Source organism: Phocoena phocoena, chromosome 11 (genome assembly GCF_963924675.1).
Source record: "Phocoena phocoena chromosome 11, mPhoPho1.1, whole genome shotgun sequence".
Classification (NCBI taxonomy): Eukaryota; Metazoa; Chordata; class Mammalia; order Artiodactyla; family Phocoenidae; genus Phocoena; species Phocoena phocoena.
Window position 1 is genome coordinate 25,040,059 of NC_089229.1, and position 219,731 is coordinate 25,259,789.

At 41.4% G+C, this 219,731-nt stretch overlaps 5 protein-coding genes and 1 non-coding gene across 10 annotated transcripts; 3 read left to right on the plus strand and 3 right to left on the minus strand.

Annotated features, from left to right (window-relative positions):
• Positions 1-40,855: 40,855 nt before the first annotated feature.
• Positions 40,856-40,927, minus strand: TRNAD-GUC (transfer RNA aspartic acid (anticodon GUC)). The gene has a single exon. It is a non-coding gene; the product is annotated as a tRNA-Asp (tRNA).
• A 356-nt stretch (positions 40,928-41,283) lies between these two features.
• On the plus strand, positions 41,284-69,992 carry LTA4H (leukotriene A4 hydrolase). 5 transcript variants are annotated; one of them, XM_065887860.1, is made up of 19 exons: positions 41,284-41,604; positions 45,985-46,115; positions 47,549-47,669; positions 49,974-50,042; positions 52,315-52,419; positions 54,068-54,120; positions 56,821-56,893; positions 57,164-57,304; positions 58,381-58,404; positions 58,894-58,964; positions 59,420-59,531; positions 60,086-60,230; positions 61,177-61,280; positions 61,713-61,783; positions 63,771-63,825; positions 66,067-66,162; positions 68,172-68,254; positions 68,912-69,016; positions 69,707-69,992. In XM_065887860.1, exons 1-19 carry the CDS (start codon positions 41,446-41,448, stop codon positions 69,822-69,824), a joined length of 1,836 nt encoding a protein of 611 aa, XP_065743932.1. In that variant the 5' UTR covers positions 41,284-41,445; the 3' UTR covers positions 69,825-69,992. The 5 variants fall into 5 exon arrangements, with proteins under 5 accessions (XP_065743932.1, XP_065743933.1, XP_065743934.1 ...); XM_065887863.1 differs by lacking the exon at positions 41,284-41,604 and adding an exon at positions 44,363-44,371 and having other exon boundaries at positions 69,707-69,824; XM_065887861.1 differs by lacking the exon at positions 66,067-66,162 and having other exon boundaries at positions 41,446-41,604; positions 69,707-69,824.
• A 4,119-nt stretch (positions 69,993-74,111) lies between these two features.
• HAL (histidine ammonia-lyase) lies at positions 74,112-98,902 on the plus strand. Its single transcript, XM_065886973.1, has 20 exons — positions 74,112-74,360; positions 75,249-75,309; positions 75,416-75,443; positions 75,785-75,859; positions 75,952-76,024; positions 76,117-76,183; positions 76,477-76,514; positions 77,354-77,479; positions 79,869-80,008; positions 81,925-81,972; positions 82,625-82,772; positions 83,736-83,831; positions 83,929-83,987; positions 85,334-85,414; positions 87,827-87,892; positions 87,969-88,134; positions 90,642-90,776; positions 94,541-94,649; positions 94,732-94,801; positions 97,235-98,902. Exons 1-20 carry the CDS (start codon positions 74,114-74,116, stop codon positions 97,373-97,375), a joined length of 1,974 nt encoding a protein of 657 aa, XP_065743045.1. The 5' UTR covers positions 74,112-74,113; the 3' UTR covers positions 97,376-98,902.
• Positions 98,903-103,758: 4,856 nt separating this feature from the next.
• AMDHD1 (amidohydrolase domain containing 1) lies at positions 103,759-120,980 on the minus strand. The gene is made up of 9 exons (XM_065887633.1): positions 120,783-120,980; positions 118,919-119,025; positions 117,477-117,541; positions 115,218-115,495; positions 112,895-113,120; positions 111,787-111,911; positions 106,276-106,369; positions 105,510-105,670; positions 103,759-104,186 (listed from the first exon to the last, which is right to left on the minus strand). The coding sequence occupies exons 1-9, from the start codon at positions 120,917-120,919 to the stop codon at positions 104,099-104,101; spliced, it is 1,281 nt and encodes a 426-aa protein (XP_065743705.1). The 5' UTR covers positions 120,920-120,980; the 3' UTR covers positions 103,759-104,098.
• A 358-nt stretch (positions 120,981-121,338) lies between these two features.
• On the plus strand, positions 121,339-162,204 carry CCDC38 (coiled-coil domain containing 38). The gene is made up of 13 exons (XM_065888150.1): positions 121,339-121,539; positions 128,456-128,621; positions 130,056-130,120; positions 132,442-132,605; positions 132,715-132,795; positions 144,053-144,210; positions 147,610-147,658; positions 149,487-149,556; positions 151,095-151,246; positions 152,534-152,669; positions 157,586-157,791; positions 159,906-159,999; positions 162,091-162,204. The coding sequence occupies exons 1-13, from the start codon at positions 121,339-121,341 to the stop codon at positions 162,202-162,204; spliced, it is 1,656 nt and encodes a 551-aa protein (XP_065744222.1).
• A 1,072-nt stretch (positions 162,205-163,276) lies between these two features.
• Positions 163,277-171,362, minus strand: SNRPF (small nuclear ribonucleoprotein polypeptide F). Its single transcript, XM_065887540.1, has 4 exons — positions 171,205-171,362; positions 169,202-169,327; positions 164,008-164,072; positions 163,277-163,406 (listed from the first exon to the last, which is right to left on the minus strand). Exons 1-4 carry the CDS (start codon positions 171,205-171,207, stop codon positions 163,340-163,342), a joined length of 261 nt encoding a protein of 86 aa, XP_065743612.1. The 5' UTR covers positions 171,208-171,362; the 3' UTR covers positions 163,277-163,339.
• Positions 171,363-219,731: the final 48,369 nt, after the last annotated feature.

Consider the following 219,731-nt stretch of genomic DNA (forward strand, 5'->3'; position numbering starts at 1 on the left):
AACAAAACAAAACAAAAACAGACTCATAGATACAGAGAAAAAATTGGTGGTTGCCAGAGGAAAGGAGTGAGAGCTAAATAGGTAAAGGGGATTAAGAGGTACAAACCTCCAGTTATAAAATAAATAAGCCCTGAGAATGTAATATACAGCATAAGGAATATGGTCAGTAATATTGTAACAGCTTTGTATGGGGTTACTAGACTTCGTATGGTTACTAGACTTATCATAGAGAGCATTTCATAATGTATGCAAATATCTAATCACCAAGTAGTACACCTGAAACTAACATAATATTGTAGGTCAACTATATCTCAATATAAATAAATAAATAAGGTACAAATTAAGAGAAGGTAATCCATAAGAAAATATGTATTTTAACATTCAGGCACAACTACAGTGGAAGTCAAAAACACCTCCGCGAATTCCAAAAAACATTCACTATGAGATGGTACCACCCCACTGAAAACCAGTGACCTTCACCGTCTGGTCTCTGACCTCAGCACCAACTATCATGCACTTCACTCACTCTGCTCCAGCCATGCTTGTTCTCCCTACTGTTTCCAGACCGTGCAAGCCATGTTTCCATCTGAGGTCTTTGCCATTGCACTCTTTCTTCAGGGAGCCTCGTGGCTCACTCCCTCACTCCTTCAGGTCTTTGCTCAAGGGTCTGTCTCTCAATGAAGACCACCCCTGACCACCCTCTTTCAAATACCAACCTCTCTCCCCACACAGCACTCCTGTCCGCCCCCTCCCTGCCACGTAGTTTTCTCCATACCACTTATCATCTGACATAGTAGGTATTTTACTTATATGATATTGTCTGCGTCTTCTCCATGACGTCAGAGATTTTTACTCTACTATATCCCCATTATATAAATGGGTATCTGAAACATCGTGGGTGTTTAATAAATATTTGCTGAATGCATGAAAATAATGAATGAGGGGTATACATTGAGCAGTTGAATGGATTGCTACAGACTCTTAGCAATCACGGCACTGTTCCTGGATGAATCACTGGCCTCCACGCCCCTGTATCTCACTCCTCCCCCAAACTTCTCCTCTCCCACATGCTTTCCACTGGGTACTTTCTCCATCCGTCAGTTTAATGCTTGATCTGGCTTCCTTCAACCTTGGCATCACATCTGGGTTACGGATTTGTCTCACTCCTGGGTATGATCATATTGTGACAGCTTCCTGGCAACGCCCATCTTGTCCTCCTTTCACCTTCTGTCCTGTCTCCCTCCCCTCCACCTTCCCAGACACTCCATAGCTCTGTCCACAAATGTACTTCCCCTAATATGCCCGTCCTTCCAGAGTAGGTTCAAATGCCTCCTTCTTCCTCAAGGAAGCTCCACCTTCCTTCCAACTTCCACCATTCAGAAGTTAGTTTCATGTTCCAGAGACCTCATCATTATTTGTAACCCTTCTGCCCCCATTATAGCCTGTGCTGTGTAAAATCTTGGACTCACGTTATCCCTCCTGCCAGAGTTTAAATTAAGGGCAGGGAGTAAGCCTTACTTGCCTCTTGCTTCTCCCATGGAACATGGAAGACGGTCGATGAATATTCAGTGAGATAATTTACATCAAGCCCTTATTACAGTTCCTGACACAGGATGCATGTTCAGGCAATGCTGGCTGCTAATACTAGTTTGTACACGAGGAAGGCAGAGTTTGGTCCCACCCAGAGGAGAGATACGATATTCGAGGTCCACTAGGTGGGTTTTGAGAGGCTGTGATATGTCTGGGTCCTTATTTCTCACTCCTTGTGCCTCTTCCCACCTGTAGCAGGTACCCCAGCTTCCCTGGGTCACCCAAGTTCCCCGGCAGCTGTGGACAGCTCCTGGGCCAGCGGACAGCTTCCCATCTCAAGTGCCTACAGATGTCTTCTTCTATGCCTGTCAACAGGAGCTTGCTAGGCTATTTGTAAATACAGCCCATAGGTTGGGGAGAGGGTGCTTGATGCTCCTGGGGCCAACCATCGACCAACACAGATGGGGGTTGTTGGGGAGATGCCCCAGCCTCCTTGACTTCCAGAGGGACAGTTCTGAAGCATGTTCCACCTTGTTTCTCAGAAGGTCCCCACTGGGATAAAGCTGCCCCTGACAGGAACCTACTTCTGGGTTTTCTCTCTTCTCTGACCTACCTCCCCTACTTCCTTCAGTGTGCCTCCTGGATCACTCCCCCAAAGCTACATATGCACTCAAGTCCTGCTATGGGGGAAACCACCACCACTCAACATTTCTGAAGGAATGGCTGCCCAGCCCCTTAGTCTGACAAAGCCGGAAACGTCTCGCATCCTGACACTCCTTCCCTGTGGTCTATCAGCACCAGCTCCCTGGCGCCAGACACACCAATGGGCGGGGGGTGGGAGCAAGGAATCCTTGGGTTATCTGCAGAGACGAAAAGTGGAGGCAGGAGGTACATGTCGAGTTTACCCTAGGTTTGCCTCTATCCTTATAGAAATTGCCCCCAGGAAATGGTTGCAGTGACCTACCATTAAAAAAATAAAACAACCCACAAAAAAACACCTTACTCTCACTCTCAGGTGTGATCAAGCGCTTAGACCTCTGTAAGGACACGTCTGTACCTTATGGAGACCATCATGCTTTGAAGATGCAAAGGACTTCCTAGTTTGTGGCTCGGTTTTCTTGGCGTTGTATGTGTTCGTCAAAGAGGCGGTCATGTGTTCACCAAAGCCCGGTCCTTCTCACTGAGCCCATGGCTAGATTATATCCCTCAGCCACCTCTGCTAGATGTCACGTGACTGAGCTATGTCCAGTGGAATGTGAACAGAAGTGATGAGTGTCACTTCCAGGACTGGCCATTAAAACCCTCCCATCCTCTGTGTCTTTACTGACTGGAAGTAAAGGACTGCGTGCCCCCAGGGCATGGCAGGACTCCAAGTGGCATTAGCCTGAGAGCCTGAAGCGTCATGTAGAGGGTGCCTACACTGGCTTGACTGTGAGAAGAAATAACTTTCATTGGATTAAGCTACTGAAATTCCAGGGTTTGTTATAGCATCTAGTTACGCCAACCAATGCACAATTGGCACCTATAAGTGGCATACTGCCATAACAAAAACCTAAAATAATATGGCATTGGCTTAGCAGTTCAGTGGTAATTGGTGAGGAAAGTGATAATAAACTGCTGGGAAAAAGGAGACTTGTTTCTATAAAGTGGCAAAACATCTGGTAAAACTGTTGTCTTCAGTGGCAGACAGCATGCCCACTGAGCCTTTAGTTTCAGGGGAGGCTGTTAGGAAGAGTCAGAGCAATAGGGTGTGTCGACCCTTCCCAGGGTGGGGACTGCAGTGAGGTGAGTGAGGCACCTAAGGCCCAAGATTAAGGAGGCAGCTACTTGCACGACTCTGCTCTCAGCAAGGAATTACGGGGAAGAGCTGAGTTCAGGAAATACTGGCTGGTTTTCAAAAGAAGTAAAAGAGGCTTGAGAATCCAGAAACACAGGATCGCAAGGGTTATAAAAGCCTACTACTACTTCTGGGTCCCACATGGTAAGATTATTTGAGAGGCAAAGGCCCTTTCTGACTCAGACCTGCTAACAAAGATCTGAGTAAGAATGTGATTTTCCCATTTGCCTATTATTTCAGATGCTCTCGAGACAGGCAATCAGGAGAGAGGCATGCGTGAGAAAGCAAATAAACAGACGAAACTTGAAAATTATGTGTAGGAAACAGCTTTGGGGATGAACCTCTGCTCATGGAATTGCCGAGAAACAAAGAGTAGAGCTTTCTAAGTTTTTAGGGAATTATATTGCCAAAGAAAACATGAGCCTAGATTTAAAGGCCTTTGACAGTTAGAACCTGGAACCAAACCTTGAGTCTCCAGACTTGCTCAAGGAGGAAGCGGGCTTCAAAAGCCGTGCAGCCCTCTAAGCGAACCGGCTCCCCAGTGCCCCACAGGCTCATAGGTGGTCACGGAGGATAACAGTTAAGGAAGAGCCTTCCAGAGTGCAGAGGTGGACCACAGACAGTAAAGGACAGGAAACTCTTCCTGGAGGGACAAATCAGGGCGCAATAAGAAGGGCACAGCCAAGGAACTTACTCCTACTCCTAGGACAGGGTCATCACATAACATCGTCCCATCAGGACTCCACCATTGGCCAGGTATGTGTGCTGTGTGTCTCCATTCTTCCCTCTCCAAATGGGAGTGTGAATCACTTTATCCCATCCTTGCCCAACACCTTATATTGGGTATGAATGGAGTAGAGATGGCAGCTTGTTCTTTCAATTCAGAGGTCAGTGGACAATGAGATGAACACCCCAATCTTGATGGAAAAAGCCCCGTATCGCCCAGAAATCCTGGATTTTTAGCTGAATGTGAAAACTGTAAAGGACATTGGGTTGTCTCCTTTGGGGAGGGGATGAGTGTTTCATCTGTGTGGGAAGAAGGGTTAGGTGAATGAGGTTATTTGGTAACCGAAGGGCAACTGTGGCAGATATACAGTTCACCAAAACTATTTCCTGTTTTACCTAGAAATACAGCCAGACCGTATTTCTTAAACACTTGCAGTTAGATGAGGCCATGTGTCTGAATTCTGCCAAATGTCATGGCAGAAGATGTGCACTGCTTTCCGGCCTCACCAACGGAAAATGGAAAATCCTCCTTTTTTTGTTTTCCAGTTGCTGGCTGGAAGAGAAGGACTTTGGGGCTCCTAGGGTATCGGAAAGCTACAAGATGAAAGGAGTTTGGGTCCCTGAACCTCCTACCAAACACCTGCAGAGGAGTTATATGGGATGAGAAATAACCATCTCTTGGATTAAGCAAGTAAAATGTTAGGGTTTCTTTGTTACAGAAACTATCATTGTCCTCATACAACTTATCTTATAGATTTGTTATCAGGATTGAGTGAGTTAATATGAAAAATGGTGGGCTTCCCTGGTGGCGCAGTGGTTGAGAGTCCGCCTGCCGTCGCAGGGGACACGGGTTCGTGCCCCGGTCCGGGAAGATCCCACATGCCGCGGAGCAGCTGGGCCCGTGAGCCATGGCCGCTGGGCCTGCGCATCCGGAGCCTGTGCTCCGCAATGGTAGAGGTCACAACAGTGAGAGGCCTGCGTACCGCAAAAAAAAAAAAATGGTGCCTGGTGCCAAACATATGAAAAAGGGTGCTATATAAGTCTTGGCTACTCTCATTCACTTGAGAACAGGCAAAATTTTGTCATGGACTATAGCTTGGCAAAGAGCAGCAGCAGCAATGGAAAGCAACATAATTCAGCATAGTATTCCAGCTTCAAGCGGAAAGTCTTGGAGTCTATAAGAGCCAGACCCTAATCTGGGGCCACATTCGGGTATTTATAATACCTAGTCTAACCCATCTCATGAGCCAACCCTAATTTCCACTCCTGTAGTGCCATGTAAGTTTGAAAGCCAAAAAACTATTTACTTTAGAATCCCTCAAACAAACCCAGGACAATGTGTGTTATGCAAATATCCAGGTAAGTTCAAGCACTTAACTTCATAGAACTAAAAGAAAGGTGAACACTTTCAATACTGCCTGCCACTGCAGCAGAAAATGGAAATCCATTTCTACCTGTAGCTGCTGAACTTGCTGAGTTTGGTCCCTTACCAATCTAAGAAAAAAGGTAAGGCGTGCTATAATTTCTTTGAACACATTCTAAAAGGAAAGTCAATTATTGACACATTTTGCTTATATTCTGAAACAAGTTTTTAAGGTAAAACTTGCTATTTCATATCAGAATTTGTAGCTTTGTGATATTTTGAGAAGTTTCATTTCATTCAGTTTGACAGATACTTACATATTAAGGGCCTAGTATGTGCATGGCTGTTCTTATGCATTTCTGCAAAATGTCATGATAATTACAGAATATATTGTTTTAATATACAATATGCTTACAAGTGCTATAAGGAATGTTGTACCATGTGAATAAGCGGAAAGGGAACCATTACAAAAGGAAGAAACTAGTGGCATAAGAAACAAGAACAATGTTAAAGTCCTGTGGTCTTATCAACCAATGACAGCTATTTGTGGATCTAAAATTATTTGAATAATCAGCCCCAAGGTATTAACTTAAAGACTCCAGTTCTACGAAAGGACAAGATTATTGTCAGCATCCAAGGCCTTCTGTAGGTCTTTGGACAACCTCTCCCAATTCACCCAGCCATCAGCTCTGGTCTGGTTTATTTACTGCCCTTTCCAGTTAGGATTTCAAGGTCAGAGATGAGCACCACTTCAAAACATCATGACCCTTTGACTTCCTACCACACTCCTCTTCCCAATTCAAGTAACAGTCAAAGTCATTCATTGCCCTCTTCTCCTGTTCAGGTTTCAGAAATATAAATGACCTAGTCCTTTGCAACATAATCGAATGACAAAAGATTACTAGCCTTACTAAAGAATTCCTACTAATCAATAAGAAAATGAAAATATTCCTAAAATATGTAAAAGACACAAACAGCAAATTCACAAAACACTTAACACAATTAGTGAATAAACATTTGAAAAAAATTGCCTTTACTGGTAATCATACTAAAGTTAAAATAACAGATATGATCTTTCTCCTCTCAAAAAGAAAAAATTTAGAAGAGGAAAATATATAGTACTATGAGAGAGTTCAGAAATGGGCACTTCTATAGATTGCGGAAGAAATATAAGTTAGCACAAAATTTTTAGAGGTCAATGTGGGTATATAAAGCAAATGAATTTAAATAGCACATATCTATGACATAACTTTTCTTCACCTAAGAATTTTTTTCTAGGAAACAGTCATGGCTATGAGAAAACTTTAGTTAGAAAGAGGGTTATTGCAGAGTTGTTTATCTTTGTTAAAAGTTGGAAATATAAGTACACCTCAGAGATATTGCAGGTTCAGTTCCAGACCACCACAATAAAGCAAATATCGCAATAAAGTGAGTCACATGACTTTTTTGGTTTCTCAGTGCATATAAAAGTTATGTTTACACTATATTGTAGTCTATTATGTATGCAACAGCACTGTTTTAAAAAATGTACATACCTTAATTAAAAAATACTTTATTGCTAAAAAATTCTAACCATCATCTGAGCCTTTAGCAAGTTATAATCTTCTTGCAATAGTAATATCAAAGATCACTGATCACAGATCACCATAACAAATACAATAATGAAAAAGTTTGAAATATTGTGAGAATTACCAAAATGTGACACAGAGACGAGACATGAGCAAATGACATTGATAATGACATGGAAAAATGACATTGATAAACTTGTTTGATGCAGGGTTGCCAAAAACTTTTAATTTGTAAAAATAAAAAAAGAAGTATCTGTGAAGCTCAATAAAACAAAGCACAATAAAACAAGGTATCCCTCTAAATTAAATGTCCAACAAGATCAAATAAATAAATGAAGCTATGTCATTTTACGGACTACCATGCAACCACTCAGAATAATGTTGTAGTAGAACACGCAGTGACCAGAAAGATGTTCATGGTACATTACTAAGAGAGGGAGAAAGCAGAGTAAAAAGAGATGCACATAAGTATCTGATTTGTATGTGTGATTGTGTGTGTGTTTCTAGCTATAGGTTAATAATCTTCATATCCATATTTAGAAGGATGTTCCCCAAAAGTTAACTGGTTATCCTTGGGTGTTAGGAGAGGCTCATTGATATTACCTTATTTAATTCTCACTACAACTCTATGAGTTAGGTTCTATGTTCTCCTCTTTTGCTGTTAAGGAAACCAAAGAGAGGTTTAGAAACTTCCCCAAGATCACACAGCATGTAAGAGGCAGAGCTAAGCTCAGATGGTTTGACCCTAAAACCTGCATTATTGTTGTATGAAGGAAGATGCAGTGAGTTATCTGTGATACTAAACTTATTCAATATAAATAATAAGTACTATACTATTTGAGGTCAGCTCATTCCTGCATTTTTGAGATTAAAATAACCATTCTTTAATGAAAAGATGGAGATTATAAATAGTAACTTTTTTTTTTTAATATCTTTAGTTAGGACAATTAAAAGTTGATAACCTGATGTCAATTCTTTCCATTCAATTTTTAATTGCACTGATACTGAAATTCAAAAGTTAGGGAGCCGTGGATGAATACAGGGGGTCAGTATCTGTGAACCTCATGAAACTAAATGTAAAATGATGGTTGTGTAGCTACATGCTTTTTTCTGGGGAGAGTCTCCATAGCTTCCTGGCTGATTCTCAGACGCACCCAGATTGAAGAGATTAAGAGCCTCTATTTGATTTTTTCACCTTTCATAATCCAACACACACTTCCACCAGGCCATGTCATCTCATCCCCTCTCCCTTTTCTGAAACCATCCTTCATGAATTATCTTCTCTCTCTCCTCTCTCTTCCCTTTATACCCTCTTTCTTTCTTCTGGTGCCGTCTCATTATCCTACAACTATTCTCTAGTGTCCCTAATTCTTAAAAAAATCCCCCTGAGATCCTACCTCTCCCTTAAACTATCCTCCATCTCTTCATACAATAAGAACACACTGAGTATCTACACAGTATTCAACCCCTGGAAACATAATCATGAACAAGACAGACAAGGTCTCTGTCCTTATAGAAAATCATCTTTAGAAGAAGATATGAAAGAATTACCTTATCAGTTAAGAATATTTTGAGCTACAAGCACTGGAAACCCCACTAGGTATGGCTTAAACTCTTCTCACATGACAGGAAGTCCAAAGATAGGCAGTTGTTGGCATCAGTTGCCACCAAGGACCCAAGCTCTTTCTATTCTTCTGCTCTGGCATCTTTAGCATGTTGACTTTTTAATACTGTGCTTGTCACTCATTGTCATGAGAGGCCACAGCAGCTCCAGGATTCCACTTCCAAGGTAGAAAGAAGAAGGAAACAATAGAACAACAGTGTCTATCTCTCTTGTGAGGAAAGCAAACGCCTTCCCCCAAACATACCAGACTTCCTTCTGTTTCATTGCTACGAGGGAGACAGGAAAATAGGCCTCTGACATTCCTGCATCTGCCTGGAAGGAGCAAGTAACAACGAGGCTGAGAGTGGCTGTGGGATAGCCCAGAATGGTGTCATCCAAAATGCAAAATTGAATAAATAAATACAACAACTTAAAAAACAACAAGGGCATGACGCCCCACTCCTTAAGTGTGGGCTGTGCATGATGACTTCCTTCCATTCCTATCAAAATGAGGGGAAACGAGTAATTTTACAGAGAACCTGACAAGCACTACCTCAGGCAGGTGATCAAAGTCAACATCAACATTCATAAATCAAATCAGATCATAAGTCATAATGTAATGAAAATGACACTTACCTCCATGGTCTTTCTCCCCAAAATCCAGAACCCCAGAATGATCGTGAGAAAAACACCAGACAAATCTCAATTGAGGAACATTCTACATAATACCTGATGTGTACTCCTCAAAACTGTCAACGTAAGAAAACAGAACAAAAAAAAACAACTGTCAAGGTCATCAAAAACATTATCACAGCCAAGAAGAGAACTAAATGTACTGTGGTATCCTGGATTGAATCCTGGAACAGAAAAAGGACATTAGTTTTAAGATGTATCAATACTGGTCCATTTATCATGACAAATGTTCTACACGAAAGATGTTAATAATATGGGAAATTGGGGACAGGAGCAAGGGGAACTCTCTGTACTATCTTTGGAATTTTTCTGTAAATCTAAAACTATCCTAAAAAATAAAGTTTTCTTTTAAAGTAATAAAGGCTATACGTAAATAAAATAGGGTAATGGGAGAGAGGAGGGTAGGAGGGCGACTTTAGAAAGATGGTCCAAGAAAATCTCTAAGGAGGTAACATTTATGCCAAGACCCGAATGCTTCAGATAAGCTGGCTATGTGAAGTGTGGGGCAAAGAGCATTTCAGACAGAGGGAATGGCAAATCAAAAGCCTGAAGAAGTTTAAGGAAGAAAGAAGACCCAAAGTAAGTGAGAGGGAAAGGTCAGGTGATGAAGTTGGGTGGGCAGACAAGACTGATGGAGTCTGCAACCTCCTCAGGTCGAGTTTTGCAATCGACAGCATACAAATATTAAACAGCAATAATAAATGTATTGGTCTCCTATTGCAGCCATAACAAAGTACCATATAAGTCAAATTAGTGGTGTAAAACAACCCAGATTTATTCTCTTGCAGTACTGTAGGTCAGAAATCAGACACGAGTCTCACTGGGCTAAAATCAAGGTTTAATGGGGCTCTGTTCCCTCTGGAGGCTCCAGAGGAGAATCTCTTGCCTGTCCTTTTCCAGTGTCTAGAGGTCGCCTGCATTCCCTGGCTCATGGCCCCTTTCTCCACCTTCAAAGCCAGTGATCCCGGCATTCCAACCTCTGTTTCCATCATCACATCTGCCTCTGCCTCTGCCTCCTTCTTTCACTTATATGAACCCTTATGATAACACTGAGCCAAACTGGATAACCCAGGAAAAGGTCCTCATTGTAAGACCTTAATCACACCGGCAAAGTCCCTTTTGCCATGTAGTGTTCACATGTTGCAAGAATTCAGATGGCCATACGATCATCTCAGTAGATGCAGAAAAAGCTTTTGACAAAATTCAACACCCATTTATGACAAAAATCCTCCAGAAAGTAGGCATAGAGGGAACTTACCTCAACATAATAATGACCATATATGACAAACCCACAACCAACATCATTCTCAATGGTGAAAAACTGAAACCATTTCCACTAAGATCAGGAACAAGACAAGGTTGCCCACTCTCACCACTATTATTCAACATAGTTTTGGAAGTTTTAGCCACAGCAATCAGAGAAGAAAAGGAAATAAAAGGAATCCAAATCAGAAAAGAAGAAGTAAAGCAGTCACTGTTTACAGATGACATGATACCATACATAGAGAATCCTAAAGATGCTACCAGAAAACTACTAGAGCTAATCAATGAATTTGGTAATGTAGCAGGATACAAAATTAATGCACAGAAATCTCTTGCATTCCTATACACTAATGATGAATAATCTGAAAGAGAAATTAAGGAAACACTCCCATTTACCACCGCAACAAAAAGAATAAAATACCTAGGAATAAACCTACCTAAGGAGACAAAAGACCAGTATGCAGAAAGCTATAAGACACTGATGAAAGAAATTAAAAATACAAACAGATGGAGAGATATACTATGCTCTTAGATTAGAAGAATCAACATTGTGAAAATGACTATACTACCCAAAGTAATCTACATATTCAATGCAATCCCTATCAAACTGCCAATGGCATTTTTCACAGAACTACAACAAAAATTTTCACAATTTGTATAGAAACACAAAAAACCCCGAATAGCCAAAGCAATCTTGAGAAAGAAAAACAGACCTGGAGGAATCAGCCTCCCTGACTTCAGACTGTACTACAAAGCTATAGTAATCAAGACAGGATGGTACTGGCACAAAAACAGAAATATAGATCAATGGAATAGGATAGAAAGCCCAGAGGTAAACCCACACACATATGGTCACCTTATTTTTGATAAAGGAGGAAAGAATATACAATGGAGAAAAGATACCCTCTTCAATAAGTGGTGCTGGGAAAACTGGACAGCTACACATAAAAGAATGAAATTAGAACACTCCCTAACACCATACACAAAAATAAACTCAAAATGGATTAAAGACCTAAAATTAAAGTTTTATAGGCCAGACACTATAAAACTCTTAGAGGAAAACATAGGCAGAACACTCTATGACATAAATCACAGCAAGATCCTTTTTGACGCACCTCCTAGTGTAATGGAAATAAAATAAAAAATAAACAAATGGGACCTAACGAAACTTAAAAGCTTTTGCACAGCAAAGGAAACCATAAACAAGATGAAAAGACAACTCTCACAATGGGAGAAAATATTTGCAAATGAAGCAACTGACAAAGGATTAATCTCCAAAATTTACAAGCAGCTCATGCAGCTCAATGTCAAAAAAACAAACAAACAACAAAAAACAAACAACCCAATCCAAAAATGGCCAGAAGACCTAAATAGACATTTCTCCAAAGAAGATATACAGATTGCCAACAAACACATGAAAGGATGCTCAACATCACTAATCATTAGAGAAATGCAAATCAAAACTACAATGAGTTATCATCTCACACTGGTCAGAATGGCCATCATCAAAAAATCTACAAACAATAAATGCTGGAGAGGGTGTGGAGAAAAGAGAACCCTCTTGCACTGTTGGTGGGAATGTAAATTGATACAGCCACTATGGAGAACAGTATGACAGCTCCTTAAAAAACTAAAAACAGAACTACCATACAACCCAGCAATCCCATTACTGGGCATATACCCTGAGAAAACCATAATTCAAAAAGAGTCATGTACCACAATGTTCATTGCAGCTCTATTTACAATAGCTAGGACATGGAAGCAACCTAAGTGTCCACTGACAGATGAATGGATAAAGAAGATGTGGCACATATATACAATGGAATATTACTCAGCCATAACAAGAAACAAAACTGAGTTATTTGTAGTGAAGTGGATGGACTTAGAGTCTGTCATACAAAGTGAAGTAAGTCAGAAAGAGAAAAACAAATACCGTATGCTAACACATATATATGGAATCTAAAAAAAAAAAAAAAAAGGTTCTGAAGAACCTAGAGGGAGGACAGGAATAAAGACTCAGACATAGAGAATGGACTTGAGGACACAGGGAGGGGGAAGGGTAAGCTGGGATGAAGTGAGAGAGTGGCATGGGCATATATACACTACCAAATGTAAAATAGCTAGCTAGTGGGAAGCAGCCGCATAGCACAGGGAGATCAGCCCGGTGCTTTGTGACCACCTAGAGGGGTGGGATAGGGAGGGTGGGAGGGAGACGCAAGAGGGAGGAGATATGGGGATATATGTATATGTATAGCTGATTCACTTTGTTATAAAGCAGAAAGTAATACACAATTGTAAAGCAATTATACTCCAATAAAGATGTTAAATAAATAAACAAATATCTTAAAAAAAGAATTCAGATGGAACATATCTGGGGGGACATCGCTCAATCCCTAATAATAACAACAACACAATTCAACCCATAACGTTGCTTTTATGGAGACTATCGCTTAGGAAGGAGCTGTATGGTAAATGTATCATCATACAATTAAGTATGAAAATACCATTTGTGGTAAATATTCTAATGGTAACAAGAAGAATAAGAAATTCTAGGGCTTCCCTGGTGGCGCAGTGGTTAAGAATCCGCCTGTCAATGCAGGGGACACAGGTTCAAGCCCTGGTCTGGGAAGATCCCACATGCCATGGAGCAACTAAGCCCGTGTGTCACAACTACTGAACCTGTGCTCTAGAGCCCGTGAGCCACAACTACTGAGCCCACGTGCCACAACTACTGAAGCCGGCGTGCCTAGAGCCCGTGCTCCACAAGAGAAGCCACTACACTGAGAAGCCCCCGCACTGCAACGAAGAGCAACCCCCGCTCGCCGCAACCAGAGAAAGCCCGCACACAGCAAGGAAGACTCAATGCAGCCGAAAATAAATAAATTAATTAATTAATTTTTAAAAAAGAAAGAAATCAACTCCTAAGAAAAAAAAAGAAATTCTAACAGGAGAAGCTGAGCTAAGGTTGAAGGAGGTGGTCAACAAAAATTTCTGAGGAAGGAACACTTAAACTGAAGCCTGAAAAATCCTGGAGCCTTCCTGGGCAGGGGAATGACAGATAGGGAGCCCCAGGCTGAGGAGAAACTTGACGAGAGGCACATAAAACACCCTCCACAAAGGCTGGCTAGAGAAAACCTGAGAAGAAATAGTCTCTCTTGTATCACTTCAGAAATCTGAATTGTGTTGAGTAGGAAATTCAGTTAGTCCAGCGGAGCCTCTGAAAGAAGGAAGGTCTTTCTTATCATCAGGTTCTCCTACTATTTAAGGGGTTGCTTTGTGTAGTCGTTTTAAGGACCATGTTGAGTGAGTCAAATTTCACTTACACTCTTCTCCCCTCGGGATCTGGCTGAGGCCTACGGGTGTTGTGTCTGACTGGGCAGATGTGATAGAGTCACTTCCAGTTTGAAACATTTGAGAAAAACATGTTGTATTGAAGAGATTTCTGGATTCGTGGAAATCGATGCAAGAGTAGGATTTCAGTCGGTGCTATTGGAATCACTGTGAGTTTTCAGCATAACACTGTTCTGTGAGCAAACCTCTGAAAGTATGCTTTTATACTTTCCACCCACCCCCCTCAAAAGTCTCCAAAACTCAGCTATCCTAAAGGGAGTTAAGACTTCCTGAAGCAGGAGACAAAGCATTGAGTGTTAGGAACCGCTAGGCCAGGTTCGGATTACCTATGACGGCGACTGGGTCACAGACTGTGGCCTGTATTTTCAGAGCTACGTGGAGAGAAGGCACGGCTGTTGGCCCTGGAAATGCTGTGCTGGGCCTGGGTGTGGTGGGAAGTCACCCTCCCTCTTTGGGGACAAAGTGTCCCACCCTAAGCCGGATGGTGGCATATCACAACTCAGCCTCCCAATTTCACCCACTGGCCCCCGTTTTCCATATCATCTGAGGTCAGAGAGACCCCAGACAACAGACATGACTGCACAGCCTCACAGGAAGCGAAAGCTGTGAGCGTAAGGCTGGGCCGCCCCCATGCACGGACCGGAGGAGCTGTCTGTGCACCTGGCCGGGGCCGCTTCCGGGCCAGCGTCCAGGTCTGCTCCTGAGGCCCAGGTGGTGCTGGAGTTCGCCCACCACCCCTCCTGCGTCACACTTTCCAGGAAGGGGCGGGTGGGGACGGGTGGTAGGTGGGGACATTGTCGGCAGCGAATGTTGGTGGGTTTTTTTTGAGCCAGGGCCAAAGCATTGTGTGTTTCAGGGGGTCTGGCCAACTGCCTCCATGAGGGAGACATCCATGACAAGACTGCTGCCCCAGGCTGCTGCTTGAACTTCGCAGGGGAGACTGGGCACGGGTGTGAGCTCCATCATGAGAGCCAGGCCTTTTTTTTTTTTTTCTTTTCTTTCTCCTTCAATCTTCAAGCAAATGAAGCACCGGGGCTGAATGGTGGACTTGATGAAGTGGAAGGGTGCTGTTTATTACCAGTCTTGCCAGACATTTGCAGGGGTTAGAAGCCGACAGAGATTTCTTCTCTTGCTAGTGTCTGGTACTGGGGTCTAGGTCTGAGCCGAGGCAACTGGGCCTTCATAATGGCTGTCCAGCTTGCAGTCAGGGGAGCGTCACCAGGCTGTGCTGAGTTCCTAACTATTTATAAGAACTTTCCAGCGTGGTTAGACTTCTTCCTGACATCACCTAGCACTCATGGCCTAAGCATAACCAAGGAGGACAAAAGCAGGAGAGTGTCAAAATCCAGGGTGCCCAAGTTGCAGCAACTTTCTGTGAAGTTTTCCACCAGAAACTGGTTGGGCTAGCACAGAGCACTTCTTACAGAGCTGCGTCGCTGCTTAGAAGTGGGTTGAGCTTGACCCCCTTCACGTTCCACCTGATCACAGCTTATTTCCATTTGGAAGGTTCGTTGCTGCGGGCGGCTTCCACCTGGCGCAAATCGTAGGCGCTATCGCTGCCAGCCACTTGTTACAAATTCGAGGCTTGTGGTACTTGAAGCTGCATAATCACTGGGGAGCCTGAGCCGGTGGGGAGATTGCGTGTCCCTGGAGGAGACTGTCCATTTTCTGAACACACAGTCTGGGTCGTCTGTAATCCCATCAGTTGGATTTAGCAGATTTGGCAAATAAAACTGCAGAACGTCCCATTAAATTTGAAATTCAAATAAATAATGAGCACCTTTTTTTTTTTTTAGTATAATTATGTCCCAAATACCGCACTGGAGATACTTACACTTAGAAAGTATTTTTTCTTGACCTGAAATTCAAATTTGACGGACACCCTGTATCTTCTCTGGCAACTTGAACCAGATGCAGGATACTTCCAGAAGCTTCCACTGAAGGCAGAAGTGGAAGGCAATCCTCTGTGAATTCTGCCTTCTTTATTTGATAATCAGCCTTTAAACTCTTCTAGGGGCTGGTTCTCAGACTCCGGAAGTGTTTGTTTATGGGATGAAGGATTTAATGTAGGGAACCCTAATGGCTGGTTATCACCAACTCAAAGGGACTCTTCACCAAAAAGAAATGCTGTTGTCATTCTATAATGATGAAACCTTCAGATAACATTATCTCAACAGCAAGCTGATGCCTTAGTGATGAAACACGCGGCCCAGCCCAGCCCAGCCCTTCCTACACCACGGGGTTATACGTATGCCTGGCAGGCAGCCGGCTGTGTTTTCTCTGCTTTCCTTGCCCTCTTAGCCTCTGCCTTGGAGCCTGAGAAGGGCAAGCCCCACTAGCTCCCCGTTCCTCCATTTACAGTATTTCCCTGAACCTGTTTGCCTGAGAATCTGGGCCAATATTTGGTGGGTGAAGCAACTTAATTTTTTATTGAGGTGAAATTCACATAACGTAAAACCAGCCTTTTTAAAGTGTACAACTCGGTGGTATTTAGTATATTCACGGTACTCTGCAACCACCACCTCTATCTGGCTCCAAAGCATTTTCATCACCCCCAGAGGAAACCCCAAACCCGTTAAACAACCTTGGCAACTTACTTTTGGTCTCTTCAAAAATGGTGCGCTTCCCCAGGGAGGCTGGGGTGAGGGGAAGGAGGGAAACGCGAGAGCCGTGCACGGAACCGGCTTACAAGCCTCCTCGCACGCCTTTAATTGGCTTGCGCAATGGAAGGCTTCACAATTAAAGGGCTCTAGAGAGACAGCTGTGAGGATGAATGTGTCTCAGGTGATGGAGGAGGGTGCACATTAGGCCAGGGCTCGCCAGGTAGGAGGCAGGAGCTGCCAGGCTGTGAATCAATCGGGAAAGGAGCCACCGGGCACCAAAGGGTGTCTTGCGAAAGGTGTAGACGTGCTTCTTGGGGAGAAGGGGAAGGGAAGGCCTCCCAGGAAGATGCCCACCTTCCGGGTTCAGTGGGAGCAAATAAATCACTCTGGGGAGGTACTGGGCCTCCCCTTGGCCAGTGACTGCTTTGAGGTTTCCTGATTTACAGAGGGAGTTAGTTCCTTCTCAAAGGAACCCTTGACTCTCCTCTCTAGAGGGACTGACCCTCCTTATTGTTTAGGAAATCTGGTGCAACTGCATTTTTGGAGACAGCTGCTATTTCCTGCAGAGACTTGCGGCAGTTTTATTTTCCAGCTGGTTCCCGCTTCCTTTATTCTTTTGCTGCCAACAGGGGTCCCCAGCTCACCGCTAAACTAGAAGCTTCCCAGCTTTGAACAGAGGTGGGAGGGTTGGCCCCTTTGTTCAAGATTTGGGGGTCAGGTGTTGAGCTAATGCCTCTTACAGTAAAGGATGCAAGAAAAAGAATGAATAAGGAAGATCCTGCTGAGACTGTTGGAGCTGCCAGTGTGGCACAGAGTTTAACAGTCACTCATTCAGCAAATGTGCATTGAGTGCGTGTTTGCAAGGAGGCACTGCACTAGAATGCAGGTGGTAACTGCTGAGCTTTGGGCATCGCATCCTATGTATCAGGCACTGTTTTAATGGCCTCACTTTTACTAACTCACTGAAGTACAACAGTCCTGAGATTTTATTTGTGTGAAAATGGGCTTGCCTCAGGGTGGACTTGTCTACAGTGTGGTTCATCCTGGGTCCAGGTCTAATCCACCACCCCAGCTGAAGCCGAGTCCCCCCAGAACCAAGTTCCCTTACTGAGTTTATGATTAATCTCTCTATCCCAAACTTTATTCCCTTTCTTGCCCCACCCCTGTTCCCCTCAGGATTGAGAAGTATCAAAGAAAACGGGGGTTTGAAACCCAACAGGACCCTATGGGGCCTTCCTGGGTACAAAAGCACCTCCGTGTTCCCCATTTCTTGTTTTCAGAAAAAAAAAGGCTTTAGTCTCCTAGGCCTTCCCTGCGTTGCAAAGCGCAGGTTCAAGCAGTTAATGATTAGGACAATAGAGTCACGGGACTCCTAATTCCTCCTGCAGGGATATAGATGACAACTGGACGCACATCTCTGAGTTGTTCTGCAGAAACTAAGACCCCTTCACCACCACCGCCCCTCAGGTGGAGGATGGTGACGACATGCTGGCCACAAGCCTGTAGACCCCAGACGGGTTGGGACCAGAAGGTTGATGATTGAGATTCCCGGAAACATCACCCTGTTACCTTCCCACCAACCCATCAGAAGAAGGTCCACGAATTGATCACTCATCCTAAAACTGTCTTTAAAAACCCTTGCCTGAAAGCCCTCAAGAAGTTCAGGTCTTTTAAGCATGAGCTGCCCATTCTCCGTTTGGTGCCCTGCAAATAAACCTTAACTTTGCTGCAAACACCCGCTGTCAGAGTTTGGCTTTCTGAGCCTCGGCACACGAGCCGCTGCTCTGCCGGTAACACAATCATCAAGGGGAATTCAACCTCCTCCCTTCACTCTTCCCGGTAAACACTAATCATAGAATGCAAAGAAGTTGTGGTCGAGACAGCAGAGAAGTGGTGAAACACAAATACGCTCACCGCTCTGTGCACAGAGCCTGCCCCACAGAAACCTTCAGCCTCCAAACACCTCTCCATTGCCCACAGGGTCCACGGAGTTGGAGCATCTGTCCACTCGGCCCAGCCTACGCTATGGACATTTTGCTCAGGTATCAGAGAAGACACAGCATTCAAATGGATATCCTGAACAAATACATCTACTTCGGCCATCAGGCAGATGTAAAGGTGAAAAACCCTAGTACAAATCACAAGGTTGTGTTTCCATAAACAGAACTGGCCCAGCCTGGAAGGTAATCATTCATCCTGGGTTTGGGGGATGAAGGATCTCACAATGTAATTATACTCCTTTCTAATAAAGATAATTTGTTAAATTAACAATTTGTTAACTTAACAATTTGATTTTATGCTCATGAGATTTCTTTCATCCTAACAAATCCATAAATTATAAAAAAGTCTTTATTGTGTCCTGCAGTGAGGATCAGGAAATATAGGTACTGTGTTTTTCCTTTCACGCTGTACTTAAATAGAATTGTGTTCCCTTTAAATTAGAATCCATCTGAAATTATGTCTCACTTTTAAGTGCATTCTTGAATACTGCATCCTCTCACCTTGTTTCCTCTCTTGGATCAGGTTGTAAATGGGGTGTGTGTGTATGAGTGAGTGTGTGTGTGTGTGTGTGTGTGTAATGGAAATCTTTCAAGGAAGGGTTAAAGAGTCATGTGCAAATTAGCTTCTCCCCCAGGCGGGCACTTAGAATCACAGAGTTTAGAAGAAGTGGGATAATGAGGGGGTCACTGGTTGTGACATTGCTTCCCTGAAAAGTTTCAGGAAGGGTGAGGAGACTAATTGGCTGGTCTGGCAAACAATTCAGAGATGAGTCCAAAAGGAGGAGCCAGCAGCTGGCAGGAAGTGAATGGAACTTCACCTCCGCACTTGCCCTTCAGTGGTTGGTGCACAGATGGTGAAAAGCAGAACTCCTGGGGAGAGAGCAGAGGCCTTTCTCTAAATCATCTGTCCAGAGGGGAGCAAAGGGATTTGCCTTCCCCTCCAGGGAACAGCCTTTGCTCTCCTTTCAATACCATCTAAGGAGTTTGCCCACCTCGCAAACCTGTTAGTATAAACGTAGTGGCTTCAGGGAGTGTCCAGGCAGTGCAAATGACGGGCTACGGGTGAGGCTTTAGTGGCAGCAAAGTAAATGGAAATAACTGGTTTTAGACACTGTGTGGGCACCCTCTAATCTGGGATACCCAAATTCTTGTTATGCCACTTATTAGGTATGTAACCCTGGGCAAGTTACTTTCAACCCTCTGAGTTTCATTTTTCTTATCTATTAAGTGAAGCTATTGATACTATCCACCTCTTAGGGTTATTTTGAGGATTAAATGAGGTATACTCCTTAGCTACACACCAAACACATAATTGTCTCTAAATAAGTGTTAGCTGTGTTACAGCAAAAAGCGCTGGACAGGGAGTCAGAAGTTTTTCATTCAACAAACATTCGTTGCGCATATACTATGTGCCAAGCTCAGTTCTAGATACTGGGCATTCTGGAGAGTCAGATAACTAAGACATACACTCTGTCCTTAAAGGGACAAGTTCAAAAGGGTGGCCCTGGGGTGCGGTGGGGGGGGGGGGGGAGTGGGAAGATGAATATAACCTGGGTACAAGTCCTGGTTTAAGCCTACAGTTTTCTTTTCAGCTTTTGGATCGATGCCTGGCACATAGTAGATGCTCAATAAAATATTTGTTGAATGAATGTCTCTATATAGTGAGAATAAAAATTCTGACTCACAAAAAAAAAAAAAAATTCTGACTCACAAAAATGTTTTGAACTACAAAATCCTATGTAAATGTCAGTGAAGTCAGGAACACTGATAATCATTTGTCATTATCAAAATAATTGCTTTATATGCAAATTAACACTATCAAAGTTTCTTCAAGTGCTTGGAAGCCGTTTGACGTCTTAAATAGATTGAAATCTTATTTACATTATTTTCCTACTAAACTCATTCCCCCATGGACTGGAAAAGAAAACTTTGAACCAATTAATATCCAAATCATGGCAAATATAGGTAGGCTCCAAATGAACGGGATTCCACTAGGTAATTTTTCTGTGTTTTAAATTTCTTTAAAGTTATGTTAAATTCATTGATTTCATCTACAAAAACAGAGTCAAATTTGTTAGAACTTGTTTTGGCTGAAAAAGTGGAAGCAGAGTAATAACAAATGACAGTCTAACAAATTCTAAAAATTATTGGTGACAAAATTGAGTCTGTTCTCCCAATTTCCTTGTAATTATGTTATTCTGACTTTTACTATATATTTTTTTTTAGAGAATCAAGCTGTTTCCACTTAAGTTACCTCTAAATCTTCAAATGTAGCTGTATTTAATATAAATCAAGGGGCAATTGAAAGTTTGAGAGAAAACAGAGGCCCAAATTAATGTCATGCTGTAGGGGAGGGCTGCAGGGACTATTATCACATGCCTTGTTTCTCTAAAATGTTTAATTTAAATCTGGGAAAATAAAAAAGTAAAGTGTTGTTGAATGCCCAAGGCCAGAAGTGGAAAAAGCAAAGGTAAGCTATACAGAGAACTAAAGTTGGCAGGAAACTGCAAGATGAGATTTGGCTTGAAAATATAAGTTTATTTACCGAGAAGGAAACTATGAAAAGATCAAAGCACCCATTCCCCCTTGCACATTCTCCCAGTTGATTCTGGGTATGATTTGTGAGATTAGGGTAACCACTACTATATTAAAGCTAGAGGAACTTTGAATTTTCCCCTTGCTACTTTGCCTGAAATATGGGTCACTGTCCCGAGGTGTACGGCAGTGCTCAGTTTATAGCTTCTGCCAATTAGATGGGTTTTTGCATGCATGAATAACTGCATTTCTTTTTTATGTCCTATGCTCCATTTATATGTTTTTTTTCCATTAAAAAGATCTGTTGAAAGAAGAAGCATAAATCGTAATCACTAAGAGTTTTTTACATATTCAAAACAAAGTAAAAGCTAGATCAAGGGTTAAAGTTACACAAATAAACAAGTCTAATGGAGTTCCTTCCTCATTAAGTCAACTGTTAACATTGTTATCTGGTTGGGCCTCAGAGGATGAGTTAGGAATTCATTGTGAATCTCTGGGACAGAAGTCTTTTATGAAGAATTCTTCACCATCAGAGATTATTATATATAACAGAAACCTTTGGAGGATTTGCCACCCATAGCCCCACCTTTGTGGCCACAGCTTCTGTTGGGCAGCCTCTTTGTGACCCCAGCTCTCAGTGGTCTCCAGTGACACCTTGTCCTTCAGGCCTCACGATGGTACCAGCTTCCTGCTATTATTAATCCCTTAAAGCGTCCTCATCCCTTATTTGTGCTCTTACCCCTGCCCATACCAACATAAAATATAATCTTTAAACTTTTGTTACTTAAGCCCTATATGTATGCCACTTGTTTCCAGCAGGGACTCTGACAATCACATTCCTTGTAGTACTTCCTACTGCTGTTCTAACAAATTCCCACTCTTTTGGGTTCCTGGACCCAATTTCAATGTGTGTATACCGGAGGGAGGGTCATTCTCCCACACCAACAAGAATTCTCCAGACACCTGCTGGGTGTCCTACAATTCAACTCAATTCTGACACTATCTACCCAGAAATAGAATCAGGTCCCACAGGTTAAGGGCTCAGTCCCACAATACTGACCACGCCTCTTCAGATACCAGTGGCAAGCTCAGGTTATCACCTGTGCTTCTGACCCACTGGCTACAAATTAGAGATTCCAACGGCTCCCTTCTTGGATTTGATTAATTTGCTAGAGAGGCTCACAGAACTCAGAGAAACATTTTTCTTACTACATCACAGGTTTATTATAAAAAGATATAACACAAGAACAGCTAGATGGAAGAGATGCCTGGGGTCAGGCATGGGGAAAGGGTGGAACTTCCATGCCCTCTGCAAGCACACTGCCCTCCTCAGTCTCCCACATGTTCACCAACCCAGAAGCTCTCTGAATCACAGCCTCTTGGATTTTTATGGAGGCTTCATTACATAGTTGTGATTGATTAAACCATTTGCTATTGGTGATTCATTCACCCTCCAGCTCCTCTCCCCTCCCCAGAGGTAGGGTGGGACTGAAAGTTCTCACCCTCTGATCACAGGATTGGCACCACTGGCTCATCCACAGGTAGAAAGCCGCTCATTAACGTAACAAAAGACACCTTTATCGCAACACTTGGGAAATTCCTAGGGTTTGGGGAGCTGTGAGCCAGGAACTGTGGAGGAAGACCAAAAGTATGTGAGAAATATATTTTGCTGATCTGAATGACCACATATTTTTCTTGTAAATCTCAATATCACAACCATAAAGTTGGTGGTATTTATTATCTTACCGTTCTGGAGGTCATAAGTCATAAGTCCAAAATGGGTTTGACTGGGTTAAAATCAAGGTGTTTTATTCCTCTGGAGGATCTAAAGGAGAATCTATTTCCTTGCCTTTTCCAGCTTCCAGAGACTGCCCACATCCTCACCTCACGGCCCATTCCTCCCTTTTCAAACAGCAGTGTAGCATCTTCAAATCTCTCTCCCTCTCTCTCTTGACGTCTGCTTCTGTTGTCATATTGCCTTCTCTGACTCCCATTCTTTTGCTTTCCTCTTTCCCTTATAATGTTACGTAGCTAATCAGACATGAGTGTGTCCTGCCCGCCCCATCCTGGATGGGATCATCTTTCCCTCCCCCACCTGGACACTGGTGATCAGAACATGCCCAGAGATCCTCCCTCTTGTAGTCAAGGACCACCTCTAGGTTTCCAGCCGTATCAGCACCAAGGAAGGTAAAACCGCCAGCACAGGTCGGTGCAGGCGCATCAAGACCTAAAACGTGACTCACAGTGACCCGGGGTTCATTATGCCGTAATTATAATAAATTAGCATTGCAGTTATGTGCCTCCCACCCCCGTGGGTTTCACTTGGATGCTTATGGATGAGCGCCTGTGCGCTAGGAGAAAAGTTACATAACTTAAAGCCGTCAATCAACTTGTCAGTCAAATGACGCAGAATACAGGGAGGGACCACCACTCTGAAAAACCCAACTCTACCCCATCGCAGGGCTACTGCTGGTTTCCAGACAGCTCACTCTCATCCTTTCTCAGGAGTGTACTTTTGCTCTGCTTAATAAAACTCTTGCTACTTAAAACTGCTCTATGTCTCTCTACTGAATTCTTTCTCTTCGAGAGGACAAGAACCAAGGAATCGCCGTTCTGCTGGTGAGAATAAGGCTCCCTGAGATTAGGTTGAGCCTGTCCAAATAACCCAGGATAGTCACCCCATCTCAAGATCCTTATTCTGCAAAGTCCCTTTTGTCATGTCAAGTAACGGATTCACAGTCTGGGGATTAGGGCGTTGCCATCTTTGGGGTGGGACCAATGTGATTCTATCTACCACACCTTCCTTCAAGGCAAAGGTTCTCTCTGTTTTCTTTCCCAGGAATCTGTTCCCCCGTACTCTATTTTACCTATCTCCCTCACAGCATTCCACCAAATTTTATCTGTCCCAGGTCTTAATGCCTCAATGAAGAGAACAATAATGGGGCTTTCAGGTAGTCAGCGAGGAGATTATACAAATGGTGTTTTAGAGCCCACTTGACTCTCCTTCAAAGCCCAACATAGGATGCTGTCTTCCTGGAGATTATGAACTTTTGCAGGAATATGACATTATTGTCCAGTTACTGCTTAGGAGTTTGGGCTCTGGATTCAAATCCTACCTGAGTTTAAATCCTTTTATTGCCACTTACGAGCTCTGTGGTCTTGGGCATGTTTCTTAACCTCTCCATGTTAGTTACAATATAGGCTAAGCTGCTGTAACGAAGACACCCCAAATACATTGGTTCAAGTAAGATAGAAGGTTATTTCTCATTCACATAATAATCTAAAGGTAGCTTTAGGGTAGGCATGTGGCTTTGTCCCATAAACTCACCCAGGGACCAGGTTCCTTTTATGCTCTTCCCAGCCTTGCTCTCATGGGCAAAGCTGGCTCACTACTGCCCCATCCTTGTCCAAGCCCGGGGACAAAGAAAAGAGGACGCAGAGAGCAACCACCTTCTTTGAAGAATGGAACCCTAAACTCGTAAATGTCATTTCTACTCACATCCAATTGGCCAGAATTTAGTCACATGGCCACATCAAACTGCAAGGGAGGCTGAGAAATGTGACTATTCTTGGGCAGCCCTGGACCTGGTCGAAATTCATGGGCTTCTATTATTTAAAGAAAGGAAGAGAAAATGAAAATTAGGTAACAGTTAGGAGTCTCTCCCACATTCTCTGCAGCTTAGTTTTCTCAACTACAAAATGAGAGCGTGGTTTTAATGAGTAAATGTAATACACAGAGAGGGTCTAGAACTGTGGGCAGCACATAGTAGGTGTTTAGTAATGCTAGCTTATATCATAATACTGTACACCTCCCTTCTCCCCCTCCATGCTTGGCTTCTAATGTCTGCTCCAAGATAAGTGTAGACCATGAATGATCCAAGGATGTTGGAGGCTCATTCCATTGGGTATCGGTCTCTTGGATGTGGAAGGACTGGCTGGTTCAAAGATGCAAGGATAGGGTGCACCCTCTGGCGCTCACACAGAGCCTGGCTCCCCCAAGGTACCGAGCCAACATATGGTGTCATGAATTACATCATCTCTTTATGAACACGGAGCAGGTTCAGCCTGAAGAGGAGAGTAAAGCAGGAGAGAAGCCAAAGAAAGAAAGTGATGGGGAGGAAGGGAAGGAAGACAATGCAGGGAAATGAGGGAGGCCAACACTTCATGTGAATTAGAAAAAGACTTCCCGGGCTTCCCTGGTGGCTCAGTGGTTGAAAGTCCGCCTGCCGATGCAGGGGATGCGGGTTCGTGTCCCGGTCCGGGAAGATCCCACATGCCGCGGAGCGGCTGGGCCCGTGAGCCATGGCCGCTGAGCCTGCACGTCCGGAGCCTGTGCTCTGCAATGGGAGAGGCCACAACAGTGAGAGGCCTGCGTACCACAAAAAAAAAAAAAAAGAAGAAAAAAAGAAAAAGACTTCCCTTCGTCAAGACATGTTACTGCCATTTGTCTCAGCACGGTCATAATATACGAATATATGCTGAGTATGATATGAATGGTGCCCCCCAGAGTTGTTCAGTTTACAACCTGTACAACCAGTCCTAGAAAAGCCATACAAACGTTGAGGGATGGGGATGAGGATAGGAAATAAGAAAGAAAAGTCACATTGGTAAGAAGTACAAAAATAGAGATTAGAAATAAACATGATGTTATGGACTGAACTGTGTTCCCCCCCAAATTCACATGTTGACTGTATTTGGGGACATAAGGAGATATGGCCCTTAGGGAGGTAATTAAAGTTAAATCAGGTCATAAAGGTAGGGGCCAAATCTAATATGACTGGTGACTTTATAAGAAGAGGAAAGATACCAAGGATCTCTCCCTGTATGCATGCACAGAGAAGAGACCATCTACAAGCCAAGAGAGAGGACCCACTGGAAACCAACCCTGTAGACACCTTGATCTTGAACTTGTATCCTCTAGAACTATGAGAAAATAGATGTCTGTCACTTAAGCTACCTAGTCTTTTGTTATGGTAGCCCAAGCGGAGTAATACAGTAGGAAAAAGAGAAAAGGGTCATCACAGTAGAGAGAGAGCAGAGATTAGAGAAAAAGGAGGGGCAGGAGAAAGAAGAAGTTCAGTTCTTTTCTTCATACTGTGCATCTGGGACTTCCGGAGGGAGTTAAAAGGAATCTCTCCAAGCACAGTCCCTGGGTTTCGGTTCAATCTCTATTAGTGAGGCACTACTGCCACCTGGTGGCAACATACTTAATCCGGTCGTTCATTCACTCAGCAAATATCTATTGAACACCTGCTCCGTGCAAGGAAGGGTGATAAGCATAGGGAATATTAGTAAGTACTGATTAACACCTACTATGTGCCAAGCTCTGTCTCATTGATTTACACAGAAAAATGATTTAAACTTCATTACAACCCTCAGGGTATTGTTATCTCTGTTTCACAGAGGAGGAAACTGAAGTACTGAGAAATTCGGTAACTTGCCCAAGAACCTACAGCTAATAAGTGAGACAGTCATCTTGAACAAGGGAGTCTGGCTCCAGAACTCTCTACAGACATGTTCTCTGACCGTACAGTTTCTTCTTAATGAGAGATAAACAACCAGTTTAAAGGAGTTGTGTAATATACTAATAATTTAAAATGTCAGCATATTTTTTTATTACAGATTCTGGTTTTGATTCACCATCAGGAATCCTCTTCACTAAAAGAGGTCACACTTAACTGACTCATTGTACATCCACTGGTCTAGGGCACTGGCCCAGACTGGAAGGGTTTTAAAAAATAGAAAGTCCACATTCCACAGGAGCTATTTTAGCAAGAGGGAGACGGAGGGGCCGGAATATAAGTAGAAGGGAGAGAGAGAGAGAAAGAAACTAGAGAGCTGAATTATCCAACAGGGCAGCCACTAGTCACTGCTTAAATTTTAACTAATTAAATTAGACTGAATTAAAACTTCAGTTCTTCACCTGCACTAATCACGTCTCAGGTGCTCAGTAGACACCTGTGGCCGACGCTGCCATAGTGAACTGCATAAATATAGAGCATTTCCATCATCACAGGAAGTTCCCATTGGACAATTCTGCTGTAGCTCCCTTGTCCTGGAGAGTGGGGTCTTCCCCATGGCCGATCCATGCATGGGTCACAAAAAGACCTCACAGCTGGGAGTCTGCAGATCAGTGACAAAGTCGGAGAGCAGAAGTGCAATAATCCCAGAGCAAAATAGACAGTGCCTCTGCATCCTGCTGACCTGTCCTAGGGTTGGACTGAAAGTGAACATGTTGAGTCTCAATAGGATTCAGCTCCCTTTTTTTTCCCAATATCTTTATTGGAGTATAATTGCTTCACAATGGTGTATTCGTTTCTGCTGTATAGCAAAGTGAATCAGCTATATGTATACATATATCCCCATATCCCCTCCCTCTTGAGCCTCCCTCCCACCCTCCCTATCCCACCCCTCTAGGTGGTCACAAAGCACCGGGCTGATCTCCCGGTGCTCTGCAGCTGCTTCCCACTAGCCATCCATTTTACATTTGGTAGTGTATATATGTCCATGCTACTCTCTCCCTTCATCCCAGCTTCCTCTCCCCCAACCCCTGCGTCCTCAAGTCCGTTCTCTATGTCTGCGTCTTTATTCCTGCCCTGCCGCTACGTTTATCAGTACTGCTTTTTTAGATTCCATATAGGTACATTAGCATACGGTATGTTTTTCTCTTTCTGGCTTACTTCACTCTGTATGACAGACTCTAGGTCCATCCACCTCATTACAAGTAACTCAGTTTCATTCCTTTTTGTGGCTGAGTAATATTCCATTGTATATATGTGCCACATCTTCTTTATCCATTCATCTGTCGATGGACATTTAGGTTGCTTCCATGTCCTGGCTATTGTAAATAGTGCTGCAATGAACATTGCGGTACATGTATCTTTTTGAATTATAGTTTTCTCAGGGTATGTTCAGCTCCTTTTTAAGGTGATGGGATGGAAGAAAGAGGGGCCTTGTTCCTCCTTTCCACTGGATCCTGGAGGTGGTTGGAGGGTGTTGTTATTCATAGCTTTCATGGGTCTCCTTCTTGGCTGGTGGATAGAGAAAGCAAGGACAACCTCACCTCCCAATCTCCATTTCACTCATGGCCTTTGCTTGTAGTTGATGCTCCATTAAATTGTCCAGGAGCTGCCTGTCACTGCAAACTGAGTTCTGCAGGCCTCTGAGTTCCTGGCCCTGCCTTTATGAAGACCTGAAGGTGTCTGTTTAGTAAAAGCTCTTTTTTTGTGACCATCAGGCTTATTTGCTCATAAGCGAGCCTCTGATTCTCCAACATTTATTTTTCCACTTGCGATAAACTGGCAGAGATGCGTGCTTTAGACAGGCTAGTAAAACTCAATGTTAATTTAGGCCAGAAAAAAGCTTACTAAAACAACACAGACACAAACACACCAAATGGGGTAGCACCTAAGCTAACTATTGTTCCACCCCACTCTGTACCACTGCCTTGAGAATTCCTTATCTAGTATCTGTCCCTTCCCTTTCAATCCCACTCCAATCTAATTGACTCCCTTGATCACATCTTGCACCAAGTTCCTTATCCTCCCTAAAGATGTGTGTGCTCTTGGGCTTCCCTGGTGGCGCGGTGGTTAAGAATATGCCTGCCGATGCAGGGGACACGGGTTAGAGCCCTGGGCCGGGAAGATCCCACATGGCATGGAGCAACTAAGCCCGCGCTCCACAACAAGAGAAGCCAACGCAATGAGAAGCCTACGCGCTGCAGTGAAGATTAGCTCCCGCTCGCCGCAACTAGAGAAAGCCCGCACGCAGCAACAAAGACCCAATGTAGCCAGAAATAGATTAATTAATTAATTAATTATTTTAAAAAACAATGTCCCTGCTCTAGAACTATATTCAGTATCTTGTAAGAGCCTATAACGGAAAGGAATCTGAAAAAGAATATATATATATATATATTCAGTTATCTGTATATAATTGAATCACTTTGCTGTACACCTGAGACATTGTAAATCAACTACACTTCACTTAAAAGAAAAAAGATGTCCCTGCTCTAGGCTCAGTCCCCTTCAAAACACTCCTCAACTAAATTCATCCAACAAATACTCATTGAGCATCTACTGCCCTCAAAGAATTATGGTCAGGTAGGGAGACATATTGATATAATGAAATAGATATGGACATATAGATATATAGTGGAATATATCTGTTGGTTAGTATTCCTTTGGTTGCAAATGATAGAAAACTCCAACTGGCATAAGCTGAAAAGGGGAATTCATTGGCTCATAAAGTCCAAGAGTATATATTGGATTTAGGTGGGGTGTGATCCAGAGGTTCTAACAATGTCACCAGTAGACTCCCACTCTCTCATTTCTTTCTCGCTCTCTTTATTTTGGTGTCATTCTCAAGCACAGCATGATGACAAGAAGGCAGCCAGCAGCCTCAGGCTTATGGTGGGAATGTGTAATGCAGCACAAATTTGGTTTAAAAAAGATCACAACAAAAGAACGACAAAACTTTATCTTTCACGTGATCATTTATACAGGTGACATTATATATTGTATATAATCCCATTCCTTCTCATATAAGAATTGGCCTCTATCCAGTCATACTGTTTGTCAAAGCTGTTATCCCACGGTTCCGCATTTTATAGGAAATGTAGTTTCTCTTTCCGGCTTTTGTTTCCTAAGGTCTGATCTTGCAGACTTTTTTTAGCGAAATGTTGCTCAGTTGAGCCCACCCAGCCACATGAGACAACAATCTAACCCAAACAACCATGAAGAAAAGGAGTTTAACAGAATGTACACACAACCGACTTTCTGCCTGTATACATTTTGTAAATGACAGGCTCTGAAATTGGGCCAATGATCTTGTTATTTGTCGTCTGTGTGTTACATCTTCTTAATTAATTAATAAATGTGTACACACTAGTGACTTTGGCCAGATGTTTTCATTATATTTCATTCTTTGGAAACCCTCCAACCTCCACCCTGAAGAAACAATGACTTTCAAAATGGTCTAAGCAAAAGGAAATATACCTTATTCCCAAGGTTTGATGCAGTGGGGGAAAGAAAGGAAGTTAGAAAAAGGCTTGTGGTGAGGCCAGAGTATTGGGTTGTGCTCAAAAAAGGATGTGCTCTGGGGTCACACTGCCTGGGTTTGAACCCCAGCTCTGCCTGTTGCAAACTGAGTGACTCGAGCAAATTATTCATCAGGGCCTCGGTTTCCTCCTTTATAAACTGAGGGTGATAATAATGCCAACCTCATGGTAGTAGCCAGCCCCCAAAAAGGCCCGCAACGATCCCCACCTCCTAGGTATTTGTGGCTTTCTGTATTTCCTTCCTATTGTATCAGGGGTTTTTTATGTGACCAACAGAACATTGCAGAGTGGTGGTATGACACTTTCAAGGCTCAACGATGCTAGCTTAAAGCGGGAAAGATAGCTTTCCAGTGGCCGCTAACTTCTCCTGTTCTAGGGGACAGGAAACCTCAATGAATCCCTGCCCTGATCACCAAGACAGGATGGAGTGGACAGTCCCAGGGCACATAGTCATCTCGTGTAAACTGCAGTGGAGCTATCCTTTGGAAATACATCTGGAGGTTCAAGAAGTGTGTTATTTTTCTGAATTTGCCTTTGGTATCTGACTTTCCTCTTAACCATCAACCTCACTGGGAGTACCTTCCCTTTCAATTACCCATCCAAAGTTTACACATTCATCCAGAAAGGGTTTCCAGAGTGGGCTGAACACATACACACAGTAATCGTTTGCGTGTGGGCAGGAAATATTAAATCTCTAATACTATTTATGCCTCTGCTCTGTTTCATAAGCATGACTTCTGAGATGTAATCACATGCAACAGCATTCGTTCTTCTACTGTTTCTTTAACTTCTCTCAGTGGGTAATGTCTCCCCTGCCCCTGGTTGAAACCTCCTGTAGACTCCTGACTCTTCTGGACACTCAGGTCACTCAGAGATCTAAGGTCACATTTCACAAACTGCAGACTCAAAGCAGAAGGTAGAATGTAGCATAAATGAGCCACAAGAAAACGACAGAACTAAAGATTCTCCTACTCCAAGATGAAGTAGGCACATTGACTTAAGGAACAAAACAAAACAATGATGATCAAAATCAGATCTGACAAGAAGGTATGCAACCCCCCCGTGCCAAATCAATATTATCAAGATGGTTATTTAAAATAAATGTTTATATTCACAATCCCTGACAATGAACTTTGCCCTCCGTGTATTCTGTGCCTTAGTCATTAATTCTATTAACACATGTAGAGAAGTTATAAATGAGCAAACATGTATTGAGGGTGTGCCCCAAATTTTTACTGATATTAGTTAGCAATTAAAAAATTTAGAGACCCCTGCGTTATGGTTCAATGCAAGCCTCACTGCTTCCAGGAAGATGCCCATTGATCTCTCTATTGAATTCCTACAGCATTTGCAGACTGGTCCACCTGAATGCCCGTTAATTATTCAGTCTCCCACACTGATCTTTAGCGATTTCACTTTATGGTCTCCGTTTTCCCAATAGGTTTATGAACTTCCCAGGGACAAGCAGGTATCCATGCTGCTTGGTGCCCACGAAAGGTGTCTTATGTTGCTGCCAAGTTGTGGTTATGCCTGCTGTGAGTATCTAAGTTTGGAAGTTCTGTGGTTCTCTCTCTCCAAGTGAAGACCAAGGTTGGGGGGGTGGCGCAGGGGGGCAGGGAGGTGAGGAGAAGGAAAATAGAAAAACTCAAAAGAATCTGGAAGATTTGCTCTGTTTGATTCCTTCAAGAACAGAAATAAAAGTCAAATCTATCACAAAATATCACTTAATTTCCAATTTTATATTATTCTAGTTTAATGACTCTGCTCAGAAATAAAGAGGAAGCATTTGAGGACTGAGAGACTGAGAAATTCTGGGGACCCAAAGCGTCTTAGACAAAGCAATAACTTCAGCTTCCTTGATTAGGGCTTTTCTTTCTGTCCTTCTCCTTCCTTTGTTCCTCCCCCCCTCCCCTCCCTTCTGTTTCTCCTTCCACATTCACTGAGGACCCACCACGTTGTTTGTACTGAGCTGGGTGCTGTGAGACAGTTAAGGGAGGCTTGGAAGAAGCGTACCAGCTAACCCCTCTGAGAACAGAGGGAGAGAAGTTGAAACAAACAAGAGCTTCCCTGGTGGCGCAGTGGTTGAGAGTCAACCTGCCGATGCGAGGGACACGGGTTCGTGCCCCGGTCCGGGAAGATCCCACATGCCGCAGAGCGACTGGGCCCGTGAGCCATGGCCGCTGAGCCTGCGCGTGAGCCATGGCCGCTGAGCCTGCGCGTCCGGAGCCTGTGCTCCGCAACGGGAGAGGCCACAGCAGTGAGAGGCCCGCGTACCGCAAAAAAAAAACAAAACAAATACAAACTAACTGAACTACGAGTAGTATATACAGTTGATTGATTGTCCTTATCCGTAGCAGTTATGTTTCATAAAGCCACCTTGAACACTGGATTAGTGAATCCTGAACCATGGCTCCCTGGGGAAACACAGCAGGTTTCTGAGAGCCTCTGATCATCACATTTTCATCAGCCAGTGAATATATAACCTTGTTTCATGTGTGTTTCTGTCTAAAGTCACTACTATACAGTTGATTCATCAACATTGAACTCACGGCCAACAGCACTTGAACTCACACCTGTACAAAGTTCATCTATAACACACGTGGGTTCCCCATGGGGCACATCGCAGCCTTCTCGCGCTTAGGAACACGAGACAGCACTCCAGCATTGGCTTGGAGGATATTTTAAACAGCGAAATCACCAACAATAAGCGCAAAAATGTGAAAAACGTGAGACTAAATAAACCACAAAAATGACAAGTATTCACAGTATAAGAAGCAGAAACAAGAAAGCTGAGCTCAACCTCAGCTGCGCAAGTCGAAATTTTTACAGCTCTGTTTGTGTGCACAGATGACCGCAAGTATTGATTTGGGGGCAGAAAATAAATTTTAGCAAGTAGGCAAACTCACAAATACGAAGTCTGCGACCAATGAGGGTTGACGTGTGTGTGTGTGTGTGTGTGTGTGTAACATTTGCACTGAGAAAATTTAAGGACCCAAAGGGAAAGGAAAATACATTAGAAAAATATTCATGGAGAAAGGGGGCGGTGAACAGAGGTGAGAGAAGGGGGTCTTCTAGCAGGGACCTGGACGAGTACAGCTGAGCACGGTGAGGTGTGTCTGTGGGAAAGGAAGTGGGGTTTGACTGGAGAAGTTGGCTGCGCTTGGGACCCAAGAGGAAGCAGCTTGGAAGGGCGGTGGGAACCAGGTGGAAGAGGAAGAATGTGCTTCAGCTTGAGAAATACCGAGACACGTCTGCGGGAGAAGGTGAAGACTGTCAAAACTGTGAGCTTCTTACACGAGCTGCTCAACTCCAAATACTAAGTAAGAGGGGCCTTTGATAAGAAATGACAGAATAATAGTTAGTTCCTCAAACACGGCTTTGTAGATGAGAAGACTGTTTAGGAGGAAAGCCATTGGGGGTGGGGGGTCTTTGCTGAAAACATATTTCACCAGCAAGTAGTAATAACAGGCTCTGTTGGCAAAACAAGAGAAATTGGGCTCAAAGCCATCCAATGTCAGACAGAAATTTTGCTTTTGAAAACGCAACCCGGTAGACACTTGTCAAATCCAACTCATGCTTTAGAACAAAAGGTAGAAGTACCTGTTCTGATGAAATACCACTGGCCTCTTTGTAGGAAAACTGTAAGTAGAGCTGGAATCTCTGAGTCAGGAAAAAACCCGGTAGAGCTAAACCTTGCAATCAGTCACACCTAGAAAAGAAACAGAAGTGACCGAGGGGGAAATAAAGTATGATCTAAACCAGTACTTGCGAAGAATTTTATTCTTATAACTTGAAAACAACTTCCCTCCCTGCCTGATCCACCTTCACAAGTTGGAGGGTTGTTGGGTTTGTGTCCATGACTAGAGATCCTGTGTTGCCCCATGACTGATTTTTCGCTTGGTGCAGGGGTCCCACGGGAAATTTCCTGGAGAAACGCTGTCCAAACTTCAAAGCAGCACATCAAAACCTGGCTACAATATGTTCACCAAAGACATGTTCTGGAATGTCCATAGCAGTGTTATTCCCAGAACTGAAAATCACTCTGATGTCCATCCACAGTAGAATGGATAAATTGTGGTCTGTCCACACGTGTCATACTACACAGCCATGAGAATGCACAACCTGGAACTGCACACAACAATATGGAGGGTCCACAAACGTCACGAGCTAAAGAAGTCAGGCACGAGTGGACCTCCTGCACGTTTCCACTTATATAAAGGAAATATAAAGAGCAGAACAGGTTGAAGTAATAAGTTACTGCAAGTCAGGCAGTAGTTACCCCTAGGGAGTGAGATTTATAGGGACTGGAAGGGAATTTGACGGGGCATCTAGTGGGGTGGTGGTCATGTTCTGTGTCTCATCTGGCTACTGCTTGCACCGGTGTGTTCAATTCATAAAGTTCAGAGAGTTATACACTTATGTGAGGTGCAATTTTATGAATGGATAGTTGGCTTCAAGAAAAATGTTTTTAAAGTGTATACCATTAGCAAGAGGGTGGTAAGCGCATTCCCTGTTGCAAGCAAACATATTGCCTGGTGACATCAGAGGACAAGGAAGTGCTCAGAGGGTAGTTTTCTCTCTGCCCCATAGTCAACACAGAGCAGCGCACCGAGTACAAGGAAGCCTGGAACCTCATATGAAATCTCATTCGTTCATTTACACATTCGTTCATTCATACTACAAACATGCTTTGAGAGAGAAAATATACGTCTGGGACTGATATTTACTGACAGTCATGCACAGTGCAGTCGACTGCTGTGCTGGGGATGGCATTAAGGTGTTATGGGAGTGCTGATTTGAGGGTCCAGGGCTGTGAACTCCAAGAGAAGGAGTCCTGCCAAGTCTGATTAACTCTGGAACTGAATTTCCTCCAACTTCCAAAGTATCCTTTGAGCCTATAAGGCAGTGGTTTAATTTAATGTACACATGAATCACCTGGGAATGCCGATTGTGGTCCCCCAGGTCCGGGATGGGGGCGGGGCTGACAGCTGCTGGTGCTGGAACCACTCTGTGTGGGTTACCAGAGACTGTCACGTGACCAGAGTGATTTTTTTTTTTTGGGGGGGGCTCGAACCCAGGACAGCTTGACAATCTCTCTTGTTCAGGCTGGTCTCTCCCGAGGGCACAGGCAGAGAAACAAGACAGGCCGTGGTGGGAGACCAGGTAACGGATGAGGCTCTCTTGACTCTGCCTGCTTCCAACCTTGTGAGGGAGGGAGAGAGAGAGGCGGTGCAAGGAGAGGGGACAGGTGGAGGGGCGGGTGTTTTACGAAACTGGAAGGACTTTGTCTCGTGTTCCTTTCATTTCTGCCTCCCCAGCTGCCCAAACCTTTTCTTGACAGGAAGAAGAGACTGGAGATGTGAATGTAAATCTAAAATTCTTACAGAAGGCTGCGCAAGCAAAACCAGATTTGACAGAAAAATGCAGAAACGAGTCAGGGCTGCCTCAACCCTTTGGGGAGCTAAATATAAAAAGAGGTGGCTGAAACCTTCTGTTTTCTCACCCACTGGAAGGAGGATGTGAAGGGCATCACATATACCTTGTTCCATTAGGGAAAGAGATCCTACTAGACTCCCACCCAGACCCAGGCTGGAGGGAAGGGAGGAAGCGTCCTGAGGAGGCAGAGGAGGGCCCTGCCGTGGAGCAGCGGGGCGCCGGGCAGCGTGAAGAGGCTTCCAGATCAAGGGAGAGCAAGGGAGAGCGGAGATCTCGGGCAAGTTGTGTTCAGCACGGCTGAAGCGCGGCAGGTGGAGCTGACTGCAGGGCTCCAGAGCCAGGGAGCTTCACGTAAATAAGAAGTCACAGATGGCTGTTTTGGGTTCTGCTTGCAGGTTTTGGGTCTGGTGACATTATTTTTTTTTAAATATCCACAAATCACTTTTTTTGAATAGGTAATATGTTCGCATACATCAAAATTCAAAAGGCTTAACAGGTTACTTGGTTGAAATATCTCCCTCTCACCTCTGCTTCTTAGCCACGTCACTTCCCCTCCCCACAGGCAAACCATACCATGAGTTTTTTGAGATTCCTTCCAGAATATTTTACATAGGTATGAGCAAACTTTACATATATTCTCCTTCTCCCTTTTATATAAAAATAGGCAGTCATCCATAATCTTATTCTGTCAGACTCCCTGACCACACACAAGCCCTTATCTTTCCAGTTAAGGACCCTGATTCCAGCCGTCCTCTGGCCCGCCAGGAACTCTAACCCGCTGCCTCTACCTCTTCATGGTCTCTCACACCTCTGGTGTCTGCACCTTGCCACGCTTCACTAAACCACCCCTAGGCAGCCACGTCTACCCAAAAGGTAGAGAATATCTAGTGCAGAGTAGATTAGAAAGAATGCTCTAGCAGAAAACACAAGACAGGGGGAAGAAAGCCGATCTGATAACTTTTTTCAAACTTATGCGATAGTCCACAATAAAGTGGTGACAATGGATGGACAAAAGTAAGTATCTGGGGCAAAACTGATAAACCCATCCAACAGAGACCAGGTGTCTTGGTAAAGACTGAGTTCCCAGGAGATGATAGAAAACCCAAAATAACTGTCTTAAACCAAGTGGAAGTTATTTCTCTCTTAAGGAGAGGAAATCCAGTTCACAGGGGCCTTCCACGATCACCAGAGACCTGGCTACCTCCAGCCCATAGCTCCTTCTATGCTGCTACTTCACCATCCTCGCAATGGTTCCAACCTCGTGATACAACGTGATAGTTAGAGCTTTAGCCATAAAGTCTGCATTCCAGATAGCAGAATAGGCAAAGCGTTTATTAAAGAAATCCCTGTTAAGGACACTTCCTAAAAGTCATAACTGACAATTCTGCTTACCTTCCGTTGGCCAGAACTTAGTTATACGGCCATAACTTCAAAGAAGTCTGGGAAACGTAGTCCTCTGGGAGGCCACGTATCCAGCTAAACATCGAAGGTTTTACTACTAAAAATGAAAAGAAATATATCTATTGGGGAACAGCTAATGGTCTCTACCATGTCAGATGTATTACCTGGATTTTAGATTCTCTACCCCCAGAATTGTTCTTTCCCAAACACATCTCTGCTTTTTGCCCCATGACTTGATTCGTTTTTTTAATTAATTAGTTAATTTTTGGCTGCATTGGATCTTCGTTGTTGCGTGCGGGCTTTCTCTAGTTGCGGCGAGCGGGGGCTATTCTTCGTTGCGGTGCGCGGGCTTCTCATTGCCGTGTCTCCTTGTTGCGGAGCATGGGCTCTAAGCGTGTGGGCTTCGGTAGTTGAGGCGCGAGGGCCATGCCTTGATTCTTGGTACTATTTCTACCTGGAAAGCTGCCCACCTCCCATTCCCCATGCTCAATCTTACAGCCTTTACCACTTTTCCTATTAAAATCCTGCTTGTCCTTCAAGCCTCATCTCAAATGCGACACCATCCATGTTGTTATTCTTGACCTTCCCTAAAGGGAAAGAACCTGTCCCTCTAGAACTTCATTTATAGTTCTCCTTGGGCCTTGGCCTTCATCTCAACATCATGCTATCTTAGGTCATTGGCATAGCTTATAACAGAGTGTAAATTATCCAGCCCCTAGGACAGAAACTCCCCTCACTCTATTCTCGGTAGCACAGTGTAGTAGAACACACTTAATATCTGCAAACTGTACTGACTATTTAAAGAAGGGAAAGGTCTATGTGAAGTAAGGGGGAAAAGAAATGAGAAGTCTTTATACTCTTTTAAGGAAAGCGTTAATGCACCAATTGCAATTCCCTGAATTTCCTGAATGTAAATGCATTTCAAAACATATGATCATTGCTAATGTTGCAGACTCTTTTTAGAGGCCTAATTTAGCGTGATTTGCTTCCCATTTTCCAGGTCTTCCTAAAAACTCATGCTAACAAAACAAGGGGAAAATATGTATTAAAATTATCAAAATAGACAAAATAAAAGCCAGCTGAAATAATGGTACTAGCTAACACATAACAAAGTATCATTCTAGGCCAAGCGCAGTGCTGAGCGTTTCACAGACATGATCTCATTTCATCCTTTCAACAACCCCATAAGGCAGAGGTACCTCAATTGTCCTGAGGGGACTGAGGCCTAGAGGGATTAAGTAACTTTTCAAGGTAGAGTCGCAGGGCAATAGAGCTGAAATACCTCCTGCTCATATGGCTCTGTAAATACATGTGCACTTCTTTTCATAAAACTTTATGTAACTCATCTTTTTCATCCTTAATAAAATCTCCTTTTGATGGGAGTCTGGGATTAGCAGAGGCAAACTATTATATACAGGATGGATAAACAACAAGGTCCTACTATACAGCACAGGGAACTATATTCAGTATCCTGTGACAAACCGTAATGGAAAAGAATGTGAAAAAGAATATATATATAAAACCAAGTCACTTTGCTGTACAGAAGAAATTAACACAACATTGTCAATCAACTATACTTCTATAAAATTAAAATCTCCTTTTGTATATACACCCTGATATTATCTTTATTTTACAGAAGCATGGAAAGCTTCATTTTAAAAACTCAACCCACCATTGGATATGAATAACCCTCCTATTGTGTGTGAATTGTCAATTTTGTACACTCTGTATTTGGGAGTCAGTGGCATCTTAGAAAACAATTCCTATTGCATATCTATCTTTTGGTTCATCTATTAATCAATTTGAGGAATTCATTTGTGGTTGTCTGTGGATATCTCTTCTGGAACACAGAGGCGTAAACTCCGTGGGTTACTGGTAATCAATAATGGAAGATGATGATGTTGACATTCTTTTATTAAAACAAACGAACTATACTCTCTCCAGTAGGAAGATAATTTGATTGTGTATTCTTCTACTAAATCAATTCTACTGTATCATATTTGTCACCCTAGGTTTGGTGACACCAGGAACACTTTTAGGCCTCAAAAAGTGTTTGCTAACATCAATCATGCCACGGATTCTTAGGCCCTATGGAATTAGGATTTATGCACGTGTAAGGTATTCCATGTCATAATTTAGGATGTTTTAATTTTGTTTCCCTCTGGCTTACAGGGGCCAACGCAAGGATACTCAAACGTATATATAGCCTCTCTTTCTGTTGCTGAGGTCAAGTTTAATTGTTAGATCACTTTGATACAGAATGGAGTGACGCAGCACTTTCCAACTGCTCAATTCATCTTCTCTAGAAATCTTTCACCTCTAAACATGTTGAAGTTTCCCTCTCCCTGAAAACATAAAAAATGCTTTCTCAGCACCATACTCCTCCCTATTCCTCTTTTTCCTTCCCTTCTCACACTGCCCACACGTCTTGAGAGAACAGCCTCTGCCCTATTTCCTCTCTGCTCTTTTATTGCTCAGTCACTGTTCTGTGGCGCCCACCTTCAACTAAACCACAAAAGTCAACAAAACCACCATCTTTCCACCTCCATCCCACTGCCAAATCCAAGGAAGACTTTTTACTTCTTATTGTAATAGCCCTCTAGGCTGTATTTGACATTGCTGCTTGGTTCTTTCTAGTTTATTTCATGAGTTCCTCTTACTCTAGCACCACCCACCCCCCTTTTAAATAAAATTTCAGCTTTATTGCGGTATAAATGACAAATAAAATGTTAAGGTATTTAAAGTGTGCGTCGTGGTGACTTGTTATACGTATACATTGTGAAAGGATTTTTCCCATCCTCTAGCCTTTTTTCCTTAAATTCTGGTGTTCTCCCAGCTTCCCACCTGTTTTCACTGCTCTTTTTACACACTGTCCTAGGGCTGAGTTTACCCACTGTCATAGTTTCACCCACCACATTATGTGATACTCTCATATCTACCTGAAACTTCCCCAGAGCTACTGACTTAAATACCCAAGTGTCTCAAGGACATCTCCACTCTGACTCCCATGCATTCTCAAACTCCATTTGTCCCAAATTAAACTTAGAGCTTTCCCACCTAAATCTGTCCTCTTCACGTAGTCTCTTCCTTTGTTTAATGATTATCCAGCCACTGAAGCCAAGAATCTGAGAAATCATCTTAGGCTCCTTCTTAATGTGAAATCACTCATCTCTTAAGTATTTCCTCCATTCCTTCCTCTCTATCTGTACTTATTACATATTACATATCACCTATGTCAGGCCCCCAGCATCTTCTTCCTGGACTATTTTAACAGTGGTTTCCCAACTCTCCTGACTCTGGTTTTGATACCTCATACCCATTCTCTGAACACTACCACTGTTCCTTTGATAACATGAATCTGACCATGTCACTCCCCTGCTTAGAATTCTTCAATGAGTCCCCCATTCATGCATTCAAGATTAAAGGTCCAGCGGTTTAAGGTCCTTTGACACGCGTGCTTTTCCAATTTTGCCAGTTTCAACTCTGAGGTCCCATTTTTTAGGCAAGTCGTCCTTCAACCCTTCCTCACTTCCAGGATGTCCCAGCTCTGCACTCCCCTTGCGGCCACTGCACACTCATATCATAGAATTCTCTCATTACAGTATACTGAGGTAATCCTTCTAAGTTTCTAAGGCGGGAATGTGGCTGATTTCCATTTTAGATCTCCAGGGCCTGGAAAGGTACATAATGAGCACTAAATAAATACTTGTTGAATGACAGAACTGAGCTCACTTGTACTGGGTTGCCAACATGGAAGCAGTAACAAAACAGCTTTAAAATCTAAATCTTGACGTTGACTCTTTCTTTCACAATTGCTTTTGAAATGTTTGTATGAACATTTTCATTTTATTAGCGAGGGGAAAAAAAAAAAAAAAAACACTTCTGTGCCTCCCCGTCGGGGAATCGAACCCCGGTCTCCCGCGTGACAGGCGGGGATACTCACCACTATACTAACGAGGAACTGCACGAACGCTGGCTTTCTGGGAGGCCTCTTATCCCTTTTTACCCCGCCCCTTCCTTGCCATTTGCAACTACCAGGAGGCCTGATATTCTTCTACTGCTATTGCAATTTCCAGAGAAGTTGAATGGAACTAAAATGGAAGCGTTCAGTTTGATCTCCCCGCCGCACTTAATTCCATCGGCTTACCCTTCCTCTTACTTCTACTCCCTTCCTTTTCCTCCCCCTCCTCATCCTCCCCCTTCGGAAGCAACATCAACCCACCTCTGCACCCCTCAACACACACACTCCCAGAGAGCAAAGCGCACGCCTTGTCGCGCTGCACCACGGGACTTGTAGTTCCATCCATGCCGTACCGCACGCTCCTCCGACTTTAAGGAACTTCCTTTCCCGGCGGGCGCCGCGAACCCTTCCTCCTCCGCTTTACCTCCCTCCCGCCTTCTCTCGCTCTCAGTCGAGTAGTCAGTCTGGCAGCGGAGTGTTGGGGTGCTGATCGCGTGCAGTGGGACTCCGCACAGCCATGCCCGAGGTAGTGGATACGTGCTCCTTGGCCTCCCCTGCGTCCGTCTGCCGGACCAAGCACCTGCACCTGCGCTGCAGCGTCGATTTTACGCGCCGGGTACTGACCGGGACCGCCGCACTCACCGTCCAGTCCCAGGAGGACAATCTGCGCAGCCTGGTACGGTGGGACAGGCTCCCAGTGCCCGCCTCTCCCCGGCCACCTGCCTCTCGTCTCTCACCCCGCTTCGGCCCCTTCCCGGTCCCACACCCCCGCCTGCTTTGCACATCCCTCGGTGCTCCTCCGCAGCCCGCAACCCGTGTTCTGCACCTCCTCTTCAGCCCACACTCATTTCTCAGCGTCCCCTTCTTCAGCCCCCACGCACCCCATATCGATCCCTCCCAACCCAACTTGAGTCTCTGCAGTCCTTCCTCACCCACTACGTATACCTGCCTTCTCCTCCACCCCTTCCCCCAAAGCCTCCTTCCCAGTCCCTGGACACATCCCAGGGCCCATTCCACGCCCCGCTTCTCACCCAGCGCTCAAGTTTCATTTTAGCACGAATCCCTCTTCCCCCGCTAATCCTAGTTCCCAGCGCTAATGCCCCCTGTGGTCTCCCCATATCCTCGGCCTGCAGCCCAGAACTCCCTCCTCAGGCCCCAGAATTCTTCCAGTCCCCAGTGCACCTTCCTCAGTCCACAGTCTCAGCTAAGTCTCGGGCCCTATATCCTGCCGATTCTCAGTCCCACCTTTCCCTCCCAGGCCCCTTTATTTCAACCCTCAGGTCTGCCGGATACGACCGATCACCGTCTCCCTGCCAGTTCTCAACCGCCCTAGAGAATTCCCAGCCCTGCTTTGATACTTGCAGTCTCTACTTTCTAACTCCAGATGCACCTCTCTCCGGGTTCATGGTCCTTCCTACCTTTGATTCTTATCACTCTTCTCTTCTAATAATTTAAGCTCTTCAAGCTTCCTAAGGATGTCTCAATACAATTTATTAATAGTTGGTTCCCAGAAGCAAATAATATTGCGCTTCTTAGAAAATGACTTCTACAAGCTCTCTAGCCACTTGAATGACGAAAAACTTGTTTAGATTTGTGGAATGTTATTAAATTATTTTATCTGTACGACGTAACCTGTTTTCAGTGTTCTTACTCAAATTGTCTGATAGTATTTGGATTGTACCTATCACCTGAAGAATTTCATAGATAAGTATTTTAGAAATAAGAGGAACAAGAAAAGGCCAGTCACAGTGTATTTTGCATAGAGTAGTATGGCGATAGCTACCAAAGCCCAGCAATAAGCAATCAGATAAGGTATGTTGTAGACTTGATGGAGGGAAATGAATAGGGTCAGTTAATTGGGTGTAATAAATTTAGATAAGAGTTGGTGGTTTTCATGATTTATTCCTGCTTGAGTAATAGGCCTGTATTTTGAGTTCATTAATATGAACTAATATAGCATGTAACTTTCTTACTTTGTGATTTAGCAATTTGCTAGACTAATTATGATTCGAAAAATAGGTTGACTCCTCTATGTACTGATTTGCAGTCACCACAAGTACTATAAGGAAAATAAATAACTAAAGCATTATAAGCAAGATGATAACTATTTCCCTATAGGCTGTACTTTGGTCTGCTTCAAGTGCCAGGCTACCGTTTATTGCAGACAGCTTTGCCCAGGCAGGATCAGCTGAACTGAAGTCCTGTTTCAATGCAATATTTCTTTTTATTACAAGAAAGTGAATTTTGATAGTTTATCACTGCTTAATACGACCTTGCCCTCTCGCTTATTTATAAAAGTAAAACCTTTACCTCTGTTCCATGAGTAAGCAAGAGTCAGGGCGCTTCAATTTTGAAAAGAATGTCCCTTCAGTGTCCCAGTCTAAAAACCTGCCTGTTTTTGCATTCCCCAAATCTCAAGAGAAGATTTTTAAATTACTAATTCCAACTTGTCGACTATCCAGTTTCCTTTGTTTTTCTTTCTTTTTACTATTATCGATCAATTGCTTAATAACATTTATCGGTGAAATTTGAAGGGAAATTTCTTAAGTAATTTGGGAGTGATAGCTGAGGTCAGGACTTGAGATATACAGCTTAAACATTGCATTTTCTATTTTCTCTTGGTCCAGGACTTGCTTCGTGCCTTACTTGGCACGTGCTGTTTCTCCGGCACCGTGTTAAACCCTGGGAATGCAAAGCCTAAGTAACTTTTTCTTTTTAAGAACCCTCAGTCTAATGGAGAAATAAATCATTATAATGTGGTACAGTAAGTGCTACTGGAGAGGGTCGGGCCAACTGCTATAACAAACACAGAGACTATGAAAATGGTTTCACAAAAAATAGGTATAGTGGTCTTCTGATTCAGAACAGATTTTAAAAGTTTAGGAAATACAGAAAATAGAATGTGTTCCACTGGGAAATGACCCAAATAATTCACCCTCATGGTGATGAGTAGTATAAACGTAAGTAGTTTATATACATAAGATACTCCAAGTTTTTACAACAAATCAGATATTCAGAAATAGGTGCCAAAATGTAACAAAGGAGTAACTTATCCTTAAGCTATAAAATCTAATATTTCTGAATATGCAAATGCAAGAAGATATATCAGTCTAATGTAGAGTAAGGGCAACAGTTGAGGGACCCCCAAAAAAGAGAGTACCGCAAAAGAAATAATTGCCCATCGGGAGGGAAACAGATGATACTCATAACAAATTTGGCTGCTCTTAAAAAAAAAGAAAGGGAAAGAATAATACAAGCAGGATGGAAATTTCTTCCCAACCAAAACTTGTTGACTCTAGAGAGATAATAAAATGGTTAAAATTTCCTGAGCTTATCACCACAGTTAACTGATACAAAAGAAAGGTGACTGGAAAATGGCTGTTTCTTGGCAGTCTAACTCCTCATGCTATTCCAGGCCAGATTTCAAGGGAAAGATGCCAGAGGTAGGAAGGTTAGTGAGCAGTTCTAATAGTCCGGGGCCTGACCTAGGGTGGTGGTAGAAGAAAAGGAAAAGTATGAGGACAGACAGTGTAAAAAACTTGTTAACTGGCTATGCGAGATCGGGAAGTGGGATCAGTTGTGGATTAGTTGAATGTTTCAAACCTCAGGTAAGTTGAGGAGTTCCATCAACGAAATAGAGAAATCAGCAGAGAGAGCAAACTTAGGGGACACAGCGGTGGCTTTGTTTTTAGAATTTCTAGAAGCCTATTGAATATGAGATGACATTTCCCATGGAAATGTCAAGCAGGCAGTTAGAGATATCTGCTGAAGTCCTGGGCAGGGGATGAAGCTATGAAATAGACGGGTAGTCATCTGCACAGAGGTTCTAGGTGAAGATGTGGGCATGAGTGAGAACTAGGGAATGAAGAATACGGTAAGAAAACCAAAAGGCCAAGGCTAGCGCATAGGGACATATCCATATTTAGGAGTTAGAAAGGAGGGGGAGGAAAAAAGCATTAGACAAGGAGGAGAACCATTGATGTGTAAAGTCAAAGCAGCCAAGGAGAGTGCTTCAAACAGATGCTGCGGTCCATTAGGGCTATGAGCGGCAGAGGTCAAGGTTACTGAACAGAAAAGACCTGTTGTTCAGGAGGACTTCCCTTTCTGGGGCAGAGGAGCTAGAAGACAGATTAAAGAGGGGGAAGGGAGGAGAGATTGATGAGGAATTGGAAATAGCAGCCATAGATTGCCCTTGAAGATTAAGAAAGGAAGGAGAAAAATAGAATAATTAGAGTGACAGAAGGATTGAGTGAAGTTTTAAAAATAATATGGAAGGCTGGTTTAGGTTGATTGGAAACAGTCTTGTGGTGTAGGAAGATTGAAGATTCTAGAAAAGTAGTTGAGAGGTAACGAAAGGGTATGGTTTCTAGGGCACAGATAGAGGATTATTGGGATGGAAAATCCTCAGACACTTGCTGACCCTCCCTTCCTGCCCAGAGCAGTTGTCTTTAATCGGCCATAGCAAGTAGAAATGCTCTCCCACTCCTCTATAGGGTCATTTGGTTAGAGTTGCCATACCAAGTTGGGCTTTTTCTAGATACACAACAGCAGTGAGGTACAGTCTACTTATTTGCCTAACAGGTTCCAAGGTTTGTTTTAATTTGGGGATATATGAAAGTAGTACAGAGCAGTAGGACTATATGAATTCCAGGTAGAAGTATATGGTAAGATATATTGAGGAGTCATGATGAAAGAAACAAGTTATAGATGGATTTTTTCCTAGTAGAGAAGTTAAGTTTTAGGAGACAGAAGCAAAGGCGTTTTAATTTAAATCTGACTTTTACTTAAAGCTGGAAATGTGTGAGTGTCCCAGAATTACCTAACGATATATATGCAAATCTTAGAGCCTCCCAAAAATTTAGGGAAGTTTAAAGTCCCATGAATTGGGACCTATGCTAACTTTCAACTCCTTTAATTCCTGTCTTTCACTATCTTACTCTCCCTAAGCAAACTAGTTCTACTCTGTAGTCATTGTAGTTAGCCTATATGCTATATTAGTTTTCTCTGGTGCCTAAAACTATATTCTTATCATATAAAAATATTAATTTAATTCTAGATTCTGGATACAAAGGACCTTACAATAGAAAAAGTGGTCATCCATGGACAAGAAGTCAAATATGCTCTTGGAGAAAGACAAAGTTACAAAGGATCACCAATGGAAATCTCTCTCCCTATTGCTCTGTGCAAGTACGAACGTTCTCATCTTTCTCTTTTATAGCTAAATAAGGGGGATACGTATTTTTATTTAATTTAGATTTTTTTTCATTTCCTATTTTCAGTTTGTGTGTATGTAGTAACTGATACACCACTCCTACCAATCTACTGTTCCGATTGAAGCTTATAGTGAAAATTATGTTCTTAAGCTATTAAAGAAATTCATCGTATAAGATACTCCAGAATAGGACTTTTGATAACTGTTAACTTCTTTACTCATCATTTTAGTAATACCTAGAGTGATGGTGGGAGCACGCCACTTCAGGAGGCATTTCAGGATCACCCGGGAAGCTCTACAAGCTGCACTTTTCACCTTCTCCCAGAGGCCAGCCACTTTTCTTAGTGGAATAACAACAGTGGCAAACACAGAACCATTTCTATGTACTTAAAAAGTGCTGGAAATGTATTCTTTCATCTAATCCTTATAGTAACCCTTTGTGGTATGATCTGCATTGTATAGACGGGGAAAGGGAACCTCAGAGAGAGAAGGTAACTTATTTAAGAAAGTGGTAGCCAGAGCTGTCATATTGGGAGTATATCCCACTCCAAGATATACTGGGGAGGGAAAAAAGGGTGGGAAACCATTGGCCTAGAACAAGGTCAATCTACCCCATCTTTCAGCGGTCAGTGTTTTCATGCATTCTCTTCCCATTTAAGAAGAAGAAAGGAAACTCTCACACATAATTTGTGAGCTCTATCATTAACCATATTGTACAGATGAAGCAACTACCGCATAGGGAGGTCAAATAATTTGTCTAAATTCACGGCACCAGTTAGTGGTAGATTCAAGCACAGGCACAGCCACTGGTCTCCAGGGCTCTTGCTGTTTCCTCATTAACAGTGCTGCCCAATCTATCTGGGGTGGAGGACCAGTTTTTGTTAGTTCCAGTCCGCCACAGGCTGATACTTCTGTGAAATGCAATAAGAATGAATTCCTAGGAAGAAGAGATTAAATACAAACACATACATCTTATTATAGGTTCAACAGACATAAGAATTTATTCTCAAGTTCTTGACTTAACTTGTCCAGTAACAGTTTTCAGACTAGCACTGCCCTATGTTATGCTCTGGCACCCACCACGGTGGTAGTTGAAGTTCCAAAATTATTCCTTCTACCTTCCCACCACTATAAAAGATTACATGATATCACAGAAAAAAAGTTGGGGTATTCAACTAATATTCGTTCCTGTTACATCTTCATAAGTAGTTACCATGTAGAGAAAAGAACCCACAGGCTGGCATTCAGGTAGGAATATGTGAGGCAAACATTCCTAAAACTTACTCTCAATCAGTGATGAGACCTCATAAAATATTATTTATATTATTTGTGTTATTTATGTACTATGAATTCAAATTTTAGTTAGATTGAATTGTACTCTACTAATGTATTTGTTCCTTTCATACAGAAATCAAGAAATTGTTATAGAAATTTCTTTTGAGACATCTCCAAAATCTTCTGCTCTTCAGTGGCTCACTCCTGAACAAACTTCTGGGAAGGAGCACCCCTATCTCTTTAGTCAGTGCCAGGTAAAAAGGACTTGGAATGATTTATTATCCCCAGTTCATGCAGTTGAATGAAGCAAAGTAGACAGTGGTCTTATGGATACATGGGTCTTACCTAAGATAGTACTTTATTTTATCTTATATTATTAAAACTACATATATTTTCATTTATACCTGTCATTATTGACACATTCATATATTACTTTTAAAAAGAAACTTCCTTCAAATTTGAAAACATGTCTACCTAGATTGGACCATCTAGGTCATATTTATATTCACATCCTCAGCACCTAGCATAGAACTTGGCATAGAGTGAGAACTCAATAAATGGTCATAAAATGAAAGGAAAACACTGTTAAACAAAGTAGGTACTGGTTATGAAAATTGCTAACAATAAAGAAGGGGAAAGGGAAAGATCAGATTTCCCATTCCTCTCCAGACACCATTGCCCAGAGGTAACCATTGAGTTGGCGTGTAGCCTTTCCAGATTTTTCTTATACATTTACAAGTGTACATATTATGTAAATATATTGAATGTACCTTTAAAATATGATATGATTTAGACTACATCTGTTTTCTGTTTAACAACTAAGAATAAAGAACCACATAGAGACAATCTGTCACAAGGATAATAAGTATCAAACTTTCTTCTGAAAAAAAAGACTAATTCTTTTAATAATCAAATAGTTTACAATTAAAGGAACTCGCTTCATTAAACGTTGACTGTATTTCCAAGCACTGTGTAAGGTACTTCACATATTTAATCCTTTTAATATTCCTCTGTGATAGATACTATGGTAGGCTCACATTTGAAAACAAGTCTATCAAAAAGGAAGCAATGTTGACACCTGTATAGACGTGTTTACTTTATATTGCCAATTGAAATTTTTTTTTTTCTAAGAAACTCATAGTTCACTAATCTGGAAGAGATATCATGTTCTAGGCAAGAATGTACCAATTATGTAGTCTCTGTCTCTTATCTGATTTTCATCAGTAATTCATATGGAATGTCCGTTGGCAAAAAATGCAAGATTTGTGAGTCAGAAGAATGTGAATTTTGAACATACTATTCCATTTCTTGTTGGACACAGTTTTTGAAACAGAGAAAAGAGATTTCAGTTAAATGAAGAAGTTACTATAGTTGATAGGAAGCAGGTAGACATGATTTTGTGTGATGAGTTTGCATACGGCCGTTCTCTATGCATATTTTTCTGGGTTTGGTCTTATCGAGTGAAATATGTATAAACCCCACCCCTGGCATTGCTGAGCCACATAACCAGGGACCTTTAAGGAACCCTAAAGGCATATGGTCTTGGAAACTTATTTTGGGAGAGAGAACCAGGTGGTTCTTCTAGTTCTACTTAATCCATCTAGAGGTCACTTGGGATTTCCTATCTATGGAGAATCTATTAGATTTGAAGTGAAAAGGGCTGGAGTTTGAGGACAGAAGGAAGTTTGCAGAGGCATGAAGCAGGTCTGGGATTTATAACAACTTCAGAGAGAAATGTTAGTATCAGTGTTCCTTTAAGCTCAGTAGACCATCTCAGTGAGGCTAGGATTCCTTTGCTCACCAGCAATAGATGCAGACTTATCTGTAAACAGGCCAGGGTATAAAATCATAGGTACTCTGGTCATTCTTAATGGAACTGATCTTTATGACAGATTGATACGGAAGCAAAGAAACACTCTACATATTATGTGAATGAATATGTCTAGATGGTATTGAAAGAGACTTTTCTTTCTCCTTCCTTGTCTTCCTAGTGTTTACTTTCAAAGTTTGCTGCAAGATCCAAACGTCAAGACTCTAACCACATTTCCCAAGCAGAGCTCCTTAGAACACTGGCGCCCCGTTAGACGTTAATAACTAACCAGAGGAAAATGGGTTTTGTGTTGAAATAAGTATGAGAATTCGAACAGGTTTCTTTATTATCGGTCTTTTCAGAGCCTTCAGGAGGCTAATGTTCCTAGTGACTCTCCCAGGCATGCAATATGCCATGGTTCTCAAGTTTACTTCACCAAAGAGCTCTTTTTTGTCCGGGTTCCTAACAGCTTCTCACTGGGCACTACTATTACTCAGGAATCACTGCCTAACATTGCTTCATGCGTCAGCTGAAATGTGAAGGTTGACCGTTACATTAAAAGGGAAAACCAGATTTTCTTAATCCACAGATCTACTTTTGCTACTTTAAAAGAGCTGAAGAAATGTGAGACATTTTGATCTTTAAAAAGAATGTGTCTAAGAACAATGCTGCAATTGTAATGATTTCTTAATGACTTGATTTATGAGACAGGGAAATAGCTGTTTCTTTTTTTTCCTTCCTCTCCCAGGCAATCCATTGTAGAGCAGTTCTTCCCTGCCAGGACACTCCTTCTGTGAAATTAACCTACAGTTCAGAGGTAAACATCACTGAAATTATTCACTGAATTAAATGATCCATACAATTATTTTAATAGGGATTACATTAAATCTGTGGATTTCTTTGGGTAGTATGGACATTTTAACAATATTAATTCTCCCAATCCATGAACACGGGATATCTTTCCAAAATGATCCATATAAGTAAATGTGGTATAAATGATGAGCAGAGATAAGAACTGAATTTTTTTTTTTGCGGTACGCGGGCCTCTCACTGTTGTGGCCTCTCCCGTGCGGAACACAGGCTTCGGATGTGCAGGCTCAGCAGCCATGGCTCACGGGCCCAGCCGCTCTGCGGCATGTGGGATCTTCCCAGACTGGGGCACGAACCCGTGTCCCCTGCATCGGCAGGCGGACTCTCAACCACTGCACCACCAGGGAAGCCCAGAATTGAATTTTTATAGCTAGAAATACTTTAATTAAATTCTACCTACCTGAAATATGTTAGAAAAAGGCTATGGATCCCATTTTGAATCTCTGTTTTAAAGGCAGTTGCAAACATAAGTATAAAAAAAAGAGGTGTCAGGGACTTCCCTGGCGGTCCAATGGTTAGGACTCCGCAGCCGGGGGTGCAGGTTTGATCCCTGGTCGAGGAACTGAGATCCCACATGGTGTATGGAACAGCGAAAAAATGAAATGAAATAAAATAAATCATTCTGATTTTAAAAGGAATTTAGAATTCTGGACCTAAAAACAAGAATTTGGGAGCAGCTCTTTTTAACTTAAAAAAATTGACATTTGTAGGATTAAAGTTTCTATAAATGTACTTTACAGCCTTGTAAATATCTATCTAGGTATCCTAATGGGCATATATTGCAGACTTATCTGTATACATTTCCAACTTATTGTTGTAGGTACTGCTAATCCTTTTAGGAAAAGGTAGACTATAATTAATAAATAAATACTATCCCAGAGGCTAGACTAACTTAGACCAGGCAAATAGAATTGAGGACCAACCTGTATTTATGGGGCCTTCTTGATTCCCATATCGTTCCACAACCAAACCACCCCTAGCATAGTGCTGCAGAAAACTTTACTTGGAGGCCAAGAATCCCTGGACTCTGGTGCTTTGTGACCACCTAGAGGGGTGGGATAGGGAGGGTGGGAGGGAGACGCAAGAGGGAGGGGATATGGGGATATATGTATATGTATAGCTGATTCACTTTGTTATAGAGCAGAAACTAACACACCATTGTAAAGCAATTATACGCCAATAAAGATGTTAAAAAAAATTTTTTTTTAAAAAGAATCGCTGGACTCTTCTCCACCACTTAATAACTGCATGACCTTGGGCAAGTCTTATGACCTCACAACCTCAGTTGTCTCATCTGTATAACCTATCACTGCCTAAATGAAGGGAGGAAGCAGAACCAAGGTACTTCCTGAATAGTTTTTAGCTCTAGGATCTATGGTTGTTGCAGCACTGATTCTGGAGGTCCTGATTCTGTGCCTGCCTCAGTAATAGCTTTGAGGACTGGGCCATGCAGGAAGAACATGAAAGCCTAGCACTGTTGGAATGGATGTTTGCTAGATCATTAATATTCAGGTGATGGTCCTTTATTCTGGCATTCATTAGAAGTAAGACTTGGAGAATCATGGAGATACGGTACACACTTAAGTGACCATACAGTTTGTCCCGTAAGGACCTTTTCCATACAAACTTCCAGAGAAAATTATTTCACATTTCTCAGCAATAAGTTTAAAAGTTTCTCACACTCATGACCCTTAAAAAGTAGAATTTGTAACTCCAAGTTTATGTTTTAAATACTAAAATTTTCAGAATTGTATTCTCCGATCTAAAGTGAGTATAGCATCCTTTTGAATCTCTTCTGAGGGTGTGGAGGGGAGCAGGGCCGGTGGCTACCATTGCCAGGCATGGTGCTGAGCTCTTCATTTATATTATTTATTCCTTGCAACAGTCCTATGAAGTATTACCCTCATTTGATGGGGGAAACTGAGGCTCGGGGAAGTTATTTGCCCAAGTGCATGAAGTTAGTAAGTGCAGAGCTGGGATTTTAACCTAGTTTCTACCAAATGCTCTTAATATGGATGGATGAATGGATAGGTAGATATGTCACCATCATTTTTAAAGAAGCCGGTTTCACATATTGCCAATTCTATTTATAAAAGTGATACAGAGGAATGTATTGGGTTCATAGTCTACTGTGTCGATAGTCAAAAAGCGGGAGAAAGGTTATTTTACATAGAACTTTTCATTTATATCTTTATTTATATCTTTTCCTTCTCAATTAGGTGTCTGTCCCTAAAGAACTGGTTGCACTCATGAGTGCCATTCGTGATGGAGAAGCACCTGACCCAGAAGACGCGAGCAGGAAGATATACAGATTCAGCCAAAAAGTAAGATCTTAGGGTCTAGATTTTGTTTTAGTTGGTGGTGAACTACAAATAGCTCTTACCCATCCAGAGAGCAAAATGGCTTTTGAAATATTTCAGAATTTAGAAAGCAGCTCCTGCTTTTTGTTTTCTTCATTTCTTTTTCTTTTGCGCTTTTAAAATATTCGGTTCTGCTCGCAGTGTTGTACTGAAGTAGGAGGGTGCTGGATAGGCATGGCAGGGGGCGTGCCTGGTCCCATTTCCCTACATCCCAGTCAGTAGCAGGTTTCCTGTTTCTAAGTTACACTTTGACCTGCCCTGGTACCAGAGCTCGGGCGTGTGGTGGTGTATTGTTTACAGATGGAAGAGCTGTCCTAGACCAGAGAGCACTCTGTTACAGTACTTTTAAGTTAAAATTCCTAAGTAGCTGGTAGTTTGACTTGTATCTTTGACCTGTAATGAATTGTGTGTGTGTGTTTACTGATGCTTTTTATTTTTTTATATATTTTTATTGGAGTGTAATTGCTTTACAATGGTGTGTTAGTTTCTACTGTACAACAAAGTGAATCAGCTATATGTATACATATATCCCCGTATCACCTCCCTCTTGAGCATTCCTCACACCCTCCATATTCCACCCCTCTAGGTCGTCACAAAGCATCGAGCTGATCTCCCTGTGCGATGTAGCTGCTTCCCACTATCTATTTGACATTTGGTAGTGTTTATATGTCAGTGCTACTCTCTCACTTCGTCCCAGCTTACCCTTCCCCCTCCCCATGTCCTCAAGTCCATTCTCTAGTAGGTCTGCATCTTTATTCCCATCTTGCCCCTAGGTTCTTCAGGACCTTTTTTTTTTTTTTTTTAGATTCCACATATATGTGTTAGCACACCGTATTTGTTTTTCCCTTTCTGACTTACTTTACTCTGTATGACAGACTCTAGGTCCATCCACCTCACTACAAATAACTTAATTTCGTTCCTTTTTATGGCTGAGTAATATTCCATTGTATATATGTGCCACATCTTCTTTATCCATTCATCTGTCGATGGACATCTAGGTTGCTTCCATGTCCTGGCTATTGTAAATAGAGCTGCGGTGAACATTGGGGTGCATGACTCTTCTTGAATTATGGTTTTCTTTCGTCCTCCTTAGCAGAACAGGTAACTAAGCCAGAGTGGACAATTTTGCCCCTACCCCAGCTTCTGGGATTCCAAAACCTTCAGCACCCTCTCGTTGCTGGATTGCTTTGTATGTCTCTCAAATATACCAGGAGTGGTTTTAAGAAGGAATTTAAAACAAAGTTTTTTAATTCAAGAGAAAATGACAAGAAACTTAAAAGCATAGTTGCCTTTTTATATGTTAATTTTTGTGAAATGCTTTAAATGTACCTTGTAATACTATGTGCAATCATGTTTTTCACATTTCAGAATCTTCCCTTGCTAATGGGATAAAAGGGAAATAGACGTTTTGAAATGTCTTTATATCGCAGTTTTGAACTATTTGACCCCCTCAAAAATGAGAACCATTTGAGAAGTACAAAAGGAAAGTAATCCACACTAATGTCTGGAGATTTGAAAGGAAATTTACTTACTTCTGAATACGAACTGTCTTATTCTGTAATATTTTTAAACACTAATTCGAGCATTTGGTGTTTTTTTTTGCCACCTTTAGGTTCCGATCCCCTGCTACTTGATTGCTTTGGTTGTTGGAGCTTTAGAAAGCAGGTGAGCCTTTGAACACATTTTGAAGTTTATGAAAAGATTAAACCTTAGGTGTCTTGAACCTCTGTCAGGATTAATTGGTAGATCATTTTTGTATTTCTCAAGATATCAAGCCAACAGCTCTGGAAACATTCAAATCCAATCATGAAATGTAAGCAACAAATTAATTTTAAATTAAAAAAACCTTTACCACTCACCCCTTAGACTTTCCAAGTATTATAGAATGAGCACGGTCTTACCTACCTTTATAGATCTGGAATCTAAGTTTGAACAAGTCACTTCTCATAACCTCCATTTCCTCATCCTTAAAATAATAATATCCCCTTTCCTACTTCATTGGGTGGTTATGTGCAACAAATCAGATAAATTATTTTAAAGCACTTGGAAACCTATAAATATTACAGAAATATAAGATATTTTGTTAAAATTTTACCAGCAGCTAGAGTGCCCTTCTTTCTTAATTTCTTGTTTGTTCTTATTTCTAAACAACTGAAAATTAAGAATGGCTATAGTAATCACATTCTTTAAATTGCCAGGGATGTGGACACAGTGGACAAATCAGGCAAATATAGATTCCAGGGCTTCCCTGGTGGCGCAGTGGTTGAGAGTCCGCCTGCCAATGCAGGGGACACGGGTTCGTGCCCCGGTCCGGGACGATCCCACATGCCGTGGAGCGGCTGGGCCCGTGAGCCATGGCCGCTGAGCCTGCGCGTCCGGAGCCTATGCTCCGCAATGGGAGAGGCCACAACAGTGAGAGGCCCGTGTACCGCAAAAAAAAAAAAAAAAAAAAAATATATATATATATATATATATATATATGTAGATAGATAGATAGATAGATAGATATAGATATAGATATAGATACCAGTTCCAGCTGTAGCAGTTAACTATCTACATCCTTGGGCAACTCACCTCTCTGAGTTTAACCTTCTTCGCCTAAAAACTGGAAATAATCATGTTTGCTTCAAGGGATTTTTGTGAGGATTAACAGACCTAACATATGTAAAGGTCCTGGCCTATAGGAGGCACTCACAAATGATAATTATAATAATTGTCACAGCAGCTGACGGTTATCAGGTCTCATTAGGTACCAACTCCAAGGCATTATGCCCTTTAATTCTCACAACTCTGTGGAATGGATACAATTACTCTTTCTCATTTTACCAATAAAGAAACTGATGTTCGGTGAGTTTAAATAACTGGCTCAGAGTCACAGAGCTAGGAAATGTCAGAGCCGGGACCCGTCCTAGACCATCTGACTTTAGAGCCCATGCGGCATAGAACTCTGCTCTCTGGAGTGGCAGCCACTAACCACATGAGGCTTGAGATGTGTTGGAAGTGTAAAATACACACCGGATTTCTAAAGACTTCATATGAAAAAAAAGAATGCAAAATATTGCATTAATAATCTTTCATGCTGATTACATGTCAAAATGATACTATTTTGGATATATTGGTTTAAACAAAATATATTATTAAAATTAATTTCATCTGCTGCACTTTGCCTTCTTTAAAAAATGTGGCTACTGGACAATTTATAATTACACACGTGGCTCACCTTTGTGGCATTCATTCACTTATATTGGCTAGCACTGGCTACCACTGCTACTCACTGTGGTCTACAAACCAATAGCTTTGGCATCACCTGGGAGCTGGTTAGAAATGAAAGTCCTTGGGTCCTACCCCGGACCTACTGAATCATAATTTGTATCTGAACAACCCCCCCAGATAGTTTGTATGCACACTGAAGTCTGAGAGGCCCTGCCCTAGAATCCACTGCCTCTCTGGGCCAGGATATCAAGGCAAGGACTTATTGTTTGGGGTTTGGCACTGCATAACAGTTTTAAGATGAAATTTACATGAAAAAAATATTTTTGAGTTCTAGTCCTATATAAGTCATATATAGTTCTATTTGTTTCTTTTTTTTATTGTGGTTAAAAAAAACCCCACAAAATTTACTGTCTCGACCAGTTTTAAATGTACAGTTCAGTAGTCACTAGTGTTAAGTATATTCATGTTGTTATGAAACAGATTTCCAGAACTTTTTCATCTTGGAAAACTGAAACTCTGTACCCTTTAAACAGCAACTCCCCTTTCCACCTCCCTCCAGTCCCTGGTAACCATTGTTCTATTTTCTGTCTCTCTGGGTTTGACTACTTTATATACCTCGTAAGTGGAATCGCAGAGTACTTGTTCTTCTGTAACTGCCTTATTTCACTTAGCATAATGTCCTTAAGTTTCTTCCATGTTACAGCATGTGACAGGATTTCCGTCTCTCTCTGTTTGTTTTTTCTTATTTAAAAGTGTTCAACCCTTAAGTACATAACAGAGTTTACATCCACCCCCTTCTGGAATAATCTCTTACTGAGCCGTGACTGGGTTTCTACAGTTGTAAGATTGAGGGAAGAAACTAGATCCCTAAAGGTCTTACCAGAGCCAGTAAGCTAACCTTTGGGGGCGCTTCACGTCAAGTTTTCATGTGGCCCAGACTGCACCCCCTTATAGACGTGCAGACTTATTGCCACGTTTACAACAGGAGGTTTGTACCTCAGAGAAGCCGCTTAGCCTCACCTCCTCCCCATATGCACGTAGTACGTCACACTGCTTCTGTAAGGATTCGTGTACAACAGTTTAAATCGTTCCTAGAACCAGGTGAGTAATTTGCTTCGAATTTCATTTTTATTAAGCTTTTCCATTTTGCAGGCAGATTGGCCCAAGGACATTGGTGTGGTCTGAGAAAGAGCAGGTGGAAAAGTCTGCTTACGAATTTTCTGAGGTTCGTCATAAAGTTACCCTTTTTAACAACTGTGGTAGGTGGTAGATTTAAGATTTTGAGTATGAAATGCGGTGCTTTTAAGTAATGTAGTAAAAGAATCAAATAGTACATCTTATTTTAGGTGTTTGCAGTTGATGCATTTTGGGGTATCATTTTCATTTAAAATAAGCATCATTAATTCATAGCCTTCACAGAAAGCAATGTACACTTTAAAGAAATTTATTATGGCAATTTGTAAGACATACAAATATATATACATTAATTTTCCAGACTGAATCTATGCTTAAAATTGCAGAAGATCTGGGAGGCCCATATATTTGGGGGCAGTATGACCTATTGGTCCTGCCGCCATCCTTCCCTTATGGCGGCATGGAACATCCTTGCCTCACTTTTGTAACTCCTACTCTGCTGGTAAGTGTAAATTTTTCTTCGTTTGAAGTTGACTTTTCCTCAAACATAAACCTAGATATGAAGAGCCTTAGACTCCTAATAATAAAAAGACTTTTTTAAATAATAAAAGTCTTTTATTTATGTAACCCTTGTTTCTTATTTGACGCTTATTGTGGTTATTATCATCACCTCAACTTTCTAAAGAAAACAATTTGGCCATTTGGGAGAAAAGAACATAGTGTTCAAGGTGCTTTAGGATGCTGGGGGAGGAGGGCTATGTAACAACAGTCTATCGATGAATTGTGTGTCCAAAGAAACTATACCATTTACACTTGGCATATAGGTACTGGTTAAAAAACAAAGCACAACTCAGTTTACCATAACTAGGAAAGAATTAGCCCACAGTATATAGCTATATTTTATATGCCTTTGTTCGCTACTTTAAACCCTTCCTAGAACCAAGTGAGTAATGGATTAGCAACTAAATAAGTAAAACACACTATAGGACACTACAGACTTTTCTTAAATATACTGCAGGTAATAAGGAGTGAATGAAGGTACCTAAGAGTGAATAAGAGCGGATATAAAAAAATAGAAGAGGAGGGCTTCCCTGGTGGCGCAGTGGTTGAGGGTCCGCCTGCCGATGCAGGGGACACGGGTTCGTGCCCCGGTCCGGGAAGATCCCACATGCCGCGGAGCGGCTGGGCCCGTGAGCCATGGCCGCTGGGCCTGCGTGTCCGGAGCCTGTGCTCCGCTACGGGAGAGGCCACAACAGTGAGAGACCCGTGTACTGCAAAAAAAAAAAAAAAAAAAAAAAATAGAGAAGAAATGTTTCCCGCAAGTTAGAGACAGGTATACTGGCTCCTGTGGTATTGGAAAAATTCCCAAGATTAGGGAGAGAAAGAGTAATGCTATGTTTTAATCCTACATTTTAAAAAATTTCTTCAGTACATGTTGCTTTTGAACTCTTTGGAGTGCCACAGCAGAAGTACAGTGGACCATAAATGCTGGAATACTATGTCTTGACATAGGCAGTCTTTTAGATATAGTCTGTAATTTGATTTCTGAAATATGAAGGTAATCTTCTTCTTTTTTAGGCAGGTGACAAGTCACTCTCCAACGTAAGTTAAAATTTATTATCATGGTCTTATCCTCAAGAAGTATTAAGTGATTTTAAAATATCCATTGTGTCATTATATTGAAGACATGATTATAAAAGATAACTTGGGGATTCTAGTTGCAAGACATTACTACATAATCAGTAGGATTTAACAGATTTAAGAACATTTTAGGGTTTGATCTCTTATGTTTATGAAATATTTTTTAATGGAGGGATGTATCCATTTATTATTTTCTAAATAATATTTTGTTTCTAATTTTGTAAACTATACGATACTTTTTTTTTATCTTTGGCTAAACTGTGATTTTTTTTTTTTTGCTTAATTGAATAATTCCTTGAATATCTCAGCTGATGTTAAAAAAACTTGAACAATGTGGAAAACAATAAATTGAACAACGTGGAACTGGAAGAACTAGAATGCTTACGTAAGGAGTTATTTTAGGTTAAGATCATCAGTTTCACCATTAAGCACTTCTACTATTTCCTTTAGGTTATTGCACATGAAATATCTCATAGTTGGACAGGAAACCTAGTGACCAACAAAACTTGGGATCACTTTTGGTAAGATTTATTATTATTATTTCTTTATTGGTTCTGGTTACTGATTTCTTTCCCTGCCTTCCACCACCTTGAATTGGTTTGTGTGTATACCTTTGTTATCATCTCTTTGGTAGACAGGGATTTTTTAAAAATTCTGTAATACTTATCACAATGTCAGGTAGAATAGAGGTTTTCGGTTTGATGCTGTTTAGTTCCTGGTATGGTCACATTTTAATACGTGGACACATAAAACCAGAGCCCTGGCTTCATTTCCCCTGCTTCCATCTTCTGGGCTGGGCTTCCCATTGTTCTGAACTGAATGCAAGGAAGCCACGCAGAGCAGTCTGCTTAGACTTGAGTATTCATACTTTACAATTGCTTTGCTCTGTAGAAACACCAAAAAGAAAATACCTTGTTGATTGCAGTGCCTTTTTCTCTCAGCTGTATCAGTGTTTTTATTTTTCAATTATTTTCAGGTTAAATGAAGGACATACTGTATACTTGGAACGCCACATTTGTGGACGGTTGTTCGGTGAAAAGTTCAGACATTTTCATGCTCTGGGAGGATGGGGAGAACTCCAGAACTCGGTAAATGAGTCATACTTTTAAAAGCATTCATCCCAAGTTGTGTAGATGTTCAAAAATTCAGTTTGTAAAGCAGCTTTACTAAGTAGCAGTAAGAAAGTCATTTTTACCAGTGTGGGAAATCAAGCAGATACTGGTATGATGTTCTGTTGTTACCTGTTAGTCATTATCCTGTGTAAGGTCATGTTCATGACCAGTAGGACCTCACTGGGGCTTTGCAATAATATAGTTGGTGACTCTGTTTGAATTTTATTTGGTGTATTTATGTCATTTTTAAATGCTCTCTCCTGAGAGCTGAATTTGCTAACCAGGCATTAAAACATTTTTCTAGTCTTTTATTGAGCAAGAAATATCACGGAACCTTGTGCTAGTAGACATTCCATTAATAGACTTCCAGAAATGTATACTAACATATCCTACAGTTTCCAGTCTCTAGTTTAAGTTCTAAATTCCCCTAAAGTTATGCCACGGAGTGTAGTAACACTTCTTAGTAGCTTGTGTACATGGTGGTAACCAGACTTCATATTTGAACATTCCTCTAATTTTGCGTCTCACAGATAAAGACTTTTGGAGAGACACATCCTTTCACCAAACTTGTGGTTGATCTGACGAACGTAGACCCTGATGTGGCTTATTCTTCAGTTCCCTATGAGAAGGGCTTTGCTTTACTCTTTTACCTTGAACAGCTTCTTGGAGGACCAGGCAAGCAGTTGGCATTTTCTGATTTTTTTGTTTTGAGGGTAACAGAAAGAATTTTTAACTGTTGCTTTTGCTCCATTTTATTCTTCCAGTTCATTTTTTATGTAGCTGCTAAAGAAATCTGTATCGTTTTCTAATGTTTCCTCTCCACTTAAAACCTTGACTAACCTCTGCATTCTAAATTATGCTGCTTGACTTATAAAAAGCTCATCAGTATTTTAAAAATTAGGAAACTAGTATGTGCTCATTGAAAAAAATTTTGTGTGGTACAGAAATTTGTCAGAGTCATAAGTGAGAGTCCTTCAGTTTGGTGTGTATGGCTCCAGATCTTTTTCAAAGTTAAGTGGACAGACATATATACATATATATACATATAGTTACTTTAATTACAGAAAATGGATCATACTATATATTTCTTCTACATTTATTTTTTAATTCAACAATATTTTACATACATCCTTCCATGTCAGAACTTACAAATCTATCTTGTGCTTTTTAATGCCATCATAGTATCTCATTATATATGTGTGCTGAGTTTACGTATCCTTCCCCATTGATGGGCATTTAAAAGTACTCTCCTTAGTCAATGGACTTTGAATGGATCCATTCTGTCTGTCCAATCTTATTTTCCTCTTTTCAAGTTATACAAAGATCGTTGGTCTTGGAACTTGTGTCGTGTATTCCTTTTTTGTGTCTTGTGTCATCCCCTTACCTCTAATTAGGATTTCTCTTCTGCCTTCCAACAAATTACGTATGTTCTTCAAGGTACAACTTAAGTCCTACCTCTGTTTTTGAACATTCTTTTACTCTTAAAGTCCTCATTGGTTTCCCTATTTTCTGAATGTTCTCTGTTCTCCGTGGTTTGGTACAATGCAAGGCACCAAAGAATGTGTTAACTAATTACCTTTCTATTAATTGACTTCTTTTCTTCTTTTTGAAAAACTCCTAGAGGTTTTCCTAGGATTCTTAAAGGCTTATGTTGAGAAATTTTCCTACAAGAGCATAACCACTGATGACTGGAAGGATTTCCTGTATTCCCACTTTAAGGATAAGGTTGGATTCTGAAACCTTTCTTATTGTGCATGTTCAATATGTCTTTATTTAATGGCTATTTGTTAGGTTGATTTGAATTACTTAATAGTAGTATTAGTTTAGAATTTAAGATTCAATCTTTCATTCAGTGTTTTCCTGTTTAAAATGTGATCTCAACAGTATGAACTAATGTGTAGAATTTTCCTATTTCAGAGCAATCTACAGTGGTGTGTTTCAGAAATTTGTGTGTACTTAATTTTCCTATTTTATTTAAAAGAACATTACTGATTAACATAAATTTATTTTCGAAAAGAGACTTAGAAATTATCTTGACATGTCGGTGTAGACAAAATTATAGATTTGAGGTCCTAAAAGTCAGTTTTAGATTTTTTTTTTTTTTTTTCAAGAGAAAAGATTGTTCTGTAGCAAACTGGGTGTTCCTTCTGTTCTCAGGTTGATATTCTAAATCAAGTTGATTGGAACGCCTGGCTGTACTCTCCTGGACTGCCCCCTGTGAAGCCCAAGTCAGTACTTACCTACTAACGCTCTTCCTTCTCATTCTCCTAAATCCTAGAGCTCCTGAAAATATCTGAAAGGGTTTTATGCCTTCCTTAAGCTATTACTAGTTTGTGATGAGAGTTGAGTTCATAGGAGTTAGAACCTTAACGCTGAGGTCCAAAAAGTCATTTCCATGATATTATAAATATAAATTAGTTCAGTTCATTGCAGGTAATTATTGAGTGCCCCCTTTCTGCACAAGGATGGTGAGAGATACAGAAAAGGAAAAGATATTGCCCTTTCCTTGAAAACGTTTGCAGTAAGAAAAATAACATAGAAGCATCATGTCCCTCATTACAACAGTGTCATAAGTTACCACCCTCACTTCCAGAGGAGGACATGAGGCTCAGCTAGGGTAACGTGTCTTGCTGAATGCTGCACAGCAAGTCATGAGAGTTGAGATTCAAATCCTCGTCATCGTAAACGCTCCATTACGCTGTCTTTTAAACTAAACACCTTCCTCAAATCAGGGACCTGAACCCTGGTCTTCCAAGAATCGTATTGGGAGATGCTAACTACCCCATGTTGCAGCCAGGAACTTGCTGCTCCCTCCACCCTTTACCCACTTAATTCCAATCACAACTCAAGAACCACTTCCTCACGAAAGCGTTCCTTGACCTCTCTAACTAGGCCAAGTCTCCCGTTTCGGGTTTCTCGATGCTGTGTGTCGCCTCTTCACAGCTCCACAGTCGTAATCTTAGATTTGTGTGAGTGAGTATTAAGTCTTTCTCCTCCACTACATTGAAGCACTATGAGAAACAGGGCTCATACCTGATTCACTCATAACTTTTCTTAGGACCCTGCCCTAAGTAAGGGTTGCTTCCCCTTCCCTGGGCTAGTCCTTATTTAATTTTTTTCATTACAATGAGAAGGAAGTTTCAGGCACCAAGAAACAGACCAGCCAAAGGTCTTTTTTTTACTCTCCTGGTGTTCCTTATGAGATCAGTGCTGTCATGTTCTAATTGAAGGTGAGGAACTGCCTGCACAGTCAAGGACCTCTGGTCCCACTTGGTCTTGAGGGCAAACAGAAGGGCTTGCCTACTGTCCACAGCCCACTTCATGAAGATAAACTGGAAGCTGACTCAAAGAAGGTCACTGCTTTGACCCCTTTATTATCTCCCCCAGGGCACAAACTCTCTGAAAGCAAGTTCAGTGGTCACTTCTAATCAAAACTTCCCTCATTTAGGCCCTGCAGGGCAGGTACCCCTCTGTTCTCTACCAGTAACATTTCACAGCAAGTAAGCATGACTTATGGACAAAGAAGGATGTTTTACAAGAATTTTGCACACATTACATGGTCTCCTGCATTGCTGCAAAATGTATGACTTGTTTTCCAAGTTGAGAACACATAAACCTTAGCACAGCTTGCTTTGCTTAATGGTCAGAGTTCGTGAATTCTGCTTTCTTCTGAAAAGAGAGGATCAAGATCACATGATTTCGGAGTCTCCCAAGGGTGTCACCGTTATTTCCCCATTGTCTAGAACAGTGCCTGTCACATAGCAGTTGCTCGCAGATCTGTTGGATGTTTAGACGGTTGGAACGACAGAAAGGAAAAGGCACGAGAGCAAGGACTTTGTGGTGTTTACCACGTTGTCCTGAGTGCCTGGAACTGTTCCTACCAGCCGGGAAACAATACGCTCAACTCAGCCCCAGCCCCTTCAGCGTACTGCAGAAGCATGTGACGGTCTCTGCTGAGATGTTCTGGCATTCTCTCCAAAGAATAATCCAGGGTTTCATTAATTTGGTATCCAGTTGGATTTCCGTGTTCTTAGAGGAGACCAGTAATCTTTAAGTCAGGTAGAAGATTTCCTATTTCCATCACTCTGGAGTTGTTTATCTTTATTTTCAAAGAACTTTGAAATTTAAGTACGTTCTGTAACTTCAAAATGGCATTGATGCAAAAGCATGTGTCTTTTTATAAAATGTAATCTCTAATATTCTGAATCTTTGCAGCTATGATATGACTCTGACAAATGCTTGTATTGCCTTAAGTCAAAGATGGATTACTGTGAGTAGTAATGTATGATTTTTGACTCCTTTTTGAATTGTACAAATGTGTCTCTACTCAATGAAGTGGGGGAGTGGTGCTTTACTTATGAACTCATGTATTTGGAGTTACTATTCCTAAGTCAAGTTTATCCAAAATGATATTATACCAGCCCTCAATGTGTAAAGTTAAGTTTGAGGGGGGAAACAAATGGATGTTGATGGTATTAGTTCTGATTTTTCTTGCTCTTAAAAGGGAAAGGGGTGGGGGAATATAGGCCTCTTAGAGGAGAGTAAGTGATTTTTAGGAAAGATGAACGGGCTCTTAGAAGAATAGATAGGGAGGTATGATAGTTTGCACCAAATTTTGTCTGGGTGTGGAGAATAAGAGAGGAGTAGAAAGCTCCAGGTATTGGGAGACCCATTAAGGGTCAGAGGAAGGAAGAGAAACCAACTCAGGAGTAAGGCAAATTGGGAAAATGGAACAAGAAACCATGGCAAAAGAGACCCTAATTTTAAATAAAATATAAACATCTTTTTGGAGATTCTCATAACATCATAACAAAGTTAGAGCATTACTGACTTTTTAGATCTAAGTTCAAGATTTTTTTGTAAGCAAATATAAAATCTAACAACTTCTGGGCTTCCCTGGTGGAGCAGCGGTTGAGAATCTGCCTGCTAATGCAGGGGACATGGGTTCGAACCCTGGTCTGGGAGGATCCCACATGCCGCGGAGCAACTAGGCCCGTGAGCCACAACTACTGAGCCTGCATGTCTGGAGCCTGTGCTCCGCAACAAGCGAGTCCGCGATAGTGAGAGGCCCGCGCACCGCGATGAAGAGTGGCCCCCGCCTGCCACAACTAGAGAAAGCCCTCGCACAGAAACAAAGACCCAACACAGCAAAAATAAATTAATAAACTCCTACCCCCAACATCTAAAAAAAAAAAAATTCTAACAACTTCTTATCAGAGCAGTAGGCTGGTTGTACACATATGTACCTCCTCTGTCAATACTTTGCCCTCCCCATCTCAGCCTTCTCTCTACCCACCTTGCCCTGCCATGTAACCATGACCATGAACTTTGGTTTATCATTCCCCTGCTCTTTGTTTTTACCACTAATAAATATATCCTCAATAGGTAGTTTAAATTTGCATGTTTTTGAGCAGAGAATGAGATCTGTAAGTTTTAATATTTAGGTGAGGTTCTTAAGAGGGAGGAAGTTCTGATATTAAGGGTGGTTTTTTTTGTTTGTTTTTTTGTTTTTTTTTGCAGTACACAGGCCTCTCACCGTTGCCGCCTCCCCCATCGCGGAGCACAGGCTCCAGACGCGCAGCCCCAGGGGCCATGGCCCACGGGCCCAGCCGCTCCGCGGCATGTGGGATCCTCCCGGACCGGGGCACGAACCCGCGTCCTTAAGGGTGTTTTGAAGGGGGAGGAAGATGTAAAATAATGATTCTTTACAAGGATGTATATGCATACATTAAATTTTCTGGAAGGATATACATATTAATATAGGTTCCTGAGGAGTGGGACTTGGAGACAGGGAGCAAAAGCAAAGGAATTTTTCATTTGGTCCTATTTGATTTTTTTTTTAACCTTTGCATATATTTCTTTTAAAGTTAAAAGAAACCCTAGTTTAAAACTATTTTAAAAGATTTTTAAAATTTTTAAAAGATTTTTAAAATACTTATTTTGATAAGCTTTTTTTAATGTTCCTCAATCATTTCCTCAAAGATAATCTGCAGTGAATCCTAAATTGAAAAGTACAGACCCACTTTTCTTTTTCCTTAAATGATTTCCAAGATTAAGTGGGGAAAACAGAATGTGTGAAGATGAAGGGAAAGATCTGTTTGTGGCCTTACGAGTTCATTAGTGTGATATTTAAAAGAATATGCAATTTGATTATTTACCCACATTTTCAAATTGGCCTATAAACAGTTGACATGCTTTTTTTGTAGCATTTCTTTGCTTTGGAAATCTATATATCGTGAATTGTACAGACGTTGTCAAAAGTTTCCTCCACCGTTACTATTAATAGTCTAATTTGTCTTAAGTAATATAGATTTAGGAGTCATATCAGCTCTTTAAGTTATAGTTATGCCATCTCAGAATGATTAAAATAGCTAACGTTCAAATTTATTTTTTATAATCTTATACATCCTTGTATTTCTCTTTCTTAACTTTTACTTTTATGTCAGATAAACCAATACATATTATTGAATCGTACACGAATGGCAGAGTAATCAGGCAACATTTATTTCAGGGCAAAGAAGATGATTTAAATTTGTTCAGCTCAGCAGACCTAAAAGACTTCTCTTCTCATCAGGTGAATGAATTTTTAGCACAGATGCTCCAGAAAGTAAGTACTAGCTCAAAATATTAGAAATGTAAATGGGCATAAAGGCACAGCATTTATGGTTGAACCCCACTTGGAAAAAATATCCATGTGGAAACTAACAGAAAAAATGGTTTGGTAAAATCCATTCGTTTACTTAAAAACATTTGTTGAATGCCTGCTATGTTTAGTATTGTACTGAATATAAAAATACGTAAGAAAGAAATATGCCGGGTCCTCAAAAAGTTTATAATCTAGTAGGAAAGGTCTCAAGTGCAAAATTTAGCAATAAAAGGAGGGATTTTAGGTGTCATTTGAGAAAAAAGCGAAGAAGGACTCCCTTCCAACTGGGGTAATCAGGAAGGATTTCGGAGGAGTGCGGCTTGATTTGAGAAGAGCAGGGTCAGCAGGGAGATAGAAGGAGCAGCAAGTGACAGAGCGTGGCCCGAGGAGGAAGTCGTGGCCCTGGGAAAGAGGTTAATGAAGAGAACGCTAGAAACACTGCTGGGATCTGATGTGCTGTGTCTTGAATGCCAAGCTAAGAATGTTAGATTTGATTCCAGGCAGTCGCAGAGGATTTAACATTTTTAACAGGAGAGTCATCTGATGAAATGGTGGATTATGAAGACCATTCCTCTGGTGTTGGGGAGGCTGGATTGACATGAGGAACGCTGGGGGTGAAGTTAGTTGGGAGACTCAGAGGAGTACAGGACAGGCTGGAGGGAGCTGGCGGGAAGGGAAAGAGCAGGACAGTGAGAGGGAGAACACACGGGATGGAGCATCGGGTTTGGGGACTGACTGGGTTGGGGGTTAACAGGAAGGAGTCCAAGCAGATTTGCAGGTTTCAAAGCCAGGTGACTAAACGAATATGCGAAGCTGAGAGGAGATGCTGTATGTTGAGAGGGAGGTAGTGATGGGGTCTTTACTATTACATGACAGGGAGCTCTTAGGTCTAAAGACCTTGGGAGGGATGGAAGAAGACTTTGAACAGAATTTCCTATGGAACTGATGCAAAATGAGGATCAGGAATTTAAAGCAACCGGAGTCTTAGAGAACCCATTAGTGCATGAAGCCGTCACCGCGGTTTCACACATTCCTGGAGCCACGAAGAATGAAAGCATGAGAGAAAGCATGATGCGCCGACTTGCGAGCAGGCACAGCAAACGTGGGAAAGTAACGAGGTGACCTAGGAGGTGACCTTAACCAGCCCTCCTATCCGGCTGGACTTGGAGATTGGTTGAAACGAAACAATCTGGGAAGGGTCCAAGCAGTCAGTGAGAGCCGAGTGTGGGTGACCGTCCTGTAAGACGCGGAAGCGGCTGGAGCGGGAGGTTTCCATCTACCACGTGATTCCTCCGCCTGCGTCCCGCGGGCTCCGCCTGCCCAAACTGAGCGCTGCTTTCTCTCCTTCACCCAAGCTTGTGCTCCCTTTAGCGCGGGTTAACCTGGGCACGGGAGTTTATGAACCCCCTGAAACTGTACATACAACTTGGTGTTTATACGGTAAATGTATCCCACCCGCCTCAGGAAAGGGTCCGTATTAGGCATCAGATTCTGAAAAGGGTCTGTAATATAAAAGTTTAAAAACTGCTATTTTGTAGGGGTATAGATCATTCAAAAGGGATTTCGGAGGAAACATACAAAGATAAAGCTGGGGGAATCAGTGAGGAAAAAATTAACTGTGATTGAATCTGGAGAACAGGATAAATTTAAGATATTTAAGGTATAAGGAAGAACCTGAAAGACTCTGGAGAGGTTCGGAAAGTGAGTGTTTACATATACCAGAGAGTACTGCTCATTTACCTCTCCATGTACCTCGCAAATTAAATTGTCCCTTGGCTCCTAGTAGAATATCCTTATTCAGAATAAATTTGCACAAAATTTATTTTAGTGTGCATTTGTTTCTTTTATCTAACTTATTTCTATTTTATAAAATATTGAGGATTTTAATCTGGCTAAGAATTTCTCTCCAGCTCCTTTCTTCCAAGGAATCCTGTTGAAATGATACATTATACTTCTTTATTTTGCTCTAGGCACCTCTTCCATTGGGGCACATAAAGCGAATGCAAGAGGTGTACAACTTCAATGCCATTAACAATTCTGAAATACGATTCAGGTACATCATTTTAACTTGTCTCTGTGGAAGAAAGTGGAAAACTAGTTTAAAAAGTGGAGAAAGGGAAAGCAGCGTATGAGACATACATACATGAGTCTTGAAAAATCCTTTTCAAATTTACTGCATCTATATACATAATTATAATGGTCTTTAAGGAGTAGTTGCAATATCTGTAAGATGATAGTACTAATTTTTTTGTTAGAATTTATTCTAAGCTTCTCTTGCCTTTAAAAAAATTAGAATTAAAGATTCATTGGTAAATAGGCATTCTTCCTCTTGGACTCTGAAATGGGAATAGTTAGAAATCTTTGATTCTGTTCATCTTTTTTAATTCAACTTTGTAGCGTGAGCTTAAATCAAAGTTTTATTCCTTCCGAAATTGCATATGTAAGGTCTATAGGCACCTACATAATCCAAACCCTTTAAAACGTATGATCTTTTTCAAGAACAAACTATTCTTCTTTCTCTTCTCCAATTATTGAATGGTATGTATAAGGATTTGAGATTCTCAGAATAAAGACATAACATAAAGTGGTGTACAGTGTAAGTATAATGGGATTATTCATCATTACAAAAGTAATTTTCAGGTATACCTGTCATATCCTGCTTCTTTCTCCTCATTTCCTACCCCATACCCCCTAAAAACCCTCCTTTTAGATGGTTACGACTCTGCATTCAATCGAAATGGGAGGAAGCAATTCCTTTGGCTCTAAAAATGGCGACTGAACAAGGAAGAATGAAGTTTACACGACCCTTATTCAAGTAAGAACCAAGTCTCACTATGCTTTGACTTCATATAAGGAATGGGGAAGGAAAATCTTAAACAGATGTTTTTGATGTTGCTAAAATACTTTGAAAAAATGCAATCTAAAAATAATATTTTTAAATTTGTTAAGGATTATAGATACAATTTTGGAATAGGAATTAACACTTCTAAATATTTAAAGTTTGAGATGATTTCATTAGTTTTTTAGAAGGATTATATATGGATTACCTATTATATGGATTACCTATTATGGGCCAAATAGGGTTAGACCCTGGTGAAAAGGAAATAAATCGAAGATAATCTTATATACACAAAAAGATCTTTAAAAGCAAGTAGAAGATGAGTAGGGAAAGACAAGAAAAAAGTGTCTGAAGTTAAATGCAAGAAGGATCAAACAGGTAAAGCCAAACCTTTTTGATTCAAATGTTGCAATAAGGTAGACTAGGTTGCTTGACGTATATTAAAGGAATGCTTGATAAAAGTGAAAAAAGTTGTATCTTGGCAACAAGATACAATTTAAGACTATCTCAGTGAAGTTGTTTTGACTATGAATTTGGCAGGAATTCTGAAAAAAATATAACCAAGACATAAATATCTATTATTAATCTGTTTGCAAGTATAATAAAATTTGCCGAAATAAGTCAAGTCATTAACCATCTTTCTTTTTTTTTTTTTTTTTAATGCAGGGACCTTGCTGCCTTTGACAAATCCCACGATCAAGCCATCCGTACCTACCAAGAGCACAAGGCGTGTATGCACCCCGTGACTGCCATGCTTGTGGGGAAAGATTTAAAAGTGGATTAAGGACCTGTCCATTGCTGATTTCAGACATTTCTCTTTTTAAAATTGAATTCATAAAGAAATACAAAATTTCAGCTCACATTGTAACTAAAAATGTCTTTTTATTGTTTGGTCAGTGATTTTTTTTTTTTTTTTTTTTTCATAAATAAAGCTGATCTATCTCCCTTCCCACCCCTGGTGGCATGTTCTTTGTAAAGAGAATTTTAGCAAAGTTTAACCTTTTGATTTATAAATGTTGATTTTTTCATTAATTTCATATTCATTTTCTCCCACTATGGTCACAAGATATGTCAACATGTTATTTACCTCTTATTTTAAGCTCTTTAATTTGCATCCGTTGCACACCAAAAATTCAACATAATTAGGATTTTGCTTTTTAAATAACCTTAAAGATAAATAGTTGGTTAGATTTGCTCATCACCCAGCTGGTGGACATAGGATGAATTCCCTTACCAAAATGTATAAACTAGTGGGAGCACTCTGCTTCTCATAACCGGATCCACCTGCTGTCCTGTTTTCCTGACCGTTAGGGTCAGATGGCCAACCTGAATACCACTGCTTCTCCCCTCAGTTATACCTGACAGTCTATTCAACCAGCCTCATCTCCTTAGTGGTCAGCAAACTTTCTCCATCCATAAACAGCATACAGCACAGAGAAAGAAAGAGTTAAAAATAACAATAACTTTATCCAAGTGAGAGAGTAACAAAGAACCCCTATGAATGTAATGTAGTGCCCCAGGGTGCCTCGGCACACAGTTTGGGAACCACTGTTGTATTAGTTAGGATTCTTTGATTGTAAGTGACAGCAACCCCAATGACTAGAAGTCAGAAAGGGAAAAGGAGGATTATACTAAGGATACAGGGGAGGGGGAGGTTACCAGAATCTGAGGACAGACAGAAGGGAACTGACACCAGGACAGCAGAGACGTCCATACTCTTACCTCCCATTTCTGTCTCTCTGGTCTACATTGTATAGTCTGGCTACCCCAGCTTTACTGTTGCCAATAGTTCTTACCACATGGAGAGACTGTCTCAATTCCAAACTCCCAAAGGTGAGGCTCTGACCTAGCTTTGGTCCACCCCTGGCCAAATAAACTCTAGCAAAGAGAAATAGTGTCTTAGAGCATAAATGTGGGTGGGGGCATATCATCGCTAAATACCCTCCAGAAGTGCTAATGTAGTATTTTTTTTAAAAAGTCTTAAATAGGAGGAAACACTCTGGCCTTCCTGTAATCCTGACTTCTCCCCTGTTCTCACTCTCCCAAATGGTTCTCTCCTTTTGGACATGTTTCTACACTGCAATGTGCTTCTATTTCTCAGGCTCTGCTCTCTCACTTGTCTCCACGCCAGGTATATCAGAGGAGAGAGTTCAGCTCAAATCCCTGGTATATAATCACAGTCGAAGTGACTAGACTTTAGCAAATCCATGGACCCAGATGATGCTTTTGGAGGCTCCCCCCCCCCATAAGTGTACCCCATACTCTAAGCTAATGTCATTTTTCAGTTACACTGATTAGTGATACTGAAAGTGAATTGGGGCAAGGGATGCTTGAGGGTGGTCTTGAAGGACGCTATGAAGGAGGAAGAGGTGCTACAGACAAATGTTTGTAGGGATTCACCTGGGGGCCACTCGGTAGAGTCTACACTTACTTCAGCTAATGAGCATATGTTGAATGTCTTTGTACCAAGCTGGATATACACATAATTTCTGGGTGAACAAAAATAAGTGATTTATGCATAACGCTAAAGAAAAAGCACCCCAGAGAAGGGCCACTTACCCCAATTGAAGCATTTAGGGAATGCTTCCTGGAGAAGAGAAGGCCTAAACTGAGTCTTAAGGAATAAGAAATATCTAGCCAAGCAAAGAAAGTTGGAAGTGTGTTCCATCTGGACGAAGAAAGAATAACATAAGTAAAGGTATTGACTTATGGGTTTTTTGTGTCATGAATTTGGACAGAGCCAGTAGAAATAGCTTGTCTCTGCTCTACGGTGTCTAGGGCCGGAGCTGGGAATCCTCAAACAGCTGGGCATGACTCAGATTGCTGGGAGCTGGTATGACCAGGTGGCTTCTTCCCTCACATGTCTGATGTCTGGCCTGGGATTACTCAAACTGGGCTCAGCTGGGGCCAGCAACTGGAGTGCTCAAGTAGATTGGGTTTTCTCATAGCACAGGGGATAGTTGGACTTCTTACTAATCTTTATACATCTGCATTCATCACCAGAGAGTTAAGCACCATGAAGGTGGAAGATGTATCTTATTTGTTTCATTCCCGGCACCTAGCATAGTGCTTGGGACGTAACAGGCATTCAAGAATTATGTGTTGGATGAGGTAATGGAGGAGGACAGAAAGTTAAGGTGCTTCACATCTAAGGGCCTCAGTTTTCGGAGACGTAGTTGGTAAGGGCTTCCTCTGAGAATTAGAGGAGGTAGCTATTGAGAAGGTCCTTGAGGAGGGGGATGACTGTTTGGGGAACTCTCTAAGGGGGAGGGGCATTAGGAGGCAGGGTCACCATCTACCCATCACAAGACTTTCTGTAGCAGAGCCTGCCTCTCCGGGTGAACACAGATGGAAGTTTGTTGTGATAACCCCGGGGGTGGGGGATGGGTGGCGGTTTATTCAGAGTGTAGGAATAGGGTTAGGGTTATAAAGGAATTTCAAAGTGCTGAAGAAAGTGGTCCAGGTGAGTAACTAGGGGACCAGCTTCCAAGGAAAGTAAGGGAGAAAGCCAGTGGCAAGTGCAGAGAAGAAGGCACTGACCGGAAGCCAGGTTCAAGGTCAGAGATGACTGATGTAAGGGGAGAACGGGAAGGCGAGGAGGCTGTGGTCAGAAGGTGGGGTACCGGAATTTAAGATTTCTTATGTGGATGAAATTCAGGTGATGATGAATTCCAGAGTGCGGTCAGGGTATAGGTGGCTGAAGTGCAAGTTTTAATGAAGCTCAAGGAGGGGCAGCTCTTTCTTTGTACACTTCCCCGGGAGGGTTTCGGAGAAGGACGTTCTGGGTGTGGGTGTTTTCTGTGATATCACACTGTGTCTCTATTCCCAACAGAAGTCTGTTTTAGTGGAAACAGACTTTTCAGGATTTTTCCACTGGAATAATCCAATCTCTAGACACTGGCTTACTGCCAAAATGCTGCCTAGTTAAAACAGTGCCAACACTTCCTTGATTCCCTTTTCATGCTTTTCAGAGTTCCTTAATACTACTATAATGAATCGGGTGCAGGGAGCAGTAATCTGTGTTGAAGAAGCTTACTTGGATTAGGGATATCCATTCAGGATACCATGATGAAAGAACATTTATAAAGCAATATAGGTATATATTAAAGTCCAAACAACAGTCATCACAAACACCTCCATAGCATTTCCATTGCACCAGGTGCTGCTCTAAGGGCTTTACATATACGAACTCACTTAATCCTCCCCAAAGCCCTTTGAAATAGGTACTATTATCATCCCCATTTTGTAGGTGAAGAAACAGAGGCCCAGAGAAGTCAAGTAACTTGCCCAAATGTCACACAGCTGGGAAATGGCAGGACCAGGATCTGATCCCAGGTAGATACTGCAAACACTGCAGTGAGGAAATTAGCCCCTTTGCCTTTTGATGAGGAAACAGAGGCTAATCAATAACTTACTGCTCCAGGCTAATAAGCAGTGGAGCTGGAGTCCAAGCGCAGTGGCTGTCACCAAAATGGTGACCTTTAGTTGTGAAAATGATCTCTGGCCTTGCCCTCTCCCTTTGTGGAGGGACAGCTTCAGAAAACCTTCATAGTGGTAAGGGCGGAGTTGCTCAACACGTATTTGGGAATAAACAAATGCATGAAGATTGCCACACTCCCTGGTGTCACAGTTGGCCAGTGAAGAGCATTTTACAGTTGAGTAATTCCAGATAAAGACAGGAACATGGTGTTTATAAGCTGCCCTTCATGGAGGAGAACGCAGACAGAGACCAGGGGAGGGAGGAATCAGGGCCCCTTCGGAGACAGGGCCAGCAGCAGGGTCGGCAGTCTCTAGGACCCGAGGGCGGGAGAACCCAGGCCTTGCTGGCAGCAGACCTGGAGGGCAGGTGGAAAGGCGGCCTGCATCCCACTCTCCTGCCCCTCGCTCAGCTGCCAAAAAATCAAAGGGACACCGTGGGGCGCTCAATAAATATTTGTCCAATGCGTGAATGAGTAAAGGCAAAGGAGGGGGCGTGTTTTGAAAGCCCATCCCACTTCTCCCTATCAACCACACCTCGGTAGTCATTCCCGGATAAAACTCTCCCCTCCCGGTGACTGTCGCCAGCGGACGACCATGCCCAGGTATACGGTGCACGTGCGCGGAGAGTGGCTGGCGGTGCCCTGCCAGGATGCACAGCTCACGGTGGGCTGGCTGGGCCGGGAGGCCGTGCGGAGGTACATCAAGAACAAGCCAGACAATGGTGGCTTCGCCTCGGTGGACAATGTGAGCTTCCTCGTGCGCCGCTGCAAGGGCCTGGGCCTGCTGGACCACGAGGACCCGCTGGAGGTGGCCCTGGAGGACAACGAGTTCGTGGAAGTGGGTGAGTGGCCGGAGGGAAGGGGTGCGAATCACTCGGCCGGGAGGGACGGTCCCTTGTCCTCCCCAGTTGTGGGGGGGCGGGGACGGGGAAAGGATTCTCGCACAGCCCTGCGGGGAAGGCAGGAGTCTTATCCACCTTTTACAACGAGGCAGCCGACTCGGAAAGGAGGAGACTTCTTACTAGTAGCAAAGACTAGATTTGAACTCAAGACCGCAGGGCTGAAGCCTTTTGCAGTTACCGAATCATTTTGAAAATCCCTTTGCCCTTCAAAAGAACCTCACCAGACTGGAGACCAGTAGCATAGATTTAAAACAAAATTAAATCTATTTTGTTTAATGAAACTATCAAACAAAAGTTTGATAGCTTCCATGGTGGCGCAGTGGTTGAGGGTCCGCCTGCCGATGCAGGGGACACGGCTTCGTGCCCCGGTCTGGGAGGATCCCACATGCCGTGGAGCGGCTGGGCCCGTGAGCCATGGCTGCTGGGCCTGCGCGTCCGGAGCCTGTGCTCCGCAACGGGAGAGGCCACAACAGTGAGAGGCCCGCATGCCGCAAAACAAAAACAAAAAAAATCCCATAGATTTAAATTTTAAATATATTTTAAATATTAAAACAATAGATTTAAAACAAAATAAAGCTGGTGATGGGGATGGAGGTGGGGCTGGATCTTGAACTTTGATTTAAACCCTTTCGTGCATGCCTGGCGCCTACATCTCTGCCTTTTGCTCTCCTCCTTTGTAAATTTTAAAGCATGAGAAGTCATTTTAAAGCAGCCATTTCTGTAGAATTCCGAAGGCAGTTGAAGAGCCCTTTGCTTGGTTTACCAGTAACACCAAAAGTGGCTCTCCACTGTGATCCCTAAGGGGTCTCTCTTGCATCCTTGTTTCAGTTATAGAAGGGGATGCCATGTCTTCCGACTTCATTCCATCGCAACCAGAAGGAGTTTACCTGTATCCTTTCCTGCAGGCTTGTTGGTCTGCTCTGGGGGCTACTGTTACCAATGATGGGGCAGGGGCTTTTCCACACTACCCAGCATTTTCCTTTACCTGGCTACAGATACAGCAAATACCGGGAACCCGAAAAGGTAAGTTTCAAACCACTTCCTTTTTTTTAAGAAAATTAAGTCCCCCCACCCCTCATTTAAGGAGGGGGAGGGCTAGCAAAATATATGACCAGGCACCATCAGTGAGGACAGGGCTTTATCCAGCTCTGTGTAATAGGGAAAGGCATTATGCTTTTCCACTTCTAATTTTCCTTCCTCAACCTCCTCTTCAGCAAGCTGTCTTTGTAACTAGCACATGAGTGTTTGATAGCAGTGATAAAATCTCTGACGGGTCAGAGCTTAATTCTGCTTCAAGATTCCCTACTCTTTTGTTTGAGCGACTAAGCTGTTTGTACTCACGGAGATTCCCTTCTTTTGTGCAGTACATTGCCTTAGATGGGGACAGCCTGACCACAGAGGATCTGGTCAACTTGGGCAAGGGACACTACAAAATCAAGGTATGCTGGAGGGAGGGGAAGGACATCCTCTGACCTTTTCTGCGGCACGTGTAAATCTTTGACGTGTTCAGCTCTGACCAATGTTTTCCTAGCTCACCCCCACTGCTGAAAAGAAGGTGCAAAACTCCAGGGAAGTCATAGAAAGCATCGTGAAAGAAAAAACTGGTATCCTTTTCTCTTTGTATTACGCAGTTCTTTTTATAGGCTTAAAAGATGCCGCCTGTGTCTAACTGTATAACGTCTGGTTTTTATTCTAGTTGTTTACGGCATTACTACAGGTTTTGGGAAATTTGCCAGAACTGTAATTCCTGTCAGTAAACTAGAGTAAGTTTGATTCCTCCCCACCAAACACACACACAGTCACATGCCACTTATTCTCATTTTGGAGATTTCGTTCAACAACAGAAATAATTAACATTTGCCCCAATTTACAGATAAGGAGGGTGAGGCTCGGATTAACTCACACATGAGTTGATATAGAAAACACAGACTTGCTGGTTTCTTCCAGTGCCCCATCATGCCTATTCTGTCCCTCCAAAGACTTAACTATGTTCCCAGCTGAGGGAACACTTTCACGGTGAGGTATCTAAGAGGGTTTTTTTCTCTTTCTCTTCCAGGGAGCTCCAGGTCAACCTAGTACGTTCACATTCTTCAGGTAACTCACTCCAAACATTCAGTGCCTCCTAGATCTTGTTGGATTTGAATGAAGTGCAGTCGGTCCTCGGTATCTCCGGGTTCTGCATTCCCAGATTCAAGCAGCCTGGAATGTTGGCTGAATCCACAGATGAGGAACCCGGAGATCCTGAGGGCCGACTGTACTACCTCACTTTATATAAGGGACTTGAACATCCGGAGATTTTGGTATCTGCAGGGGGGTTGGGTTGGGGGCCCTGGAACCAGTACCCGGACGACCGCGTAGCACAGTGTCAGGCATCCTTTAACAGCGTCCAGAAGCTAGCGGATTCCAAGGAGTAGGTGCCAATTCTGCTACCGGGGTGGGGCGGTGGGGGGGGGGAGCAGAAAGCATCACACAAGACCGCCTTTCAACTGAATCTCAGAAACAGGAATGGGCCAGGTGAAAGGATGGGGTTGGCATGGGAGCGTGAATACCGTCGTGCCAAGAGAGTGATGCAGTCAGGGGACGAAATTAAGGCTGGAACTGAGGGAGGAGTTGTTCGGGACGAGGTGAGACGGGAAAGTCTGTCAAGAATCCCATCAGACTGCAAGAGAGCTTCTGCTGAGGAGTCCAGACGCTATTCTAAGGGTATTGAGGAGGGCGGGGCGTTCACTGACGCTTCCAAGAAGGGCAAGTGAGAAGGCAAAACTGGATTCTCATATCTGTCTGGAAGATGAGACTTGAAGAAGCAAGAGAATCAGGAGAGAAAGTAATGCAAGTATCTAAGCCAAGATGTGGCGAGAAATTTTAGATGGAGACGGCTGGGAGAAGGAAAAAATTTTGTTTTTCTTGGAGAAAACGTCAATTCTGTTTTGTAGGTGTTGGGAAGCCACTAATCCCTGAGAGATGTCGGATGCTCTTGGCTTTAAGGATCAATGTCTTAGCCAAAGGATACAGTGGCATTTCCCTGGAGACTCTCAAACAAGTTATCGAAGTATTTAATGGTAATGCAACAGATACCCAACTGACCCTCCGATGAGGCTGTGTGTGTACCACAGGTAGACTTGATTGATGGGGTGGTGAGAAACTGGTGAGAAAAGAAGACATAAACTAATGGAGATGAGTGGAAAATGAGCTTGGCAAGAAGGAGGTTAGCTAGATGGGGGTGCAAGGTAGGAGTGAGGCAGAGACTCTTTCTCCTGTGGACTTTCACCCATTCTCTATCAGCCTTCACTTAGCATTTGGTATCTTTAAGACTAGAATAAGCCCCTTAAGTCTGGCCTTAAGTTCAGGGCTGGAGACAACCTTGGATTCAGTGGTGTTTGAATGTGGTTAGAGAAGTTGCATCAAATCATCTGGGAAACATAACGATTCCTGGATGTCCACCCCAAAGACGGATTCAGTAGTTCTGGTTGGTGCCTGGGAATCTGAAATCTTCATGCTCCCCAGGGGGTGGGATAGCCAGACTTGAATAACTGAAATTCCGTCTCTTACAAAGGTAGAACAGAAATATGGAGATGAAAGACTTGCTTGTGATCAGGAAGCTGTCTAGTGCCAAGATAGGAGGCAGTTCAACTCTTTGGAGCTCGCTTCTTGGGATAATTCTAGTGTGGAGATGAGATTTGACATGCGTGGGAGGCCATTGTCCCTTCCCACAAATAAGGATAAACATTCTAGGTCAGTGGAAACTCGAGGACTCTTTGGGGTGAAGGAGAGGGAGGAAAAGCAGGGCTGGGCAGTCACATAGAGCAAAGCACATGCTAGATTTTCTGTGCTATAGGCACAAGTGACCTCTAAATGTGATATGCCAATCAGTGAATAGCAATTGAATGAACAATATGTAGTATACAAGGCTGTGCTGAACCAACCAGCAGTGATTCAACACCTACTTCTACTCCCACCCAGTCTGCCCAACCATAAGCCTAAAATCCCAGACAGGGCACCTTCGCCGTGAACCCACCTGTGCTTTATGGGTGAGTTCCGAGAATTCCCCAGGGTGAACTATGACCTGGAAGCTGACCTGTGGGTGGCACTGCTTTATCTTACTGACATTACATAGCAGTTGGAAAAAAAACTGCTATCAGTAGTCTGAGTTTACCTTGGAAATGTCGCCTCCTTTTTGAGTAACTTAATGGGAATTTCCTCCAAAACAGTACACGTCCATGTATAAGTGCTGGTGAGGTGGCAGACTGGGTGACCAGGAATTGGGCAGAAGAGAAGAGAGCAAATTGACTATGACTTTACCTCCCCAGAGAACCCTGGTTAAAAACCTGGTGCACCTTATCTTTCTAGAACAATTTGTATTACTTTTTTTTAATGTATTTTTTTTAAGTCTCTATTGAATTTGTTACAATATTGCTTCTGTTTTATGTTTTGGTTTTTTGGCCGCGAGGCATGGGGGAATCTTAGTTCCCCGACCAGGGATCGAACCCGCACTCCCTGCATTGGAAGGTGAAGTCTTAACCACTGGACCGCCGGGGAAGTCCCTGTATTACTTTCCTAATGTAAACCTTTACATGTTTTCAAACATTCTCCAACAGTTTTTGGTTTTTTGTGGTTTTTTTGAGGTACATGGGCCTCTCACTGTTGTGGCCTCTCCTGTTGTGGAGCACAGGCTCCGGACGCGCAGGCTCAGCGGCCATGGCTCACGGGCCCAGCCGCTCCGCGGCGTGTGGGATCTTCCCAGACCGGGGCATGAACCCGTGTCCCCCGCATCAGCAGGCGGACTCTCAACCACTGTGCCACCAGGGAAGCCCTCCAATAGTTTTTAATGGCTACATACACCAATCAGTCCTATGAAAGTCTCTTAATTCCTATTTGGATCATTTTCAACTTTATGTTCTTAGAAATAAGGCAGCAAAGAATAACAGCTAGCTCCTGATACATCTTTAAGATACATTGCTAGAATTTCTAGAAATTTCTATGTCAGATTAGAACATGTACAGTAACAGTAAACAAAGGGGCAGAGGACCAAGGAGAAGGAAGAAGTTAAGGGAAGAGGTAGTCATTATGGGGGTACAGGTTCCAGATCACCTTTCTTCCATGCAGTCTGATCTTAATTCTTTATGTACAGTGTTCTCCCAACCCCTCCACACAGCATATCCGAGCATGTCCTGGCTAAAACCTGTAACGCTTCCCGTCGTCCTTAGGATAAAGTCTAAACTTAAAGTGGCTTACAGAGAAAGCTTTGCTCCAGGGAGGGTCCTCCTTCCTTCCCTCCTTTCTCTCTTCCCTGCCTTTCTTTCTCTCTTTCTCCCCCTCTCCTTTTTCTTTCTATAGCAGTTCAGCCAGGTCCCTTAAGCATTAGTTGTGCTTGAGGAATTGTCTTTCCCTAAAGCGAGGATGGCCAGAACGAAGTACTCTTGAAGTAACCGGTGCCTCCTTCTCTCCCAGCCTCCTGCCTGCCCTATGTTCCAGAGAAAGGAACTGTTGGTGCCAGTGGAGACCTGGCCCCACTCTCTCATCTTGCTCTCGGGCTAATTGGGGAAGGGAAGATGTGGTCTCCGAAGAGTGGCTGGGCTGACGCTAAATACGTAAGATTTTAATAACAGCTTCCACCTGCAGTAATTTCCCGAGGCTGGACACCAGGTGTACTTGCATGCTTTCTAGCACTCCATCCTTACAGCAGCCCAACAAGGGAGCCAATGTTATCCCTATACTATGGCTGTGACAACCGAAGCTTAGAAGCGTGAACAGCATCAGGAGCTCAGCCTTAGCGCAGTACAGATGTCAAACTAGGTAAGGCTCTTTGCTTCCATGTGCAACTGTCAACCTTCTGGACTTGGTGATCACCTTGGTAAAAAGGTACAGCAGCCAGTGTTAATTGCGGGAATTTATTCTGCATCTAAAACATTTCCAGTGCCTGTCCAGGAGGTCACGTGTTGTTGCAGGTTTATTTACTTGCTGGTCTAATAGGTACAGAGCTGCGGATCATAGCACTGACTTATAACCTCTGGAAAGGAGGCTCCACTCCCCCCTCCCCCCGCAAGCGCTCATCTGGTGGCCAATCAGAAAGGCTTGTTTTTGATAAAGCTTTAATCTTTTCTTCATTCATCTCCAAATTCATCAGAGCAGCCCCAAGAACTGTTTGAAGTGTCGTCTCTGATCTCTTGCTGGGAGGTCCCCTAACAGTAACTGAAGGGGCAGAGGACCAAGGAGGAAGAAGTTAAGGGAACAGATAGTCCTTCGGGAGTTTGGGTTCTACATCACCTTCCTTCTATGCAGACTGGTCTTCATTACTTCTCTATGTACAGTGTTCCCACAACCACCTTCACTGAGCAAATCCAGGCGTGTCCTGGCCAAAACGTGCAATGCTTCTCACTGCCCTCAGGGTGATGTCTAAAATTAAAGTGGCTTACAAGAGTCTTGCTTGTCATATCCACACGCCCCAGCCAAATCCTTCCCCAGCAACACTGTACATCACAGAAGCGAGAGGTGGCCTGCGGCTGGAGTGCCCTGTGTCCTAGGCAGAGGGACCAGCCATGTCCCTTCTTCTCTTCCTGCTTCTGATAAGTCCTGTGAGAAACTTCCCTCTCTGCTCTTCTGGTTCTTTTCCCTATAGGCCCACCCCGTCAAGTCCCTTTTGCCCTTCCTTTGTGCCCTCCCAGCATCTTATGTGATTATTTTCCACGGAACCCTACCCACTTCCTACCTCCTGTTACACTTAACATACTATGACTGTGCTTGCCCTTGAGCTTGTCTGTCTCCATTTTTCCTACCCTCAGCCCCACTCCTGGGACAGAGTTAATCATGTGATAGATATTCTAATAAGCTTGTGAAACTGACGGAGTCAGTGGTCCTGCCTCTGTGTCTTCCTTCTCCCCTAGAGGGACCTTAACCTAGTGATTGCTTTCACTTCTTTTATTTCAGGGGAAGATCATTCTGCCCATTTCCCCTCAGGATTCTGTGTCCATCTCTCGGGCCCATAAGTCCCTCTTCACCGGTGCTCACACATTTGCCATACAAGTGAGAAGCCCTGCTCTGAGGCTCTGCTAGTGTTCAGACAAGTAGGACAAGGGTGGAGGACTTTTCAGGTCAAGCTCTGGAGGCCAGGGAATGTGGACAGAGTTTGGAGCTCAGCCTTAGCACACGTGCATCTGGATGTACCTCTGCTCAGGAAGCAGCAGTAAAAAAAAAAAAAAAAAAAAGTGAATCACTAAAGTGGAAACTGAATGCAAAGGACCTAGAAACCAACATTCAGGGCTGATTTTGTAGACACTAGCCCCTGATGTAGGTACAAAAATTACTCGAAAGCTAAGTCTGCTTGCAGACTAAAGAACGGAACTAGAGGATAGACCAGCGAAGATAAACAGAACCAATTCACGTAGGTCTAATCTTTTATAAGACAGACCTTTGGACTTAAAAAGCCTTTTATTGGATTCCACATGAAATTAGAGATATGCTGGTATTTCATTTGATACCCATTTTTACCTTTTAAATCATTCTACAGGTCCTGGCAGCTCACGGATTGAAACCAATTGTTTTGAAGCCAAAAGAGGTAAGGAGATTAAGGAAAATTTGTTCGCTTTAACAAATCTTTACTTAATAGCTATTTTCAGTCTTAATATCGGCCTCACTGGTTTCTTAAAATAAACCTAGCTCCCATGTTTGCTTAAGTTGGGCACTGAAGAAAGGGCTCTGCCATAAGCACTGAAGAGACTCTTCAGGCCACAGATGCCTAGGGGTTCTTTTACAGAAGAACTTAAACTTCAAATCAGGATCTCTAAGGACCCCTAAGAGATGCTGTAAGCCAACATCCCTTGGGATGCTCTAAGCCAAGAGTCTCGGACCAGAAATTTTTCAAGGAGTCTTGTCTATAATGATGAGAAGTTGAAGAAGAAATGCAGCATAATTAAGAGCTAAAGATTTGATATGCCATCTACATTGGAGCACCACTGCTGCCTTAATGACAGGGATACTTAACAGCGATTCCATTTGCTAGATTTATACTAATGATCTCACATGTGATGGCACTTCATCCTTGCATACTTAAATAAGCATTACTGCCCTGCACTTTAGAAACCATGGATCAACGTCATTCAACTGACAGGCTAACTTTTCTCTTATGAAAGCAAAAGATATGAAATCAACTTGCACATACACTTGTTACAACAAACAGCGTTTGGAAACTTCTCTCCCCTTCCACAAAGGGTCTGGCGCTCATCAACGGGACGCAGATGATCACCTCCCTGGGCTGTGAAGCTGTGGAGAGAGCCAGTGCCATTGCTCGGCAGGCTGACATAGTGGCGTCCTTGACCCTCGAGGTGTTGAAGGGCACCACCAAAGCCTTCGATACTGGTCAGCATGGCTCTTCCGTTGGTTTGCTATTCATTCAGGCAGAGCTCGGGTGCAGGGGGGGAGGGGAGGCTGGTCAAGGTGTTCAGACGCAGGAGTGGTGGGGGTAGATGGTAGGGAAGAAGAAAATCCAAGTGCCTGTGCCTTCGTAGGACTGCTGCAGCTTCATCTAAGTTACGTCACACTTGACCCTTGAAACGACCGTGTTTCACAGACAAATGCTGACCCAGAGGGTTAAGTGACCTGCCCCAGATCACCAGCTCTGACTCCCATCAAACTACATGTTGTTGGGCTTCCCTGGTGGCGCGGTGGTTGAGAGTCTGCCTGCCGATGCAGGGGACGCGGGTTCGTGCCCCGGTCCAGGAGGATCCCACATGTGGAGCGGCTGGGCCGCTGAGCCTGCGTATCTGGAGCCAGTGCTCCGCAATGGGAGAGGCCACAACAGTGAGAGGCCCGCATAACGCAAAAAAAAAAAAACTACATGTTGTCTTAAGAATCTATGGGCAGGATTTGAGAGCTAGAGTAGGATTAGCACTGATCCCCACTTGAAAATCGGGAGAGAAAAACTGTAGACGTGGTAGCTTTTCTAGAAAATAATGACTTGGAAAGACTTCCTACTCTTATATGTAGTAGGACCAAAAAAACTATCTAAAAATGACTTAGTTAAATTAGGCCACTATTGAGCTCCCTTCCATTATGGGCCTAAATCTTTTTAGGGTAGGCCCAGTGTCTTGAGTTGAATTCCCAGAGATCTCAACACATAGTTTGCACTCAGATATTTAAAGTAGAAAGAATAAAGTCCATAAGGAAAATCTTGCTTTGGAGTTAAGTTTCTAATCCTGAGTTATGGTTAAGGACCCCTGGACTTTTGAGGGCTGTGTCAGCACAGTGGATGGTTCTGTTCCAGCGATGGTAGTTCATTCAATATAAGAATTGCTCAGACTTTTCTTCTTTCATCAATTCTAGACATTCACGCTGTTCGCCCTCATCGTGGGCAAGTTGAAGTCGCTTTTCGGTTTCGGTCCCTCTTGGACTCAGATCACCACCCATCTGAAATAGCAGGTCTGGGCGTGCCTATGTGAGTGAGCTTATTTGCCTTTGGAAATTATTGGAAAGAACTGCTAACATGCCCCCTGCCATCCCTGTATCTTTTCCACAGAAAGTCACAGGTTCTGTGATCGTGTTCAGGACGCTTACACCTTGCGCTGCTGTCCACAGGTAAACAAAAAAGCTAACAAGTTTCTATTCTTTCCCCCAGTTTGTCGGGGTGGGGAATAGAAAGAGAGGAAGGTGGTACTAACAAACGTAGTAAGGTAGATAGCTGGGGGGAAGCAGCCGCAAGGCACAGGGATATTAGCTCGGTGCTTTGTGACAGCCTGGAAGGGTGGGATGGGGAGAGTGGGAGGGAGGGAGACGCAAGAGGGAAGACATATGGGAACATATGTATATGTATAGCTGATTCACTTTGTTATAAAGCAGAAACTAACACACCATTGTAAAGCAATTATACCCCAATAAAGATGTTTAAAAAAAAAAAAAAAAAAGAGAGGAAGGTGTTAGAAAATCATGTAATGGTCAATGGTAGTCCAGATTTCATTACTGCCTCTATTAAAAATGATATCTATGTAATAATTCCACTTTCCAATTATCGTAAAGTTTCTGTTCCATATGGTAAGCTGCGTTTCCCTTTGAATTACTTTGCTCAACCCCCGTGTAGAGAAGTCCGACGGACAGCTTGTTGTTTTGGTTTAGTGCCCTAACTTTAAAAACTTCTTAGTAATAGTATCATCCTAACCAGTTAATGGAGTTTTACTGGCTCTACCTGTTAGACAGAACTAGAACCAGTCTGCCAGGAACGTTCATGGGAAAATCTAACCACAGTTCAAGGGCATATCCATGGTTAGATCTTATCGGCATTTAATAGGCAGACATAAACCATTATAAATGAATCTGTGAGTCATAACTTTAAGTATAAAATGCAGATGACCTGGGTTGGCATGAGGCAACCTACACTGCAGACGTTCCAACTCATCTGCAAATGGCAGTTAAGTGACGGACTAACGTGCATCTCAAGAGTGAGACAATATTTCAGGTTGGGGACTTCCCTGGTGGCGCAGTGGTTGAGAGTCCGCCTGCCGATGCAGGGGAGGCGGGTTCGTGCCCCGGTCCGGGAGGATCCCACATGCCACGGAGCGGCTGGGCCCGTAAGCCATGGCCGCTGAGCCTGTGCGGCCGGAGCCTGTGCTCCACAGTGGGAGAGGCCACAATGGTGAGAGGCCCGCATATCGCAAAAAAAAAAATTTCAGGTTGTACCAAGTTCCAATCTGTAGGGTACTAAAGAGTCCTCCCTAGCATAAATACCCTCTTTTCCTTGTTCTCAGCAAGTTCTGTTCTAGCTTAGCTAGACTGAAAATGTCTATGGGGAAGAATTGCCAAATTAGCTCCACAGTAAGAATAAATCCCAGTTTAAATGTTCTTGCTATTCTAATAAGAATATCAGACTATGTGACAGGGACCATTATCAGTGTCTTCCATGTATTAGCTCATTTGATCTTGTCTTTTAGATCCACGGTGTGGTGAACGACACAATAGCATTTGTGAAGAACATCATTACCACAGAAATTAACAGTGCTACAGATAATCCTGTATCTTTTGATGGTTTACTAAGCTGTGATTATAGAATTCCAGCTGGTCATTTTAAGATCTTTATAAGATCTAAGTGATCGTTTTGTGTAGCCTCTCTGTTGCTCCGTTTCATAGACTACGTACTTGGGCTCCGAGGTTAAATGCCTTGCTCTAGAGCCAAGCTGATAAGTGTCAGAGGCAGATCTGTGAACCTAGTCTCAGGTTCAGAGTCTAACGTGCTGTGCTTCCAAAACTGACAGATGAAAGATTAAAGGGGGTATTTCCAACATTGGGTGCAGAGTTTCACGAAGACCTCTTCCCTAAAACCCACTGCTGAGGTTGTTGGTAGAAGGATGAAGATCTACATCACAAGTGTGATTGTAGAGACCCTGGGTAGGATGGCATTTATGTGAGCCTTCCTAGGGCTAGTGATACCATGGTGCACTAAACAGAGGCAACCTTTTAACACTTACCTAAGAATTGATCAAAGAGTTATGGCTTTCCTCATCCTGAGTTTATTTCTGACATGGAGTTTATTCAAATCAGTGTTCCCATATTTGTACAAAGAGTAACAATGCTTCCGTCTCTCAAGGATGGAGCCCTTCTTTCCCTTCACGGTGTGGGTATCTCAGCGTCATCTCGTTTTTGTTATGGAAGGTTCTGTGATGGCTTAGTTCCCCCAGAAGTCAATGTGATCGGGCAGGAGGCACACAGGCAAAGTCTTCACAGAGACAATACTGCCTTTGAAGACCATCCAACCCCTTAGGAATCTATTTCTCCTACCCCACATCTGCCTCAGTTCTTAACATTGGAGAAAGTAAGCCCTAAAAGCCTTGCACAGCCCGGGCTAGCAGAGAGCAGCTGTATAAGGTTTCTCACTAGACCTTTTCAATGTGGCTTCTCTGACAAGCTTACTTCAGGATGTGCATTTTATGTCCTCTCAGGTTGTTTTACAGTTAAGTCAGACCCAAGCTAAACACCCCTCAACTCACTAACCCTCCTCAACACCATCCACCCCCAAATGGAGAAGTAGCTCTCATGAACTCTGTGCATTCTTCTCTCATCTCTTATTTCTTACACTGTAGAGCAGAGGTATCCATTCTACACTTACATAATTTAGACTTGAAAGGGTATCTTACAGAGTAATAAAAAGCAAAACAAATAAACAAAAAGACCATTAAATTACTGGCCAAGGGAGGGAGGATCATTCCCTGCTAAATTCTTCCCCCACCACTTGCCTCAGCAAAAATTTCAGCCGAAAGTCCTTTACTTTCTCAGTGAAAGATTCTTAATTGTGGATGAATTTCCAGTGGGCTAATATTTGGCAGTTCTCCAGCAATACTGGTGTTACCCAAAAGAATATTTTTCTCAATCTTCTGTTGCATATGTAGACCATCTATTACATAGTTTATAGGAGTAAACTTCTAATTGCTATAACCTAGTAGCCAACAAACAAATTTGGAACAACTAGAGAACAATAGATGTTGCTTAAGTTGTAAATTGGTGCAGAGATCACTTGCTCTGAGGATTCAGAGAAAACCAAGGCCTGTCGTTGGGGGCGGGTCCATGGAAAAGGCAGGAGCTAGGTCTAAGAGGCTCACAGTTATATGCACAGAAAAGGGCAATTCCAAACTTAAGTAACACATGCACCTGTACCTCTTTGGAAGTCAGAACCTTTCCTACACAGATTGAGTTCCTAGTTAATAGGTTGTGAATAGTCTTTAGTCCAGTAGGTGAAAATTAGCTCTTTGGAAAGTCTTTCGCTGCCTCTGTCAGGGTTCCTGTTGACTTAAGTAAAATACATGATGGAGTGGAAAGATCCCTGAGAGTCTTAATGTTCGGTGAGTCCAAAGTTGCCACTGACTTAAGTGGGTTTGCAATGACCTCCTGGCCGCCATTTGCTGTGAACACTGCCCCAGGATCAGTGAGGAGAAGGTTTGAAAGTTTTCTCAGAACTGATTGTTCCAACAGTTTGGTGGTTACTCTTCAGCAAAATCTTCCGTTCAGCAGGTTCTTCGATGGAGTACAAGCTCGCAGTGCCCATTGAAGAAACAGAATTTGCTTTTAAACTGGTGTCCTGATCTCTGTTCTTAGTTTCAGGTTATAAACTTTTTGAGGGCAAGTACAGACCACCAGATTAGTAATATTATGGTGCTTGAGGATCTCTCATCCCAAGAGAAAACATCATTTCATGCTTCATGTTTCTTTGACCCCCAGTTGGGTGGACACAATCATCTTTAAGGTTTTTCTTTTGTTCTGTTTACCTTTGTACCCCTTCATGTCAACACCTGCCTGTGGAAAGACTCTCCTTCTCTCCACCCTACCTCTGTACAAGGGCTACCACCTCAATGTTAGAAATGAGCAACTGGGGAAAGAGTTATACTTGAAGTGATCACCAAGTGTTATGTGAAAGCCTTAACTTATTTTGAAAGATGGTCTTTGCCAGCAGGGGAGAGACTGTTTCTGGAGGAAACTTCCACGGTGAATATCCAGCCAAAGTAAGCTATTTAGAATTGCTCCTGACCCCGAAAGCATATTCTAATACAGGCCGACTGAATCGAGACACTCTTTCAGGCCCTGGACTATTTGGCCATTGGCGTCCATGAACTTGCTGCAATTAGTGAAAGAAGAATTGAAAGGCTCTGCAACCCCTCCCTCAGCGAGCTGCCTGCCTTCCTGGTGGCTGAAGGTGGTCTGAACTCTGGATTCATGATAGCCCACTGCACAGCTGCAGCCCTGGGTAAGGACACTGCACTTTGCCCAGAATGCAAGCCTATCCACCTAAAGGCCTTTCCATTTCACCTACAAGTGTCACATTTTGTCTTTGAGATCTAACGTTTTCACCACCTTCATCATGTGCGTCCTCAATACAAATGCAGCAGGTTTAGAGAAAAAAAATATAAAATAAAACCTAGGCAACATTATACTGAAACATAATAACACGCTAATGAGGTTGTAAATAAGGAGGTTTCCGTGATTTCTCTGTAGGAAGCAATGTGACTTCACATGTGAACTTCATCTATGTAGTTTTTTCACTAATCTCAATTTGAAGATTATCAGAAGGAAAAAAGCAAAAGATGTTTATAGCTACTGGTGAAACTTGAACTGATCCAAAGGATTAAAGTTTGGATACATTCCGTAAGACATACCAACCACTAAAAACGTAAGGATGTGATTACAACATGCAAAAATGCTTATAAGAAGCAAGATGCCCTCGATGAAAATTGAGCTTTAATGTAGCAGATTTCTGACTCGAGACTGTAAGGGACAGAGAAGTAACATCGGAATAAAGACTGGCACAAAGGAAGTGCAAAGGGCTTCACTTATATTTACTCAATCGTCAAACAATACCAAGAGGCAGGTACTATTATTTCCGCCATTTCAAAGATGAATACTTGAAGATACAAGAAGTTAAGTGACCTACTCAATACTGCACAGCTAGTAAGAAGCAGAATTCAGACCCAGGCATTTTGGCTTGCAAATCTGTGCTCTCACTTCACTTAATGAGGATCTCTTTTTAATCGATACGTAATCCTAAAATATGGTTGCCAAATAGAAATGCAGGCTGCCCAGTTAAATTTGAATTATTCAGCATATTATCTGGTACTAAAAAATTATTTGTTTTTTTAATCTGAAATTCGAATTTAACTGGGCATCCGGTATTTTTTCTGGCAAACATACCCAAGAGGCCAGATAGCATAGTGGCTCATAAGAGCATAGACTCTGGGTCCGAATCCCAGCTCTGCCCATTTACCAGCAGCGTGATATGGAGCAAGTCTTTTAATCCTGTTGACCCTCAGTTTACTCCTGTGTAAAATGGGGGTGATAAGTTTACCCAACGGGGCTGTTTTGAGGATTAAATTAATGAATGTGTGGAATACCTTAGAACTGTGCCTAGAGTGTCATGAGCACTAAATTAATATTAGTTGTTGTTACTATTACTACTCACCCCTTCCTCAGTTAAGTCTCACACTAAGACTCAACACAGCCAACAAAGAGCCACTGAGTTCATTTTCTGTCCAGTATTTTCTATTTACTCACTTACCTCCTTACTAAAAGATCCCTCTAAGGGGCAGCAACTTCTCACATTAACATGGGGGGTGGTAATTGATTTTCAGAGACGCGTTATGAATTTGGGAAGCCTCGTCTGGATGTGTTTAGCTGCCCTAGCTGTCATCTGAAGTTGCTCGGCTTGCTTTCATTGTAATAAAACTGGTGGTTTTCTTTTATTGGCCACTTGTAAGTTACGTTTCTGAACAAGCCCCACCAAACCAGGTGATCCACATAGCAGGTTCAGGGGCCCAGGACTTGCAGTGCTGAAACCTGAAAGTTCTGGGCAAACCAGGATGAGTGGATCACCATAGTTTATAGTATATTACCTCAGGATCCCCTATAGCATAGAAAAGAACTGCAGCTTCACTCAGAGCTGCTCTCAAAGTTCAAAAAAAGAGGGGAAAAGACTCTTTGCGTTTGACCTTTCCCAGCTTCTGAAGCTGGGGAGAAGGAACTCTGTGATCTAGGTTCTTGCTACTTAAGGTGTGGTCCTCTGGCCCAAAATACAGCCATCACCGGCAATCTGTTAGAACAGCAGAATATCAGCCCCCATCTAAAACTCAACATTTGCACTTTTAACAAGACCCAGTGATTCATTTGCACGATAAAGTTTGAGAGACAGCAACCTAGGCCAACTCTAGACTTCCCCCCACCTCCCCAAGACATCCCTGCAGTCATCAAGCCCTTGCTTAAACCCAGTACATCCACTTATGTCATCATTGAACAGTCTCAACTGTAAATCTTCTCGCTCAAGATCTGTGGGTCCAGCCTCAATCCCCAAACACCACGCCCGAATTCTGATCCCACCTCCTCTGGTGACATAATCAGATTGTCCTCCAATACCTGGAAATGACCATCACCTTTTTTATCCCGAGTCTCATGTCATGCTAAATGCTTCTAGTGTTTTCAACTTGGCTTTGTAATATGAGGGTTCCCATCCCGGTCTTATCTCAGAACTCACTAGAGTTTTAGAGTCCTTCTCACTTTGGGGAAAAAAAAAAACAAAAAACCCAACCTTCTTCCTTTTCCCAAAGTAACTTTGGACCACCTGGTGCTTTGCTAACGACCAAGAGCTCCTGGAGAGGGTATCCCACGCAGAGGAGCACTTTGGGAAGCCATGTGTCATTTTGGCAAGTTTTCTATTAGGAACATACGTAAGTATGTCCCTAACTTAACTTCTCTGGCCTCTTGCAGTTTCTGAGAACAAGGCCCTATGCCACCCCTCGTCCGTGGACTCTCTCTCCACCAGTGCCGCCACGGAGGACCATGTCTCCATGGGAGGATGGGCAGCAAGGAAAGCCCTCAGGGTCATTGAGCACGTGGAGCAAGGTAACCCCAGCCAGGCCGGGACGCAGGCCTCCCTGATAAACTATACGCCAGTGGTCCTCAGAGTGGGATCCCCACTGGCAGGATCAGCATCACCTGGGAACTCAGGGCCTGTCCCAGACCTGCTGAATCAGAGACCCTAGGAAAGACAGCAGAACAAGCTGGGTTCAGCAAGCCCTCCAGGTGGTTCTGATGCTCAGTGAAGATTAAGAACCACACCTGCTGGCGAAGCCAGTTCATCAGCTGGCTTTTTTATTTAATATGAAAATTTTAAAACATATTCAGAAGTGGAGAGATTAGTACCAGGAACCTTCATATGCCTCACTCTAATTCAACAATTAACACATTTGCTTCATTTTTTTTTCTTTTTTTTACTTTTCCCAAATTATTTTCAAGCAAATCCCTGTTGTCATGTTTTCTTCCTGCATACTTTCTCTCTCAAATACAAACTTCCTTATCCACCATGATGCCATTATCACATCCGACAAAAATCAACAATAAGTCTTGGTATCAAATTTTCCCAAATTACCTCAACGTCTTTACAGTTTGTTCAAATCAGGATTCAAGACCCACCTTTTAAATTTGGTGGCCAAGGTTTTAAGCTTCTTTTCATTTACAACAGTCCCCTCTCCCTTTTTTTTAAATTCATGCCATTGACTGGTTTAAAAACCACGTCAGTTTTCTGACAGAGACTGACATTCTGGATTTACCTGTGAGCTTCTTCGTGGTGGTACTTTTGTTCTCTGTCCCATCATTTCTTGTGTGTTGCAGTTGGTCCTAAAGACTTGACGAGGGCTTCCCTGGTGGCGCAGTGGCTGAGAGTCCGCCTGCCGATACAGGGGACATGGGTTTGTGCCGCACCCCGGGAAGATCCCACATGCCGCGGAGCGGCTGGGCCCGTGAGCCATGGCCGCTGAGCCTTCTCAGCAAAGAGAGTTCATAGGTGGAGCCCTGTTAAGTCAACCCCTTCCAGCCTTCTTAATCACTGCTTGTTTGGTTTCTTAAAGAGAAACTGCCTTCCTTTAGGCACTGTTCTCTAAATTCCTAAATTTTTGCAACTGTATTGGAGGCAATTGGCTAACAAAAGAATACCACTATTTTAAGATAAATGTGAGAGAGGTGAGTATTCTTTTTTTGGTAACAGCTCTGTTGACATATAATTCATATACCATACAATTCACCCGTCTAAATTGTACAATTCAGTGGGTTTTAGTAGAGTTGTGAATATATCAGAGTTGTGAGTCAACACCACAGTCAACCCTAGAACATGTTCATCAACCCAGAAAGAAACCTTGTACCCTTTACTATCACTCCCTTCTCCTCCCTGTCTGGCCTGGTGCAGGTGGAAAGGCATGTATCACTGAGCACGGCGGATTAAGTGGTGAATGAGGTATTCTCTGCCCTCTTGGGAATTAGAGTCTACCTAAAGAGGAAGACATTGAACAACAACTTGGCAACTCTTTGTAGCACTTAACAAAATTCTGACTAAAGAATTGAGTTATAGGAGGCTGTAACTGAAACTGACCTAGTTTGAAGGGATAAGAAAAGGCATTTCCAAAGGAGTATTTAAGATTAAGACCTGAAACGAATAGGGCCAGCAAACTGGGAAGAGGCGAGCAGTATTTAATAAGGAGAGGGGATGTGTGTGCACAAAATAAATTGTTCTGGGATGCATCACAATGATGTACAGATGCCCACACTCAGGAAAGAACTGGGATGGATGATGAAGGGCAGTCCTCTACGTGGAGGCAGCTGACGGCTGCAGGAGGTCAGGTGAGAAGAATACCAGGAACAGAGAGGCGGTTGCACTCAGGGGAAAAGAAGACCTGAAATGTTACCAGCCCACTGGAGGAAGGAGGGAAAACTTTTCAAAGGGAGGAGCTTAAAAAGCCCAGTGTGGGGACTTCCCTGGCGGTCCAGGGGTTAAGACTGGGCGCTTCCACTGCAGGGGGCGTGGGTTCATCCCCCTGGCTGGGGAGCTAAGATCCGCATGCCCTGCGGCGGTCCAAAAAAGATCAGGAGTGAGAGAGAGTCTGAAGCCCAAGCACGGACCTCAGTCAAGGCCAGGGGATGGTGGGGAGGTGGGAAGGAAGGGGATGTAAGGTCAGGAGAAGCAGTCTTTTCTTAGTGGAAGGGACACAGGTATAAGTTAGCCTCAGATGTCGATAAAATGAATAGCGTCAGTTTTGAAAACTTTAAGAACATCCTTGCAATATATCTAAGTAGAACTATTACTTATTTGCTCAGGCTGGTCTTAGTTCATGTGACCCATACTCTGTTAAGGTGAAGAAACTATTCATGGGAAACTAGAAGGTATCTCCATGATTCTTAGGATAGATTAAGTGTATTTAAATTTTTGGAAGGGAAGGGCAAAGGTGGTTATTAGGCCACTGAATATCAGCTTATTTCAAAAAAAACGAGAAACGTATTTTTTAAAATCCAGGTAAATCAAGATACACTGAACCCTCTGCATCTGTATCCATGAAGTGTGTGGTTTTTAAATCCCATCTGATGGCATCAGGGAGAGCTTATGGTTGTGAATAGCAACGAAGAGCAGTTAACAGAATGCTGAGAGACGGTTACTCAAGGTTTTCCTGCCATGTAATCACGTTTATCTTGCAAACCCATCTAAGAAGCTGTCTGTTATATGCACTAGCAAAATCTGCCATTTTCCTACTCACATGTCTCCAACCAAGAGGCCAGGTTTGTGTCATGTGGGTGAGGGCGAATCGGGAAGGTTAGCCAGTTCTGATCTTGAGCTCCAGCTCTATGAAATAAGCGTAAGCACTTATTTAATTAGATGCTTTACTTCTCAAAGTTTCCAGTTCCTTACGTGTAAAGTGAGGGGACTGCACTAGAAGATGTGAAGTTTCTTCCAGGTCCTAATGGCTTCTGTAACTTCATCCTCTCCCATCGTGACCTGTCTGTACTCACCAGAGTTTGGAATGTGCTTTATAAATTTTAAGACAAGAAGTCAAATGTTTTTAATACTCCATTTTGGTTAACCACTTAAGTGGCCTGATCAAGAGACCACTTAAGTGGCCTCTAAGCTTCTAAATTAACTTCTTGGCAAATAACAGAACCCAAAGTGGTTTAATTTTGAATTATATTTCTATAAAAAATTCTTCATTAGACTCTATCAAATGTAGAGGGATTTAGATTTCAATATTCAGAGTGGATCTCAAGGTATGGTACATCCCATAAGCGTTCATAGCTAGGAAAAGACAGTGTAGAGATTGTTTTATCAAGAAACTTAAAGTTGGCAAGATGCCAATGGCTAGAATTTCAGTTTTAGTGGATTTGGGAGCCTTTAAGTTTGAAGGTTTGAAACAGACATTGGAGAATTAGTTCCAGGGCAACCAAAGACTCATCTGCTCATTCACTGGCTCCTTCAATCCTTTGATGAAAGTCTTATCTGCCAGGTATTTCAGGCCGTAGGGAACAGTAAGACTGAAAACAAATTAAAATTTACACAAAGGTGGAAATAGGAAACAGGTCATCCATCTTGATTAGCTGAGGGGAGAAGGGGAAAGCTGATTTACCTGGATAGTCCTACCTTTCTCACCATTAAAGGTGCAGACAAGGGGTTAGAAAAGCACATTTAAGATGGTAACCAAATACCAAGGGATCTTCATTCTACCCATAGACTGGGAGAACCAACCATCTGTTAGTTGGCTGGCGATGGCCGTCAGCTTGCATGGGATTTATATCCCTCAAGCATGAAGTCAGACTCTAATCAGCCGTCCCCTCGTCCTTCCTTGTTTCAGTGCTGGCCATCGAGCTTCTTGCAGCCTGCCAAGGGATAGAGTTTCTACGCCCTTTGAAAACTACCACTCCACTGGAGAAGGTCTATGACCTGGTGCGCTCAGTTGTAAGGTAAAGTCAGAACAGATTCCTGGAAAGTGACAGTTTTAGAACTTTGAACCCTGGCTCATGGTTTGATGTGCTGCCTCTGCAGGCCCTGGATAAAAGATCGCTTCATGGCCCCAGACATTGAGGCAGCGCACAGACTGCTCATAGAGCAGAAGGTAAATTGGCTACTTGGCTTAGTTCTTAGTTTGGGGTCCTTATGGGAAAGCAAAGTGGGAGTGGAGAGTGGAAAAACATTCATATTCTTTTGCTTTCTGGCTGTTCCTTGGAAGTGAACCAAAAGGTACTCATGCAACTTTCAAGGTCACTAAGAAACTATTCGATACACTCTTAAGTGTCCCATGTTGCACCCAAACATGGACTATCTAAGGATTAGAAGCTGGAATGAATTTTAAATGGAATTTGGGGACAAGTATTTGTGGGGAGAAAATGAGATGAAAGGTTCATGGATTCCTCCCTATCAAGAAGGTTCTCTCTTATTAAAAGTACATTCTCGGGCTTCCCTGGTGGCGCAGTGGTTGAGAGTCCGCCTGCCGATGCAGGGGACACGGGTTCGTGCCCCGGTCCGGGAAGATCCCACATGCCGCGGAGCGGCTGGGCCCGTGAGCCATGGCCGCTGAGCCGGCGCGTCCGGAGCCTGTGCTCCGCAATGGGAGAGGCCACAGCAGTGAGAGGCCCGCGTACAGAAAAAAAAAAAAAAGTACATTCTCTTTCTGTAATGCTATTGCCACCACCACCACCTGGTTCAGTGACTGCATAGACCTGAAGAGAAAACAAATTTCCCGAGTTTTTATTCAAAGGGATCTGGATGTGTCTAGTGCACTGGTGTGTCCTGCCCCATCACACTGGGTGAGATACAGGGTCTCTTTATTGCTTCTTCCCTCTGGCTACACTGACTGCAGACGCATCTGATAGGGACAGATGCCTAGAATGCGGACTCATTTTTAAAATGTAGTTTTAAAGTTCTTTAAGCCTTTCATTTGTAGGTATCATGTTCCCTAGAATTGCTTGATTTTCCCCTGGAACCATTGCGCTGCTCTTGGGGAACAATTGTTTTCCTTTGACCTTCACCCCTGTCATTTCAAAGTGTTCCCTGTACCCTTTGAGGGGAATTCCCTTGCTTGCTGCCAACTTTGGTGCTAGAAGAGAGGTGTGTGAGAGCTCAGCCTTTTTTTTAATTGAAATATCATTGACATGTATCATTATATTAGTTTGCAATATAATGATTTGACATTTGCATATATTGCAAAATGGTCACCACAGTACGTCTAGTTACCATGCACTACCACACATAGTTACCGTTTTCTTCTCGTGGTAAGAACTTTTAAGACCTATTCTCTTAGCAACTTTCAAATATACAGTGCAGTATTATTAACTATAGTCACCAAGCTGTACATGACATCTCCAGGATTTGTCTACGTTATAAGTGGAATTTTGTACCTTTTGACCCCCTCCACCCACTCCCCCAAACCCCTGCTCTGGCAACTACCGATCTGTTCTCTGCATCTATGAGCTCATTTTTTTTTTTTTTTTTTAGATTCCACATATAAGTGAGATCGTACGATATTTGTCTTTCTCTGTCTGACTTATTTCACTTAACATGATGCCCTCAGGATCCATCCGTGTTGTTGCAAATGGCAAGAGTTCCTTCTTTTTTTAGGGCTGAATAAAATTCCAGTGTGTGTGTGTGTGTGTGTGTGTGTGTGTGTGTGTGTGTGTCTCACAATTTCTGTATCATTCATCCATTGATGGACACTTAGGTTTCTTCCGTGCCTTGGCTATTGTAAATAGTGCAGTGAACCTGGGGGGGCAGATATCTTTTCAAGGAGGCTAGCTTTTGAAAGAATACCTTTTCTAAGGTAATACAAAAGAATAGGAAATGCTCCTTCCCTGTCAGCGGCCAACCAGATAAAAAGCAGCTATAATATAAACGAAAAGCCGGACTTTAGTTTGAGAAGATGTTATGCTTGAAAGGAAATAGGTTCGTGGGTGGAGGTAAACACTAAACAAGGCTGTGAAACAGTGCTTTTCAAACTGTTAAGTGCACATGAATTTCTAGGGGATCTTGTTAAAGTGCAGGCTCGGACTCAGTAGGTCTGCAGTGGGGCTGACATTCTGACTTGTCCCAAGCGATGCTGACGCTGCTGGTCCAGGGGCCACGTTCTGAGTAGCAAGGGTCCAAAGAACAGAGGGCGTGTGGCATGGAAAGAGAGCAAAGAGAAAATCCACTGCCTCTTATCATTTAAGGCTTGCCTTAGAAAACACACAGTCCCATCCTTGAGCGACTTTCCTTAATTCCATCCACACTGAATTCCCTAGGCTTCGTTTGTTTCCTGGCTTGTTTTGCTTTAGAAGAGTAAAGCAGCTGAAAACCTTCATGGTAACTTTAGAAACATTTTGGACTTTGTATTTTTAAAGCTGTTAAAGCCACCAAAGACTCATTGACAGATCATGTGTCAAATGGCTTATAATAAAAGCAAGCAAGCAGCTGCTGTTAACACAGAGATAAGTCAGAGATAATGTTTTGACCTCACGTGAAGTTGATGTTTAATGGCATGTGAAAACAACGTTGTCAACGCTTTGACTTTCAGGTTTGGGAAGTGGCTGCACCATACATCGAAAAATACAGAATGGAGCATGTTCCGGAATCAAGACCTGTTTCTCCAACAGCATTTTCACTGGAATTTCTGCACAAGAAATCGACCAAAATCCCAGAGTCTGAGGATGTTTAATGCTCTTTGTCACGCATTAGCAGATCAGATGGTACTTAGTTTAACAGCAAACAGTATTATGCTGAAGGAGAGGCCTGAGAACTTTCTCAGGTGGATCAATCAATTATCTAGTTCGGTTCTAATACCTGCTCTGGTTAGGCTGGTGACAGTATCACATTTACTAAATCTAGCACTGGTTACAGATGCAGCTGGTGTTTCCAGATTATAGGAGTTTTCTTGTTTCTTAATGAAATCTACAGGCCGCTCACTCTAAGGGTGAGAAGACTGACCACAGCTGCATGGACCTTTGACTCAATATTAGATGAACTCAAATCTTGAGACAGATTGAGGGCATTGTTTTCCAGAAACGTTAGACTTTTGTGAATCTTTTTGTTTTGTTTTGGGTTTGTTTGGGTTTTTTTTTTTTGCTTTGTCAAACTCTCCGCTAGTTAACTTTGGCTGATTGTACCATGCTATGATGAATGTTCCTTAATATGTCTTTGTAAACAACACTTTTTAAGTCATAATTAGTTCTTAAGCTGCTTTTTCTTTCACTCATGGAATCATACTAAAGAATAGTCAATAGGTCAAGAAGAGGTTCCGTGTAAAGGAGTTAAGGAATGAATATAAAGATTGCTGTGGGAGTGGTTCTCAATGAATCGTGCATTTCATATTTATCAGATGTCACCACACATATCAGAAGAAGGATTCAGATGCTTAAACTGGAGTAGGAGGTTAGTGTTATTGCTATTAAATTTACCATGTGTTAGTACTCTATTCACATTCTTGTAATAACCCAGCTTAAGGCGCCTCCTCATTTCACAGCTAAGGAATCTGATGTTCAGAAGTTAACCAACCCCCTCTCTATAAGAGTAATCCTTAAAACAAGGCCCCGTTGACAAAGGTCAGATGCGCCCTAGGATGTTACCCAATCTGTTCCCTCCCCTCCCCCCAAAGAAGATAAAGAACCTGCCGGAAAGGCTTAAGTGTGATTGTCCCGATGAAGGATGGGTCACGTGACTTCTTGGCTTCCCGAAGCTGTGACTTTGCACCCTTCTGTGCAAACATAAGCAAGGCGCTTTCCAAGTGCCGGAATGTGACCCCAGGGCTCTAACAACGGCAGCTGGTCAAGGAAAGGACAGGCACACCTGCCAGCTTGCCTACCTGATTACAGCCTTTTCACGGTAGAGTCTCCTCTTAGGTTGCAGCCTGTCCACAGGAAAGGTAGAGACAGGAGTGCAAACCAAAATTCAGTGAAGAAAAATGTGCTGAGGAAACTGTTCGCCGAAAGGTGGTTCTTGATGCTGTTCTTTGCTGAAATGTAAACACACAAATGAAGTTTGTTCATTCTTATCCACGAGCTGCAGTGGAGTCAGTAAACCCAGTGGTCTGATGGCTGTTCGTCACTGGTACGGGACGGGTTGGTTTCCCACAGGCCCGCGCGGTCCTCCGGGGCCCTCTGTCATTGAGTTTTCTACACAGCTCTGTACTGTGCCATCAAGGGAGTTTCAAGGTAAATGTGGAATAAACTAAGTCTCAATTGTCTTATGTCATTGCTGTATTCTTAGATTTTTTTATAACAAAGTTTAACACCTTGTCAGGGAAAGGTTATTCTAACTGCAGTTAATTACATTTCTGAAAGATTTCGTCAGTGAATGTTCACACGGTACAAAGTGTCTTTAGAAAATGTGATTGATTCGGTGTACATTCTCTCTCTTCCCCCTTGAGCAGCCCAGAAGAGCTGGAGGCATCACGATTTCTGCCCCAGTGAGCTCACCTGGGCTTCTTCACCTGTTCTCTCGGGGCAGCCACAGAGCAAACCCCAAAGCGCAAGGGATTTTCAAGCTTCTTTTGTGCCACATTTGCTAATGTCCTGTTGCCCAAAGCAAGTCACGCATCGAGCCCAAGTGAGTTTGGGAGAGTAACACACAAGGGCGTGGGCGTGTGGTTTGGGGGCTGTAGCTGTCACGGTCTGCCGCATACGTGAAATTCCACACATAACCTGAAAACTTCCCAGGAAGCTACTTTTCATTACTACTTTAAACTTGCGTCTCCTTTCTGAATCTGGTCCCTGGATGATTAGCTTTTTTATTAAACCTTCTAATTATCTCATGAATAGCATGATCATTTTGCATTTGGGGGTTTACTTTGGTTGAAGGTATTAACTTATGAAATGGAAACACTGAAATTATACCAAAAAACAAAACCACAAAAAGAGTTGGAGGAAATTCGTTTCAGCTCAGGGCACAGGCCTGGTTCGTCTCAAGGGGGTCGCATTCCCTTTACTGGGTGATTAGTTCAAGAGACAGCGGAGGTTGAAATTTGGGCCAATGAGACAGAAGAATTTTACTGCAGGCTTGAGAAAACGCTTTCTCTCCTGAGAGCCGTGACAGCCAGGCTTTCTCCCTCTTCTGCTTGACCCCAGTGAGAAAGCACAAAGCCCCTCTGGCTGCTGAGAGTCAGCCACACCGGGGGGAACCTGGCCTTGGGGCGCCACCAACACTGGAGGACAGAACAGAGGGAGGGAGGGGATCTGGGTCTTCAGGATTACTGAGCGGCTGGGTAAACCACTCCTGAAGCCTGTCCTTCCTGTGAAATTCCGAGGGGGAGCTAATGAGCTTCCTTATTTTTTTTTTTTAACAACTTTATTGGAGTATAATTGCTTTACAATGGTGTGTTAGTTTCTGCTGTATAACAAAGTGAATCAGCTATACGTACACATATATCCTCATATCCCCTCCCTCTTGCGTCTCCCTCTCACCCTCCCTATCCCACCCCTCTAGGTGGTCACAAAGCACCAAAGCACGGAGCTGATCTCCCTGTGCTATGCGGCTGCTTCCCACTAGCCATCTAGTTTACATTTGGTAGTGTATATATGTCCATGCCTCTCTCTCACTTCGTCCCATCTTACCCTTCCCCCTCCCCATGTCCTCAAGTCCATTCTCTACGTCTGCATCTTTATTCCTGTCCTGCCCCTAGGTTCTTCAGAACCATCTTTTTTTTTTAGATTCCATATATACGCGTTAGCATATGTATTTGTTCTTCTCTTTCTGAGAATATTTACTTCACTCTGTATGACAGACTCTAGGTCCATCCACCTCACTACAAATAACTCAGTTTCGTTCTGTTTTATGGCTGAGTAATATTCCATTGTATATATGTGCCACATCTTCTTTATCCATTCATCTGTCGATGGACACTTAGGTTGCTTCCATGTCCTGTCTATTGTAAACAGAGCTGCAATGAACATTGTGGTACATGACTCTTTTTGAATTATGATTTTCTCAGGGTATATGCCCAGTAGTGGGATTGCTGGGTCGTATGGTAGTTCTATTTGTAGTTTTTTAAGGAACCTCCATACTGTTCTCCACAGTGGCTGTATCAATTTACATTCCGACCAACAGTGCAAGAGGGTTCCCTTTTCTCCACACCCTCTCCAGCAGTTATTGTTTGTAGATTTTTTGATGATGGCCATTCTGACCAGTGTGAGATGATAACTCATTGTAGTTCTGATTTGCATTTCTCTAATGATTAGTGATGTTGAGCATCCTTTCATGTGTTTGTTGGCAGTCTGCATATCTTCTTTGGAGAAATGTCTGTTTAGGTCTTCTGCCCATTTTTGGACTGGGTTGTTTGTTTTTTTGATATTGAGCTGCATGAGCTGCTTATAAATTCTGGAGACTAATCCTTTGTCACTTGCTTCGTTTGCAAATATTTTCTCGGATTTTGAGGGCTGTCTTTTCATCTTGTTTATGTTTTCCTTTGCTGTGCAAAAGCTTTTAAGTTTCATTAGGTCCCATTTGTTTGTCTTTGTTTTTGTTTCCATTACTCTAGGAGGCGGGTCAAAAAGGGTCTTGCTGTGATGTATGTCATAGAGGAACTTCCTTATTTTTCAAACCAAATTTAGTCAGTGCGTTCACATCTCACTGTGCCATTTCCAGAGCTTTCCACCCAGATTTCTAGCACCTGATACCTCCTACTGTCTCCACCAGAGGACTTGGTTAAGGTGTCTTGCCAGAGTCCACTCACACAGCACATACCTGAGTGCCTACTCTGTTCACTAAAACCAGATTAATCTTTCTGCCACAACACTCTTGTACTGGGCCTAACCTGTTCAGAAACTTGCAGTGGCTTCCCCTGACTTTAAGAATGAAGTTCCAGGACTTCCCTGGTGGCACAGTGGTTAAGAATTCGCCTGCTAGTGCGGGGGACACGGGTTCAAGCCCTGGTCCGGGAAGATCCCACATGCCGCAGAGCAACTAAGCCCATGCGCCACAACTACTGAGCCTGTGCTCTGGAGCCCGCGAGCCACAACTACTGAAGCCCGTGTGCCTACAGACCGTGCTCTACAACAAAAGAAGCCACCGCAATGAGAAGCCCGTGCACCACAACAAAGAGTAGTCCCTGCTCGCCGCAACTAGAGAAAGCCCTCGTGCAGCAACTAAGACCCAACCTGAGTCGATCTGACCTTCCCCACCCCCGCTGAACCCTCCACTCTAGGAAGACTCAGGCACCCCCCCCTTCTGTACACCCCATGATGCTCCATCTCCGGAGCCTTTCCCTCACATCAAAATCTTTCCAATCTCTCAAGCTGAGGATGGCCATGCCCTTTTCCACCAGCCATGGAATTGTTTCTCGCTGGGTTTCACTTTTCCACTTTACTCCCCCCGTAAGCATCATCCATTATATTCCGGAATTCATATGCTTTTTCCAATATACATAACAAGTATTTTCCTTAACACTGCATTCCTGGGTTGGACTGCTGAGTGTGTTTTAATAAGCAGTTTTCCCTAGGACCGTCTGTATGCTTGTGTAGCCATTCATTAATTCATTCACTGATCGCCTACTATGAACCAGTCACTACACTAGATCCTGGGGACGTGACCAGGCCACTGCCCTCTACTAACACACAATCTAAAGGGAAAGACAGTTTGATTGCAATGCTATAGAGGCTATCATAGAGGGATGGGAGCTTGGTGTGGGGGGCAGTGGCTAGCTCTGACTTCCCACTTAGAGAAGAGAGGGCAAGCACTCCAGGCAGAGGGAACAGTGCTGCAAGGCCTGGAGCAGCAAAAACAAATGGCGATTTTGAGGCACAGTGTGAAAGTCCGTGTGGCTAGGGTCTAGACCACAGCCCTTCTCAGACTTGAACGGGCATACAAATACCTGTGGGCTTGTCAAGACCAGATTCTGTTTCAGCAGGTCTGGAGTAGAACTGAAGTTCTGCATTTCCAGCCAGCTCCTATGAGTTGCAAGAGCTTACAGGACACTGGCCTGGGAGGACTAAAGCAGTTCCAGGTGGGTATCTTCTGCTTTCATTCAAAAAAGGCATGAACACTCCTTGTGTAGAGTGAATATCTCCTAGAAAGAAAATAGGAAGTGCTTCACCTTTTTATTCCGTAGTTATAAGGATATACTTCTACGTGGCTTGGGTTCCAGGACAGACCTAATCTTTAGTTTGGGCCTTTATATGTATCTCCTGCATCCCAAACTCCCACCATCGACTAGGAAACTGGTCATAGGGGAGGCGTCTCCCACAGCAACTCGTGCTTCCCACACCCCCTCACGGCTTCTTTGCCAAGCATGTGAGGGGCAGAGCTCCAGGTACCCCACGCTACTAGCCCGTGATAGCGATGTGTCCTGTTACCCTTAACCTTCTGACAAGGGGTATCTTGAGTTGATCTATGTTGAATACAGTAAAGCCTCATTGGTTCAGGCTCTATTAACTTCAAATAGGTGATAATTTGGGTACTTAATGTTTACTTCTCTAGTCATTTCTTCATAAATAGGACAAAGTTTTATCATGCAGCTGTGATTGTAAGAATGATCAAAGCGTTTAAAAACATTTCAAGTAAACACATGGCTTTAGAAACACTCGTTTATATAATCATCCACTTTTTCTTTATGTAATACACTTTCTTCTGTAATTTGTTCATTTCCTAAAAGGTTCTAATAGACACCACTGACTGGCTTCCAGGGCTGTAAACAACAACAATAATAGTGACAGCAAATATTTATTGAAAGCTATAGATTTTTTTATACATTTGTAATGTGAAGAATCTAAAACTTTTTTAAAAATTACATTATTGGATTTGGTCAAAATGCATCCATTACAAGAAGGTCCCTATACTTGTGTACAAAATGACAAGTCCTGAGCTCTGCTGTGAAGCTCTATTGCAAGGGCTGAGAAGAAAACAGAAGAACACCCTCCCTCAGAGGACCCTAATGCATTCGAAGAGCACCTAGAAAGACACACTGTGTGGGGAAAAGAAAAACTATTTGCTTATTACAGATGGCTACATTTTAGCTTAGTCTGTGGCATTTGACTTGGATTTCCCACTCCCCCACCCCCCGCAATTTTCAGTAAATATAGTTTAAGAATTGAAATTTGAAAAGTAGAAGCAAAATGGGAATTTTAAGCCATGTCTACCTATTTGCCAATCTGCATTTCCCCACAAAGGCATTTCTGTGATACTCCACCATATTAACCTGCAGAATATGTATAGAAAATCTTTGTGAAGTAATTTAATCCTTTGAGATTATCATCACCAATGGTTTACTTGCTTATACGTCCAGGTGCACATGTTAAAATAAGTGAATCCCCTGGGTTTTTCAAGTGGATAAACAAAATACAGAAATAGATTTAAGTGACATCATTCTGGTAACCTACTAAGGTATTTTAACTTTTAATATAACTGTATTGACTTAAACAGTAGGACAGTGTGCTCTTTCCTTACAGATCAATCATTTTTTATAGATGACTTTTCCTTTAGCTATAACATAATCAATTAATTCGTGATGGCCTCCAAACTGGTAAATCAAATGCTCCCATCTAGAAAGAAATCAAACATAAACGGATACAAGTCAAAATCATCACTCTGTCAATAAATGCTAATGTCAAAATACATTCTCTAAAAATTTTTTTACACTTAGTAGTTAATATTTGGGCTTTTTAAAAAATGGTAGAGTACTATGATAATTAGTCTATGATAAATCCAATATTGTTTAATGATATTAAGTATTTGATCTTAAAATATTTGATTCACATTAGAACAATGACTCTAGATCAGTGCTTCTCAAACTTTAGCATGTATCTTTTTCACCTAGAAGACTTTTTAAGACAGAGATGCTAGGCCCACTCCTGGAGTTTCTGGTTTGGTAGACTGTCCAAGAGGCCTGAGAAGTTGCATTTCCAACAAATTCTCAGAGGATGCCCTTGCTGCTGGGACTGCACTTTGAGAACCACTGTTCTGGACTAGCAGTTGGCAAACTGTGGTCTGTGGGCCAAATCTGGCCTGCTGCTTGCTTTTTATTGCTCTTGAGCTAAGATAGTCTTGTTTGGGGTTTTCTAAATTAGGACTTAAAATGGAAAACAAAGACAATAATATTCTGTGACATAAAAATTATATAAAATTCAAATTTCAATGTCCATAAAGTGTTATTGGAACAGTAAAAAAAAAAAAAAATTTGCTTCAGTTAAATGATGCATGAGTGGTAACACCAGCATCACTCTCGATAGAGACAATGGCTTATGACCCTTGAGAGTAGAATTATGGTGGAGCCACTCTCTTCTGTTGAACATGAGGTCCAAGGCCTGGCAGAGGCTTGCTAGGGTCCAGACACCATAGGATTCACAACTTTAAGATTTAGAACAATAAAGCTCAGCTTGTTACACTGGAGGCCCAGGAGGCAGCAGGCTGTGAGTGAGTAATACAAAACATGAGGCAGGAAAACTGAAGCAAGGCTTTTGGGATCCAGCAGGAATGAGAAGTCAGAGAGGTAATGAATCAGAACCAGGATGACAAGCCAGAGCTGGGACCTGCGTGGCCCAACACAAGCAGAAAAGGTCAGAACCCAAGAAGAAAAACAAACACAGGCCAGGGGGCACAAGTCCAAAGTCCAGGTAAACAGAACAGAAACCTGGAGATCCATGAAAGATATAAGATGGATGAAGAGACCAGAAAAGTTGGCCTACCCTGCAGTTTAGGACCTGGAGGGAGAGTTTTTGCTTAGAAAGGGGTGACACTAAGAAGACTGGGTAGCTGCTGAGCTTATACAGAGCCTGACACTAATAATCAGTGGAAAAGGGATTTAAACCAAGTCTCCATATTACAGTGGGCATACAATAAAATGGCTCAGCTGGGAGAACACTCACCTGGATGAATTGATGATAATGAGGTCTCCCCATTTGCCTACTTCCAAAGATCCATGAGTGTGAGATTTTCCCAGGGCATAAGCGGCATTGATGGTGGCAGCGGCCAAGGCCTCGGGCATGGACATTCTCATGTTCACACAGGCCAGATGCATGACCATCGGCTAAGACGGGAAAAGAAAAGCATTGGAGAAAAGCAACAAAACGGCAGCTGCCACCTAGGACATTTCTCAACACAGCACAACAAATAATGATAGTTAAATGTATAAGTGGAGCTGGCTAAATTAGTATGAGAAAAGTTAAATTTACATTTACTCGTAAAGCTCCTTATGCTTTGGGAAAGATTCGTTTATTATAGAGATTACTTACCCACCCACCCCCTATATGTATTTAATATTTATTTATTACTTTTCAAGGCCACTTACTGTGTAAGATGAAGCTCACCTCCATATTTACTTACTAAAACTTACTAAACTTCCTTGAGCTTATGCAATTCTGAGAGGGGAAATAGGTTACTGTAAAACCACAGTGCCCAGAGGCTGCATCAAAGCATAGTATCAATAGAACCTTCTCTCTTCTCTCTCAGCCTGGAGGCATTCAAGTGGCACAGAAATATCCAATTACACTGCTGTCCACACTCTTTTCTTGTTTCACAGGAAAATCTTTTCAGATCTTTGAAACATTTTAACAGTTAGTGAAATATTTTTAAATTATTTATATGCTTGGTAGAAGTTTCATAGACTATGAAAGGCACATTAAAAATAATTACCATTGAAAAACAATACGCATTAGGGTTGAAATCGCTGCCCAGAGCGACTATTACCCCTTCATCTAACATTTTTCTGGCTCGAGGTTGCTTCAGTCTAAGGAGAGGGAAAAAAATGATGTCAGTCTCTAGAAGTGGAACTTTTGAAGAACAGATGTTCAGAGTTGAAGCAGACTTAAAGATATCCAACCCTTTCGTGTTCTGGAAGAAGAAACAGAAACTCAAGCTTAAGTGATTAGTGGTGGCGTCCAGCAGGACTCCTGATTTGTATCAGCCTGCTTTTGAAATCACTTGGCTATGGCTAACCTTTTAAATTTGGGATTATCATGATAATCTTTATATATATTCAGAGATTCTTGCAAAGGAAGAAAACTTAAAATTGTTTTCAAATGTAATAAACTTTTTTTGACTCCCAAATATAAACAATGAGGTTTAAATAATGCTTTTTAAATTAATATTTTACAATTTTTTGTTCATATCTCTCCCTCTCCTTTTTTTGGGAGGGAGGGAGAGAGGGTCTCAAACATTATTATAGGTCTTTAAATTTTTGAAGGCCCAAGAAACTAATATGTAACATATCTGTGCTTCTTCCTGGATTGGGTATCTCCCTGACCTCCTTGCAAGCTTTTTTTTTCTGTTTTTGCGGTACGTGGGCCTCTCACTGTTGTGGCCTCTCCCGCTGCGGAGCACAGGCTCCGGACGCACAGGCTCAGCGGCCACGGCTCACAGGCCCAGCCGCTCTGCGGTATGTGGGATCTTTCCGGACCGGGGCATGAACCGTGTCCCCTGCAACGGTAGGCGGACTCTCAACCACTGCGCCACCAGGGAAGCCCTTGCAAGCTTTTTAAAGTAACTGCTCTAAGAGGAAGTTCAGAGGCCTATCTGCCTATCACCAGGTTTTACTGGAAAAAACAGTTAATTTTCCTGGCAGGTTGGGCTTTCTCAGACAGGTATTCTAAGGGGGCCTGGGCTCATTCTAGGGAGGCATCCTGGAGCTGTTAGAAACTATTCCAGTGTTTGTTCAAGTCTCATAATGTTGGGGAGGGTGGGTGAATAAAATCATTTGTGCTAAGAGCCTGTAGGTTTATAGGCAAGATTGAGGTTTAGTGGAGAGAGGGGCTCAGAGGAGCCTGAATGAAGTTTGGTCAAGGAGAGACCTCCGCTGGAAAGCCTTCCCAGTCACCTTGTTGGCCCTCATTTCCTCTGGCTTCCCCAGCGCCCCACACCCCTCCATTTTAGAAACAATAGCTATTGTTTCGTGACAATGATAGTGGACTGGTACTCAGCCATTATGAACCTGTACTGCCCAGGAGCTGTCTTTAAATAAAGCTGCTGAGGGTAACCCTGACCCCTCCTTTGAGACCCTACTCTAGTCTTAAGTTCAATTTGATTGATCGGTTGGTTGTAAAGTATTGAGACTATTACACCTGCCCCTCTGCTGGCAAGTCCAGCAGGGGCTAAGGATCACTGAAAGGATTATTTCTTTTTCTTATAATTTGTCCCAGCACCCAGTCCTGTCTCTGGCTAATGAATATTTTTGATTGAATGAATGAATGATACTGTTATATTCTAGGAGTGTACTAAATATGGCAAAAAATAGAATAACTTTATTATTAATAATTAATATATCAATTATTAATAATTAATAATAATTCTGTGCTCAGAATAGGTTCTATTTATGTTTTATACAAAGTCCACCTAAGTTTGGCATTCGAGGCTCCCCACAAACTGAGCCCACACTTCTTTCAGGGCCTCCTTTCTCATCCCTGTCCTACCCAATACTGCACTCGAACCACTGGGGTTTTCTATTTGTACATTTCTGAGTCTGCCGTTCTCCTTGCCTAGAATATCCACCCCTCCCTGAAATGCATTCATATTCCCAGGCCCAGCTCACCTCTCACCCACCCATGCTCACTTTCCCTGGTCACTCAGCCAGAAGTGATTATCCTTTTCATTACCTCTATAGGTATTACTGTCTATTCATTTATCATGTTTCATACGCTTAGACTGCAAATTCCGTGAAGGACCATGTGTGTCTTATTCACCGTTGTGTCTCTAGTACCAGTACAGTGCCTGGTATTAATAGCTGATTGATTATCTTTTGTTAAAGGAATTCTTTAATTTTTTATTATTGTGTTTTCATTGCACCTCAGTTTTATTTTCTCCCCAAAATACAGGGACTTCTTAGCAGCTTCAATGAAAAGCATATGGTATCTAACACATGGAGACCAATAAAACTTGCCTGGTCATTAACTCAGCCAGTCATTCTAAAACCATCCCATTAGTGAAAACTCTGTGCCAGGTACTAAAGCCTCAGAGTCATCCTTGAGTCATTTCTCACAGTCCACATCCAACCCATCAGAAAATCTTGTTGGCTCCCCCTTAAAACTATATCCAGAATCCAACTCATTTTTATATCCCTCTGCTATCACCCTGCATCCAAGTCACCATCATTGCTTGCTAGGATATTTGTTAAGACCATCCTAACTGGCTTTCCTGCTTCTACCCTCAAGCCCTTAAAATATATTCTCTTCCTAGCAGCCAGAGGGATTTTTTAGAAAAATAAGTTAGATCATGTCGCCGTGCTTTGAACCACTCTCAGTGGCTTCCCGTGGGCTTGCTGTCTGCACCATGAACTCAGCCCTTCAAGAACTGCCCCTCTTTCTGGCCTCGTCTCCTATCTCTCCCTGCCTGGCTTGTGCCTCTCTGGCCTCACTCTTGCTGTTCCTCAAATACTCTCAGTGCATTTCTACCGCTGCACTCACCATCCATCCACTCAGAACACTCTTCTAGTTATCCCGGCTCCTTCCCCCAGATATGGCTTGCTCCCTCACTTCCTGGAGGTCTCTGCCCAAATGTCCCCTCCTCCAAAAGCCTGCCCTGACCATCCTAAAAACACAGCACCCTCCCCTCAAACACTCTCTATCCTCTCGCCTCACCTGGATTGTCTTCACAGCACCAAGCATCACCTGACATTTTCTATGTTCGTTGGTCAGTTTGCACATTGTCTGTCTCTCCCCATTAGAATGTAAGCTCCTTGAGGACAAGACTCTGTTTTACTTGTGGCTGGATCCACAGTGCCTAGAACAGTGCCTGACAAGTAATGGGCCCCCAACACGCATGTTGAATACAGAAATTAATCAAGGATTGGGGGTACAAAGGTGACACTTGCCCTTGAAGCATTCCCAGTCTACAACAGGCAGTTTCCAGGACCACTTAAAATAGTGTTTCTCTGCTAGGACAATGCGTGAGTGAGGTGAGTGAAGCAGAGATACAGAGTGAGGAAAGGGTAGACGTTAAAATTTCCCTGCTGGTCACTCTGACGGCCTCCCCTCCCTTTCCCAAACTACTTAAGGAGGAAAAATATATGTATGTACAAGGCAGTAAAATTATAACGGGGGCTCCAGATAAGCTAAGGTGAATGTGTCCTGAATAAATTTAAATATTATATACAAAGATGCATAAAATAATGATTAAAAGAAGCCCTTGAGTGGCATAAGGCAATGGTTATTCCGGAAATGAGAGTCAAGAGAGTTCAGGGCGCAGCGGGGAAACCTGCAGGTTCCTCCTGATGGAGAGATCAGAGAAATACAGAAACAGAGAAGCCAGAGAAGAGCGTGGCTTTCCCTTTGGTTGCCCCTGTCATCCAAACAGAATGTTAAACCCATCTTGTGGTGATGGCACGTGGCAGCTGCCACTGGCATAGGGACAAAGTGCAGACTTTTAATGCTGAACTGCCCTCCAGCACCGCAGGTCTCAGATTTTTGCTCTGTCTTAAGAGATTCAAGGTGAGTTAAAGGAATCCTTTTCTTTTGTAAAAACTTATTGCTTGGGTGGTGGAAAATTAACCAGATTAAGTCTTGATTGATGACTCTGATGACTATTGAGATTTGCAAGAAAAGCAGCTGATCATACTGAGAGTAGTTATTGATGGATATTTCCTGACGGTAACCTACCTTATGTCTACTCTTTAAGAGAATAGTAATAAGAGAAATGTATAATATTTTATATATATATGTGTGTATAAAATCATAATAAATTTGAAAAAAGCACTGCAATATTCCTTTCTTCTCCCTTATAAAAGTTACTTGATGGGCTTCCCTGGTGGCGCAGTGGTTGAGAGTCCGCCTGCTGATGCAGGGGACACGGGTTCGTGCCCCGGTCCGGGAGGATCCCACATGCCGTGGAGTGCCTGGGCCCGTGAGCCATGGCCGCTGAGCCTGCGCGTCCGGAGCCTCTGCTCCGCAACGGAAGAGGCCACAACGGTGAGAGGCCCGCGCACCATAGAAAAAAAAAAAAAAAAGTTACTTGAACCTGTTTTTCCAATCCCTCAGGCAGTTTCTCAATCACAGCACAATTAATGTCTTGGACTGGATGATTCTTTGTTGTAGAAGGTTTTTCCGTGCACTGTAGGATGTTTAGCAACATCTCTGGCCTCTACCCACTAGATGCCAGTGACACCCCCTAGTTGTGACAACCAAAAATGTCTCCAGATACTGTCAAATATCCCGAGGAGCAAAATCACTCCACGTTTGAGAACCGCTGTCCTAAGGCCGTAACTGCGGAATCACGCCCCTCCCCACAAAAAAACATGTATCACAGCCGCAGAGAAGGCACCCAGTCCTAAGAGGAAATCAACTGCCTCTTGAATGCTGGACCTTCTGACCACAAATTCGGTGGCTGTCATGGAAGTGGTTCAATGAGTCAGGAGACCTCAGGTCTCATATTTGAACTGGAGCAATGGCCGTGATAAAAGATGGACTACACGGACTCAATCCATTGAGGGCACACAGCCAAATCCCCGGGGAGGTGCCACAAAATATACTTAGACATCTCCTCTTTCCTCCCACTCCCAGGATTTATGAGGATTATGGTCCCCACTTGTATCCTCTTAGAAAGCAGCTCATTCAGATTCAGAATACTGTGAAATATCCCTAATATCTTATGCATGTTTTTTTAAAGTATAAAGCCTATATCACTATTTTCTAATTATAAAAGTAATGCATATTGATTTTTAATTGGAAAATTCCAAAAATGAGGAAGAAAGAAAAAGAAAGCGCCACTCTCCCCAGTAATCCCACCACTCAAACACAATTTGGGTCTAAGCTCCTTCCTCGGGGTAATTCATTACAAATATCATACCAGTATTAGCATCTTCCATGAGCTAAGTTTTCCTGATCTGCATTTTTTTTTTTTTTTTTTTTTTGCAGTACGCGGGCCTCTCACTGTTGTGGCCTCTCCCGTTGCGGAGCACAGGCTCCGGACGTGCAGGCTTAGCAGCCATGGCTCACGGGTCCAGCCGCTCCGTGGCATGTGGGATCTTCCCGGACCGGGGCACGAACCCGTGTCCCCTTCATCGGCAGGCGGACTCGCAACCACTGCGCCACCAGGGAAGCCCTTGATCTGCATTTTTAAGGGATTTGTAAGGGTGATGAATATTTGGGGCATCTTGGAAGTCTGTGTGTCCACAGCTTATACTTGCAGCTCTCATGTTGGGGGGAGAAACAACCTCACCTCAGCATGTAGGCCGTGGTGGGCAGGAGGACAGCAGAGCACCTGGCCGCTGCCATGGCAGCAATGCCTTCATCACTCACTTCTTCCAGGTGACTGATTGCCTGGGCTCCCAGTTCCACCCCGAGCTAAACAAAATGGGCAGAGAGACAGAGAGAAGTTTCACCAACAGCAACAACAAATCAATAACGTGCCAGCAAATGTTTTTTCCTGCAAAAATAAACAGCACTCTATTATTAAGATTTCTTGCCAACTACCTCTCACGAGCACAAGCTCGGTGATCTGAAGTGGGCAGTGTGGTGAAGTGGATCCAGAGATATTTAGGAGGAGAATTGGGAGGACTTGCTGGTTGGCTGAAATGCAGTAGGTGAGGGGGAGGGAGGAGTCAGAATGACATCCAGGGTCTCGATTTAGGCAACAGATGGATAATGATGTCATTCACTGGGGCAGGAAACACAGGACAAGATTTGGACGTGATATTAAGAGATCATATTGAACGCGTGGTGGTCGAGACACATGTAGACTATCTACATCTGTATTTATGCCCCAGGGGCAGTTGTTTATGTAGCTCCAGGGCTTAGAGGAAAGAGCTAGACCCCCAACTGCAGGGGTTTGGTGCGTCTTACTGCTGAATTCTCAGTGCCTAGAACAATGCCCGGCACACGGCAGATACTCAACTATTTGTAGAAAGCATGAATACATTAATCTGGAGAAGACACATAGATTTTAAAGTCATCCTGTGGTTATTAATGGTATGCTCCACTAAAAGCCCTCTGGATGCTGTCACAGAAAGGCCCTAGAAGCTACCTGTGACATTAACAGACTGAGCTAGGGTGGCTTTGCGTGCCAGTCAAAATAGGTTGTGAATTTAGTGAATGAGATCACAGAGGTACTTCTTTTTTCTACTAGTATCACCAGGAGGAAATAATAAAAGTAAATGATCAGCAAAAGAGTCTGGGATTCCAAGGCTCAACCACACCAACCTGCACATATTTCAAACCAATTTCCCCGTTCTCTATCTTTTCAGATGGTTACTCCTTCCTTGGAACAAACTCATTAAGTTTTCCACAGCACGAGTGTCGACAAAGGAAAAGCAAAAGGTCACCCATACCTCAGCAGCCTTCATTGGGTGGAGTTCATCCCCATGGAAGTTAATCTGTAACCCTATATCTTTCCCACTTTGAAGAATCCTTCTGGTGGAATCGAGATCAAAGACGCCCTTCTCACAGAACACATCTATATTGTCAACGTGTATTTCCCCATTTCTGCCAAGTTCCTTCAGCTTTGGGAGGTGGTTATTGATGATGTCATCAGCGGCTTCAGTAGCAGTTTTTCCTCTGAGGGAAGAAGAAAGTGAGATTACCGTGGGCAAGTTTTTTTTTTTTTAATTGGAGAAAGGGTTTTTTTGGCACTTGGAGAACCTGAGAAATTGTAGGTGAATGACCCCAAGCCCCAGAAAGGTAAAGAGAAGATCAAAGCTATAACTCAGGACTCTTAGCAATCGGGATGAGCCTACATAGCAGAGGTATTGATAAGACTTCTGTATACACTGACCCTATAGGCAGAGACTCAGATGGTTCATCCATTCTGGCACATCTGGGTTGCCTTTGGGAATGCCTGGCTGAAAAACTGAATCTTCTTGTCAAGGACACGTAGAGGACATCCTGGATGCTTCCCTGACAACCCAACCGTGAGCCCCTTACCTGGGCCAAGCTGTTTCCCTGACTTTTTCTTCCTCCACACTGTTTCTAGGAGCATCTGCCTAAGGCTTTCTGTCTCATCAGACATAGGGGAAGAAGACAGTAGGAGGCCCTGAAATTCTTTCTAAGATTCTGGGGTAGTTATACATGAGAAAGGTCTGGGCTTTTGAAGTCAGACACAGAGCTGCGCCACTTGCTAGCCGTATAACTTTGGACACATAATGTAGACGTCATTTGGCATCCTCTGGGCCTCAGGCTTTATCTTCGGGGATCAAGATCAGACCTCAGAGGCTCACTGGCAGATGGAGAAATTTTCTGTAAAACTTTAGCCTTGTGTTTGGCACACAGAAGGCTCTCAGCAAAAACCATCTGGGTGGGTAGATAGAAGTGGGCTCTGAGGAGACACGTACTTATATATGCTGTTTCTAATTCTCGAGACAACCATACAGGATAAGCGTGTTATTTAGCTGGTTTACAGATAAGCAATTCATGTTCAGAAAAGTTAAGTGATCAAAACTTAACTCAAAATCACCCATCTGGAAGTAGCTAAGCTAGACTCAAACCCAGGTCTGGTGTCCCTCCAAAGCCTGAGACTTTTCTGCCATGTCACATTGTCTTTCCTACTAAAAAAAAAAAAAAACAAAAAAAACAGACTATAATAGACAGGATATCCCCAAAGTCTTAGTGCAGTTTCAAGCCATAATAATTTCAGAAGTATAAATGCTAAAAACATACGACAGACATCATTGGAAATATTAAGTATTTCTATTTCTTTTCTACTTAGTTCTGTAAATTTTTCATAATAATTTCAATGTTAATTTTTTTAGTTCCTTTGATTAAAGATGGTAAATGAAATATTAACATTAAATTTTTCTTTGTCAAAGTTCACAGAACTAAAGAAATGTACACATTTTTTAATGATTAACCTTAAAAGATTTAATTAACTTATGAATATGACTTAATTAAATGGGTTATTTATGTGATTAAACCATTTTTGTAAGCCTGCAGCATTTATTATCTAAGTTAGTCATCACCACTTAAAACTGCACTAAGACTTTGGAGACATCTGCGAATTTTCAAGTCCTGGATTTCTTTTGGATCGTTTGGTTCTAGGACTGCAGGCCTTCTGATCTAGTAATTCCGGGATGGATGAGATGCAGATGCAGAAGGGGAGAGAATTCTCTACAGCAAATCCATACAGTAGGAACTTTCTAGGTAAAGAGGAAAGTTGAAAAAAACATTTACAGCATTAAAACAAAAATGTTTGCTGCTAAACAAGCAAACAGATGAACAAAAATAAAAACCTCCCTACGTCATCTTGACATCAAGATTTGATCTACCTCCCACGGGGTGTTACTCAATTCCTGAAGTGCCTTTGGGCTCAGGGCTCACTGTCATGAAACTATTTAAATTAATATCTGTCATTTTAAAGGACCTATCAGGGGAATTTCTTTTTGTTAACCAAGAGTTTTGAACATCTCCTCTTCCTTCACTATTAAGGGACTTGCAAACGAATGGGTCTGGTGGGGCCCGCCTTCCTAAACCCATGTGTGTGAGACGCCTGAAGGTTGGAATCAGAACACCTTTCCAAAGGTTCCACTGGTCCCTCTGCAAGAGCTAATGTGCTGGTGCACCTTCACTCCCTGGAGAACGCAGCCCCACTTAGGCACCACGTGAGCCCTTCTGCGTTCTCAGTACCCTGAGTTAAACCCCGGTCCCTTCGGCTGAGGTTACTTTGGCACCGAGTGAGCCCCGCAGTAAGTGGCTGAGATGCTGATGTCCAGCTCCCGCCGGGCGCGCTCAATCACGCGTAGCATCTTGAGCTCCGTCTCCAGGCTGAGGCCGTATCCGCTCTTGCACTCCACCAGCGTTGTCCCCGCCCTCATCATGCACCCAAGCCGCTGCTGGAAGGAACTGAACAGCTCCTCCTCCGAGGCCTGGCGCGTGCGCTCCACCGTGAAGTTGATCCCTCCTCCAGCCTGGTGGATATCCATGTATGTGGCTCCTGCCAACTGAACACACAGTTCACCCTTAGGTCTGCAAAATGCAGGGAGGTTGCAGGCAGCTCTACAGAACCTACGTACAGGGGTGATATTCGACATGACTGACAATCGATATGGCACAGGCACCAACCGATCAGGAAGGATGGTGGGGCACCATCCTTCTGGAAGTCCCTACTCTGCCAGGGTGGTGGGGAGTTGCAGGGGTCAGAGGTGTTTCAGGAAGGGACTGGGATGGCAGAAATGGGAGATGTGGGGAGGACTTGGGGCCTCAGGCTAGCGACAGTTTACCAACAGGTACAAAAGTATTTCGGTATTTTAACAAGCCAGTCAGTCTCGGTGTGTACCAGCTAGTCTCGGTACCTATGAGAAAGCAAAGCTTAGGCGATTAGGGACCTCACTGTGGTTTATTCAAGTCCCCACTAAGAGACCCAGAGCATTTCCACCCCTCAGTATTTGGCCACCTAGAGTTTCGGGCCTGACCTCTGTCACTCAAGCAAATAAAGAGGCTCTTTCTGGGATCCCACTGGACCCCTGTTACTCTGGGCAGCAGGGAGTGTGGTGCAAACAAAGTGTCCCCGCCTGCGGGGCTCCCTTAGTCACACCCTTCCCTTCTGTTCTTAATTCTGTCACGTTCAAGTTATTGCAAACTCAAGCTTTTAAGGAAAGTTTCAATGGTTTTATAATAAATGATCTTCGTTCATTTCGTGTTAAAAAAAAAAAAACCAACACCTGATGGGTTTGGCCCTTTTTGCATCACTTTCTGCATCATTGAATGAGAGAATTGGACCGTAAATCTCTAAGGTTGATTTTCGGCTCTGAAATTCAATGATTTACGAAAGTCTTAAAAACAGTTCTAGATTGTTGAGAAAGGTAGACAATTTTTGAAGAAATTTTTTCTTTTTCTGAAATAATCCAATTTAGCTGTTAGGCTACACAGGTTTTTAAAAAACAGTGTGAAGAAAAGACACGGAGGGAACAACCTGAAAAGGCTACATACTGTAGGATTCCAAGTCTATGACATTCTGGAAAAGGCAAAACTATGGAGACAGTAGAAAGATCAGTGGTTGCCAGGGACTGGGGGGAGACAGGGATGAAGAGGCAGAGCAGAGAAGATTTGGGGGGCAGTAATATTACTCTGTATGATACTACAGTGGTGGGGGCATGTCATTACACATTTGCCCAAACCTAAAGGATGCACAACAAGAGTCAACAGTCATGAAAGCTATGAACTCTGGGTGATGATGATGTGTCAATGTAGGTTCATCCATGGTAACAAATGTACCACTCTGGTCAGGGATGTTGAAAATGGAAAAGGCTGTGCTTTGGGCAGGGGGCAGGGAGCAGTGGTATATGGGAAATCTCTGTACCTTTCATTCAATTGTTCTGTGAACCTAAAACTACTCTAAAAAATAAAGTCTACTAAAAACCAGGAAATAAACAATGTGAAAATGGCTCAAACCAGGGATTTGAGGGTTGACTGCAGCTAATTAATGACTGACAAAGACTACAATTTATGTTTCTTAATAAGTTTCATTTTTCTGGAAAAAAAGTGGGAACAATATAAGACATTTTATTTTTGTGATTAATAATATGTTTTTCCAAGTTTGACCCCAATGAATGGTGATTTTCAAACTGTTTCCTGGAGTCCCTTCAAAGGCTACCAAGGGATGGAATGAGGAAAAGAAAAGAGAGGAGAAATTAGTGAGCAAAGCAGGTCAGCTCTATTTTAAAAGGAGGATTCGGCAGCTAAAACAGCTTGAAAACTATTATACTTGAAATGACTGACAGCCCTGGGCACAGTATAAAGGTTTGGTACCAAGTTATAAATTGGTTAATTTTGTTGTAATTGATTTCCATAGTCCAAGCCAGTAAAAATATCCGTTAAAAAGACATGTAAACATTTGTTGTAAAGCCTAACAGCCTACAAACTCTAGAAAACCATGTCTATATTTGTGCTTTATTTTGATTTGCTATTGTTTATTGCAGTTACCTTCATCGCAAACTCATGAACTCTTTCACCAGCCCATACTGGATGTGTGTGTGCATCCACTAAACCTGTAATCAATAAATCAAATCACATTTAAAGTTAAGAAACAGAAAGCACTTAGCAGGCAGACTCTACTATACAGTTCTTAGGAAAGCAGGATGGTGGTCAGCCATCTTGGAGGAGGGGGGAGAAGGGAGAATTTGTCTGCATGGTTCCAAGAAGACTCCCTGCATGGTTGGTCTAGAAGGCTCTAATGGAGGAGGGTGACTTAACATGATGAAAATATCCCCTAAAGAAATACAGCTCCTTTTGCCCAATAAATCCATGCTCACCAAGCAACCTTTTAAAACAGGATGTCAAATCTATTAGCTGAGCAAAACCAAGGACTATATGACCAAGGAAGAATCTGGGTGTGAAAAAGAATAATACTATCCCTACCCTCAACTTTGAGCAGGAAAAGTATAAAATCAGAAAGATGAATCTTTCTTTAAGAAAGAAAAATATTTTAATTAAAGAGAAACTATAAAATGGTCACTTGAAACTTTTGTTTATCCCAGTACAATTTGGTAAAGTCCGTCCTTCCAGAACATTCAAAGTGCCTCATAGATTAAATGGCTCATTAGTGGTTCCGATCGGAGTAAAATCAAAAGTCCCCACCATATATTCTCTACCATATTCTGCTCCTTCTCATGAGGTTTCACCCTGACTTTCTCTCCTGACCCCCAAGGACCAGATAGCAGAAGGTCTGTCACACGCACACAGCACACAAGTATAAATCCTAGCCTCTGTGTTTGCGCAGAACTCAAAATTTGTGAAATTTGTTTCAGAGGATTACATAGAACATAGAAAATGTAGGAGATAATGGTTAATAAATTGATTCTGTTATCAATCACTGAAGATACAAATGAACTTCAATGAAACCTCTAGGGTTTCTTGGTTTATGTTTTTTCGCCTGGAGATGGGTCCTTTGTTTCATACTCTATACAAATTTAGAGTATATTCTGGAATTACAGAGAGCAATTTGCTGTCTTTGCCTCCCCTATGCCATGGATTAATAAAATTCTTCCAACAGCTTTTGAACCCAAGCCCAGCACAGCTGGTTCTCTTCAACATATGAGTGGGAAGAAGTGGAGTGAATGAATGGGTGGGACTCCCAGTTTGCCCTTCACCTGTTTAGAGATCTTGGGTAAGATATTTCACCCCTAAACATCAGTGTTCTAATCTGCAATGTGTAGATAATGATACTTACCTTCCAGGGCAGTTCGGTTTCATTCAACATGAAAGTGTGTTTGTAAAGCAGCTAGACATTTACTAGTAGAAATTCAATAAATGGTAGCTATTATATTTTCATAATATTGTGAAACCTTGTTTAAAACAAGCTACTACTCTTCCTCTTTACACTACTAAAACTGCTTTGAGGGCTTTACTGAAAAAGAGGTTAATACCTGGCAAGATGCATTTCCCGGAACAGTCAATTCTTTCTTGAAATGTTTCTTCTGAAAACTGTTTTTGGATAGCATCAGCAGGACCGATGGCTTTTATGAACCCATCTCTGAAAAAAAAAAAAATCAAGAAATTATTACTAACTTTGGGGGAAATATTGTGAAAATTTTGACCAATGATCACATTATTGATGCCTTTTTGTGTCAGTCAATATTTATTGTATTTCCTTCTTGAGTGTGTGTCTTTGGAAATTGACTCTAGCCACATGCAAGGCAAAAAGTCAAATCAGGTGTAGCAGAGATTGCTAATTGTTCCCCAAGATCAATGTTCCCTTTTCCCACAGTGCTAGATTCCTAAATTTTAGCTGAAGGCATGACCACCCAGAATAATGACCACCTTTCCGTGTCTCCCATCAGCCAGGTGTGGCCATGTGACTAAGTTCTAGCCAATAGGATCGTTTTCTCTGCCTACTTCCTACTGGCTGGAATGTAGACACCATAATGAGAGATGGCACAGCAATCCTGGATGTTGGAGTGCCTGTGAGCAAGAGGGCAGTGCTCAGCTGAGCAAGACAGTAGGCATCGGGTCTGGATCCTCCGTGGAGTACAGCCATCAACTAGCCCTAGGTTCCTACATCCATGCAATTCTGTTAACTCATTTTAACAAGTTTTTGACAGTAACACTGGGAATGTTTTTATTTCTTTGTTAATTAAAAACAAACACACACAGAGTCCCTAAAAGCTGGGCTCTTACACAACCCTAAGCAGATTCAGATAAGGGATGAGACTTGTGTAATCGCAGTGCCATGGGCTCTCCAATTCAGATGGGCACCCAACCCCCATTACCACTCCAAGTCCACCCTTCCAAACTCTGGCTGTTCTTTTATTCTCAGAAGTGTAAATGAAAGTAACTGAAAATGTCCTCTCTTTCTGGTGGCTGAATCCTAATTATCTATCACCCCAAACCATCGCCATCTGAACATTTTCTGTGGTTCTCAAGCTTTGGGGTGCAGACGAAGTGGGTGGGAGACGTGCTTTGTAAAAATTCAGATCTCAGAACTCCACCCATAGAGATCCTGATTCAAAAGACCTGGGGATAGGTGGGGACTGGGTGGAGGGGATTGGATGAAGGTAGTCAAAATGTACAAACTTCCAATTATAAGATAAATAAGTACTAGGGATGTACTGTACAGCATGATAAATATGATGAACACTGCTGTATGTTACTTATGAAAGTTGTTCAAAGAATACGTCCTAGGAGTTCTGGTCACAAGGAAAAAAATTTTTTCTACTTCTTTGAATTTGTATCTATATGAGAGGATGGATGTTCACTATACTTACTGGTAATCATTTCATGATGTATGTAAGTCAAATCGTGCTGTTCACCTTAAATCTATACAGTGCTGTACGCCAATTATATCTCAATAAAACTTGAAAAAAAGAAAAAAGATCTGGGGATGGGGGGGCGGCATCAGAAGTCTGTCTTTAAAAAGAAAAATCTCAGGCCGTCTGAGTCAGGTGGTCCCCCGTCCGCACTTCAAGAAGCATTGGAGAGAACCCCTACGCCTTCAGATTGCTGCAATTATATTTTATCAGCAGAAGCGGGATCTTGACGCTCCCCAGTGGGATGTGCAGCTTGAGAGAGGTTTCTTCAACTGAATGACAACCGGAGGCGGCCAAATACATTAGCAACAGGCGCCTAAAAGGCAGGCGTGCCAATGACTCCCTGGGTGCGAAAAGGCTGTTACCGCGTTCCCCTCCACAGCGCACAAGTTACAGAAAGAGCACCAAGCTGGGCCTTGGCTGACCGGTGCCACCCAGCACACGACCCGGGGCGCCCGCCGCTCCAGAGCGCGCGGCCACTTACGTGCCCACCACCAGGCTGGCGCCCTCCAGCACCGCCAGGCCGCGCAGCGCGTCCCGCGCCAGGAAGCGCTCGCCGCGGGCGCACACCAGCACCACTTGCCGCGCGTTCTCCAGCAGGAGGCGGTGGCCGTCCGCCATGTCGCTGCGCACCGCAGGTCTAGCAGAAGCTGTGCGGCTCCCGCCGCTGGCGGCCAGCGTTAGAGGGGACAGGTCCGCAGGCGGCGCCGCCCGGGGCCAGCAAGGAGGGGCGGGGCTGGGGCGGGCGCTCGTAGCAGCTGCCAGTCCAGACCGCCGGGGATGCGCGCCTCCCCCCACTACGAACCGGCAATAAGAGTACCAGCAACGAGAATGATGATTAGTAATAAACGTTATAGTGGAATCTTCTCTTTCCTGTTCGCTTTGTCATGCTCTGGGTAAATGTGGTAGAGAGTCCTGTCCCTACTTTACAGGTAAGGAAACTGCGGCTCTGCGTAGGGGAGAGAGAAAGGCGGGCTGCGACGATCACGTGACCTGGCGGAAAGGAGTCACCGAGGGCGAGGGGGCCCGGAGTGCGCAGAATGGGGGAGGAGGGGGACCTGGGTAGGGGCAGGGACCGGAACCTGAGACAGAGTCCCGGGAGGGGACAGAGTGGGGAGAAACCTCTGACCGGAAACTCGCGGCAGCCTGGGACTCGGGGGGCCGCCCGCAGAGGGAACCCGGGGATGGGAAGGAGAGGGAGTCGGTGGGGGGGGGTCGCTCCAGGGTCCGCGCGACCGCGAGTACCGCGGGTGCCGCGCACTTTGCGGTTGGCCCGCTCCGCTCCCGGATCCACTACTACACGGTCCCCGAGATGAAGGGGGAGCAGGGCAGGGGAGGATAGAGCCGAGACTAAAAAATCGATTGGCGCCTTCGCCCATCTTTCCCTATCCTTCGCCTTCCTGAAGGATAGGTTGGAACGGCTCCTGAATGCAAACTCGTCGAGGTAAGATTGATTTCAGCTCAGTGTCGCCCACCGCAACTGTATCCGGTGGGGCCTGTCCTCACCGAGGTTGGAGACCGAATTAAGTTTGTTTAAGGAAGATGGTCTGTAATTCTTAGCCACATCTCTTCCTGCCTGTCAGTTGCTGTGAATACACTGGCAGGCACTGGGTTTTGAGTTTCTCAAATATTTTATTTTGTTTATACATTTTTATTAGAAGCTCTTTGTTAGGCCTTGCAGGACATTCAAAGATAGGAAAACAAAAACTTTACAATCAAAAGGAAGACACTTTATGGACGCGAATAACATACGATAAAAGAAAGCTGCGGCCAGCAAACCTACCACAAAATCTAAAAGTCCATTTTTTGTCACTATAAAGCCATTTAAAAACGAAGAAGAGAAAGCAAAAACGCCTTTAAATGAACACAATAAATACGAATATACTTAAGCTTCATATTACGGCCATGAAAGAGACAGATCAGACAGGAAAGAGAGAAAAAGAAGAGGGAGGAAGAATTAAATAGATAATGTGAATAAAAGAGACCCTAAAGGGGAAAAAAATTCATAGATTACTCAGCTCAGACACACAATCAGAAACAGATGTGTGTCTTTCACAGTTTTAAAAAAAAAGGTATAATATATACAGAGAAATAATACTATAAGAAGTATAGGGGTTTCCCTGGTGGCGCACTGGTTGAGAGTCTGCCTGCCAGTGCCGGGGACACAGGTTTGTGCCCCGATCCGGGAAGATCCCACATGCCGCAGAGCGGCTGAGCCCGTGAGCTATGGCCGCTGAGCCTGCGCGTCCGGAGCCTGTGCTCCGCAACGGGAGAGGCCACAACAGTGAGAGGCCTGCGTGCCGCAAAAAAAAAAAAAAAAAAAAAAAAAAAAAAAAAAAAAGAAGTATAAAATCCAAACCGAATTTCTTGAACAACCATAGAAACAGTGGAAAATAGAAACACATAAAGTCACTAATTCATAGAGAAATATTAACATTTTGTTTATAAAATTTATGCTAAAGACTTGAATCTGCTACATTTTGCAATTATAGGCATATTTGCAGATGTTGCAATTAGAGGTATAAACTAAGCACGGGGTGAAATTATAGGCACATAGAAGGCTGTGGGGTTCAGTAAACTTGTCGTAATCCCACTTCTGTAACTTATGAGCTATTTGACCTTGGGCAATTTACTTAATTTCTCTAAGCCTCATTTTCCTCATCCATATCATGGGAATAATTGATTCTACTTTATGGACTTGTTTGAGCTTTAAATAAGATGAAGTGTAAATCACTCGGCCCAGTGCCTAGCTCTAAAGAAGTATTATTATTACTGTTAGTTTATTTTAATCCTGCTATTTGTCTTGCTGGTCAATTAAGTTAAAGATCTGATTTCAACCAACAGTCCTTCAAAGAATATACCATGTTCTTAAAGCTTACAAGCTCTTGGTAAGTCTAAAAGAAATCATACTTTTTCTTCATGGGAATTTATATCTGTGGGTGAACTGAGTGTATCCAATTACAGTCCAGATAGACAGCATTCCCCAAAAAGCTCCTGCAAACAAGAAGTTTGCAGAAGCACAAAGGTTAAGAGTGGACTTCTCTCTTCCGGTCATGGTTAAATAATTATAGAGGGAGGGGTGAGGATAACACATTTTTCCTCAGAAATAACCAGCATCCCTGTAGCACTTTTTGGTTCACAAAGTACTTTTCACATCATGGGACTCAAATTGGCTGATTTCTTTCCCCTACTCTTCCTTCCTCTTGAACTCCAGTAATATTTTTAGTTTGCAAAAGGTGCAGTCAGAAATGTCAACAGAAAAGCCCATACCAAATAGCTAGCTTGACGCCAGCAGGTCCTTAAAGGTCAAGCTGAAGGTAATTTCCTCACTATCACGCTCTGCTTCTGACCTAATGAAAAGAGGCGGGTCCCAGAGCAGGCCAAGGACCTAGTGGCTCCTGGCTTTCCTGTAAATAAAAAATTGCTAGTGCTGGTCTCCACAAACTGTGTCCCAGGACACAGTTCACAGCCCTTTCTCCTAGTATTTGTCCAACTGGGCCGGAATGAGGTGGGAAAAACTTGAAAGGCATTGAGTCTGAGAGAATCTGTCTAAATCTTCATTTGCATGTGGGGGACAAACAGAGCTTTCTCTCTCCTAATAAGAGAATCTGCAAATCCATTTTCATTGAATTGTAGAGAGAGTTGTTGAGAAAATCAAACACAAACTGCTTCAGATAACATGTGCTAGATATTGTTATTGTGAATTCATTTAGAATTGGTCTAGGACTTTAGGTTTGGACATTATAAAACCCCATTCCTAGGGCTTCCCTGGTGGCGCAGTGGTTGAGAGTCCGCCTGCCGATGCAGGGGACACGGGTTCGTGCCCCGGTCTGGGAAGATCCCACGTGCCCCAGAGCGGCTAGGCCCGTGAGCCTTGGCCGCTGAGCCTGCGCGTCTGGAGCCTGTGCTCCGCAACAGGAGAGGCCACAGCAGTGAGAGGCCCGTGTACCGCAAAAAAAAAAAAAGAATTCCTCTTTCTCCACTTCCACAAAGATTGGAATAATAAGAATCAGCCCTAAGGTGAGTCAGATTCCCCAAATTTGTATGGATATTGGTGGTCAATTCCTCTCAAACGACTGGGTTTCAATAACTTTAATTCAGGGTTCCTTAGGAAAGCTAGTTGTCACTTACCTCTCCTATTCTTTTCAAGTGCTGTGGTTATTCACAAGACAAAGTGGACCAGAAAGAGGACAGATCTGGATATCTACTCTGAAGAAAGTATAAGCAATTATTTCCCTATCAGTCTATCATCAGTAGGCACTTCCCATACATTAGCTGTGCTTGGAAATTGCAACAAGGCTGTAAGAAAGGTATGAGTATCCATACTTGATAGAAACAGCAGCTAAGGTACGCTGAGTTTACTTGGGTAGGCCTAAGAGAAAGAGCTGGGTGGAGTCAGAGGCAGGATTCAAACCTGCCTGTTTCCAAAGGCCAGGATCTTTCCACAGTGCCATTCGTGCTGCCCCTACGATGACACACATCAAAGGACCCCGACTCAGTCTTTTATATAATGTGGTGACCACGTGTGATTGCATAATGTTAGAATAATGCGAGAATTAAACCAACCAGCATGGTGTTCACTTGGAAGAACAGTATTTTTTTTTTGAACAGTATATTTTATACCCACATCCCCTTAGATGTCTAATATTGATAGATATCTCAAACTTACCATGTTCTAAACTGAAACTTTGCTCTTCCCACCCACCCCTTTCCCCACAGACAGCCTTCTCTGTCTCTGTTGATGGCACCTCCATTCTTTATTTCCTGGGCTCTTTATCTCATACCCCACATCCAAACCATCAGCCAGTCATGTAGTCTCTACTTTCCAGATATATCTAGAATTTGAGCACCTCTCACCACTTCCACTACTATCCCAAGACCCCATAAGCTCTTGCCTCTCAATGGCTGTAACCTCCCAACAGGTCTCCCGACTTGACCCTCAACCTCTTCTATAGTCTCTTCTCAGCTCAGCAGCCAGAGTGATTCATTTAATGATCTTTATTCCACTGAGTAAATGACCTACAGGGCCCTTGTTGTCTCTTTGACCTTGGCTGTCACTCCCCTCCGTTCACTGTGCTTAAGCTCCACTAGTTTCTTTGCTGTTTCTCAAACACACCAAGTATCTTCCCTCCTTAGAGCGCTTTCTCCATGAGCTTATACTTACATAACACTTACTGTGCTCCTGACGCTGTCCAAAGGGTGGGACATATGCTAACTAACTCCCCTAACAATCCCACAAGGTAGGTACTGTTCTTACCATCTCTTTTGAAAGATGGGGAAATTGAGGGGTGAGGATGAAGGAGCATAAAGAGAGTCCATGCTCTCTAATCACAAGCCTATAAAACTGATGGCTTGCAATCACACACCACCATTTTCAATCCCTGGTTTTCTGAGCTCTTTATCTTTTTCATCCATCAGAAGTTGGATTTGTACATGTATTTTAGATGTGAATTTGCACGCATTTGCTTTGCAATCCAACAACAGTTTCCCTCTCATTTGAGTACAGAGCCTTTGTTTAGTCATTCTGCTATTTTTATTTTGCACAACGAAGACATTCATCAGCTTCTACTTATTTTTCCTTGTTGGTACACCATATTGGTTTAGTTCGGGAACTTTATAATCCCTTCCTAAGCATAGCTGGTTCTCTTCTTCTCCTTTATGGTCATCACCAGCCCTTCATTAATCAATAGGGGGATTAATACATATGGAAATATAGAAGTATAACAACTTCTAGAGACCACTGATTCTCTTTACGTGTGCTATGAATTACTCAAGAGATGAAGTAAGAGCAGACATCTGCTATTAGCAGTTGGCTTAGAGGAATGAGAACTTCCAGTTTTTCTATGAGTGAAAAAGTGCCAGAACCTATGGATAAAGGTGTTTATTGCAGACAGACTTTGAGGATAAAGGGAATGAGAGTAGGGATGAGGAAGGGAGTGAATTTAAATAGAAGGATTGAAGAGGGGGAAATGTGACAAGAAAGAGGTGAGCAGAATCTTAAGGGTGGGGATGAGTGCTGAGCATAAATTTAAGAAAATCTCCTGCAAATCTTTAGTATTAGCCATCCAAATTCCAAATACATCAACCCAACAGAGTGTTATCAATTTTTCACCAAGCTTGCTTTTCTACCTGTCAGAATGAACCTAATGCCTGTGAAAAAACTTCAGTAATCTGGAAAAGTATAGTATCAATGTTGTAGGTTTTTATTAATATTTTCTCTTTTATACGCTTTAACATATTTTGTTTTCTCCTGCTCATCTTTGTGTTTATAGTCACTAGAAGTAAAATCACAGGCTAATAAGTAATGATTTGCACCTGGTAGCTCCCATTTACTGAATTCATCCCGTATTCTAGGCATCCTGCTTGGTTGTTTATGTACAACCTCATTGAATCCTCATGAAAGCCTTAAGAGGTGGAACTGTTATTCCCATTTTATGGAAGGACACTGAGGCTCAGAGATGCTAAGGGATTAAAATGTAGGCTCCATGAAAACAATGGTTTTTGTCTTTTTTTGTTGTTGTTCTTTTTAAAAAAAATTGCCCTCTCTCCAGCACCTAGAACCGTGAAAGACACACAGTAGGCAGAAATATATTTTGAATGTTAAATGAACTTGCTTACATATCTGTAAGTACCAAATCAAGATTCAAAATCAGATTTGTCCACTCCAAAGTCTGCATTCCTGATCATCTGCTACAGTGCTGCTGGGACATTTGGTCTTAAATGTGACTCGTTGAGATTACGGAGGCTTATGTCAATATTTAAATGGGCAGGACTTCCCTGGTGGCACAGTGGTTAAGAATCCGCCTGCCAATGCAGGGGACACGGGTTCAAGCCCTGGTCCAGGAAGATCCCACATGCCACGGAGCAATTAAGCCCGTGTGCCACAACTACTGAGCCTGTGCTCTGGAGCCCCGGAGCCACAACTACTGAGCCCATGTGCCACAACTACTTAAGCCCGCTCACCTAGAGCCCATGCCCCACAACAAGAGAAGCCACCGCAACGAGAAGCCCGCGCACCGAAACGAAGAGTAGCCCCCACTCACTGCAATTAGAGAAAGCCCGCGTGCAGCAACGAAGACACAACACAGCCAAAAATTAATTAATTAATTAAAACAAAAATATTTAAACGGGCAGCCTGAGATAGGATGTTTTGTCCCATTGTTCCTGTTGTGAGCACACCCTTTTATATAAACTCCTGAATACCCTTTTTCCCTCAAATGAAAACATCATTGCTATTTTTTTCATTGTAAAAATTACATAAGCTCATTGAGAAATTTGAATGATACAAAAAATATATATAAAAGTCTGGACAAGGATTAGCGTGAGGCAAGTGAGGTACTTGCCTTGGGTGCAAAATTTAAGGGGGAGGCAAAAACTCAGCAATCAGAATAAGCAACATTTTAATTCACTATTGTAAGAAATTAAAATTAATGCAAAAAAAATCCATGATGAATAAAATATCAAAATTTTAAATAAAGACAAGATCAGTGGGCTGGGACGAAGGTGTGGCAAGTAAGGCACTCACTCTCAGGGTCATACAAGTACAGAAGCAGATCCATGGTTCGGATTTCATGAGGTTTGCTTTGCTTATCACTAGAAGTAAAGGTTGATTACAAAAAATTTTTTAAATCCTAATTAGAATGAGGGGAAAAAATCTAGAAATGCTTACTAACCAATTCAGCTGTGAGGTCATGGATTTCTGCACGTGTTCTATAGTTTGAAAGTATCCGATATTGAGAAAAGATTCAAGAAGTGGGAAGCCTGATATTTTTTTTAATGTCTACTGGGGAGATCCATTTGCTCTCAAGTTTTCAGTTCCACAGAACCAATCCTTTCAAATCGGTGGAATCTCCAAGAGACCTGCATTTTGAGCAAGACGAGATGGTGAAAATAAAACCAGAACACTTTCCAGTCTCCTGTTTGTGAAGTTTATGTTTAATCAAGGTTGAATGTTCCTATCTTTGTGCTCAGCTTCATATGAGAAGGAATTGAAAACTGGCACAATCCTTCAGACAAAAGAACTTGAAGTTGCTTGTTTAACGAATTAGTAATGAGAAAAGGGCTTGCTGCAGATGATAATTTTATATACGATCACTATTTTAACACAACATTATTTTCGTATATTAGAAATTCTGTTAAACTTTTTCGCTTGGGCAGGAAAAATTTATGAACCGCAGCATGAAAATGTACCAAAAGTCTACTTTTTCATCCCAGATGAAGAATCGTTCATACCTGGGCAAAATAGGAATCTTCGCTGACACAGGTGGTACCTCAACTGAAAAACTGGGGCTAGATCTCACTCTTATTCTCAGATTAACAGAAGGTAAGGTTAAATTACTGTTTGATTAAGAATATTGTTTTGAATATTTACTGTTAATGTTAGGTTTGGGGGCTTTTCTGGAGGTGAGAAAAACAAACTATGCAGTCTCATAATATGGTAGGGGGTCTTTGTAAATGGGGGTTGAGAGTTGGGAGAAAATCTATTTTAAATAAGAAAACATACCTTTTCCAAGAAGTAGACTTGGGCTTCCCTGGTGGTCCAGTGGTTAAGACTCCATGCTTCCACTGCAGGGGACGCGGGTTCCATCCCTGGTCAGGGAAGTTCAGCAGCTGTGAAAAGAAATAGACTATGACTCATTTTCGTGGCTCTAAGGAGGAAGGTCATGGCCAAAATGATACAGTATTAGAGCTATTAGCTCTGCCTTTTACACTCAGTTCTACCTTTTACACTCATCTCATTTCAGATGTAGAAATACAGAAACTTTCTAAAGTGGAGCCTTGACTGTTCAGGCCGTGAAACTCTTACATCCAGAATCGGGAAGCTCATAGAATTAAGCAAGTTTGCCCGTTGTTGAAAAAACCATAACCTGTTTTAATGTTCTTTGAAGTCAACCTGTTAAAATAGTACAAGCTATTCATTATTGCTCTATGAATGAGGGCAATCTGGTCATCAAAATGTCATGGGCGTTTCTTACTCATCAGATCAAGAAGTGTCTATAAATGAGATGGATAGCAGTTTGAAGCTAATGAGGTTAAAGTGGTTAATGGTACGATGATGGAGTCACAAAATCTTCCCCAAAATGTGTCTTGTCCAAATTTTTAAATTGAAAATTAAAAGGAAGGAAGGATGAACACACATGGAGTGCCCAGCATTTGCTGTGGTAACTAAAAAAAAAAATTTCTTTGGCTTCCAGAATCCATGTACTTTCCCAAATTGTGGAAAACAAAAAAATCTTCGGAGAACAAGAAAATCACTTAGGAAAGGACTTTGAATTCAATAATTAATGTAGAAGAAGGAAGCCATGTTAACTTATTTAGAAGCTCTTGGAGGTGCATATTCTGCACTGTACTTGTATGAAAAACAGGCAAATGCTGGGCAACACGGTGATGCCAGGGACGATACCTTTCTGCCACTTGTTAGCTGTGCAGTCTTGGGCAAGCATCTTGACATCTCTGAGCTTCAGGACCTCACATACAGAATGGGGATAGTAATAAGAACCTTACTGGGGTTATTAATAGAATTAAATTATATATTTTAAAAGTCTAGTGAAGTTCCTGGAATATGGGCATAAAATAAATGGTAGCTAATATTATTAAAGTAATTTTTCAGTGGTTAGGAAAAGGTTTCTCTGAAGGTATTTTTTTTTTAAGTCAGATACATACTGTATGCAATAATTTAATTACATACCTTTTATTTTATACAATATCTTTGAGGGATAATGAATCAAACCTAAGTCTATTTCAATTTTCTTTAAAGGTGCAGACACAAAAAGGACTGTCCATGAATTTATTAATGACCAGAGAGACAGATTTATGCTCGAGGTAGTTAAAATAATTTCTTTCTCCCATTAGCCAAATAGAAGACTTCCTGCACATACCTGCCAAATTTTCACCTGGACATTTTATTTTTCTATTTCATGCCCCAGATACATTGCCTTTCCTACCTTGAAGATCTAGCCTCTTCTAAACCCACTTCATTCAGGGCTTTTGTTCTCATCATTCCATCAACACCACTTCCATTGCCAAATTCAAATGGTCGTTTCACAGTCTTCCCTCTACTCACTTCCAGCAGGTATTGGCCCAGGTGATCACCCTCCCTTGAAACACTTTCTTCAGCTGGTTTCTGGGCCTCTCTATGTCTTGGTTCTTCCACGGCACTGGCAGCTCACTCCTTCATAATTTTCTTGTTCCTCTTCACCCTGATCTCCAAATGCTGGAATGCCCAGGGCTCACACCTCACCCCATGCTCTATCTACCCTTCTCCAGGCTGGAGGCTTTAAATTCTACTGCCCTGTTAACAGCTTCCAAGTTTACTTCTCTAGCCTGATCTTCTTTCCCGAACTCCAGACTCACAAACGCAACTCCAGACTCAACAACTGTAATCGTAGTTCTTAACATCTCTACTTAGATGCTCCATAGGTATCTCAAACTTTGCATTGCCAAAGCTGCCCCTGCTATACCCTTCCTGCCCCTGCAGATTAGAATCTCAGGCAGTGCTCCCTATCTCTGTAAACAGCAATTCCATTTTTCCAGTTGTTTATGCCCAAAATATTGGAGTTATCCTCAACTCCTCCTTCTTACAGCCCACACCCAAATATCCTTTGGAATATATTTTTTTCCAACTATATCTGTAATCACACTACTTTTCACGACCTCCTCTGCTGCCACTGTGGTCCGTGTTGCCAGTAGCTCTCGCATGAATTACGTTAGACCTTCTGAACACAGGTCTCACACGTTTGCTCTCTGAACTCAGCCTGTCCTCCACACCTGCCCCTCCTTTGCTGAAAACCTCTGGTGACTTTTCTGGTCCCCAGCTCACTCGCTCTCTGACCTCATTCCTACCACTCTCTACTCTGTCACTCTGCTCCAGCCACACTGGCCTCCTTGCTGTTCCTGGGACACACCAATCATGCTCTTGCCTCAGGACTTTTGCACAGGAGGCTTTTCCTTCTGGGAGGAACACTTCTCCCTCACATACCTGCATGCTTTGCGTCCTACTTCCTTCCAGTCTCTGTTTAACGTTCACCATATCAGTGAGGCTTTCCTGGGCTAACCCCCTGCCCTTGCCCACTGGACCACTTGTTCTCCTTTAATCAACATGCTTGCTCTACTAGAATGAATACTTCGTAAAAGCAATGCTGTTTATTTTGGTCACTGCTCTATCAGTACCACTTAAAACAGACCTAGGGGGCTTCCCTGGTGGCTCAGTGGTTGAGAATCCACCTGCCGATGCAGGGCACACGGGTTCGTGCCCTGGTCCGGGAAGATCCCACATGCCGCGGAGTGGCTGCGCCCATGAGCCATGGCTGCTGAGCCTGTGCTCCACAACAGTGAGAGGCCCGCGTACCGCAAAAAAAAAACCAGACCTGGCACACACTAGGCACTCAGTAACTACTTGGCAAACAAAGTAATAAATAAAATATTTTGGGGTTGTAAACTTGGAGTACCTAATTTTTGGTTGTTGTTTCTTTAAAGTTATCTCATTTCCATATTCTAATCCATTTATATTATAATATATGTGGCTTTGTTTATACTTTATTTTTCATGCATGGCATTAAAAACCCAAGTGGATTCTTATGTACTAAAAAAAAAAAAAGCAGCTAGCTATCAAAGTTGTATTTGGGGATCTAAACAGGATGCTCTGAGGCTGGTTAAACACCCCCCCACCCCCCTACCCCCTTGGAGGAATCACTGGAACCTGACTCTCCCATGGTACTTCCTACAGGAAAGCTTTTGTGGCTACAGACAGCCCAATTTCCCAAGGCCCAGAAAGTATTGGAGGGACACTGAATAATACTAAGTAGACTTGCTCTTTGGAGGGATATGGAACCCCCCCCCCGGCCTTTTTTTAGGATAGAGCCTGAGGGGATACGTAGCTATTTTGATCTGCAGAACCATTTTGGAACAACATTGAACCTCTTTATAAAAGTGAAAGAAAGGCATGAGTCTCCGTTCTAACTATCCTGAAAATAAAACCCCTACATGCAATGAAGGCTGTAGCCCCAAGACTGGGCATACTGTTATTTCTAATACAAGTGATCACAGACCAGGCCAGTTATTTTTCCCTTTGTTGTGAGACCATTGAAATGTGCTAGAAATGTGGAATCATGTTCTTGATGCACTTCTGTTTTCAATATCCCTAGTATGCTCTGTCAACCAAAAGAAACACAATTCAAAAGTTTGAAAAACACACAACAATGAAGGAAAGACAACTCATGAAAGCAGAAAAAAAGCTTGAAGAAGACGCAATGGCCTTTGAAGAGTTCCTTCGAGAAAACGACCAGAGATCTGTAGATGCTCTTAAAATGTTCGTTTTTTCACTCTGGCCAGATCGCCTTTTTCCCTCCTTCTTTCTTCTTTTTAGTTTCTCAGATCACAGCCCAATACAAAGCAAACTAACAAATCTTTCTTTTCAGTGCAGCGCAAGAAACTATAAGCAAACTCCAAATGACAGCAGAGCTGAAGAAGGCGAGTATGGAGATACAGTTGATGAAAAGGTGAGGCCGGGCACTGTCTTCTCCTCATCGAGTGTCCTTGCCCCACTGAAACCTACTTGAGCCTGGCAAGACCTCAGTGGGACTAATCCTGATCAGTTGATGACTTCATACGTTTTATCACATTTTAAAAATAAGTAATCTGTCGATCAAGGATTATCTCTACCTGGGTGCCAGGACAGTGACCTCTGGCTGAAACATTTCTCTAACTTGTCGTTACAGAAACCTAGAAATTAGTTGGAAAGAAGTAAAGCAATGTTAGGGGTGAACGATAAATTATTTTCTAAGTGTCCTTTTATCTTCATTCTAAAGCACTGTTCTTCCCCCATTTTAACATCTCTGAAATTGGGGTGCTTTTATACTTTTACAGTCATCTTACAATTATAATTGGGAGTATTTTTTATATTTATACTTACACTTGGTTGAAACTAACTTGGTTGATATTAAAAACTGGATTTATGTACCAATTTTTCTTAAGTCAATCTCCCAAGGCAGTAGAAATAAAAGCAAACAATAAACAAATTGGACATAGGCAAACTTACAAGCTTTTGTACAGCCAAAGGAAACAATAGACAAGATGAAAAGACAGCCTACAGACTGGGAGAAAATATTTGCAAATGATGCAACTGACAAGGGCTAAATTTCCAAAAAATACAAACAGCTCGAATAAGACAATAACCAAAAAACAACCCAATCGAAAAATGGGCTGAAGATCTAAAGAGACATTTCTCCAAAAAAGACATACAGATGGGGACTTCCCTGGCAGTCCAGTGGTTAAGACTCTGCGTTTCCCAATGCAGGGGGCGTGGGTTTGATCCCTGGTTGGGGAGCTAAGATCCCACATGCTGCCCGGCGTAGCCTAAAAACAAAACAAAACAAAACATACAGATGGCCAACAGGCATATGAAAAGATGCTCAACATCTCTAATTCTTAGAGAAATGCAAATCAAAACTACAGTGAGGTACCATCTCACAATGGTCATAATGGCCATCATTAAAAAGTCTACAAGTAAAAAAAAAAAAAAAAAGTCCACAAGTAGGGCTTCCCTGGTGGCGCAGTGGTTGAGAGTCCGCCTGCTGATGCAGGGGACACGAGTTCGTGCCCCGGTCCGGGAAGATCCCACATGCCGCGGAGTGGCTGGGCCCGTGAGCCATGGCCGCTGAGCCTGCGCGTCTGGAGCCTGTGCTCCACAATGGGAGAGGCCACACAACACTGAGAGGCCCGTGTACTGCAAAAAAAAAAAAAAAAAAAAACAGCCTACAAGTAACAAATGCTGAAGAGGATGAGGAGAAAAAGGAACCCTCCAACACGGTTGATAGGAAGGTAAATTGGTGTAGCCACAATGGAAAACAGTATGGAGGTTCCTCAAAAAACTAAAAATAGAGTTACCATATGATACAGTAATCCTACTCCTGGGCATAAATCCAGAGAAAACCATAATTCGAAAAAATACACACACCCAATGTTCATTGCAGCACTATTGACAGTAGCCAAGACATGGCAACAACCTAAATGTCCATTGACAGATGACTGGATAAAGAAGCTGTGGTACATATACACAATGGAATACCACTCAGCCATAAAAAGGAATGAAATAATGCCATTTGCGGCGGCATGGATGGACCTAGAGATTATCATACTAAGTGGAGCAAGTCAGAACGAGAAAGACAAATACCACATATCACTTATATGTGGAATCTAAAATATGACATGAATGAACTTATCTACAAAACAGAAACAGACTAACAGACATAGAGAACAGGTTTGTGGTTGCCAAGGGGGAGGGGGAGGAGGAGGGAAGGATTGGAAATTTGGGATTAGCAGATGCAAACTATTCTGTATAGAATGGATAAACAACAAGGTCCTACTGTATAGCACAGGGAACTATATTCAATATCCTGTGATAAAACATAATGGAAAAGAATATGAAAAAGAATGTATCTGTATATATATAATCAAATCACTTTGCTGTACAGTAGAAATTAACAAATTGTAAACTATACTTCAATAAAATAAAATTTTTCAAAAAAGAGTAAAAAACTGGGATTTATAATGACAAAAATTACAGGAGCAGGAGTTGGGATAAAATTATTCTAATACCAGCTACTCTTTTTAAAACCTGGATATTTTCTTCTATGGTCAAGTGGATGTCAACTTGATCTAATTTTAAATATCTCAAGAAGCTTCCTTCTGTCACATCCTTAAACAGAAATTTCACGATCCAGGAGACACTTGGTCTTGGTATCGAGTCATGCTAAAACTTGTTTTTTCTTTTTGAGGACTCAGTGTTTCTCTCTTTTCTAAAACTAAGTCCTAGACTTACATCCCAGACTTTTTTGGGAGGAAGACAATAGCTTGTCTGAAACACAGCAAATGAACTGGATGACAGTTTCTTGGAAACTATTGCTACTAACAAAATGTGTGTTTCAAACGCATTCTGGCTTCAGCAGCCTCTTTCGTCAGGAGCCTAAGGTTGAAAGTGCTCCAAGTTGAAGGATCCTGTCTGACCTTCCTTCCCTCCATGATGTAATTAGAAGATTCTCTTTATAGAACTAGAGTACCAGCCTCTATGTTTGCATAAAGTACAGTAAACTATACACAATTGCCACCCAGTTAAACCTTCCAAACAGCCTGGCCATAGAGAACTTGCTTGTCGTTTATGTGTCTTGTCACCCTAAAAAGGTGCAAAGCGTCATGAAAAACAGGCTACTAACAGAGCAAAGGGCTGCAAGCATCTGCTATTTATTTCCTCGTCTCTTTTGGGCTCAGGATGACCCACAAAGGTCCTTTGCTGAAGGGAGGGCTGGACATCTGTTTACACAGAGAAAGGGAGCTTATTCTGAAGCTTTTGCTTGGAAGCTGTGCAGTTGTAGCCATTTTAATCCTGTTCTTTGTAGAACATCAGAGAGGCTTTCAGTCTAAAAATACTGTGGTGGTAGAATGAGGGGTTCCCAACATCTTTTGATGGCTGATACATGAGCCCGCCATTTATTGACTCTTCAATATCACTCCCAGCAGGGCTTAAGGGAGGTTCTGAGCAAAAGAAGTACTGAGGCTGAAGATAGAGGAGTAATATTGATAAGGGTATTGACAAGGGTATGGATAAGGCAGGCTCTGAAGGATAAGCGTGGAGCTCCCTTTCACAAGGACTGCCATTGTTATTTTCAACATTCCTTCTGGGTCCGTTTTGTAACATGATTTTATGGGAAAGCAATGTGAGGCTGGGGGAAGGCTTTCTGTCCAAGTCACCGGGTATTGTTGAGAGTGTGAGCATCTGAGTCAGACCCAGGTTTGTGTGCTGACTTTGCTCATTTACCACACAGATGACTTTGCAAGTCATTTATTTCTTTTTCCAAAAGATAGGAATAACAATATGTATTATTATCATCAGTATTACCCTGTACTGAGGATGAAATCATACATGCAATGTGCCCTGCATATTACCTGATGCTCACTGGGTGTTTCCCTTCTTCTTCTTACATAAGTGCCATCTTTTGCTGTCTTCTAATTTCTCCCTATGTCTGAAACTTAATACAATATTTCCCTCAGAAATAAGGAGAGTAAATCTATTGTTACCAAGCAAGGGCTCACTGCCTGATGCACATGGCACCCAATACTATGGCACGGGCTTTTGAGAAATGAAAGAGCTTTACTTCGAGGTTGACTAACAAGGAGGCAGGAGGCAGGGCTAAAATCTGTCTCCCTGATCCAGGGTTTGGGGAGAAATGTGAGGGGTTGGGGGAATAAGCTGATTGGCTAGTCTTAAGTCAGTCCACATAAGCTACTCGAGCTGCTAGAAGCCAGATTTTCCTCATTTAAGGACTCTTCTCTTTGTAAAGGGCTCTGGTGGCAACATTTCTATTCTTTAAGTTTGTAGACTGAAGATTCTTTGTTCTGGGGTCATCCTGGAGACATGGGTTCCTGTCTAGCTCATGTGCGGTGCCGTCTTTAAAATAACTCAAAGTCTGATGAATCAACAACCTATTTGAGGCAAACCAGTTTAAGTTGGTCAATGTTGTTGTTGTTGTTTTTTTTAACATTTATTTATTTATTTTTGGCTGCGTTGGGTCTTTGCTGCTTTCTCTAGTTGGGTTGAGCGGGGGCTACTCTTCATTGCGGTGCATGGGCTTCTCATTGCGGTGGCTTCTCTTGTGGCGGAGCATGGGCTCTAGGTGGGTGGGCTTCAGTAGTTGTGGCACGCGGGCTCAGTAGTTGTGGCTCACAGGCTCTAGAGCGCAGGCTCAGTAGTTGTGGTGCACGGGCTTAGTTGCTCCGCGGCATGTGGGATCTTCCCGGACCAGGGCTTGAACCCGTGTCCCCTGCATTGGCAGGCGGGTTTTTAACCACTGCATCACCAGGGAAGCGCCTGGTCAATGTTTTACATGCTGTTTCAGTTTCCTTTTTCTTTGTACATCTCCTCAGTCTTGAGGGAAAGAGGGCAAGACCACCCTACCTGCTCCCTGCTGATTAAAGGGCTTGGATTTTTATAAGAGGAATGAAATTGTTTTGCACTTAAATGTAACTATTTATGAGTCCCACCTTGAACTCTTACGTCTTGGCAATCATCATGCGAGCTGGGGAGGCCTTTTTAAAACAAAATGCAGACAAGTACAAAATTTGATGAGTAAAAGGATTAACTCTAAGATACACAGAACTATAGCTCCTAATTTTAACAGTCCTTCAAAAATGGACCTTATGTCTTTGGGAATGCAAGAAAATATGTTATTTTTTAACATTTTTAGTGATTGAATTTGGATTTATATAGGCCTGATCTGGACTCAGATTGAAGATGTCTGCATTTCTTTTCCTGGCCAGGTGGAGCCTTAGCTCTCCTGTTTCTTTTGGAGAAGTAATTTAAGGTCAGTTAAGGGTTCACACGTGTAATGAGCGTGGGAAAATCAGTAGTGGGTTTCCCTCCTGTGTTAGGATGGTTGGGTCCTCCTGTTTCCTCAGTCCATGGAGAGTGTGCCCTGTTTGGGAATTGTCCATTCCACTCAGGTTGCAGCTGATTCTCAGGGTGTTGATTTTTCCAAGTTTTAAGGAGGGCCCAATCCCCTGAGATTATGCAGTGCAGGGGAATGTCTGTGGGAAACATTTATGGACTAGAAACATATTTATATATAGCAGATAAAGTAACACCTAGAGACTGTACACATTCTATAGTATCTAATTCTTTTATAGTATGATCATTTTCAAGACTACAATAATACTTAGTCTTCAGGAAGTGTCTCCCATATAACATTTCATAAGGGCTCAACTGGAACTTACTTCTAGGGGCTACCCTTACCGTAAGCAGGGAAACTGGTATAAGACCTTATCCCAAGTTAAGTGGATTTCCTTACATATTTCGGCAATTGTCTTTAAAGGTACGATTCATCTTTTCAGTCTTTCCCGTAGACTGAGGTCTCCGTGAAGCATGTAACTTCCATGGTATTCCGAGGGTCGCAGACACCCCTTGAGTTACCTTGGGTATGAAAGCTCCTCTGTTGTCATTTAATTGAATGAAGCAACCCCAAACGAGGGATAATTTCTTTCAGTAAGGCCTCTGTTACCTTGGACGCTTTGTCTGTCCAACGTGGAAAAGCTTCGACCCATCCTGTGAAGGTGTCCACAAATACCAGCATATATTAAAGTCTATTTGCCAGTCAATTCCTGGTTCTGTCTGTCGGGTTTGCACCCCTTTTATTACTGTGGGTGGCCCGGTTTAGTATTTTTCTGGCGCAGATCCTGCAATTCTGTATTACCTTTTAAATGGTCCTTTGCATCTGTGGACCAACAACAAACTGTCGCAGACAATGATAGGTTGCCTCCCTATGATGCATTCCTTGATGTAGATGAGTAGTAATTCTTTCCATTAAATGAGCACTAGTCCCTATTCAGTATAAATCCAGCCTTGTTTGGTTGTTTGGTACTGATCACCCTCTAAGTCTTGAGAATCAGCATGAAATCCCCCTTACTCTGTTCTCTCTGAATCCATTTCTAAATACTGAGCTTAAACAGGAGTAAGTAGAATGAGTGCTAGGGCCTTAGGACCTGGGTTTGGGGTTCTGGCTGCCCATTTTGTAGCCTGATCAGCCAGAATATTTCCTTTAGCTGTATTAATATCAGTCTTTTGGTGGCCCGGGCAATGTATGTGTGTTTAATTTCTTCCCTTCCTGATGTTAGTAGATGTCTCTCTTTCCACATGGCCCCGTGGGCATGCATGACAGAGAAGCCATACTCAGTATAAATGGTTACCTTTTTCTTAGCTCTGAGGCACAGGGCTCTTACGAGGGCCATGAGCTCTGCCTTCTGGGCAGACGTACCTGGAGGGAGGGCTTCTGCTTCTAAGATTCCTGAGGAGTTACTACTGTGTACCCCGCCTTCTGGAGTCCCCAGTCCACGAAGCTGCTCCCGATCATAAACATATCCATATCTGCACTTTCTAAAGGCTGATCGGTTAGGTTAGGACTGCTAGAACAGACTTCTTCAGTCATTTGTATGGTGTGAGATGCCTTATGGCATTCCACAGTGCACTTAATGGCTCATTGTCATTTCCTTTAAGAGCCTCATATAGGGGTTTGGCCATGAGTCCAAAGTTAGGAATCCAAATATTACCAAACCCAGCCATTCCTAAGAATCCTAGCGATCGCCTTCTGGTAGTGGGTACAGCTACCCTAGCTAACGCTTCCCTTCGATCCAGCAATAAGGGATCTTTTCCTTTTGATAACTCAAATCCTAGGTATTTTACAGTTGGTTGAGAAATTTGCGCTTTTCCCCTGGAGACTTTGTCCCCAGTCTGCCAGAAAGTTTAAAGTGAGGGTTGCATTTTGGTCTGAAGCTTCCTTAGTTTTACTAGAAGCAAAGTATAAGGATTTGGCATCACGGGATGTATATCTCCTACAGTTTGGTTAATGGCTTTCAAATTCTGTACAAAATGATAATCTCTGGCCCCGGGTTTTTGTACCAGCAGGATTGGAGTGTTATACGGGGATTGACGGGGTCCGATTAATTGGCATTTAAGAAAGGTGGTTATCAGAGGGTTTATACCTTTCTTTGAATGCCTGTTTAAAGTGTATTGCTTTAAATTGGGAGCCTTGGTGCCTGGGTGGAGTTTTACTACTATTGAGTCAGACATCTTGACTCCCCCTGGCCTTCCTGCAGCCCAAACATCCGCTCTTACCTTTTGTGGAATTTCCTCAAGGACGTGTCTCCCAGTTGTAACAGTACAGCTCAGAGGGCACAGGTTTGATCTGGGAGTACTTTAATGTCTGGTGAGAAAATCATTTAATTTTGTTAGTAGATCTTGCCCCAACAAGGGAACGGGGGCATCAGGCATGTACAGAAAGCTGGGCTTTAAATATGGTTTTTTTCCAGTGATATAGATCAGAGGTAGAAAAGGGGGGAGTGCACAGATACCAACCCTCTGGGTTGACCTTGGTCATCTAGATGGGCAGGAACTTGTCTTAAGGGATATTGCCCTGCCTGAGGCAGAGGACCACGTGGACTGAATCGAATACGCTGGCAGGTACTGGGAGGGGAGTCGATCCCTTCTGACTCTCTGGTAAGGAGGGTATGAGGGTAGGGCTGGCTGTGGCTGTAGGAGGATCGCTGGTAGAAGTCTTGGCACGCCACGCAGGACTTCCCCCTTCGTATGGCGGGAGGGCCACAGGGCGCCCAAGGCGAAGCCAAATGCAGTAAGTCGAGATCATCATTAGGCTCTGACTGCAGGCAAGACAGGCTTTTCCTGAGGGTCTTGCCTCTGAACCATGATTTTACATCTATTCTGCAAATTCTTATTCTGATATAAAGACCTAATTTGGTTACGCTGCTGAAAAAATTGCAAAATAAGTTAGAAAAAAACAGTCAAATGACTTGTACCTGCTTCCTCTTGATCTGAGGAAAGTTGATATTCACAGTGCAAAGCAGAGCTGATGGTAGGACAGCCAAGATTTCTCCATGTGGAAGTCCATCCTCTGGAGGAAAAAAAAGCCCCTTTGTGAAGCAGGAGCTCTGTTGTTGGCTGACCGGGCTGCCTCCATCGTTGTGCTCCAAGTACTTTACTTCTTGGCCAGCAAAAACATGGAAGAGCCTGGAACAACTGCCGTTAGCAAATGCCTGCTGCCTCTTCCCAGCCTCCATGGATTGGGCCCGACGTCAGTCTTATCAGAGACTCGACGTCCGTGGGATGCAATGCTGGCTGCACCTGGAAAACCCTTGCGTTCATGGGAGATGAAGGAAAGCACCAGGGTTTGCCACTCTGGGGCTCAGGGCATACTTTGTTCCTTTGTAGGAAGCACCTGGGCACACTCAGGGCTTGCCCCCTCAATGATTCCACCTTAGTGCTGATTCTGAGGGGTTAGCTGGCCCCCCTGAGAATGGACGTTTGGAGAGAGTGTGCAAACAAGCAACTCATAAGTCAACAGTTAGCCAGTGCCCCGGGTTTCAAACCCAAGAGCTGAGAACAGTCTACGGATTGCAAACCTCTAGAAAATGGCCTTCCCTGACTCCTACCGACCCCACCCCTCCCAGAACAGCAGACAGCCTCAAGAGGTGTGAGGGAGAAAGCAAGAACCGTACAATTTGGGAACCAATTTCATCTCCTAGTTGGTTTCTGGAAAGAAGCAAGCATATGAAGTAGTGACTATTCACAACTTGGCTGTATGAATTCCCCCAAGAATCCAATGAGGAGTCAAAGATGGCCAGCATGGATGTGAGGGTTCACTTAGGGAACACTGGAAACTTTCCATTAGAGGTGATTGCTAAGACCTGTGGCTTGAAAGTCACGCATGCTACCAGCTGCTGAGGAAGCTGCCTGGCAGCTCCAAGACTGTAGTCAATTTGGCCAGAGGCTCCTAATAATTTTCCCCTGTGTGCTAAGGGCAGGCTTGCCTATTGCAGAGGGGCCTGTGAAAGTCCAGACTGTCTCCCTCGCCAGCTCAGAAAACTTACCCGATGAGGAGGAGGGTGAAAGAGGTGACTGGACCACCTTGAAGAAAGTGAAGTGAGGAGGCTGTCTTAGACTCAGTTAGAGCTGAATTTGAGAGAGGAATTCAGGAAGATACAGGCTGAAATACCCAAGCCCTCACTTCCCTTCTGAGCATGTTGGTGTTTAATCTTCCTGGTAGATGACCAAAACATTTTACCTCCCAAGCAGAGATCACAGACGAGCTAATCTAGACGTCTGGGCTATTTCTAGGTGGAATGCATTCAGCCCAAGGCCTCCATGTATGTAGTCCATGGCCTTAAGCACCACCACCAATGTTTGTTCCTCCAAGCAAACTTTCCTTTTACATAGAGACTTAAAAGCAGTTCAATGCTAACTCCCTGTTAGTTTGGCTCATGCAAAATAGGGTTAAAATTCTCAGTAAGGGAAAACCAAAATGTGTCCAATTATATAGAATTCCTTTAACCCAAGAACAGGGTATGTTCCTCTGGGATGGAGGATTTTCCTGCTTTACACACCCTCATTTCTCCTTTACCCTCTCACCCCAACAAGGTAATCAGGGCTGGTTCCATTAAGAATACACCCCTGTATCAATACCTTTGGGCAATCATATTAGGGACAAGTGAGAAAAAAAAACCCACACCTCCATAAGGCAAGGTTTCTAGTCAGGGAGTAATGTCTTTGGTCTCCTGAGTCAGAGGGCCCTCATTCATATCTGGTTTAATAAAGTTTTGGTACAGTCATACAAGAGCCAACCGCTATCAGCCAATCCTAACAAATAAAACAGTCAGACATAGACAAACATAGATAAACAATGAAACCAAAGGCCTGGAACTCTAACCCAGGGTTTGGGACTCTAACCCCATCCTTTGAGTACCTCAGGGGCTAGAACCTTTTATATTGTCTCCCTTAGTATGGGACTCTAACCCAAGGTTCGGGAATCTAACCCAACAAAAATCTCCCCAGGTTGGAGCTCTAAACTATAATCCCAACAAGGTTATTAGACAGGCACAGGTGCATTTTAATGAGCTTACTCACCCAAAAGACCTCTGATCCAGGAGTTGCTTCTTTTCTCAAAAGTGAAAGTAGCACCAAGGAAGCTGGAGTTCCAGGCTGGGGAAGCAGGAACCTGACAGGTGACCCTCCAGACAGATTCAGTCTAGGTAACCACTCTGGATTGGTGGCAAGGCACACACTCCACTAAGGGCCACAGTGCCTCTGGCAGGCACTCAGAAGACCTATGTCCCTTTGTGGTCGCCAAAATTGTTCCAGGCAAGGGCTCGCTGCCCGATGCGCATAGAAGCCAATACTATGGCACCGGCTTTTGAGAAAAGAAAGAGCTTTATTGAGAGGTTGACAGGCAAGGAGACAGATTTGAGAGCCTTGCCTCCTGTCGTCTTGCCGCTCAACCTCTCAGTAAAGCTCTTTCTTTTCTCAAAAGCCGGTGCCATAGTATTGGCATCTATGCACACTGGGCAGTGAGCCCTTGCCCAGTAACACGATCATCAGTCTATTCTATGTGTGCATATCCTCAGGCATGTTTTATTCAAGTAACATTCCTACAGGTTTCTTTTTATAAATTTATTTATTTATGGCTGCATTGGTTGCTTCTTAGGGGCTTTCTCTAGTTGTGGTGAGCGGGGGCTACTCTTCGTTGCAATATGCAGCCTTCTCATTGCGGTGGCTTCTTTTGTTGCAGAGCATGGGCTCTAGGCACGTGGGCTTCAGTGGACGTGGCACATGGGCTCAGTAGTTGTGGCTCGCAGGCTCTAGAGTGCGGGCTCAGTAGTTGTGGCGCACGGGTTTAGTTGCTCCGCGGCACGTGGGATCTGCCCGGACCAGGGCTTGAACCCATGTCCCCTGCATTGGCAAGCGGATTCTTAACCACTGTGTCACGAGGGAAGCCGTCCTACAGGTTTCTTGCCTCTTGTCTCATATCTTATTGAAGCCCATATTTTAAAATTTTTTTTATTTTAATTTTTTTTGCGGTACGCGGGCCTCTCACTGTTGTGGCCTCTCCCGTTGTGGAGCACAGGCTCCGGACGCGCAGGCTTAGCGGCCATGGCTCACGGGCCCAGCCGCTCCGCGGCATGTGGGATCTTCCCAGACCGGGGCACGAACCCATGTCCCCTGCATCGGCAGGTGGACGCTCAACCACTGCGCCACCAGGGAAGCCCGAAGCCCATATTTTTATGGCCATATTTACAATATTTGTTAAGCAAATTATTATTCAAATACATGACCAAGAAAATGACTTTTGTAAAACGTTTTTTAAAAAATGAACATGCTTTCACACAGGTATATCTAATCATATCTTTATTTCTTTTGAGTAGTGAAATAGCAAAAACAGAATTCCTCCTTAAAGAGTACATGAACTATGGATTTTTTCTGCTGAAATTGTCTCCAAAACAATGGCAAATCCAGCAAGCAATGAAAAGGGTGTCAAAGAATAAAGAAAATGTGAATGTCAAGCTTCCAAGTATAATGACAAGTAAGTCCCATATTCTTAAATTCAATTAAGTAAATATCCCTAATTCTAAAATATTCTGCCTCAATGTTTGTTATTAAATAGTCAGAATTTTTATTTTAAGCAGAACCTGAACAATCCCACTATCTCTGATATTATAAATTATTAATTTGGAAATTCAGGTTAATTTCAGATATGAAGCAATAAAAATATATACATGGAGGGCTTCCCTGGTGGCGCAGTGGTTGAGAGTCCGCCTGCCGATGCAGGGGACGTGGGTTCGTGCCCCGGTCCGGGAAGATCCCACATGCCACGGAGCGGCTGGGCCCGTGAGCCATGGCCGCTGAGCCTGCGCGTCCGGAGCCTGTGCTCCGCAATGGGAGAGGCCACAGCAATTAGAGGCCCGCGTACCGCAAAAAAAAAAAAAAAAAGTATTTGTTTATCTTTCTAGATGAACCTCAGAATCATTATGCAAAGTTCTACCTAACCCAACACCCAACTCCCTGACCAATTTTTTTGTAACATTTTTATTATAATTCCATAAAACATAATTAATTTCAGAAAAATGGGCAGCTTTACAAAATCAACCTTCCTATCTAAAAACATGACACATTTCTCATTTGTCAAATCTCCTGGTCACACAATTAAGGTTAGAGGATCTGGAGTAGAGTGCCTGTTAGAGGATCTGGAGTAGAGTGTAGGGGAGGGGGGTGGAGGAAGTAGGTGGTGGGGTCAATGTCTTCTTCTCTTTAAAATCTTGAATATAGAAGTCACTCAGTTTAAATAACATCCCTCAACAAGACGTTTTAGTAATATGTGTTCCAGTATCAGTTTAAAAGCTTAAGATGGTAATTTATGGCGGTGGTAGAACCCACTGGTTCTTCATCCATTTTCTTTTCTTCCCCCACTCACCATGTATATATTGGAGGCATACAATGTAACGGGTTCTTTTTAAGACTCTGAGTACACAAAGACCAACAGGACATAGTTCTGTACCCTGGACCTATACTATACAATACAATACAATAGGGCAAACGATACAGCAGTGATAGTGAGGGGTCTGGGAGCAAAAGCAAAAAATGTGATCTATGCCTGAGGCATTTAGAACAGTCTTTTTTTATATATATATAAATTTATTTATTTATTTTTGGCTGTGTTGGGTCTTCATTGCTGCACATGGGCTTTCTCTAGTTGCAGTGAGCGGGGGCTTCTCTTGTTGCGGAGCTCGGGCTCTAGGCATGCGGCCTTCAGTAGTTGTGGCGTGCGGGCTCAGTAGTTGTGGTGCATGGGCTCAGTAGTTGTGGCGCATGGGCTTAGTTGCTCCATGGCGTGTGGGATCTTCCCGGACCCCCCTGCATTGGCAGGCGGATTCTTAACCACTGTGCCACCAGGGAAGTCCCAGAAGAGACTTTAAGAGGAGGTGATGTTTGAGCTGGATTTTGAAGAATAAGTAGGAACTTCCCAAGTAGAGGGTGGGAGACTGGGACCTGCTGTGGTTTTAAGACAGAATAGCAGAAAGGGTGATTGGAAGTCACGAGAGCACAGGCATGAGGAAGTGTGGCCTGGCTGTGGGGGGGACCTGGGGGTCAGTGGATGCAGAGACCCAAGACCAGTTTTGCCCACTTCTCAGTTTCAGACCAGGGTCAGGCCCAGACACTGGTGTCAGGGGAATGAGTGCATGGGCGACTTGTATGGGCCTGTGGTAGGTCTCTCCACAAGATGTAATAATTGAAGTCCATCATTTTTATTTTATATATTGATCTTTTAAAATCTGTGATTAGAAATATGTATGATTAGGTAAAGATAGAACCATGGTTTATATTTCACCATCTATGTCCCTGATTTGTGACCTTTAATAGTTGTGCCACGTTTTTGACAAAATGCACCCCCCCCACCCCAAACAGTGCCTTTGACTTTATGCTTGGAACCAAAAGTAGTAGAATAAAAGAGCTCTATTTCCTATACGATTATTATTCTAATAATAATTTTTAAAAAGTAATGGGCATATCAGTGCAGAAAAAATGAATATCTTGTACCAAATAGCAAGGACTCACTTCTAATTACGTTTTTTTTTTCACTTCCACCATCACCAATGACATGGACTTTGCCTGGACATTTTGAACAGCAAAACCGTGCAAGACGACCACTCCCACCCTAGAGCAAAAGAAACCATCCTTATCAAAGTACAGTACATATTGATTAACTCTCTTGAAAACTGTGAATTTTTTTTTTAAGCAAATATTTCTTTTAGCCTCTCTTTAACATACGTACCATGTATCCACACTCACCGTTAACAGATGCCGGAGGTAGTGGTTCCATGTGCTCCTGAGGTGACCAAGCTCTCATAGGCCTCCCTGCATCCTTTGATGAGGGCCTACAACTGCTATCTGCAGAAACCGCCTGCGCCCTGCATCTTGGGTCTTTGCCTCTCAGAATTCACTGCCCAGTTGTTTGAATCCACTGCTGACTTGTGTGTTTGCAATTTTACCATGTCATTCAAAATTGCTGCAATGAGACTATAAAGCATTTTTTGTTTCTTCCCTTATTTGATTATTGACTCATTTATACTCATTATTTCATAAATTGGTAGTTCTCAACCCTAGCTACCCCAGGGGAGCTTTTAAGAAAATATAGTGATGTCTAGGATGGGTACACCAGCCCCAAAGGAAGGATCTGGGCCAGCACTGTATTATCCACGACAAAAGCCACACAGACACTGTGCTCTGAATTCCAGGGGCCCTGGGGTGACTGCACTTCTGTGGCATTTAGGAGTCACTGTTTTGCTGTGTTTTTAATTAAATTTTCATTTTGAGATAACTGTAGATTCACACGCAGTTGTAAGAAAAAAATACAGAGAGGTCCCACTACGGCTCACCCAGTTTCCCCCAATAGTAACATCTTACAAAACTGTAATATGATATCACAACCAGGATATTGACATCAACAGAGTCAAGATACAATCAAATACAGAATATCATAAGGATTCTTCATGTTGATGCACACAGTAATACTCAGACGTCACATTCATTCTCTCAGAAAGCTCACCACTCTCCTAGTTTCTTTCATTTACTCAGCACATATTTATTGAGTGCCCTGCAGGGCCAGCAATAAATAAAAGACAGTCTCTGCCCTCCAGGGGCTTACCAACTAGTGAGGGAGACAGAGAAGGAATTCGTCAGTTACACTATAATGTGGTAAGGCCATTGGAAGGATAAGCTCAGGGTGCCACAGGCATGCAAAGGAAGGACTCTCAGCCCAGATGAGAAGTGAGAGACTCGGAAAGCAAGGGCGGAATCAGTGAACACCCTCCAGATCAGGTGGCATCTAAGCTGCTCCTGGTGAGGAGGAGGTGTCAGTGAGGACACGCTCTGGAAGAGGGAGGGACCTTCTGGGACAGGGGTGACGGTGTTTGGCTCTGTTCAGAATGGCTGGGCCGCAGGGTGCAAGTGGGCGAGGCTCGAGGGGTAAATAGGTATTGTATCATGAACAGGGAAGCAGTGGTGCCATCCAAAGGAGTCTATGTTTTGTTCCAAGTGCCCTGGGGAGCCACTGAGGGTTTTAGCAAGTGTGTGACAGAGACCCTATCAGATCTGCATTTTAGAAAATTGGATACGGTGGTATTTTAAAGAATAAAATGGACAGAGATGAAACTCCTAAATTGACAGGCCAGTTAGGAGCCTGTTGTCACAGTTCATCAGGTGGGAGATAATGGACTGCCTCAACCAGACAGTGGCAGCGGGAACGAAGAAGGAAAGGCTGTGGGACACATCAGGGAAGTGGTATTGACAGGCGTCCCCTACACTTTGGGGGAAGTGTGAGGAAAAGAAAGTGCACAGATAACTCCCAAATTTCTAGTGTGGCAACCGCGTGTATGACATTGTCATTCAATGATATTGGGAACACAGTAAGGGGAGCAAGCCTGGCAGGAGGATAGGGAGTGTGATTTTGGATTTTGTGTTTGAGCTCCCCAGGGGACACCCAAGTGGATATTGGTGTCCAGTTAGAGGCTGGCCATTGAAGTCCAGAGCTCAAGAGAAGGAGAGAGAGATGTGAGAGTCAGTATATTAGCAGTGGCTGAATCTGTGAGAGAGGATAAGATCAGCCCAAAAGAATGGTTAGAATGAGAGGCAAGAAGGCTGAGGAACCACAGACCCAAAGAAAAGGAACCCCAAAAGGTAAAAGAGTATCAGAGAGGTGGGAGAAGATTGATTAGAAAATGCTATCACTGAGTCCAAGAAGAGTGGCATGGACAGCAGTACCAAATGCTTTCTCAGGGGATGTTTCCCAAATATTCATTTACTTCTATGGCCCTTTCTCAGTTTTCCTACAACTTATTTCCGATTGCCTAACGGGCAGCTCCACGTAGGTTATTTTGTCCCCTCAAACTCAACATGAACAAAGCAGATCTTAATCTTGTTCTTACCCCATCCTTTAACCGTTTTCCTTCCTGTTAGTGCAACCTCCATTATTCCAGGCTCACAAACTACAAGCGTTGGAGTCATCTTTGTCTCTTCTATTCTGGCCCCAGTAGCTCTTTCTATTCTTGGTTCCCATGAATTCTTTCTTTCATGCATCTCTAGATTCTCCTCCCAAGCCCCACCCATTTACTCACTTTTCCCATCTTCACTACCCTCTACTTGAAAGTGTTACTTACCTAGATCACACCAACAGCCGCCTTACTCTCTCCTTAGTCCCTGCCCCTTTTAATATTCCAATCATTTTCAATTTATCCTTCTTAAAGGATTTTTCCAGAGCCACCTTGCAAGCCATATAATTATTCTTTAAGGATGTACCTCATCACCCACCCACCCCCAACCAACATTTCCTCAGCCTGATCAGAGATATTTTAAAAGGTAAAATCTACTCTTAAAAAGACAAATATTGTGTTACTTGGAACACACGTTTTGTTTTGAGCACTAGAGCACATGTTTAGTTTCTCAAGAAGACTGCCTTAAAAAGGACAAAGCAGATGTAGCAATGTGGATTGTCATGTGTTTCCTTTTCTAAATTTTTTAAAAATTTGAAATTTTATAGATGCACCTCAAATAATTGGTATCACGTGGCATGGCCCTTCCTTGTGGTCTGTTTGCATATGTCACCCTTGTCTGGGACTGAATCTGATTTTCTTTTGCATACTCATGGAAACCATGGATTCCTGCAATCAGCAATTCCCTAAAAGGCTAAACAGGCTATTGAAAAGAACTATGTCACAGTTAGGTTCCAAAGACAATTTAGAAATGAAAGCAAATCTGTTGACAGAAAGTGGCTCAGAAATCAGGCATTTTCTTTTTCTTTTACAGCCGAGCTGAAAGTATCAGTTCAGAAGACAGTTTGGAATTCTTTTTAGATGATGATATGGACTATGATCTGGTAACCAGATTATCTTTCTTGATTTAAAAATTGTGTTTGGTGAAAAGTATAAATGCTCATTTCTTCTTTTGAAATTAAAACGTCCTATTCCAAATATTCCACAACTTTCCAGAAGGAAATATGATTTTGATACTGTTCTCCAGTTATATACAGTTCATCTTTGTCATCAGACATTTAATGAAAAATAAATGTCAGGACTTCCCTGGTGGTCCAGTGGTTAAGACTCCGTGCTTCCACTGCAGGGGGCATGGGTTCCATCCCTGGTCGGGGAACTAAGATCCCGCATGCTACACGGTGTGGCCAAAAGATAAAAAAAAAATTAAAAATAAATAAATAAAGGTCTGTAAGAAGGTAACAATTTAGGAGATATACATTATCTACAGTCTTCCTGTAAAAATAACCACCTTCTAACTGTTTATCATTTTATTGGGGCTTGAGGTATACTGGGTAGCTGGACTGTGAGATAAACTGACCTTCAACAAAACAGCCCTGTATGGCTACAACCCTGACTTTGAGCTAACCCCATCCTAAATACAACCACAGAAACTCAAAACGAATGAAAAACACTTGAAAACACCATCCATGTATTATGTATAACATACCTTATCCAAGTCTTTTTTTTTTCAATTGTAGAGAAAACATAACTTACCATCTTAACCATTTTTAAGTGTACGGTACTGTAGCGTTAGCTATAAGCACACTGATGTGTAACAGACCTCTAGAACTTTTTCACCTTGCAAAACTGAAACTATACACCAATTGAACAACTCCCCTATGCCCACTCCCTCTAGCAACCATGTTCTGCTTTACATTTCTAAGAGTTTGATTACTTTATATACCTCGTAAAAGTGGAATCATGCAGTATTTGTCTTTTCATGACTGGCTTATTTCGCTTAGTCTCATGTCCTCATGTCTTCTAGGTTTATCCATATTCTAGCAAATGACAGGATTTCCTTCTTTTTTAAGGCTGAATGGATATACCACATTTTCTTTACCCATCCATCCGTCTATGGACATTTAGGTTACTTCCACCTCTTGGCTATAGTAAATATGATGAACATGGGTGTGCAAATATCCAAGTCATCTTGCTAATAATTAAATTTACTTAAAGTAATATAAACTTATACTTAAAATTTTGGAAAATAGAAAATCATTAAAATGTGGGGAGAAAATGACCTTCACTTAGCCTCCTGTCTTTCTCGTTCTTCTGTTCCTCTCCCCTTACCTTTCCGTAGACTTGCCTTTTCCCTTTTTCCTGCCCTTGCCTCCTCCTCTGCTCCATCCCTTCTTCCTTCTCTTTTCCTCACCCTCTTCCTTTTCCCCTTCTCTAATAACCTTCATCTCCCCGCAACACCCAAAGTGCTCTCTTCCTGAAGGCCAGCTCTCACGTGGAAATAGGTTCCTTTGTCACCCTCTGCCCATGTCTCCCTCATAATCAGAACGGTATTCCTTTACCCCACTGTTTTTTTCCTAGATGTCACATGTACACAGGTAGCACGTTTTTAAGCGAATTATATTCTTCATTATTGATTGATTAGGAGCCAGAACTTTATTTCAAAGAACCCGAAGAGTTACTTCAGGTCCTCACAGAGCTGGAAGAGCAGAATCTTACTTTGGTACAATACTCCCAAGATGTAGATGAAAATCTTGAAGATGTAAATAAAAGAGAAAAACTTATACAGGATAAAATGTAAGTCATTAAAAACAAGTAGACTTATTCTATTAACCGATTTCTAACCAGAGATAAAGTCCAACTCATTTATGTATGGCCCTTCCTTGTGGTCTCTCTGGATTTAGGATGGGATTTTTGTTAATAATAGTTTACACTGAAGAGTGGAAAAGGTAGAAGTTGTATTTACACAGAATAGACTAGCTTTAGTTTTAGTCCCTACTTTCACTTGTCAAAATATTTTCCTAGCTAGCAATAATAAAAGACAATTTAAAAGATTAAAAAGAATTGAAATGTCACCTACTGCCTTAATTTTTGTTCAATACAGTTTCATGCTATCATCTGGCTAATCAATTCGTGCTTTGGATAATGCTAATAAATGCATTTTACTTGGCTGTGACTCTCAGCAAAAGTTTTTTGTGTGTGTGACTTAAATATATCATTTTATAATGTACATATTGATATATCAGGGCTACTATAAAAAAGGATTTCTGTTGGGAAGGAGGCTGGATTTGATGACTCACAAAATTCCTTTCTACTCTAAAATTTTATATGATTACAATTTTGGAAAATAGCTTCAAGTTGCAGAGAATAGATCTTTATATCTACTCATTCTAAAAATGTGTAGAACCTTTTTTGGGAAGAGTCTTCTGGATCAGAAGACAGCAATCATTTTAAATAGTTAAGTCAAACTACATTGAACTTTGGAACATATTAACTTGTTCATAAGTTAAGAACCTAAAACCATAATCTCATAACCACCCAGTAGACTACTGTATCCTTTTAATCCTTGTCTCCTCTCTCCCAGTCCTCAGTGTATGGGGCCCCCGCCCTGACAATATGATTTGAGGGGATGGGGTGGGTATGGTTGGGCAGGAAAAGGGGATCTATATCAGAATCTCTAAGTGAGTAGTCAGGAGTCTGTACTTTACCCAGTGGCTCCTCAGATATTCTGATTATCAGCCAGGTTTGAGAACGCTGACATACTAGGTCACACAGCTTGGGCTCCCGATACCTCAGCTCTGCTGCTTTCTATTTGGGGGACTCGGGGGAACCACAGAAGTGGGGGTGGGGTGAGAAAAATGCTTCCTGATGGAAGTTAAAAAGCATCTGTGCATTTGTTTTTCTCACTTTAACCTGAAAAGTTGCATGTACTTTGTCAATGTCTTAAAATATAAACTTGTATTTGGCTTGCTAGACATAGGATGTTGACACACGATCTGGAGGGAGTGCTAAAGCTCCTGACTGATGGCTTATTTCACTAAACCACAAATTACAGACAAGGGTCTCTTTCTTCTTTTGCAATAGAAATACCAACATAGAGTTTCTTTTGGAACACAAGGAAATGCTTAAGGCTAACTGTGTAAGAGAAGAGGAAAAAGCAGCAGAACTGGAATTAAGGTCCAGGCTATTTAGTTTTGGAGAATGTAATTCAGATGCTCAGGTAATCATTCTTTGCCTGTAGTAAGTTTATTTTGGCTCATGATATTAATAATCTGCATTCCCTGTGTATTAAGCATTGGAATAGGGGAATTAAAGCAAACCACAAGTCCCAGGTTGATGATAGAGCCCACAAAGCAGCTTGGAAATAATTACCTTGTCAATATGTAATAGCTAATTTACACAGTAGATAGAAAGCATTCAAATTGGCATTGGAGTTCTCTTAAAATATTACAAAGTATGATGCCGAGATTTCCCCGCCTATAAATACATTTCTTTTAGTCAGTATACATATTACCATACATATGCAGTAGTTCACTACCTGTGATCATTTTGGTATTAATTTGAGGGGCAAATAATTAACAGAGGAATCACTGAACCAGCACTGAAAGGAATTATCTTCCCAACAGTGAGCTTGTAATAGATTGTGGCCTCTTTCGGGTCTGCATAGATCCACGTGTGCTTATCTGTTTGCGTGCTGGTTTCTCCCAGCTCCATGCAAACCCCAGGGTAGGGATTGTCTTACCCTATCTAGTCTGCTAAGTTTAGTGTCCTCATAAAGTAAGTGCTCAATAAATGTTTGTTGAATGAATGATTAGGTTAGTTTTAAGACCCATAACAAACTCCAGCTAACATTGGTTTTCTTGTAAAAATCTCAAATGAATAAAATTCAAAACTCATATGTGAGACTAATATCACAATTATAGTTATGAACTTGATTTTCAAACAGAGGTAGATTTAAGGGGACTCTATCAGAAGATGACTATGCTCCCCTGCCCATAGGTGGGCAGGGTTATAAAAGACAAACCTGTTTATGGCTCCTTCACAGCCCACATTTCCTAGGGTGGCATAACACCCCGAGATAGGAGGGGATAGGACTGTGCACTGCCAGAGCAGGAAGTGTGATGACAGCCACCTCTCAGTTCTTCAATGCTGGGGTTTTTTTTAAACCTTTTTTTAAATTGTGGTAAAATATACATAACATAAAATTTACAAGTTAACCATTTTAAGCGTACAATTCAGTGGCATTAAGTATATTCGCAATATAAGCATCACCATTATCTATTTACAGAATTTTTCATCATCCCAAACAGAAACTCTGTACCCATGAAACAATAATTCCCCATTCCCCCACCTTCCAGCTTCTGGTAACCTCTGTTCTACTTTCTGTCTCTATAAAGTTGCCTTATATATATGGAAGCATACAGTATCTGGACTTCTGTTTATGGCTTATTTCACTTAGCATGTTTTCAAGGTTCATCCATGTTGTAGCATGTGTCAGAATTTCATTCCTTTTTACAGCCAAATAATATTCCGCTGTATTTTTATACCACAGTTTGTCTATCCATTCATCTGTTGACAGCCACTTGGGTTGTTTCCACCCTTCAATTCTGTTTTAAATAATTCTGAAACTGATTAACATGAAAAATGTCAGGTAAATATCAGTGGTATCTCCCCGTGCCCTCCACCAAGCCCCTTTCATCCAAATTTAGGGTGGCTATGAAAAAAAGTGGCATTTCAATACTCAAACTTTGAAGCAACCAGAGCCCTAAATGGAGAAGATAGAATTGATCTGAAAATTACTTTTTTAAAGACTATGACATTTGGGTCACAAGTGTAATTTTGGCATCCATGTATTATATACTCTGGGAAAATGGAGCTAATAATTCACAGTGTCTCCCAAAAATGTGAAATGTTGGGGCAGAGAAGCAGAGGCAGAGCAGGACAATTGGCAGGGGAAAGTATTCTTTTCTAAGAATTTTCCAGCTTCCCCACTCCCATTCTTTTCATATGTTGAAATGTGCAAAACATAATCCTTTATGAGTGAATAAGCATAGCTGTGTCTAATTTTAATATTCATAAATTATCATAGGTATTTTGGAGCTATGAGTATTTTATTCTTTCAAAATTTCCACACTCTTTAACTGTACTTAATCCCCTAAAAACATTTTTCCTTGATTCAATATTTTACTTTTAAAATAAAATTTTAAACTCAACTATAATGTAATACTGAAAAATGCACAGATCCTAAGTTTATCTCTCAAGGAATTTCCTCAAGGTGAACATACCATTACCACCCCCAGAAGCCTCCCACATGCCCCGTTCCAGTCTCTACCATACACCCAAGATGACCACTATCTTGACTTCTCTCACCATCGATTAGCTTTCATGTTTTTGAACTTTATATAAATGGAATCATGTAATATGTCTGGCTTGTCTGGTTTCTTCCTCTCAACATTGTGAGATTCATACATGTTGTTTTGTGCAGTTGTTTGTTTATCGAACATGAAATGGAATGTAAGCTATTCCGTTGTTCAATTTGCAGAACGTCTTCATCTCTCATTTTATCGTTCTTGGGCACAGGGAGCTAATCAAGTTCAATTGCAAAAGTTGTTTATAGTCAAAACTCAGCAGAACATAACATGGATTAGAATTACAGAATCCTTGAGTTGGAAAGGACTTTAAAGGTCATCTAGACACTACCCCCTCGCCTATCCAGTTTTTTTTGTTTTTTTTTTTAAAATATTTATTTATTTTTGGCTGTGTTGGGTCTTTGTTGCTGCACGCAGGCTTTCTCTAGTTGCGGTGAGCAGGGTCTACTCTTCATTGCGGTGCACAGGCCTCTCATTGAGGTGACTTCTCTTGTTGCGGAGCACGGGCTCCAGGTGCACGGGCTTCAGTGGTTGTGGCACATGGGCTCAGTAGTTGTGGCTCGCAGGCTCTAAGAGTGCAGGCTCAGTAGTTGTGGCACACGGGCCCAGCTGCTCCGCGGCATGTGGGATCTTCCCGGACCAGGGCTCGAACCCGTGTCCCCTGTATTGGCAGGCGGATTCTTGACCACTGCGCCACCAGGGAAGCCCTCGCCTATCCAGTTTTGATACAACTATTTCTCCTGATCATTGCTCTGGTCAGATCACTTCCCATTCACTGCTGAAGGCATCCAGAGTTCGTACCCAGTATTCTGAGCCTTTCACGGTCCTGTCCCGATCCTGTCCCGCTACACAGCAGGAAGCAGCATCTCCTCCCACTTCTTGCAGCCTCTCTTGGCTGCCCCTCCTCCGAGGTGCTCTGGGCTGGGCCCGCCATCTGGTGGCAGCTCCAGGGATGGGACTGATGCTTTACTTCTCTGTCATCTGTAGGCCTGTGCCTTGAGCTCCCTTTTTCCTTGTCCTTCTGCTCTGTTGGGCCAGGCCCTCAATCTTTTTCATACATGAGTATTTTCTTTAACCTCATTCCCCAATCCTACTTCTTACACTGTTCTTAACTTGTTATCTTAATAAAATATCTCTCCTTGTCTTTTCCTCTCCTGTTTGACAGGCAGAACTTAAAAAGAAAACAAGATATGCTGAAAGGTCGCTGCCCATCCATCTCTAAAGCTCTAAGCGTTCAAGAGGTTTCCCCACAAAACTTCCATCAACTTACTAATCATTCTCATATTAAAGATGTTTTCTCAGAATATACATTTTTTTCCATATCCAAGTACAATATTTTAGCCCCTTGATGAGTTATACTTTTTTCCTTTTATATTTTTCTATATATCTAAAGTTTCTAAAAGGAATGTGTTAATATAAATAGGAATACAATAAATGTTATTTAGAAAGGGAAAGAAAAAAGAAGCTTTATGGCAAATAGGACTTTTGTTTTTTTTTACTTTTTCCTTTTACATTATTTTGTATTTCTCCAAATTTCCTAGAAGAAGCATGTTTTAAATATAAATAGGGAATACAGTAAGTGTTACTTTAGAAGAAAAACGGGGGACTTTATGGCAAACAGGACCATCAGAAAGCTTGTTAAACTAAGGTGGGACAGACAAGCTGTTTGAAGTAAACTATTGGTAACAGATCTTGACTTGTAATTAAGTGTTGGTGGCCCTGTAATGAGTCTGTGGTTTCAGGAGGGGTCTCCCATGGCTCCTGGAGCTACACCTGTCTTGAGGATTATTTGTCCTTGGCTTTATGGTGATTCTCATCTTCCTGAGCAGAAGCAGGAATGGGGGCAGGATGCTACCTGGAGAACGATTTACTTTGCCCAGTTTATTGAGATCCTTTTATCTGCGAATGCCGGGTACACAGTGGAGAGACAAAAAGTTTCCTTACGGTCCCGAAACATGTTACCTACAAGCTCGAGCATCTCTACCAACAGTTAAAATGGCACAGTGGCCAGGTACAGGGATCAGCAAGGTTTGGCCTAAGCCTCTGCTTAGACTGGAGTACTAGAATGGCTTCCCAGTGGAGAGAATGAAAAAACTCCTCAAAAGATTTTATAGGCCAGCTTAGGAATCTGTTTGCTTGTAACTTTTTTTTTCCTTAGAGAATGCATTCATTTATTCAGCAAACATTTATTAAGTGCACAGTTATGTGCAAGGTGCTGCTTTAGATATAAGTGTAAAAATAAGAAATAGCTCCTGCCTTCCAGGTGCTTACAGTCTAGGAGGGGAGATAAGGCATGTATGCAAATAACTATCATACAGGATTATAGTTTTAGCAAATTAGAATAGTAAGGGCAAAAAAGGGAGCTCACACACTGTGCTGCTAGGAAATGTGTTAGAGTGGGGAAAAAAAGGATTTAAAATGTTTATGTAGTGTCTACTTGAATGGGAATGATACAGAAAACATTCAAGCAAAAAGACAATCTGTCCTATTAAGTTACTTTTTATACCTAGACTGAAATATTTTTAAAGAAAATAATCCAAGGTGTTACTAATGATCTGACTATAAATTATAACATAAATTCAATGCTGCATTTTCTTACTGTTCTATGTTGTTTTAAAGTTTTTCTTTTAAAAAAGGAAATACTTAGAAGAACATAAAAGCCTTTTTCATTATAATATAGTAAAAGGGAATTTTACGTTTATTGAATGAACAATAAAATAGTAATGAAATTTTATGTTTTCTGCTCTCCTTTTCTTCTCAACCTCAGGAAAAACTGATAGACTCTCTTAGTAAAAAAATTAATCAAGTATACAAAGTCTGCATTGGAGATGCTGAGGTTGGCAGCCTCAACTCAGTTCAAAAGCTGGTAAGAGTAGAGTCTCGCCTGGTGGAACTGAGTGATCTCATTGAATCCATTCCCAAAGAAAACGTGGAGGCAATTGAAAGGATGAAACAGAAAGAACGACGGCAAAAGTACAGTCACTGTCTTATGATGTAAATGTAGTGAAAGACTTAATGAGAAGCTGTTGTTGCTTGGATTCCACACACATTAAGGAAGTCTATTATATGGCAAGTCTCTATTATACGCCATATAGAGACACAGTGGAATCAAACCCAGCCCTGCCCTCCTCATGGAGCTATTATTTAGTGTGGAGACATATAACATCCATATTCTTACGAAATAAATATCTCGTTATCAATGGTAAAACGAGCACTGTGAAGGAAAGAGTTCATCAGGGGCAAATGACATAGTTTCGGATGGGCAAGGGGTCCTTCTAGCCTGAAAAAGTGAATTTTCAGAGTGAATATTCACTACTTACATGAAAATTTTCAAAGGGCTATAAATGTAGAAGGAGAACTATACTTGTGGTGAAGGGCCCAAGACTAGAATTAGGAGCCTTTCATTGGAAAACTACAGGGAGACTCAATCAATGAAGGAATTGTTTGAAAGTTAGAGCCATGTAATGAGGGTTTTCCTCAGTTCCTAACTGCCAACACTTAAATACATCACATTTACTCATTAACTCATTTATTCCTCAAGATAATCTCATGAAGATTGTCATCCCTGGAACACATACCACCACCCTCACCTCCACCCCTGCCCAGCCCCCATGTCCCCACATCTTTGCCTAGCTTGGGGCCTTTCCCGGAGAATCCACTGATTTAGAAATTTCCATACCAAGTTAAATAAGGATTTTATGTACATACTACCTTTGAGGCAATGATTATTATAAATATAATATGATCCCTAGTATAATGTAGCATATAGAGAATGCTTATAGGTGGAATAATGTTCTTGTTATAGCAAAAAAACATGTTGGCAGGCATACTAGAACTATGGCTATGAGCATGGGCATTAGAGCTGACCTGCCTGGGTTCAATCCAGGTTCTGCCATTTACAACTTTTGTGACCTTAGGCAGGCCACACAACCTCTCTTAAGTTTCAGTTTCCTTATCTGTAAAATGGCAGTAATAATGGAACTTATCTCACAGGGTTGTTGTGAGGATTAAATTAAATAATCTATGTAAAAGCGCTAAAGCATGCTTGGCATATAGTAAGTACTCAAAGAGTAGCCATTAATATTAGATACTTTGTTACTGCTTACATTACTGGGGTGGGGGGGATATGGTTTCCTCCATATAAAAACAAAGTCCAGAATATATTAAGGTGATCCTGATGGGATTTTATTGAATATGAAGCAATATTTTTAAGAAATCATAAATGAAAATCACTCCTTCCAGAAGATGACCTTTGACTAATTATACTAAGAGCATTTGCATCTTGTAATTACTACTATTTCCAGTAGTGATACATGAACCTAATTCCAATTACTTATCATTCTTATCAAAAGGAGAATTTTACTGGATTTTTCCCATAGTTTGGAGGCACCTAACATAACACCTAATTTTGCATAAAAATGTTCAGTGAATGTTACATTGATAATTATATACATCCATACAAAAGCTATCACTTGTCCAGTGGTTATTCTGTACCAGGCATTGGACTAGACAGTTTGCATAAGTCAGCTCATTTAATTTTATCTTCATAACAACCCTAAAGAGAACAAAGACAAATACTATTTCTTGGCCTTAATTTGAGGATAACATTCAAAAAGATTTACTGGAAAGTATGTTTTTGTGGTTATCCATTGAACTATATACACTTGTGATCTGTGTACTTTTCTCCACATTATACTTCAGTAAAAAGGTTTAAAAAGAGGGGGAAATAGCTGGAAATTAATGCAAGTGGCTGCCATACAGATTAACTGCGAAGTACCGAACTGTAAATGGAGTGATGAGAAAGCTTTGCTGAGGTGCTTGTTTTAGACCAAGATTTGGATAGATTTTACTTCTTCCAAAATGGTGGCATGCATTTTCTTCCTATTTCAACACAAACAGGATTTGTTGTTGAAATTTCACCTGAATATTCAAAACCCATAGATTTGGGTGAAGATGAAGTATTATTTTCATTTAACCTTAAAGGAAACTTTATAATATTTAGATAATTCTTTACCAAATAGTAATGATGTAGGTCTTTTTTACTTTCTGTGATTTATAGTTAGAACAATGTCTTCCCCTCTTGACAGGTTGCGTGAACAGAAAGTGAAAGAAAAACAAAAACACCAGGAGGAAAGGCTAAAAACTGCTCTGGAAAGAGCAGGAGCACAACCAAAGAAAAAGGTTTGTGTTTTGTTATTGATAGGTTCCACTACATCAATGTGTGAGGGCTTCTGTGGTGCAAAAACAAAATACCTAACTCATCTAATTTATCCAGGTTAAACTTCAGTAAGATTGCTAACAGCTTAAATTGATCTCTCTCTGGTTCCTTGCTACTTTTAGAATGATTCAAATTACTGGTTCTACAGTTCTCCATTAGACTAACTTTTTGGTAAAAGAAACCTCTCCCCTCTCCTCTTTTTCTTTAGCTTCAGGTGCCATGAAACTAGAGAATTAAAAAAATAATAGTAAGTGAATTACATATTACTGGAAGGGTCTTTTAATCCTCACACTGTAAAAATAATGAGACTTATAGTTGAAGTTAAAATAATTTACCCAGAGTCACTTCAGATTTAGCAGCAGAATCTGACCAGAAGCCAAGGTTCTTCATATTTCAAGACTACCTGTTCAATAAGTTTAGAATTGGGCAGTCACAGAGTGCATGCGGTCTATGACTCCCCCTAGGTGTGAAGGGCCTTTTGTTTCTATATGCCACTCTCCCTCCTCTGAGCTAGAGTCTGAAGTATATTCCAGGAAGGCAATCTCATAGTTAACTGCAAAGCTAATATGGACATTGATTCTCACCATAGTCACAGCTAACCTATAGTGAATGCTTCTGTGCCTCACAACCAGCCTTTGAGGTAAGTACTTAAAGTTCTGAAGTATGGTAACTGTTAATATGTACTATGTCAAAAAGTGATAATTAATTTTATTTAAATAAGCATTTCATCTTTAAAAGGGTCTGTACTTATCTAGTTCAACTCTGCTTCTCTTGAGAAGTTCAACTCTAACTTCTCTTCTTCTAAGAGAGAATTAATCATTCATCACCCTGCTATATGTATATACTATTATTTACTAAACTCACCAAATTAAAGTGATTATTTTTTAATATATCCATCTTTCCTTTTAGACCATGAATGAGTTTTATGACCTTTGTATCCCCAATGCCTGGCACATAGTGGACACTCAATAAATGCTTACTGAATTAACAGACTAAAAATGAGAATGAAAACTAAATCTGGAAGAAAATTGGAGAAAGAATGTTGATAAGTCAACAATGTATGAAGACCTCTGAAAGAAGATTTTACTCTTTCAGAGGACATTTCATCACTGGCAATTTTCTCAGACAGAAATTAATAACAAAGGTTATCAAAGGAGATCATCACCAGTGAGGGAAAAAATATGACATTAGGAAAGGAATTCAAGGATTCCAGTCCTCTAAGGATATTTTTGTTGTTATAATGAGGGGAGGACTGCTAGTACTATTTAGTTCTCTGGAGTCAGGAATGTCAAACATTCTACAATGCAGGGGACAGTCACACACAGGGTTGGTGCCCCTTTTGAGGCACAATGGAAATGTCCCATCAAATTTCATGTCTAACAGAACAGTTTTCTTATCCATTTAATTTATACAAATTCAGATATAAAGGCAAAACAAAAAATAAATGAATGAATAAGAAGGAGGAGAAAAGACTCAAAGAGAAAGATTAGTATGATATACTTGAGTATATGCTCCAGAGAGAATAAATAGGTATGAACTGGGGTATCCCTAAGCCTCTCCTGGTGGGACCAAGAGCCAACAGGATTTCTAGTGCCTAAGAAAATAGTACATGGTTTTCTCAGGGTTTTGTTTAACAGGATTTTTAAATGCCAGTCAGCTGTTGCTTAGCAGAGGAAAGTGGTCTCTTCGAACCAATGGAGTAGAAATTAGCTATGGCAATTACTGAGAAATGAAGTGTTGGCCTCAAACATGGAGTTTCTCTAAGCTTAGCATACCTGAAACACAAGCTATCTGATGACTTTATCTAAATCCTCCCACTTGCCCATAAAACCTAACTGCCCTGTCTTCTGCATACCATGGTGCTCCATTCGTTACTTAACTTTGCCTGCATTTGGACATCCATTAGGTTATCAATCCCTTTGTAACTGGGATTATTATTTACTATTTTAAACTATATTATTCTACAGAAAAATCAAGTTAATATTAGTATTTTAGTTACACTTCAATAGAAAATGGTTATATGAAAATATTAAGTACTTTTTCTTTTGTTTCAGCTGGGAAGACAACTTATCTACCGCTCAAAACCTCCATCTGGTAACAAACGTGAACTACTTTTAGTCAAGGATACAAGAACAAAATCACTGGAGCAAGAATATTTTTTCACTTGAATAGGAGCAGTAAGACATTTATAACCAGAATGCTTTAGGCATATTTTATAGATTTTTGCTTTTCAGTAATGGCAATATTCTGCCCCACACACAGGCCTAACCAATTTCAGGAAGACAGGTCCTTACTCTAAAAGGCTCTTAGGATTGGAAATGGGAGTTATTTTCTTTTGTTGAAGACCTTTATTATCCACATCCTAACCATTATTCCATACAGCTAAGCATTTATACTTTCTGTTGTCCCAGGTGGGGATACACATCCAAAGTGACCTTACTGATGTAACTGTATGGTGAATGACCATTTAAGTGCAATAATGGCATTCTGACAACCTAAGACTTTAAATAATCTTTTTTTTTTCAACCAGTCCACAGGAAAGTTCATAGTGTAAATTTTATCACTGTGGAGTATACATTTTAACAATGTGCAACTCTAAAATACTGATTTGAGGAGTTTAAAACTTAAATGAAAACTACTAGATTATGTTCTCATGAGAACATAATGAGACATAACCAACCATGAGACTGATTTTTAATTCACATTAAGGGGTTCTGTTCAGAAAACTTAATTCTCTTAAGTGAACAAACCATATGTCTTCAGCCTACATGTCAGTTCACAATTTCTGTTGTGTTCTATACTCAAAACCATCTTAATTTTCAGGTGACGTTTCAATTTTAGCTGTAATGTGCATATCATTTAGCTCACATTGATACAGAATTAACATGTAATTTATTGACTACTAAGTAAAATAATACAGTCTATATTAACTCTAAGAAAATATTTAACTTTATATGTGTCCAAAGTGGCTCAAAAATAACTCTAAAAGAAACAGTTGCTTTTAAAAGGTCTCAGTTAATACACAATTACGAGGGCTAAAATTGACTTTCATAAACATTTATAGAGCATATAAATAAATTTCCCTTATAGAAAAAAAAATACAGCATTGGGCTTACATGAAAACCAACTTGAATAAAGTTGGGTGGCTTTTAAAGCATTAGTTCTGTGAATAATTTTTCAACTGTTTCAACATTTGAGCTCTGCATGTAAATATCTGAATATGAATAGCTCACAGTCAAGTTGAAAAACAAACAAATCTTTATTGTCTACAAATATATATAAAAAAATTCCCCCCAAAAGATGCTATTCTCTCATTTCCCCATCTTCTTCTTCTTCTTCAACACCCCTGATATAAAGGACATTATTACACCTGTAAACAGAAAAACAGTCCATTTTGTTGTTCCAACAAGAAACCATATAAGATCTGAATTACTATGTTTATTAGATTTTTTCATTAATGCTAAAATTATAATACATCATTTCTTTCTCTTTTTAAAAAAAATTTACCTTTGGTTTGTTAAAGAGCACATGACACTCATTTTTATACCATGCGGTTGTTAAAAAATGGTATCTTTATGATCTTCCAAAGGGAATAATGACTAGAATTTGGAGATGTGAAGCTAGTTCTAGAAAATAAGTGTAATACGAATCCCTAACAGCAGCCAGACCCACCTAAAATTCAAAACCAAGCTCTTGCAACTAAAACCACTGAAAAAGGTACAGTTAAGAGCTAGAAAGTTTAATATCAACACTAGAAAAACCTTAAGAATGAACAATTCCCAAATATTTAAATCTGCTTTGACAAGTTTAACAATTTCAAGAATCTTGAAGTCTAGTTGTAGAATGTTATGTTAAAATTAATAGTGATTAAAAAAAAGTAATTCTGAGATTGGGGCACTAATAGTTTATTTAAACAGGTATTTTTACTGCTCACCAGTAACTTCTAATATAAACTACTGATGTTTTGTTACCTTATTAAAACTTCACCCAGATGTCCAGATAATGCTCCATCTATGTATTCTTCTGTGTTTGCAAGCTTTAAATAAAAAGAAAATATATTAGTATAATCACACAAGAGGAAAATAGTATTATACACCTAATATTGGTGAGGGAACTTATTAACAGAGACCTTTCGGTACCAATGACTCACATTTACCTACAATAATTAGAAGATTAGCTTTCTATTACTACTGTAGTACTTTTTGGTTTCATATAAACATTCAGTAAAGTTAACATTGATGGATATAGAACTGATATATAATAAAGCTCGTTTCAACACAATATTTTAAATATCTCAATAATGTACTATTTCTTTCTATTAAACATTAAAACAACATGTCAAGGAAGACAGTCTCCAATTTATGAATAAGCTGTGAATAATTCAGGTCTAAAGAAACAGACGTTAACTTTTCTCAGAGTAATAGCATTATATCATATTGAGGAACCCAATGGGTACAAAAGCTATGGCTAAAATACCAAGTACTCTTATATTAGTCAACAACCAAACTAAAGAACTGAATAAGAATTTTTAAAAATTATGTGCTAATAAACAGGAAAAAAATAAGTTCTTAAGAGGAGGTTTAATTAAGAGTGACCTTTATCGTTACTTTAGAGAACTCTATTATTTCTAATTTTACATCAAAATGTTTAGCTTTCCTTTTACATAAAGATAAACTTTACTTATAATTAAAAAAAATTACAATCAGTGCTACTGGGACTCACAAAAGAAATGAACAAGATAGAAAGGAAACAGGGAAGTTTCCTTCATTAACTAGGCAAGTGGGCAAAGGGAAAGAAAAATAGGTCTTAGGATATAACGTAAGGCATTTAAAACATGTTAATGAATTAATAATGCTACTGGATATTATTCCTTCTCCTATAGAGAACAAAAAATAACCTCTTATACTCAGGGGATATGGTTTTGTCTGAAATTGTTGCCAACAATTAGCTTTGTATGCAATAGCTCTCAGAAATAATGTATTAACATCAACTAATTTTTTTTTAAAGCGATTATTTCCAGCAGATGTTCACCAACATTTAAACTCGTTTCTAAATTATAATAATGCTCCAAAGGCCTTCTACCACACTTTAAAAATTGAACTATAGCTGATTTACAATACTGTGTTAGTTTCAGGTGCACAGCAAAGTAATTCAGTTACCCCATTTTTCAGATTCTTTTCCATTATAGGTTATTATAAGATATTGAATATATAGTCCCCTGTTTTATACAGTGGGTCCTTGTTGTTTATCTATTTTATACACAGCAGTGTGTATCTGTTAATCCCAAGCTCCTAATTTATCTCTCCCCTCACTCCTTCCCCTTTGGTAACCACAGGTTTGTTTTCTGTCTCCGAGTCTGTTTCTGTTTCATAAATAAGTTCATTTGTATCATTTTTTAGATTTCACATTTAAGTGATATCATATGATATTTGCCATTTTCTGTCTGACTTCCTTCACTTAGTATGATCATCTTTAGGTCCATCCATGTTGCTGCAAATGGCATTACTGCATTCTTTTTATGGCTGAGTAATATTCCATTGTGTGTGTGTGATACATATGTACCACATCTTCTTTATTCACTCATCTGTCGATGGACATTTAGGTTACTTCCATCCACGTCTTGGCTATTATAAACAGTACTGCTATGAACACTGGGGTGCATGTATCTTTTTGAATTAGTGTTTTCTCCAGATATATGCCCAGGAGTGGGATTGCTGGGTCATATGGTAACTCTATTTTTTGTTTGTTTGTTTTTGCGGTACGCGGGCCTCTCACTGTTGTGGCCTCTCGCGTTGCGGAGCACAGGCTCTGGACGCGCAGGCTCCGGACGCGCAGGCTCAGTGGCCGTGGCTCCGGACGCGCAGGCTCAGCAGCCATGGCTCACGGGCCCAGCTGTTCCGCGGCACGTGGGATCTTCCCAGACCAGGTAACGAACCCGTGTCCCCTGCATCAGCAGGCGGACTCTCAACCACTGCGCCACCAGGGAAGCCCTATTTTTTAGTTTTTTAAGGAACTCCCCCCATACTGTTCTCCATAGTGGCTCCACCAATTTACATTCCCACCAACAGTGTAGGAGGGTTCCCTTTTCTCCACACCCTCTCCAGCATTTATTGTGTGGAGATTTTTTGATGATGGCCATTCTGACCAGTGTGAGGTGATACCTCATTGTAGTTTTGGTTTGCATTTTTCTAATAATTAGTGATGTTAAGCATCTTTTCATGTGACTTTTGGCCATCTGTATGTCTTCTTTGGAGAAATGTCTATTTAGGTCTTCTGCCCATTTCTTGATTGGGTTGTTTGGTTTTGTTTTGTTTTTTTGATATTGAGTTGTATGAGCTGTTTGTATATTATCACATTTTAAATAAAATCCAAAATTCTTACAATCCCTTAAAAGGTCTTCCATGACTACCATTCTAATCTTTCTATCATACTTCCTGTAACTCACTCTGCCCTCACCTTCTTGTTGTGCCTTGAAAAGAAAAAGCATGTTTCTGCCGCAAAGCCTTTGCAACTTGCTGTTCCCTCAGATTGGGATGCTCCTTCCCCAAACACTCTCTTCAGCTGCTCACTCAATTCTGGTCTCTGTCTAAATTTACTTCCTCAGAGAGGCTTTCCCTGGCTATCCTATCTAATACTGTACACTCTTGTCACCCTCTTCCATTTCTGCTTTCTTTTTCTCCATAGCATCTATCATTACCTGATACCATATCACATTATATTACCATCTCCCATCACTAAAACACAAACTTCTTGAGGATAGGGACTTTGTTTTTGTTCACTGGTGTATTCACAGTGCCAGGCACATAGGGGCTCGCAGTAAATATTCACTGAGTGAACAAACTCAAAAGCATCACCAATGCGGTTAGTTACTCAGAGATACATTTCATAACTCTGGCAGGTTCACTAGGAAGCCATATTACTTCTAAAATCAAATATTTGGTGGGTATTCTTTATTCCTTTCTTTTAATGAGATATAGTTCTTTATAAAATTATCTTTTAAAGTATACAAGTCAGTGGTTTTTAGTATATTCATAAAGTTATGTAATTATCACCACTATCTAAGTCTGGAACATTTTCAGCACAATGGATATAGTCTTCAAATTTCTCTATGGCCTTGGTATTTTCCAGGCCAAAACCATGCTCTATAAGAACTTTGGGGACCTGAGCATTGTCTGTTCAGGTGGTAAACTCTTAAATTAAGGAAAATGTCAGCTTTGGGCCTACAAGTGCTCCTATTAGTACTGTGTCTACTGCACTATCAGTTTGGAATACTTGGAGTCATGATTGGTTTGACCACCTATCTAGGTACCCTTTAAAGTTCACTCATCAGCCATTAATCAGTCACATAAATACCTGCGCTTCAGGAAAATATAACCTCAAACTCTTTCTTCAAAAACCTGGCTGAAAACTATTGAATTAAACAACAAAAAAACCAAACACCCCAATTTAAAAATGGACAAAGGACATGAAGGACATGAACAGACATTTCTCCAAAGATATGTAAATGACCAATAAGCACATAAAAAGATCTTAACATCACTAATCATTAAGTAAATGCAAATCGAAACAATGAGATACCACTTCACACTCTTTAGGATGACTATTAAAAAAAAAACCCAGAAAATAACAAGTGTTGGTGAGGATGTTAAGAAACTGGATCCCTTGTACATTGTTGGTGAAATGTAAAATGGTGCAGCTGCTGTGGAAAACAGTCTGGCACTTCCTCAAAAAATTAAACAAAGAATTACTGTATGATACAGCAATTCCACTTCTGAATACAGACTCAAAAGAACTGAAAGTAGAGACTCTAACTGATATTTGTACACCTATGTTCACTGAACTATTCACAACAGTCAAAAGGTGGAAACAATTCAAATATTCACCAACAGAAGAACGATTAAAATGAGGTGGAGTTGACCCTTGAACAACACAGGTTTGAGACCGCATGAACAAGCTGATGCAGAACCACGGATACGGAGGGCCAAGTATGGACTCAAGCATCTGTGGATTTCAGTATACCAGGCAGGTCCTGGAACCAATCCCCCAAGGATACTGAGGGACCGCTCACACAATGGAATATTTCAACCATAAAAAGGAATGAAATTCTGATACATGCTACAACATGGATGAACCCTGAAAACACCATGCTGAATGAAATAAGTCAGACACACAAGGACAAATATTGTAGGATTCCACTTATATGAGGTTCCTAGAATAAAGACAAAAAGAACATTGTTTACCAGGAGGCAAAGGGAATGGGGAGTTATTGTTTAATGGGTACAGAGTTTCCCTTCGGGATGATGAAAAAGTTCTTGAAATGGATAATGGTGATGGATGCACAACCATGTGAATGCAGTTAATGCCACTGAGTTGCACACTTGAAAATGGTTAAAGTGGTAAATTTTGTGCTATATATATTTTACCTCAATTAAAAACAAAAAACAAAACGTGGCTGAAACATTTACAGAAGCTAGTTTAATAGACAAGTAGCCAGTTCATTAATTCTTTTGGTCAGTCTGTCTTCTCCCTCAAGAATTGCTTTTATCGGGCTTCCCTAGTGGTGCAGTGGTTGAGGGTCCGCCTGCCGATGCAGGGGACACGGGTTCGTGCCCCGGTCCAGGAAGATCCCACATGCCGCGGAGCGGCTGGGCCCGTGAGCCATGGCCGCTAAGCCTGCGCGTCGGAGCCTGTGCTCCACAATGGAAGAGGCCACAACAGTGAGAGGCCCGTGTACCGCAAAAAAAAAAAAAAAAAAAAAAAAAAGAATTGCTTTTATCAAATTACTTTGATGTTGTACATTTAGCATTCATCAAAAGACTTAAGAGTTTCACTGGAAAAGTTTCTCTCAGAGCTAAGTGCTGGGAAAAGTTTTGCTTTTTCTGCGAACTCTAGTGTATTTGTCTTATGGCATTGTGAATCAAATGTCTGAGCTCTTCTTACTTTTAACCGCTAGGAGTCAAATCCGTGCTTGAATTTTGGTTTAATATGTCTCATACATAGTTATCACAGTTACAACACCCTCCTTGGCCTTGACTTTATTCCTGAATTTTGCTCTGTGTTTGTCAATTAAATTAATTACATCTTTGTAAGTCACACTAAACCTTTGAGGAGTCAGGTGAAGAAAAATAAATACAATTTAATGATCTTTGTAACTCTTCAGCTTACCTGCATGTTCATATAGCCATCTACAGACACCAGGTAGCCTTTGTACTCCATTCCCCACTTAAGCTTCACCATTACTGGCTTTCCTGTTAATCCATTGAGGAAAGGTTTGGGATTGAGGGGCAAACTCTGCACAAAGAACAAAAAAAGAACCCAATTGATTATTTTTCCTTAGTTTGGCTTCCATTACCTACTCTCTTCTCTAACAAATCACCAATATTTTATAGTATCCAAATGAAGCAAAACTCTTGTTTCCTCACATTATTACATAATTTTCACTTTTGTTGAAGAACATCAGAGAAACTTAAATACCCAGTTAGCCAATTTCACCTTCAATCCATCAAGACTTGTAGAAGTATTCATTGTTCACTTAAGAAACACTGAACACCTAATATGCATCACTCACTGTTCCAAGGCCATAAAGAAACAAAGGTAAAGGCAGAAAAAAGAAAAAAAAAAAAAGCAGATAACAGTCCCTGTCCTCAGGCCCACAGTGGGAGGGGGGAGGGCCAAAACACATGCAAATAGACAATTATTTTGCAATGTAGCAAGAGGAGATATGCTGTGTACAAGGGTACCAAACAATCCAGGTTAAAAGAAAAGGAAGAGTTGCCTGAAATAAGTAATGCCTCTGTTTTAAAGAATGAGAGGTATTTCCAGAGGGAAAAGGGCTGATCTGGTGGGGTGGGGGTGGGGGTACCTATGTAAAAGGAGGGAAGAGTGAATGAACAAGGGATCTCAGGGACACACAAATTAGTTTTGTATGAGGCTACAGAAGGAGGCAGGGACAGATCATGCTCCACGATCTTCAACTGAATTCCAGGAGCTAGGACTAGGTCTTCTTTGACTTTGCAGTGCCTCCTACATATGGGCAGTCACTTAATGTTTGTTTATTCAGCTAACCGGTAGTACCCCCAGTGAATTCAGACTTTTCTTCCTTTCCTCATCTGCTCACTCATCGGCCAAAGAAAACCAAGAAACTTGGCTACTAAACCCTCTAGAATAAGCACATTCACAGTGATCGCAAATGGATCTCCAGTTTTCACTCATCTTTCTCCAACTTATTAGCCACATGGCAAGTATTATTTTTATCATACCATGTCTCTGCTTAAAATGCTTCGATGGCTTCCAACTGCACTTGGAGTGGAACCCAGACCTCCTAAAACGGCCTAAGAGGTCTTGCCCGACCCTATCTCATGACCACTATCCTTGCAGGCGGCTGTGGCTTTCTCTCAATTCCTCCAGCTAGTCAGGTGTTCCTTCCGGCCTCACAGCCTGTGCTCCTGTTCCCTGAGCTTGAGGTACACACGCTTCCTCCTGCTCTTCACGGGGCTGCATTCCATATCTCTTAGATTTCAGGTTCAATACCTCCTCCAAGGGATGCCACCTGTAACCACTCTTCTAACGTACCACGGCGCCCCCTCACAGCACCGTTTGCTCCCTTCTTAGCAGTTAACGTTATTCAAAATTATGTATTTATCGTTGTTTGATTAATGTCTGAGTTAACCTAGAGCAGGGTTCGCATCAGTATTTTTTATCCTATATTCTTAGCACCTAGAACGTTACCGGGCCCTGGCAGGTGGCAGGCGCTCAGTAAAGCTTTGCTAAACGAACAGGAGAATGCTCAAAGCCTGGGCTCTGTATTCCAAAGGGCTGCAGGGCCCCCCAACATCACGGGACGAAAGCGGATTGTGGAGTGTGATAAGTGGGACGTGAAAAACCGCTTCATTTTTACCCCAGCCCTGTGGCCCCAGGCAGCAAGGACACCTCAGACTCGGAAACAAAACGAAGACGGGGAAGGGGTCAGGGGCACTCCTGGGAAGGGGAGTGCTTCGGAAGGAGGGCGCGCCTCAGACACCCAGAGCAGGGAGAAAGGGGCTGGCCACCCGGCGCGCCGCGCCTCACGCGGATGAATGGGAAACGCGCGAACCAACCACCAGGCCCGGCAAGGCTGGTCACCCGCCCTCTCTCTCTCACGGGACACTTGCCGCTCTCTTTCTCCTTACCATCGCGACTACTGCTGCAGTAGTGGGCAAATGCTGCAGGCTACTCGCCGCCGACCCAGCTGTCGTCCGACCCTCGTGACTGGAGTAGCCACAGCAGGGACGCCAGCCGCGTAGCTTCCAGAGAAATGGCCGCCAAATAGCAGCGTGACCTTTCACCTCCGACTACCACTCTTCTGGCTTCTGTGATTGGACGCAAAGAGGTGCGTGCTGATTGGAGGAGGTGGCTGTGCATGTCTCCTAGCAACCAGCTGCGCCGAGTGAGTGCGCGCGTCCCTGGCAGTGCGCGGGCCTCTGGGAAACCGGCTGCTCCAAGCCAATGGGAGGATACCTGCGAGGCTGCAAATGCCGTGAGGCGGCTCTGGTTTCTCGTTTGCTCACCTAACTCGAGGATGCACTGTGTACCCTGTAGAGTGGACGTGATGTCTTGCCAACTTGGCTAGTGGGGGGTTCCTTTGTCCTCGTACACCTGGGAGAACGAATTTGGGGCTCTCGGGTTTCCTCCTCACTTTCCCACAGAATCTGTGCTGGGAGGTCTCCTCTGACACGGTCCCCTTCTCTCTGTTCTGTAATGCTCAATGCTCATGTCAACCCACTTCAGGGGAAGTGGGAGAAGCAAGACTAGATAGGCTAAGGGACGTGAAACGCACCGAAATAAGTCAAGTACAGAATATATTTCAGATGAGGTTACATGGAGTCTAGAACATGGTGTGGTGGGCTCCCACTCCATCTGTTTCTTTTGCGTTGTGAGCAGAGGCCCGCTACAGTCTTTATACTGCACTTATAGCAGAAGGTGGAGGATGTTTACGCTATCACGGATTGATCCTTCTAATATAAGAGTGGAATTGTTGGGTCATACAGTAATTCTGTACTTGACTTTTTGAGGAGCTACCAAACTGCTTTCCACAATGCCTGCACCATTTTACATTCCCACTAGCAATGTATGAGATTTCTAATTTCCCCACATTCTCACCAACACTTATTTACCATTAAAAAATATTATCATAGTCATCCTAGTAATCCTAATAATAATAAGCCGTCTCATTGTGGGTTTGATTTGTATTTCCCTAATGACTAATGATGTGGAACAACTTTTCATGTGCTTATTGGCCATTTGTATATCTTTGGAGAAATGTCTGTTCAAGTCCTGTATGCCTTTTTATATGTTCTATTTCTGGAACCCTTGAATGTATTGCCTAATTTGAAAAGTCATGTGACCATTCTGGGTCTCAGTTTCTTCGCTGATAACAATGAAGGGATTGGACTCGATCGGGGTTTTCAACCTCAATACTAGTGATATTTGGGGCCAGACAATTCTTGTTGTGGGGACTGCCCTTTGTATTGTAGAACGGATGTATTGTAGCAGTATCCCCAGACTTTACCAAGTAGATGCCAGTTGCGACGCCCTCCCTCCAAGTTGTGACAACCAAAATGTCTCCAGACATTGCCCAGTGTCTTCTGGAGGGCACAGTCGTCCCCTGTTGAAAACCACTGGATTAGATCCATGATTTGTAAACACAGGCCACAGACTTGGATCACTTTGCAGGTAGTATTGAGGCTTTGCAAACTATTTGTATTATTAAAAAATAAACAAAACAACTAACACATCGTACATTTATTTAACAGGGACTGTATAAGAATGATGAAAACCTGATGCTTCTCTGCTTTTGATTAGAATGAAATCAACTCGAAATACAAATACTAGTTGATAATCATGGATCAGAAGCTCTGATTGACATTTATAAAAATGGGAAAGCAAATTGGCAATAAATGATGTTTTTTAGTTTCATAAATCATAGATTCAGTTTGGGGGGAGGGTAGATAATAAAACCCTTTGCGGGTAAAAAGCTGGGAACCCCTCAGCTAGCTGACCAGTGTTAAATACTGACTTTAAACACAGTTCGGTTCTTTGCCGTACTTCCACAAGGTGGCAGTGGTGAGTTTTGAGTAAAATTTCTAATCATACAGGCACTTGGAAGTTAATCTGTTCAAAAGGGGACTTCACTGTTCTCAAAACACAAACGACCCACTACTGGGCATATACCTTGAGAAAACCATAATTCAAAAAGAGTCATGTACCAAAATGTTCATTGCAGCTCTATTTACAATAGCCCGGAGATGGAAACAACCTAAGTGTCCATCATTGGATGAATGGATAAAGAAGATGTGTGGCACATATGTACAATGGAATATTACTCAGCCATAAAAAGAAACGAAATTGCGTTATTTGTAATGAGGTGGATGGACCTAGAGTCTGTCATACAGAGTGAAGTAAGTCAGAAAGAGAAAGACAAATACCGTATGCTAACACATATATATGGAATTTAAGAAAAAAAAAATGTCATGAAGAACCTAGGGGTAAGACAGGAATAAAGACACAGACCTACTAGAGAATGGACTTGGGGATATGGGGAGGGGGAAGGGTAAGCTGTGACAAAGTGAGAGAGTGGCATGGACATATATACACTACCAAACGTAAAATAGATAGCTAGTGGGAAGCAGCCGCATAGCACAGGGAGATCAGCTTGGTGCTTTGTGGCCACCTAGAGGGGTGGGATAGGGAGGGTGGGAGGGAGAGAGACGCAAGAGGGAAGAGATATGGGAACATATGTATATGTATTACTGATTCACTTTGTTATAAAGCAGAAACTAACACACCATTGTAAAGCAATTATACTCCAATAAAGATGTAAAAAAAAAAAAACCACAGAAACGAAACAGAACAAAACCACATAGAACTTCTCCCACAGTCTCCTGTGCTGTATAGTCCCCATCCCCCTCATCCATCAAATGTTTCCAGTGAATCAAATTTTTAAAAATAAGCTTGTTATTCTACTTTTCATCTGTTACCCACCTTGTTGCTAGAAGTATCTCTAACCTCCCCTCCTCCAAAATAAAATGAAAATCTGGACATACTACTCTGCTACCTTTTTTTGGTTCCCATGTACCAGCGGCCTAAAACAAGTTCCTTCCCAAAGTTTCTTTCCAGCTTTATGTCTTTCCGTTCTGTCCCACAAACCACAAGCCTGGCCTTTGAATCACAGGCCATGTTTTTTTTTTGTTGTTTTTTTTTTACAACTCCATGTACTTACACATGATACTCTCTCCATCTAGAAATCCTTTCTCCTGTTTGCTTTGCCTGGAAAATTCTTATCTCCATGATCCAATTCAAATGGGCACTTTAGGTCTGAAGACTTCTCTTAAACTTCCCCAGGCCATTAGTTATTCTGTCACATGGTTCTACACCATCTATCCTGTTTTAACACCAGCTACCCTCTATTTTAGAGAAAAAAAGATTTTGTCCATTAACTCATTTGTTGCTGTTACATTTCGTTCCCTAATGCAATGCACATCATTTTCCACATTCTGTTGGCTAGAACACAGTCACATGACCTCACCTAAGTCCAATGGAGGCTGGGAAATGTGCTTTGTCAGTGCACAGGAGGAAAAAGGCAACGTGAACACAGAGTGGTCTCTGCCACCCTCAGAAATTCTACTCTAACAATTAGGTTACTTTTTACAATTTTACCTAACCTCTTATATGCCACCTGTTTACACTCATTCCATTTTAGGCTGTATATCAATATGTTATCCAGCTTCATTATCACCTTTCATTGTCCTGGGGTATTTATCAACTATAATTCCAATGCTGAAATAACTACTGTTAAATTTTGTTATCATCTCTTTTCTCTATGTATAAGTGTATGTATTTTGATATAGTTGGAATAATATATAAATTTTATCCTATTTTACTTAACATTATAGTAAAAATAATTTCTCTTTCTTAGGAATGTTTTAGTGTCAATATTTTTAATGGCTGCATAATATTTATCATCTATATAGATATACCCTAATTGTTGGGATTTAAGTTGTTTCTTGATTTGTTACTATATAAAATATCAATCTAGGAATATTCTATTTATGTATGTATATTTCTTTTTTTTTTTTTTTTTTGCGGTACGCAGGCCTCTCACTGCTGTGGCCTCTCCCGTGCGGAGCACAGGCTCCGGACGCGTAGGCCCAGCGGCCATGGCTCACGGGCCCAGCCGCTCCGCGGCATGTGGGATCCTCCCGGGCCGGGGCACGAACCCACGTCCCCTGCATTGGCAGGCAGACTCTCAACCACTGCGCCACCAGGGAAGCCCTGTATGTATATTTCTTTCCTTTATGTCCATGTATCTCTGTACAAGTCTTTCCGTAACATGGGTGCCTCTGTGCTACTAGAGGTAGTTTAGCGCAAAGTGTGTGGACTCTGGAATAGGCACTGCTTGAGTTCAAGTTCCTTCATGGGCCTTCTGACTTTGAGTTCTTCATTTGTATAGTGGGGCCAACGGTAGTCTCTACCTCCTGAGGTTTGGGATGACTAAATTAGTTAATAATTAAAAGAGATCCTTTCCTTCTTGAAACTTTCATTCATTTATTCAGCAAATATATATTGTGTCACAACGTGCTGATCATTATTCTAGGGGCTGTGGATGCAACTGTTCCAAAAGGAAGGAACAATCTGTGGGAGAAACTCAACCAGAAAGCAAAGAAATAATTACAACTCTTATGTGCTGAAAGGAAGTGAACTGGGCGGGGAGATAGAGAAACGGTATGGTGGAAAGTGAAACCAACTCAGATAAGGAAGTTCTATTTTGCCTAAATTTGTCTAAAGACCAGTCTGCCAAATGACGAATATGCCAAAAATTGCTAAATATCTAAAACAGGTTGTTCAGAACGTTCCCTGCAATGGTTTCACTGTCAGTGAGTGGCCAGGGTAGAGGCAAAGCTTCGGTTTACAAAAATAGAGAAGACAGCAAAACCTTTCTGATGGAAAGTTTACCCTCAAAGAGTGCTAGGCATCCTCAGATGAAATGCACGCAAAATTGATAATCAACTGAGCTGAACCCATAAATCCTTGGAGGAAAACAGCTGTAGCAAAATGACTGCATGTAATGAAAATTTCAAAAGCAATCAGTAATTCAGCAACTGTGCGTTTAGTGAATTGACTTCCTTCTGGAAGTCAGAGAAGGCTTTTCTGAGGAGGTGATATTTAACCTGAGGCCAAAAATATGAGAAGGCATAAAAACTCCTCTATTTGTAATAATTGGACTACTCACATAGTACATATTATAGATCGTTCTGTATTGTGGTATTCGTGTACATGTATTTGACATCCTACCATAAGTTCCTTAAGTGCAAGGTAAACAAAAATTCAGTGTTTGGTTACTGCTAAATGAGGACTGAGTGTGGTGAGACAAACAAAAGTGTCTGCTGGGCCATCCCTGTGGCTGCCTCTGGGTTGCCTGGTAGTAAGCCTGCTGGGCTTGGTGGCTCCTTGCCCTCTCTCTGCAAGGGTTCCAGGTGCTAGCACTGCTAGGCCACTAGTGTTCCCAGCACTGGTATGGAACAACCCTGAGCAGCTGGCAACCAAGCTCGAAGACCAGTTTTCCTCTACATGCAAGGCTGTTCTCACAAGGAGGGGGCAGGCAAGTTTGCTTTTCTGGAGCACAACCCTTGAAGTATCTAGCCATGCCAAGCCCACACATATCTGTCCATGGGATGCCAAACAGGCTGCTGACCCTTCTGCCTGCAGATTCCTGCCTGCAGTGTTTGACCTTGGCCTTCACTCAATTGGATAACACCCAAGGCAGTGTTTCACTTTGCCGATACTGAGTGAATGAATGAACACATGGAAGAAAATGATGACCAGACTCAGCTCTGATCTAGATGATCCCACAGGCATACTACAGTATAAGTATAGGTGAGGAAAGCCTTGAAACTGCAGTCTTAATGCTTGTTTCTCTTCTCCCAAACAGGGAGCTCCGCTGAAGATGCTACATTTGTTAAGCATAAGGTATCGCTGCTCTTTCTAGTCTTAATTTAGGTTGATGCTTTCAGAGAAGGAAAACCTCGCCAATGGTATGTGGCTTTGTTTTTCTTTTTTCTTTTGCTTCCACCTATAATAAATTAATTGTGTATGGAACATAAAATAAATATTAAAGAATACATTGATAATCTGTTATGGTCAGTTATTTCCTCTTTTATTCCCATCTTTTCTCTTCCCTTTTCTTCTCTCCCCTTTCATTCCTTTTCTTCAGTAAGCATCTATTTATCACTGACTCTATTACAGGCTCTGGGGATACAAAGATTAACAAATAGAGGCTTGGTTCCTGCCCATGTGGAACTAACTGGACCCAGTTAACAAAAGGAAGAAGAAAAAACACTTTCAAGGCAAGGAAAGGAAGGCAGAGTAGAAAAATAGTGAACTACAAGGGACTAAGCAACATCTTTTATTTTTTCCTACCTCGGTCCTACTCAAATCCTTATACAGTTTTTCCTTGGTGTGTGCTGTCTTCTCCCAGCTTCTCATAAATCCCAGTTGCAATAATCATCAAAGGGTTCTACTGATATTACAGCAAGTTAACCATTTATTTTATCATATTTTCCAAGATGATCCTCAAAAACTTCTAGGAAAAGAGAAAATTGTACCTTTACAGCAGGGAAACTGGGCAAACACTGCCTTAACTAAGTAATGAAGGTCAACATGACCAGTGATGTCTGTGGATCTCATTTAATCTGCCAAATGTGTATGCTCTCCTTTGCCGGTTAACAATGAATGAACCATCTTTGAAACCAAAGGAAGTTCTGTGCGCGAAGGGACTTCTGAAAGTTTTGGGGTCCTTGAGTTATTTGCTTTCTCCTTCAACCCTCTCCTCATCCATCCCTACTCTCTGCTGAGACTGTCTTTTCTACTTTGAGCTTGATTAAGTGCATTTGGCCTACCAGTCAGGGCCACTTCCATTGCCATCATGCTTAACAGAAGTTGCTTTAAAATTGTTTTTATTAAAGTTTCAGACTATGTCAAACATACAGAAAAAGTGCAGAAAATAACGTGGCAACATGAAACACACTCCATCTCTGATTTAGCACATTCTAACATTTTGCCATATTTGTCTCCCACGCCACCCCACACTCTTTAACGTAGAGAAGTTCCATCCCTTCATCTCATTTTACAGCTCCCGACCACAATGCCAGTACTGCCCCTTTGAGAGGGACTGCAGGCTGCGTACCTAGATCTGAAATTGACCACGCCCATCTTTAGCTTTTCTATTGTTCAACTTCAGCTTTTCCAGAAATTGCCAAACTGTTCTTCAAAGTGAATTTGTATTATTTAGGGTTCTTCAGAGAAACAGGATCAGGAGGTTCTGTGCATACACGCACGGACACAAGACACACAAAAACACAGACACACACACACACAGATTATATCATATACGTATAACGTGGAGAGAGAGACAGACAGAGACAGACAGATTTTACTGAATTGGCTCACAAGATTGTGAGGGCAGACAAGTCCAAAATTTGTGGGGCAGGCCAGCAGGCTAGAGATTCAGGTAAGAGTTGATGTTACAGGCTTGAGCCTGAAATCTGCAGGGCAGCTCAGCAACTGAAATTTTAGGCTGGGCAGTCTTGGGGCAGAATTGTTTTTTTCAAGAAACCTCAGTCTTTGCTCTTAAGTCCTTCAACTGATTGGGTGAAGCCCACCCACATCATGGAGGGCAATCTGCTTTACTCAAGCTCTACTGATTTAAAGGTTAATCACATCTAAAAATATACCTTCATAGCAACATCTGGACTGCTGTCTGACCAAGCAACCAGACACCATAACCTAGCCAAGATGACACATCAAATTAACGATCACAGGGTTGTACCAATTTACACTCCTACCAGCACTGTTTGAGAGTTCTTGTTGCTTCACAGCATTACAAACCCTTCTAACTTTGCCAACCTGCCTAGTGTGAACAGGCATCTCGTATTAATTTGGATTTCCCCGACTACTAGAAAACTGAGCGTCTTTTGTACGTTTACTGATCTGAGTTTTCTCTTTCATTATTTGCCTGTTTAAATCCCTTGTCCAGGGCTTCCCTGGTGGCGCAGTGGTTGAGAGTCCGCCTGCCGATGCAGGGGACATGGGTTCGTGCCCCGGTCCGGGAAGATCCCATATGCCACGGAGCGGCTGGGCCCGTGGAGCCATGGCCGCTGAGCCTGTGTGTCCGGAGCCTGTGCTCCACAATGGGAGAGGCCACAACAGTGAGAGGCCCGCATACCGCAAAAAAAAAAAAAAAAAAAAAAAAAAAAATCCCTTGTCCAATTTTACACTGGTTCTTTGACTTTTTCTCATTGACGTATAAGATTCTTTTATAATTCTGGTTAGAAATACCTTATAGGTTATATGCATTGCAACTTTCTTCATCTTGGCTGTAGATTTTAGTCACTTGGGGAGCTTTTAAAACCCTAGGCACCTCAGCTGTATCTTCATCCACATAAAATCAGAATCTCTGGGAATGGGACCTATGAATCAGTACTTTTAAAAGCTCCCCAGGTGGTGACTATGTGCTTCCCAGACTGTCGCCTGAACTTTGATTTTGCCTATGGTATCTTCTGCCACACAGAAAATTTTGATTTTAATGTTTTCAGTTCACTAATCATTTTCTTTATAGTTTCTGCTTTTCATTTGGTTTACTTTTTTTCTTTACCCAAAGTCACTAAAATATTTCCCTATATTTTCTTCTCCCCATCTCTTTCGTAAATTAAAATTTTGTGACAAGAATTTCTCTACATATATGACTAAAATTGTTATTTTGACAGATTATCAGCATCTTTTTTCTAATGTGCTGTTATGGAACTAAGAGTAATTTTAGTAAAAGTTGCGTAAGATATTTATTTTTATGATGTGGCTATGTTATAGGTGAGAAAACTTTTTTTTTTTTTTTTTTCTTTCTTTTTGCGGTACGCGGGCCTCTCGCTGTTGTGGCCCCTCCCGTTACGGAGCACAGGCTCCGGACGCGCAGGCTCAGCGGCCATGGCTCACGGGCCCAGCCGCTCCGCGGCATGTGGGATCTTCCCAGACCGGGGCACGAACCCATGTCCTCTGCATCGGCAGGCGGACTCTCAACCACTGCGCCACCAGGAAGCCCGGTGAGAAAACTTTTGATTCTAATCGTTGTGTTTCAGTTTTAGAGCTTCATTTTCATTTGTGTTAATATCAAAACTTTTGAAGGGCTATGGCTTTGCTGATATACTCTAATCCAGCTTCAGCAAGAGCTATTAATAATATGTATTGGGCTTCCCTGGTGGCGCAGTGGTTGAGAGTCCGCCTGCCGATGCAGGGGACGCCGGTTCGTGCCCCGGTCCGGGAAGATCTCACATGCCGCAGAGCGGCTGGGCCCGTGAGCCATGGCCGCTGAGCCTGCGTGTCCGGAGCCTGTGCTCCACAATGGGAGAGGCCACAACAGTGAGAGGCCTGTGTAATGCCCCCCCCGCAAAAAAAAATATGTATTGTCCCAATAAGAAATGTTTTAATTACCATTGACTAAATTGGGGAAGAGGGAATACTGATAAAATATTTGCAGAGCTGAAAGAGTATAAAGTGAAATGACTAATTACTACTGGGTTCAACTCTGAACACAGGGAAGATATTTAAAGTAGTGGGAAGGTAGATTTGAAGAAGCATAGGTTGAGGCTGGAGCCTACACTTGATAAACTTGCTTAATGGGACACTATTGAGTGGACGCCTGCATTTAGCTTCCTTTGTGACTAACACCAGAAAAAGAAAATAAATCTTCACTTCTATCTTTAGTGTTTTTTGGAGCATGTTGCTCCATATTGTTTTGTTCTTTCTTCTCCATACAGCCCATGTGTCAAATTTTCTTATTTTCTGTGTTTCTGTGTCCAAGTTTCTTTGCTGCCCATTATACTTGTCAAGACTTTTGGTTGCATGTAACTGAAACCTGAGTCAAACTAGCCTAAGCAAAAACAAACAAACAAACAAAAACCCTAATTATAGTTTCTGTTTTCATTTTTGTTGCAGCAGTATGCATGTTGGTGAGGAAACTAATTGTTTGGAATCATTCACTAGTGGATGAAAGAAACTTGGAAGCAAGTCAAGAGAGAACAAAATATGATTTAATAGAAGAAAGTAAAGTTGTTTGCTTTATTCATGTCACTTTATCAGATGCAGAGTCTTGTAGCCTTCCTAGAAGTACTGAAATACATTCCTTACAAAAGGACTCTCAGTGATTTAAAGCTCTCAGTCTCAGCACTACTGATTTCTTTTTATTGTGGTAAAATATACATAACATAGAATTTACCACATTAACTATTTTTAAGTGTATAGTTTATTGGCACTAAGTACAGTCACATTGTTGTACAACCATCACCACCATCAATCTCCAGAACTTTTTCACTACTGACATTCTGGATCAAATAAGTCTTTGTTGGGGTTGAAGGGGGGTGTCTGTCCTATATATTGCAGGATGTTTAGTAGCATCCTTGGCCTCTACCCATTAGATGCCAGTAGCATCCCTCCTCCCCCTGAGTCTTGACAATCAAAAATGTCCCTAGACATTGCCAAATGTCCCCAGGAGGCAAAGTTGCCCCTAGTTGAGAACCACTGATTTAAAGAGGAAAAATTTTCATTGTAAATTGTGTCATTTTAACTGTGAAGAAATAACTTTGGAAAAATGCATTATGGGCATTCATTAATATCAGACACAGAACTATTTGTAACTTGACTATGTATCAGATCAGTCATGCTTTCAGTAGTAAACAAATAGAGCATTTAATTGCCACAAGAGTGATAACATAATCACTCTGATTGGCATTGCTTCAGAATAGCTAAGACTAATCAGCAATAGTCTAGATTTGAAATGACAGCTTTACATGCATGACTGAACATGCATGAGTGAAATTGTTGAAGTGTAAGGTTAAGAAGTCTATTTTAGTTTTTTATCATAATTACTGCCTATTTTATAGAGTGACATCAACTGGCTTACAGGAAAATAGCCATTCTGTGTTATTCTCAAACACAAAGAATATCCTTTGTTAAAAAATTATTTTATTTGATCTTGTTAGCCAATATATAGTAGAGTTACAGTGAACAAGACAATACAGACAAATATTTGAGTGATATATTAATATATCCCAAGAACTGTGAAATCTCCCAAAGCCAAATATGATTCTATATCCTTTTCTATCCAATGTCTAAAATGATGGACTTTGAGTAGCACTTTAACTTTTTTTTTGTTTTGTTTTTTGCGGTACGCAGGCCTCTCACTGCTGTGGCCTCTCCCGTTGCGGAGCACAGGCTCCGGACGCGGAAGCTCAACGGCCACGGCTTATGGGCCCAGCCGCTCCGCAGCATGTGGGATTTTCCTGGACTGGGGCACGAACCCGTGTCCTCGAACCCGTGTCCTCTAAATCGGCAGGCAGACTCTCAACCACTGCGCCACCAGGGAAGCCCTAGCACTTTAACTTCTAAGGCCCTGAAAAACATGTCCATGTGTTGGCTGTTATTCAAGGAGCTGTAGAAATGAAGCACCTAATGTTATTCACAGTGTCCCAAATAGCTGATATTTAACCCCAGGTGTGAGAACCAGTTAAGATTTAAAAAGTCAGATTTATTCCATACCAAGTTAGTTCTATTATTTACTTCTAGCAATTATCAGGTTATATTATTTATAGCTGCTGCAATTCTGAAAACAAAAAAATTTTTAATATTACCCTTGGTCCCATTGATATTTCGTGAAGTCCCTTGACTTCTGTAGGCCTTAGTTTTGCATTAGTCAAATTAAGGGATTGAAATAGATCATCTTAAGGACTTTTCCACCTTTAATATACTATTATTCTCTGATAGTTTAAATTAATAGCTGGAATGAACTGAAGAGTAAAATAAAGAATATCCCTTGAGTTGTAACTATGGCTTCAATTACAGGAGATTAACCCTTCATCCTCCCAAAGAAAGAATAGCTTTTCAGTAAGTGTCTCATAGCTTAAATCTTTCAGTTTTCCATGTATGTTGAGAATGTTAGGCAGTAAAATATAATTCTTTTAAAGCCATACACTGTAAAGTGAGATTTTGCAGTGATGCTGTTAACATCTGTATCTTGATTCTCAACGTATAATAGAGCAATCAGAAATGTAATAATTTAAGAAAGGGAACTGAAACTGATTCTGTTTCTATCCAATCATAGATAACAAATTAGATTTTATTACTGACAAAATATTAAATTTGTCAGCAGAAAATATTTTTATTCATAATATAATTTACTTATCCATAATTATTTAGACAATAAAAATTTTCTTCTCCTTACAGGAACTTATTATGCTTGGAGGAAATCCTAGACTGTTCTTGGATCTGTATAATAATAATATTTAAGCCAGCAGCAGCATCATTATGACTGCCATTTATTGAGCACTTATGTGCCTACACTTTACATATATTATCTCATTTAATCCTTACAGCAATTCTGTTAAGCAGTTATTATTAGCTAGAGTTGCTAAATAATTTGCACAAAGTCCCACAAGGAATAAGCCTCAGAGCCAGGATCTTTCTCCTAACTTTGCTCCTTAGCACTTCTAATCCAAAGTGTAAGAAACTCAGGGAAAACAAACACACACAATCAATCTTAATCCTGAATTCCGCATGTACTTAATAGCCTGAGTAAGAGCGAAATTTCTATACTGCAGACTGAGTGTGAATTATTTTGACGTATGTGATCGTCCACTTAATTACCCATACACATGACCTTCTGTATAGTATCAGATTCATCTGTCAGCCTCCGAATTAGGTTTTGGTGAGTGGTCAAAATTAAGATCACTCTTATATCCGAATGTCTGCTATTCTTTATTTCATTCTCTGTCCGTAAGCAGATAGAGTGCCCACAGAAAGCTCCTGGGAGTTTAAATTAGAGGAAGACTTTCTTAGCTTCTTACAAACCTACCCTCTCTTTTGAATGGTAGTCCTTCATAGGCTTGCTTAAAGAACAGACATTTTCCCACAGCCCCCTGCTGATTCTGACTGAACAGACTCTCAACCCCCTGCTGACTGGTGACTATATTGCTTATCCTCATCTTTGCTCTTTACTGGCAGCCTTCATAATAACTTGTTTAGAAGACAAATGGCATGGCAGAATCTCAGACAACTCATTAAGGAAGAATACAGTAGATTTCTGCCAAATATCACTACCATTTTAATGTGAACTAACAGCAGTTTTTGTCATGATGGAAGAAGGAAGAGATGCTGCTGACAACTGCTGCCTTCTGTCAAAAGCAGCATAATGTCTCTTTGCACTGTTTTTAAAGAGAGATTTAATGACACATCAGCGTATCGATTATCTATAGCATTTTGCCTCAGCACATCCCTCACATCCCTCTTCATGGAATGCCTTTCTCTCCCTTCTCTGCTGACCTTTCCAGAGCCAGCCCAAATGGTACATTCAGTATGATCCCTTCCCTGTCCCCCATGGCATCACTCCTTCCTCTGGGATCTGGCAATGCTTCTTTTTTCTACCTCTGTTATAGCAATTAACATGTTGCAATATAGTCTGTATAATTCTTTGTCTGTCTTGAGTCAACCAGAAGCTTCTTGAACACAGGGACCATGGCATACTTATTCATCTTTGCATCCCTGGCACCCAGAACAATGCACAGAGAAGGTGCTGGGTTACTGATTGTTAAATAACTTGCCTACCATAGGATGAGTCTTTTCTCATTGTGGTCCAGACCTACTTAGAGTATGGTGATTGCGATCATGGAAACCACTGACAAGTCCCAGCTCTGCTAATTCTTTGACATGTAGCCTCTTCATTCTATAAAATGGGGGTTGTAATGGTACCTACCTCGTGGAAGTATGGTTCTGCAAGTGTTTTCAGTTTTCTTCATAGTTATAGATCTATTCGGGTTTTCTACTATTCTTGAGTCAATTAATGTAATTTATATTTTCCTGAGAATCATTCATATCTTGTTTTTATTTACTTTCATAACGTAATAAGTAGTCTGTTGATTTCACCTATGCATTTGGTCATATCCCATTCCTAATTTGTATATATATGTGCTCACCTGTCTTTTCCTCTTTCTAGAGAGAAATATGTCAAAATGTTAATATTTGGCTCTCTCTGGGTGATATTATAGGTTGTTTTTATATTTTTCTGTTTTTTCCAAATATTCAGAAATCCGTATATATGTTACTTACATATTTGCAAAAAATACTTAAAGAAAAAAACTCTTTCAATTCCTGTATTTCCAAATAAGAAAACTGAGACCAGGAATATCACTTAAGTGGAACATGGTCTTAGATTGCTGCTGGCTCAGCTACTTTTTCCTGAGCCATGAGATAAGAGTCATGAAACCACCATGGTTTCTCTAGTTCTCATCTGATATAAAGAAGATGAGCCACGAAACCATCTCACTTCCTCTTGTTCTCATCTTATATAAATGTGAAGTTTGTTAGAGGTGGGTAAAATATCACGAAGAATTATCGCTGGGGCCTGACTCACCTTGTGTGGTGGACTGAATTTTCTGGTGATTCAGCACATCGTTATCATAGAAGATCATCACTGTAGTGATAAAGGACAACTTAGTTAATATGTGAGGATAATACATGTGGCAATGAGCGAAACATCTGAATGTGTAATTGCAAGGTGGATGCTATTTATTTAATGTTTTTGAATTTCCTGTGATTCTATAGTAAGAGTTTTAAAGGAAAACTGGTTTTTAAAAAACTGTCTGGGAGAAGGCCCCATTTGGTTTCCCAACTCACAGCGAACTAGAAAGAAGAGATATGCATCCCAATCTGATTCGACAAATATTTTTGGATTATCTAGTTTGAATCTCTTACTAGACCTCCAATAGAAATGTCTTAATTACCTTGTTAGGGACATAACTACTTTCAAAGAGGCTTTCTACAATTAGATTTTAAATATTAGTTAACTAGGCTACTACACTGTAAATCACTCAAGGAGAGGCGAGTCATCTTAACTCCCCTTTTAACTCAAAGTGATTGGCCTGGTGCTGGGCACATAGTAAATACAATAATAATTGTGTCCTTTTCTCCTAGGATGTATATAAGCGTTATGAGAGCAAAATCTTTTCCTTATTTCATTGTTTTAAGGTCATTACCAAACCTTAGACCTCTGTGTGACACAATGGAGGTATGTAACAGACTTTTTTAAACTAATAGTGATAATAGTGGATAATATGTATCAAATGTGCCAAACATTGTGCTGGTCCCTTCAGTGAATTATTACATTGAATCCTCATGATAACTCTGTGAGTTACTGTTAACATCTTCATTTGACTGAGGTTTAGAGAGATTAGGTACCTTATTCAAGGTCACATAACTTGGAAATAGTTTGGGCAGAATTTGACACAGGTTCATCTGATTCCAGAGTTTTTGCTACTTTGATCACCAAACTCAAGAAATTAGTTAAAAGAGTGAATGAACTTTCATTCACAGAAATTTGTATTTATTTCATCACTTTTCTTAAAAAAGAAAAGGATTTCTGATTTTACGAACACCTTCCTATGGGCAGGAACAACTGCAAGTGCCTGTGAGATTTATTTTACTATACTTCAAAGACATACCTTTGTTTTATGTACCAGTTATGTTTCAGTTATAATTATAGGTATCATTTATGTATCAATATAGGTGTCAATTATAATTGTAGACCCTACTGAGGGTTGGTAATATCCCAATTTTAGAGATGTTGAAAGATGTGCCTTAGAACAGGTAATTTGTGTGATGCGTACATACATGTGTTTATTGCAACGTGAAGTTTTTTCTGTAAGTTCTGAGGCAATACAGTGTAGTAGTCAAGCATGAAGACTTTGAAGCCAGTCAGCTTCTTATTTGCTTGCAGGCCTGGGAAAGTTATTTAATTTCTCTGATTTTAGATACTTCATCGATAAAATAGGGATAATAATATTTCCCCTGGATCATTCAAAGCACACTTCCTTAGACCTAGCTAAGCATTTTTAGTTTGATTTCTAAAGCCTTTTGCAAAAGATGGATCTGGTTCTTTGCTTAAAATATCTATCAGCTCTCAGAAGAACTGCACCCATTATTTCTGCCTGTATTTTATTTTCAAATACTATCTTTTAGTTCAAAGACTTGTCATTGTCTTCAGGAGGTCTCCAGTTCTATGATGCCCTAAAAACAGCTGTCCTATCAGGTTATTGACACTAACTGAGCTCGTGGTAAATGCATGATTTTGGGACTTCCCTGGCGGTCCAGTGGATAAGGTTCTGCGTTCCCAATGCAGGGGGCCCGGGTTCGATCCCTGGTCAGGGAACTAGATCCTGCATACGTGCCACAAATAAGAGTCCGCATGCCGCAACCAAAAAAAAAATCCCACATGCCCCGCAATGAAGATCCTGCGTGTCGCAACTAAAACCCGGCACAGCCAAAATAAAATAAAATTAATTAATTTTAAAAAAGAATGTGATGTTAACGAGACACGTATCCATGCATTCACTTCCCACTGTAAACCAGTTAATTTTGCATAAAGAAAACTTCCAATCCATAATTACAGCCTACACTTCTCATTCCAGCCATCCAGGCAGGTTCTTGTTCCATATCTCTTTGCAACTGAAAGATATATAGTCATTCATATTTTCTTGATCTCTTGCTCTCTCCTCCTCTGTCTCACCAGTTAGTTTTTGTACAAATAAACCTCTTAGCTCTATTCAAGTAGCAACTGAATAGAATTTATTTTTGTCAGATGAGGCCCTCATGGGTCCAGTGGATCTACTTGGAATGTGCCAGGCTATTTGTTAACTAAGGTGAGCTATAATGAAATTTTGGAGGCAAAAACATGATGTCTTTTGCTGTAAGACTAGGAAATGTTTTCTGAATTTAAGTTTAGGAACTCTAAGATGTGGGGTTTTTGTTTGATTCTGTTGTATGCAATCCTGATGGCTAAGAAAGAATAAAGATGTTGACACATGTTAACTTTGGACAGAGGATGTAAGAATGACTATTTTCTTTTCGTTTCTTCCACATTTAAAACACTTCCTCTAGGATAAGAAGCCTAAATGTCTGCTCCTCTTTGAAAAGGTCAGACACTACTTCCCTAAAACATTATTTGATCATTATAAAACAGTGGTCCTCAACCCTGGCTGCTCATCAGGTCATCTGAAAATATTTATTTTAATGACATGCCTGAGACCAAACATAGGGATTCAAATTTAATTGTTCTGAGGTGGGACCTGGGCATTGTTATTGTTTAAAAGTGCCTCTAGGTGATTCAAAATTACAGGCAGGTGTGACAGTCACTGAGGTAATGTGTTGCTTTATCTAAACATCTCCCCAATCTTTTAGTAGCTCCTTGGGAAAGGAACTGTTTGTAATACTTCATTTTATTCCTTATAGAACATTTGGTTAATATTTGTAGTTTGATTGAAGATAAAAAGGAAGAAGGAAAAGATATGATCTGTTATCTGAACTTTATAATACAATGATGTAATTGTGATCAATCAGAGACTCAGTTGATTTCTGAGTATTTATCTTAGTGCCACACACTTATTTTATTAACAGGCTTAAGCTAAATTTCAATGCCTATTCCCGCTATAGGAACTAGAAATTTTACATCCATGAACTGAATAATAATAGAACATGTCCCAGGACCCTTGTCAACCAGGTGATTGGCCATATGCCAAGGGAATCTGCTGCCCTCTAGAGGGTATTCTGCTGTGACAGATGAAAACAGAATTTCCCTATGTATATTCCAAAGAATGGGAAAAGTTATGAAAAAAGAAAACAAAAAGGTTTCATGGTCAAATCATTTGGAAGATACTATACTATCTCTGTATGGGGAAATAACAATGCAAACTAACAAAATAAAGACTGAGAAGTTCTATAATAAAGAAATTTGTTTCCCACACTAATTGGATTATTTTTTCCCCTACCTAACTCCTGTTGATATTTGGGGAACTAATATTTACACAAACAATATTTTGTATTAATAATCTACAAATAAAAGTTGGGATTTGGAGAAAGTAAAGGAGAAAACTTAATGAAAGATTTCTTAAATAAGCTATAAAAAGGGAACAATTGATAAAGTAGATGCAATAAAATGAAAAGATCCCACATCCATGCAGTGATGTTTTGACTGGAGGGATACAATCTGATGTGGCAGTGTGATGTGCCATGCTATAATATTCATGTTTCTCTTTATTCTTAGTTTTTATCCTAATGAAACATTTGAGATGTTTGTACTGTTGCAAAACAAATGGAATTGTGACTTTTGCTTTATAATATATGAAGTTGACTTCATACACTGTCAAATGTACCAGGAATAACATTCAACCAAAAAGGTATGAACAGCAAGAGGCTAGGCGTAATGAGGTTCCACCCAGAAGTTCAGTTAGTACAGAGGTGGACCCCATGCATGCAACTACAACTGTGCTTTCCTCAGGCTAGAATGATAGCAAGTTTAGTAGAAATAAAATACTTTTAGTCAAGAGACTTGGGTTTCAATCTTTTGTGTCACTAATTTTGTGATCCTTGCCAGTTATATGCAACTCTCTTCGTGTATAAAAGGAAGACATACAGAGCTGTTGTAAGTGTTCAGTGAGATACTGTATGTGAAAATGCTTCATACAGCCTCTGATATAGTAGGTGCTCAACAAATATAAGTTCAATGTAAAGATGATTGGTGAGCACAGAGATAACGCCAAATTAAAGAGTCAAGGGGTCAATATAGGAGGAAGATGAAACTGGAGGTAAAAACAAAAGTGACCTACTGTCCCATTCCAGTTTGCCAAGAACTGTCCCAGTTTTTGCACTTAAAGTCCTGTTTTGGGAAAACCCTTCAGTCCTGGGCAAACTGGCATGGTTGGTCACCCTAACTCAGAATCCAGAATAGGAGTGCAAACGGCAAGGGTATGGACTGCAAGAAAAGAAACAGTGGTGAGAACACAGACACAGTCTGGGAACATTAGGAAGAATGGTGCTGAGATTGACCAATATTTCTCAGGCAGATGGCAAATCAGGCTCAGCATGTGAGTAGGGAAAAGCCCACAGGTGGAATGTGTCAGTAGATACACTTGACTCAATTGAGGGAAACTCAAGGTCCTATTCAAGTAGCGCCATACAAGAGAAATTTAACACAACTAATTTCTACAGTGAACAATAAAGAAGAGATAGTCTCTTCGATGAATAATGCTGGAACAATTATTATCTATAAGAAAAAAGAAAACAAATTCGCAACCTCACACAATACACAAAAGTTAGCAACATGGAAGCCTAAATATGTAAATCAAAACTTTAAACATTCGAGAAGAAAATAAAGGAGAAAAGCTTGCGAAAGGATTTCTTAAGCTATAAAAAGGGAAAGATAAAGTTGATTACATTAAAAAGAAAGGATCCTATGAACATAGTGAAAAGCCGAACCATAAACTGGGGAACAATATTTGCAGTGCATTAAACCTACAAAGTACTCATATCAAGAGTATGTAAAGAACCCCAAGAATTCGGTAAGGAAAGTGCTAGCAATCCAATAGACACATGTGAGGTATAGGCAATTCACAGTAGAAACTTGGGTGGTAAAAACATATTTTTTAAGAAGCTCAGTTTTACTACTAATCAGGGAGATGCAAATTGAATATAAAAGTATATACCTGAGGGCTTCCCTGGTGGCGCAGTGGTTGAGAGTCCGCCTGCCGATGCAGGGGACACGGGTTCGTGCCCCGGTCCGGGAGGATCCCACATGCCGTGGAGCGGCTGGGCCCGTGAGCCATGGCCACTGAGCCTGCGCGTCCGGAGCCTGTGCTCCACAATGGGAGAGGCCACAACAGTGAGAGGCCCGCGTACTGCAAAAAAAAAAAAAAATATATATATATATATATATATATCTATATATATGTAAGCACTACTTCCTTGGCATTCAGACTACAGAAACTCTCAAACGTGTGCACAAGGGTGTTGTGAGTGAAGATGAGTGTTCACTGTAGCATGGTTTAAAAGAGCAAGACACTGGAAACAACCCAAATGTCCATCAATTGTAACATAAATTGTGCTATAATTTAGTCAATGGATTACTGCCACACAGCAGTTAAAATAAATGACTAGAGCTAATGATCCATATGAATAAATCTGAAAAGCATAATATTGAAACAGAAAGAGCAAGCTGCAAGGACTTATACAGTATGGTGTTATTTATATCAAGCATAAAAAGTGCAATATTATAAATTTTACAGGTACATAAATATGTAATAAAAAATATTTAAAAAGTCACAGAAATCGTAAACCAGATAGTGGTTACTTCTGAGGAGAAAAAGATGAAAATGAACCAGGAGAGAGTTCACAGGGCATCAAATGTGTTTATTATGTCTTACTTTTAAGCTATCTGAAGCAAATACAGCAAAATGCCAAAACTGGGTGATAGATCCATGAGTGTTATTTTATTCTCTATGCAATACTTCTCTCTGTGCTTTGAGATTTTTTTTATGAAAGTAAAAACAAGGTTATCGACATTTAAATTCAGATTATTTCAAAATTACTCTAAAATGTAAAAAAGAATGAAAACAAACTATGCTTTTAAGTGTTGGTCAAGCCAAGTTTAACATTATTTCCAAAGAATAAGTTAAAGCTACAGTGTCTTTATACATATTTCACTGCCACTTAACCAACACTAGATGTCACTTTACTTCATTCATTTAGTTTAATGTGAGCGCTTTTAGCTGAAATTAGATGAACTTGAGTATGTCTTATACATTTTTTTCCTCCAGTTGATATAAAGAACAAGGAAAACTGAGAGTGTCTTCTGCTATATATCCATCCTGGAAGGTGAGGGATATGTCTGCTTTGGTTCATCGTTTTTATCCTCAACATCTGCACATAATACATTTGCAAAAATATTGTTAACTGAATAAAGGATATGAGACTTAAACAGAAGAAATGTTTAATATTACCAAAATCTATAACATTACATTTAGAACAGTTTTTCTTGCAAATGGTAGCTAGGTATTTGAAGGGTTTTCCAGGGAAAGTTTGTGGTCAGCGGGGATGGGACATCATTTCAAATCTTTCTCTTTTTTTTTAGCCATGTCCTGAGGCTTGCAGGATCATAGTTCCCTGACCAGGGATTGAACCTGGGCCCTGGCAGTGAAAGCGCCGAGCCCTAACCACTGGACCATCAGGGAATTCTCATTTCAGATCTTTTAATATGAAGTTGTATTGCATTTTTGTTTTGTTTTTTTGTTGTTGTTTGGTTTTTTAAAATTAATTTTTATTGGAGTATAATGGCTTTACAATGTTGTGTTACTTTCTGCTGTACAGCAAAGTGAATCAGTTATACATATACATATATCCCTCTTTTTTAGATTTCCTTCCCATTTAGGTCACCACAGAGCACTGAGAAGAGTTCCCTGTGCTATACAGTAGGTTCTCATTAGTTATCTATTTATACATAGTAATGATTATATGTCAATCCCAATCTTGTATTGCATTTTATTGGAGCACTGGATCTTCCATGAACAAAGACTCCCTAAATCAATAATTGTTACCTTTTTAGGGGGATAATGACCTTTGATAATCATGAAAAACATGGAGGGGCTTCCCTGGTGGCGCAGTGGTTGGGAGTCCGCCTGCCGCTGCAGGGGACACGGGTTCGTGCCCTGGTCCGGGAAGATCCCGCATGCCATGGAGCGGCTGGGCCCGTGGGCCATGGCCACTGAGCCTGCGCGTCCGGAGCCTGTGCTCCGCAACGGGAGAGGCCACAACAGTGAGAGGCCCGTGTACCGCAAACAAAACAAAACAAAACAAAAAAGGCACTCTCTGAAAAATTTCATATAAACACATAAAAATTTTTCATGCAGTTTCTGCAGATTTGAAGACCTCGGCTCATTAAAGCTCATGCAGGGGCCCCAGACTGAGATCCCCTGCTTGAGATAGGCAAAAGCACTTGCCTAGGTGCTCTTCCCGAGCCTCTTAAACGCTGCTTTCACTCTGGCAATAACCAGAATGTGCGTCTGAGGCCTGCACACATGATGGGGGCTTAACGATTTGATCGTGTGAATGAAAGGCATAGAAACAAACCCCGTAAATTCAGGTATTAACCAATCATGGGCAATATCTACTTTGGAAATATCTGGCTTATAGATACAAATCAAAGTATTTACATATATATATGTTTTTTCCTATCAAAATATTTAAGAAAAGAAAAAAATGTAATAATATATTTATTTGCTAAGATATTTATTGAAAGATTATTCTTCCCTGCGGAGCAAACTAAATCCCAGGAATTGCTCCACAAATTAAAAATATTTCCTGTGCCCCCTTGTCCAACTCTTTTCATTTTATGCATTCTAAATGGAATGAACTATTTTAATTTTTTATTATTAATTTTCTTGCATAATAAATAGTTCAAAAGTAATCTTTAGCACCAAACTAGGTGATAGTAGTTGATTTTATGAATTCAAGTTAATGAAATTTCACTATATAGTGTAAAGATACTCAAATAAGTCTGAAACCTCTTTATCTTCTTTGTTTCAAATTCTTCCCTTATTCAAAAGGCCTCTCCTCTTTCTAGAAACTCTCAGTTCTGTTAGTCATTCTCAATCTACCAATAGCAGGTGTTGAAAGACAAACAGGATTCTTCTTTAACATGACAATTCTTTTTATTTAAACAACTTAGGCCATAGTTAACAGTAGATATATTGGGCCAGTTTTTTTAAATTGTAGTTTTACTCAATAGATTATGTTAATGCTGTGAGAATTGCACCAGACTTTATTTTTCTCCTATTATGCAACCCTACTACATGTGTAAGGCCATGGTAAAATAAACTAAGAGTATTTTAGAGTCCTGATTTGGTGCAATGACTCTGTATAGAACTATCCAGTTATAGCACCCATTGTGAAATTACATGTAGAAAATGGAACCTGCTATAAGAGAACAGAATCTGTCTTGGGTTCTCATTATTTGTCCACCAAAAACTTTCACAATCCTAATAGATAGAAAAGAACATATGGCCTTTATCAGAGGTATAAAAGGCTGCATTGCAGCTGTTTTATTTGGGCAATTAAAAATTAAGAGCTCTGTTTCCTTAAAGCAAAGACCTGTATTCTGATCCTTATTTATAATTGACAATGCCCCTAGGATGTTTTCTTAAAGAAAATGATCAATATAAACTTTTTAACTCTATGGAGAAAAACATATTTTCACAGCTAAATATTTAATCATTTACCCAATAAAATCTCTAAATTTTCAGTTATTGATTTAACTATTTCTCTCTGGCCTTAGAATTTAGAAACATTTGATCTTCATAAAAACTATTAGCATAAGTGCTTAATTGAAAGACCAACATTTTCCTTGGAGGAAATCATCTATATGAGCCATGGCTTAATCAATAGACTCGTATTTCCAGTTCTATAGCCAAAATCTTGGAATAACATTTGATAATTCTGTCAATTTCTGGTTCTGTGATAAAATATTTTGCTTTTATATGATAATACCATGTGCTAAATTTAAGTGTTTACCATCATTATTGACACTTTAAAAATTATTAGCATGTTTTAAGGTTTAGAATTTCTCAGTTTGGGGAGTTCAGTGAGGACTGTTGGGAGATAGCATCAGACCCAGGCGTTCCTAAAAGCTGGCTCCACCTCCTTCCTCATGCTGCTCCTTGGAAAAATAGACTTTCTTTCTGTTTCAAGTTATGTCTCCTTTTCCTTGCATTGTAAGTGTATCTCAAGGTCTTACAGTCTTTTCTCCTTCTTATTAACATAATAGAAGTAATTGGGGGCAGATGGGAATCCAATAAAGTATAATTTTGGCCAAACAGAAAATATGCTACACTCCTGATTAAATCCCACCTGTATCCCTCACCCCCAAAGAATGTTAAACGTCACAAGAGCAGAAACCTGGTCTGTGTTATTTCCCACAGAATCCCCAGTGCCTGAAAGAATGCCCGGCACATCGAGAGGACTGTCAGTATTGACTGAATGAATGAGTGAGCGAATCCAGTGTTCAGGATTGTGTGACTCTGGCTTTGGGAGAAGAAGCCTGTCTCAGTTCTCACAGTCTCCACTCGCCAAGTACCATCATGATTTTTAAAGATTACCAAGAAGAATTCTTAATTTTAAACATTCTTTAAATTCACAGAGAAAGGGCTTCCCTGGTGGCGCAGTGGTTGGGAGTCCGCCTGCCGCTGCAGGGGACACGGGTTCGTGTCCCGGTCCGGGAAGATCCCACATGCCGCAGAGCGGCTGGGCCTGTGAACCATGGCCGCTGAACCTGCGTGTCCGGAGCCTGTGCTCTGCAACGGGAGAGGCCACAACAGTGAGAGGCCCGCGTTCTGCAAAAAAACAAAAACAAAAACAAAAAACACCCATTCACAGAGAAAGTTCTACCTCTGAAGTGATCATGATAAAATGGTCTTTTTATATTTTCTGGTATCCTGAGTCACTAGGTTGTTTAAAGACTTTCACAAGTTAATAAATCAACTACATTTATTTTTGCATACAGAATCACTAGATTTTGTCAAATTAGATTCATTTTATATATTTTAAGAGAACTTTTTTAAAATCATAGACACCATTGGTTTTGGTATCAAACAAATACTAGGTAACGTTTGTGACCACTTTAACTCACATGTATGGAAGGTCCCCGGTTTATGATGGCTGGACCTACGATTTTTTGACATTACAACAGTGCAAAAGCGATTCACATACAGTAGAAACTGTACTTTGAATTTTGATCTTTTCCTGGGCTAGTGACATGTGGTACAATTTCTCATGATGCTGAGCAGTGGCAGTGAGCTGCAGTTCCCAGTCAGCCACACAATAATGCGGGTAAACAACTGACACACAACCATCCTGTTTTTCACTTTCAGCAAGTATTCAGTAAAGTACATGAAATATTCAACACTTAATTATAAAATAGGCTTTGTGTTAGATGATTTTGCCTAACTATAGGCTAATGGAAGTGTTCTGAGCACTTTTTTTCTGTGTGGTACGCGGGCCTCTCACTGTTGTGACCTCTCCCGTTGCGGAGCACAGGCTCAGAGGCCATGGCTCACGGGCCCAGCCACTCCACGGCATGTGGGATCTTCCTGGACCGGGGCACGGACCCACATCATCGGCAGGCGGACTCTCAACCACTGCGCCACCAGGGAAGTCCTGAGCACGTTTAATGTAGGCTGGGCTATACTATGATGTTCAGTAGGTTCAATGCATTTTCAACTTATGATACCTTCAATTTACAATGGGTTTATAAGACTACAATCCCATCGTAAGTCAAGGAAGATCTGCACTCAAATCCTTAGAGTTCCACAGTGTTCTTTGCTTGAAATCTGAATTTTTATGAGGCGAATCTATATCACAAATAATGCTGAAATATAAGAAAAATTTTAGAAGCTTCTCAATCTCATGTCTAATCATTTGAGCTGGCCAACAGTGGAAGGGTCATCTACCCTGGAAAAGGGTAAACACCTGGCTAGAGTGTGGACTCTGCAGCCAGACCATCTGTATGAGGATCCTGGATCAAGCCACTTACCAGCAACGTGACCTGAGGCAAATCACCTATCTTCTCCTTGCCTCACTTCCTCATCTGTAAAGCAGGGATGATGAACATACCTTGGTCATAGGGCTGTTATGAGACCACTTTAGTTAATGTCTGTGAACTCTTCAGAGCAGTACCTGGAGCATAATTAGTGTTTTGCTAAACAAACAAGAAACGTGTAACAGTAGATGTTAAATGGCTATCATTCAGAGATGTTATAAAAGAGATTTTTGCACGTTCAGAAAGATGACATCTAAGCTCCCTTCTAGGCTAAATTCTATTATTCTACTCACCTCTGTGTACCCTGCTCCTATGACATGCCTACCCAGTGTATCCCAAACATTCCTTATTCACTTTAAACCTTCACTCCTGCCTTTGGAGAATGTCTTCCCTGCCCTTCTTTAGCTTATCCAAATCTTAGCTGCCCTTCTTCTTCTTCTTCTTCTTCTTCTTCTCCTTCTCCTTCTTCTCCATCTCCTTCTCCTTCTTCTCCATCTCCTTCTCCTTCCCCTTCCTCTTCCTCCTCTTCCCCTTCTCCCTTCTTCCTTCACCCTTCTCCTTCCTCTTCTTGGCATACCAGTCTCTGGTGTGTTTTATTGCTTTATATCATTCTCTGTTTGTTTTACGTGCAATTATTGTATTCTTAATCAGATGTAAGCCTCTTGAGAACAGTCTTACGCTTCACTTATGTTTCCCAGCACATAAATAAATATGCATTAAATGAATAAATGGTAGGGGGAAAGCAAATCAGAAATCAATTCTTTAGTGATAATTAAATGCAATTAAAGTGGATTATATATCCAGTGTTTATATTATATATTATATATATATATAATATATATCCAATAAGCAGTTCTTATTCCTAAAGAAATGTTGGTTCATAACTCCTCCTTCACTTTTTTGTGGTCTGATCTACTGTTGGTGAAACATTTGTAGATTAGCTGGTTTCCCTTCATTCCTTCTCTTCTGAAATGTGTGGTAAAGTAAAAATGCCTAGAGCAATAATTTGTGGATAAAAAAACAGCTGCACATGAAAAATAATTGATGTGGTTTTAAAATTACCCTGAGATGGAAATTAAAATGCCTTTTCAACCTATGCTCTAAAAAGAGTGCTGAAACTAATTCCTTGTTAATCATGAAATGGAAGCAGAGGAAGACACAAGTTTTTGAATACTCAATTGATTTTGGATAAGTAGAGGTTTTAAATTTTGTAATTATATTTTAAAATCTTCGGTTCTATGAAAGGACATATCTGTAGTTAAAGAAAGTCTTATCTATACCGTTAGTAATGTGAGTAAATTGTTTTCCATAATTATAAATATGAAAGCTGATCACTCTGACATCTTTATAAGTTAATTTTCTTTTAATTTTTTTTGTAGTTTTAATTCTTTTTCCTATTATGCCTCTGATATTTTCTGAGGAGTGAACCAAATGGCAAATATTCTTTATTCATCTTTTTTCCAAGGGGAGATTATCAGTGTGTGCTCCCTTCATGCCACCTATACCTGGTATGCAGGTATGTGAATGATGCCAGACATTGGGACAAGACTGGAGAATTCACAAAATAATATTCTATTAACATGACACAGACAACACTAGACTGACTTTTTAAACTCTAGATCTACATAGACCTATCCTTTCTAAACTCATAAAAATACTTTTTCTCTATTCACTTTCTCCTTCATCCAAAATTCTTAGCTCTAGAAGATATGCCTGTTAAGAGAATTCTAATTTCCTGGTTTTCTTTTTATAGAGAATGCCTGAGAAATATTTCAAAACAATACTTTCCTTTAGAAAGAAATTAAGCAGGAAATAGAAAAGGTTTTCATCATTATTATTTAAATTGCTGTATCTCTTAGCTAATTCACACAGGGAGCCTAAAAATTAAGCAGCATTAAAGTGGGATGCGGGGCTTCCCTGGTGGCGCAGTGGTTAAGAATCCACCTGCTAATGCAGGGGACACGGGTTTCAGCCCTGGTGCGGGAAGATCCCACATGCCGCGGAGCAACTAAGCCTGTGCACCACAACTACTGGAGCCCGAGCTCTGCAACAAGAGAAGGGACCGCAATGAGAAGACCACACACCGCAAGGAAGAGTAGCCCTCACTCTCCGCAACTAGAGAAAGCCTGCACGCAGCAACAAAAACACAACGCAGCCAAAAATAAATAAATTTATTTATTTTTTAAAAAATGTGATGTCACTGGCATATTTCTCTTCTTGATTTGAGCCTGTTGTTAATTTCAATACTCATAAACAGTACTTAAGCATAAAATTTTAAAATATGTACAAAAAAGTACATGTATTTTGCTTAATTTTTTTTTTTTTTTTAAATTTTATTTATTTATTGGCTGTGTTGGGTCTTCATTTCTGTGCGTGGGCTTTCTCTAGTTGCGGCGAGCGGGGGCCACTCTTCATCGCGGTGCACGGGCCTCTCACTGTCGCGGCCTCTCTTGTTGCAGAGTACAAGCTCCAGACGTGCAGGCTCAGTAGTTGTGGCTCACAGACCTAGTTGCTCCGTGGCATGTGGGATCTTCCCAGACCAGGGCTTGAACCCGTGTCCACTGCACTGGCAGGCAGACTCTCAACCACTGCGCCACCAGGGAAGCCCTATTTTGCTTAATTTTTGAGCTCTAAGACTTACGACGTTTAGCAGAGTCTGTACAAAATATAAAATATTCTAAGTACTTATCACATTCACTATATCTTAACAGTTTGCTTTGTTAGTAAGGGAAATTGTTATAAAATTATATGAACAAGTTTAATCTCAAATAAACAACCTAACCTTACACTTAAAGCAATTAGAGAAAGAAGAATTAAAAAAACCCCAAGTTAGCAGAAGGAAAGAGATCATAAAGATCAGATCATAAATAAATGGAAAAGAAATAAAGGAAACAATAACAAAGATCAATAAAACTAAAAGCTGGTTCTTTGAGAAGATAAACGAAATTTATAAACCATCAGCCAGACTCATCAAGAAAAAAAGGGAGAAGACTCAAATCAATAGAATTAGAAATGAAAAAGGAGAAGTAACAACTGACAATGAAGAAATACAAAGGATCATGAGAGATTACTACAAGCACCTATATGCCAATAAAATGGACAACCTGGAAGAAATGGACAAATTCTTAGAAAAGCACAACCTTCCGAGATGGAACCAGGAAGAAATAGAAAATATGAACAGGCCAATCAGAAGCACTGAAATTGAAACTGTGATTAAAAATCTTCCAACAAACAAAAGCCCAGGACCAGATGGCTTCACAGGTGAATTCTATCAAACATTTAGAGGAGAACTAATACCAATTCTTCTCAAACTCTTCCAAAATAGAGCAGAGGGAGGAACACTCCCCAACTCATTCTATGAGGCCACCAACACCCCGATACCAAAACCAGACAAAGATGTCACAAAGAAAGAAAACTATAGGCCAATATCACTGATGAACATAGATGCAGAAATCCTCAACAAAATACTAGCAAACAGAATCCAACAGCACATCAAGTGGGGTTTATCCCAGGAAGGAAAGGATTCTTCAATATATGCAAATCAATCAATGTGATAAATAATATTAACAAATTGAAGGATAAAAACCATATAATCATCTGAATAGATGCAGAAAAAGCTTTTGACAAAATTCAACACCCATTTATGATAAAAACCCTGCAGAAAGTAGGCATAGAGGAAACTTATCTCAACATAATAAAGGCCGTATATGACAAACCCAAGGCCAACATCATCCTCAATGGTGAAAAACTGAAACCATTTCCACTAAGATCAGGAACAAGACAATGATGCCCACTCTCACCGCTATTATTCAACATAGTTTTGTAAGTTTTAGCCACAGCATCAGAGAAGAAAAGGAAATAAAAGGAATCCAAATCGGAAAGGAAGAAGTAAAGTTGTCACTGTTTGCAGCTGATATGATACTATACATAAAGAATCCTAAAGATGCTACCAGAAAACTACTAGAGCTAATCAATGAATTTGGTAAAGTAGCAGGATACAAAATTAATGCACAGAAACCTCTTGCATATCTATACACTGATGATGAAAAATCTGAAAGAGAAATTAAAGAAACACTCCCATTTACCATTGCAGCAAAAAAAATAAAATACCTAGCAATAAAACTACCTGAGGAGACAAAAGATCTGTAGGCAGAAAACTATAAGACACTGATGAAAGAAATTAAGATGATACAAACAATGGAGAGATATACCATATTCTTGGACTGGAAGAATCAACATTCTGAAAATGACTCTACTACCCAAAGCTATCTACAGATTCAATGCAATCCCTATCAAACTACCACTGGCATTTTTCACAGAGCTAGAACAAAAAATTTCACAATTTATATGGAAACACAAAAGACCCCGAATAGCCAAAGCAATCTTGAGAAAGAAAAACGGAGCTGGAGGAATCAGGCTCCCTGACTTCAGACTATACTACAAAGCTACAGTAATCAAGACATTATGGTACTGGCACAAAAACAGAATATAGATCAATGGAACAGGAGAGAAAGCCCAGAGATGAACCCATGCACATATGGTCCCCTTATTTTTGATAAAGGAGGAAAGAATATACAATGGAGAGAAGACAGCCTCTTCAATAAGTGGTGCTGGGAAAATTGGACAGCTACATGTAAAAGAATGAAATTAGAATACTCCCTAACACCATACACAAAAATAAACTCAAAATGGATTAAAGACCTAAATGTAAGGCCAGACACTATAAAACTCTTAGAGGAAAACATAGGCAGAACACTCTATGACATAAATCACAGCAAGATCCTTTTTGACCCACCTCCTAGTGTAATGGAAATAAAATAAAAAATAAACAAATGGGACCTAATGAAACTTAAAAGCTTTTGCACAGCAAAGGAAACCATAAACAAGATGAAAAGACAACCCTCAGAATGGGAGAAAATATTTGCAAATGATGTAACTGACAAAGGATTAATCTCCAAAATTTACAAGCAGCTCATGCAGCTCAGTATCAAAAAAACAAACAACCTGATCCAAAAATGGCCAGAAGACCTAAATAGACTTTTCTCCAAAGAAGATATACAGATTGCCAACAAACACATGAAAGGACGCTCAACATCACTAATCATTAGAGAAATGCAAATCAAAACTACAATGAGGTATCACCTCACATCAGTCAGAATGGCCATCATCAAAAAAATCTACAAACGATAAATGCTGGAGAGGGTGTGGAGAAAAGGGAACCCTCTTGCACTGTTGGTGGGAATGTAAATTGATACAGCCACTATGGAGAACAGTATGGAGGTTCCTTAAAAAACTAAAAATAGAAACTACCATGTGACCCAGCAATCCCACTACTGGGCATATAGCCTGAGAAAACCATAATTCAAAAATAGTCATGAAAAAAAAAAAAAAAAAAGTCATGTCCACAATGTTCATTGCAGCTCTATTTACAATAGTCAGGACATGGAAGCAACCTAAGTGTCCATCGACAGATGAATGGATAAAGAAGATGTGGTACATGTATACAATGGAATATTACTCAGCCATAAAAAGAAATGAAATTGAGTTATTTGTAGTGAGGTGGATGGACCTAGAATCTGTCATACAGAGTGAAGTAAGTCAGAAAGAGGAAAACAAATACCGTATGCTAACACGTATATATGGAATCTAAAAAAAAATGGTTCTGAAGAACATAGGGGCAGGACAGGAATAAAGATGCAGACGTAGAGAATGGACTTGAGGACACGGGGAGGGGGAAGGGTAAGCTGGGACGAAGTGAGAGAGTGGCATGGACTTATATATACTACCAAATGTAAAATAGATAGCTAGTGAGAAGCAGCCGCATAGCACAGGGAGATCAGCTCAGTGCTTTGTGACCACCTAGAGGGGTGGGATAGGGAGGGTGGGAGGGAGATGCAAGAGGGAGGAGATATGGGGATATATGTATATGTATAGCTGATTCACTTTGTTATAAAGCAGAAACTAACACACCATTGTAAAGCAATTATACTCCAATAAGGATGTTAAAAAAAATTATATAAACAAGTTTAAACCTACGCATGGATTTTAGGAAAAGTAACAGGCTGAGACAGTAAAAGGCAACTACTCCGAATTAAGTATCTGAGGATTAAAATAGAATTAAAACAATAATTACAATATACTAAAATTAGACAGATAGAAAGCTTGAATTTCAACCACATATTAAATAAATTTTAGGCATTTAGAGTAGGGGAATTTGAATGTTTTCCTATGGACATTTTGCTGATAAATTTTTAAAAATCAATTGACAAAATACATTTTTCAACTATATGGAAAAAGTATAAAAGAAATAATAACTCATGTAAGTGCAGACTATGTGCAAGGCATATTCCTAGAACTTTACTTGTAATGACTCATTTAATCCTCATAACAAGTCTATGACATAGATACTATTACTATCCTAATTTACAGATGAGGAAACTGAGGTATACATAGCGTAGATAATTTGCCCAAAGTCACTCTGCTAATGAGTGGAAGATCTGGGATTCTTCTAGAGTTAGAATGCCAGAGTCTGGTCTCTAAGCATCTCACTATTCTGCCTTTGCAACATGATCAATAATCTTTTAATTCATTTTTGTTAAAGCAATATGAATTCCTGGTTAAACTAGTAAGTTAAGGTATGTTGTATTACAACATGGAATATCCAAATAAGTTCTATAGGATTTTAAGAAATATGAGTACATGCTAGAAATCATATTCTTGGGCTACAGGAACTGAAAATATGTAGTGATATTGTAATTTTTTTTATTGTAATTTTTTTGTAGAAAAAACAATCCACTGCCCCTGATAGGAAAAAAATAAATAATAGTTAACTCTTATTAAATGCTTCCTATGTGCCAAGCATTATTCTCAGTGCTTTAAGTCACTTATTCAATCCTATGGAAACCTACAAAATACATGTTATTATTACTCCCATGTTATGAATGAGGTTAAGTGGGCAGTAAAATGCTCACTGTCCCCTCCCACCTCTATTCTTTATTCCTGGAGATTTCTGGATCTTTGGTGTTCTCTTGTTTTATATTGTTAGGTAATTAGAAATGTTTAGGTGGCTTTTTCTGGTGAGGAAGGTTGGAATTGTTGATTGAGTTGAAGGATAATGCTGCTTAATGACAGAATAGGGAAAAAACCCATGAGAACTTTAAGGCATTTTGCTTTCTACCTGCCATGTAACTACTGCATAATCTAGTTTAGCAGAATGGTAATAGCCACAGGCTCTGGAGTCCAATTTTTCAAATCCTGGCTCTGTCTCTTCTTAGGTGATCTTGGGCAAGTTACTTAACTTCCAAAGATAGTGCTCTTGAGTGGATTACAGGGAAACATCCCTGCCTCATAGGGTAGGGATGGAAGAGGTCAAGGGGAATAGAAGTCAACATGTGAAAGGGAATGAAAGGAAGGAGGTTATAAATTATCTAGAAATGTCTCCTCCCATCATCATTCAACATTTTCCATTACCTATTTGATGTTTCCTATTTATTTAATGATGAAATCTGTTCAATTTCTGTTAGCGTCTTCTTAGTCATATGAGAACTTTCTAGAATGAATGTGCTTGTATGAGAACTGACCTACCAGGCCCACCCATGCTGCTTACAGTGAGATCACTTTTTTGCAGCTTGTTCTCAGTCTGTTTGCCATCTTTCCTGATGTGTCACCAATGCTGGCTGAACCACACCTATAAAAACAACTCAGAAACAGATTTTCTTTAGCCACATGTGACATTTGTGAGTTGGGATATTTTATTTTATTTTATTAATTTATTAATTTTTGGCTGCATTGGCCTTTGTTGCTGGGCGTGGGCTTTCTCTAGTTGTGGCGAGCAGGGGCTGCTCTTTGTTGCGGTGCCCTGGCTTCTCATTATGGTGGCTTCTCTTGTTGTAGAGCACGGGCTCTAGGCGCACAGGCTTTAGTAGTTGTGGTATGCAGGCTCAGTAGTTGTGGCTTGAGGGCTCTAAAGCACAGTCTCGGTAGTTGTGGTGCGTGCTCTGCAGCATGTGGGATCTTCCCGGACTAGGGCTTGAACCTGTGTCCCCTGGATTGGCAGGCAGATTCTTAACCACTGCACCACCAGGGAAGTCCCAGAATATTTTAAATTAGGTCACATAGGTATCTAATTGATCATCCTTCTTCCATTTTCAACAAGTATTTATTGAGAACTTATTCTGTGCCTGGCACTGGTGATATAAGGATGAAGTAATACAGTTGATGTCTCTAGCCACCTCATATTAGTGACAAGCCTAATATACCTTACACATTGCCAGGGCAGACTGTTTTTATTTTTTTCATTTAAGTTGCTTTCGAACTCTTGACTATTCATAACTTTCTCGTATAACCTGTGGTCTCTATTTTAGCCTTCTGCTTAGCTTCTATGGTAGCATCATTATTTGCAAATGTGTCCAAGCATCCAAACTTTATCCTTTTCTATCAAGGTCATGATTGATCTACACTCCTCTTTTGGCTCCATCCAGTGCTTTTTTTCTGATAGCGCAAGCTGGTTGCATGCGCTTACTTTGCACCCAGTACATGTTATTCCCTTTGTGGTATTACCCCCTGTGAGGTCTAAAACTGTGCTATCCAATACTGAATGAATGAGCGAGTGAAATATATATATAACTTAAAACTGCGGATGTACAGCTATAAAGATGAATTGGCTATAATCTTTGCCCTTTTTAGTCTATAACTAAAGACCTGCCTTTCTAAAGAGAACTTTATGGGTTCAGTCAGATAAAATTAACTTTGACATTGCTTGGGCATGAGATGATAGTTCAAACAGTTGAGAATCTGGTATCATTGTATGTTTGGCATACATCATTAACACTGACATTTCTTAGTGAGAAAGTAGCAGCTATGCTATATATAATCCTCTCTCTTTCTCTGTCTCTCAAGAACATTTTATGGCAGAAACTAAGCCACAATGCAGTTTAAATTTGGAACTAAGCCAAAGTCTACAAATAACAAATGCTGGAGAGGGTGTGGAGAAAAGGGAACCCTCCTACACTGTTGGTGGGAATGTAAGTCGGTGCAGCCACTATGGAAAACAGTGTGGATGTTCCCCAGAAAACTAAAAATAGAATTACCATATGATCTAGCAATCCCACTCCTAGGCACAGACCTGAAAAAAACTATAATTCAAAAAGATACATGCACCCCATGTTCATATCAGCACTATTCACAATAGCCACAACATGGGAACAACCTAAATGTCCATCGACAGATAAATGGATAAAGAAGATGTGGTACGTATATACAATGGAATACTACTCAGTCATGAAAAAGAACAAAATAATGCCATTTGCAGCAACATGGATGCAACTAGAGATTATCATACTAAGTGAAGTAAGTCAGAAAGAGAAAGACAAATACCATATAATATCACTTATATGTGGAATCTAAAATATGGCACAAATGAACCTACCTACAAAAAAGGAACAGACTCACAGACACAGAGAACAGATGTGTGGTTGCCAAGGGGGCTGGGGGTTGGGGGAGGGAAAGACTGGGAGTTTGGGATTAGCAGATGTAAACTATTATATATAGGATGGATAAACAACAAGGTCCTACTGTATAGCACAGGGAACTATATTCAATATCCTGTGATCAACCATAATGGATAAGAATATGAAAATAAGTATCTATATGTGCATGACTGAGTCACTTTGCTGTACAGCAGAGATTGGCACAGCATTGTAAGTCAACTATAACTTCAATAAAAAAAAGGGAACTAAGCCAAACAACTACGATTCATTATTATCATTACCACCTTACCATTATCTAATCACAAATATTATTATTACTACTAGTGAGATTTGTAATTTATTAGTTTTATGTTGACTCTTCCCCCAAGCAATTCACCCAACTTTCCTTGTGTTTTTTTGTGTGTGTGTGTGCGGTACGCGGGCCTCTCACTGTTGTGGCCTCTCCCGTTGCGGAGCACAGGCTCCAGACGCGCAGGCTCAGCGGCCATGGCTCACGGGCCCAGCCGCTCCGCGGCATGTGGGATCTTCGCGGACCGGGGCACGAACCCGTGTCCCCTGCATCGGCAGGCAGACTCTCAACCACTGCGCCACCAGGGAAGTCTCGACTTTCCATTTTTTTACCTCATCCTAATTGTGTGTTTATATAAACGGAAGTGACAATTTACTTAATTACATAATACTAAAGTTAAAGAACGCTGAATCAATACTGATTTGGGGTGGAAGAAGAGGCTACCCTACTAAAACTGTATTATAGTAACCCATCTCCTAGACATACTATTTTTCTGCTTGCAGCCAAAGAATCTTTCTGAAACACATTTAGGGTTATTTTTGGAGCCAGACATTTGCAGATTATCACTACTTGCTTGAGAGAGAACCCACAGTCCTAATTAGACAGAAAAATGAAACACACAGGCAAGGCCACTACATCAGCCTTGCAGGTTGTGCACTGAAAATTTCAGGAAACGCCATTCACAGAGACAATGATGTGAATGGTGCCTCTGATGTTGTGCAACAAAGCAAGCTGCACATTTGGAAGTACTGGAAATATTGTAGGAAGATATAAAGAATGCTTCATTAATGTGCTAGGCAGACCCATGGTCATCTCATTGCCATTGAAAGTACTTTCATTTTTTAATTAAGCTTTTCCTGGAAGCCATGAATATTAAGAGGTAATTTGAATGTAAAGAGAAAGATAATTTCTCAATAGGGTATTGATTTCACAATCAATATTCAATTTCAAAAAAATACACCATTGGAAATGAGAAAAGTGATTTTAAAACATGGACTTAGAAAGTGTATAAAGAGCAATTCACCTAGTAGAAAAAGAAGGTAAGGGTATGGGAAATGACTAAGGTAGGGTATGACTCTAGCAATAGGGCAGATTAGACAACTTGATTTCTCTCTGTACAAAACACCTAGTGCTGGGTTAAAAAAAATCTTTTAAACACATTGCTTACCTCACAAAATAATAAGGGAAATCACCAGTCTTCCAGTATTGTGACTATTCAAAATGTACTAAGTGTTCTAGCCAGCGTAGTTAGCAAAGAAAAACAAAAGTTTTAAGGATTGGAAGTAAACCATGTGTATACACATACGATATGATTGTTTATACAGAAAAATCCAAAAAGTAAAAATATCAGAACTATGAATTTAGTAAGGTTGCTAGATATAAGATCAATACACAAAAAATCAGTTATGTACCAATATACCAACAACGATTTTTAAAATATTATTTTTAAAAAGGTATTTATAAAAATAACCAAAAATAGTGTCTAGGAATGTCTGATTAAAGATTGACAAGATTTTTATGAAGAAAAGTATAAAACTCTATTGAAATGCCTTAAAGAGGATTAAATACATGGAGAGTTATACCATACCCATAAAAATGTAAATTCAATTTCCTAAAAACATAAATACTCCTAAAATTAACTTTTAATGTAATACAATTCCAATTCAACCCAACTCAACAGATGTGAGTAGTGGAATAGAATCGAGTTGCTGGTATTTGAAGTGAATCTGGAATTCTCTGGGGAGCCTAATATAATTAACGGTACCTCTGATAGAAAAAAAAATCCCTGTAAAGTTTGTTATCAGAAAGATGAATGCTCAGATATATGTATACTGCAAAGAGAAAAGCTGTCTTATATACCAAGAACTGGATCGTAATGTCAACATTAGGAAATTAGGAATGTGATTTCTTGGCAAAGGAAGTGCTATCTCAGTTGCAAGATGGCATTTTTCATCTATGACTCAGAAGGGAAGTCTGGAATACCAGCCCAGTGCCTAAGATACAGACTCTAGGTTTCCAGATCTAGAGAGGAGAATGTTTTAGCAAGTGTACCCTGCCACACATGAGAGCATCCAAAGCATCCAGAGGTATCTGAATGACTATACCTCACCCAAAGGCCACTTGTTAAACTATAACAGACATGCCACCTGTTCCTTCAGAGGCCAATAAGTGATCTTTGAACAGGGTTGGAGTTAAAAAGTAAACCTATGGTTCACGTTTTTGGATTGCTATAACTAAAATGCAACAACTGACTTGATATAAGTATGCGGTCAGTGTTTGCTTCTAAGATTGGCTCAGTGTTTACTTTTTTTTTTTTTTTTTTTTTTGCGGTACGCGGGCCTCTCACTCTTGTGGCCTATCCCATTGCGGAGAACAGGCTCCGGACGCGCAGGCTCAGCGGCCATAGCTCACGGGCCCAGCTGCTCCGCAGCACGTGGGATCTTCCCGGACCGGGGAACGAACCCGTGTCTCCTGCATTGGCAGGCGGACTCTCAACCACTGCGCCACCAGGGAAGCCCAGTGTTCACATTTTAAAGGAAGAACACATATATTATGAAAGAGGTTTTCCAAATAGTCTGATTGCTTTTGAAGGAGCTCTTAAAACTATAACACTATGTAATCAGTCAAACTTTCTGTACTACAGTTACCTTTACGACTCTATAACTGTGATTTTCTGGTATTTTACAGTGAAAACAGGGTCAGTTCAAAATATGAGATTATAGATGTTGTTTTTAAGAGTTATTACCTTTTAATTAAAAATTATGAATTCTCAAGGAGACAAAGATAAAATAAGCTTTTTTTTTTTTTTCAATAGGCGTGAAACCATCATTTAGAATATGGAAAAATCTCAGACTAGTGACGTGATTGGTGTTTCCTTTCAACATTTTCTTCTGTGTTTCTGGCTTACCCTCTCACCCAGCTTTTCCTCTCATACATCCTCTTCATTGTTAGAAAGAGGTAATAGGCAAAAATGAAAAACTTCATGAAAAGCATGCATGGAAATCTGTTTCCTCCATTATAAACTTTAAGTGTAATTAAGTTTTTAAATTTACTTTTCTCTTCTGTTGTTTTGTTCACTAGTTGTAAAAAGTGAGTATAGGACTTCCCTGGTGGCGCAGTGGTTAAGAATCCGCCTGCCAATGCAGGGGACATGGGTTTGAGCCCTGGTCTGCGAAGATCCCACATGCTGCAGGACAACTAAGCCCGTGTGGCACAACTACTGAGTCTGCACTCTAGAGCCCGTGAGCCACAACTACTGAGCCCATGTGCTACAAGTACTGAAGCCTGTGTGCCTAGAGCCCGTGCTCCGAAACAAGAGAAGCCACTGCAATGAGAAGCCCGCACACCGCAATGAAGAGTAGCCCCTGCTCACCGCAATTAGAGAAATCCCGTGCACAGCAATGAAGACCCAACGCAGCCAAAAATAAAAAATAAATAAATAAATAAATAAAATTTTTTAAGTGAGTATAATTTGAAAAAGGTGAAAACAGTAAGGGTATATATGACCTGAACAGATCAGTCAATTTGATCGAGTTGACATTTACAGAATACTCCATCCAACAACAGCAGACTCACAAGAAGTATACACCAAGATAGACCATATTCTGGGCCGTAAGACACACGTTAATAAACTTGAAAGCATAGAAATCAAACGTGGTATGTTCTCAGACCACAATGAATTAAAGTAGAAACAAATAACAGAAAGATAACTGGAAAATTCCCAAATATCTGGAAATTAAACAGCATACCTCTAAGTAACTCATGAGCCAAAGAAGAAATCTCAAGAGAAATTTTAAGATATTTTGAATTAAAGAAAAATAAAAGTACAACTTATCAAAATTTGTGGGACACAGCAAAATCAACTTGCTTAGAGGAAAATTTATAGCATTAAATGTGTATATCAGAAAAAGCGAACTAAAAACAATAATCTAAGCTTCCACCATAGGAATCCAGTGAAAAGGGTAAAATAAAACTGAATAGCAAGCATAGAAAAAAAATGTTCAATTTTGCACATAATCCAGTAAAAGAAAAGCAAATTAAAAAAATCACTTTCACATACTGAACTAGGAAATTTGTATTTCTAAAGTATAATACCCAATGCTGGTATGGGTGAGGTGAAATAGGCACCACATTGGTGGTAGCTGTACAGATTGATGTAACCTTTTTGGAAAATAAATTTGGCAATGTGATCTTAAATGTATTTAATGTGGCCTTTAAATGTATGTATTTGACCTGGTGTTTCCATTTTAATGATTATAAACAAATAATCCCAGATTAAGAAAATATTTAATTCACATAAATAGCTATAAAAGTATTATTTATAGCAAAAAATTGAAAATAGCCCAAGTGTCCAAATAAGTGTGGCATTAAGCTGAACAAGGAATATCCAATCACTGGAATAGTTAATGGCCATGAAAATTGATATTTTGAAATAATTTCTAATAAATTAATAATAATAAGTGAAAGAGTATGGAACAAAAATTGTATGGATAGAAATACAATCAGGAAGAAATATACCAAAATGAAAACTGGTTTCTTGGTATGATGGGTTTGCTCTTTTTGCCGCTTTTCCATATTTTCCAAAGACCCATGATGGACATAGTGGCTTTGGAGAACAGTGGTTTGGATTACCGTCTCAGCTCTGCTGTGCGAGTCTCAGTTCTCATTTGTAAAGTGAGGATGATGATTGAAGGTCTCTCTCTAGTGTGACTGTGAGGACTGAAGGTGATAATGTATGTCACGCGTTTAGCACAGGGCCTGCTGTGCTTTAAGTCCCCAGTAAACACTAGCTATTGTTACCGGTTATAACAGTTTAAAAAACAATGTCCCATTGACAGTAAGCACATTAGGACAGGTTCATCCAAATTTGCATAGGGAATTTTTTTTTCTATTTACTGATCCCTTTGGATTACATGCATATTCAAGATATTTGTTTACTGATTGCAGGATATTTTGAGTCCATAGAGGGGCCATTAAATATCCTTTTGTATACAAAAAAAGTACATACTAGAAAACCACAAATGTATTTGACTCTCTTCACGTATTTAAAAGTATGCATATAGCTGACTCACTTTGTTATACAGCAGAAACTAACACAACCTTGTAAAGCAATTATACTCCAATAAAGATGTTTAAAAAATAAATAATAAATAAACAAAAGAAGCATCAAAGCAGCATGGGAAAAAGAAAAAGTACTATATACCCAGGACCACACCAGTGAGACTGAGAAAAGAATTCAAAGCTACTGTTTAGCTACATATTACTTCAATTCTGCAGGTTTTGATTTTTTTTTTTTCCAGAGTAAGAGATAGTAATCTGTACCTCTTTCTTTTCCCCTGTTGGGTCGGTAGGAAGACAGAGAATATGATAATTTCAGAGCAAACTTCCTATAGGGTCATTAGTAGACTGAGAAATCTCCTACTGCTTCAGGATTCTTTTTAATATAAATTCTAATACTGCTTTAAAAGTGTTAATATAATTCTATATGCTTTCATTACCAAAAGCAGAGTTCTGTCCATAATAGGGATATCATGTATTCTAACAATAATCAATCATTTTAAAAGAGGATTCCTTCTTTTCTGTTTGTAATAAAACCTGCCTTCATTCAAACATTCCTTTTTTTTTTTATAATTTGTTTAATTTATTTATTTTGGGCTGCGTTGGGTCTTCATTGCTGGGCGCAGGCTTTTTTTTCATTGTGGCGAGCAGGGGCTACTCTTGGTTGCGGCGTGCAGGCTTCTCCTTGCAGTGGCTTCTCTTGCTGTGGAGCACAGGCTCTAGGCACACGGGCTTCAGTAGTTGCAGTACGCAGGCTCAGTAGTTGTGGCTTACGGGCTCTAGAGAGCAGCCTCAGTAGTTGTGGCGCATGGGCTTAGTTGCTCTGCAGCATGTGGGATCTTCCCAGACCAGGGCTCGAAACCATGTCCCCAGCATTGGCAGACGGATTCTTAACCACTGCGCCACCAGGGAAGTCCACTCAAACATTCTTGAAGGAAGGAAGAAGGTGGGAAAATGATGTACTATTCCTTTATGATGAAGGAATCTTCTACAGTTATGTTAGAGAGACTAACTGCATACATGAAAAACTGCTTAGACTTCACCAGAGCAATGACTATTTTCATATTAATTTTGTATTAACTTTGGCTTTAAGGCCTTTATTCCTCAAGTTTAATAGGCACTATTTCTGTGAGTAGATAGCATTTATAAGTAGAGAAGGTTTAAAGTAGAACATTGGAGGTGCTATTTTGAATTTTGCAGGAACATAAATGAAATTATTTTTATTGTAACCTTGAGTGGCTATGGCCCTCCCATTTCTTTTACTGCTCAGTTTATAGGCTTTCGAAATGTATTAATACCCTGAAGCTGTTACCTTGAGCTCTGAGGATGGTGTTATGGTTCGACATTATTTAATGAGGTTCTCTGATGTTCCTGGTAACTGAATCTCTCTTCTACAGTGAGGTCCATTATACTGAATTTAGGGTTAAAGCAAATTATGTCACCATTTTGTCCTCTAAATTGCATTGTAATCTTGTGAGATTTGAAATAAAAACATACAGAGGGCTTCCCTGGTGGCGCAGTGGTTGAGGGTCCGCCTGCCGATGCAGGGGACGCGGGTTCGTGCCCCGGTCCGGGAGGATCCCACGTGCCGCGGAGCGGCTGGACCCGTGAGCCATGGCCGCTGAGCCTGCGCGTCCGGAGCCTGTGCTCCGCAACGGGAGAGGCCACAGCAGTGAGAGGCCCGCGTACCGCAAAAAAAAAAAAAAAAAAAAAAAAAAATACAGAAAAGTACTTGTGTTTGAAATCGCAGCCCAAGTATAGTACTAAAAAATATCCAGGGCTTCCCTGGTGGCGCAGTGGTTGAGAGTCCACCTGCCGATGCAGGGGACGTGGGTTCATGCCCCGGTCCGGGAGGAACGCACGTGCCGTGGAGAGGCTGGGCCCGTGAGCCATGGCCACTGAGCCTGCACGTCCGGAGCCTGTGCTCCACAACGGGAGAGGCCACAGCAGTGAGAGGCCCGCGTACCGCAAAAAAAACGAAAACAAAAACAAATGTGATCATAACAACTATATGGTATTGCTGAAAGTTTCGAAGCTAGAGAAACATGCATCTCTAGTGTTTTTGATACATTCCATGCCTTTTTCATATGTATGTTTCCCATAGTTCTAACTAAGGCATAAATATAATTTTGCTTCCTGTTTTCCCCCACTTAATATATAAGAAAAAAACTATAATTGAGGATAATGAAGTGATCCATGGGATGATAGAGGGGGCAACTAACCCTGTTGGAAGATGAGAGAGCAAGAGAGAAATGTGTCATAGTAGTTATTGTCTGAACTGAATTTCCGAGGACCTGCCAGAATTAGCCAGGAGAAGAGGAGGCAAAGGAAGGGAGAGAGCACGCAGAACAAGAGGCATGAAGCCCATTACCCACTCAGAGACTGCAGGAAGTTCACTCTGGGTGGAGCCAGAGACCCTGTGGCAGGAACTGGTACATCACAGCAGGTTTGGGTGCCAAGCAGCATGAATTCCATCTGTCAACGATGTGGAGCCATGAAATATGTTAATAGGTGCTTGGGCCAGATACACTAGTGAAATATTACTAACAATTTGATGACATACACAGTATGTCTACTTGACATTCAATCTCCTCTTCCTTCTAATAGAAGAAGCCTGATTTTTTAAGGGTGGCAATGTGCCCAGTTAAAATATTCACCTCTTCAGACTTCCTCAGGGTCTGGAAAGGCCACATAACCCAGTTCAGGAAATTAGATATAAGCAGGTGGGTGGGGCTGCTGGGGAAGCTTTTTAAGACTCAGATGGCGTACATCCTTTTTCCTTTTCTCTGTTCCATTTCTCTTGCCTAGAAGGGGGATACAAGTCCTGGAGGTGGAATAGCCATCTTGCAACCATGAGGAAGAAAGCCACGCAAGTCCTGATGACTTCCTTGAGCAGCTGCACTTGTTCTGGACTGTCTACCTCCTGACTTCCTGTCATGGGAAGAAAATCAGTCTCAATTTGGTTAAGCTAGTGAGTTGAGTCCACGCAACTGAATGCAATCCTATGTAATATAATGTTATGTCCATTTCTTAAAGATTGGCAATGAACTTAGCATACGAAAGGTGCTAAGTCCTATTTAATTTTGTTTAACCTAATATTGATATCATTTGACAACAGAACTGTTTTTCCTCAGAACACTTAGTGTATCTCACGGTGCATGAGTATTCTGCAGAAGTTTGGAAAATACTACTCATTTGTGTTGATCCAGTAGATGGATAGTTGTGACCTTCTACTAAGATAGGAAACACAGGAGGAGTAACCTGCTAGGGGAGAAAGATAGTGAGTTTAGTTTTAAATGTGTTGAATTTGAGATGTCTAAGTGGAGGTGTCCATTGACAGTGCTGAGGCCCACGAGTGACGTTAGGGAGTAAACAAGGTAGGTGGTAGTTAAATCCATGGCTCAGTGGGTTCAACGGTAATTGTTAAGGTAGAAAATATTCTATGAGTGTTTTTACCAATGAGGAAATTGGCAATCTAGTCTCACACACTTTAACTGCCTTGTTATGCCACCTCTCTTGAAAGAGGAAACGGAAAGAATACTGTGCTTAAAGTCAGACACACTGGGGGTTCAAATCCTGCATTGTCAGTTTACTTAGCTGTTTGAACTTGGCTCAGATATTTAACTTCTCTGAGCTTCAGTTTTCTCATCAAGTGGTTGACAACCTAACCATATAAAGTTGCTGTGAGAATTACGAAGTATTCAACATTGTGCCTGGTAAACTGCAGCTGCTCCATCAGTGCCAATCCCTCTTTCCCTCTAGTTAAAAAAGATTTGTTGCTTCATACTTTCATCTCCTGTGCAATGCCTTTTACACAGCTAAAACAGCACTTAAAATTAAGCCAGGGCAACAATTTCATTTCTGCCTATTAAATATCCATATATAACTTGAAGATGGAATTCTAGGGCAGGTCAAAAGGGATTGTATGTACTTGATGGATTTGTAGTTTACTATATTATGTATTTAACAAAACTTAAAGTGCTTCCAATGTGTCTTGCTCTTTTCTACCATTTCATAAATATAAACTCATTTAATATTCATAATAACCTTATTAATTAGATACTTTATTATTTCCATACAGCAAATAAGGAAATGGTTGCACCAAGAGGTTAAATAACTTGCCCACACTCACACAGCTAGCAGGTGGCAGAGACAGGCTTAAAATCTGGGGAGTCAGACCCCATTGTCCATGCTCCTAATTACTATACTGCTATATAAAAGATATAAATAAGAGAAATTACCCATATTGCTTACTGTTCTTTCATCCTCATGAGGCCTTTGGTAGCTGTTTCTTTATCTATTTCCCTACGTTTAAAAAAGTAGTTATTTGTCTCTGAGCATCTTTTCATTAATGTCAGAAACAGAAATATGTATAGAAAGTTTTAGCTAAGAGCTATTTTGAAGAGAAAATGTTTAAAATTTGTGCCAATACAGTGTTGTCCAGAGTAGTTATCTCTGTAACAACAACAGAACTGTTCTTGTTTATTTGAACTTTCTAGACTCCATATAATTAATTTGAACATGAGAGAACATGTGTGCATTTTTTTTTTTTTTTTTTTTTAAGGAAAGTACTGCTTACCTTCCTGGAAGAGCACATGTGTTTTGAAAGGCTCTTACTCCCTTCCTAGGAATGAGCAGCTGTAGCCAGGAAGCAGATGAAATAAGAAACACAGTGCCAGTGGCAGAAGGCTTAGATTAAAGCTTAAGGAAATTCCCAGGACGGTGTTTTTAAAGGGCATTTGAAGGGCATAGACCAGGTAGAAAACAAAATATAGGATTATTTCAATGGAAACAATTGTCTCCTAAAAGTCTTCTAGTTCAAAAAGAGAAGATTGTACTCATGGAAAATTGATGGATAAGCAATGATTAAAACAAACAAACAAATCTGGAAACCCATGTCCTATCTCTGGTGTATATTTACTGGATGATCTTAATTTGGCATTTATATCTTTCACATCATTTTCTCTCTCTGAAAATGTGCAAAATTATACCTGCTCCTTCCCACACATTGATGCTTCCAGGATAAATGAGATACTGTTTATAGTTCCATGGAGGAAAGATAGTAGGTATACTAAAAATATCACTATTTCAAAGTCCCTCCTTTCCTTGGAAATGTATAGTAATACCAATGTATACTGTGTTATTGAATCAAATTTTCCATAGAAGTGATGATTTTTTCAGAAAATAGATACTTATCCTATTCAGGAGTAACAGTTTCCTTTTAAGAATTTAACCATTTTTCAAATTTAGCAATTTGAATTTGTTGCTTTTTTTCCTTAATATTTATTGAATGCTTGCTATCTGCAGTGTATTTTAGTGGAACTCTTTCCTTCTGGTTAAACAAAACATGTTTTATGTTTTATTAATGACTCTTTAAGACAGCAGTATATAAAAAGGGGATTTTAGTTTGCATCAAGCATAATATCAGCTGACATCATAAAGCTTCTAATACATTTTTAGGCTAATGAAATATAAGCCCTAGACCTAAGTTAAAGGAACTACTAGTTCAGTTTTATTCTACACCGATTCAGACAAACCTGGAGTTGAGTTCTAGATGCACAGTATAAAAGCAACATTGACAAACTGTAGTATATCTGAAAAGGGGTGGATAAGATAGTTAAAGGTTTGGAAATCATGCTACATGGGCAATTAAACACTTGAAGAAGAGAATAGTTAGGAGGAGAAATAAAACTTGACTTCAAATTTTCAAATACCTATTAGAAAAGAGATTGGACCTATTCTGTATTGTTGCAGACAACTAAACTATAAACATAGGTAGAATTTTAAGAAGAAAGACGTCACAGTTAAACAAAATAGTACCAAAAATGAAAAGGGCTGCTTTTGTTTACTGAGATTTCTAGAACAGAAACTGGATGACCATTGGACAGAGATTTTGTGGAGAGAATTCATGATGGGGTAAGAAGTTGGCCTCAAAGACCCTAAGGTTCCTTTTGATGCTAAAATAATCCCATGATCCATTAGAAACCTCATTTACTGTACTAAGTTATACTCGAGTGATACCTTTGCAGCCTTTTGGTGCTTTGCCTCTAAACTAAAAGTCTTCAGATGGCCGTGGGGTTTTTGGTCCTTATGGCTACTTTTTTCTTACCAGTTTGCAACTTATTCCTTGTTTTAACAGGATTCTGCTTCATTCTACTTTGTTACTTCTAATATGCTATGGTCTAGGATAACAGCATAACCAAACTTATTAACATTGCATGAATAATTAAGTGAAGACCTAAAGAGCTCTCCTGTGAATAAGGTCTTTGGTGCATGGACTTTTTGCCATCTATTTTAGTTCTTAAAGGCCCTTTTATCTTTCTTTCAAGTTCTCAGGAGTAGTCTAGATTTGTCAATTATGTGGCTTCTGAAAACTGGTTATCAAAATTCCATGCTAAGCTTCCTACTAATTCATAATTTTTTAAAAAAATTCTAAACTCATTACTAAAATTTTCAAAAACACTTAATCATAGGCAATATACTCTGATCACTGAGCAAGATTTTCCTTAGGTAGGTAAACTTTTCCTGTATAGTTTCTTCAAAATGAAAATAGAAAAAAAGAAAAACAAAATTTTAAATGAAAATAAAATTTATAACTAAATTAGACTATACAACCAAATGAACTTTATTAGAATGCTAATTACTTCTCTCCTGAGCTGCTTCATCTTGGTATAAACATACAGATTTCTTTAGAATATGGAGAATCATTCTGATTTCACTGGTTTTCTTCTTAATCCCTGCTCTTAGTATATAGTAATAGTTTTAACATTACTCAGTCAAAAACATTTAATGAAAATTTACTATATATCTAGCAGGTGTTCTCAGTTAAGAATAAAAGAAAAACATAATAATGTTTTATATAGACTAAGTATAAAAGACTGCTTGACCATTAAGGCATTTACTCTCTTGTTAAAGGAAACAGGAACCAGTTACAGAGCAATCAAGGAAGTATATTATCAAGGCAGGATTGGTGCAGATATTATGCCCCTAACACTTGTAATGAGAAATGGAGTAGTTCTGCCTCAATATAGTAGAATCAGAAGTTAATCATAAAAGTGCATTTTCTTTCTTTTTTTTTAAGATTTGCTTTGTTAATTAGGTTAATATTGGTGCTTAGAGCCTTTGGTTGTTATAATTTCCTATCATTTATTTGGTAAGAAGAATAATTTGGGGACGTGTTTCACTGACTTCATCGGGAACATGTCTATAAGATATGAAGAAAGCCCTAACACTACCAATATTTGAAAAATTCAAAGGGTTTATTTTCTAAAGTGTTACATAAATTGCTGTTCCACACCTTTTGCCACTTCCCAGCGTTGGCCAGAATAATTTTAATGTCTCCCAAATAGATGATGCTGACCTTGCCCCCAGTCCCTCCTGGGAGATATAAACTTCTTACGTGTCCCCAGCTGAGTCATAAATAATATCCACATATGCCCCAGAGCTCTGAACTGTCGTCATCAGTAACACACACAACTGAATGGTATCTGTAAAGTAGATACTTTTCTGAAAAATATATAAAGGCACAAAATGAACACTGCAATAAAAAATTGCTTTCTACTTAACTTTAACCAATTTCCCTGGATGTGTACGTAGAATTGTATCTTCACAGAACTTGCAAAAGTCCCAGACTCAAGGGCTGTGTAATCGTCTTCCATAAGCAGCAGCCCTGAGCAATCCTATCCACAATTAGCTGCTTGCCGTCGCTACTAAATTGTTCCCCATACGTTATTACACAACATTATTGTTTCGCAGCACAACTGGAGAGAGAGTGCTTGGAAGGACCAAAGAGGTTGTCTTTGTCGTGCCCCTGCCCCTAGACAAGGATGTTCTTAAACTGGGTACTAGCTAATCCTATGACCCTTTTCTTTTAGCACCTTGAGTTTGAATTAGGGAACACGTTTTACATCAAAACGGATACACCTCGGATAAAGTAAGCATTGATTGTTTAGCCAAGATGCCCTCCCCCACCCCCCGAAAGTCAGCAGAGAAGCGGCGAATGCCACTTAGCAGTTAATGAGCTCTCCCTTGCCCTTGACCCCGGACTGGATCAGGGGTTCCATCCCTGGCTCGTTAGACTCTGGGAGAAGGGGTGGCGGGAGAAGAGGAGGGCTTGTTTTTGTTGGGGGATGTAGGAAGTAGGAGCTAGCCTGTTTCGCGGTTTTTTAAGCCCCTTGGCATGCCCTGACCTGATCAAGAGGGAGTCAACTGCTCTCTGGAATGTTCCGGGAGAAAGTGGGAGACTGCTTCCAGAGGAGGCCTGTGGGTGCTGGAGGGCACCAGGGGGGTCACACAGGGAGATGCAGGGCAAGAGACGGGAGGGGCACGAGAGAAGCTGGGGTGCGAGGTGACGGACGCGCGCGGGGGCTG

What these genes read in the sequence shown, in the direction of transcription:
- SNRPF (XM_065887540.1), bottom strand. An exon ending in ATGGCTATATGAACATGCAG is followed by an intron (nt 164,073 to 169,201) that starts GTAAGCTGAAGA and finishes TTTTATTTAAAG; the next exon opens with CTTGCAAACACAGAAGAATA. An exon ending in CTGGGTGAAGTTTTAATAAG is followed by an intron (nt 163,407 to 164,007) that starts GTAACAAAACAT and finishes TTCTGTTTACAG; the next exon opens with GTGTAATAATGTCCTTTATA.
- AMDHD1 (XM_065887633.1), bottom strand. Translation starts at nt 120,919, where the DNA reads ATGGCGGACGGCCACCGCCTCCTGCTGGAGAACGCGCGGCAAGTGGTG. An exon ending in CGGGAAATGCATCTTGCCAG is followed by an intron (nt 117,542 to 118,918) that starts GTATTAACCTCT and finishes TATTGATTACAG; the next exon opens with GTTTAGTGGATGCACACACA. An exon ending in GGGGCTCACTCGGTGCCAAA is followed by an intron (nt 113,121 to 115,217) that starts GTAACCTCAGCC and finishes TTCTTCCCTCAG; the next exon opens with AGGAAAAACTGCTACTGAAG.
- HAL (XM_065886973.1), top strand. Translation starts at nt 74,114, where the DNA reads ATGCCCAGGTATACGGTGCACGTGCGCGGAGAGTGGCTGGCGGTGCCC. An exon ending in AGGGACACTACAAAATCAAG is followed by an intron (nt 75,860 to 75,951) that starts GTATGCTGGAGG and finishes ATGTTTTCCTAG; the next exon opens with CTCACCCCCACTGCTGAAAA. An exon ending in TTGTTTTGAAGCCAAAAGAG is followed by an intron (nt 81,973 to 82,624) that starts GTAAGGAGATTA and finishes CCTTCCACAAAG; the next exon opens with GGTCTGGCGCTCATCAACGG.
- LTA4H (XM_065887860.1), top strand. Translation starts at nt 41,446, where the DNA reads ATGCCCGAGGTAGTGGATACGTGCTCCTTGGCCTCCCCTGCGTCCGTC. An exon ending in AGGACAATCTGCGCAGCCTG is followed by an intron (nt 41,605 to 45,984) that starts GTACGGTGGGAC and finishes ATTTAATTCTAG; the next exon opens with ATTCTGGATACAAAGGACCT. An exon ending in GTGACAAGTCACTCTCCAAC is followed by an intron (nt 58,405 to 58,893) that starts GTAAGTTAAAAT and finishes TATTTCCTTTAG; the next exon opens with GTTATTGCACATGAAATATC.
- CCDC38 (XM_065888150.1), top strand. Translation starts at nt 121,339, where the DNA reads ATGGGGGAGGAGGGGGACCTGGGTAGGGGCAGGGACCGGAACCTGAGA. An exon ending in GAGGCTCGAGGGGTAAATAG is followed by an intron (nt 147,659 to 149,486) that starts GTATTGTATCAT and finishes TTTCTTTTACAG; the next exon opens with CCGAGCTGAAAGTATCAGTT. An exon ending in CAGAAAGAACGACGGCAAAA is followed by an intron (nt 157,792 to 159,905) that starts GTACAGTCACTG and finishes CCCTCTTGACAG; the next exon opens with GTTGCGTGAACAGAAAGTGA.